The sequence below is a fragment of the Microtus pennsylvanicus genome, chromosome 9, assembly GCF_037038515.1.
Source record: "Microtus pennsylvanicus isolate mMicPen1 chromosome 9, mMicPen1.hap1, whole genome shotgun sequence".
NCBI lineage: Eukaryota > Metazoa > Chordata > Mammalia > Rodentia > Cricetidae > Microtus > Microtus pennsylvanicus.
Window position 1 is genome coordinate 73,774,678 of NC_134587.1, and position 288,358 is coordinate 74,063,035.

A 288,358-nucleotide genomic window follows, 5' to 3' on the forward strand; every position below is an offset into this window, starting at 1 on the left:
TAGCCAACTTCTCATATGAAATTACACTCCAGGATGGCACAACAACAAAACCTACCAAGTAGTTTCTGAGAGTGAAACCCCATCTTGAAACAGAGCGTGCTTGTGTATGTGTACATACATAGAACACATGCTAGCGAGAACAGAAGAATGCCAAACATAAAATCCCCTCTCAAGGGACCATACACTTAGTGGAAACACTCACTTCACACACATGGGGCTTTAATGCATGTAAAAAATACGAACACTTGTGAGAAAAAAGTCAGTCATTACAAAAAATAAAAGAACCAGGAGAAGTGTCACCCTTAAGGAAGGACACTATTGATGTAGTACCCTGAAAACATAGGAAAAGTATTTATTTGTTATTCACGGGTTAGCCAAGAGAAATATATACGAGCAATAAAACGGAAGAAACAGAGAGTAAGGTCAGCTTGGAAAGTATTGAAAAAGGCTTTATTTTAACAATTTCATATATGAGTACAAAATTAATGTTTTGGCCCATTTACTAAAACTAATGAAGGTACCAATGCATAACATCTGTATGATAGAATCTTCAAGATAATTACACAAGTGATTAGAGACATTAAAATTTAATAGAATTTCATGGAAGAAAGAGGAAAAATCAGCCCAGCAATGAAAAGAAGTGCATCAAACGATGGGCCGTTTTGCAAATGTGTGTGCTGATAACAATCAACACAAGAGTATGTGAACACATTTCAAATGGGAAATTACTGGGGGTCTTATGCATAGCTGACTGTTCTGCATTTTGAAACCTCAAATCTTCCAGCACAATTCATCTGCCAGTTTTCAACCACTTCAAAATATGCAGACTTCAGCACTGGCAGACAAGAACAATTTTGTGCCCAGCCCATATTAGTGGTTGCTGGAAGACCAAAAGTGGGGAGAAGAATCACCATTCAAAGTCAGGAGTGGGCATTTGTGCTGCTCCCTCGTGAGCTGCCCTTCCTTCTACACATTTGCAGGAAGAAATGGGTAAGGTTGCACATCAGCCAGCCACAGCACCCAAAGATTTAGAAAGTTTGTCCTTGGAAGTAACAGTGAAGTGCTGTTTATTATAAAAAGAAAACTCTGAAGCTCGGTTTTACTATGCAGTCTGTATCTTCTCTCATGTCAGGGTTTATTTAATGCATGTTTTCCATGCCACTGAATCACTCATAATATATAATTCTTATAGTTTTTTTTCTCTAAAGATTTACTCAGACTTGAGAGATCTGTCCACTCATTCATATCATTAAATTTGTTTGTTTTTTTTCTATCAGTAGCCCAGGCTGGCCTTGAACTCACAGCAATCTTCCTGCCTTGGCCCCTCAAGTCTTGGGCTTATAGACATGAGTCAACATGCCAGGCTTAAATTTTGTTATTTTTAAATTCTGTTATCATCGGTAAATAATTTTTTCTCTGTCAAGTTTTATTTCTGGCCCTGTATTGAACTCATTCTGTTAACTGTCCCATGAATACTGACAAAGATGACCCCTTTGTTCATGGCTATGTAAACAAACTTTATTAATGAAATCATACCAATCCCCTGACTTTTTATTTGTTATTTTACTCTTTTAAGCATAAGAGATTTAAGGTTAGGGTGAATTTATTCCTTTATTCCACAACCACTGCGTTTCATCAGGTTAACCATGCAGGTTGAGAGTCACCCTACCTGTTTCAAATCTTGCTTCCAAACAACCAGCTGTGCCACCTTTGCCAAATTAGTGAACACCTGGAAGCCTCGGAATCTCTATTTATAAAATGAGGAGAATTCCCCAATTGATAAGAAAGCCTTATATTGATGGAAATAAAGCAAACAGGGTATCTAAATGGTAATGTGACCAAGAGATAGCAGTGTGGATATTGGGGGACACCGCTCTCATTATGGTCCATTCCTTTCTGATCCTGTGTTACATCATTAATGCTCTCTTCCCCTTTGCTATAGGCACTTAGCTGGCGAACTGAGACTGGTCACCACAGACTGATCCCGTATGCTTTCTCACTGATGCAGGGTGGCCTGCCTGTTGGTGATTCCCAAGTATATATTTCTCATACTGGGCTATCAGGCTAAGAGTGGTCCTCTCTCCTGTTGCATAAAACCACTCAGAAAGGATTTTATCCCGGATTTCTGCTGTGGCGCTGGTATTTCTGATCTGGTGAAAGGCCTGCTGGACAGCAGCATTTTCAGTACTGTAGACAGTGATGGCCTCAGTTTATGGGTGCAAGGCCGAGCTGCAGGAGACAGAGGAGGTCTGAAGATGCCTCTATCCGCAGTGAACACTCCTGCATTGGAGGGGCCCATTAAGGCAATGAAGGCAGACGCAATGCCCTACAGTGTGCCGTACATTCTTTGCATCTAACAAAGCTCACAGTCTAGCCAGTGCTAGAAAATAATATCTTGAAAAAAATATTGAGTGAGGTAATCCAGACCCAGAAAGACAAATATAATATGTACTCAATCCTAAGTGGCTTTTAGAAATAAGGCAAAGAAAAAACCAGCCTACAATCCATAACTCCACAGACTCTGGACAACAAAGAGGACCCTAATGAATCTACATAGGAAGGAGAAAAAAAATCTCCTGAGTAAGCGTGGAGTGTGGAGGTCATGGGAAACTGTAGAAGGGGAAGGGGAGGAAGGAAGGGGAGTGGAGAAAAATGTATAGTGCAATAAAAAACAATTAAAAACAATAATAAATTTGGGCATGGTGATACTCAAAAGACTGAGGAAGGATGACTGCCATGAGTTTAGGTCTATCCTGGGTTATACAGTAAATTCCAGGTCATCCTGGACAACATAGAAAATGCCGGTCATACAAACCTAGTGCACAGAATCCAGAATTAGCAATTAACTTCTAAAAATGGTGCAGTGGGTAGAGTCAAAGGAGCCTAGCATTGTTTGTAGGCATGCATTTGAGAAAATATCTCAAAAATAAATATAAGAGGCTTAAAAATTAATATCTATTCGCTTTCATCCACTAATTGTATTTCTGGGCATATGCCCAAAGTCACTATTCTATAATGTGTAGTGAAATACTATTCATGCAAGACCACATTCATTGTGATATCATTTATGATAGCAAGAAAATACAACGAAAGGATCTTATCAGGAAGCTATTAAAATGATGCTCACCAGGTATTTACAATAACAAAATATAAATAAATGAATAAAGAATAATAAAATTGTATGCATTATAATCCCAATATAGAACTTTTACATAAACAAAAAAGCCACATAAAAATATCAGTGGGAATTACTTGGGAAAGCAGGAGGACATAAAATTTGCTTTCCTTTATTATCTTTTTTTCACATTTTCTAAAATCAGCATCCCAGCATGAGGGTGTTGAAGCAGGTGAGTGCCAGGCCAGCCTGTGGGACAGTGAAACCTTGTCATAAAGAAATCAAAAGAGAGGAGGAACAGAAGAAAAGGAGAAGGGATGAGGAGAGGGGTGAGGAGTGATAGGAGGGGACAGAGGGAAGAAAGGAAAACACCTTCATTCGAATTGGGCACTGGGTGATTGTCCTAAGTCTGGCAAATCTCAGCGGACGTCTTGGTAGAGAGGACTGGGGTTGGGCTGATGAGCTGCCAATCTTTGCAGTTTCTTTTGGGCTTCATTGTTGATGCTTCTTCTCTACAGCAATGGCTTAAAACGACCAATCCACTCAAGAATTCACAGCCCTCAGCTGTCCTCATTTCCACTTCCCAGCCCTGAACCATCAGAGTCTCCTGGCGGGAAATCATTCTCTGTTCCTTGACACTTCACAAACGTGATGTGTCAGGCCACCCCCAGCTCTTCTGCTTTCCCCACTGACTCCTTTACCTGTCATCTGTCACCCGTCACCTTCCAGCTACTGGGGACTCAGGCTGCCTCTGAGCACTCAGCTCATTTTGGGCATCCTCTTGGTCCTTGTCACACACCCCTCCAGAAATAAGACCAAAAAAATGGAAAAGATGTTCTGCAGTGTGCTTGTGGTCAGAATAAATTTCTTATGTATATTTGCACTAAAGGCATTAAATTCTCACTCTCGTTTTTATCTATAATAGAATTGCAGGGGTGTAACTTTTTTCTTTTTAAATTTAATTTTAATTCTGATTCACATGCATTTACTTTGTCTTTTGCAATTTATTTTAGCAGCACATTAAAACATAAAAATTGTATTTATGAATGGAGAACCATGTAATGTTCAGTACATAAAATAATATTTAAATCAGATTAAAAATCAAACATCTATTATTTTCTTACAGTGACCATTGCTAAATACTTATTTGCTCCGTTCTTAGAAGAGTGTTGGCTTTGAATTTATTTTTTGGAAACCAAGACCTGTAGCTAGCTCTCCCTAGCTACACAGTGTCTGAATACAGTCTACTCACAGGACACTGTCTTAGTTAGGTTTCCTTTGCTGTGATAGAACATCAACCCCAAACAACTTGGGGATAAAAGGCTTTATTTTACATTGATGATTACAGTCCATTGCGGAAGGAAGTCAAGGCAGGAACGCAAGGCAGAAACCTATAGGCAGGAATTGAAGTAGAGCTATGAAAAAATGCTGATTACTGGCTTATTCCTCATGGGTTGTTCTGTTCGCTTTCATATATTAGCCAGGACCACATACCTGCCCAGGTGTCACACTGCCTCCAGAGGTCTGGGCCCTTTATCAATTAGCATCAAGAAAATGCCCTCTGAGCTTTGCTTACAGGTAATCTGATGAAGGCTTTTCTCAATTGAGTTCCCATTTGACTCTAGCTTGTGACGAGTTGACAAGCTAACCAAGACAGACATCCAGTGGGGTCTGTTGAAGACCTATTTGGTATGTGGAGAAATCCCTGATTGATCTTGTCACAGAAGAATTTTGTATTGTGTGAGCAATTCTGTAACAGAAAAGTTTCTGTAAAAAAAATCTGTAAAGAAAACTTGTATTTTGCTTATCCCTGATCATGCACAAATTTTGACATCACAATACTGAATAGGATGTTGAAAGGTTTTTTTTTAATTATATCTTAAGGTAGAGTGACTTCTCTTTGAAATATTTTAAGTTTTCGTTATGTTTAGAATTATTTTCTCCCAAATATAGGTCAAAGTATAAGAAAAAATGGCAAACACAGTTAAGTAAATATCTGCTGAGATCAATGTAGAATAGGCAATGTGTTACAAGCTGAGACAAATGACATCATATGTAGTATGAATTATTCATAATGTTAGCGACATACATCTCAATCATTAGGAAAGATGACTGGTACTCTCAGGGAGCTGGTGTGTGTGGAGTAAATCACGATAATGGCCATTGTTAAGTTTTCATTTTTCTGTCGCCAGAGATAGTTACATTAAATTGGTATCACGCAAAAGAGTAAGGTCTTTAATTCTCAAAACTTGGGGAAGAGCAGATTTATTAGTTAATTCATAACCTAAACAAGTGGTGCATGGCACAAAACAATCAAGCGGAGAAATATCTCCAAAGCGTGCAATCATTTTTGTATCATTCAGTGCATACCGTGGGGTGCATTAGTATAAGATGATGAGAACTGGGGAAACAGAACCATTAGCATTGTAGCAGCGATTGCCTTGTTAATGATTCAGAGCTCATTTTTCTCATGCAAGCCAGCTGCATGCTGGAGTTTTGCTAGGCTAATTCCTTCCTTAGATGTTTTAGGAGAAGAAAGCTGTTCCTACCTGAAACTGAGGCATTTAAATTCCTTTCTTAAGATAGAGATTCTCTGGAGAGAAAAAGAGTAGCATCTTAGATGTTTTAGGAGAAGAAAGCTGTTTCTATCTGAAACTGAGGCATTTAGGCTTTTTTTATTTTTTTTTTAAGCCGGGCAATAGTGGCCCACGCCTTTAATCCCAGCACTCGGGAGGCAGAGGCAGGCAGATGTTTGTGAGTTCGAGGCCAGCCTGGTCTACAAGAGCTATTACCAGGACAGGCTCCAAAGCTACAGAGAAACCCTGTCTCGAAAAGCCAAAAAAAAAATTCCTTTTAAAAACTTTATTTAACTTTATTTCATGTGCATTGGTATAACGATGTCAGATTCTCTTAAACCTGGAGTTACAGACAGCTGCAAGCTGCCTTGTGGGTGCTGGGAATTGAACCCGGGTTCTCTGAAGGAGGATTATCAGAGGCTTAAAAACAGAAGGAACCGGGCAGATGAACACAGTTTGAAATTGAATGTTTTCACGGCCAGAGTGACCAGAGTACTCTAGTCTCTGTGTAGTCGATTCGTTTGTACTGCCACCAAGACCAATCCTGTCTCTCTGCCTTCCGCAATGACAGCCTGGGAAACAAATCACCATTTGTCGACATGGGAAAGAAAAGAGATAAAATGAACAGGTGGGGCCATGAAGTAGACAGAATCTGAGCAGGAATGCAGCCTCACAATGGCACAACAGGTGAAAAAAAGTGGTTAAGAGCACTGACTGCTCCTTCAGAGAGATACCTGATATGTGACTTTTGTGAAAGGACTATTCAATCCCAAAGGGGTTGTGAACCAGGAGAAATGGAGAAAGGGAGGCTCTGATTAATAGGGTCAGGGGGATAAATACAGAAGATGGAGGTAGGAAGATGAAATAATAGGATGTCTGGAAAAGTCATTAGGAATCATACTACTAGCAATTCAAGTAGAAAAACCTATAATATGGGTAATTCTGTATACAAATATACATATATAGTTTAAGTAAAAATTCTTATTTGGATTGACCGTGCTCTAGATCACCCAACAAAAATCCCAAACACAAGGCATGAGAACTCTCTTTTGCTTTGTTGGTCAGGCTTGGTCAAGAGACTCCCAAAGCATTCAGTCTACTATGCTGTTCTTCTTGGTTGTCACTCCAGAGGTAGGAAGCAAGTCCCTATTGCTGAATTCATCATGCACTTTAATGGGGAAGAGAGTATCCTGAGGGAGAACTGATCTGAATGTTTCCACCCTGAAGTCTAGATTTCACCGGAAGGCACCATGTTAAGCAAACTTCCAAAAGAGAGAAGCAACCAGCAGTCCTGTCCAGAAATGACACCTGTGAACCACAACATGGAGCATCATGGCTCAATAACCTTCAGGGTGCTGTAGTGTCACACATACCGTGGTGGTAAGGGACAGCTCTCTGATTGGTATTAAGACCAGATCAGCAAGAAGGACGCCGTATCTAGTAGAGGGGACCTAGCTGACGACTCAAACAGTGAAATAATGGCTTTTTTTTTTTTTAAAAAAAGGAGAACCTATAACTACTTTACTATCCAGCTAATACCTACCTAAATTTTGGACATTTGTCCTTAAACCCACAGATAAGTATAGACCTCACCCTTTAACAAGGAAACTTCTGGATACAAAAGTGACAATTGCAGAAAACTATAACCAATAAAAATGCAGAGTTCTAGAGCCCAGTCCTAACAGATTCACCTTAAAAAAAAAAAAAAAGCCACAGTCCTGCACCTAAGACTCAAGGGGCTTTGCAGAAGAAAAGGTGGAAAATTGTAACAGATCAGGGAGTTTGCTCTGAGATTGTGTCTCCTAGTATAATATACATAATAATATCTCACCAACATGTTGGCTTAAACACGAGCTGAACAAGGATGACACCAAGAGACATTCCAAAGTGATTGGGTAAAAGACCATGAGGTCTCAACCCGATACAAAGGACAAAAGGCAATGCTGAATGGGAGAAATAGTCTTTTCCAAGAAACAGCACACCAATTGGTTATCTAATACCGGATAGTCAGTCCCAAAACACACATATGTGTAAGATTATAGAGACTGAGCAGGTTTGTATTGAGGAATGCATAGGTGTACACACACATGGAACAACAGTTAATGGGAAAAGAGGATGAATTGGAAAGAGTGCAAGGAGAGTTCTGTGAGATGTTGGGAGAAAGGAAAGGAAAAAATGATGTAATTTATATTCTTTAAAACGAAGAAAAAAATTTCTAAAAAATAAATTTAAAAACAAGTGCTTCGTTTTGCACCAGAGAGAGATCACTACAGAAAGTCACAATTGGTCATGATGTAGAGAACCACTGGCCGTGGCGTGTCCAGCTCAAACTGATATATCCACAACACAACCTCTGTACCTGCAGCTCAGGGAACAGCACAGAACATGGGAAGGGGATGGTTTTAAGAGCCAGAACACCAAAAAGTGTGCTTTAAGAATGTGTTTCCTAGAAATGACAGGGAAGCTACACCCATGAAACCTCAACAATATGCCTGCCAAAATGAGACCCAGACAGTGACATCAGCAGATAAGCTGACATTGAAATGGGAAACCACACAGTTCCTCAGCATTAGGTCAAGTGCTATAGGCAGTTAAGTCTTGAGGCAGGGAAGCATTTTTCCCCAGGGGTGAGCACCCTAAATAATTATTCAATAACTAATGGTCAGTCCTGAAAACATGTACACACAAGCAACAATAACAAACTTAGCAGGATGTGTGTGTGTGTGTGTGTGTGTGTGTGTGTGTAAAATAATGATATTTATAAAAAAGAGAATGAAGCTATGAATTTAAGATGGAGGCAGAGAGGATGAACTTGGGAGAGGTGGGAGGAGGGAGAGATTCATGTAATTATATTTTAATATGTGAAATTACAAAATAAGTTTCTGCAAATGTGTAGCTTAGCAGCTTTATGTATTGGTTGGGTTTCTATGGCTGTGACAGAACACTGATGAGAAACAGTCAGAGGAGGAAAGAGTTTATCTGGCTTATACATCCTGATCACAGTCTATCACTGAAGTAAGACAAGGCCGGTACTCAAGCAGGGCAGGAATCTAGAGGTAGGAACTGAAGCAGAGACCATGCAGAAACATAGCTTACTGGTTTGCACCCCATGGCTTACTCAACTTGCTGTTTTATACAACTCGGGACCATTTGTGCAGGAAGGTGGTGCTGTCCACAGTGGGCTGGGCCCTCCCACATCAATCATTAGTCAAGAATATACTAGCCACAGAATTTCCCAAAGACCTATGTGATGGAGGCATTTTCTCAATTAAAGTTCCAGTTTCCAAGGTCACCTGGCTTGTGTGTAGTTGTAGAAATTAAGCAGCATATATATCTTTATTATTATTTTTCAATTGACAGACGTGTAGGAAAGATTGTTACAAGGGCAACTTAATTTTAATAGAAAACCATCTTTTTTTCCAACTGTTACCTGGATTACAGTAGGCTCTCTTTTAACATTCTTAAATTCTCGTGGTGAGCCATTATCTCTTTTTTTAAAAAAACTTTTAAAGACTGTTTATTATGTATACAGTGTTCTGACTGCATGTATGCATGCAGGCCAGAAGAGGGCACCAGATCTCATTACAGATGGTTGTGAGCCATCATGTAGTTGCTGGGAATTGATCTCAGGCCCTCTGGAAGAACAGTGAGCTCTTAACCTCTGAGCCATCTCTCCAACCCTGCTAATAAATCTTTCAGTCAGGAACTATGGCCTCATTGGCTTATGATCAAAGATGCATCCATTTCTACATGCAGGTAAGTGGTATATTCCACTAGACTGAAAAATAAGAAAGCATTTGCCTTTCATTTCTATACCTATATAATAAGATTTGCTTTTAGGAATTAACAGATAACATAAAATCATTGAAATAAATAAATCTAGCAAGCTTTTCAATATTTATCTTACTTTACCAGAGGTAAAAATGTTAGGGACTTATATTTAAAAAAAGAAACTTTTGCCCCATCTTCCCTTCCCTCCTTTTCCCAACAGTTACAGTATTTTTAACATTCTCCCTAAAGTCAACACTAGGACAAAAGCTAAAGGCAATGAATCTCACTATGATGCAATTCCTAATAGGAAGAGAAAAACAGGGGCTATGAGATGGCTCAGTGGGTAAAGTGCACACTATTCAATCATGAGATTCTGAGTTTGCGTCTTTTATAAAGCCAGACACAGCAGTATAAACCTATGTTTCCCTGGCATTTAGAGATGGACACACTCGACCTTGTCAATCAGTGAGCTCCAGGGTCAATGAGGTACTAGAAGCAGAGAAAAGGAGTGACCGAACATTGATTTCTGGTTCAAGACATGCACGCATGGTCGGTCATGTGTAACAACACACAGTCATATACCCAAGAGAAAGGAAATGATCAATAAATTTCTACAATTTCATTATTTCCTAATGAGCACAACTTTCCAGGGCAGGCAAAGCTTGTTCGTTTGTTTATTTTCAGAAGTAAAGTGTTGAGATATCACACTTCCCCTCAAAGACTAAAGTCTCCTTAATGCTAGGTGTTATGATGTGTAGCTACTCTTACAGCTTTCTCTAAAAACCTAGGATTTATTTGGTTTATCATGCCATGTTCTGCTTAGACTCAACACTCGTTTCTCTCAAATTACATGGCATGCCACCTCAGCTTGAAGAAGTGGGAACTGACCGCAAGTTTAGTTTAGTTAGTGGCTAGCTGTGCTTCCATGGTAAAACCGAGTAGATTATGGGTCATTTAGTATTTCTCGCAGGTAGAGTCACCACAGAAACCTTGAAACTCAGGATGGCTGTGTCATCCTCCCAAATATCCTGACTGTGCAATCACAGGACAAAAATAGCAACAGCAAGCAGCATGCTCTGATGTTAATCTCCACTCTCTCTGATTCATTTACCCTTTCTACTAGAGCTGTGTTGTCTCCAGAGGAGTCACAGAGCCAAAGCACTCAGGGCAGTGAGTAAGGAGAGCTTCCTGGCAAAACCAGCAGGGAAGGAAAAGAACCAGGAGGAGGGAAGGAAAGAGACACAATGAAAGGGTGTGATTAGGAAGTTGCTTTCATAGGGAAGTCTAGTGTTAATGTACCTCTAGTGGCCACCGTTCCATCTCTACTAAAGGAGCCTGGTTCTTGCACTAGGGTCCGAGTCAGTCATTGACTCTTATCCAGCAGTGGCTTGGAATCACATGAACATTAAATGCTGGGGAGGGTACAGTACTCTGGCGGTGTAATAGACACCACTGGCTTTTAGCAGAAAAGGCTCAAACGAGGAATCAGCATGGGAATATAGACCCAAAGGGCTCAGGACAAAAATTCTACAGTCTGTGACCTGCATCGTTAGCCAGGGACCAACTCTGTGGCAGTGCTGTCCCTGACATGGGAAGTTCACGCATAATGAAGCTGTACTCTCTGGGAAGTGGGTTTATCATCTGGTTGGATCCTGATACCCCCTACCTGAAGGGAGCTACTCTCTGCTACTCTGGAGATTTCCTTCATTCCTTAGTGACCCCATGATGATATGTCTCTTTCTCACAAACATGATGATTGTCAAGTTGCTCCACCAACAGCTTGACCCTACCTTGCAGAAGGCTTTCTTCACAAATTTTAGCCAGAAACCAAGCTGTTTCGGCATGTTTCCCCATTTTTTCTGCTTCTCTACCCCTGTTCTCTGATTGAGACATAAATAGTTTTATCAGGAGTCCTAACCGCTTGACATAGTTTAAGCACAAATATAGTGTTGTTACGTGTTGTTAAGTACAGGTAGTGTTCATTATCAGCCCTTTACAACATAATCACCCTGCGTCGAAACTCACGCACCTGGTACGGTTACCCTCCCTTCCTCAGTCAATCTCTATCTAGATGAACGCTTCTCTCTGTGAGCTGTCTGTCTCAGTCACGTCTTACCTTTGCTCTCACTAATCTCAGTAGCTGCTTTCCTTCAACTAACCGTTCTGTGTATTTAGATTTTCTCTCACTTCTAGTTCTGACGATACTATGAGTTTCGGGAGTTAACAAGTCCAGACAACTGTTCACTGTGCCACAGGAGGAAAAGAAGGTGTGTGAGCATGCTCTGTGGGGGAGGAGAACTGGGAAGTCTCCTCCCACCTTGTCATGCCAACGATCCAGACTGCCCACAATTCAATCCCCTGAGACCAAGGAGTCACCCTGGGCTACCCAGTAATTAAAAGTTTACGAGCACTGAGGACATCTACAGATGATTATGTGTGACAGAACTGTCGTGTTCCTTCAGCAACAGCGAGTCACTGAGCGAGTCCCATTTACTTTTCTCAAAACTGCCTTTAAAGAGGAACAGCTACAACACGAGAGTACCCCAACCCCTTCAACTCCTCTAGTCAAATCTTTTGATAGAGTCCAGAATCTAAAATGTGAACCAACACCGTTAGTGAGCTTGCTTAAGCTCTCTCTGCCCAGGAGCCCTTGCGGGGGGGAGGGGAGGGTATTTTTTGAAAATTTTCCCTCATAGGGTAGAAACAAGCAAAACAACATCTACCCTCCTCTTAAAGTCCCAATGACAAACCAAGGCACTCTTCCACCAAAGTTCACTAAGAAACCAGTGAGTTCGTTAAGCTTACACAGAGCATAGGTGCATGGTTACTTACGGGAGTGCGGGAGCTGCTCCACAAAAGTCTGGGTTAGAAAGTCTCTTCCCAGCAGGCAGGATGGCTTCCCACAGCCTCAGAAATCGAGCCCCTCCAACCAAGAGCCTTTCCAGATCTGTACATTCTAGCCAGTCTCTAGGACTGGGCGCGGTTAAGGCAGAATTGCCTGCAGCTGGTGGTAGGGAGTAGCTGGCTGTTCCGCGAGGACTTCACGACCTCCCCACCCGCTGAGAGCGGACGGAAACAGCCAACAAGCCCAGGTGGGATGATCTTTTGCAAGCAGCCACAGCTACACTCCCCAGAGGGACTTTTTGTTTTTGTTTTGTTTTTTATTTTTGGTCTAGAAGTTAGTCTTGTACAACACCTTTACCCCGTTTGCGGGTTGACAGAGGTGCCTGACCATTTTTATTTCGTTGCAGTGAAGCATAAACCCTTGTACCCTTTTGTTGTGTCTCATCACCCGAACACAGCTGTTGGCAAGTCTTGGGTATATTTCTCCTACTGCAAGATACAAGTGAGAAAAGGGAGGAAACATGAGAAATGGAAAAATATCTAGACATGGACTTCAGGGGCAAGTTAGGGAGGATAAGCACAGATGTAGGGAAGGACGTTAGCTGATTGTCATTCAACAATCAAATAGTAGTTGTTTTTATACCAAGGCCTATGACTTCCCTGGTCACACACATTTTATTTAAGTTCTCCATAGCAGGTGTGAATTTCCCCCCTTTGGGAGCCTTAAATCCAAGGAGAAAATTGGTTCTGCCCATGACCAGTCAGTCACACTACAACTGTATAGCTGACAAATCTTGCCTCTGGCTTCCATTGTGAGGCATGTAGGATCCACAGCTGAATAGGCCTGGTGGGCTTAATTCTCCCTGAAATTATTAATAGTGACTTCTGGCACTATAGCAGCTAGCTCACAGGGAGACATTTCAGGGCCAGATTTATTTCTCAAAATCCAAGCAGCCAAAACATGGACCATCTTCGGCCATAGGGTCTTATCCTTCGGTGCGGAAATGCGACAAGTAACTGTGGCAGTGGCCTTCATTGTTTCAGGGGCCTCTGTGGGCTCTGTGGTCAACAACTCCTAGGGAGATAACCCATGCCTAGTACTGGGCGTCTCAACTAGCCGCCATATTGCTTCTAGGAGTGTCTGTTTGCAGGTTTTGAGTAGCCTTTTGTCTTTACAAGAATAGGCTAGTTCAGACTCTTCCCTGTCACCTTTACGGATAGCTCTTGTGCCTTACCCGACCTTTATTTCTATGCTTGGTGTGTGATTTTCCTATGCTCGCTTCCTCGGGTGCCCTCACCTGTCTCATAAATAAGTGTCCAAATGTGCAAAACACTCGAAAGCTAGTGCTACACTGTCCATATGTAACAATGTATTTATAAAGAAGATGGGCAGAACAGTGATCCAAAGTCCTGAGCCACCATCCCAGAACAAATAATGGGAGTGTGGAGACACCTTTGGTGATGTACTTTAAGCTCATGGTCACATCTAGTCTCCGCAAGCATCGTGAGGTTACAGATGTTCAGAGCTGCTGGGAACCTCGGCCACCCTTTTCGGGGTAACTGGGGAGGCTCCCATTCTGAGAGCCCTTCTCGATGGAAGGGTTTGTAGTAGGAATTTCCTACAATTCTTGGTCACCCATTACTCTTACTCCTGGGGGGAATAGCTGGTCTCGCCACCAACACAGAATTTGGTCATCCATACATTATATCCCTAGCTACTCCAGCTAGGTACAAGTCCAGCCATATCTATGTTCTGAAAATGCAGAAAACCTCTTTGTTTTCCCTTCATCTCACATGTTCTACTTGCTTTAGTACTTTGAACCATAATTACATACTCCTCCATGTAAGTTAGATTGACCAAAGCCTCTCCTGTTTGTTATGAGGGGAAAAGCTCTTGTTCAGTGCCCAGGTCACCAGCCCATACAGGATTGGGCTTATAGTAAACCTAAGAAACTGATTCTGCAATGACCGTGAGACTGCTACGGGGTATTGGTGGCAATGCTGAGTCATATAGTGAAAGCCAGGTGGCTGGGGTTGGGAGTACCAATTCCCAGCCCAATAACAACATGGACTCCTCAGCAGGAATGGTGGGAAAAGGAAGTATCATCTGGATGCTACTGCATCCCACAAGCATCAATTGTTAACGCATCCGTGGCCTTCAGGGCTTTTCTCCCGGGGCTTTTGTTGCTGTGCCATGCGTTGCTATGAAGGCTTTGGTAACACTCCCATTTCCAAAAAGACAGAGAAGTTTGTGGTGAAGGAAAGGATACCTTCCCCATATTTTGGTTCCAGTCTATTAAACAGAACCAGAAGATCTGCCTTTTATTCCTATGTTTTTAAAAAAGACATTTTTTTTCACTTTGTACATCCACACTCTGCTCTCTATGAAGGGCACAGGCACATATTCATGCTGTCCAGCCAGGAGATGGATCTAGATGACAAGCACCACACTGTACTCAGACTGTTGAGTAAGGACCTCTCCATGGGTCAAACTCTTGTTGCCAGGCAACTTCTCCCTTCAGCATGAGAAAACTCCCCAGAGAACCCTCATTCCATATGCAAACCGGCTCCTGGCAGCTGCTCCTACCAATTTCACAAACATGCCTAGACATGCCTGAATCTTTCTTACTGCTAAATTCAGATCCCCATTACACTAATTGAAAAGACCAAAGGTAATACTGTCTACTATTTATTAGCGAGATCCAATGACATATTAGATCCATACCGAAAGAACAATATTATAATTTTATCATCTGTCTTTATTTAGGGAGCCATTTACCCAACTTTCCTGCAAGGACATCTTTTGCCATTTATCTTGGGTAAAACTAGCATAGGGAAAAAATCTTGGACAAATTAAATTGTTTTCTTTTCTGGAGCTTTATAATTGTCCTTGTCAACAGCTTTGCCTTAAGAAGCATCACTGGGCATTGTTTATTAAGGACATTCAAAGTTTCAGGCACTGTGCTAAATGTGAGGGCCAAAGGTGATTGCCATACAGTCCCTAACATCTGGTTCCCAAAGTCCTGAAAGTCAGTCTTAAACTGAGGTATGATGTCGATGTCAGAGCTCGCCTGTCCTGGGGTGCTCCAGATAGTGTGTGCTGACTGTTGTTTGCCAAATAGACACAAACCTAGACATATCTGGAAAGAGGAACCTCAATTGAGAAAATGTGTGACCCCCTCCCCCCATATTGACTTATGGGTAAGCCTGTGGGCTATTTTCTTGATTAATTGATGTGGGAGGGCCCTGCCAATGTGGGTGATGCCACTTCTGGGCAGGTGACCCTTAGTTGTAAAAGAGAACAGGAAACTGTGGGGAGCAGGTCAGTAAGCAGAGTTCTTCCATGGCCTCTGCATTAGTTCCTGCCTTCAGATTCCTGCCCCAACTTCCCTTCTGGAAGGACTATAACCTGGAAAGTAACATAAACCTTTTCCTCCCAAGTTGATTGTACTCAGCCTTCAGCGACAACAACAGAAAGCAAATGAAGACACTATGCAAAACAGCGTTTTTTGTTTGTTTCTTTTGTTTTGTTTCAATTTTGCCTTGCTCTGAAAGACACAATTTAGAAGTAGTTTTTGACAGCGTTTTGATGCTCTATATGTGGCTAGACCCATAAACCACATATCTGTCTGGCACCGTCTTCAAGTCACTGACAGTTATCGCATTCCTGGAAATAGAAAGTGTACCACCCTACAAATTTATCAGTATAAATTTGGATGGTAGAGGCACACGAGTGTGTTAAAATTATATCAGGCCCGAGACACAACTTATTGGACACAGCAGACCGAGGAAACGGTGCAGTGTTTGCATCTGGATCACACAAGAGAAGGATATCTAACATTGTATTGGCCCCACCCAACTGTCATCTCCCCATTCAAGGGTCAAGGACAAACAGGCAGAAAACTCTTGACTATCTTGGATTTCAGCTTAGCTTTGTCCCGTCTGTTGATGTGGGTTACTCAAATTACGGTTTTCCTGCCCTCCTGCTCTCCCATCTGGACATGCCACCTATCCATCTGCTCATTCATTAGCCTGGACCCATTCCTGACTTTCACCTCTGCAAGTTACCTTGTTCCCTAATCCCGCAGCCAGACTCTACAGCAGCAGCCTTGGGACCTCCCCAGAGACTCCCAGCTGGTTCTTTATTTTCTCCCTGCAGTCTCCTTTGCATTTCAGTCCATTGCCCAGATATTCCTTCTCAGGGCTCTTTGGAGAGGGTAAGAAGGCCTCCTCTCAGGACTTGGCCTCTTCAATCCTTTGTTGTTACTCTGTAATTTGCATACGCACTTGTTGAGACATAGCTACCATGAGACGCACAATGTGTGATCTGAGACTTAATGTCAGTAAATTAAACTGGAATAAAAGAACTCTGTTTTGCCTCATCTAGTGCTCTCAACAAAAGGGAGGCTACCCGGGAAATTGCTGCCAGAGAATCTGTGACAGCTTGTGGGTTTCTTGTGGCTCAATAAATTCTGACATTTTTGAAAAGACACAAATGTGCCTTTTTTTGAAATAGTGTGCTCATGACATATAATAAGATATGTTGAGTGTGGAGGTAGATCATTTAAAAAAAAGCAGCAAAGTTTGATGCTACACTAATGTACATAGACATAGAAGGAATAACAGAGTTCTTTTTGACTTAACTTTGAAGTCTATGATTTTGTGTTTGTGTGTGCGTGTGTGTGTAATTCAGGCTTATGCTTCTATGCGTGGACATGACTATGTGATGTTAGTTCACAGACTACCTTTACACTAACTACACTTTTAAGGGTAAGAGTTCTTCTTCTTCTTCTTCTTCTTCTTCTTCTTCTTCTTCTTCTTCTTCTTCTTCTTCTTCTTCTTCTTCTTCTTCTTCTTCTTCTTCTTCTTCTCCTTCTCCTTCTCCTTCTCCTTCTCCTCCTCCTCCTCCTCCTCCTCCTCCTCCTCCTCCTCCTCCTCCTCCTCCTCCTCCTCTTCTTCTTCTTTTGTTTTTTCCAGAGAGGGTTTCTCTGCAGCTTTGGAGCCTGTCCTGGAACTAGCTCTTGTAGACCAGACTGGCTTTGAACTCACAAAGATCCACCTGCCTTTAGATATGCCTCCCAAGTGCTGGGATTAAAGCTGTGAGCCACTACCACCCGGCTCTTATTTTTTTAAATACACTTTTAATTAAAATGGAATTATATCATTTTCATCTTGCCCTTTCATCTCTCCAGCCCCACCCAGTATCCTCTCTGCAACCCCTACCATGCTCTTCTTTGTTAGAGCACCATAATTCCATGCTGCATTCTAAGTCTTATCCTTATACTCACAGGGCAGTGCAGCTGAGGCTATCATTCCTTATCCGATGCTTCTCTTCACAGCAGGTGGAGATGATCTTGGGAAAACACATCTGGTCACAGAGCAAAGATCACCAGATTGTGGGGAGCCCAATGGCAAAGGACATCTCTATATCACAGCTCCCACATCTGTGGCTCAGGGCACACCAAGGAAAGATTGTGAGAGGCAGAATACCAGGAAGTCGGCTGTGAAACAGTCTCTTGTAGAAAACGGCTGCACAAACAAGATGGGAGCAATGGCGGCATCAGTAAACATGCTACTATAAAAGCGGTGTCTTTGCAAACACCATGGCCAGCAGAGCAATGATCTATATGAGGCGAAAAGGAAATCCAGTTCTGTATGACTCAGCAGCTGGGGTTGGTTCAAACTTCTCAAGTCTGACACCAGGCAGTTTATTTAGGCAGATTTAAGTACAGTACAACTTGAGAAAAAGGATTAGTTTCCTCGTAATAATTACCTGAATTCCATGTGTACAGTAAAGCTTAAGGCGTGACTACATCAGAAAGTCTTTGCAAAGTACATGTGGCCTTTTCCATAAGAATGGGTTTTATACTTACTGACCTGGGGAGGATCTGATGTGGCTTAGGTCATTGTAGATGTCACCAAGCTACACAGTACATATGGCATCTCCCCCAAGGATGGGTTCTACTGACTGAGAAACAAGGCTCAGAATAAAGGTCTAGGGAGGAAGAGTCTGGAATAAACAGTCTCGGGGATTTGGGTATGGCCTGGCACTACAGACAGTACAGATCACCAGGCTATTAATTCCTGGCATTTTAGGTGGAAACAGATAAACATATCCTCTGTTGAAGAGATAACCCTATCTGTTTGACATTCCTTGCTTCCCTGGTACTCATCTGTGCACATAAGAACCTCATGCTTCTACACAGGGCTCTTATTTTTTTTAAAGCAGGCATGCATGTTGGAATGATCAGAATATTTAGCAACACTTAGCAGCCAACATGTTCTGTGGGGGAAATGTCCATACTGAGGCACCCTAGCCCATCAGTAAGCCAGCCAGTCCCTATGAAGGCTGATTTGAGGTGCAACCCCTCATTTCCAGGAAGACTCATGGGGCAGATCCCAGCGTGTTTCCTCAAGTGGTGATCTGCAACATTTTCTGTGATTTCAGAATTATCAAGATGCCCAAAGAAGGGTTCATTCCTCAATGAATTCTCAAATTCCCAGGTTCCTAAACATCCCAGACATCATCAAAGAAGAGGAACAGTACTAAAAGAACAGAGGGTGTTGGTAGGATGCTCTCAATAGGTGACTAAGTGGCAAACAAAGGAATTCAGACATGGGATAGGGTGCGAGCATCGTGCCTGGCTTAGTCAAATGTCACTCCTATAAAAAGCAGTGTAAGAGAGGATGGTAGGCTGGCTTCAGCATTGTTCTTGCATTTTAATCAAGTGAAAGAATCTATTACTGTGGAGGGAAATGAATCTCACTTAAAGATGTGATCTTCTGTGATGTCTCTCAGGCCTGAGTCATGATTAGCAAGAATTTGTTTAAGAAAACAAGCAGGTCAGGAGGAATTTACGACTTTGACTTTAGGCAAATCTGGTTTGATTTCCAGGTCTAGGATTTGTAGGCTGACGAACAATCAGCAAAGGGTGCTTAGTACAGTTACAGCTCAGATCTCATCCACAGCACAACTGCTGTTGGCCCCGCAGTGTTGCCGTGAAGTGAGGGCACCTACAGAAATGGCAGCCCAGGAAAACACAACAGGAAACCACCAGAGACAACCTGGATCTGACCCATTAACAGTGTCAGGCTGTTTCCTGTCCTGCCTCTTTGCCATCTACAAATGTAAAGTTTCTCACCAAGTGTCTTAGAACAGGCACTGGGACTCTTCCAAAGCCAATCTGATGGCATCGCCTCTTACACTACACAGCAATTTAGTCATTAGGACCATCATTCTCCACCTCCTCTTTCCCTCCACACCCTGCCCTAGTATCCAGCTGTTCTTTCTTGTCGCCTGTTCTACAACATTGACTTGTATAGTTTGATTTTTTTTAATTCTTTTGGCTCTTTGTGTATGTGTGTGGGGGGGGGGCACCTCCCAGTTCCCAAACAAATACATGGAATCTTATTCTTACTTATGAATGCTCGGCCTTAGCTTGGCTTGCTTCTAGCCAGTTTTTCTTAACTTATCCCATTTACCTTTTGCCTCTGGGTTTTTATTTTCCCTATTCTATATACCTTTCTTTACTTCTTACTCTGTGGTTTACTGTGCAGCTGGGTGGCTGGCCTCTGATATCCTCTTCTCCTTTTCCTTTTGCTCCTCCATCTCCTTTTTTCTGATTTTTTTCCTACTATTTATTCTCTCTGCCTTCCAGTCCTGCCTGTCCTTTCTCCCGCCTTGCTGTTGGTCATTCAGCTCATTCTTAGATCAATCAGGTGTTTTAGACAGGCAAAGTAACACAGCTTCACAGAGTTAAACAAATGCAACATAAAAGAATGCAACACATCTTTGTATCATAAAACAAATGTTCCACAGCATAAATGAATGTAACACATTGTAAAATAATCGTCCACAACAGACCATGTTTTCTCTCTCTCTCTCTCTCTCTCTCTCTCTCTCTCTCTCTCTCTCTCTCTCTCTCTCCCTCCCTCCCTCCCTCCCTCCCTCCCTCCCTCCCTCCCTCTCTCTCTCTCTCTTCCTTTCTTCATGTGGTGGTTCTTAGAAATAATTTCATAAGTCCCATTTCTAAGCATGTCACCTTCTTTATTAACTTCCTCCAGGGTTGATATAATGGCCAAATGACATCACCCCAACACTGAGTTGCAGCTGGCCACACGAGCCTTATATTTTAAACCACTTGCAATGCCCCCTTTTATGCCACATCTCTGGGCATTTTCTCTTGGAAAGGAAATTCCCTGTTCCCTTTTGGGTAAGCAACAATTATTGTCAAACATAGTTAAACTATACCCTCAGACAATAGCTACATCCTTAGGACTCTCATTGTTCTTCTGGCATCATTGTCTGCCTTTAAAGTCCCAGTAAAGTTATTAATAGGCTGTTGCCCTGAGTAAATGATAATTCAGATGTTCCTGTATGTGTCTGATAATCATATCTTTTAAAAGTTATTGCACTCTTAGAGGTAAATGAATGAAGGTCAAGATGCTTAAGACTATGTCAAAGTTCACCTGAAATCTACATGGCAGCACTGGCAGGGAACATAAAATGAAACAGTCTAAGTCTTGTGTTCTTTTCTTTTAAACCAGTCACACTGATATCGTTTATGCATTTTTCTTGAATCACCGACTGTGCCTCTCTTTAGGATTGGATGTGTTCAAATGAAATGCATTTCTCTCTTTGTACCAGTGGGTTCTAGCACTGAGTGGTGTGTATCATGGATACTCAATGCATGCTTGTTGAATGATAGCATGTCATGTAACGAATGAGGATCGATTTTGGAAGGGATGAATAACGAGAGAATTAAATAGCAGGCATCTGAAGGACCATTGGCATGGGGTTGTAACTGTGCATGGTTTCAGAGTGTAACCAGTGCCCATTCTACAACCTGGCAGGTGGCAGATAGTCCTCAACTGACCACATGCCAATGAGCATCGTCTCCTGGGCAACCTCAAGCAGTGGCTTCAGATTGTATCGCTATTGACAGATGGATGACTGGCTTCACTAGTTGCTTGAGAAGCCATCTGTTGCTAAATCTCCCTCCTTTCCACATGATAGTAAACTGCTGTCACATGACCCCACTCAATGGGCTTCTGCTCCATCTTCTGAAGACAGCAAGTGGAACAGAAGCCGAGAATAGCTCTGCTCCCGCAAGGATGCCTTCCTACAAGCCTGAGGAGGAAGGCCAAACAGCTTATGTCTTCAGCACACTAATTTTGCCATCTTCAAAAACCAAAAATATATAAAACTGTGTTGGCTAGTTTTATGTCTACCTGACACAATCTAGAGTCACCCGAGGAAAGGGAGTCTCAATTGAGAAAATACCTCCATAAGACCAGGCTGCAAACAAGCCAGTAAGCAGCATTTTTGCCATGGCCTCTGCATCAGCTCTTCCCACTATGTTTCTGATTGAGTTCCTGTCCTGACTTCCTCCAATGATGAACTACAATGTGGAAGTGTAAGCTGAATAAACCCTTTCCTCCACAACTTGTTTTTGGTCATGGCGTTTCATCATAGCAACAGAAACCATAACTCAGACATCACTAATAAGAGTAATTTAGTATTTGTACATATCTGAAATCTTACAAATAATTTACTTACCTGGGTATCAGCTGGAAAAGGAAATGCATCTAGGCATCCTGACTCCTGTGTGTGGGCCCCGTTCTGAAGAAGATGCTCCTGCTGGAGACCCTGACACCTTGGGAGTGGGGTTTAGGGAGGAGGCAGACCAGACATGCTGATCAAAGTCTCAGACAACCACATTAACTGCTTCCATAAGTGTCTTTAGGACCCAGTGGCCATGGAATGATTTCAAGGGCAGACAGAAATTTTGCTGACTCCTGTTTTGCAAGCATATTTTGGAAAGCTCTGTTGGGCTAAAAATTCCCAAGGTTGCTTCTCACTCATCTCACACACACCCCTTAAAAATAAGTAGGGTTCACTGAATTCTCCACAGGCTGCTGAGTTGGACAGCGCATTTCATATTTGTGCCGCTCTCACAGTTACCTTGGGGCAAACAGGGGCCTATTCTATAGCCCAGTTATTACTATAGCACATTTAATTAAATTAAGCCATATGGCAGGAGAACACTATGCTATAACCTTCATAATCTGCAAAACGTCTCATTATTTGCCAAGCACCAATTTCCTCAAAATGAGAACTGTAGCATGGCCAGGAGACCAAAGCCTAAATTGGAAGGTGTGACTGTTTACAAAGTTCATAGGGGTGCTGGGTCTCGAGGGGAGCCAAAGTCCTGGGCCTGCGACCGAGGAGGCTATGCATAACGAATGGCCTTAAAATCTAAATTAACTCTCTTTAATTGGACGGAGCAAACCATCGTCTTCATTTCTGAATTTGCAAAACTGCTTTCTTCTTGAAGAAAAAAAAAACATGTGCCCCCACTGGGCCAGTCCAGTCCTCAGGAAGTTTGTTCTCTGATGTTTTAGGGTAGCTGAGTGAAGAAAGTGGGGATAGGTGGGTGGGTGGATGGGGTTTGCGGGGTGTGAATCTGGAGACAAAGGCTGAAATTCTACTCTCTGAAGCCACCGCCTCTACTGCTCACCCTTCAACACAAACTGAGTCGCTAAATCAGGATTCCTTTCCCTCTCTCAGACACAGAACATTTGTCTACATAAAAAGATATGATTGTTTAAATTATATATATATATATACACACATATATACATACATATATATGTATGTATGTATGGTTCAGGCTATCTTTGAACTCTTAATTCCCTTGTCTGGATCCTCAGTCTTCACTTATACTAGGGTTATAGCCATGCCTGGCTAAGACTTATTATTAATTGCATACTACTAGATGACAACATAGTATGCTAAAGCTTTTATTTAATAATTTGATCTCACTTGATCTCCTCCATGTGAGAGAGGGAGGCTCGAAACCTAGACCTTGATGATTTCTGGGCTCCCGTTCTTTCCAGCATATCTATTCTTTGCTGAGTGCAGACAAGCACCAGGGAAAGTTCCGCAATGTGAACCTTTAGAGTGGAGGGTTGACAAAGAAGCCTGGGCAAGAACGAATGGTCGCTACTGGACTTGGGATTTCTACACCACTGAGAAAGGAGGCCAGATTCTCTTTCCAGGTCCACATTTTATTGCTTTGGTGACTATGAGCAGCAAAATGGTTCTGTGGTCTTAGCTGTGACTTCAAAGATAAATGTCACAAGCATCTTGGTGATTTGTTTGGACTCTGGTAGAGAGAGGGCAAGACAGGCTTCCCCAGGATATCTCAGGCTTGTTCAGATTTTACAATCCTTGTGCCTTAGCCCTCTAAGCTTAGCAATGACAAGCATGCACCATCAGAGTGGCAGACAGTGGTTTAGAAGAACACAAACCCTTGCCCAGTCATGGAACACAGACAGTGTAGCCTTATAGGTGTAAACATTTACAAGGTCCTGGAATGGTCATCTCTCAGAATCTGCTTGAGTATCTGGTGCTTTTTTTTTTTTTTGGAAGGGGGGTGTTTGGTTTGTGATCAGGAGCAATGAGGCTTCCCTCTTAGATGCTGGTGCTGCTCCCTCCAGCATCACAGTATTGGCAGCATAGACACTGATGCCATATCTGATAGGCATGGAGTTTGAAGAGGTCAGAGGTGTTACTAGATCCACAAGTAAAGAAGTTACATAGTTGAGAAAAAAATGCTGTCATTTCCAATATGGGTGACCTTAATATCACCCATGTGAATAGACAGCAGAAGGTTTTACTTTAAAGTAAACAATTTGACAGATTTTCTTTTTAAATCCAAAAGGAAAACTAAATACACTTCTGGAAACAGAAGTCTTGTATGGTACCATCAGAGTCCTCCCTGTTCCTCGCAACCATTTATATCATGTCTACCTGTGAACTAGAACCATCCAGAATAGAGATCTCTGGCCACGGATGTTGCAAGGCTGCACTAGGTTATAATTCCCATGTACTTGTATAGGATGTTAACTTCATGTTTTAATGAGTATAACATTTGAAACTCTTGGGGGGGGGGCATGTAGTATAAAAGGCTTTCTGTGCAGCTTTCCAAACTTCGGGTCAGTGTAAATTCAATACTGAATGTAAAAATCTGCTTTACTGGACTGACCTAGTGACCCTTGTCCAGTGAAGAAGTTCTATTTTGAGATCTTAGGAAAACAAGTAGGCAGGGAGAAGGGTGAGTGGAGTTGAAGGGTTACTAGCAGGGGTGGAGGAGGGGCAGTGGAGACAAAGCCAGACTGAGCGCAAACGTTATGTGCGATATGTATGATGCTTATGAGTTTACTATAAAATATAATGTAGACCAGGAACCCCTATTTTTCAGAAACTGGCTCTACTTTTTTGGTTTGTGTTGTTTTGTTTGCTTGTTTTCCTACAATTTAGGAAGCTTAATCCAAATTGTCTACTTAAAAAAAATAACCCATAGGCTACTCTTTTGTTCCTGGCTTTTAAAATGCCGTAAATTATATGGACTCTTCACATAGTCTGAAGTCTATATAAGTAGCTCCTGTTCCAGGCCACTGATGCTGAAATTATCTATCATGCTTTGAACCCTGTGCTAGGCAGTCAACCTGCACAATTAGGACAGTGTCCACGTGCTCAAAGGGTGCTTCGTCTTCTGCAGGGGAATTCCAGGTGATTACAAGCATGAGACAAAAATAGAAAACACTGTGAAAAAATGCGCAGCATGATAGGAGGGAGGAAGGAAAAAAACAGCCACCCAGGAAAGGCAGAGTTTCACCATGAGACCATTTCTACAGATGGAGACTTGTTTTACCCATAGGAAATAAGAGACTGCTTATCAGGAGGCTACGCAGAGAGGGACATTCTAGCAAAATGAACAGTTTACACAGGGGTGGGTATCGGCTTCTTAAGATGCAGGGATGACTAAATGTATCCACACTGATCTAGCACCAAGCATTAGGCAATACTTGATAAAATATCAGAAGCAACTTCCTCATCAATTCCATCTCAGTGCTAATAAACTAAAGGAAGAAATCTTCCCATGTTTCTCGAATGTAGTTTTCCTCTCTGTAACGCTTGCCAGTCTCCTTTTCGTCAGAGAACAGGCATTGTGTTCTGAGCTTTCAGCAGATAATGATATCTTGGTAGAACTAGATAATGTTTCATTTTGCTTCTATTTATTTTTATAATTGATTTTAACTATGGAGTGCAGTTTTCTATTCATAGTACCCATACCATACAAAGTTTTATTTGAAATGACTTTATTTTAGTTAAGATGCAGTCCATCAAAAACAATATGCAAATAATAATACAAGAGGTACATGGCAATAATATGAAGTTGGTATGCCAATGACTGGGGTTTGATCACATCGATGTGGTATACTTCCGGAACAGAAACTCACAAGGTTGGAATGAACAATGACGGTGGGAGACAAGCTAGAGCCATCTCATAGAATCAGACTGTGAGGGGCCTCTTAGGTCAGGCTGAGGCGTTTAACCCATGGGGAGCCATGGTTTAGCCAGCAGTCTAGCCTGCTAAGAAGTTACAGTTAGGAGTCATCACTAGAATGTGAAGGATGGCCCACAGGAGCAGATGAAGCAGGTCAGTCGGGATGCTGGTGGCCCTGTGGCAGAGGATGAGAGCAAGAAATGAAGGACGAAGCAAGGTTATGGAGGAGGAAATGGAATGATCTGACAGTCACCTGTCACTCAGGTGATATGGAAGGAGACATGTAGAATAGTGTTCTAGTGTGGCTTGGTCTGCGGATGTCAGATGCTTCTACAAGATGGGGAGCTATTTCCCAACAGTAGTTGCTTCTTTGATAATTGATGTGGTTTTAACCTGAGCGAAACCCTGCATCTCCGTTTTAACACATTCACAGGAAGAAAGTGATTGCCTTACTCCTAATTCATGCCCATACATCCAAGTCCTCGAAGAATGAGCTCCCAAATGAGTGTTGGAGCTAGTGTCTTTTCATGTTGTGAGAAGTCTGTGGCCAAGTAACAAAAACGCTGTGCCACCACCAGCCCTAACACTTTTCCAAGAGCCTACCAAGGTCATCTTAGTTCAAGAACATTACTTTAAATTCAATCATTTCTAGGTTTTTGATCAAGGTATGAAGGTTGTATAGTTTTATGACTTTAGAGTTTTTTTAATGGACACATAATATTCACATGTCGTTATGAGAGACTGTGGGAGTTTTGATATGTGTGTATGATCTGCAATGATTGCGCAACATAAGTAGCTTTTGTTTTGCAATCGGTGAAGGGAGACGCTGGGCAGAATAAAGAGGGGAGGCTGGAGGCTGTGCAGGTATTCCTGTGTGAATGCAACAGGCCTTCTAAGCCAGAAGGGCGTGGTTAATGGAGATACAATGTGTGCAGCACCCTCCTCCTCATTCGCCCTAGGAGAAATTGCTTAGGACCTATGGGTTTGGGTACCTTACAGCTACAGATGAATATCCCAAAGGAAGTCTCTTCCTAGAAAGGGATACAAAGCTCACTTAAGACTCCACTCTTAAGGGATCACAGGAATCTGGATGACCACAGTAGTGAGGATTTCCAGGAGCCTGACAGAGATCTAGTAACCTTCCAAGAGCCTCACTTTAGAAGGAAAGTCAGTGATGACCAAATGCCTACTCAATTCATGATGTTAATGATCAGAGGCAAAAGTGTCTACTTAAAAGACTATATTTTTAAAAATGAGGAAATATTCCTTTGCATTGTTTTTGTGATAGACTAGAACTTACAGTTGTTCTCAATAAAAAGTGATTCATTTAAAGGGAAGATTATTCATGAACAATTATATCAGACTCCATTGCTATTAACAATGCCTATTTGCAAGCGTGATGGTTAATATCATGAGCCTAAGTCACATCCTCTTGCAGGATCAAGTTTTAAAAGACTAAAAGACTAAATTCTAATAGCTTAAGCCTATGACTTATCAATTGCATCATATAGATGAGAAAAGATTCTCATTTTATGCATGGAGTAAAGAGTAAGACAAAACTTGAAGAATTATTGGATAGATAATGAGCATCCATAAAGATATGTGATTTTTTTTATTAATCTGAGACTTCCCTAGTTTTATCACCTGGGAGGCCTAGGCTGGGATTATATTTTTTCAAAGAAATAGACTTACATGTGAACATTATGCATAAAATTAAGGCATCTAGAGTTCAGATGGTCTGCAGGGTTAAGTGAGGTTTTTGATTGTCCCATTAGAAATTTACAATGGCGTGTGAAGGTGGCATTATGAAAACAATACAATGAGTCGTGTTTCATTAATTTCCTGTGAACTTAAACTGAGATTGCCACAAGCCATTAAAAGACTAATGAATAGACATGGAATGGCATGGGCCCACAAGAGCCAACTACTCACAATACGCAAAGATCTTAGCTTCTACAACTGCCACTTTAAATGCTATTTGGTGATAATGCTTCTCAACATATATTTGTTGCTGAAAAGGCATTTACTTGCTGACATGGGGTTGGTGAAATGGTTTTTCTGATCAGCTTGTGCAATGCAGTATACTTTATTTGAACCGAGAAACTGAGATCTCCAAACTTAAGAATCTGTTGGAGCGACAAATCTGAATAATCACTACATACTAGACATTTTCTAGTTTCTTACAATGACTCCTGTTTAAACCTCACAGAACCATAGTCTTTATAGCTAAGGAACATGGGAAGAGGAAGCTGCCCAAGTCCACAAAATTTCAGCGTTAGGGCTTTTTATGACCAAAACAGCCCTCCTTTGGACTACTAGTATTTGCCACCTAGCTATCAACATTGTGAATTCACTCCCACGGCTATACTTGGCATTTTCTTAGAAAGCTGAGGTTAGGGAAGATGTATAGAGTTGCTACATTAAGCACATTGGGTTCCAGGGTATCTGCAAACCAAAAGTAGGAAGATTTGTTTCTCAGAAATGAAAGCTGATTGACATATAACTCATATTATGTCAAGAGATATGGAAATAAAAAAGCTCATTTTGCTTAGGCTAGTGCCAGGGAAGGAACTGAGAGAAAAAAGGTATCTACAACATCTTTGCAACTCAGAAGACAGACTGCTCTGAGAGTGAGTTTTAACTTTCTGGGCTTAAATTTTCACCATTTTTTTCTATAATGAAGCAAATAAAAAAGATACAGGGTATTTTAAGTCATAAACAGTGTAAAATATTAACATTTAATAATTTGATTCTTTATGAGTAAATTTATACATAAGACATTAAAGATATTCAATTCATCAGCTTTGCTGGAACATAGGCTGGTGAGAAGCGATATCTTTTCCTCCTTAAATTTTTGTTCAAGTAAGTTCATTTGAAAGAGGACATTTAGAAGATTGTTGGGTTGAACCATCTTTACATTCTCTGTTTCTGATTTTTATTGTAAAAAGCCACCAATCATATTTTACAGTAACGAAACACTTTTTTTGTGGTAAGTGAGGCTTTTAAGTTCAACCAGTTAAGAACCAATACTAACCATTAGAGAGGTACAAGAGTTGCAGAATGAGGGTGTCAGTAAGGCCTATAGATATATAAAGAGCATGCACTGCCCTATCTAACAACTATTTTCTAGGTTACACGATACAGCATCCTAAACCAACATAGAGGTTTTCCCTTCATAAATATGAAGCTCTCAGCTGATAACAGATTAATCTTTTGGAGTAAAAGTTTCCATAAATTGTTTCTTTAATTTATTATCAGTTTTGAGAGGAGAATTCAGAGGGAGGGAGGGAGAGAGAGAGAAAGAAAGAGAGAGAGCGAGCGAGAGAGAGAGAGAGAGAGAGAGAGAGAGAGAGAACACAACATGCTAAGATAACAGAAACTCCTACTCTTTCCAGTATCTCTACTGTTTAGATTTCAGCCCAGCTTGACTGATGTTGACCTTAAGCCCTTTGATGATTCACCATTGGAGCAGAGAAGAGAAATTTCTGCAGATTTCTTGGAAAAACAGATGTCTTCCTAGTTTGCAGAATTGGCTTAGATTTGTCCCTCAAGAGTCAAACACAACTGGAGAATAATAGAAACTATCTAGACTCTAATTTGAATGGAATTGAGTTTTCATGTTTCTACACAACCTACCTTCGCAGCCTCTTCTACCTGAAATGGCATGACCCCTTAGGTACACATGTCTATCTTAAGTTACTGATATTGTCACGGACAGCTTTTAGTTTGATCATGGGGTTGGAAAATTTACAGCATAAGCTGAGGAAAGGGTCCCAGACTCTAACTTTAAAATATTCTTTCGTCTTTTGATTTGATGCCTGGCTTGAAAGCTGAATGACTAGCGGATAGGTAGATTCACTTTGTGGCTTCAGAACATTTGATTTCCTGGACAACCAGACACTTGGGAATGGTGTTAGTGGTGCTCTTATGAGTGAACAGGAAATGTGACTCTGTATGGAGGTAACTTGGATGGGAAATCTCAGGTTATGCTCAAACTCCAACGCAGGCAGATTTATTATACATCCTTTAAATGTTCTCTATCTGAGATAATGAGTAGAATGGTTGAAATATATAAAAATTACACACAAAATATCTATTTGTTAAAATATGGCTTCATAAGGTTAATCTTAATAAAAAAGCACTATTTCCATTCTACGATGAGTCCTAGAATGTGAGGAATATTTCGTGCATAGGCCCCTCCCTGAGCAGTACTTTGGACATCAGTTTGTTTTATTGATAGAATGAGGAGAGTAAAGTCATTGCTCCTTAGCCTTCTTATAAAATGGTGCACACGATGGGAAGTAAATTTAAAGACATTATAGGGAAGATTAGCATAGATGTTTTTGAGGCTACTGTGGCCATTGAACCATTGAATCATAATAGGTTTTGCTTTCCTTTATGTTTGCATAGGATTGTCACATAAAGTCATTGCCCTTAATGAGAATAAGTTTCATGACGTCACTGCAGCACATATCGACAAGCAGGATCCAGAAAGGTATGCAATGTTTCCCTCTGATGTCTTTGTAAATGGAGGTTTGGTGGCTATGGAATGGAGCATCCTATTGCTTGACTATGTGTCTCCTACAGCAAGGAATGAAGTGTGAAACAGAGTTGGGAGGCAGGTGACTCAAGGACGGGCAATGCAGCAAAATCAACAGAGACAGGATGGTCATGGGGTCCACGAAGCACAGTCCTAGGTAGCACAGCTGTCATGGCTAGATGCTAAGTCTGCTGTAACAGACTGCAATGTTTGTCTGCTGAGCAACACGCTCATGTCTCCATAGAGTTAGCATTTTTATTGCAGTATGACTTTCTTGGGAAGTGAACAAAACTTTAAATAAATCACAATTACTTATTGCTTAGTATTTGAGATAATAAATTCTTTAGTTTATCAGTACCTCATGGCCTTCAAATGTGCGTTCTTCAAATAGTTTCAGTTACATATATATTCTTTCTCCTGAACAATAAATTATTCTTTAAAAATGAAAAAGAAAAAGTACATAATTTTAAAGCAAAGAAAAAAAACATATATTTTAAACATTTATCTTAAACTTATATGAAAACAATTCTCTATGTTAGATGCTTAAATATAAATAATAAAGGACATTATGTTATTTACAATGTTATACAGTATGAGAGTAAAACCTAACATTAACTCATAGAGACAGTATATGACTTAAGAAAACATCCAAGTACTATACAATATGTATTTACAAAAGAATATATAATAGAAATTGTGATTTGTGGCCATTTCATGTTGTCTGCATGTCTCCATAGTGTGTCATGGATCTTAGTGGACAGAAATTTCTGTAGCTGCTGGAAGGCAGCCAGGACTGAAAGGGAAGGTCAGATCTTCCTTATTCACTGATAGGAGCCATCTACCTTCAATCTCCGGCCAGAAGAGGAATCGATACAGAGAAAGTTACCCTGGATAGACTCCATCTATATGGACAGTCACACAGAAACAAGAAAGAGATGGCATATTGCTGCTCTGGATACATTCTCTCTTAAACAGAGGCCTGCTTTGTAGAAAGCTGCAGAAGGCTGTCCACTAGGCACTCTTGAGGGCAGGGGGAGAAACGGAGGAAAAAGCAGGACAGAAAACTCATCTTGAGTAAGTACAAAAGGAATTTGGTGTCTACTATACCCTGCTATATACCTCTCAGTGGTTTGGAGTTCAGGCCCAAGAAATCAATTTTCTGTTAAATCTGAGTCGTTTGTACTCCCTTAAAATACAAGGCATCTTCACGCATACTAGGAACACAGGCGTGCATTCCTTTGCATTGCTATGGTTCTGCCTGGGTTCATAAACAGGATGGTTGGGAGAGACCTGGCAGTGAAGCATTGTAGCGACATCCCTAGAAACATAAAAGCTAGGGGCTGCCACAGGTAGCCCTGAGCGGCTAAGTGGCTGCTCTCACCAAGGAAGCTTTGCTCTCTTGGGGAAAAGGCTTTCCAACTAATAAGACAAATGTGTTTGCCAGGTAAAGCACAGAAGAAGAAAAAAGATCACGTATACTTGCAATTTGCAAATTTGTAGAGCTTCTTGTGCTAGTAAAATGCTGTTCCTTGTTTTCATCGGGAGAATCTATCTTTTTAGAAGGGCCTTTCTCAATACCCTAGTGACCAACCAATTGGGAACTGAATTTCTAAGACTTTTAAAAGAACAATAAAGAAATTTCTTTATCAGATGATCAATGAGTGAAGGCCTTCAAAGTCAATGTTAAGTAGAGAGACTATCTTCAAGCCTGCTGACTTGTCCTCTCTGTGGAGAGGTGGAGAGTTGACCACCTGCAGCACAGAGAAGTCAGTGCAGGCTTTTCCCAGCAGGCATTGCTCTGTCTGGGCTAACAAAGGAAAAAGGACAACACTGAGCACAGAGAAGCTGTCATGTGAACAATGGCAGGAAATGAGAGACATCAAATTCTAAGAGTAACAGACAAGTTTCTCTTCAAAACATGGAGGAGTATAACATGGACTTGTGGTCAGCCTGCAGTGTTCTTCTGAGCCCTACTTGTGTATGATTAGTTCCCTTGACTGGTAACAAAGATCTGGTAAAGAAAATAGATTCAGTTCAACTGGGAACTAGGATCAATAATTGTCTTTGACTTTGTCAATCCCCTGTTCAACTATTTCCCATTTTCCCATATGTGGCTCCTAGGAACTTACTTAGAAACCCAATGAGCACCAGTCAGACTGACAGATAATAGGGAGGTAATATAAAAGGTTCTGAATGATTGATTATTCTCCACCTCCCCACCTTTTTTCCTGTATTAACATTTGTTCATATGCTAATATCTCTAAGCATTCATTGGCTTTACAATCATAAGAGAACATAACGAGTTAGAACCAATCCTAGCCCTGCTTTTGAGACAGTATGAGAAAAAAAACGTATAGAGGACAAATGGGAGATACAGGCTATCTTTGGAGAGAGATCATCAATCCACAGGTGGGGGTCGCTTCTCCAAGAAAAGGTGCAATCTTTCCAACACTATTGACATTCCCTAGGGAGGCATCACTGTGGAAAGTTCTTGCTAATCACAAATCACATGCACATTGGCCATTCCTGGCAAAACATATTCATGCATAGTTATGACTTAATCAAGACTATGTTGAACATGAGAGACACATGATGGGGAGAAAGGAGTGGCCAACCAAACTTTTAAGATGTCAACTGGGTCACACAGCGGCTTTCCCCTTGTGACTTTTACACATTCACTCCTTCTAAACACTCTACAAGTGGGGCATTTCCCTGCAATGGCCAAGTCACCGAAATGTACCGCTGGCACATTGTACCCTACAAGTGGTTTGGACAGGATGGCTGAGTGTACTCTTGGGGATGAGGCTTCATGATATGATGTGCCCCTTCTGGAGCCAAGAAGAGGGTTCAACCAGTCAGTTAAAAAAATATGTCAGAAAGGATTGCACCTTTAGCAGCCATGGTTGGTTGGTCAACAGATGAGCTGCTGGATCATTCCCCCTCCACCCAGAGAGAAAGTGAAACTGAGTCCTTTTAAGTTGCTAGATTTATCCTGATAGCAAGCCAGAACCCGCTTTCTAAGCTGGACTTGAAGCTGTTCTTCTTTGTCAAGAACAACAACAACCAAAACGTTAAAATTAAAGTCAATGGTAGCTCCTTTGAGCAAGAACAAGCTGTCTTCTGATTAATAATATAGTTTGTTTTTAAAAATCACAGTATTACTTTCTTCCTAATATTTAACATTACTTAATGCAGTTTCCTGCTATATGTAATAGTAGCATGCTGTTGGGTCTACTATTATCTCAGAGCCCAGTGAAGCAAACCTTTGGCTGACAGAGTAGAGAGAACTCATTTCATATTCGGAAAGCAAAGACTTCATACAAAATAGAAGAGTATTTGGGCGGATGTGCCATTTCAAGACAGTACTGGTTGGGAGCTACTGGAAGCAAACAGAGGGACAGCTGCTAGCCTTGCAAATCATACATCCAGTCAACATCATAATGCTATGCACAAGAAGCCAGCAGCAACTGAATATATGGGAGGTTTGGCTGAAATACTGTGAAAAAGCAACCACCGTAACTGTATAAAACTTGCTCTCGACATAACATAACATAAAGGCACCATTGATATCTTTCTCGTTTTTTGAAATACTGTAAAAAATTGCTACATATGGCACATAACACATTTTTACATACATATATTTAATTTATAAAAGTTTTTTTCCTGTTTTCTATTTGCAGAACTGCTAAAATAAAATAAATTGTTTAATTTAAGGTGAAATACTTTATTATATAAAATAAAGTTTTACAGGTGAATCTATGTGTTTATTTAGGTTTATACAGCGATAGGGTCTTGGTTAGCGATTACACTAGACAGCCTGGCCTGTAATTCTTCCTGCGTGGAGAAGCGGCCTGCTGGGTTAGTCCTGCTATCAGCCAGACGGAAGGCAGGGGCCGCCTCAAGACTGGCTGCCAGGGGGTTCTGTATGCCCAGGAATGGTGTATCTTCACCTATTCTTTCATCTTCTGTTTCACTTTCTGAGTTACTGCTCACAGAACTTGTGTTGTCCATTTCCAACCGATCGGCAATGTGGCCATTGGGCTTGGTTCTTTTGGCCCGCCGGCTGTTGGTGAGTTTCTTAACAGGCTCTTGAACTGGCTCATACTCCTGGGTTGTCTCGTATTCCTCATCCTCCACTATCCTCAGTGGGCTAGGGGGGAGACTGGTACTCTGATGGGCAGGGTTGTGATGAAAGGAGTTGAGTTGCTGGGGGTGACGATCACACTTCTTCTCCCGGAGCCTTGGCGGTGTCACGAGAAGCAGAGGTCTCTCTTCTTCCACAAAGGGGCTGACTGCCATGGAAGGCATGGACACCGTCATGCTGGACACGGGTGGAGACATTTCCGAAGGGGGTGATTTAGGGGAGCTTGGCGTGTGGAAATCTACAGGTGACATACGAGCCGGGGTGGTCATGGCTGATACATACCTGTGTGAGCACAGAATACCCCACGTGAGCGTAGTGGAAATAAGAAGCATAGAGCAGGGAAGGGCGGGGGACAGAGTTCATCATGGGCTATAGTCAGAGAACAGTCATCATCGAATACTTAAGTTTTACACTAGAAGTTCGGCACCCTTGGATCCTATCATTATAAAGCCAAGAGTTTCCTTACAGGAATCATGCAAAGATCAGCTCATTAAAGCTTTCGAGAGTTTAGTCTCATCATGAATTCAAATAAAGGTACATGAGCCAAGAAAAGAAGGCTCCCAAGAACCTCTCAGCTTCAAAAGACCAAGGCTTGGGGGACTTAGAAGGGAAAGAAGTATTCTTAAATACTATACCTTCCTAAAGGCCAAGGGGTCTTAGAGAATGAAGCCCAAATGGGGAATGGAAGAGGATCTAAGATGAGTTGCTGACAGCTGGATCTGCATGCATTTGGATCTGTAAGCCTTGTTTCTCCTTAGCTCAGCTATAAGGTTATGTCTTATGAAAAAAAAAGAGCATAGTAACTTAAAGATTTATTCCTGATAACAGCGTAGTACATTTGTGTACCATTCAGTTGAAATTTGCATGAAATGCTACTTAGTTCACATTCAGATTTGCAACTCTCCGTTTCAGGGTGCAACACATTCAAGGCAAGGCTGATTGGAACCATAATTTGGTTTCATATTCCCACAGTGGCCAATCTCCCATCTATTGCTCTTCCAAATCCCACCATTGCATCAGCCTTTGGTTTCCTTCTGAGAACATTTGTCAAAGAAACTCCGAAGTGCCTAGCAAGCATTTGCGTAAACACAAGGGTTGGGTATACCATGGTATCTTATGCCATGTTATGTTTGTGAAGGTCACCATTTCAGTCCAGAAACTGTGCTCCTGTTCTGTAGCGCTGTGCCATCCCAAGGCCTGCCCTTTTGGGCTGTGTCTGAGTCATTTTCCTCGGCTTTTGATGACGATGCTACTAGCACACAACAACACAGTCTAATTCGATGTGACCTGTGATGACACAGGAGACTGGAGCTCTCTGAACTCCAGCCAATGGAAAAGAAGACTATTAATGCTCCCACTTGTCCATGATTCATGGCGATAAATAAGTGAGACCCAGCTGTGTTTAAAACTAGAAAAAGTGTCTCAGAATTTGAAACATTTGGAGCCCAAGTGTGCAGAAATTTTTTTGAGGGTACTTAAATTAGACCCTCCGAGAAATGCTTGTCGCAGCTCAGACAACACATACGAGTGACTGATCTTTTTGTCTCCCATGATCTTATACTTCAAAACAGTTCCACAATTCTAAGTAGTATCTGGGTGATGCCTGGATGCCTACTTTACCAGACAGATCCTCCAAAGATAAGTCAGGGCAATAAAGAGAACCTTCACCCTACTCCCTGTGCATGTTCCAAGAAGGCTTAACAGGAATGGAGAGACTTCAATATGCAAAAATATAATTATAGAAGATAAATGCTCTAAGCCAGTTTTTGACCACACTCTTCTACAGATGTGTTATACAGAGAATACTAACTCTATAAATTATAGCATTTCTGATACTGCTTTAGGTAGTTAATAGGTTCTTCGACCTGAAAGTTTCCAATGGGTGGTTCACTGTACTTTCAGGTCCTTAAATGAAAAATTCTTTGAAACCATCTCTACCCATGTCACTGAAAAATACAAATGTATTTGGCATTATAATGACCTTTTAGTCAATGGGAAAAGACCAGACTGTGATAACAAGAAAATAAACCAATTAGACTGGAAAATCAGCAAGTAACAGCTTGCAGATGGGCTAAAATGTCAGTTAGCCATGACTTTCTTCTCGCATAGGTGAAAATGGATAAGGAGAACATCCAAGTTCAACATCCCTACTTAGTACCTCCTCCATTTATTTTTTTCCATTCTTTAGTCTGCCTTTGTTGTTACTTCTCCAACCCAAACTACATCTCCCACCGAAGGAAAGGCAAACATTCTTGAATAAAGAGTAATATCAGAGGCGATATGTGCTTTGGAAATCACCTATAATAGCTGTCAGGCTAATCACACAAGACCTTTATTCATCCATCACTTCTTGGAATTTCATGAACGGGACACGATATGTGTACACACAAGGTGGTGTTCCCCCATAACCATTAGCAAAGACAATAGCCCTTGACTTGATCTAACTGAGGGCAGAGGTAGGGCAATTAGCATATGAGAACATAAGGCCAGATCAGCCATGGCGGTAGAATATGGACAACAGGACAATTGGAATTAGATGGGGGTACTTAAATGTTACACCTGAAGAAAGTACGACCCTGGGTGAGTCGGAGCCTAGGGTCAGGTCTGAGAACTCCATGTTGACTGTACGGTCCACACCCCACTACTCTCACTCTTTAAGAGTCTGCTGCCTTTCAGCCATTGGGATGATGGGAGAGGCTCAGGAGAAAGGAGCTCAGCCAAATAAAAGGATGACTTCACCAACTAAAAGCATCGGGCAACTGATGACACCCCTTCTATAAGGATGAATTTCCTTAGGTGAGACCGCAGGTACTCATGGGATTCTCCTACTGAATGAGGTTCTCCTCCACGACAGCTTTGCCCTTCGGTTTTACCTTTCGCTATGAGGAGAGTCTCGGTACGAGTCAGGGGTTTCTCTGGCATGCCTGAGGAAGCTGTTACATTCGCGAGGGCCTCCCAGACCATGAAGACGTCCTCGTGGGCCCCCAGCTGGGCTGCTGTGCCTACTGTTTTCTACTGATGACATCATGATTACAGAGTGGCTTTCTGAAATGATGCTTTCTGTGTGCCCGTTACTCCAGCTGGGTAGAAGGGAAATGTAAGAGGCAGTGAGACAGACTGGTTTAATTACATGAAAAAAAAAAAGGCAAAGATCAAAAGTGATTCTGGTAAATATTGATACACTAGTAGTCCAGAATTGATAACAAGATTTCTTTTTTGTAAAGAGAATCTTGATTTGGGTTGGACTTGTAAACACAGTTTATTCATTTCTTTATCCATTCCATAAATATTTAGCAAATGCCACCATGTATTAAGTATTATTGCAGTTTCACTGTGCTTGGGTTGCTTGGGCTAAACAAAGGGATTGTTGTGTGATTAACAGCTGGAATCCTGGTGCTGTGCCCCATGGAGTGGGTGCCGCCAGCACAAGACCACAGGAGCATCAGGGAACTGAGCTGTCAGCTATGTAGGCATTTCCAGGGGCACTGCCGGGGCAGTCTAACCTTTAGAACAAACCTCTAAGTATCGCACAGAATCTAGACAATTTTTTCCCCATACTGGGCAGCAATAGCAGAGTACAAGACATGGCAATTTCTAGACTGAGGAGCAGCAAGCCTGCAAGGTAATAATTACTAAGCTCCTTTATTGTTTTAATGGAAATATTAGGCCTAGACTTAACTTGGTAAGAGCAGTTTAGGCCCCAAATCTATGAATGCTCAAACTCAGTACATTTCCCTGCTTCTGTCTCTTTTGCCTTTTCTTAGGAATTGAAAATAAAGGGTAAGAAACAAAAGAAACCATTCTTAGGAAAATTTCTTCCCTCTGAGATTTTTTTTTTGCCCCCTCATACCTGTGACTTGGAGTCTGGGTGACAGTCGTGGAGTGATGAGCTGTGGAAGTGTAATGGCTGGTGGAAAAGGAGGTCTCGGCTTCTCTCTCAACAATATGCTCACTGGAGATGACGTTTTTAGACACGTATTGCTAGAAAAACAAAGAGACACAACTTGAAAATTAATGCAAGTGTAAACACAAATACACCAATCCAGGTACAAGTCGGTTCTCATGTGTATACGTCACATAGATCTCAGCCAGCCAGATGGCAAATCCTTTTCTGGCCTCTCTGGCTTTGAAGTTAGATACATGGGGTCAATAAATTCCTTTCCAATTGTTTGCACAAGAAATCTCAACTTCATTTCTCTCATTTCCAACTGATAACAGAAATATCACAAATATTCGCTCAAGTATTATTTTTGTCCACATTTCTCCAAGTCAAGAAGACTGATATATGAGGGAAACAAAAATGTAATATAGTCTGGCTTATTTCAATTCATGCCACTAGAAAGAGATGTGAATTTTAATATCTTAGATCTTCCTCTTTGAATTTCATAGGCCTATGCTAGCCCTACTGATATCACTGAAGATGTTAACTTGCTGAGCGATATTTGAGAGACTTACAATATTTTTAAGGTCTGAACAAATTGCATGCCCAGTGCTATATCTCTGGTGAATCTCTTTTATTTTCATCAGCAGAGCGCAGTAGCTGTTACTGCTGGCTAATAGTGACATGCAATGCTGGAAAAGTTTCTTGTAAGTTGTTGTAAGGGCTCTTTGTATTTCTAAAACTCTGAGTGAAATCAGGTAAACCACAAGGACCAAAAAGAGATATTTAATAAAAGGGGTACTTAAAAGTCTGCTGAGATTGTGTAGTCTGAAGAACCTGATATTCACGTGGGGGATTTCACAGGCTGGCTCTTTCTGTTTATAGAAACACTTTTCCTTCTGGAACTTCCTGAGGACAATTGTCCTAGGGACAACTGCTTATCATGAAGACTGCACCATGAGCTGCTACTATGTAGTGCCTTCTGGAGGCACCTTCCGCCTAGTGGATCTAATGAAAACACTATCTAGCAATTACTAAGTACTCACTAAGTGTGCTGGGTTAAGTGTTTCAGGCAGATTATTTTAGTAAACTTGGTATTATTTTTAGCCCTGCTATAATGAAGAAATAAGGTTGAAATGGGGTTATTTGTGCTATAATTGCAATCCAAACAGTCACGGTCCTTTAGCTGTTATATATTATGTTATATATCAATCTATGTCAAATTATATATATTACATTATATATATTAAATATTACAGTTTTACTGTTAGTGAGTGCATTTTTTGACCTTGAAGAGCATTCTAATGAACCCCATCATTGGGAGGGAAACAAAAGTTTCCTATTGGCCCTTGGTTCCAATATTTTCCCCAAACTCTGTGTTATGAGACTTGGGGGAAGTAACCACCAGCTTGTAGTAACCCCCAGCTCCAGACTTAAGTCTATGACCCATCTTCTCCACCTAAGATATACCTTCTCTTATAGGGCAGAAAGCGATATTACAAATTTCAAGCTTTGTCTATTAAGAAAACCACTCATTCCAAGGGAGGAATGGGGGACTACAGATTCCAGGGAAGGAATGGGGGACTACACCTTCCAGGGGGAGAATGGAGACTACACATTCCAGGGGGAGAATGGGGGAGTACACATTCCAGGGGGAGGAATGGGGGTTGGAACATGAATAACAATGCTTCAGAATTCAGGACATCTGGCAAGAACTCTGGTCCAGATCTCTTAATGTGGAAGACCTCAATGGGGATATGCAAATGGTCTCAAGGATCAACCTAGAATCTAGTCACATTTAGAACTAAGTACATGGCACAATGAAAACAAAATACCCAAATGATTAAGGATGTATTTCACCTGGAGGGCATGACATCACACAGGTGGAGCCAGGGAATAAGTAAGTTCTACCTTCTCCTAGCTTTGCTCCTTAAAGAATACTTAAGAAATTTCCCCCCTTTTCATACCCCAATCTTCCTTTGGAAATCGGAATCAGAAAATCACATGTACCATGAAAGGCATCTCATAGAAATACTTCAAAGTCCTTTGCTTGGTTTGCTATAAACCAGTGGTATAATAGAGTAGCCTTCATTTCTAAATGATTAAAATTAAATATTCCCTATGACTCCAGTTTTATTATTTATTATTTATTTTGTTTTTCCTTCTTTCTATGGCCTCTTTGCAGAACACACCAAGTATTACCCCGAAATCTTAATGACACTGTATAAGGGGAAAATGTGCTAATATAATAACTAAATCCATTTTCAAATAGCTTTCATTATTTTTTTTCCTGGCAAAACTGCGGGTTTCTGGAAGTCATTGTGATAAGTGACAGCAGCTAATGGCCTAAGATTACAAAAACCAACTTCAGTGTGCCTGAATGGCAAATGAATGCTTGGCTTCCCCAGTGCTCAGTCAACATACATTCACCAGCTGCACGTTCTCTGGTGGTGGGTTCGGATGGTGAGGCCCATTGGCTATGTTCACCATGTTGTTCCGTTCAGACCGAAGGCTCTGCCTAAGCCGATCATGAAGCTTTTGCCGCTGTTTCCTGGATATGAAAAAAAAAGGAGCACGTTTGTTCCTATTACATTGTATTTCTGTTTGTTTTGCTACAGCCAAATCTTTAGTCTACTAACACTAATGAGCAGGTTGAGGCAGTCAGTTGGTGGTGATAAGGGGGGAAGAAAAGTATACATCACTCTATCTCAGAATGAGCAATATCGCACATCTTTAGAGAGCTGGTTTTAATAGTGAGATGGACTTCTCATAAAAATGTTATACATAGCTATTGTACTGAGGGAGGATAAAAAAGGAGAAAAACAGAAATGTTGATATTTGGCTAAATTCTCAATGTTCTTGGTGCATCTTTATCTACATTATATATTGGTCTCATGTATTTTGAACTATGGAATTGATAAGACTGGTTTCATTTATAAATGTTTTATTAAGAAAATTAACTTAGCCTTCTTTTTTATTTGCACATTTTACACAGCGAGTTTGTGCGCGCACATCACCCTCATGTAAGTGGAATTCTGGGTGTATTTTGGTATTATATTTTGGTACAATTGGAACAAGACTTTAAAAGCACTTGCAATGCTTCTTGTAGAAGAGGTGGTAAACATTCAAATTTGAGTCTAATAATACCTATGATGCCAATTCCATGCGAGCTTATATTTATCAGACAGTTCTCACAGCATTCTAACCATAGGATACTGTGTAAACACAATTCATGCTATAGCTTCTGTGGCAAAAAATGCACATGACTTCTGTTCTGTAACAAAACATTCGGAACAAGACATTACTATGACGAGTTTGGGCCAGAAAATATTATGTCATCAGGCAAAACAGAAGCCACACTCAACTGAGTATTACATTTGGACTTGAAAAAATCCTCAGTGGAAAGAAAAGTTCAGGGATCTCCCTGCTAGGCCAATGCGTGCTAACAGGGACACCTGTAGAAGGCCAGGCATAGTGACTACATTATCGTTAATGTTTTCTCTTTAACTTTCTTTCCAAGCAAATTTGGCTTGCCTATCCTTCCACAAAAACTTCTATATACACGGCCCATTTATAGAGCATTTATGTCAGAAAATCATAGAATTAAAACATACTCATTTTAACTCTCAACACCGCCCCCCCCCAAAGAAACCAACAATGAAAACCTCCCAAACACCTGTATCTTGAATACTATGAAATGCTTCCTTTATTTCTTAAGTTTCTGGACTTATCCTTATGAATCGCATTGGACTTATCCTCAATCTTCGGCATTTATGCTCTCAGTAGGTTTTGCCTGTGTGGATCTCTGACCCATAAGCCTGTTCCTCTAAGCCTCTTTCCATTCACAAAGCCCTGACCACTGAGAAATTTGCTTAGTTGCACACAAACAGGCAAAGGTGCATGCTCGGGGAGCATAAAGGTGTTAAGTCCCTGTGCTCCTTTGCTCCCCAAGCCTTGAGCATGGGCCCTGGGACTGCAGAGCCCCTGCCTGCCTAACCTACTTCTACACCAAGGGGGAGTGGATGAGCCGAAAGGAAGGTTTACTTGGTTTTGCAGTAGGCCACCACACACATGATGCCGACCACCAGCAGGGCGATACAGATGCCGGTGATTGTCAACACTCTCTTCTGGTAGAGTTCCTCCGCTTCTGGAAAGGGGTGAGAGCACATGTCACCAAGGTCATTTACCATCGCCAGGATTTACGACAACTGAACAGCTGGCATGCTTAGTGACATTACCTATGTCCCCCAGACAATGAACATTGACAATTCTTTAGGTTTACATACATTTCTAAGGGAGAACGTATTCTATGCTGTACTCTGAGCATAATTACTAAGCTAGCTAGGGCCATTGAAAGTAAAAATGTTATATTTTATGATTTGTCTAATTTCAAGCTATAATTATATATATATATATATATATATATATGGTATTAAACTGGAAAATCATAGACATTAATTACAAAAGAATTTATTAAACCTTTATCGATGTTATTATTTTTATTAAATATCTTACAAAACATCTCTTGCAAAGACAACAGGAATCAATATTGATAAAGAGAGCTAAGACGGGCATCAGGGAGATGGTCCATTTTTCCTTCCTCTATTGACCACCCTCCATGCCAATTCTCTTTCCACTTCCCTCATGTTTTAGGTCATCATTTCACATCCAGTGGTCTTTACAGAGAGACATTTCTACAGTAAACAAAATTTAATTCCAAGGTATTTGCAAACATGAACTTGGCTTGTAGTTAGTAAGTTAAGGCAACAGTCCCATGATGTAGAGTAAATGAAGCAGAAGAAACAGTACACCATGGGGGATCAGGACTCAGGCCAGATAAAACCCAACCTGATGGGTAGGGCACTCTTGGGCCACAGAAAGGTTTGCTCTCTGGAGGAAAATGGTTATAAATTTCTTAGCTGAAGTTAGAAACCCAATTTGGATTCAGAAGTCCATCATTAACACATCCCCACATCAGACAATTCTAAGGAAACGGTGGTGCTCTCAAGAGATCTGAACTCAAGGTACCATTCTACTCCAGATGCAGTCAGTCTGTAATTTGTTGAAACTTTTCTAGGTGAAAATCAGGGCCTTTGGAGGATGACTTGGTTTTGTACAAAGGTGAGTCAGGGTGTTAACAAAATTTGTAGACTTACTGGAGATACTGGCTGCTTAAAAGCCAAGTTTCCAATAATCTAATTATTTTTATTGGAAGATCTTGACACATTCACCCAGCACGCATTATAAATGGCTTGTCCGCCATTAAAATTAATAAGCTGGGCCAGAACTGGAGAACATGGCACAAATAGAATGGTCTTATCTGGGTATCAACAAGAAAGGCACAAAAATTATTTCCATCATAGGCTTTTTTTTTCAGTCTCAGAAGCTATACCTTTCTCTGCATCGAGAAAGGGCAGGCCACAGGAAGTTTTCTTTAAAAATGAATAAGTGAATTTAAATTTCTATCCAATTAGTGGATCTTATCATAAAAGAAAACGTTTCCTACAAGCCGAGTCCATGATAATCAAGTCCCAGTTAACAGGTCAAGAACATTGTCAAATCAAATTAATAGAGTTCTGATTATTAAGAGGAGAACTGAAGTGAGTGAGTAAAAGACGACAATACTGAAGAGATTATACAAAAACAAACAGAAAGGGTTGGAGGTGGAGAGGAAAAACAAATCAAGAGGACAGACAGACTGAAAGAATGACAGAGAGCAAGAACGTCCAGTATAAGGGAAAAACAAGGTTAAAAGTTAGGGAGCCATCTGGAGTCCCTGGCACAGCATGCCTGATATTAAGGGAGAAAAAATAAATAAAGAAATGAAAACCAGACAGAGGAGATGCTTGGGGGGAGGGGGAGGAAAAGGTGGGTACAGAGTGGGAAGGGGAGTCCCATACAGCATAACTCCTAAACTGGGCTGGCCGTGACATGGAAGCCATGATTAAAAAGCGAAGCAGTTGGTGCATTGCGGTGCCAAAGTATGCAGGAGACATACAGGTGGTGTCGTGACGCTAAAGTGTTGGTGTGTGCACTGCAGGGGTCTAACAATGACATGACGGGAGGGCTTATGTGTTAACTCCCCCTATCTGTTACCCCCAGACAAACGCAGGGGATTGGCTTTTATGAGGTGTTCTCTGTAGCCTCCCTCCCTGGCATCCACAGTTTTTAGAGTGTCTGTCTAAGAAGCATAATCTCACTCCATTGCTCTTCCTTCACACAGCATAAGCTTGTTAGGAAATGGAGCACATGTTGGCATCAAGAAATGGCAAGCCCTACATCCCGTGTTTTGTCTAAGGTACTTTTTTTTTTTAAGCTGGTGATCTTTGGCAAGGGTACAGAGGTAGGACACTTGCCTGGAATATGGGAGATCCTGGGTTTGGTTTCACAGATGGGTGAGGGGAGAAGGAAGGGTAAAAACCAAGCCTTTGGTTGCTGCTTTTCAATGACTCCCTATACTTTGAAACAGCTAGGAAAATGGTTTCTGCAAACTTCAAAAATATGGGAACATACAGAAGGACTAAAATGAGCATTGGGGGTATCATGGGTTGCCCCCCAAAACTCTCAGGGATCCCTACAACAAGTTCTCTTTCAGTTGTTGACTAGGAAAGAACAGACTGAGTTGTGTATGTGACCGACTAGCATCTGGCCTTTGGCTTATTCTTATGGCTCGTCAGTAAAACAATTATGTCAGGGGCTAAAGTGTTCAGTGAAGGACAATGGGGCTAAAGGGAGTTAACTAAAGGCAGGGAACACAAACAGGATTAAGTCCTGTGCACACATTAGTACCGACTACAAGAAAAATTTCTCACCTAAACTTTTTGATTTTTTTTCATGATTTTTGTCACATCAGATTATCTCCACAATATGAATGTTAAAAGAAAAAAAAAACTAGTCTTTGACAAACAGCATGCTCCCTTAGCCTATTGCTCTTCTCATGTATTTTTTTTTAATTTTAATTTTTTGCTTGACATTATCCACAGGGCAAGAGCAAATCAGAGCTAGTACTAAAAATCAGTCCAAAGGTCTGGTCTGTCTCCATGAGTGGATGTGCTCCAAGTCTCTCTGGTTTGGCTGTATGGACTGGACTGCAGTGACTCACAGAGAGACATTTTCATTCTGCTGCATCCAGGAGAAAAAACAGACTCACTTGCTCTTGCTCTCTTGTTTTGCAATGACCCTGAAGGTCAGGTGTTGTTTCAGGATATAACGACTGGTCTCCCCTCTACAAAGCCTTTGAGAGGTGCGGATGGCAGCATGCTGCCCTTTTGAACCAGGAAAACAGCTGAGGGAACACTTACCCAGCATAACTATCTGACTCCACTATCTAGAAATAGAAATAGTAGAAAAAGGTAATTCTGAGGGTTTGGCCATTGGTTTCCCATAGTGCTATGAGATTTCTGGCACAGGGAGTCTTCCTTTGAGGAAGGCAGAAACCTCAAGAGTGATGTGTAGATCCTCTTTGTGATTCCAAAACTTAGGAGGTTTTTGTTTTTCTTTTTAAAGCCAAGAAGCCCATTCATTTAAATTTGGCCTTTTTTTTTTCAACCTACAAGATGACTAGCTATCTTCTTTTTATTTTCTCGAAGGAGTGACAATTAAGCTCCTCTCCCTGTCCCTGCCAGGACTGGCTACTGCTTCATGCATCACCAGTGATGTTTCTGAGTAGATGATGTTCTCAGCCAAAAGGAGATTACAGCCTTGGGATTCTCTTGCTGCACCAAGGGTGAGCTGCAAAAAGAGTGCACAATTTGCTTGTCTTATGATGCTTTCGACCCAAGACCCAGTTGGGTTCTTTCAGACTGCTCTCACAAAGAGACTGGACCCTTTGCCCATTTTTTTTTTTTTTGGATGATGGGTCTTATGGACTATGCCTACATTTCATCTGCCTTTGGGAGCTTTGTTGTTCTGATATTTACAGGTAAGCTTTTCTACGTGATGACTCCTCTCAGTAATCATAATCTTAGTGTTTCCAATTTAATTCTATCAGCCCTGGAATGTCCACCTAAAAGAACATCCTTTATTTTCTATATAAGCAAATGAAGTTGACTAGAGTCATCCTTGAGTATCTCCAAGAAATCTGAGTGCTTCAGTGCATACAATACTACCTCAGTGTAAGACATTAAATTCTATGATATTGAATAGAAGAATTTTATGTTATATGTAAACCCCCATCGGGCTATCTTTTACGTGGATGTACTTAATTTTTTTCCCCTCTGACCTTTGGTTTGATTTCTCCTGTAGCCTATGCACCACTCCAACTTACCCCAGCTTTTAAGTACCAGCATGGTCCAATCAATGGGTCACACAATGTGGGGTCTACGATAAGGTGCAGCAGGAGAGACCTCTAATCTAAGTAAAGGGAGGCTAGGAAATTTAAATCCTGCTGCAGCCCAATAACATTTTCATAAACTAATCGTAGATGGAAAGCAGAGAAACCAGTGTTATAGCTGTATGATCCCTTCTAAAGAAAAAGGAAATTAGTTAGGAACTGAAAAGCAAGAAGAGGAAGGGCAACAGAGTTCAGCTCAGAAGCTCTACATTCTGCAGGCTAAAAGGAATGATGATTGGTCCATACCCATAAATTCAATCCCAAGATGCTCTGCCAATGCAGAAAGTTGACAAAAAAAAAAAAAGAAAAAAGAAAGGAGAAAAGTTTCAGAAAAGAGCAATACACCGCACTCCAAAACAAATTAAACATGACTACGACAGCTCTGGGCGTGCACACTGAACAGGGCAGGCGGTGAGTGTTACGGAAGCATGCTCAGGCACGCGCGACCCCACCGGCGAGCGGGGAGAGCACAGGGTCTTTAGTAACCTTCCAAAGCTTCTACCGAGGGAGGTTAGGAGCTGAAACCATGCATGACTCGTCATTCGAGAACAGACGTATTTTATAACCAGCAAAAGCATTTGCAATAAGTTGATTTGTTTGTAGAAGATGTTCTAAGGAGTTTTTTGGTTTTGTTTTGTTGAACTAAATGCATCCAGTGGCTGAGACAGGAGTACGTGTCAAGATGACAGTAATTTGGTTTGAAATTTGTATCACACTGGATTTGCTTTTCCTTGCTGGTGGGTAGCAATACTTTAGTATTACTTTTTAAAGTTGTACCTCTGACACCTAACTTTCCAGTTCCTTCACTACATACACCAGCCATTTCATTCTAGGAAAGCAACAAAAGCTTCTACCCAGAAACATGACCAAGGGAAGCCAGGTTATTGGTGACTGTTTTCAGATTTTCTTATAATTTCTCTGTAGGATTGGGCAACTTGAAACCTTGCCATTTTCAAGTTGAAAAGAAAAAGATTTTTTTCCCCCTAGGTGTGTTATATAGAGATTCAGTTTCTGGGGTCTTTACTGTTTTTTTCAAACTCTTAGAGGTAATTAGGTCAGCACTCCACAATGCTGAGCTCCGGTGGGCACAGGTGCCAAGAGAAGCACAGCACCACCCAGGGAAGTGTGAGCCGATGCCCAGCATTTCCACAACTCTGTCAAAGCCTGAGCAGACAAAAATGGGCAACGATGGGAGGAAGATGAGGCAAAGAGAAAAAAAATCTCCAGGAAGGATATTTTGACTTCTTGCAACCAAAGTTGACAGTCAAGTTTCATCAAGCATGTAGGCCTTCTCTCTCGGTGAGCACCATGTGATTGGGTGAAAGGTGAGTGGGAGGCAGGGATCAGAAGCAGGCGTCTGTAGTCCCGTCTCTCAGTGAATTAGGGAGAAATTGGGGGCACTCCACTAATATAATGAAGCAGCTCTCTTGCAGTATAAGCTGCAGGGATGTGGCTTTTACAAAACCATCAGTCGGGACACGGAGAGAGCAGCCCTTAAAGACACAAGACAAGTGGAAGGGTCGATTTTGGTTCCGATCCTGTCTCTCCCACTCACCTGCTTAGTAACTTTGGTCAGGCTTATTGCTTACTGAACAAATTCATGGTAAGGCATGCTCACTGGTGAGCCTATGGAACGAACTATGGTCTGCAAGAGTAGAGGGCTCAGGATTCTGGGAAAAAAACACGTCTAGAGATGCATCATGGGACCAACAGTGCAGTATATTCATGGTTACTCTGAGTAATTTTATGCAGGGAAACACTGACTACTCCTAGGATCTATCAGAAAAAGAAAATGGATGAAGATTTTTGCAGCCACTTCAAGAAATGATGATCCCTATGTCAAAAATATATCTTGGAAATGGGAGGCATGATCTACAGTGACTTCTGATGTGTGTCTGGTGTACACCCACACGTAGTCTGAATTTTTCCTAAATTAAGAACCAGAAGCCTTAGGGTTAATTCCATTGTACAAGTAATTCATAATGAAATAATCTATTCAAATACAAATGAATTTCTCTTGCCTCTGTGAAATTCGTCAGACTGACATTTTTCCCATTTGCTTTTTCATATAAACTTTGAAACATCAATGTGAAAAGAAATTGGTTTCTAAGGAAATTGATAATAAACTTCCTTCCTCATTCCTTTCACGAGGCTATGATCCAATTTCCTTCCTAGAAGCTTCTGTGTCTCTTTCTTTTTCCTCCTATAAGTCACTCATAACTTAAGGGTTAAAATCAAGACATATCTATAAAAAAATCCTTTCCAAAGAACTACTCCATTCCTATGTGAACTCTTCTAATGATTTGTATTAGTTGCATAGAAAGCTTGGTTAAGTCTTCAATAAAATTAGTAGCATGTCCGTGCATACATATGACTGCATTTACAGTTTTATAGGTAAGCCTGTGAGCCTAACTATAATTTCATTTCAAGGGAAGTCATTCATATCAGGCAGCTCCAATTTTAAATAATTCAAGGGGAAATTGGTACTTAAAATGGGAATCTCTTTTGGCTGCGAGCTCTAACAAGGAAACAAGCAGAGGATGCATGCATCAGTCATTCTAGACCCAGAACAACGATGCTCTCATTTATCTTTATATCTCTTTCACTTTACAGCCAACAAAAGAAGCGGAATGCACAAACTTTCCATTAGGCAAAGAAATTCTTTCTATCTGCTCTATTTAATCTAATGCTGGTGCTAGCTCATTGTGCGCCACATGGTTCCACTGAACTTCTGGCGAGCCACTACATTCTTCAAATTCAATTAATAATTCACAAACATGAAGGTTACTGTAAACAATTGAGTTTCCTTTTCTACATGTGACTTCCTGCCAGGACCATGGCAATATAAAAAATTAACTTAAATCTAAAGTCTCCCGAAACTATTAAATATTGACTCGCTAATCCTTTGTGTTAGGCTTTTATAATTACTTGACGAAAACTGATTAACCTGGAGGTTAATTTAAATTTTCAACTGCTTCAGAGAGAAGAACAGTAAAATAACTTTCTTTCATCAAAATTGTACAGCCATTGCAATTATGGTTTCTGTTCAGATTTCACGCATTCAGGATGCTATTTTTAACATCTTTGGACTTGTTTATGCAAGTAATCTCAAAGACATGCAGTCTTGATTTTCTGTATCTCTGGAGTTTTCCTAAAATATTCTAATGCCTCTTCTAAATGGGATGAATTTGGTGTCTTGACTCTAATTTCAGACTTACCTTTACAAGTGTAGATGCTGTTTTTCACAATCTGCATTGTTACTGAGCCCTTTGAAATGTAATAGACTTTTGCCCTATTCCCCAGTTTTCATGTGCAGAAGAGCGTGCACACACACACACACACACACACACACACACACACACACAGCAAATTTCACACTCATTTGAAATTTATGACAATTTTGTCATCTGTGGAGTGCTCTTTATTCTACTGTTAGCAAGATACATGTTATACATGTTTGATTATACATTATCTTAACAGCCTCTTTAAAACATTTAGAAATCAATGAAATAATGTATATGCTAATAACCAATGGCTCAAAAGTACTTTTAAGGCTGAGAAGTCTACTCATTTTGAGAATGTGCCTCAAGTTCTAAATGTCCACTTCAAAATCATCTATAGTGTGAGCCGTTCTATATTTAGTTCCTATGGCTTGCCAGCTTCTCCAGGACACGCTTGCCCAATGCTACCTCCAGGTACTGGAGCTCTGAATGTATTTTCTCTTTCCTCCTCAAAGTCTACACATTGTGTGTGGGTTCCCTACACACTTGCCACCACATGCTAGGGATCACAGTATCACAAGTAGGGCTTAACTAGGAACTAAACTGTAATAAGTCAGATTTAAGGCTAAAGTGGATGATACTTTCTTAAGAAGTATTCTATGTTATATTTCAAGACAAATGGCTGCTGTAAATTGTACCCCTTTCTTTCTTAATTTAAATCAGCATTTGTGGATCAATCAATAATCTTAATAATATAAATTACGTGTTAAACATGTTGAAGAATTGTATTCTCGTTGCAATGTTGTTCTTCAACTGAGAATATGGTTTGGCAAGCTGTAACCCTTGTTTGAGGAAGGATTCTTCTCTTTAAAGATCATGTCATGTTCTCTAAGATAGCGTGTCTGTAAACAATCACCTTTTCAAGTGACCTCTGTGGGAATATCTTCGAGATTCTCCATCAGCATCCACTGTTACTTGAACATGGAGTAACAAAACTCACTCCCCTGTCTGGCTATCTACCGGGGAAGATACAAACTGAGAACTTTAGAGACAGACATTAGAAAATGAACTCTGGACAAGATAATTCAGGGAAAAAGTGGTGTCTGATTGGAAACGCTTGCTTCTCCAGACATGTGGTATCAATAATGCAGCCATTACGTGCTGGCCTCATGACTGAGCTTCCTATCAATCCTTGTTAAATCAAGTTAAACATGAATGCTAATTTCCTGCATGCCTTCCCGAAGTGTCACTGAAAGCTTACTAAAAATTTCATTTTAGGAGCCTCATCCTGGACCTCAGACAGAGTGGCTAGTTTAAATAATGTCTAATAAAAGAGAAAACGGTGAAAAAGTGAATGAGCACATATTTGGTGATTACCAATGGCAGAGTTAACAGAATTATTGTTCTGAGAAATATTTGCATTTTTAATGCTTGCCATTATCTAGGAAGACAACCTTCTACAACACATCTCTAGTGTCTAAGAATATATAAGACATATATAAGAATAGCTTACGCCTTTTCATTAAATTCTAACAAATAGATTTTTACCTATACTGTCATGTGGGCTCGCTAAATCTATGCTATTTGAATACAACCAAACCATTCAAAAACTGATTTTATTTTATTTAAATAAAATTCTACTTTCCCTTCTATTTTTACTTTCTATCCTATCTACTTAAAAAATACCTATAGCTACTGAGAGAAAATCATGCCTGATAAATGCTGTTATTTAAATATTTGTTAATAGAGTGAATATATTTCAAAATTTAACAATACCAACTTGCCAGTTTTTACAAGGGAAAATTATAGCTTATGGCATAATCTTTGATAATAGTCTATTGAAGTACTTAAACTTTATTTCACTAAAAACATGGCTATTATTCTAATAGCATCTATGACTTTTAATTTTTTCTTTTTTTGAGACATGGTTTCACTGTGTAGCTCTGGCTGGCTTCTAATTCAGAGAGATCAACCTGCCTCTGCTCCCTAAGCACTGATATCTGTGACGATTAACAGAAATTTATTCTTCTCATGAATCAGAACCAAGGGTAAATCTCTGATTCTTTGGCTACCTAAATGACCAGCTTGTGTGATCATTTTCAATGTTTTAAGAATTTAAACTATAGTGAGTTATGTAAAATACTCTTGATGATTACTAATTGATAGGGTTGACAAAAGCAGCCTTGTGCTGATAGTTGTAAGTAAAGATTTAATGGAACACAGGCTGGCCCATCAGTTTGTTTATTGGCTACGATTGTCTTCAAGCTATGAGGCGGGAGACTGGGGCCTCGTCATAACATGACACCATCACCACAAACCTTAAAATACTTGTTATCTGAAGCTTCATAGGAAATCCTTACCAATTTACGATTTACATGACTAAGTGGGATATAGGCAAGGCAATGTTCTAAAGGTTTCAGAGGCCGAGAGATACCACCCCAGTTCACGAGGAGCCTGACAGACATCTAGTTGAGTTACTCGGAGATTATCTACAATGTGGACGGAGTAGTTTAGCAATGATGTTTAAAACATCATGACCTCACAGACATCCACTAAACTTGCCAGCTCAGCATTAAACACTTTTATATTTATTCTAGATTTGTTATTTTATTTTGAAGTAATAGTATTCAAAACTGTAATAGCTCCTTTCTAAGATCACCCTTTAAGCAGCATAAATACTCAGATTAAGAAACACTAGGATGATGGTGATTATCTAAACTCATTCTGAATTACTTCCCAAGAAACATAACTATGAGCCTGGATATTGCCTTGGCTGGGAAATATTTGTTTTTAAGTTTTTCTACCTAGTAGTGTTTTGCTTTTTTTTTTTTTTTGTCTTTTGCCAGGATGTGAACTTTGCTTAATGAAGAAAAACATCTGAACTCTTTTCGTGATGTTTATTTGATATGAATAACACACTCTGAGCCCAAATCAACTTACCATCATTTCAAGGGTATGGTGGTTACAACCTAACACCGGCCTCTGCAGACCGTGGATGTTGGATACAGAAGATGGACTGCTTGGTGCAATGATTTTATTTTATCAATACAAGTGCACGTCTGAAAAGTCTTTATTATTACTTCACTACTCCATGTGGACTATCCACATGATGTATGATCCATCTCAGAAATATCCGGAGCCTCACACACCTATTAGCAACTCAGAGCCGAGCTAGTCACAAACAGAGGAGGCAACACAATGGCTTTGTTAATGTTCTCATGCGACAGGCAGAGGCAGTCAATATTAGACCTGGTAGAACACGCTAGCTCTAGGTGACTCTGAGGGGAGATGTAGCAACAAGAAAGCAGCACCGACTGAGCATGCTCCTATTCAGGCAGAGACAGAAAGGGAGTGGACGTACTGTAGAAGCTGGCCATTACGTAGTTTTGGCAACGATCACCAGTAAACTCATTTGGGCACCTGAGAGAAGAAACAAAAAAACAATGGTAGAAAAAAAACAGAGAAAAAGAGAAGAGGTGAATATACGCTAGAGAAGGTCCTTGAGTGTCATTGACTGATCTTGGTGAGTTCACCCTCAGGAACTGAATCCTTGTCCTGATCATGGCTTTTATACTCTGGCATCTCCCTAGTGCTTCAAAATTTGGACACAAAAAAATTCAGTTTGCAGCCATCTATGGCAGTAAGATTCCAGGATTTCTAGGTGACTGCTTTCTTTCCAAAGAAGTCACCAGACGAATTGATGGTTTAGTCATCTAGTTGGAGAAATAGGCAGAAAATGATTTGGAGTAGGATCACTGCTGACTCCCAGAATCATGGCCTCTCTGATCAGTCCTTCCTTCACATTTTAACTTTGGGACCTGAGTGAATGACAGGCAACTGAGACCACAGTGGACAGGTTCATGCCCTGAGTGGAGACACCATAATTAGAACAATAGGAATCAGTTACAACTGAGCCGTAAAAGCACCAAGTGGTTGCGATTGTTGCTGTGGTTTGGTGGAGAAAGCAGATTTCAGATTATTTGAACATACTTTCTTGGGTTTGGACTTTCATGGGCACATTCTCAGTACATCTTGCTCCAGTGAATCCAGGTTGGCACCTAGAGGGCAAAAACGTGATAAGCAATCGAACGCTCAAGACACTGAACTTTGAGCCTGGTAACCTTCCTCCCATGGCATATGGAGTCCTAAAAATGACCCGGTGCTGAACAACACAGAGAGGGAAAAACACGCCACTCAGAAAGCCACTCCCACCAAACTGCAGCTCACTCAGTGTGCTGTTTGCTTCAGTCATCAGAGGACTAGTTACTGGAATTTAGCTAGAGAGAGGCTGCCAGCTGAACAGAGTGGCAAGGCAGGCGTTGCTCTCATGCTGCCTTGCCCAGAGTGCTGATCTCGCCGTGTAAAAACACTAGTGTCGACACCAACTTTTGTAGCTCTACTTATGTCTTTTGTTATCAAAAGACCAACCTGTAATCTTATTGTGTGTGCCTGAGATTTCTACTCATTTCATATCTGTTTTCTGAACTGTAAGTTGAAGCATTTAAGCAAAATAAGTCAAATACTGTTATTCTCCAGTGGTTAGTGATGAGAGAATGACAATCCCTATTCCCCCTCCAAGAGTTAACGAATTCAGTCTTATTTTTAATACTATTGAAAGAAACAGAATGGAATTTTCTTGGTACAATTTCATTCATTTAGTTACCTTCAATAAAAGAAAAATACATTCTTGAAATTAAAAGTTATTTTTATACAGAAGCACACCATATGATGTGCCACTTCTATATTTATGGCCAAATAGTCTGAACTTAATGTAAAAAGTTGTATTTTATTTATTCATCTCAATTTACTTGTCAAAATCCAAGACTCAATATAACTTTTGTTCTTAAGATCATACAACAGGGCCATTCTTAGACATTATACCCTTTATTGTTCCATCTTGCTTTAATCTAGTATCTAAACCCCATAGATTGGGTTTGATGGACCCAGTATCATGACGTAATAAGCAGGTATTGAAGAGTTCTAAAAAGCAAATATACTTTTTTATATATTTATTTATTTATTAAAGATTTCTGCCTCCTCCCTGCCACCACCTCCCATTTCCCTCCCCCTCCCCCGATCAAGTCTCCCTCCCTCATCAGCCCAAAGAGCAATCAGGGTTCCCTGACCTGTGGGAAGTCCAAGGACCACCCACCTCCATCCAGGTCTAGTAAGGTGAGCATCCAAACTGCCTAGGCTAAAAGCAAATATACTTAGAGGTAAAAATTTATAATTGAGTGCCAAGCACACACATCCACATAGTTCATTGTAGCTGTCTCAAAACTGCAGCCAAATAGCTTAAGTTGTTCTGCTAGTATTTATTGACTTAGAGATTTTTATATAAGTCTCTTGTCTCTAGAGTAAATAAGGCTGAACATTGTCATTTTGATATTAACTGTTAATAAATCGACTACTTCTGCTAACATAAGAGTGATTTCTTTAACGTACAGGCTAAACTCAATAGAAAAAAAGAAATGCTACCATGTAGTTTGGTACAGGAAATTCTCTTATTACATGAAGGTGCAAAAATACCAGCAGTACCAGAGTTCCTGCCGCACGACTACCTGCCCAGTATAACTGTGCTCATTCAGGATAACGTCAGCAGGGCCAGAGAGATAGGTCAGCAGTAAAGGGTACATGCTGGTCAAGCAAAAGACCCAAGTTCAGTTCCCAGCAGCCACATCAAGCAGCTTAACAACTACCTCTACAGTCTAGCTCCCGAGACTCTGATGTCATCTTCTGGCCTTGGTGGGCACCTGCACTCATAGGCACAGATTCCCCACTACACGTATACATAACTATAAAAATAAATCTTTTAAAAAGAATATCAATAAATATATATAATAAATATATCAAGATGGTTCCAGTGAAGTCTCTAGAATACTTGAATAAAAATGATTATTTTTGCTGATAATCCTTTGCTGAAGGGAGAAAGATCTACCTAGAACAAAATATAAGAACTGACCTATAAAGTAGGGGCTGTTTCTATAAAGAAATTCATATTTTCAATACAAATGCCTCGATGGATTTTTTAAAAAACACTCCATATAGCTTTTTGACCAAATTATTTCTGAAAAAATCCTATAAGACATTTCTATACTTAATTCTAGAATTATAGATACATCCCAGAGTAACCATTTCATTCTACCTGTTTGCTTTCTTGATAAAATTTAAAATTCTTATATTGAGCACACCATTTATTTTCTATGCTATATGGCAAATAAGAATTCTGTGTATGTGTGTATGAGATTATGTGTGTGTGAGAGAGACAGAGGCAGAGACAGACATACAGACAGATGGGGGTTGGAGAAGAAAGATCCATCTAACATAAGAACTGATATTACTGCTCATACTTAAAGATTATGTCATGAAGAAATAGCTAAGGAATCAAGAGTTTCTTAAGAGAAGGGCATTTATTGGGAAATTACAATTTAGGCATCATAAGTGCCAGGCCCGTGACTAAAGAGTATGTGGCTAGCATACAAATGGGGTAAAAATAATCTTTCCTACCCACTTTCTAATTACTGTGAACTCTGTGTGCATCCTGAGAGATTAGTACTGTCAGATGCTGCTTTATCTCTGCTATGTGGTCATAAAAAGTATTAGGTTCAGTAACACATCACATAGTGAATGACCTTTGTTCTAGATACAGCTATTCTTAGTGGCGTTTTTCTCTATGTGCATTCGGTCTTCCAATCTAACACTGGCTGACTCCACCTCTTCCGCCTATGAAGGACTCCTTCCCTGCATCGTTCACTGTGCCTTGTCCCATGCCTGGTCCAGACCCCTTTAACTGGGCTTACTGTGCTGTGATGGATGGGAACGGTGCTCATCGCAAATCACCCTGTATCTCGACAGCCTGACCCAGAGCCTGCATGCTGTCTCATTTTAACTGCGGCTTTCCACAAAGAACGGTAGATCAAAAACCTCCACAAGGAAACGGATGTGTCAAAACAAGTCAATCTTGACATGTACTTTCTGTCTTTAGAGTTTACAAAAGAATTTCCTCTGTGGACTTCCAAAAAAGTTTTAATAGGAATTACTAGTACTTGGGGATCTTTCTTCTCCATGTAAAAACCTTTAACACTATGCTTGCCCCGTTGAAGAGAAAGGGCTATGATTATTGAAGAGAATATCTATTACCTAACTAAATTTTGTTATTTAAACACCAGTTTACCTAAGACTCAATAAAACCAGAACTGTGTTCTAACCAAGGTTTTTATCTGACAGCAGTAACAAAAATACTAGAATTTTTCAAAACTACATTAGTATAAAAATGGCATATAATACTATGTATTCTTAATTTTGCATAGTGCCTGATGAAATAATTTCATTTTTAAGTCTATGTTAAGATAAATTCGAAATTAAGGAATGCTCAAAATTGCTGTAGCCAGAGTCCAGGCTTGCCCTTACATGTGAGGTCCAAAGCTTTACTTTGCCTCTAAGGTACATGACTTTTCTTTCAGCCAATAAGCAATCTCTAATGCTTTTCTATAATTTTTCAAGCCAGGCAATTTAATATTGCCAAAATAATATTGGCAATTATAACTTATCCTTTATTAAAACTAACAAACATAGCTGGATCCTCACTTAAAAAAAACATTTTAATAATGACAACACCTAATGGATGACCTGATGCATTTCCTAGTGATTCAATCATGGGTGCATGTGTTTTGAGAATCAGTGTGTGGATACTCTAGACATATTCAAAGATATTTACAAATCCCCAAGAAAGATCTGGTTCTATAGGGTTGGCCAATTTTATAGACAACTTATTAATTACAGTCAACTTATAAACCGTCTTTAGACATCTTCCTTCCTTTGTTTCCTGGTTTCATCCCTGTCCCTCGAGAACACTAGAAGGAAGAAGCTGACAGCCAGTGTGTTCTCTTTAGTCATCGCTCCGCACTCAAAACATTTGGCCAGTTTTTAAAATCCCCTGCTCGAAAGAATATCACATCTTTCTGGTTGTCTTCAGGACTAACTGTGCCATTTACTTGCCGCCTTAAAACACCTGAATTTATGTACTTGGGGTTGATATTTACAGATACCAACATACTCATTCTGGGGAATACTGGCCAGTCTGTGCGCCACGTCACAGCCTCCCGCTGTCACTCTGGAAACCTGCGTTGCCCTTGGATTCAGCTCTCAGACTGCTCGGCTGACTGTCTCCAGGATCACATTGCAAACACAGACTTTTCTCACCCCGTAGCTGGCGTGGTATTCTGGCCAGCGCTCGCCTACTCACCGGCTAAGTATCTGCATTGTAGATTATTTTTTTTCCCAAACGTATTGTTACTATTAGTCTGCATGTTTCTGAGATGAATCTTATTCTGTTATCAGCCTTTAAGTGAAATTACTTGAGGCTTATATATGTTTTTCTAATTTGTGTTTCAGTGGTCTTTGCAGTGTCATCTGCAAAAGTCATTTATTTCCTCCAGAGAATGCCCTCCGTAGCATCATTAAAGAAAACACTAAACAGAAAATGTTCCAATAATGTTTCTTTCAGATCTAGCATATACCTCCCATTACTGCTCAGCTGGTATGGGTCTTCCCTTTCTTTTATTATGATTCTGGGACTAGCTTCCAATCCTTGCGATAACAAGAGTACATATAGTGGCTTCATAGGGCTCATAAGTAAATACCAAGGAAAAACATACACACAAAACTCCTATATTGCCTTGGCTTTCAAATATTGTGTTTCCCTACTAACAGTGGTCATGGCAGTGCTTAGGAACACATCTCTCCTTGACTGAGCTTTGGACCTTACCTAAGACTCTGTTTGTACAGCTTCTAGTGAAATGCTCACCCAGAGACTAAAACCCTTACCAGTGTTTATCCAACACAATGCATCCTTAAGTCAAGACAAACAACTTCCACAGATATAGATAGGATCAATGTACCCTGTACCTTACTACGCTAGAGTGACATATCTAGCTGCTCATCTGTGGTCTGTCTTTCTCTGGGCAGGGAGATGACACTCTTACTTCAGATTAGAGGTCTTGAGACATTTTCTCATTCTCTCTATGCTAACAGACCCCTTTTATAATGAGGCATCTAAATGATTTCTTTTAAATTATTCAATGTAAATATTCTTAAAACAGTGCATTTTTATTTAATATAGATTGTGACTTAAGGTGATGACTTTATATTTTCTGTCCCTTCTACAAAGCCTTTGTCTTTCATTCCTTAAGGTCCTCACTAAACATACCCTGAGCTCCCTAAATGTCTTCACAGCACTCAGTACATCAATAACTGATTATTAAATCAATTGCTTGAAACATGGGTATTATTTTCAATGGCTTAGGTCTCTTAAAGGAAGAGGTCAGTGTGGTCTTGTTCAGTCCTGGATGCTCAGCATGAACCCAGGCCTGCCTCGTGGGAACTCAAAAATACACACGGCTGCTAGCTGGTGCAAGAAAGACAGAGGAACTGAGGTACGTGGAGAGGTTAGCCAATGTTCCAATTCCAGACAGAACTGCTCCAAAATTGGTGCCTGCAAGACTTCCTTCACCTACTATAAAAGGTCCAAGCCTAAACATAATCACAAATATTAAGAGTGGTAGAATTCTATGCATAAAAGAAACTGAAGGCATCATTGTCTAAAGAGCTCAGTGTCTAGATTCCTAAGATTCCCATCAATTTCTTGCATAAATACTCTTTGCTTCTGATAAATGAGATGTCATTCAAGAACACAGAAGTTCCCTGAGAAAAAGCTCATCTGTGGTTAGAACCAGAGTGTCATTTACAGTGCTTGTATGAGCCAAATGAATTCTAATCATCCTTATTTATGTTAACCTATTTACTGATATAAAGTAGTGAAGTGTAAACATCATCACTACTGTTAGGACTCCGATAGTATTTTGTAAAACTTTAGCCTTAGGTAGTATCTGTGACTTTTCCTTTGAATCTTACTTAGTCTCTAGATTTCTCAAATGTATGTAGCTAAACATATCCTTGTGTTCATGGTGCTATTCTCCTGGTTCACAAAGTTACTCCAGCTCCTTAACTAGCTATCACAATGCCCAAAGTTCCCTGCCCAGCCTTTAGACCACAAACTAGCTGCACTACCTAACAGGCTTTTATGTTTGCTTCACTTCCTGGAGTGGAGGTGCTGTTCTGGGTAGGCATGTCACCATGTTGGCGCTCACATTCGGATCTTAACTTATAGTGTTTGTGTGTATGTGTATAAGGAAGCATAAGGATGGAATAGTCTCTAAAGAAGAACTAGATGGGGGAACATGGAACAAGAGCTGCTATGAAGGAAGAAAGGATGCTGCTGGAGCCGGAGAACAGAATACCGGGGAGGAGGAAAAAGAAACGACAAAAAGAAGTTGTTTGAAAAATGCCACAATGAACCGATTTGTTGTATGTGGATACAAAAATAAAGGAAAGACTAGTGTATCTTCAAGGACAGCCTGGTATACTAGAATGACTCGCTCTGCAATGAGAGCTTGGTTTGTAAAGGCTCTTCTGTCTCTAGCCCTTTCTTTCCCTTTAAATTCTAGCTACCTTCAAAAACAACACTGTGCTCTTTGGAACACATTCACTCACATGGCCTAGTTACTTTATTTAAGTAGCATAGTATTGGGAATATATATATATATATATATATATATATATATATATATATATAATGATGTACCTTTTAACAGTACATCATATAGCATGATCTACACAGTGTATAAACATTGAGTATAGAGAAGTCATAAGAAATAGTGTTTGACGGAAACTGTCTTTTAAGTGTAGATTGATTTCTGAGTTTTAATTTTGATTTTTTAATGAGGAAACTTGTAATCAAAGATATCAATATGGTGATCAGATATATAAATTATCCTTCCTGTAAAAAGTTACAAAGCTAGCTGGTGGCCTCATAAAAGCCACATAAAAACTTTTACATAAAAAGAAAAATTAGGGATTAAATAATTCCACCATTTTTTGTCATTGTCTACAGAGAGAATAGTACCATTTACTTTTTATTATTAGAGGAGAAAAAAAGGTCTTACTGCTTAAAAACTACTTTAGCAAAAATGAACTCATTTAATTTTTCTGATTCCAAGGGAAAAAATTTTGCAGAATATAGTAATTCTATGTTATAAATGAAGGTATTGTCCAGGGGGCTGAAATTGGAAGGACACAGGACTGCTTACTAAAACTGGTGGTTAAAATCCAGATTTCTCACTGTAAGCCTATATCTGTCCACTGGGCAATAGATCACATTTATAAGCGTTGCCTGTTGCAAAAATAACTTTTAGACTAAAAAACATCCATTCACATCTTCCAAGTCAGTTCTCTGCTCAACTGTACGGAGCAGCAGACATAAGGGAAGGGAAGAAAGAATCTGGACAATTTCATGTTCAAAGGATCTTGTTGCTTTAAACCGTATGATGACAGAACATCAGAGGATAGAAACTGGAATGGTTTCTTCCTCTTTGTGTAATCTGGAGAGTCACTAATTCTTTCTCTTGGATAAATTTTAAGTTACTGTGGAGAGAAGAGTAATATAAAAGATGAGAACCAATGCTCAAATCCCCACTTAGTCCCCATGGGCAAGTCCAAGTAAGCATCAAAAATCTCCTTGGAGAACTACTTAACTGCATTATGGCTCATTCATTTGGAACACCTTGTTCTAAGCAGTGGGGCAAAGGAGATTTGCTGTAAAATCCAGTTCAACTCCCAAGAAGACAACGGTGGATTAGGTGACCAGAGAGACTCCTTGGAGACCTCCACGCTTGTGCTGTTTCTGAGTCATGTCTTTGGTCAAGGATAAGGTTGACTTTGAATAACATGGCTCATGCTTCAGCAATGTTTTTGTTCTAGGCAGATGGGCCATATGGAAACTATGAACTGGCTTCATAGACAGGACGTCGATGAGCCGATGAAACATTGTTATGCTCTCTGTTTTTATTCAAGTGCTTTAGTGAACAATATATTATCATAGGATAGGGCATATTATGTGACTTTGTTTAAATTCTGAGTTGTTATTAATTTTATTGTTAGGGATGTTTATAATAGACACGGTTTTCTTTATCAGAGAAAGTTTTTCATTTAGCAAGGATTGGTCTGTTTTGTATGCAAAATGCACTCCAATTCTTAATTGAAGGCACTGAATTATTTTGATACATCAATCCAGTTACACTCTAAAAACAGCTGAGACCTAAAATCAGAGGTTTTCTTTTTAAAAGGGAAGGTAATAATAAAAATCTTAAAAGGCAAAAACATTCTAGCAATGGGAGCAAGGAAATGAAAACAAAAAAAAAATAAAAGGAAAGGTAATTTTCTAAGAACCAGATGGAATACACGCCGGGTTCACCAGACAATTGTTATGAGAGGTGTAAAGCATTCATTCTCACTTTGCTAATTCAATAACTACTAGAGATATGAAAAACTTTTCAGTGTAAGATTTGCCGAAAAAAGGGAAGTTTTTTTTTTTTTTTTCCTGGAAACTACTAATTAAAACTGAGAAACTGTGCAGGTGAAGAAAACTCACAGCTGCTGGCGTAGTACCAAACTGGAGCAGATGAACAGCACTCGTGTGGTTGTGCGTCTTGTGGAGGATGTAGGAGGGCTACAGAATAGGTGAAATTAATATATGGAAAAGAACTGCACTGGCTCCTTAGAGGTATTCAGAAACTCGCGTCTGTACCCACACAGCCTGTAAACCTCTGCAAAGGCTATGATAAGGGATGACCGTATTTCATTGTTGTAATTAAAACATAGTGGTCTCTACATGCTTTTCTACAGAGGGTAAAAATGCAAAAACAAAGATAATATGGGGGGACACTTGTTTAAAAGGGGGGGAAACTTGAGGGTATATAATTTAAATGTTTTTTTTTTCAAGGAGATCTTGAAAACACAATGATATTTTGTGCCTAAGATCAGAGGAAAATCACAAGGTTTCCCAGCATGATAAATGAACTTCACATCTTACAGGTTGTAATTCTTTGCATCTGGTATTTTCCATGTGATAAAAGAAGGTCTTTAGGAGGCTATAAAATATGCTCATCCCGTTCACCATGACAAATGGGGGGAGGGTTACATTTGTGCTGTTTTATAGCAATTCAGTAGAACTGAAGGCGAAAACTGAAAACTGGCTATAAGCAAACACGATAGAATGATTTTTATGATTAAAACTAATCTTAACTTTAAGAATAATTTAAAATTATTATATGAGTATGAAATGAATTGGTATGGTGTCATATGGGTGTGAAATAAATCAGTTTTCTTTATAGTGGGCCATTTTTATCTTGCTTTCAAAACGTAATGAGATTCTTACATAAAAACCTTCCCAGCTGAGGAACTGAGCTTAGAAGTCTACACTCCACTCTAAGATACGATTTGTTTTTGTGAATGGTCTCCATTGATAAAACCAACTCCTTCCACATCTCCAGGAGGTGCGCACTCTTGGCACCGTTGCTGCTCAAGTAGCCTCTTCTCTTCTGTTTTTCAAAAGAGGGTCTCACATTTCCCCACCTTTTAGAGTGAGCGTGGAGCTCGTGACAAAGCTTAGGAAGTAGAACGCCCTGAACTTCTGATCTTCCCTGTTTTCTCCCCATGCTGGAAAAGGCAGCTGCCGCTGCCTGCACATCCAATTCACATGCAGCTTGGAGCACGTGAGGAAGGCAGTCTATCAACTGTGCTAGAGGCCCAGAGGAAGACATGAAACTCCTTTTATCCATGATATTATGAGTCTATATAACCAATATAGCACAAATACCGATAGACTGAAAACGACATGCATTTTAATCACCTGTTGACTTTTTACTATAAAGTTTAAATATTTGTTGTACCAAAAAAACTCCACACTGTTTTATGTTGCTAGTGAGAGAATATAAATTTGATACTTTTTTTTGTTGTTTGTTGTTGTTTTTTTTTCTTTTTATTTTTCAGGACAGGGTTTTTCTGACTAGACCGGGCTGTCCTGGTACTTGCTCTGCAGGCCAGGCTGGCCCTGAAATCAGATCCATTTGCCTCTGTCTTCAGAACTAATGGTGTGTCACCACCGCCCAGCTTAATTTTATACTTTCTCAACTGTGCATCTAGGCACACACCTAGGGACATTCTACACATGTCTGTAACAGTAGCATGGACCAGACACTGCTTTCTTCTAACAATGGTGCTGCAACACACCAAATGTACTTCTGAACCTTCTGAACACATGTACCTTTTTTTTTTTAAATAACTAGAAATATCAACTTAGAGAGTTTGGAGAAATAATTGTGGGGCAATAACATCATCTTAACCTTCTGCCCTCCTGCTTCCTCTATTTGACCTGTCCACTCGGCAGGTGAGCACGGGGGTAAGAGACAAATATTACCTCACAGTTCAGTTTCTACAAGGGGAAAGAAATAGGGATCCAGCATCAAAGCCTTCTACAATATGTGCACATTTCTTTCGGCAGTTATTAAAAAAACCAATAGGAAAGCAACATTAACATTATACATATGAAAGCAAAAAAAAAAAAACAAACACGAAATAACCAACCCAACAACAACCTAAAATAAAGAACACCCACATACACTGCAAAGAGTTAAATCAGTTCTGGACATGACAGAGACAATGACAGATGGTGTGAATATTGTAAAACCCTCCACAAATAAATCCACGTTATTCAAACAGGATGCAACAAAATGGGGACAAGAAGCAATGGAGCAAATCACGACCCAGAATCATCCGGAATAATCAGCTACAGATAGGAGCCACAGAGAGGAATTCATTTCTTACTTGCACAAGTATCTCGAAGGGTTTGTCAGGTCTTTCACCATGAAGCACTCGCCACCATTGACACAGAAAGTCTTCTCCTTCTCAGCGCACTTTATGAGATGGCTGGTCCCAGTTGTGGACGTAGACGTGGCTGGATAGGAAAGAGAAAAGGAGGAGGAAGTTTGACACCTTGTTCTGTAAAGAGAGCTGCCATTGTGATTCAATAAAATTCCATCTCCAGCAAGGCTCAAATGTGATGGTATCAGAACCCATCACTGACAGGAATTTTTTTAATAGAAATGACTGATAAAATCACTCATTTTGGCAATTATATTTTATGTGTGTGTTCCCTCTGCAGATTTTAGACAGCTGACAACAAGAAACAGAGGCAGTTGGAAATCTCTAGAAATGTACAACCTGCTAGAAGACTCATCTGTTAGGAGCTAGAAACAAGCCATCCTTTGGTTTATCAGATCTTCACGTGGTAACTTGACATTGACCTTTCTAACCTGACACGACGGCTGGACCACTGAGTACATACCCTCAATGAAAACAAGTACCTAGTGGTCCAGCTCAAGGGCATTTAGCATCAAGGCCTCTCCTCCTTTCCACGGCTGTGAACACTATGGCAGGGCTTAGTGTCAATCAGTGTTCACCACTGATATCAATCAGGACAAAGAGCTTCGAGTCAGTCAAGATTCTGTCTACTTTTGCAGGGTAAAAAAAAAAATCAATTTTGAGATGAAATTTTTTATCTTATCCACTGACTTATTCCCATAGATTTTTAAATCCTTTGTCTGTATCACATCTAGTTTATTCTTGCGTGGGTCAGTGTTCCTCTGGGCATTTACTTGACCCACTCTGTATGATTTCCCCCATTTTATTCTGCTTTGATTTTTCATTTGTTTCTAAATCACACTTTGATATGATTTTTAACCAAATTCCATCTACTGTTTTGTTTTCATTCTTTCTGACTGCAATAGTCAACATCTTGAAGATTTAGTTTCCGACTTCCCAACCCTTTCTTGTTTCCTGTTCTCTTACCTACGGCACACTAGGGACCACAGATCTTAGGAAAAAGAATGGAGACTCAAAGCCCCTCAAACTTGGAAGAGTGATCTCATTCAGATTCCTTCTAGAGACCTTTATTCCTGACTCTCCTAAATTTCTCATTCATAAAACAGGGGTGATGTCAACCATAGAAAATTTCCACAGAGATTATATGCATTCTAGAGGAAGAGTTAGTGGGTGAGTAGGGAAAAGTGTAATTTTCTTATTTAGCAATCAGAATCTAAAAACAGCAACAATAACAAACTTGATAAAGGGGCTGCAAGCATAGTTCAATGGCAGAACATTTGCTAGGATTTTGTAAGACCTTAGCTTCCACTTGTAACACTGAAAGGAAAGTTTAACATAGAAAACCTGGGGCCCTAATGCCTTGTGCTGCTCCTCTTCTATCGCTACTGTGGATAATTAGGAAATAGGCCAACTGATTCATTTGGGTGGCGTGGAGAGTTAACCCAGGGACATCCACACGATAGGTGGGTGTTCTAGCATTGAGCTACATCACTTCTGGCCTAAGTCCACTCTTTCCTTACTTCAATAAAGGGCCCCTTTCACTAAAGGTCACTAAAGGTGTCCTATAGAAACCTACAAACCAAACCAAAGCTTGGTGATTATCCACCTACCATCAGCTGTGCTAACAGAATCTTTAGCACCATGAGGGGAATGCAATTTGCACCGTTTGGTTTATAACATGGCAGAGGACATTTCTATAGACCGCATGACATATCCTTTGAACCAAACAATATGTCTTCATGTGAAAAACTTCATATGCGCATATTAGTTTTGAATCCATGGCAACTGCTTTTAATTGGTGAGGAAGAACGTTGCTTTGACTCAGCTGCTGACAGCATCCCACTTGATAACAAACTGGGCTGTGTATCCTTCCTGCCCCTATAGAGCAGTAAGTATACATGCCACCTGCAGTGAACTGTCACAACGGTGCCGGTCCACAAGCAGTCTCCAGTGGTATCTGAAGCCCTAACATTTTCCTAAGGGTGTCTTTTGCCCCACTTGAGTAGCCCAGTTGGAAGGTTCTTTCAGAATAAATCCTATGGCATTTACTAACACCAAAACCAACATCCTCCATAAATAGACATATTTCTACATAAATTATAAATGAACAATAAAAATAGGCCATGATAAAAGCCAAAGACAGCTATATCACCTTTATTCTTTGGACTTGCTGATCTTGTGGGATCATTAAAATAACTAAGATTAATAAATGCAATTAAAACAAAACAAAAAAAACCCCACAATACCTTTTGACTATTAAAAATTTTTCCCTGAAGTGATTTTTCTCTTATAATACTGTCCCAAAGTATCTAGCCCTGACACAGTCCACTGGAAAAAAAGTCTTAGATCATTACTTAAAGGTAGTAATGAGACATTTGATAGAAGCCAATTGCTGGAAACGAGAAGCAGCCATCTCTCAGTAGTGGTTATTGGGCTTAATGCTTTTATCCACAGCAACACCAAAAGCATGAGTTGCAAAGCAGCCATTAAGTCCCAAGTGATGCACAGCATGTGCTGACTGGCTACGGCTGCTCTGAAGCAAAGGCCAAACTCTAGAATGAGATGCAACTGCCAGAAGAACTTGCAGGAGAGAGAGTGCTGTGCACACCCTGTGGATGCGTGCGGCCTTTTCTCTTCTTCTTAGTTGACTATGCTAGCAGTCCATACATTTCAAAGTGATAGCCTTGCCCTTCTACACATACATTGCTAGGTCACATTCCATTTGTTAATGCTGCCGAAAAAACAACGGAGCAGATAGAACAGGACTTAATCACCAAGTCACAAGAACAGCCTTCTTTTTGAGGGAGCTGGGAGGAAATACTAGGGCCTGCAGGAGAATGTATTTCAGTACATAAAGAATGCTGTTTCCACTCAGCTAGATTCCAACCAATGGTGATTACACCCATCTACCTTCACTTTGTGAGCAGTTTGTCATAATGCAGGTATTAGCTCTTACTTAGTGTTATGAATGACAATTAAGGACAAAACTGTCACGGCTAGCCCAAGCATACCTATAATCACTGCAGTAGGGCAGATGAAATAGCAACAATAGAAATTGAAGACCAGTTTGAGCTACAGAACAAACGAACATAGATAACTTTGTTCTCAAAATAGGATGGTTCTTATGATGACCATGTCTATGAATGCATCAACCCAGATGCACTTTCCATGGTAAATCAGCAAATACCAAGCAAGGAGAAGAGGCACAAGTGAGGCTGTAACGTATTGCCAGAGAACGTATCTGTCATGCCAATATGCTGACCTTGCTGAGGAAGCAGCACATTTTTCTGCCTTTACAATAGGAAACCCAAACCAGTATTTAAGGGCTAGGAAAGTCCTTGTGTATAGGATAAGATTCCTTTGATTCTTTCTCGCCACTTCCTAGTTATTTTCTGAATCTGTCCCTTCATACTTCACTAACTGCTTACGCAATGGACAGGTAAATGTTCTAGCTAGTTGACCCTGGCCAATGCCCCTTAAAAGGAAACTATTGAGGTAAGTTGCTGAGCAATGAACACTTTCACTATTAATGTGCAGAAGCCTCAACTCAGGCCTCAACTGTACCAATGACTAGCAGACTTCTACCCCGAAGACTGTTCATTTAAACTCAGAAGCAAGGCAAGATAAAGGGAGCTGATATGAAGTCTGCTACAAAAGTTTTCTTAAGTGTCACTGATCCATCACTGGTGCATAAACCCTGGACAAAGGAAAGCAAAACATAATTGTCGTCTGCATTGGAAATCAGTTCTTTCTTAGGGAATGTGGTGGGGGAGAGGGCCTAGTCTGCCATAGAAGTCAATGAATAACTGCCAGGCATTCAGTAAATACAGACAGCCTACTCTATTGTAACTGTTAGCCAAGGATTCAGAACCCATTAATTTGCTTACATAATAAAACTGATGAATGAGTTAAGAGGAAAAAATGAATCTCTTTTCAAAGTTATTATTTTCTCCATTCAGTATTTACACAATTCTGGCTAGTTTCTGCCTGAAGTTCCCCATTACAAAAACTAAATACACTTCAGTAGGACCATTTAAACAATATAAACTATTTTGCTTTCCTTTAAGACAAGGTCTCATTACATTGCTCAGGTTCACCCAGACATCTGCATCCTTCTACCTCAGCCCTGTGAGTGGCTGGGATTATAGGTGAGTGTCATGGCCGGCTTCCTTGAACAATGAGCAGGAATCATACCTGAGAGGAGTTATGAGACTCTGTCCTTCCTGAAGGACAGTATGTTCAGACACTTTTTACTGATTTACTTGTGAAAAATGAAGTCACCATGAGCTTTTCTCAATGAAATATTTGAAACTTTTTTAAACATTCCTATATGAAGCAGGCAAACTATGAAATGAAAGTTCTGAACCTTACCTGTATCTTCAATGCTTATGTATTTAGAAATCTGCACGTTTTCTTTATCTTCCATATCCTGTTATTTCTTGTTGCTGTTATTTCTCTGTTTTTAAGCCCAAACCCATTCAAATTATTAGTGCTCCTCTTGGAAGCACCCTGTTCTACTGCTAGAAACTGCTTAGATGGCTCTTGAGGGTGAAGCCCTTCGGAGCAGAAGCCAAGCACGAAGAGCTCCTCTGCCCTGCCCACATGGCTTCTCTGTCCAGTGAGGTCACAGTGAGAAGAAGCATTAGCTCCCCACAGGAAGAGTCCGAGCCACCCTGGAACCACAGAAGCACTGTCATTCTGGGTGTGCAATTTTTTTTTTTACCTGCATAGTAATTCAATCCTTTGCTGAATAGCATATAGGTACTTGCAAAAGGAGAAAACTGGCTGGGGAGATAAGAGACAATATCTTTTGGATCTGGGAGATCTGCAGAGGTCATAATGCACCCGAAAGGAACACCCAGCTCCTGGGAGTCCCAGCTTAAACAAAGTGGTGCTGGGTAGGGTTGGTCTGGCTCCCTAAGGAGAGACTATTTCTTGGCTTTGCTCTCGTAACTCAGCCAGTTACCCTAAGATACTCTCCATTATTTGGAAAAGCTATGACATCCTCCAAGACATCTTTGTCACTGAGACGTTGTTTAATAAGTTTTAGGGATAAAATGTGCTGTCAGGGGAACATGGCAATTTGTATATCTGAAAATAACCTTTCCTAACAAGGTTACTATATTACTATACACAAGTATTATTATACTCAAGTAATAGTCGTAACTAAAATTGCTATAGCTAAAAAAATTCAACTGTAAGACTGTATGCACAAACAAAGCAGACAGGTTATGACTCGCTTGCTCTTCTGTTGACCATGTATATGGCTGCTCCTTCACTGAACTTTGCTAAAGAAGCCAGAAGAAAGCAGAGAAGTAAGCATTATTCCCTTGTACAGCCCTTGTCTAGAATGTGCAAAGCCCTGGATTCCAACCCCAGACCCAAAAAATACAAAACAATCAACACAGGAGAAGAGAGAAGATACAGTAAGGAGAGCAGAGGAGAGGAGGGGAAGGGGGGAGAGGGGGAGAGAAGAACAAGGAAAGAGGAGGAAGGACAACAAGGTTAGAAAAGAAAACTTCACGGCACCATGCAAAATGAAACCCCAAGTTTCAATAGCAGACTAGGTTAACTCATTGCATGGACTCCAGGCTTTCTTAGTAAACTTGGAAAATTTAAAAGTTTGCAGACACCCTATAAGGTGGCAATTTATCTAAAGAACAAGTTGACATAAAAAAAATCCACTGGAGATTAACTAGCTTAACTGCTGAATGTGTGTTTGGGTACCATTTAAACTTCTGTAAAACGGAAGGGACTAGAAAGGACCTTAGTATATTTTATAGCATTCTGAATTTTAAAAGAGAATATAAGTCATCTCAAAAGAATAGATGGTTCTGCAGTCTTTAACAAAATATGCTAGCTAAGAATTCACAAATGTACACCGAAGCAGGTTTCCCAAGGTCACACAAATATATGAGGAACAGTTTGTTTTGTTTCAGTGAACCTACTTTAGGGACGAAGAGGGCATGAAAAACAGTTTTTAGATACTAGTCTCCCTTTTCGATCCCTGAGAAGCCCCTAGTAATATTTCTTCCTTTCCAACAGAAAGAGAAGTAACCTTTGGGTGCTTCTCTTCCTAAAACAAAAATTTATATATATGCATGGAAGACCAAGGTCATCTGTAGCTGAGGGGAAAGCTCATTCTAAGCTCCCAGCAGTTGCTAAAGAAGTCACATGGTGTTATTAGACAGTGTTATCCTTAGGAAAATAAGACTGTCTACAAGGTTATTTTTCAAATATACAAGTTGCCTTTTGTCCCTGACAGCACATTTTATTCACAACACAGCCTAATCACGCTATTCTACAACTCAGACAACAATATCACGGTGACACAAATGTCTCAGAGGATGTCACAGCTTTTCCAAATAAACAGAGAGCATCTTTGGGTGACTGGCTGGGAGGAATGATAATAGGAAAGGCACACTTTCTTTGCAAAGTCAATAGTTTTTGGGTTTTTTTTTTTTTGCTTTGTTTTTTTTTTTCTTTTAGTTAGGAAGCCAGTTTCAGAAACATGGTTCTGCTAAATATTTTCAAGAAGCCACTAACATTTTATGAGCATAAGCTTCGCATACTTCGAAGTCCAGGCTGTCCCTTGATTTTTCTCCCATGACTGTATATGCTACAGGAGCACAGTCGTAGACTAACTGGCTACAAAGCAAATAGCAGCAGCCCATCTGGGACTGACTGATCTATATCTAGATCTCAGCGTACCAAATGATGAAGGGACACATTCTTTACTCTGCATTTTCGACCACGATCATTTTGGTTGGGAGAAGGCCATGCGAGGGTAGGGAATATTAGCCTGCCATTGTCCAGGCTAGCCAAAAATCGTAGCAGCCACAGAACAAATCTAAACAAAACAAGTGAACTCACAACAATGATCAAGGATTCAGTTAGTCAACCTGCGCTGGAATTAAAGTTCAACATTTCGTGGCATCGGCTAATTTATTCATCCTCTCAATGTGTTTGGAAACAAAAGCAGACAAAGGGTCAAAAGAGAGAAACCAGGAGGCTGGTTCATCTCTATGTTCAGCACATTTAAACAAAGATCATGGCATATCAAAAACTGAAAGCATTGTAGTCATTTGAATAGATACGCAACCAGCATTTAATGAATAAAATCAATTTCTGTAAAACTGTCAAGCATCCCTCTCCTCCAAATTTTATCTTAATTTGGTCAGATATTTGCATGCAGATAAAAATGTACAGGAAAGGCATTGGATCTAAGGAATATACTCAAACATACCATGGCTGGGTATGAAAACCCCATAGCACTGAACTCTGCAGCATGGATGACCTGAGTTTCTGAAGAGATTCAAGGGGGTAGGAATAGGAAAGCCAAAGCTATAGGCAAAGAATGAAAGAAGAAAAAAAAATCCAATACTAAGCATGTATGAGTCAAGAAGCATCAGCCAATCACAGTGTGTGAGCCCCATTTGGAAACTAGCTCCCAGAAACTAAGAGAAGGGCCGATCACTACCTAAATAACTACTTAGCATTACCACCAATTTTTGTGTCTGTCAAATGTTTCATGGATATGTTTAAAAACAGCATATTCATTACATTTCAAAAACACATCTCAAAATATGGATATATTAAATGATAAGCTATCTGAGATCTGCTGTCAGGTAGTGAGAAGAAAAGGCAATCAAGGGATGAGGATGATAACTGTGGAGTGGATGCTAGCTATACAGACACTTATTTTATCAGTCTCTATATTTTCATAGCCATTGTACTGGTTGGTTTTATGTTAACATGAGCTGGAGTCATCAGAGATGAAAGAGGCTCAGTTGATAAAATGCCTCCATGAGATCCAGCTGTGAGGCATTTTCAATCCCCACATATATATATACAGGCGTACCACGCCCCAACCCAAGACAGTATCATAGTTTCCTGATAGCATTCATTAATACATGGTTAAGACAGTAATATCCCAATGACAGAAGATTGCTTCTGATGAGTATTTTAAATCTTAAGTGTTTTATGTTTTTCATCAAGGAGGAACAAGCAAATAACTCAAATGTGGTTCTGGAAAGACAGATATGATGCTCCAAGTGTTTTTATTCTAGTGCACGTCGCTAGGGACAGTAGTAGCTCCAGTCAAGCATCCTGGATAATATTCATTAGAATATTTATTCTTACAGCACAAAGTATGACTCTCTAAAACACTGAATATATACTGCTTCAAGCCAGTTAGCCAAACAGCTGCAGTTCTATACTCGTGAGATAGCTGTGGACACAAACAGTCAGTTCCCTGAGCACATTTTCATCAAGAAAAGGGACAAGATGATAAATAGACTCTGAATGCATCATGTCTAAAAAATTTGTCTTTAAAACATGGGCCATGGCTGTGAGACTGTGTGTGCAGGGCTGTGTGTGTGCATTAGTACACATGTATATGTCCTTGAATTTTTGGAGCCTGCACCCTCCAAAACCTAAGAGTCACCTATTTTCCTAGGCACTAAGCTCTGTTGAGTAGAGGAGAAACAAGGATGACACAGGTGCCTCAATGCCTATCTGTAGTTTTCGGCTCCTAGAGAAGAACCTACGTTTCAAACAAACTCCTTTCCTAATTCATATACCGTTTTTCAAAAACTGGACCTGTACATTTGGCATCTTATTCTCCCCAGCCGGTTGCTGGAATCTACAGGTTAATGTGCTACTGAAAGAGGCCATGGTGAAACACAGTCTAAAGAGCGGGTAGAAGCCAAGCCTGGCTCAATTTTCCCGGCTCCATCCCTGCTATGCTAGAAACAGGGGATGTAACCATCCCTGTATTGGCCTCTAGTTATAATTTATGTGTTTACTTTGCCTGGTAGCATTCCATTTACTTGGGCTAATAAACTACTTCTAAATCGCAACGCTATAGTAACTCTAAGGGGCAGAGATCGTCCCATTTTTTTTTATTTTTTTTAGGGACGTAAAGCATCCTACGAAGCATATCTATGAAGGGTAGACAGAAAGACCTTCGTTCTTCCTGTTCATTTCTAAAGGGCTTCATGCCCTAACACTGGCCAAGAGAGAAATGCTGAGCAGAGATCATAACTGTCCAGCATACTAAGGCAAGCATGATCTACAAGTCCACCTGAATCCAAAGCAGTCAGCACAAACCATGGGCTGTTCCCTTCCCAGTTCGTTCTGTAGCTTCCGAACCATTTTAGAAAAGTCGAGGGTGTTCAGTCTAAATTGGCCAATTTTTCTAAAAGCGTTGTAAATGACTTTGCAATAACAATAAATAATACATTGAGTAGAATCTGCATTTCTTGTTCAGCTTGCATAGGCCTGGCCAAACCTGGTATGTTCAGTATCATACCTGGGGTGGGGGTGGGAGGACGTGCAGTTGGAGGACTGTCGGACACCACAGTATCCAGTGACATAACATCATAACAAGGGGGCTTGTGACAATTTATCCTGTGAAGCCCTCTAAGCAAAAGCACAGACTACTGGCACACTCTGGTGAGATTTCTAATCAGAAAAGAAAGCATACCAGGACAATAAGATTGGCAATAAAAAATTAGACCTGACGCTATTCTGATTTCTATGTGGCATCGCCAACAAGAATCCTTTATTTCACTGGGGGAGGGGCAGGTGGCCCACAGAACCTGGTAGGCAGCGGTGGGTGGATCTCTGAGTTCCAGGACAGCCTGGTCTACAGAGCGAGTTCCAGGACAGCCAAGGCTGCACAGAAAAACCCTGTCTCAAAGAAAGAAATAAAAAAATAAGAAAGATAGAAAGAAAGAAGGAAGGAAGGAAGGAAGGAAGGAAGGAAGGAAAGAAAAGGAGAAAGAATACTTCTAGAAAAAGAAAATCAAAGAAGCTTGTTAAAAAGAGCTAGAGAATTTTCTTCATTTCACACATCTTTGGTGTTGGATATTCAACCAGAGGGAAGTGGTTGTCTCTTACAGACTTCTGCCTAGGTAGGAGACCCATTACCCTATAAGTTAAGGACTGATGTTCCATACATTCAGTGACTGATTGCTTCTCAAAGTCTGAGGAACTCAGAGAAGTTCATCTGCTCTTCTCCAGAGGCCACACAGTCCCGAGAGCTAGTGAGATTAGAGAATGTCCACGTGATTAGACAGGAGGTAAGAGAATTCACAGCCATCTTTTCTGCCTCTGCCAGACTGCTTTCCATTAGACCAGGTAATCAGATTCTATCAATGTAACTTGTAACTGTAGCCTTGGCTTATAGCTCAGGTTTGGGGAAACCAATTCCCCACCTGTTAGAGGTCTTTATTATGAGAGAGAGAGAGAGAGAGAGAGAGAGAGAGAGAGAGAGAGAGAGAGAGAGAGAGAGAACTTGCCTGAATATGACTTCCCTTAAAAACTCAAACTAGTTTGCAACTTTGTCTGAAAACTTGATTATTTTATTTTATTATTTTGTAAAAGAAATGACAGGCATTGGTGTATTCTTTGGGGAATAAAGATGTGAGCCACCTTATTCTTGACTCTGTCTCATCATTCTAAAACAATTTTATTTTCTTACATGCAGGAAAACACCAAGACATCCCAAGAACTTTCAAGTTTTGTTTTCTGGACTTGCTTACTTCTACTCAATTGATATGAATTCACCATTCATCCAAAAAAATTTCAGGTATAGAAACCTAGGTAGTTTATTTGGCATGTCCACAGAAACTCCTACAGAGCATGTGGTCGAGCACATTTTCCAATTTTCTTATAAATAAGAGAGGGGGAAAAAAAACAAAACCACTCTGCTACTAGCCATGACGGAGACACATGAGTGTGGTGGGGATGGTGGCTATGTGAACCGCTGGCACTTCTTAACATGCAGACAGCGAGCATCAAATCCAAGTCAGACTGTGTAGGGCGATGCAGACTGTCAGCTTCTTCAGGTCTAACGTTAGGCATACACAGCGGAGCGATGCTGCACTACGAAGAGCTTTTGATACCCAGAGGTAGCTACTTCCTTTAGCTTGTCCCTGTTTGTGGAGAGAATACACAGCCTGCAGAGGGCTGCCAGACTGGGGGCTGCTACCATTTGTGGACAGTTATAGTTTTGAGTCTTAATATCAGGTTGAAACTTCCATACTAAACAGCAGCATACCGGCAAGGGCCACACAGAGTTGAAAATGTCTGGTGAAATTTCACCCATGGAACCAGCAATGTGATCTGAATGGCTGAATCAGTCTAGAGATAGGTAAGCTTGAGGATATGCAGAAGTCTACATGTTGGAGCAGGAATTGAATCCTGTGGCCACTGCCTAGTGAGACTAGTTCTAGACAACAATGGCAACCATTCTAATGACCCTGAGAAAGAAGTCACGAATGATCTAATTGCAAAAGATAAAGGATATGTCCAAGCCAATAAAATTTTCCATTTAACAAGAAACTGCAACTAGACATTGCATGAGGTCAGAACAAAGTTCCAACTGTGCTTAGATCACAGAGCCACGAGAGCAGAGGTCCAGACAGAAGAAATCTGTTGCTACCATGAGTTAATCCACTGAGGACTTCACCATGGCTACCCTGGCAGGCCAGGAATGTTTGATGAATCAAGTAGCAAAGAGGACGCACTCAATGTTCAGCTATCTTGATGACACAGTGAGGTGAGAACAACATGGCTGACATCCGGGGACAAATAATGCCTTATAAGGTTGACATAGCCCTTTGTTAACTCCAGGAAAGAATTCACATGCAGACTTTGTAATTCACCAGGCATAATTTATGAAAAGAGACGATTATTAATAAATACTCAAATACTGATTTAACCGGCACAGTTGCTACCAAAAGGGGAAAGGCGTGCTCAGTTCTGTTCATTGTCCGCTCACTCCCTACTTCCAGGGTGTTTTGCTAAAGAGAGTACGGTGACTGGCAGTCCTGGTTGCCATTCTGTCAAAGGCTACTATCAGTCTGGTTACAATTCCCACTAAGGATGGCATCCACAATGGCAATTACTTCCCCAGTGAAGGAAGGTCGCAGTAGACTGGGACTGGTTGTCACCACACCCTGTGACAGACACTCTCCTGCTCCAGAAGCATGAGTACCAGAGAGATGTCTTCATGCCTTCCCCTGCTACAAATGAGGTCCAGAAAATACGCTGCCAGGTCTTGGCAACCAGAGTCAGCATGGGCTCCCGAAGACACTCGGGAGGAAAAAGCCAGTGCACAGGAGGCTCACTTTTTATGGTAGTACATGATGTCACCTGACAGCCAAACTCGAGGGAAGTAATCCATGTTCTGCTATCTTTCTGGTGACTCCAAACTCTTCCCTTGTCCTCTCTTACAACAGAAAAAATAGGCAGATTCAACCCTAGCAGTCTCATTCTAGGAGAGCAGTGACTACAAACTATCTTCTGAGGCAAGTAAAAGCACTTTAAATATGCTCACGAGTTCCATTGTTTTGATGGGCATGTGATTTGCCATGTACTAGCATTAAGGTAAATCTTGTAGCAAGATCAAGGGCAGGAGACATGAGGTTAGCAGCGAAGAGGAACGTGGTACTTGGTGACTGAGCACTCTAGGCCATCTCGTTTTGCTTTAAGCTTTCCTTTGTATAACATCAACACTTTAGAGCCCTGCACTGGAGTTTAACTTATGCTGTGACAAGCGCTTCCTCCAGTCACCCTGCCTGCTCACCGCAGGGGATAATGCCAGCTGGAAACTGCGAAGGTGCAGCTCTAGCTCTCTTCCTGGTCCCCCAACTCTCTGCTGGAAGCAGAAGAGACATGCAAATGCACTGCAGATGAGCAGAAATGCCACCAACATTCTTCGCCGAGACAAGAACTGAGACTCGTTAATAACTGTCCTGTGCCAGGTTGCGTAGCATTCGAAATAACAGATCCTCACAGTAAACCACCCAATAAAGAATGTCCCCTGATTTTCCACAGCTGAAGAAATGGAGGCTGAAGGAGCTTAGATGCTATTTTGCCTGTTCTCAGCATAAAAAAAGAAAAAAGAAAGAAAGAACGGAAAAAAGAGGAAGCCCAGCAGTATATGATGGTATGCAATGGAATCCCAGCACGCAGGAGTCAGGGGTACTATGTTTTTAAGTTGGAGGCCAGACTGTCCTATAGAGTGTGTCCAAGGCCAGCTTGTACTCCAGAGTGGGGTCTCGTCTCAAATAAAACAAAACAAGTAGAAACAAACAAACAACAACAAAAGATGAATTCCATCCAAGGCGATGGATGCCAAGGCTCATAATGTATCCATTAATGCATTCTGGCTCAGGATAGTTATTTTATAACTACATCTGTGACCTTGTAGTAAAAATAAGCAAGGAAAACAAGAAGTGTAGCCCTTTTTTCCATGTTTATGGAGATCATATTCTTCCACCTTCCATCCAGTGATACTCACTTAACATTCCCTTTGTCTGCAAACCGTATTTTCAGAGAATGAGACATAAAGTATATTACTCTCGGTTTCACATTCTGAGTAGAAAGCAGGAGGCGAATGTTAGTCAAACCCATTCTATTTTAGTCTTGACTATGAGCAACAGCTCGGGTCCCATTACCTAGCACTCGGCTCTTCCAGAATAGAATAGCTATGTTTTCTGCTAAGCGTTCTTTAACTGATCCTGTAGAACTGAGTGTAAATTAGGAAAGTGATCAACTGGCTGGAATGTTGTAATGGATTCTCTTCAGCCTCCAATCAAATTATCCTCATCTTCCTTTTAAAACCGCTTTTAAGAAAATTTAATTTTCATTTAGTGACCATTCCGAGGGTAGAAAAAATACTCCCCCTATTATTTCTCTACAAATCCATAGCTACAGCAATGCGCATACTTGTGGGTATATGGACAAATAGAAATATGCTGAGCTATAAGCAGTGGGGGGACTCAGGACAGCAGGAACTGTAGCAAATGGTGTGCTAAATTTAGTTACGATGCCTGTGCAATATTTAATATTTGCATAAGAGCTGACTGACCTCCATGTAAAATTAATACTAGTAGCTCCTCCAAAAGCTGATGATATGCACCAAAAGCTGAAGGAGAAAAGGGCAAAGGATTCTGTAATCCAGGCAGCTCTGAAAATTTATTTTCAGGGCTATTTGGAGGTAGGCAGGCTCCTTTTGTTAGCTAGATAATATTCTTTAACTTCACAGCAGCTTTTTAAAATTAGTAATAACTTTGTATTATTCCCTGTTGTTGAGAAAGGGTCTCACGAAGCATCCCTGACTAGACTGAAAATCATAGACATCTGTCTGCCTCCTTCTTCCCCAACCCTCGAGCTGAGATTTGAGACTTGCACCACCAAGCTTCAAATGGGTAATCCTCTCAAACGAAAGTTAAGTTTTGACTTCCGTGTCAATTTAAATGAACAATTCCTACAAAAACCAAACAAATGAACAGATGAACACCTGGCTGTCCCCAGACCTGGTGTAAGTCATCTTTCTTTTAGTTAAGTCACAAGGAAGCATCATCTAATCAGACTTCTCTGCAAGCTGACCCTTTAAAGCAGAGCGTGAATAATAGCGAAAGACCACAAAATTGGGAAAAGAATATGTAAACCAGAGTTAAAGTGCCTAATTTTATCTCTGATCTCTATTCAGTAGATACTGAGTAAAAACTAAATTTTTATTCAAATGAGTATGATAAATAGTGTCTTCCCCTAAAGTTGACCACTGTGAAGTCATAAAATTATTCACTATTAGCTAAGGCTAGGATGGAAATGTTATTTATGAAGTAAGAGAAGAGACTGGAGACACGCAGCAGGACCTTTATATGATGTCTTTTAAGCCACAACTGCCCGTAAGAAACATGACTATAATATTGAACTCTGTACTTCCAAATGTACCATTTTAGCTTAGCATCCTTTTGTTTCCTAAAAATAAGCAGCCAATTTTGAACAGAAATGTCAAAAAAAATCAATAGAAAGTAATTAAGAAGAGTGTTTAATGTCCTTGAGAAAAGCTTTAAAGGCAAAAAGGAAAAAAAAATGGAAACTTCATCCTGGCCAACAGTCTCATATTTTCTCTCCATAATAAAAACAAAAGGCGGTAACTTAAATTACTTTATAGAAAATGTGTCAAGCGTTGCCCTGGGTCATACTACAGTTAGTGCCACTGAAGTGCATTATAAACCAGTGTAAGCTATCCAGTAGCCCACAGTCTATGCAGTCAGGGTTAGGAGCTTCCTAGCAGGGTACCAGCAACATGGAAGAAAACCCCACTTACAACACTGAAGATCTGATCCCCATCCTCTCTGAGTACTGACATCAGAAGAAAGGAAATCACATTTATTGAGCGATTTCAGCATGAGCTCACGGTGTTCTCACAATAACCAAAAGCTCTGTATTATTTCCCCCACTTATCAGAAAGAAAACAGCATTTCAGAGACATGACGGTGTTTGCCAAATTCCTACAGACAGAAAAAGGCAGAGCCAAAACGCAAACCCACATCTCTGATGACAAAGTCCCTGCCCCTTCCAAGAAACTAGTTAGGTATTTGAGGGTTATTTCCCCCCTAATGGGAGTACTTTAATTTGAGGGCCAAATATTTTCTATATTTGGGGGAAGCTAGATCTTCATTTACATATGTAAATAAAGTAGCAGTTCATACCAACACTGGGCTATTAGCGACCATTCCTCTACAGGTGACTTATAGCTACTCTGGTTCTCAAGATGGTTTAGCTACCATAGAAAAAGGTTAAGAATACCTAATGTCATCAGCAGACCATGACACTGTGAGTTAGAAAATGAGAGCTTCATTCAGTCTTTGTATTGAGGCTAGGAAGAGTGATTTAACCCTTACAAACTTAATAGAATTGATGTACTATGTTTGTAGGTTTTACAGATTGCCTAAGGCCATGAAAAAATAATTTCTTAATTGATGCCCTTCTAGCCTAAAAAGGACACCCACATACTTCAAGACTATGACCTCAGAAACTAGGGGATGGGTGAGAAATAAACAGATTCTTTCTTTTTATATTAAAAATACTTATTAATTTTAAATATTCTTTTTTGTTTGTTTTTTGTTTTTTTCGAGACAGGGTTTCTCTGTGGTTTTGAAGCCTCTCCTGGAACTAGCTCTTGTAGACCAGGCTGGTCTCGAACTCACAGAGATCCGCCTACCTCTGCCTCCCGAGTGCTGGGATTAAAGGCGTGCGCCACCACCGCCTGGCTAATTTTAAATATTCTTATTTTAGGTTTGGGCTAGCGTTTAATAGAAAAGTCTGATTTTCTAAAAGGAGGCTATAGTGATAATTTATTTTAACAAAAATTTAATTCCTTCACAGAAAACCAATCTATAAATACCATGATCCATTTAGTTAGGATTTTATTAACGGCTGGCAAAGCATACAGCTTCAAACACACAGTTGTAGATAAGTTTTTTATAGTATCTTTTTCTATTAGAAATTCAACTATTTTAATATTTAACAAAGAGATCCATCCTTATACAGAAGAATTTAGGACCTGAAATACAAGTGGGGCGTCATTGATTACCTGAACAATTCTGTATACTAGCTCATTTGGCATCGTTTCCTTCTGCTATGCACAGTTTTCTCACTTCAGAAATCATTGACCACGGATTTGGAATAATGATTTGCTATGACATGAAACCAATGCATTTACAAGTAGATTAGATGTATAGGCATAGATGTATTTGATACAACTTCTCTCTCATTTAGCTTGTCACTGGATAAATGGGATCTGATCAGGTGTCTGTATTGGCCAGTATGAAAACATCTACAGGTTCTCATTTTATTTGCAGCAGGGTAATGTGCAAGGGACAGAATAGTTTCTTGACGTAATTGGGGACAGTAGTCTGTGCATATAAGTAGCCGCATGGTTTATTTGCTTCCTAGCTAAAACTTAAGAACTTCAAAATGTAGTAAGTGCATACGTGTAGGAGGGTAGGCAGAGATTTAACTTGCCAATGGTGTGGCTGTAGGATGTCGTTAAGGAAAATCTGACCAGCATTTTTACTTGGGAAGATGAAACTGGAAAAAAATATATTTCAAAATTCAACAGTAATACAGGCAGAAGTTTAAAGTTGGAGAATAATGGTAGCTTCCTTTTTATCATCTCTGCTGCTTTTAACTAGGAGGTCATCAAATATTGATCTTACTGACATTGCTTTGACACACTTGGTCATTCGAAGTTTCAGGTAAAATGAATTCAGTTGCATTTGGATTTCAATAGGAAGAAATCTTAGGAAAGAAAATTTTTTATTTCTATGAAGTTTCTTTTTAAATACAAGTCAATATTATCTTCATTCCTATGTTTACAAAGTTGTACTATGAAGTCAACTTTTATGTTTGTAGTCTTATATTATGAGAATATTCCTAAAAGGTAGAGTGGAAAGTATAGACAAGAAAGATAATATTTTTAAGAAAAAGTATGCTCAACTGCTATAATTACTTCTGGATAACTGGCACGTTTAATTCAAATACCAAGGTCAATTTCCAACCAACTATCTTATACCATAGTCCTGATTCTCTCTTTCTTCAAACAGGACATGCATTGCTAAATTTATAATTAGCATTTGAAATCATCTCTCAGGTTTTCATTCAAGAGAGAAATCTACATAACAGTTGCAAACTTTTGGCAATGCCCTATCAGTTCAGATCCATGGGAAACAGATTTATTAGCTGTGAGATTTACTTAAGCCATACACTTTGGTTGAATAATTTTTATCAGTCTAATCTCTCTAATTTTGAGAGATCATGCCTGAAAGCACGCCAGAAATGGATCCTTGTATTCACGGGTGTCTATCGTTTTCCATTCTGTCCACTAATCAAATGTGCCCAGGCTACAAAGTGTCCTGTTCTTTCTTTTTTCTCTAGCCTGAGATTTAACTAAGACAGTGTTTCTCATGAAAGATTTGATAATTCTGAGGTGGGCTTCACTTTCTTATTTATCATCTTCACTGATCCTCTGGCCACTCCATACCTGAGCACACTGTAAAATACTCATCCTGACCAAGCTACAGCTTTGGAAAGGAACTCCTTGGTGCTGGCCCTTCCATCCAGCCTCCTGGAACTGCAGGTGACACCGGGGATGAGACTTCTGATGCTTTATAATCAATGATGCCAAATCATAAGTGCTTAAAGACAACCTGCTAGAAACAGTGGCTTCATTCTCTGGGAAGACAAGCGTAATTCCTTTTTCTGGGTGAAAACTTCCAAGCTGGGGCTGAGGGGGTTGTTCAGCGAAACAGGTATTGCTGTGGTATGTACAGGCTCCTGGGATAAATCACCAGCAAAACACAGAAACACACAATACACACCCACACAGCCACCCACGATTCACAGAGTGACTTGCCCTACTTGACAGTAGATTGCCAAGGTTTGGATGCCTATAGTGGTTCAATAAATACTAAAATCTTTGCTTCCAATTGATCTGAGTTGGTGATGCGGTGAGAGGATCAAAGGTTTATGACTGTTATGTGGATTTCATACAATGATGCTATCTTTGGGTGTGTGAATTTACCCCTTGCAATATCTGAGATATGCTCACATTAGCCAATCCTTTGCTAAAGATGGGTTAATCACACACACACACACACACACACACACACACACACACACACACAGCATCTTGAAAACAACCGCAGGGCTCTATTTTTTTCATCATCAGTTCTGCAACTGGCTTTATCAAATTGGCAGAAAGATTAGAAATCCCTATTCCACTGCTGCTGTACTTCAGGGATTTCCACTCTATTTCTGTTGTGATTGAACTGTATAGGTTAGAGGAAGCTTTTAAATTAAAAAAGTCACTTCAAGCAAACAAAGACACCCCCTCTCCTCACATATAGCTGCCCTTTCTGTCTTTCCGTAGTCTGGAGGTCCAGGTGAAAATGCAGTAATAACCGAGAAGTCAACATACTATCAGCAAGGGCTAACTTTGTGCCTGAAGGGGTCCAGGCGAAGTTTCTGTACAAATTTTTATGGTCACCTTTTCAACAATCCTCTTTTCCTGCAGGAATTTCTCCATTGCAGAGATAGAAGCACTCAGAGTCTCCCCAATCAAGGTGAATATGCAGCAGAAGGCCACCCCAGAACGGTGGGTTGTTCAGCAGAGCTGCGTAAGCGCTCACACGGGAAGAAAGAAAGGCGATTCTTCTCCTCTGGGATCATCTGCCCCTTATACTAGCCCCATTCAGGCCACTAGCTGGGCCCCACAGGACAGTCCTCAGATAGAAAAGAGGAGGAAGGACACTGCCAAGCAGAGCTAAGTTAGAGCGGACAGATCTGCCTGACAAAGCCTCAGTTTTATTCTATGAGAAATACTGATTAGGGTGGAGCCGCCGATAGACGTGGGGATAGAATAGTCTTTGGCTAGATCTAAGTCAAACATGGTTTCTATCTGTAACAGGTCAAAACTGGGTCCAACTAAGCAAACTATCAGAATGCTAATAGTCTACCGAATATTCAAAATTATTTCTAGAGCCAGCCACAGACAGACTGACAAGGTGGGACGGGCTCTTCAGAGCCCTGGAGAAAGAGCTGAACTTCGAGCAGCTCTGAGTTGCTTCTAAATCTGATGCTCTATTGTTCTGATTTAAACTTAATATCAGCCGTAGCAGCTTGGATCAAGCTCAACACTTTCCATTTTCAAGGAAGAAGTGAAAGGATGTTACAGATCATGGAGTATTTACACTGGGTATTAATTTCAAGGATCTAACTCTAATAAACTGGTTCCAACTGGGTAGAAAATAAGGAGCTGGTCCTCCTCTGAAAAGTAATATTCTATATTGATTTTCTCCTTCCACACATCTCATTTTATTCAATCATATTTTTTGTGGTTGTTAAGCACAACAGAAGTTACTTAAAATATGTGGTCATCGTGCTTATTGCTGCTACTAAAAATAGACATTTCATTAATCTTATTTTTAATTTAAATGGTTACCAATGGACTTCTTTTGGTGTCAGAATATGATAAACATACCCAATAACAGAAACAAGTCTAAATTTTGTTAAGTCACACCCACATTTTCAGTCCCCCTAAAAAGGCATATTCCAGCAATCATCAATCTAGAGTGACAGGCATTAAGGCATCTCAGTCCCCACAGATTACTAATTCCATTGATGAGACGTGGTATAGCTTTTATTAGCAGCCATCAGCAGATGAATGGGGGTGGGGCTCACTAAATGTATGAGGACCAATCAAATCTGCTGGCAAATGGTGCCTATGAGCTTGCTTGTGATAGGATTAAGTACACTGTGTTGTAGTGATGTCTTCCAACCGAGAAATGGTTCGGCAGGCTCTATTAAATTCCCGACAATGGGTAAAATAACACATGGAATAGTGTGATTTGTTACACAAAAATATAGGCAAGATGAATATATTATTTTGCAAATTATAAACCGACTTGGTTTTTGAGAAATAAGAACTTGCTTTTTAGCACAGATTTGGCATTAGTTTGTTTACATTCCTGATGTCATACAATGAAATCCATGGTTACTCTTTTTAAAATTTAAGTCACAGGCAGATTAACTTTCTGGTCTGTTTACGGTGCCTTCTCCAAAGCCACTGTAGACTCTGGCACCTTCAGCCTCACAGCCTCCTTGCTCCATGGACAAAAGATATCCAGGTTATAAACAACCTCCGAGAAAAGATAAAAGTGACCATTTTAATGATTCAAGTGTAAATTCACTTAATTCAGCTGAACAAATCACTATGAATTTTCACCAAGTTGCCTTTCCCATTTTTACTGTCTCCCTAAAGGGGGGGGGATTGAAAGACGAGGGCTAGAGGAGGAAGAAATGAAGAAAACAGTGTCGTTAGTACACCTTGCATATATCATTCCTCTGCTCAGATGTCTGCTGGGTGACCGGCAATTTGTTAAATTAACTCATTTCCTCAGTATCAGTCTTTGTTACTGAAAGGCCACAGCTCTCTTCTATAAAGCGCCATTAGTTTATAGGTGCTTGTTCAGCAGATTTCATTTCTTGCTGACGGGATTGAAAATTAATCGATGCACTGCAATCTGAGCAAAAGGGCAAAGACGACGGAAGGGATGGTGACAGCAAGGCCTCCTTCTGCGGGAGTCCCTAGTGCACAGGCACAGCATGGCCTGGGGAAGCCATCACTTTTGGAAAAACTGAATGTGCTGTAGCATTCCTTCACAGAAACAGTAGCTACTCAGCCACAGTTGGTCTTGCGATGGCCTCTGCTAAAGATCAGAGGCTAAACTAAGTGGTGTGGGCGATTTTCTTCCAAATACTTGAAACAATTTTCCAGTGTTGGCAGAAAGACTTTTGGTAGCGTGTGTGTGTGTGTGTGTGTGTGTGTGTGTGTGTGTGTGTGTGTGTTAAGCCAGGTAAATCATGCACGGTGGTCAGGACAGATGTGGGTTCTATTGTCATTCTATCTTCCCTATAAGTGGACTGAACAGAAGAAAGTGAATTATATTATCTAACCTATGGGTGTACCAAAAGGACAGAAGAACGTGTATTTTGAATACTTTTTGTTAGGCATATCTATCAGCTCACAATCCTAAATGAAACCATTTCAGAGGAAGAAAAAATGCATCCAGGTTAAAGAGAAAACAGTAGAGTACACCTATTTCAATGTGAATCTTAAGATTTGTTTTGTTGTGGCTATGTGGCAGAAAAATTCTCTTATTCTCATCCAAGTAATAATGTGTCTTCAAAGGCACAACTGATATTCAGACGATGAAACAACCACTATAAAAACCAGTTTTCTACATGTGTCTTTTCCTGTCCTTAGAGGAGAACACAATAGAGAATATGGAGCCAAGATGGCTCTGAAGCTGTGTTCATCTTCGTGTGCAGAGCGGGGTTGGGTTTGATGAGTCCCTGTTATCGAGGGATAAGAACTTGGTTTTATTTGATCCTTTTACTGATTTCTGACTTGTAATCCGTGATGTTTCTGATCCCATTGGAAAACGAATCAGAATCAGAACAGTTTTGTAGTTTTGCATGTAAGTTGTCAACCAGGCATTAAAGCACAGGATTCAAATGTTGATAAAAAAGAAGAAAAAAATGAAAGTAATCAGAAGGACATTTCTGAATTGTTGTACAGCAAAATACTTAAGAGCATTTCTCCAAAGAAGTCAAACAGATGGAAAATGAAGCTATTTTTTTCAGTATTTGTTCCCTCACCCATGTTGTTGTCTAAGATGAGCCTGGAACATTGCAGGGCCAGCAGATAAGGCTAGAAAAGTGGGGATGCCCCTCCACTATTCAGATATTGTTCCATACCACCTCACAGCCTCAGCTCATGATAAATACCATGACAACAGAGATGGGTGTGTGGTGGAACAATAATCCCAGCACTCAGGAAGCTAAAGTAGGGGGATGACCATCAGGTCTGAGAACATCCTGGGCTATTAAAGAGCAGCCAGCAGGAATGAGATCCTGTCTCAATAAGCTAAAATAACCTTAAAAATAACGAAAAAAATATAAGCACAAAAATAATAAATAAAATAAACCAATGGGAAGTATAACTGAATGTCACTAATCATTTCAGGTAGACCAATATTAGATGCATTTGTACATGTAGGGTTGTCTCCCGCTAGTAAGTTCTTTGCCAGCTTATTATTATTGTTGTTGTTGTTGTTATTGAAAAACCTGTCCTTAGAGAGGAAAAGGAAAAGCTAAAGGAAGTATAAAACAAAAGAAAACGAGCCAAATAATTTTACACACAACATTTCTTGATGGTCAAATGCTCCTGTAAACAACCACCATTAACAGACTGGACTCTGAAAGCTGATGTCAACCAACTCAATGCCCTGACACAGCTGTGTGGTGCTGCTGCGAGTTGCTTAATTGTTCAGGCCTCTATGATTCTCTGCACAGCTCCAAGGCACATCTGAACACGGACATGGCTTGATGGACAGAAGCACACGCTTTGCCACAAGATCAGAGAAAACCAAATGAGAGCGCCATCCTGGAGCCATTTGTTTAGGACATAGGTAACTTCTGACCAAGATTTGATGGTAACACTGAGCATGCTCTGCTTTCATGCCCATTTGTAACTGATTTTGATCTTCTGGCACTCATTATAAAGAACTCTTAACACTGCAGAAGAAAACTAATTTAAAGATTTCTCTCGTTTTGATATTTGTTATGAGAGTCAGGTGTCAAAAATGAGATACTAATTTGGAGAGAAAGCTGTAAAGAAGAAGTAGTTCCGATGAGCAGAAAAATGAAATTTCTAGCACTGCGATCTACTGCTTTGGGTTAGAATGTCAAGGAAACATCATTGTTTTGTGTTCTTGTGATTTGGTATTCACTTTCCGTTATGGACTTTCAAATGTTGACGGCAGAGTTTCAACTCAGATGAGCCCTTAAAACCCTTCACATTTTGTTCATTCTTTCGCTCGGTGAACAGGTACTAGAGGATTAGACTGCAGTAAGGACTTCTTCACACAAGGATGCAGTGTAGAAAACATGCTAATGAGGTAGGAAAAGAAAACTGTTCAATAGTTTGCATTTTTCTCTATTTCTGTCAAGTTTAGCAAAGTGGGCCATCTTTTAGTTGAACATAGCTAGTTGGACATCTTTAGTGGACAGGTTTACCTACTTCCAAACAGATTTTAATATTATAAGTGGCAAAATGAGAAGTTTAGTAAAATATGAAACCCTTAAAAAGGCAGAGCCACTTAAGATTCAAGGCAAACAGAATAATATTCAAAAATTATTGATTAATGTACTGCTTTATATCTGGCTATCCCAGTATCCCCTGTGTCATTAATGTGTTAAAATGATAATAAGCTTTTCAAAGGTGACTAGTGGCTAATGGCTAACTAAGCAGTCTTCCTGGCATTCTTGGCTCTAAATTAAAGACATGAACTGAGGTCCACAGTTATGACATGTGAAAAGTAAAATAACTCAAAAATCTTGAAAGTCAAGGAGGTACAAGTTCATACAAGTCCAATTGTAGGTTTTTTTTTTCTAAAGAGATATCACGCCTGATCTATCTATACAATGAACATCATAGAGCATGTATGTGCTTACCCAATTGAGCCAGAACTTATCACTCTTGGGGATGAGACTTTGTAAGCTGGGGCCCATTCATGACACTAACAGGTACCTGACTTTAGCTGAAAAGTTTCTCCAAGGGATGCAGAAAGGAACAGATTTGAAGAAGTAGATATCAAAATAAGCAAGGGGCTACGTGATCTAAAGTTAGGTGGGCTGGATCTACATCCGCAGAGGGAGTCCTGGGTTAAAACTCCAGAGGAAGAAAGGGACTTAGCTTATTCTAGCCAGTGAGTTCAGGTCCCTTATGGAATGGAATCAGCTCAGAAAGCACATAAATAAATTAGAACATGACAAGTGAGATCCATGGAGTGATGGTTGAAAAGAGAGAACAGGAGAATGCAGGGGTTTGTGTTACCATAGCGATTGCTCACCCTCAAATGTGCCGTGTTTTCATTTATATAAACCCATGTTAACCTGGCCTAATAAATTACATATTCCCTTTGTGTTTTACATTATTTACATTATCAAATAGCTTATCAAGGTCTTCTGTTGACAGGAATAAAGCTTAGCTCAGTTCTTGTGGCTAATGTGAGGAATTAACTCCACCTACCAATTACATTAATGAAGGCAACTGGAATAATGATTTATCATCTGTGTGGTGAAAAAAGTACTTTTTGAATAAGTAAAATCTGACAGCTCTTCTAACAGGAACACTGATTAGGGTCTACTTATATTTGCATATATAATAACTCTGATACTTTTTGCACTATTGGAAACATAATTGCTTTTTTTTTGCCTGATATTTTACCTTTATATTGTCTTGGTAAGATTTTTCTGGCATGTCAGCTGAGGGTTAGGTAAGAACACTTACTTCGGTCCTTTACTTAGTTTCATTCACAATATTGCCAAGTTTATTTTGCAACTTTAGCCATACTAAAATGTTCTGTTATTCACTGCTTCTCTTAAAAAAGAAATGCATTCTGATTAATTATGTGTAGCAATTTATGTATATATATATATATGTGCACATATATATGTATATGTGTAGATTTGATTGCCTTAAATTCATTTACTCTGTGTGAGCTAGCAGCACAAAAATCAGTCCTCATGAGATACGTTCTTCAAAAATAACTAGAATAATATGGGAGAAAGGAAATGGGAAGCGACTGTCAATGGGTATGAGAGTTGTTATGGGGGCTGTATACATGTTCTAGATTTGGAAAGTTGCCATCGTCTGAATAATTTCGTGAATATAATAAAATATCTAGTGAATTACTACATTAAGTAATTCTTATAATTCAATAACTTAAAAGTTTAAAATACTTGGAACAAGTAAGTACATGCATAACAGTATTTGGTTAAATTTATTTTGTTCTTTTGATAACCAAAACCATATATTCTTTTAATTAAAAAATAGTGTGTGAGAGAGAGAGAGAAAGAGAGAGAGAGAGAGAGAGAGAGAGAGAGAGAGAGAGAGAGAGAGAAAGAGGGGGGGGTGCCCATGGCGGCCATCAGAAGACAACTTTCTGGAGTTAGCGCTCTTTCTTCTACATTTGCATGGGTTCTGGGACTAGAACTCAGGTCCACAGGCTTGTTTAGCAAGCTCTTTGATCTGATAAGCCATCTCAAGACCTCCCGTCCCCTCCTATATTCCTCAGTAGCAACGTACATGGGAAAACTGCAGAGAAATATGAACCAGAAATGAGTAACCCATTTTCATAAGATGGAAACTCATGGCAATAAAAGCAAGAAATCTCAGTGATATCACAAAGCCCAATGAAACCCTTCTACATAGACACAAGAAGACTAGGGAATTCTGTTCCTTCACATTTCGAGGTAATTCGTCTTTTGCTTCAAGCCCCAACATTTAAGTACATCTATGTTGACTATGTTCAAAGATGTACCACACAACTGGACAACTGTCTCTATTCCATGGAAGGGTCTGACTCCACTGAGGAAAGAGTCCGTTCCCCTCAACTGCATCAATCATTAAACCAGGCAAGCTGTTGAACTAATTAGCATCTGGGCCTGAAAACTACAATCATTTACTGATTCAATTTTTGTGCCACTGTAGGCACACTGAACCCCTCAATCACTGTCAGCTACAGACTAGGAGGAAGTAGGCGAGTTTCATTTTTAATGATTACTTAATTAAAGTTATAGCTGTATGGTAGTTTTATGCATGCAAAATTGCCTGTACATAGTTCCAAACTAATTGAACACAGAACAAATGCAAATCAGATATAGTACAAACACAACAAAAACTCACAGGCAGCATACAGCACACATCACCCCTAAAAGTGGAATATTTATGGGTCAGATTTAGCTTCTAAGTATCAGTAAAGACCACTGTGGAATTCCTTCCAAGAATGTTTCTGCTTTAGCCTTGAATGGAGAATGTATATAACGATTTCCTTATGGACATCTCTCTGGTGATGGGATGAGACTCAGTGCTTCTAGAAGTCACTCCTGGCCTAAGACTTTACTGTTACATTAAAAAAAGATCCAACCCAGCCAACTTTATAGGGAATGATCATCTCATGTCTATGATATATATGATCCCCAAATTATACAGATTATAAATCTCACACACTGGCTTTGTGGCCTGGAATAGGCAGGGAGAATTTGAGCTATCTTCCTATACTAGACCTGGAGCAGTCTCTGAGCTGCCATTCTCTGTCCCTAAGAATTCTCAGTTCTCCTTTATGTGACCCTTATTCATGGTGGCTCCTACCATCTGTAATCTCAAATGCTTTCCCTTCATTGTGATCAAAGACAGGTGTAGCTGCTACAGTAATACCTTATTGTGCTGAATGTATGACTTATGATGCCCTTGCTAAATGCGGCACATCATAAACAGCAAGCAGTCCCTTAACAGTTAGAAGATAGTGTCTGCCCTCATATCTCTGTCGCACTGACTTTACCTACAGTGGGATCTCTAATGTATGCTTGGCGATGTTTTGCTCCCACACTGTCTCTTTGCCAGCTGTTCCTTATATAAAAAAATTAGTTTCATTCTCTGTGCTTCCCTTACGAGTTTGCTCATTGGAAATGGTTGTTACCTCTTCAGCATATTGCTGCCTACCAGATGACTGCTCCATTTTATACAAAGTTATCATCCATCGTTCAGAAATGTAGTTTTCTAATTCTTCATAAGCCTAAAGCAGAATCCTGACATTCTAAAATACTAAAGGAATCATACTGTGTAGATGAATGAAACTGTATCCGCTTTAGCAAGTGTGTCTCTCTGGGACTGCTATGGCATTGACTATTCTGTTCCTGTCACTGTCTCTACACATGCATGCATACATTGGCTATAGGTCACTTGCTCTGTATTTCAGAGAGTTCTCTTCTTCATGAAGCATTTAGTCTGGAGGACAGGTCAGCAGCATCACACGGAAAGAATGCTTTGCCAGACTAAGAGAGCAGAGTTACAGAATGAAGAGGTGAGAACTTGGGACAAAGTAATCCTCTGGTTGGCTCAAGCCAAAATGAGCAGCAGACTGCAAATATAAAGACAGAAGAGTTTTATAACTTGATACAGTTTCACAGAACTACCCGCACATCTCTCAAGGACTGCCTGCTGATGACCGTGATGAGCAAGTCAAAGCTCGTGATGTATGTCTTCTCTGGGTGACTTAGAGAGTCTTCAGCAGAATGGGATGACTTGAGTCCGTCCTCACAATAGCATCTCCAGATTTCTCAATAAACTGCTATGAAGACCCTGCTCTCACCGTTTTCATGCTTAATGTAAGATATACCTTGTTCTGTAGACAGAGTTGAACTGCAGGCAGCATCTACTAGTCCTATAGCTCACATGACTTAGATCCAGCCAACAACAATTCAGCACATGACCTGGACATACAAAAGAATCCCGAAGGTAGACAGACTATAGAGCATTCTAAGTGTCTTGAAAAAAAATCATGAGGCTGTACTTCCATTTTCAATAAGCTTGTGCCAAAAATCAAGACAGCTGTAGGCAAAAGCATAAAGAATTAGTCGGGCCTGATGATACACACCCATACACCTGTTACTCAGTGAGGCCAGAGAATAACAAGTTCAAGGCCTATCTGAGCAACTTAGTGAAATCCCATCTTAAAAATAAGATGTGAAAAGAGGTCTGGGGGTGTAGTTTGGTGCTAACGAGCCTAGCATCATGAAAATTCTAGATTTAATCCCAGGACCACAAAGGAAAAAAGTAGCAGAAATTATGTTGGCTACTTAGAAGAACTGTTATTTAATATCCAGGGCTCTTATTCTATCCCTAATTCAGAGGAGCCTGGGAAATTGAGGAGAGCAAAGGCACAGTTTTCAATTAAGGAGTGTTATGTAAATTTCTATCACTTAACATCCCCCTCCCCCAAGGTAATTAAAGAACTTTGAGAGTGAAGAGGAGCAGAACATCATTCACTATGATTCCGCTCTGGGAGAACTCTGAGACTCCACCAGGTTTTTCACTCTTGTGTCTCTAAAATATTGATTTTGATGGGAACATTTTCCTTTTCATTTTAGCTCAAGCATATGTAAACTTTCTTTAAACCCCAAACAGACTAGAAAGTCATCTTTACGTGCACCTGGGGTGGAACATAACGTGGAGGAAGACAAGAGATGGAGAACTGGCAGCTTCTCCTGGAAGGGAGGCTGATGCATTCTTCCAAGTCCAAATCACCTAATTTTGTGGTCACTCTCATTGACTAGCCAGTCTGATTTTTTAAGCATCCAGACGCTGGATTAAAACCCTGGAAATTCCTTGGCTCTGTTCTGGGTCTATTAGAGTTCATTTGATAATTCCCTTATTTGGAATTATATTTCGATAATAGAGGTTGCACACAATCTTGCTTCTGTATGTACTCTCATGGCTAAGTTCCTAATTCTCACCAAGTGCCACTGAACGTCCCCAGGATGCAAAGGAGCAGGGTGTCTGCCCTTGGGAGAGTTTCATCATCTAAAAACCAGTACCGGAGAGAGCAGCCCTCCATACCCCAGCCAACTTCACACTTGGTATCAACATTGTGAACTGTGTGTTTCACAATTCCCATTTCTTAAATTCTACAAAGAACATTTTACTGCCAACAAAATCCTGACTGTTTCATTCTTTCTCTATTTACTGGGTCTAGGAAGTTTCATTGTTTTGTGGTTATGTCTGTTTCTGCCCCCCCCCCCCCCCATCACGGAACTGAGATAAAGACACCCTGTTATTCTATAGTCTTGTTTAATAGCCTTGTGCTCACTATTTGGTATTTCTAGACTGACTCGAATGCTAAAATTTCACTGGCCCTTTCCTTTTATATTATTGCTAGCTTCTAAATTCCTAATTGTCAGGCACTGTCCCAATTCCCATTCAAAGACGGCTGAAAATGAAGAGAGGATGTCCTAGGTGAGGGGCATGCTGGGAGAATGAGTCTTAGCTCCGGGAGAATCTAACTCTCATCTAAGGGGATTTCATTTCTGGGTTTTAAGGTCTTGATCTTTAAAATGATCTAACACTGCCCATCCAAAGCTGCTTCCATTTTGCTGTGACAGAGAGCAGGCGCTGTCTGAAGAAACATTGGTACCACAGACTGTGGAGAAATATATTGTCTCTCGCACACATGTTTACACCCACACAGTTTGCTGGATCCACAGCATGGTTTCTCTTAGACATGACCTAATCTTATTTAGGCTCAAAATCTTGTCAGTGTGGGTCTTCAGAGCTGCTTTAGACGATGAATATGTGCAACATGAGACAGCAGCTCAGACTTTATTATCATTAGGCATGCTCAAAAGCAAATAAGAAACTGGCCCACAACAATGAAGGGATAGAAAAGAAAACACAAGTATAAGAGTGTTTTCAAAAACTGAAGCACCTCATGAGACTAAATATTAGGAATTATCACAATCTGAAATGTCAGAACGGCTACGTATAGAAAACTCTGGAAGAGAAAACACATTTAAATTGGAACACTCATCTGTGGGAAAAAGTCATAAGAAGTTGGCTTAGTATCACAGTGAACATCTGCAATTTAGGCTTTAAATTATGATAACAATTGATATTAACAAGTGTTAGATACACTTTTGGACATGCATTTTTAAAATGTTGAGTTTTGACAGGATAGATGCTAGAGGTGAGAAGCAGAACAGAAGACAGAGAATTCAGGATCTCAGTAAGAGAGCATGGGCTCCTCCACCTAGAAGGTGCTTACAAGAAAGCAGAGCTGAACCCAAGCCAAAATCCCTGCTCAGCTGGCTAGACAGGAAGGAAGGGAAGGCAAGGATCAATGGGCCAGCAAATCAGGAAGACTTGCTAAGAGGGGAGTCCAGGAGGTAAGGAAACTGCTGCTGATTCTCAAAACTATAGTACATGCTGCCCATATCTGTTTTTGCAAGTTCATCAAATAAAGCATAGGAACTACAGAACACAAAACGTTCCTATGACAGGAGCGAATCTCCAAATCCCACCATGTCTGCAAGCTTTTGACTTTTCTGCCACGATGCAGAAGGAAACCAAGAAACCTGTCAACCACTTTTTCTCCCAGGGGAACCAAAATGCTGCAGATTCTTAGACTTCTGAAACGAAGATTAACTAAAAAGGAAGGACATGCTGCTTTTGTCTTTTACTCCCAATGTTGGGGACTGCTTGGACAATTTGGGACCGCTCTGTGTTTTTAAAAACAGAAAGCATTCACTCTAAAATAAGTGTCCTGCAGAGAAGACAAACTGGGCTGCCTTTAGAACCATTAAAACAACCATACATTTGCATAATGAGACTTTTATCTCTTCTAAGATTGTGTGTGTACAAACAGAAATACCTCCTCCCCCCATGCTTTCCTAGCAAAGTGACTTTCTGGATGTCTACAATCAGTCAAGACAGTTGTGAGAACGCACAGCTTTTACCCACCAGAACCATGGGGATTTCTTTTGTTTAAAATGCTCATGTGTAAGGTGTATCTCCCTCCCAGCTACCTTATTGGGAATGGTCCTGTTGGGAGCAGAGACCCCTGAAGAATGGTTTCTAGTACAGCAATCCTGCAGGAGGCACTACAGAGAAATTACTGTTTTCTTACCTTCTAGACTGACTGATACTATGTACTGGGCAGACTTCCTTTAAGAGAGCTGCATAGATGCTCCTACACAGGGCTGTGACTTCAGGTGCACTGATACATGCCACTTAGATCCTTACACACACACACACACACACACATCCTTCATTCATTATTTGCCTAGTGTTTAACATGATCAGCTGGGCTGGTGTATAAAATATGAATTTAATATAATATACAAACATGTTTGTTTTCTGCCCCACTTTTGACTACAGATTAACTAAGTATTATCCCAGGAAGTATCTATTCCACCATTTTTCCTTCTTTGAGAGGATTCCAGCTTACTAGGTATATGTTCCATGGCGAATTCCCACTTGCAATGCATGGAAGTCAGTCTGTGTAGACTGTGTGTCTCAAGACGATGCCAGGCAATGACCCTCCCTGACAGAAACTGGTGCTGCTGGACAAATGGCTTTGGCTGGGAGGCCAAAGGAAACGGATTCACTTCTGATCCATTAGGCAACTGGCTGGAATCCAATAAGTTAGTGCACAGCACTACAGAATAAATCTTCATGTCTGCTGCCAGCAGTCAAAGGTGCTAAATTCTGATACTGTATCTATGCAAGTATGTCATTTTGACTCTGTCCTAAGAAAACAAGGGGAAAAAAGCCTGTATTGGGAAGATACTTAAAATGTTATATATATTAGAACTGAGCTTTGGGGGAGATAATTAAGTTATAGAAATGACAGAGGAAGAAAAGGAGCAGACCTCATAGGTTGATTTCTTTGTTCTGGACTATGGCACTCCTATGCATGAAGTAGCTATAAAATAAAGCCCACTGCCAAGATTAGAGGATTACAGTGTGATAAAGTTGAAGCCATATTTTGGATTTGGGAGAATTCTATCTATCTACTTATTCATCTATCTATCATATAGATCTGTATGATAGATAGATAGGTATTTGTATCTATCTCTCTCTATATAGAGAGATAGCAATATAGATATATTCTATTAACTATCAAGGCATAAAGTAGGCAAGCATTAATATAAAAGCGAAAGACAGAAGCTGCTGCTGAAGCTCCCCTGTAACTTGGAAACAGCTCCCCAGTTATTGAGGAAGTTATAGTTCTGGCACACCCACAATTCCCATGCCCTAACTGACTTTATGTGACTTTTGCAATATCTTACAACTTTCAGGCTTCCTTTTGCTAAAATGCTATTTGATGGAGGAAGAATTGCCCAACACACACACACACACACACACACACACACACACACACCCTACTTTGCAGACCATTTGGAAGTTGTAACTCTATTTGGATAATTTTCACATTGTGGGTTGCATGTTCCTTAAGTGTCTGGTGTCATCTGGAGAACTGAAGCATTGGGAATAGCCTTGGGGGATTTCATCACCAGTAGAAATGGGGCCTCACACCAGGCGTGGGGTCAGCAAGACAACTCACTTACCTGAAAATGAACTTTTCAAAAGTTTACAGCTCACACAGGGTAAATCAAATGCCCTGGTTGCTATGTACTTTTGAAGCATGTTCTCCTATATTCCTGGCATAATGAACAAAACTAAAATCATCTCATTTTGCCTTTTGTGAGTATTAAGGCCCTGATAAAGAAGTCATTCTGCATACGGTCTCTAGGGATATTCCAAAAAAAAAAAAAACAAAAAACCAAAGGTTGTTACATTTATTCCTGTGTTCTATTCGGCCCCACTGCAAGCTTCCAGCAGATCTACAGATGGAGAGTATGTGTTTTCCTGTCTCCTGAAACTTAAAGAACCACCATGAGCTTGAATCATCAGAGATTATAGAAAATGGAGCAGGGCTACTTTCTCGGGTTACGAAATTGCTGGGGCAGCAACTCTTCCATGGAAATGAGGGTAAAGGAAGCTCATTTGCAAGGATCTTCATTGCTGATCTGTGTTCACAGTGGATTTGCTCATGTTGATCTTACAAGGACAATGGACCAGTGTGGCTACAGGAGAGCCATTTTGTCACCTGGTACAGAGTGATTTGGGACATCTTTAAGGTTGCCTCACTGGCTATCAAGACATAGACCCCCAGGTCAAACGAGATTTAGGTTCTTGGTCCCCATAATGATTGCTACTTCTTCTCCAGTAGGAAATCTGGTGAAACTGTTTTAAATACAAAACAAGATTTCATTTGGGAAAAAACAAACAAACAAACAAAACAAAGCAAAATAAAACAAAGAAGCAACCTCATTTCAAGTTTGAATTCTAGGGGTTGAAGAGATGGCTCAACCGTTAAGAATGCCTGATGTTTTTCCAGAGTCCTAGAGTTCGGTTCCCAGGCCCCACATCAGGTGGCTCACAATATGTATAACACCAGTTTCAGGAGCTTCAACCTCCTCTTCTGGTCTCTGCAGGTGCTTACACACACACACACACACACACACACACATACACACACACACACACACACACACACACACACACACACACACACAGTATGCATCCACTCAGGCATACACCCATACATATAAAGTCTACTTTTAAAGTTTAAATTCAATAAACTCGGAGATCTAATTCAGTCACGAGTAGCTAGTTCGAGTCATTTCCAAGTTCATCACATTGAAGGTGTATCATTTAGCCAGGAAAAACACAGACATCTCAACTGTTTTTCCTATGACAGTCTTAAAGTCTCTGACAGAGCCCAGAACCAAATCCCCATCTCACTGCTTCCTCTCATCTAGAAGAAGTCAGACTGGAACACTATTTCATCTATCTAGCTTAGAACAAAAGGCGACACAGCTTCTGAAGCAAGATGTGGGATCCAACATGATCAAAGCGTCATCATGACATATCATGGCACCCCATTCACACTGCCACAGATTCCTACCAGTGATAAGCTATGCAAAGGCTGTGAATTAGTTACAGCAATAAAATTAAAACACAGGGGTAACTTTATAAAGTAATTAATTTGTTTTCAGGAAGTTAATCCAAAGACTTCCTTGCTTCAAGATGCACAAGACAATATACCCATTAAAAAAGAAAGGAATCATAAACTCTCTGTGTTCTTCTCCCTCCCCCTTCCCTTCCTCCTGCACCCCTTGCAGATATTGTTATGCACTGCAAAAATATGTAAGGTAAATTCTGTTAGGACCCAAATCTATAAGCAAAGAAGTAAACCAAACAGTAGGGTTTTGATAATTGCCTCAGCTCAGCTTTAGTTCCAGATACAATTTTTCCATTATCTGAATTATTGCAATTTTTACTATTAGGGCAGAAAGGCAGTTTTAAATTGTGCCACATGTATGAAGAAACCATACAATAGCCCAAGAGCTATCGCCTCTCTTGCTGCTGTTTCTCTTACTGCTGCTACAAGGCTAGTTCTATCTGGAAAATGCCAAACACCCAGGTCCATATCACAAAAGCAGATATTACCAGAATCTGGGAAGCAAAAGATCTTATCACCCGTTTTTCAAATCCTACTATTTGATCACAGCAACCCTAACGACACAAATAATAGGCTTGCTTTTTCTTGGACAGCCACACGGTTGGCTGCAAGGCAGCTTTTCAGGCCTATCAATTCCTTTGGGTATTCAGGATGCTATCTTGCTTTTCTTGGCTCCAGTTTTCCCTCTTGGAAAACATCTGGGCCACAAGGCACATGTTGTGTTTGAGATTATGGTGTGACGACCCTAGGAGGCCGACGAGGGCCTAGACAATACAAGAGCAATGCTATGCAAAGCAGTTCAACATTTTCAAATGCCTAATAGATGAACCAGCAGCAAGCTGGGCGTCCAAGAGAACAATAAAAACAGGAACAAGAAACCAGAGGTCCAAACTTATCTTCTAACGGCACAAAGAATACATTTTCTTCAGTGATGAATAGCCTAGAGGGGCAAGGTTTACTTAAATCACGGCCGAAACACTGTCGTTAATATTACACCGAGTCTAACTGGGGTGTGGAAAAGATGGTGAGATTACCAGAAGGTGAAACTCCTTACACATCCGCATTTGGCATTTATTAATTACTCACTTATTAACTGTGTACATACTACACCGAGCGCCGGCTGGGCAGAACGCAAACAGGTGACGGTATGATGAACGGGCAGCAGAATCTTCGTCTTCGTTTCCAGTCCAATAAAATACTGGAGCAAATTAACAGCTAGCCTTGATGAAAAGTCTGACAAATCCTGTTTTGTTTGTTTGGTAGGGTTTCAAGACAGGGTTTCTCTGTGTAACTGTCCTAGCTATCCTGGAACTAGCTCTTGTAGATCAGGCTGGCCTTAAACTCACAGAGATCCATCTGCCTCTGCCTCTGCCTCTGCCTCCTGAGTGCAGGGATTAAAGGCATGTGCCACCACCACCCAGTAGTTTGACAAATTCTTATTTAGACCTGTTTGCCATCTCAGGCATTTTCTTCTCTATGTCCAAAGCTACTTGCTGCTTTGTTTGTGAGAACTAGGTGGGAAGCTAAAGAAGGTCCATTTCACCTCCCCTTCCACTACAGCTATGCTAATTCCGTGTGTTTGTGCTGTTACCTGTATTGTGCACGCATGTCCACACACAACATAGTTGAGAGCAGAAATAAATGCAGGGAATGGTGTATGTGCAGGCAGGGCCTTGCTGTGTGTGGATTCTGCCAACACGCTTTATGGTTAGTTCCTTTTAGCCTCCCAACTCTGTGAGCGAGGGCTCCTTCTAGCCCAGTGAACAAGTAAAGAAGCTAAGATACACAAAGGTCAAGTTTCTGGGGTCACATAGCTAATATAAAGGCAATCATCAAACTAAGGCAGTTCGGAGACTATCTGTGTTTACACGTCACTACCTTGTCTGGGGTGGCTAGAAACAAACAATGACACACCACCTGCACCCACAAATAAGCGGAACAAATTATTGAAAAATTAGCTATTTCATGCATACCTTTTGGGAGGAATGTTTGAGCACAGCTTACCACTGTCACAGAGGTTGCCCTTGTGACCGTCAGTTGAGCCATAGCTCTGGGTTATCTTCAGTGTAACCATTTCCCCAACAGTTCCCAAGCAGAGCTGGGCTTTAGGCCTTCCTCTGTTTTCATGATCTTTGTGTAAGAAGCAACAACCATTCCTGGGTGGATTCTGATTGTCTCCCCAGGAGATCAGAGCCCAGTCCTTGCCTGAGAGGATTTCAGCCTCCACTAATGGCTTAGAGAGTCTCAGTTCCCACTGGTAATGGATCATCCATCCACTTTGACAATCACCTTAATAACACTTCCTGCCAGAAATGTGTCTAGGCAGGTTCCTGCTCGGTTTTGCTAAGCACAAACATGGCTTCCAGTTCCTCCACTGTTTTTGTCTTTACTAAATTTTTCCTTATGTAGCATCTCCAAGTGTCTTCAGATGAAAGCTCTTTTGGTGTGCTTAAAAAAATGTACATAGTACATAACCCCTTTAGTGTTGTTAATGATTATACATACATATATATATATATAATATAAAAATATATTGATTTTGATGATAGGTTTGAATTAAGTTTTTCACGTGAGTACCTACCACTGAACCACACTCCCAGTCATAATAATATAGTTTAGATTTGACTAATTTGTTTACTTTCAGCCTTGTCTCATCACTGTTTTAGCTGATGATCTCCAATACCTTTCCTCACGTCACATACAGGGATATGCTGAAGACTGTTGACTATAGATCATTTTCATAAAGACACAAGTTTTAAAGAGGAAATAACAATCCCAAAGACTCGTACATGTGGCATCACCGAGGAGCTAACATGGGAAGAATGTCTCATCAACTGGCATGCTACACAGGCTTTCCTGCCCAGCTCCAGACACTGGACTAATTCAAGTCAGTTCCTTCCTGCGGTCTAACTGGCTGCACTTCCAGGGCATGGCAGCATCACTCTGCCGTTCACACTAAGAAGCTGGAGGCTGGCCTGACACACAGCCCATCTTTTCCATCGCTTCTACCCCTCCACTTCCCTGACTTGGCTCATTCTCTTACAGGTCAGAAAATCTCATTTAGCTGTCATTTTGGACAAAACGTTGTTACTCTTGGCTCTCTTCAGGCTTTGATTTCATGCACGATCCCTAACAGGATGCAGAAATCCTGCGTTTCCTTTTCCTTTCCTCACCTCCACGTTTAGTTTTCAGAGCCAACTCACTGCTTTGTTTCAATCTTCTGATATGAGCTAGGTGGGTGATTTGGAATCCTGGGTTTTTTTTTTAATTGGGTTTTTGGCTCCAGAAGGGAAGAAAGGCAAAGGAGTCACACTGATACCTTCAAACTGCCAGAGCCCAGCCCAGAAGTGTTCCAAAGGCAGAGCACCCACACTGGAGCACAGCAGCTAGGAGCCACCACAGTGACTGTCATGGCTAAAGCAATCATATCTTAAACTGTTCTGAACTGAAGGTTTTAAAGTTACAGAGGAAGCTACCTATGAAAAACCCACAAATACTGAAATCTGGGTAACAATAAGGAGCAGGTCAGATTCTAGGCTGAGTGACGAGTCCCACTAGGAGCTCAGCATCATACTCCGTGGAGACTAAATTTCCTTGTCTCTCTTCTCTGCCCTCACTTGGTGAAGGAAGCTGTCCTCATGCGCCACTCCGAGCTTGGTTCCAGTCTTCGTAATCATCAACCAAAGATATAAAACAAAGAGTTTTAATATCCTTTGTAGACATATAGTGGCGGCGGCTTTTTTCCTTGATGAATCTGTATTTATTCAAGTAGATGTGGTTTTGAATTAATTTTCAAGTCAGTATATAAAGTAATGTATTTCATTAAGGCATTTTTTTCCTCTCATGTCATTATACTTTTTTTAAAAAATCATTATTTCTAAGGCTAAAATCATCCTTAGAGACACAAATGATCTATCTATATCTCTCTAGTTAATATCCTTGTTAACACAAGCAATTGTTAATGGAGAGGGAGGATGGAGAGCACCAGAAGTAACAATCAGAATTTGTCTGTGGTGATAGGGAGGGTGGAGACAGTGGTGATGGGGAGGGTGGAGACAGTGGTGATGGGGAGGGTGGAGACAGTGGTGATGGGGAGGGTGGAGACAGTGGTGATGGGGAGTGTGGAGACAGTGGTGATGGGGAGGGTGAAGACAGTGGTGATAGGGAGGGTGGAGACAGTGGTGATGGGGAGGGTGGAGACAGTGGTGATGGGGAGGGTGGAGACAGTGGTGATGGGGAGGGAGGAGATAATAGTGATGGGGAGGGTGGAGTGATGAGGAGAGTAGAGAAAGCCATGCCTGAGGAATGTACTAACCAAGATTAAAACACATTTACAACCCAAGACTCTCCGGCAAGTGTCCACAAGAGAAGAGACTAGATTGGATTTTATTCTAGTTGACAATAAATGCTTTAAACCAAATCTCAAAAGAATAAGAAAAAGAGAATAGATTAAGGCACAATGAAGCTGGGACTCCTAAACTGTGAGTAAATCAGTAAGAAAGGCAGGCTGAGAAGTTCAGTTTTAGCAAGCCCTCTCAATTCATTTCTCCTATAAGCAATGGTTTAGCTATTTGTCTAGATGAAATACTATGTAGTGCTGAAGAGTCTATTTATGGTCCTTTTATTGTTACTTAAATTGTGGTGAGGGGGTCATCATGTATCACGATGGGATCAAAACCAACATTGTGCTTTGTGATATTTCTGTAGTGTCGATGTCACTGTGGGCCTGTTCTAATTGTGTCTTACAACTCTAAGTATATGTATAATTACTTCAATTCAAAATCGTCTTTAGTTCTAAAATGTCGTATCATCTGGATTAAACTTGAAATATGTAGGATAGAAAGTTGATTGGTTGATTGATTTTTTTTCTGGAAAGGTCAGGAGTGTCAAAAGAATCAAAAATTGTTGCCATCTGGCACATTACTGAGTTCTCATGGCTAATTTACGAGTTCTCTCCTGATGAAATGTTCAAATGGACATAAGCTGTCAAAGAAAACTCAGCAATGAGCACTGACTATAGCTGTTGGCTAATATTTGGGAACTTGGAACCTCTCCCTATGAATATATTAAAGAAATCCTTGGTTTGTAAAATGGAATTCTTAGGCCTACTTCCTAAAGAACAGCACTCATCTCCTTAAGAGAAGACTCAGTAAAGGAAGGGGGAAATGAATATGTGTGCATCGCATTAAATGTAAAATTTATCAGTGTGGAAACCTCAGCCTCTACTAAAATCCTTTTGAGAAAGGAAGGAAGGAAAAAAGGAAGGAAGGAAGGAAGGAAGGAAGGAAGGAAGGAAGGAAGGAAGAAAGGAAGGAAGGAAGGAAGGAAGGAAGAAAACAGTGAAAATCTACTCCTATGTACTTATGCCTTTGGCAACAGAACAATCTGAATGCCAATAACACTTTAGGAAGACTGAGAATAAGCAAGGCAACATTTGAAAACTGTATGTTATTTGTGGTGTGTTTCCCCATGACCCCCCCATCTGAGGAATTTTAGAATTCCTATTTTGTTCAAGAAGCAAATAATTAAAAAAAACCCAAAGTTCTGTGTAAGCGAATTAGATGATGTAAATAATACAAGATAAATTAGGATATTTTAGCAATATTCAAACATAAGTAAAACATAATAGCATTTCCATTCATTTAAAAAGACAAAAACATCAAGACAGATGGCTGGCTTAAGAGGAAGTCTCTCCCTCTAACCTTAGGAAGTAGGGAGGGAGGGAGGACTGCCCTGTGCTGGAAAGGGGAGATACATTAAGATGAATTAGAATGAGGTAGGCCTTCAGAGAATTGAAGGCTCCAGCAAGACACGTGACGGCAGAATGCAGAGACTGAATATTTATCGTGAATGAAAATGAGAGCCTATTTTTGTCTTCATGAAAGCTGCCATGCCTACCAATGCATTCAGCATGTTGGGGGGTTCTTCTCTTACTATATTTTCTTAGAGAGAAGCTACAACATTGAGGCCAATTTGTGCTTAGAGTCAATTTCCAAAGACTGCATCTTTGTACAGATGCTTGCATCAACTCTGCTGTTCTGTGGTCCTGAGCATCCTAACAGTTCCCCAGCCTATATTTCCTCGTTTGTGGCAACTGAGATCAACACAAGCTCTGAAACCGTATCAACTAATTTAATATACTGATAGAAAAGTAAATAAACATGGAAATAGACTCTATTGGCTTCTGGTCATAAGTGCAGGAATGGTGAGCTTCTAAGTTTGCCTGCATCTGACAGCATATTTCTTTATGACGCTGATCTGATATTTTACAGCTAATTTTAAGAAATAAAGTTCTTAGCCAGGCAAGGTGGTGCATACTTTTACTTCTAGTATGTGAGAGGCAGAGGCAGCCAGATTTCTGTGAGTTTGAGGTCAGCCTGATCTATAATGCTAGTTCTAGGACAGCCATGGCTTCAAAGAGATACCTTATCCCCCAAAAAGCCAAATAAAAAAAATTAAAAAGAAAGAAAATTCTTTTTATGCACAGATAATTTCTAAAGCCATAAGTCAAAAGTTGTAAATTAAAATCACCAGCCCTGAATGCCTGATAATATTTATTATAAAGACAAAAGGTTAGATATTAATTATACTGTAAGCAAAGATGACATTGCTATTAAGCTTTCTGTTGTCGTTCCAAAGTTTATCTTAGGATTTCCTTAGATATTTGTAAGAATAACACATGCTCCATAAATCAGATTAGATAAGGCACATAGTCTATAAACTAAATTACAATAAAGGAGGATTACTTAAAAGAAAACAGTAAGTTTTCCCAAATAAATTTGCTACAAATTACACAATTTACAACAGTTTTCACTTCTAGAAGTCTTTCTCTAAGTATTTATTATTCTAACATTTTTTGAACAGTAGCCCTCTGTGAGCTGCAGACAATCCATTAAACCTCAGAAAGCAAAACTGGGGCTAGGCAAGAATACCGTACTAGACAAAATGGAAACAGCGTCTTCTGTGGCCACCACACCTGCTATCCTACTCATGACAATGACTAGAGACAACAAGTGACAAGGCAGGCTTCAACATAGCTCTCAAGCACAGGAGCTTTGACTTCCGAGAAGGGAGTACTTCATTCAAAAAGTGGAGGGGACCCTGGAGGAGGACATAAAATTAACATGGAGAATTTTAATAAGCCTACTCAATCACCAAGCACCACTTGGACGATCTGTTTAGGCCAGCCCATATTGAAAACCACAGGCTCCCAAAAACACACATATAAACGTGAAATATGAACACAGAGACTCCAACTTCCACTTGCTCAGTCTTACAGTGAGAGGAGCCAAGACACTCTTGAAAGCACTATCTGATTGCTACAGTTTCAGCTCTGAATATTTCTCCCACCATAGCATTTGATCGACAGAAGCAAAGGAGGAAATTTAAAGGATTCCTGCCTTGAAGGTGCTCATTGAGGTTTACTCATCAGCATTTGGCATGATTTATTCCTCTAAAACCCTATCTCCAGAAGGGAACAAGCACTCAGAAAAGAAACGAAAGCAAAGAGAGCTGGTGATTGTCATAGGAGCACTGAGCTGTAAGAAGGCGGTTAGGGGTGGAAGAGTAGCTCAGTGGTAGAACCTGAGACAAATATAGACCAGAATCTTGGTCCAACCTCAGCAACACAAAGCATACAAATAGAACAGAAGAGAAGTAGGCTGCTTGATTCAGGCCTTCTGGGACTTATGTAGTTCTCCAGGATCAGAAAGCAGGACTCAACACTGCCCATGTAACAATGCTCTATCTTCATCTTAAAGCAACAGCAACAACACACAAAAAACTGCATGTGTTGCATGATTTACTTACTGAAGTTGATTTTTAAAATCTGAAGATCACAAAATTACTACGTAGCAAATGACGTTATTCTCTAACTGTTTATAGTTTCTGTTTGATGATTCAAAACAGCACTAGCTCTGTATTAACTATTTAATTTCTGGCTAACTTTAGAAATGACTTTTGTTGTTGTTGTTGTTGTTGTTGTTGTTGTTGTTGTTGTTGTTGTTTTGCCAGAGAAGGTAAGATCTGAAGTGAAGAGAACCCAGAATTTGGGGAAATGATGGACCTGCTGCATCAGGCAGGAACAAACTCTGGGGCTATGGGGAGGTCGTTACTCCTGCAAACAGCAGTCTTCACGTTTAATATGGAGACTGGTCAGCTAGAGAAACCTTGTGGCTATTCCATTAAGATCTCTGTGGCAAAAGGGGCCATTTGGGTGCTTCTAGGGAGCCACTGCGTATCCAGTGGCTGCTGTAAGCTAATCAGTTGGTGGGATTAGACTCACAGCCGTTCTTCCAAGACTGGTCAGATTTCCTTACCAGGTACAAAGACATCCCAACCAGGATACTCCCAAGAGGATACTTTCTACAGGTGGTGATTTTTAAAACCAAACCTACAAGTAAAATCTTAAGTCCTATGTATGGCACATAGCTAATGACTTTTATGCTCAATAGTGTCTTCCAAGTGGTAATTTGTACATGGAATCCATTTAGGTCCATGGTTTTGGTGCAATTGAACAGTCATGTAAAAATGCAGAATAATTGTTTGTGTGTTATTATTAGATTCATAGTAGAAGTAGTACCAGATAAAAGGAAAATAGAGGGAAAGAAAGGGGAAGAAGCAGACACAGGAAGAAAGACAGAGAGGAAAAAACAAGAAAGAAAAGGAAAACAGCCACACCCTTCTTATGGGGATTCCTGACTTCTAGGCATTTGATTCTCTGGGGTTAGGATGTCTTTTTGTGATTCTAGATGCAACCAGAACAGGCTGTGCACACACAAAATCCAAAGGTCCACAGTATGAAACTGATGTGGTCTGTTGAAATTTGCAATGCATTGAAATTCCATCTAAGACAAAAACAAACAAACAAACAAAAAACCTCATTATTTTCCAGAAAGATTTAAATAACATAAAATTGGTGTAAGTAAAAACTCGTTTATGTGCAAAGAGAGAGGCGTGTCTCCTGGGAGAGCAACCTCAAAGCAAAAGCACTTATATATCTGCTATTGCCAGCCATGGCAATAGCACAGCCCAAGTGAGCAGAGAAACTTACCATTCTGTTTGCTGGGCAAAAAGAATGGCCCAAATGCTAGCAATTCTTTGGTAATCCACTTTGCAATGGTGACAAACGGCAGGATTCTGAAAGACGTAGCACCATTAGGACCACCTGTTTCACAGCTGGCCCCAACCATGTCTTCCCCACCCACTCTTAAGTCAGATGCAGACTCTGGCAACAGGAAGAAAGAAGAACTCAACCTTCTGGCCCATCATCAATATATGCAGTGACTGACTAGGGGCTAATGAATTAGCTGCTGGAGATTTACTCGATCCTAGTGAATATTCATTATTTAGGAGGACTGGAAATACAATTACCGAGAAGGCAGAAAAAATATGTTCTATGTTCGGGACTGGATTATTCTGCCAGGGAAAGCAGGAAGGGGAGTGGGGAGACAGTGGTGATTTGCATGTAGATGAAGAATTACAGTTCTCACATTAGAATAGGGGATAATGGATGTATGGTGTTTTTGTTGTTTTGTTTCCTGACAGAACACGGTATACATCGTTCATGTTTTTAGTTAAATATTTCCTTTGAGGAAATTAGACTTATGTTCATGTTCTGTATCTGTATAGCCTGTATAGCCTAGTGTAATTGATTGGGTTCAATGTTTTAGCAGGTTATCATCCATCACAATGCTGCTAATATTCAGCCATACTGTTCAGATATGCCATAGCATCCTGGTCCTCTGTTAGCAAGCCCTATGGTACCCATCAGGGCATCCTCTTTCTTCTAATGTCCTTAAATGTTACCTGCATGTCTGTGCATCAGACTCTGAATGCTGTGGGACCTAGAGGAATGAACTTGCGATCCCTGCTAATCCAGAGGCTAAAGCAGGAGGCTTACAAGATCAGGACCAGCCTGGCCAATGTAGTGAGACCCAACCTCAGAAATAAAAGGTGAAAAAAGTAAGCGGTCTGGGGATATAGACTAGGGGCAGAGCACGTGAACTAGCATGCATTAGGCCCTAGGTTTAATCTTCAAAATGTAATCTTTAATGTAAGAAAAATCAAGTATTTCCCTGTGCCTAAATCATGCGTTTTTGATTTCTAGTCTTTAACCCTGAACTTTTATTTTTGTAGGAAGTCCATTTTAGGTGTCTGACTTGGCAGCCAATTTAATTCTAGCCATCCTAGGACTTAGGCACTATGATTGCTGTTTTATTATATCAAAGCAACACTATGCTGAGTTCAGACTGACTGCAAGCTCTGGAATGACTATCCCATCAGCTTCTCGTTCCAGATTCCAACTTGATGCTCCAAGGCTCCTTTGGTGGCCTAAACAGATGATGCTAGGCACACACCATCCATGCTTCGTCCTCATTTTCACCCTACTGAAAGTCACCTACACAATCTCCTTTGTGTCACCCGAAGTCTCCCCAAAGGCATCAAGTCTGTATTCTATTGTTTCTTTGGACATTTCTGTTAGTCTACTGCACTTAAACAGAGGCATAGTAGAAGGATACTGCCTGGGATTTACGGGCAGCCAGGTTGAGTCTACTTTCTCATGCAAAGAGAGACAGAATGGGCATAGTGGCACAGGTCCTGTACTAAGAAGGGTGGAGACAACAGATCAGGAATCAGTGTGGGCTACAAAGTGAGACATTGTCTTAAAAAAAAATAAAACAACAATCGTAGCACCTAAGTCCTAGGCTGGCTAAAATTAAATTGGCTGCCAAGTCAAACAACTACAATGAACTTAATACAAAAATAATTATTCAAAGTTTATTTTCTATCTATCTATCTATCTATCTATCTATCTATCTATCTATCTATCTATCTATCATTGATTTTTATCATATAAAATATAACAAGTGAAGCTATTTACAAATTCAGGTGTATTAAGTCACATTGCTCATAGACACTTGGACAGGGTCTACACATGGTAAGTCCTTGCTGTGTGGTCCTCAAAGAATGTACTTACTTAGTAAACAACTTGTCTATCTGCACTGGGAATCTGAACTACTAAACAGGTAGTTTCTGCCAAGAGTTTTGTGATATCTTTAAAGTCCCTATCACAAGGCAAGTATAAACAGTTCATTTTGTTTTTGTGAACTGAAAAAGACGGGCCTGTTTATTTTCAGTGAACATTTCCCTACAAATCTGTCGAAATTGCGGTATTTGCATGGGTTAACAGTATACCAAGAATTAATTAGGATGAAGCTTTGCTCACAAATGTTTCCCAAGAAGCTGTGAAACTTACTTTCTTGTTTATTTGCCTCATCACTGTGTAAAAGAGAAAATCCTCAGGTAATTCTGTTCTTCAGTGGGGCTAGGTTGTCTTATTAAATTGTGATGCAACACACGAAAAACACATGCCAGAAAGGAAAGGGGACACAGAGACGTATTGGTAAATAAAGAATTCCCAAAGGGAAGCCCCTCATTCTATTAAGAAAAACTACTTATCAATTTCTAAGACCAGATTCAACGTGTTTGCTCAGCAGGGACCAGCATACGTGCTGACTGCATTGTTTAAACACATTAGCACCAGCCCCACTTATGCGGAGTCACACAGTTACCCCATGCAGATAACTATAAAATCCATTAGGTATATTACATGAAAACCTTAATTAGTGTACAGAAAGTGACTGATGTGTTCTTCATTTATGTTTCCTTTCCTGGGTGATAAGGTCTCTTCCAGGAAGCCAAAATCATTTAGATGAGTGTAAAAGGAGAACTGGTATTTCAGTGGAAAGGTCGGATGGGGGTATCTAAGCATCATAAGTTATAAACAAACACCGTGTTTTCATGATCATTATACAGTATTTGGATCCTCGAGACTATCAGTAGAAAAATAGAGGCCATAAACATAGTGGTGGGTGCTGTCATGTTATTCTGGAGAGTTAAAAAATAAAGTTTATTCATTGATACATTCATTTATTCACTAAACACAGATCTTTGACTGCCAAGGTAAGCAAATCAATTAAAGAGGGCTTCTATCTTAAAGTGCCTTAAAGTCTAGTAGAGAGAGATCAGAAAAAAATGACAGTTTATAATAAGCACTCCCATAAATTTTGGTACAGGCTCCACTGGGAATGAAAAGGAAAGAAAAGGTAAATTACATCTGAGAGAAGACTAGTTAGCTATCATTGGGTTAGTCTTGAAGCCAATTCAATTCTATGATCAGTAAATTGGTACCATTGTGGCCATTAGCATCACTGCAGGCATCTATGCTTTTCTTCTTTCCTGAAGGAAAATCTTTTATCTTAGCCATCAACAGCCAAAAGTCCTTGTTCACAGGGGTCATGTTCTCAGAGTGGCAAATCGGATCATATTCACAAACAGGATTTGTTAAACTGCACCAGAATCGATGAAGGTAGGTCCATTCACATCACTTCCCTGAGAATTTCCTAAGTGTCCAGTATGCAGGGTGTGCCATGAGACTAGGCCTTCAAAGTTGCCTGTGCTAGCCAGGTATGGTGGTACAATATGAATGTCAAATCTTTACAGGGTACAAGGGTATTATCCCAGAGCAGCCAGGACCCCCACCTCAGTACCAGTTTTAAACATGAAAGGCTCAGATACATCCTTGGAAAATACAGACAAATGGTCTCGCCAGATCTACACTAATGGATAAGATGACTAAGTGAGTGGATCTGCCACTCACAGTCATTTTGAAAACACAGAACTGGAGATAATTCCTAGTCACCAAACCATTAGACACTTTACCAATAACATTTTATGTGTAATTATATTAGGCACTATATCCAATTCAATTCATTACCATAACTCACAGTTAAATGTCAACAAGGTAAATCTGTAGGATTAACCACAAGGTAAAATGTCATAGGTTAATTGACAAATTGATATTCTCAATTTCTAAAATAGTATGTCATTTTATTTTGAAAGTAATCATGTTTTCTTTATCTCTGGGAGACTAGAAAAGAGAAAAGTAATAATGTCCAGGTGCATACTTAGCAACAGAACTAAGCAATTTTGTAAATGCATTAGTAAACCTTCCTTTCATCCTAATCACACTGAATGCTCTCCCATTTATGAATATCAGAATTATTACATGGCTCTCAGCTCTCAGACAGATATCTGAGACCAGAGAAGTAGATTGCCGCTGTAATTATCCAAAATTAAAACCCTCTTTTTGGAAAAGAGTTACCCTATGCAACTTACATTAGCCTTATGATTATGATCCTCCTGCCGCAGCTCTATAAGTCCTGAGATTAGAGGCATGCTCCTGACTCAAAAACTAAACCATTTTGCCTGACTTGACAGTGATTGTATTTAAACCAAAGTATGGAGGATTGGAGAGATGGTTAAGAGCATATACTGCTCTTGCAGAGGAGCCAGGTTTGACTGCCAGTATTCACATCAGGAGGCTTATGAACTCCTGTAATTACTCCAGAAGATCTCCCCTGCTCACTGCTGTGACATTTGAACTAGTGTTCCAGCACTTTCCAACAGACACACGTGAACATATGTTCTAATAAACATGCATGAAATGTCTTTAAAAATATGTGTGGGATGATTTAAATTATTAGGACCCAACTTGTGATTTTAATTACTAGTCAATCTTGAATACTAGTGTGCAGTCTTCTAATGTATACTGCCTGAAGGCAGCAAAGAGGAGGAGGATCTTTTCAGATGTGTTAGTAAATGAGGTAAGAAACTAAACTGAGAGTGTTTTTGAAGAGCTAAATGCTTCAACCATAAGACCCTTCTTCACCAGGCCACTAGTGGAGGGTACAGACCCAATTATCATTCTGTCCATACTGGCAACGATAAATTCCATTTACAACCCCAAAAGTAATCTCTAGGAAAATATAGAAAAGCATGCATTTTATAGTGTTAAAATTAAAGTATCAAGACTTGTAAACTGTGGATGTTATAGTTCTGGAAATCCAAACATTACAATTGCTACAAGGCTTTTTGTTTTTTTCTTTTTGTAACAAGGTCTCATTGTGTGCCCTGGGCTGACATCAAAGTTCCTATGCAAGCCGAGCAGTAACCAACAGCACTCTAATTGGACTTAAAACCTGCTTCACAAGAAATCATGCCTGGTACTGGAAACCTAGCCAACAACCCTGGGCTAGTGAAGTCACAGATCTACAACCACCACTTAACTTAACTAGCCCAACTGCGTTCTAAATATTTGTCCTCATACCCACAGAGAAGTGCAGTCCTCACTCCTCAGGAAGGAAATTTCTTTTTGCAAGAGAGTGCATGACAGAAAACCATGACCAATCAAAATGCTTCTTTGTGGAATCCCATCCCCAAGTATCCATCTATAAAACAACCCCTTCTTAGGGAATACTGCATAAGAGAAGTAAAAAAAGATTGCAAGAGCCACAGGATCAGAGGGCATGTTGCAAGACGGTGTCTCCTAATCATGCCAGAAGTTACGCCCATAAAGTCTCACCAATATGGCTGCCAATACACGAGTTGAACAATGACCATAGACATGCTGAAGTGAAGGTCATGGGAAGCCGAGGAAGCCTCAATCCTACACAAGGACTACAGGCAACTGAAGAATGAAGACCGTTGAGAGTGGGAGAAATAGACGTCCCCAGGGAAGAGCCCACGAAGTAGTTATCCAGCACTAAATGGTCAGCCCTGAACCCATATGCATAAGTAGCATACAGACTGAAGAAGTTGACTTTAGGAATAAATATGAATATATGCATGTAATAACAGTGATTGAGAAAAGAGGCCATGAATCTGAAAGTGAGCAGGGAGGGGGCATATGAGGATATAGAAGGAGGAAATGGAAGGGGGAACATGATGTAATTATGTATAATATCAAAAAATAGAAGGTAGAAATCATTTCTATGTGGCTCAAGCTGGCCATGGACCCCTAATCCTCATCCCTTAGCCTCCGGGTGTTGGGACTGCCTGCATGCCAGGCAGGAGGTGGCATCAAAGCCTCAGGACATTTACCTTTTATGTATAAGAATCAGCATTTTGAAAATTACTGAGCAATCCTCACTGCCGGAACAGATTAGCTTCCTGTCTGAGTGTAGATGTTGACTTTCCCCATGCCGTTCTTTCTCTAAACATGTGTCCATTTTTATCTTACCTGAGCAGCTGTTGGTGCTCAGTTGCCAGCCTTTACCCAGCTCAATTAATCAGTGAACTGAAACTTTGTCTCTTGAGCTGTGGAAATGAGAGAAAACTCTCTAGTAATGCCTGGATCTAAATGCCACTCCTTCGGCATGGGTTAACACGGTCGCCGTCCGCATGCTGCCCTCGTGATAATCTGTCTTTCATACAAAGTAATAATAAACGACTATCTTCCCCTTGTCCCCCACTGGTGAAGTGGTATTAATTAATTTCGCCAAAGCCCAGAAGTCCAATGAAACCTCTTTTCTACTTAAGTTAATTGCTTTGAAGAAGGCAAAGCAATTGATTGAGACAGGGTCTCATTTCAGGAGCCTGGTGTATAATGAGTTCTTCTGAGCTCTCATTAAACCCGACCACCATATAATGCTAAGGATGAGCACTTTAAAGAACCCTTAATTGGACTCAAACAGTGAGAAAGTCTACACTAGTCATTTCATCCTTGACTACTAGAAAGGAAAATAGTATATGCCACAGAGGCTTTAGAGGCAATAGCCGTGCTATCAGAAATTGATAGCATTTTAGATCACAGATGACATTGACATCATTATCTGCCTCTTCTCCAAACTGTGGCAATTCTCTACTGCATCCTTATTTTGCCCAAGCCACCAACCACCAAAACAAAATTTGCAAAAAAAAGGAAATAGAATTAGATTTATAATATGCCCATTGTCATTCTCTAATTCTAGGCAACTGAATTGAAAGCATTACCACCTTAGCTGTTTATTTCCTGCGAATTTTCAGGTACAGACATTTCTCTCCTCTGTCCTTAGGACATCTCTTACTTCCCTCTTGCATCAACTGCTCAAGGCTGCATCCGTCAACTGCTTCCTGTGGTCCAAGTAAAACTGCCTCCAATGTTTTTAGTTGCCAATCTTCCAAATATTTTTAGTTGTCAATTTAGTGAAGAAGTATTCAAAACAATACATTCATAGTCAGTGCCGCTACCTTTTGCCTATTATTCCCAATACATAGTCTCTAAAACTGCACACAAACTAAAGAAGTCTTTATTTACAGCAAGGAAAATTGGGGTGCAAAATTTTCATGAACCTTTTAGTCTATGAGCTTCGGTCATTCCTAATTAGGTTTACTGAACATTTATTTTTACTTTCTGTTCATATTTTGGACTTTTAGTAATTATAGATGCTTCATAAAATAAAACTGGACAGCTTTGTTAGCCCTTGATGTGTCAAAACAGTAATTCCTCAGTTAAAAAACAAACCTGCTCAGCACTGATACGACAAACACACACATGAAATTGTATTTATCTCTTCAAAGATAACCATGGAGTATAGAAACAGGGAATGGGGACTCCATGAACATCTCTTTGGCCGTGTGCATTAGGACAAAGTTGATATCAGACATGCAGTAAAACAGCTGAAAAGAAGGCAAAGATGCTCCCTTCAGGTTTTCATCATAATAGAGTAATTTTAGCTCAGAAAAGACCCACATCCTCTCTATATTTCCACAGGAATCTTCATTAAAAAGGGAAGATTTTTGCAATAGTCAAAGACAGTCAGCATTATGGTGGGGCGGGCTCAAATCACTTCTGTATAGAAACCAGAGACCAGGTGATTCAAGGCAGCAATCTAGGGGTTCATGGAAATGCAGAACAATGCAAAGATTCTCGAAGGGGGTGATAGAAAAAGGCTGGGTGCAGCATCTACCCAAAGGGGAGCCCTCCGGCAGACTGGCCTTGCCATCTCCAGACAGCACCTGGTTACATGGGGGGCGTGGGAGAGGGTTGGGATTTTATAGTCAATTTATTTCTAAATCTACTTCCCACTTGCAAAGAGCTATAGCTTGCATTACAACGTGTAACTTGCTCTATTAACCTGAAATGCTGGAAGTGGAGGATGGTGACATATAAAATGTAGTCATTGCTTAAAATTACTTGTTTTGTGTTGTTATTCTATACACGCATTTTAAATAGGTGTGCCAGAACAGGGAATTCTGCATGAGCACACTCGGAGATACCTTGTCCGAGGAAATGATATATAAACTTTGTCATCTCCTTCCTCTAGTTACAGGGATATAATAATTAATATAATTGAAAATTCTGAAAGATTTATTTCACATAGTGTGATAAGTATGAAATTACATTAATTAATAGTTAATGATATGACATACATTTGCAAGATATATCTTTGACTTTTGCTTAGCTGTGCAAGTAAATACTCTAGTCAATGAAGATATTTATTCTTTTTTCTTTTCAAGACAGAATTTCTCTGTAGCTTTGGTGCCTGTCCTGAAACTAGCTCTTGTAGACCAGGCTAGAAGATGTTTATTCTTATATACAATTTAACTTTAACATATAAGCTCAATGAGAATAACGTTTCTGCTATTTCTATTTGTGCTTTAATATTTGTGATTAGTTTAGAAAGTTCTTTATATGGTATATACTTGTAAATGACATAATGACGTCTATCAGAAACCTAAGTTTAATGTGTAGCTTCAGGACCTCCTCCATACTTGGTGAGTTGACTAGCCATGTTACTTAAATCAAATCACTTTAAATTTATACAAATATTTCAGATATTTCATCTTAAGATTCTCATTATCAGGGTCTCATGAAATAGTAACACTACTAGTTTCTCCTTTTGGGATATTCCTTATTATAAAAACGTGCTGTTTAATAATCATGCCAGAAGAAGAAAGTAAGGAACTGATAACGTGTCCTTTGTGTGCCATGCATTGATGTTCATATAATCCCATTAGTAATGAAACCGCCTCTGCTGCACATATTCCACAGGAGCCTTCATTACTGAAGGCAAGGTTTTCCCTACGGTGTAAACCAAAGATCATCCGGAGGAAATGCCTGCCCACTCTTCCCATTGGAACAAAGGCTGTCTGATGAGATACACCTGAAACAAAGACATCCTAATCAAATCAGCCTGTGACTTTCCGGGTCAGGTCCCACAGTCAATCCTGCGAAGAGTCCCAAGGGACTGCGAAGCAGAGTGCTGCAGGATGATGACAGCCAACAAGGGAAGGGTCAGCAAAAATCAAAGGCCACTGTGGCCTTGGTCAGTGATCTCCCTTCTAGGATCCCATAGACGCAAAGTTAAACAGGATCTAGTCAAGGATTCATACACAAACATCAATGTGTGCACACACACAAAAAATTATATTGTACCTAGATTAATATATATTATATATATACAGACAGACAGACACGCATACACACACGTGTGCCCTAAAGACTAAACAGCATAAAGACAAACCCAAATGAATAAAGGAGTCTGAGAGAAGAAACAATATTTAATAAGAAAAGCCTCCTATGTACATTTCTCCTAATCTTGCATAATGGCCTCAAAGTGCTGAAGCAAATAAGAAGTCTAAGTGAAGCTTGCCAGTCTCTCACTGTGAGACATGTGCCTTCCTTTGTTCATTTTATTACTTACTCTTTTCCTTTAGAGACATGTCCTTACATAGCGTACTGCAGCCCAGGCTGATCTAGAAGCCACTAGGTAGCCTAGAAGGACAAACTCTAATGTAACAATCCTCCTGCCTTAGCAGTCCTTGAGGGATTAGATTATAGCTGTGCATCACTATACCTAGCCTTGCTAGTATTATTTTCAATTGGCAAATCCCAGTCCTAATCAAGAGCACCTATGGCAGTGGTCCTCAATCTTCCCAAAGCTGCAAGCTCATGTTGCAGTGACCCCAGCCATAAAATTATTTCATTGCTACTTCAGAACTGTAATTTTCTTACTGTTAGGAAGCAAAATGTAAATATCTGTTTTCTCATGGTCTTAGGCAACCCCTGTGAAAGGTTATTCGACAACCCAGCAAGGGGTCATGACCCACAGGTTGTGAACGGTCATGGCATGGTGTGTAAATATGGAGGGGTTAAATCAAGCTAATTAACACGCAACACAAAACTACCAAGTGGGGATATGCGCATCACTTTTCTACAGGTATGTGATTGCCAGCAAGCCAAGGCGTTCTGTGAGCACCCACTTTCTCATTGTTGGCACCCAAATTCTTTGACCAGGGTACACTCCTTTAACAAATGATTTCTGAGCCCAATTGTGTGCTTTGAGTTTATGTGTGCAGAAGTATTTACACATTCTTCAAACCCCCCCCCCAAAAAAAAGTTCATTTATTAGATTCATTGTTGCTTCTGGGTTTCTGCGTGCATGCTAATGACCACTATAAAGGTCTGGATATATGAAACAGTCCTCTTCATCATTAAAACAATTGAGATAAGCAAGGCAAATTATCACATGGAAAGGTACACAGTTTCCAGATGTCTCTAGATGTCTGTTGGTTAGCTTTGCTGCTCAGAGCCTGTGGGGACGCATCATGACCCAGCTCATAGTCAAGGAATATCACGCCTCTCGTGGCCAGAAAGGGAAAGCTGAGATGAGAAGGGTCGGGTTCCAATATCTCTTTCAGGACTGTGCCCTCTGTGATGGTTTAGAGACCTCTCACCGGGGCCCACCTCTCCAATGCCCAACTGCCTCACTAGGGCACCAGGCTGAGGATGGAGCCTCTAACACAGATGCTGAAGGGATGAAAATCCCAGCAATAGCCATACGTTTCCTTGCTTCCAGAGATGCCAGATTGGCTGGGGAGGGAATACAGCTGCCAGCACCTCCAGTCATTGTCTGTGCAACATCAGAGTGGAAGGAGAAGCCAAGAGAACAGGAAAAGAATAAACCAGGCATTCCATATGGAAATATTTTTCATTTGTTTGTCACCAAATAAATTGATTAATAGCTTCCAAATCTCTCTCCTTTCTCTTGAAAGCAAAAGCCAAAACAGGTCAAGTATACACAAGAGTCCCAGTGTATGCTGAAAGAGATACAGCCTCAAATATGTTTTTATTTAAAAACAAAATCCTTACAAAACAAAGGGAAATATGGTTTATCTATAAGAAATCAAAAATTTAAGGTGTTTCAGCTCTTAATGTTATTAAAAAGTACTCCTAATGCTAAACTGTAAAACACAAATTATGAGAAAGAATTATTTGGCTAGATGCAATTTAATGCACATGATTCCTAGAGACAGTAAGGAAAAACCGAAAGAATAAGGTACTGTGGCAATAATTTTACCTTTTGCAATTGATTGTTGCTTCTACATTTTAAGTGAACATAAGCACAGAAATAACAGAGAACGCTTTTCAGATGGCACGCGTAGGGTTCCAGCTGCCTGGGACAATCACGTGAGTTCGTAGCCCATACCATGAGGCAAAACTGTGGACTCAGAGAGCCCTCACTCACTATAAAGACCAACTCTAATCATGTTATCAAAAATTAAATAATGAAATACATTTTAATCAAATGTCAGATGAGCTGTAATATGGGGGGGGGGGAATCTCTCAGAAATCACTCTATTAACTTAAATGTCAGCACACAGCAGTGAAAAGCTGCTTAAGCCCAAAAGACAGGCGCCAATCCGATTTACCTATCTGCTTCCTACTGGACACAGTTAGCCATTTGGGCTTTAAGCATCTGAACTCTCCAAAATAGATCCAGCCTTCAGCAGTTCTGATTATTTTCTTTTAATGACTGCTTTATAAAGGAAAAGCTTCGCTCTTTACAGAAGGTGGGATTTATTAATCTCTACAGTTTCCTTTTGGGCTCTGTGGCCACGTATGGAAAGGATAGAGTGGACATCCACAAAGAAAAAAAAAGGAAAAGAAAGAATAAGTAAAGAGCAAAGCAAAAAATGTTTGAACATTCATACATTATGTATGAGTCCATATCCATGTAATTGGGCAAGGAACGCATTACACATGCTGTATGCTCCCTTTTGCTATTTGCATTTTCCCCTACAATTTTCATGTCGACCCTTTATCAATCCCGTCCTTGTCATGGATGAGGAGTAGATAATGAACATCTCAAACAATACAAAATAAGCAGGATGCCGGCAGGGGTCTTTTAAGGCTTAAGTAAGTAACTCCCAGCAAGGATCTAGCTGTCAAAATCTCGCTTGAATCCTATAGAGTGAAGTGCCATATCCTGCCTTGCAAAATTCAGATACTTGCATTTATTCTGTACTCTAAAAGGAAGACTCTCAGGAAATATCAAGGGAAGAATTCTCTTCCGGACGAGCAAAAGAAAGATAGTTGTTATCACAGAGAAAAGAAGAGAGTTCTGCCTGCAGTACCAGTGGTATCCATAGTGATAATATTAAGAGCGAGGGATCCAAACTCATCTCTCTCTCTATCTCTAAATATGTAATTATTTAGCTTGCAAGTTCACTAAGAAGAGGTCTATTATTTCCTGAGCAAAGGAATTTTAGAGAATACAATTTCAAAGTAATGTTTACCTCTGAGAAACAAACTAAAGCCAAATACCACCAAATGAGGTAGCACATGCCTTCATGCCTTTAACCCCAGCACTCAGAAGGCAGGAGCAGGCGAATCTCTGTGAGTTTGAGGCCAGCCTGGTCTACAAGAGCTAATTCCAGGATAGCCTGGGCTGTTATACAGAGAAACCCTTTCTCGAAAGAAAAAAAAACTTTATACAATTAAGTACGACAAAATATGATTTAAAGAGTATATCTATCTAGCTTTTATGTACATAGTGTATGGCAGTTGTAAAGCCCCAGATGAGATGGTTACGTGTGGGATGGTTGCAGTCTCAAAGATACCCTAATCAGATAGCTTCTCCAGGATTTAAATCCCAGCAAAGTCCCAAGAAAGTCACCATCATCTTAATGCCTTGTGTCTAAAGAGTCAACACAGTAGTAGTCCTTGCTTTCTTCTGACTATCTCCAACATCCATAAGAAAAGTCACAAGATTGTTCTTACAAAAATTCCATGCTGCGACTTCATTTTAAGATTGATGATCAGTTTGAAATATTATGTTTGTGAATAATCAGATAATTTTAATGCTTCTGATAAGGATGGTTATAAATGATCCAAAGGAAAAGAAAAGACAAAAAAACACTTAAAAGCATCTTTCTAGGAAGCACAAATCCATCTTCTCAAATCCATAGGTCTATCAAAGCCAAGGCTTCCCCACAGTAAATATTTATATATGATGATGAAATCAAGTTTATTAGTATGCTTCCATGGGAAGTATTTTTCACAAATCTGATTTCATGAAAAATAGTATTATTTTAATTTCACATTTTTAAAGGAAAGAGACTGTTGTCACACCTGTGTTCATATCAGTATTCTTCACAAAAATCAAGAAGCAGAAACAACCAAGTGTTCACCGATAGACAGTGGATGAGCTGATGTATTCATACAATGGAATGCAATTCGGCCTCAGTAAGGAAGGGATTTCTCATGAATGCTATACTATGGATGAATCCAGAGGGTTCTATACTGCCAAAAGAGAAAGTAAAGTAAAGAAAAGCCAGTCAGGAAAGACATGTGATATGAGATATCTAATAGAATTAAACTTACAAAGGTAGAGAGGTGGCTATACGGGACTGAAGCGTTGGGGTAAATAGTAAATAGCAAAGTGTTCAATAAGAAGAATTGTTTCAGATTTGCAAACTGAGATCATTCTGGAGAGATCTCCTTCACAGCAACCTGGATATCCCTAACACCACCTTAGAACACTGTAAAATGATTGAGATGGAAAATTTCATTATATATATATATATATATATATATATATATATATATATATTAAAAGATTTTTTATATATATATAATCTCAACTGAAACAAACCGAGCAGCAGGTGGCTCATTTGGGTGTCTGCAGTGTTTGTGCCCCTTGCGGACACAAGTTCAGAGCAAGAAGGTAAAAATGATGGGATATGTTTGGGTTTTCTCCCCACTCTTGCCTCTGACTCCCACCTTTGAAGACGTGGCTCCTGCTTAAAAGGTTGCAAACTGAAGGAGGGAATGGATGGGTCTCAACCTAATTCTCCTATATTTGATGTTTAGATATTCAGGTGGAAACACTGGCAGTTTCCATTTGCTCCCCTGCAGGCAGATTCCAAGAGTGCAGACTTAAGCCCCCTGAAACAGTTGGGTCTCTGACCTCTGCCCTATCTGGTCCAGCGAATCTGAAGGCTCTGCAAGGAAGTGACTTTCATAAATTGTTTTAATTATCAGAGGTTATTTCGCTACACGTTAAAAATTTCACTCTAAAAATAACCTGCTAATGGCATTAGCTTTACTACTACTTTAAATACACAACTAGATTACTTTAAATACAACAGTGATCACTTACATCTGTAGCCACACATGTTTGATCAGCTCCAGATACCAATAGCTGGTGCCTAACCCATCCACAAAGCTAGGTTACCTCACTTCACTTACCAGCTTTGTGAATCTAAAGCTCTGCACATCCACACACACGGCACCTGTGCCTCTGTCACAGCCCTTTCCTTAGGACAAAGGGCATGCATCACCAAAAGTACATGGAAGGAAGAGACACAAGTTGAGAGTGGCATTAACAATTGTCTGCAAAAGCTGCATGTAACAGTTGCAATTTGCAAGTCATGCTTTGAACTGAATGCCAGGGATGCACATCTTAGACTATGCTGTGCATAAGTGGGCAGGGGGAGAAGTTTTCTGTGCTCAGCAGCCTGGAACAAACATCCTATGCTGAGATTATGAACTCTGATAGGCTAAATACAAGCCTAATATGTTGTTCCATTTGTAAGTTTTATCCCCCCAAAACATATTAGCACATACGTTTCTATCTAGCACCTATTAAAAGGAATATGTGTCCTGAAAGGTTCAGTCTATCAGCAATAATAAATATCATTGAAAATACATTTAAAATGCCTTTATAGTCTATATTTTAGGAATTTTAATTTCTATATCATATCAAAGGATGATTGATTCACGTTATCTGAGTGGCTGTGTCAGGAAGAAACACTGTATGTTCCTTGCATTTGGAGCAGTCATTTCCTATCATAAATCCACTGATTCTACACATTAATTAACACAAAAACACTTAGTTGAACATAATAATACATGCTGAATGAATGCATGTTGCTGTTCTTCAGCAATTCATTAATTTACCAACTCTACGTCACTAATGTGTGTGGACACATTTCCTGCCCGCATTGGATTAGTCCAGGGAATTCTGTCCCTAAGATCCGGCTTACACCTCTGCTATATTTCCTACATCCTCATCTTATTCAGACTATCACCAGAACCATCACCATCATCACTGTCATTGTGTGAGTGTTGGTGTCATTCATTCTCTAAGAAGGAAAATAGCAGCCCACCGTGGAGTTATGTGAAGATTAGGAAAGCTAATCTAAGAGCACATACTTAGCCAATGCAAGTTGTCAACAAACAGTCCCTGCACACCAACAAAACTAGATCATTCCCTATACATTCAACATAAGTGCTTACTTGCTTGTTTTTCCCTCAGCTTTTCTTGGCATGGGAAATACCCATAATCCCTCAGTGTCACAGACATGCTTCCAGGGATGACATCGAAACGCCCATCATCTGAGAATGCCTAGCTCCATCATTCCCATAGCCATCAGTCTTCTAAGAAGACTTCAAATGTTTTAAGCATAAAATATCCATGCTTTCTGCATATCGCCTTATATTCCTAGGAACAGCCAAGGCTTCGTCTTTGAGCAGATCAAACTGTGAGGAGCCATGAACTGGTTGCTTCTGTTACTCCCCCATTTTCTCTGATCTCAGGTGGACCAGTTCCTATTGTTTGCTAATGATACACATGGAGGCCCAGGCCCCATTATTGCACATTTGTGGGTTTTAGTTTTCATGAATGAAGTAAAATAGTCTGACCAGCTTATCTACATGATCACTAAAACCTTCAAATGTTAATAGTTCTCCTGTGATCTTACTTAATAAAACCCTTCAAAATCAAAATGAAAATCGTCTTCAAAATCACTGCTGCCATTGCTAGTGCCAATCATCGCTTAATTTACTGAGTCTATCTTGATAAGGTTATTGTCCTATGAGAGTGCGATTATTATTGAATTTAGAGACTCTTTAACTCTTCTCCCACAACTAAGAAAAGCTTTTTCTCATCGTTTGAGTAGGTCTACCATTTTAGGGCAATGGAAGGTCACATCAGGTAAGTTTAGATACATGCATGTAATTGTTATGTCAGTGAAAATAGATGGCAGTTTCCTGTACCAGACTGCATCATCCTCATACTGGAAGGTAGACTAATGATTGTCCCTCCCTGTTCTTCTGATTCCTGAGAACAAAACAGAATCAGTGGTAACACAGACCACACAGGGAAAAGATCAAGCTAAACCCAAGTACTAACATGTCCACATCGTCAGCAACCTATCTCTGGAAGCTCTGTCTTTCTCTTCCAGCCTAACACAGTAACACCAAAGTTTCAAATTCAAATAGGTGAAATTAAATCTTTAAAATGTGCAGAAATGGTAGCTTGTGTTTGGAGAGCACTATGAGGCATCGTATATTATGAGTATAATATTTTAACATTCATTAACTAATTTGATCTTCACAGACTTATGAATAAAGCAAATTAACATTTATAAATGAAGAAATGAAGGCTTGCTCAGTAGAGACAAGGCTGAGATTCCAACTGAGATGTGTGATTAGTCTTTATGCCACAAGAGTAAATCGTTAGTGACATAAAGTCTATTTTGCCTTACTATGGTAATCTTTATCAGTTTTGTAGTTCTTATTTTTGCTCAGTTTTCTTTGTTGAGGCAGTCTCCTGCAGCTCGGACTGATCTGAAACTTATTATAAAGCCTAAGCAGGCTTTGAACTCCTTCCTGACCCTCTTGTCTCAACCTCCTGAGTTCTGAGACACATACACACATGCATACATACATACATACATATGTACATATGTGTGTGTGCCCCAAAGCCTGGCATTGATACAATTTTTTTTCCGGAATTTATTGGTGTATGTATGTATGCTATAGATCTGTAACTCAGAAAACAACTTACAGAAATTGGTCCTTTCTTTTTACCATGTGGGTACTAGGTACTGAACTCAGGTCACCAGGCATGGTGATGAAAATTTTAAGAGAGAATAGATGACACTGAAACATAGGCAAGCTTTGTAAATTATGTTAAAATGTCCAATTTTATCTTAATATATTTTGTAATGGTGAGATTTATAGATTTAATATATGTCTTCAGATCACTATTGGCATCTTTTTTATTCTTAAAAACCATACAAATGGCATGTCTATCCCATAGAAAATGCTTTGTTTGGTACTATTCAGGGCACAGAAGTGAATTAACTCTAGGACTTAGAAAATGTTCAGTACAGTAAGAGTGTCACAAGTCATCTTTGGGATTAAGTCCTAACACAGTCCAGGCAACAAGCAAGGGGCACCGGAGGACAAGGAACCACATCTTACTTAGAGGGTGAAGCTCAGTCCTGAGAAGAATTTGGAAAGGTAGAGATTACAGGAAATGAAAATGTACAGTAGAGAAATAGAGTGAGCAAAAGAATTGAAGGGAGAAAGAAAATAACACCCAAGACTTGAGTCCCAGCTGGTGAGAATATGGTCCATATGGGTGGGAGGTGGCAGACAGCTGGAGTTCTCTAGATAGCAAGTCTGGGGTCCTTCTGCGGGAGGACGTTACACACCAGAGAGGAATTTATGAGACGATGCGGGTGTTTTCTAAATATTGACTATGATAGGCTCAAAGAATAAAAACGAAATAAAATCACTTCAACTTTATGAATCACAAAATTTCACAATGAGTTTCAAAACAAGTCCCATAAAGGACAATGAATAATCCAGTAGTGTTCATGTGTCCAAAACATATGAAGCGCTATGATCAGTGTCTAATGGTTTGTGACCCTCCACTGAACATGTGAGAGAGCAGCACTGGAGAGTGAAGCTATCTGGGAACTCAACTCTACTCTCCTAAACCCAAGGACCCTGAGAAGCAGGGAATGGCTCTCCTGCTACCTCTCATCAGTGCTCACTAATCCCGAAAGAACAGAGCCTTCCTTAAGGAAAACGGTATTCTTGTATAAAAGTTAAATCTGCTTAAGATTGGATGGGTAAAACTATAAGAGTCCATAAATATAAACCCCATTGATGAGAACTACAAATTAGAAATATAGAAAAACGATTTGATTCACAATACTATGTAACTGAAAGCACTGGATATACTAAGGTATCTATCGTCTAATTCCATAAGACCACCGATAAATACTTCCTCTGTCCTAAAGGTTTTGGCAGGCACTGCCTCTAAGATGCCATAAAACTCTGAAATCCCAATCTTGGTTATGCAATAATCCACCACAATTTCAAAATACACAAAAAAGCCTGAGGTTGCTTAGTAGCAAGACTAGAATGGCTACTCGGATCTGAATGAGATTACAGTCTACCCTCAAGACATCACAAGGTCTCAACATTCTATCTGATATCATTTAAAAACATGGTAATGACAAGTGTCATGGATTACTATCACTGCGATCCAAAAAAAGTTAAGTTTCAAAGTGAAAAGTCGTTAGCTATATAGAAAACGTGACAATCTTGAATAGAAGATTTCTAAACAATTGAGAAGCCAAAGCCTCATGACAATGATGCTATTTTTTGGCATAAATATTAGAACTAAAGTTCCACCTAAAATTATTGATCAGATTCCTGCAGAACTGAATTTATTGAGCAGAGACTAGATGTCTCTCAGTTTCCAGATAAGTCAAAAGATAAAGATTTTATTTCATATTTTTTCCACTTTCTCACCAATGTGTTGACTGACTATTTGACAATATTTTTCTATTTCTTCCAGAGACCCAAAGCTGCATGCTGGGAAATGTACCATGTTCCCCAGCTTTAAGGATTATACTTAGGGGAGATCAGAGTGGACACATGAATTTTGCCATTAATCACTCTTAGGATTTGCTTTGTAGGCAAAACTTAGCATCATGTAACAATCAATGACTACTGATTCCTTCTGGTCCCAGAAGAGTAGGCAATTATGACCCAGGAAGTTCACCAAGGGATTACAAACCAATGCTAACCCGAGTTCAGTTCTACCATCCTTCCTCCACTTCATTTATTTATGTAGCTTTTATTGCTCCGACTCCAACATATTTCATAACGTAAACACTTCCTGCTACTTAGCAAAGGAATAGAGCAACATCAGAGTCATCAAGCTACTAGTGGTCCAGTCTGTGGTTAGGGTCTCATAGGCTTCCTCTTCCAACCCATGCAGTAAGAAAACACAGCTACTCCAGGCCACCTACTCCATAACCCTGGTACTCTGGGATACGGGTCTTAGAACAGGAAGAGGGAATGAAATGCAGAGGAGAGACATTGAGGAAGATCCCTGGAGAAGAAATAATTATGTTAGCTCCTAGAGGAAAGAGAAAAGCAACTGGGATGTAAACTACAAAACAAAGGAAAACAGAGCAAAAGGGAGACAAGCTGGGGAAGTGAACTAATCCCTGTGTTGTATACCGATGTCACTGTGGTCTAGGAAAGCTATTGTCAGTTTTCTGCTTAACCCTCAAACTTGCTTCTAGCAGCTGCTGCCTCCAGTGCTGCGCCTCTTCTAAGTGCATTTATGCAAATGTATCCATAGTTCAGTGTTCGCTTATGGGGTTGTCAGTTAGAGATGAGATATTTTTGTACTGGAGAACTGACAGCTAGGAGAAGGCCATCCCAAGAAAGGCAATTCAGCCACTTGAGTGTATATGACACAAAATTACAGTGTATCTTATGTTACATCATTCTCCTAATGGGAATTTTAAAATGCCTCACCTGAGGAAGCAACCCATCCCTTTCCCACCAGATTTCATTGGGGCTATTTGCCTATTTGCATTGCGCAGTCAGAAGACTGCCAATACCCAGGTAAAAAATCTGTCCTAGATTGTTATCAAATATTTTTTTCCATTTAAGTAGCTGCCTCATTACTCCACTATTGATTCTCAATTCAATTTCCACAATACATCTATCATACCAGAATTAATGAGAATCAGAATGATCAAACCATGAAAGTTCTGATACTTTCCTAGTTCTACATTACGGAACAAATGGAAACACATTTATTATACTTATTATTATACTGTTTCATACATGACAAGCTCTTATAAAATTGCTTCCTCCTGTAAAAAACAGTGTATACCACAAAAATATTATCTTCCTTGGGACCGAAATCAATATTCTCCCAAGTAAGATTTCAACTTAAGTCATTACAGAGGAAGTCAGTGTGTGTGTGTGTGTGTGTGTGTGTGTGAGAGGGGGGGGGAAGCGCGCGCGCAAGAGAGAGGAGAGAGAATATTATTTTCTGCTTCTATAACAGATTTTATAGTATGCTTTTTAAAAACATCTAGCTATTCTATATGGACCCAGATTTTTTTCTTAGACTCTCATCACCAAATCTGCTAATCAGCCATCTCTTTCCATATAGCTTAAGTAAGTGATCCATCCAGTTGTATTTGTTTACCATAAAATCATTTCCTCTTTTATATAAGGATATTGTAGATACATATAAGGTATATATGAATTATGTATAGCAATCTGAACAAATATATGTTTGATTTAGTGCATAAAATTATTCTATGTACACTGTTATTACTTTGGGTTTATTATTGCTCAAAGGCCTCTATCTTCTGGGATTAGGAAATCTGAGCTTGGAATCACAAAGAAAAAGTACATACTCTATTTCAAAGCAAAGATTCTTGATCTTTCCAGCCAAACTCATTTCCTTCTGCTGCTTCTCTAGTGTTCCCTACCAGTATTCCAAATCACTCTGCAGATCCAGCTTTAGTTTCTAGTCTGTCTTCCTCTCTATTACATGTCGTTTGTACATAGCTTCTTGTTGTATATGTAGCTCTATAATGTTGCCTATTGTAAAGCCCCTCCCTTGAGGATTTTTCAGCATTGCCCAAAGAGTAATAAGCTTTATGTATGTTCAACCAATTTTTATGGGTAGTAGAAAAAGTCACTCTTTTTATAGTACTGGAGTTCAAGTCATTAGTAAATCTTTTTGTCACTCTGAGACACAGCAAAGTGATTCACTTGTAAAAATGCCTACTTTTCTCCTAGAAATGGTCACACCTGTGACCATATGCAGACATGAGCCTGAAATGCAAGAAAAGACCCCATTTGTTGGATATTAAAACCAAATTGCCACGGTGATTCTTTTAAGGTTACAGTGATTATTAGGAGTAGAGCTGTCATTGAAAATCAAGCCTCTCTTGAAGGCTTTGCTTAATATGTCTCTTCAAATTCCACTTGCATATGAGACCTGCATAAGCATCTCTAACTGCTGAATTTATTACTAAAACTTAGAAACCTCACTCTCGAGATCACAGGACGAAAGGGACAATGTGAGAAAGAGAATCAGACATAGAACAAGGGAAAACATACAGTATGTTTAGAGCTTGGGGTCTGTAGCTCACCAGCATTCCAGTTAATTCACTAAGCTCAGTACATGGACATCACTATTGCCAGACACAAAGAAGGAAGCACACAATGGGAGGAAATTCTTGCTTGTTATAAACAAGTGGGGTTAAATTTCAAATCTATACAGGTGTAAAATAATGTCTTAAGAGAAGGAACTGAAAGATTGGAACTGTGAGGGATATCAGAGGTCAAATACTTAATAACTTGGTTGGCTCACAAATCTCCCTGAAGTCTTTGTCATTACTTTAATACTATCAATGCAGAATTAGTTTCTTGTTGTGGAGTAATAGTTTAGTATACTTTGAAGATTTGTCACATGGATTGGTTCAATAAAAAGCTGAATGGCCAACAGCTAGGCAGGATTTGGGGGACAGAGAGGATGATGGGAAGAAGGAGGGTGGAGACACAGAGAGTTGCCAGCCAGATGGAGAAGAAGCAGCATGGGGAGTAGAGAGTAAAGGTAACTAAGCCACATAAAAGAATTTATATGAAAAGATATGGGTTAATTTAAGTTGTGAGAGCTAGTTAGTAATAAGCCTAAGCTATAGCTGAACTTTAACAAGAAGTCTTTGTGTGGTTATTTGGGAGCTGGGTGGCAGAACAAAAAAAAAAAATCCCAATACAGTTTCTTTCCCCCAAACTGACACATTTTAGTTGGGATGGCTATGATGGAAAAAAAGGCAAAAATAAAATTAAGAACAACTTCTTTCGTATACTAGTCACTAACCACTGGAAGATGATGTCAAATCTCCAGAGGGCTGATCAAAATCATGGGTGTAAAAATACTTTACTAGTTATAATTTGAATAAATTTGAAGACAAAGCTTTCTTATAGTAATATTTACTGTAAAATATTGACTACTTAAAAATTGGTAGAAAATCAGAGAGCAAGGATAGTATCCCATATGCCTTAGTCTTCTTTGCTGACACTAATGGGGTATAGAGACCGTGGTTCAGTCACTTCATCATTCCATGCTGGTGTTTCCTCAACTTGGGAACTAACTCAGATCTCCAAACTGTTCAGCATACCTAGTGCTACAAGTACAAGGTACCTAGTACAACACGTGGATCATCTTCAAGTACACATATACACACACACACACACAGAGAGAGAGAGAGAGAGAGAGAGAGAGAGAGAGAGAGAGAGAGAGAGAGAGAGAGAGAGAGGAGAAGAAAAAAAGAGAGTCAAATGTACCACAATAAATATTGCAGCAGCTGACTTCATGTGAGTCTAGTCAATCAATCTTTACTCAAATTGTGTATGGATCTGGGTCTTTATGTGGTTTGAGAACTCATAAATAATGATCAGATTCTAGCCTTTCTCTGGGCAGTGAAACTAAAACACTTGAGAAAATGTTATTACTGTTGATGTTCTCCACAAAACAAGACAGCACATAGAAAATATGAGCAAAATATAAAAACAAAAATCTTTACAGCAGCAAACTCACTAGAATCTGCAAATAACCTTACAACTTTTATATACTAAAATAATTATGCACATGCTTTGTATCTTTAGAGAGTATTCTGCCCAAAGGGCTTGATGAAATAGTTTTCCTAGGGTCACCTGCGTTGTCAGTAGTGCAAGTAGAATCAGTATCATTCCATGATAAAGGATGTCCTTCTTCGATACATGTTCAGTTTGAACATATGGCAGGAAAGACAAATGCAATGGAGGATGAGAATTAAACGGAGGCCAAGAGAGGAAATGTCATAGAGAGATGGCATGTATTTAAAAATCTATGATATAGCCTGAGTTTAGTCCTTCTCTTTCCACCAGCACTGAAGCTCCATGAGGGCCGTCACTTCTGCCATCCGATGAGCTTTACAGTGGCACACAGGCAGTCTAGACAAGCGCAGTGGCAAGTACAAACCGTGCACTTACTATGCCCTTGGTGAAGGGAGACAAAGAGGAAGTCACAGGAGAAAACCAGCAACACTGGACAGAGTGAGAAGGCACAATGGAAAAAGCGAGTATAAAACTAGATGCGGCAGACTTTGGGGCTTACTTGAACATTCAGTAGGCTCAGAGAGCAAGAGTCATAGCTTTAGTGTTCAGGAGCTTCCAGACAGCTAGAACGTTTTAAATGCATTTTTTTTCCAATTTATATGATCTCTTCCTTCCTGCTCTGAAGGGATACTAAGTAAAGTGCTGTTAAAATGAAAGGGAATGGAGGAAGAACTCAGGTGCCTGGCTTGAGACATAATCATTTTATCATTTTCTGAGAATACATAAGTGGTGACAGGTACAAGGATATCGCTGAGTCGGTGGAACAGCTTGCATCTGGCACAGGAAAGGAAAAGGAGAGATGAAGAAGGAAGAAAAAGGCTTCAGCTGATTGTTCTAAAAAAAAAACCACGCATGTCTTTTACTAGCTGGAGACAAGGGTTTTGCATGCATGCTTGTAGTGTGTATAAATGCCATTCAGTATTAAAATGAAATAAACTGGCGTGTGAACAGACAGGCAGAGATATTTAAAATTCAGCAAGATATTGATGTATAAAGCCAAATGGCAAAGACATGACAATAAGACAGATTCAAAGCACAACTGGGAAGGCAGGATGGAAAAAGATTGATCTGTATGTCACAAAGGAATATGGAGGAAATCTCAGGAGTGGGATGCGCAGTAAGAGGGGAGCCACACAGCCATCTGCTGCATCTCGGAAAACAGCTCACCCTGGGCATCCCAAGCTGTTTCCATCAGCAAGCAGAACACTGTATGGATGATCCAGTGCAGAGGGAGAAGAATACCCTGACAGAAAATTCAATAAAAGCAGAACAGGAAGATGAGAGGAAAATTCAATTTTAGTCATGTGACTCCTACATGCTTGGCAAATGGTCCTGGTTGAAGTACCTGCTTAATTGTTCGTTGAATGCCACTTAAAACACTCGAGTTAGTCTCCAGCTTTAAGGCACAAGCAGAGGGATGAGATGACAGGAGGAAATAGTGGTGATTATGGACATGTGTGTGTGTTCATGCATACGAGTACACACATACAAGCTTGCTTAACATCAGGAGTATGGCATGCTCTATTTTCTGCTGTTTTAGATGTCGTTGAACACTTCCCGTTAGTGAATTGGAATTGGAGTAAAAGGATTACCTTCCTTGTTTCAGTCATTGGACTCAAACCATAAGCATTTGTCAGTCTCTTGCAATTCTTACTGTATTCCATTTTAAACATGGGAGGGTAAGGTGGAGAGAAGTTACTAGAATTTTGCTGTTCCAAAATACCTTCCTGTGTTCCAGAGAAGGGAGAAGGATGCGTTCAAATTAAAAATGGAAGGTGCTTTGAAATCAAGAAAAGAGATGCTTTGGGGTGGTCAATGCACCATGTAAATTTTTTGCAGATGGTGGGGTTCAAACTGTTGCTGTGGCAACAACAGCTTCTCATGCAACCCAATGATGATTTCAGACAAAGCCAAACAAATTTGGCCTAAGATAAAAATACCAATATACTCTTGTCTGCAAGAGTCTGTTTACAAAGACGGTCCAACATCCAACAAACAGTTTCTTTCAAGATGGTATCACATTTTCCTGGGTAAAATATAATTAATCTGCTCCTTTCTGGTAAGAGAAGCTTTTAACTTCCCTAAGGCCAGTTCTTTTCATATAAATGGAGGACAGAAAAAGTTTTAAAGCTTAACTAAAGAAAATAAATTAATGGTTCAGACTGGGAATATAATAGGAGATATATCTAGCAATAAGAGGCCTTGGGGTTTACACTATAGCAACACAGAGACACAACAATTTAAAGTATTATGTGACTTTATAAAAATCACAAGATTAATAGTAATAACCTAACCATTGCAATGATAGGAAAACATCAGAATAAAAAATACAAATATGGACATCTTCTTTCCATCATTCCAGTTTTGCATTCAATTTCCTAAAATCAGATGTTCACTTAGTATAGTGAAAACATGAAAAATTATATTACCTTATAAAATACTCATTTTTAGAAATCTAACATAAATACTACACCTACAGGCAATTAAAAAGGAATGCCATGTTTTGCCTTTTATTCTACCAAAGACAGAGAATGTTGTGATTTGACGACAGTCCTTGAAGAAGGGAATAATTCAAGTATTTATAACGTAAAGACTTACGGCAGTCAATTAGGCTTGGGACTAAGAGCAGACTTAAGGGCTATGTCTGTCACTCTTCCCCTCTCTCAGGCTCCAGGAGAAAGAAGAATCAATTAGCCCTTCACAGAGAATGACCTTGAAGGCTAGAGCTCTGTGCTTGAGATGCTGAACATGCTGAGACAGGAGGAAATGGGGAATGGGGGCGGTGCGGTCCAGAACTCATGGCAAAGCATGCTTCAGAGGAGGCCACGTCCCTTGAAAACCGAAGCCATGGTGCCTCAGCCCAAGTCAAACCCTGCACGACGAAAAAAAAGCCCAGTTCTTTCTACAACTAACCTGAACTTTTTTAACTGACATGGATGAAGAAGCTTACACGAAGACAGGGCCAGGCTAAACATTGCCTTCTCCCTTGACTGAACGATTACAGTCTTTCTAAAGGATTGATTAGAAGGCAAACAAACATGCTCGGACCAACAAGACCCAGGCTCAAAGACATTGAGGATGCTCTTTAAGCTGCCTAGTCCAAAAAGTTAGATTTTTTTCACATAGAGAACCCCACAGGTTTAGAGCTTTAATGAACTGTCCCCCCCCCCCCGCCAACTTTTCAAGTGAAAACTGCTTCCCAGACATTACATCCGACACATTTGAAAAAGCTGCAGCTGCGCTCAGGCCAGAGCCGGCCTCTGTAAAGCTTTTAGGCAGCAGTAAATCTTCCCTACTTATTGTTAATGCCATAAAATCAATGCCCTGACGAGAGAGAGAGAGAGAGAGAGAGAGAAAGAGAGAGAGAGAGAGAGAGAGAGAGAGAGAGAGAGAGAGAGAGAGAGAGAGAGAGAGACAGACAGGGGAATGGATAGTCTATGAAAATACTTAGTAAATATTTCTTTTCAAAGCCAATTTCTCAAAAGTTCCCAAGTACTCTTTTTAATGGGGTCCTAGATCAGGGATGTATGATGCTGTTTGCTTCTTTGCTCACCAGATGACAAAGTTAGTTTGGCTAAAGAGTTTTTCAAAGAGCTACCTTCATTTTTCTGGGCAGTTCAACCTATGCCAGCACATTTTAACTGGAGCGCTCAGTTGAAAACCATAAAGACAAAGCAGCAACCTTGTCTGCATGGCGAATTCTGCCTCTCTCTGCAGGATCCGCACTTGCTTTTTATAGCCTGTCATTTCATCTGGGTATTATTTCCCGGTCACTTTGCCAGGTGGGAAGAGGCAGCGCAGGCAGAGGTGTCTGTCGGAGCTCTAACAATACTTTGGGGAGTTGATAAAGACACAAAGCAGTGGCTGCATACAGGAGTCTCTCCTAATTGCACCTGGAGAAGCAAGCATCCTTTGGAAACCTTTGCACAGAAGCTGGGACACGGCGAATGATCTTGAATCACAAGTACATATCAAGGTTTTTTTTTCTTTCTGAGTTTCTGTAGTACACGGCACAACTTCATTCTTAACATAAATGTCTGAAGGAGGTCTCGCTTATTCTTCCTCAGAGTCTAGAGGGAAAGCTGAAGGGGCATCTCATCACAGATTCTCTACTTTCGGATTTCTTGAACAGTAGAATATTTTCCATATGTTACTGGGAATCAAATTCTCTCCCCTCTTCCCTTCCTTTTACTAAGTCACTCACCAATGGCAAAAGATAAAGCATGGTAGAAGAAGGAAGAAACAGGAAACACCAAAAACATTTCTTTAAATGTTACAACCAAAAAAGCCCTGTGCTGACATTTGGAAGAACCTGACCAGTCATGGCTACAGAGCTATCAACTTTCTGTCATAAAGCTAAGGCAATGACCTCTGCACACACCAGTGTTTCATTCTATATGGTTTTATTAGCTTAGAGTCTCTTCAGACACGGGTTATTAAACCAGGCTGTGGCAACATGATGGGTTACATGACACGTCTTAAAAATAAAAAAAGAAAAATTCAAATAAGATGTACCTTTATGAATGGTCCCTGCAGTTTTTCATGACTGGCAAGGAATCTATTTAAATATTTGATTACAGAAGACAGGACTAATTTAGGAAAATCCCTTTGTGGAGAATTGCAGTCTGTCTTGAACAAAATAAAACTGCCTCTGCCAAGTGCTCAGTACCCGAAAGGATGACCTGGGCAGCACAGCAAGGGTCTGAGGACAGGGGAGGGAGCAGGTTGTCCAAAGACTTGCTGCCGCATCAGGATCAAACAATGAAATTTCAAAAGTACAGAGAAGTGAGGAGGGGTCGGGAGGAAGAGCTGAAGACAGATGACAGACAGCTCGGGGCTACAGGGAGACTGAGTGGAAGAGGGGCAAAAGGAACTCTATGGGGGGAGGGGGACATCAAATAATACTATTGGCATACAGAAGTTCATGCCTACTAAAATATGAAGGACAGTCAGGCATTAACTTCTAAAACTATTGCAAATAAACCATACTTAGCTTAAATACAAAGCATGAATGAAGATGCTTGCAGTTTTTGATTGACAAACAACCTCAGACTTAAACTTGCTACACAAAGCTGCTGTTAAGAAAAAAAACAGAAAACAAAAAGCAAAACAAAAAAACAACTGATTCATCCGAGGGGTCTTTGGTTGTGTCCCCCCACACACACCTTACCCCATCACATGATTCATCAAACAAAACCTCCCAGTCAAAATGAAAGAGCAAATGAAATAGCTGGCCCTTCAGAAACTCCTGCCCACCCTCTCTGTTACCCACCACCACACCACTATCATGACCATCATCATCATCATCATCATCGTCATCATCGTCTCTCTACTTACAAAGTTTAGGAGCAGTTTGGAGATTAGTTTCTGTTGCTTGTGGCTGAGTGGCTGACTTGGGTGTTCTCACCTCAGGGGTCCGAGCTGGAGAAGGGAAGGGTGGCACCGTAGACAGTAAGGGAGGCAAAGCAGGCAGACGGTTCTTCCGGGTTGGTCCTGCTGAGGGTTCCGAGGCCTCAGCAACATTGTCAACTTGTACTGTAACATGAACCTCAGGTTCAGACAGAGCCCTAGAGACAGGTGAGGTGTATGCCTCGGACGACACCAAAACAGCCGAGGCAGCAGTTGGATCCAGAGAAATAACAGGGTCCTGGCCTAACCCCCCAGGGTCAAGGTGAGTAGGAGAGTCGTATTCAAATATCTTGTCCACAAATACCCACTTTAGGCCAGCAATGCAGAGGCAGAGGCTGACTAGGCAAGCCAGAATGGGGACAATACAGATCTTCTCGGAGTTGAGGCACCCTCTCAGGCGCTCAGCTTCCAGGCACACACAGCAGGGCACTGCCAGGCCCAGCAGTCCAGGGCTTCTCCCATCTTCAGTGTGGGTGTCTGGCATGTGCTCCGAGGCCGGAAGCCCATCAAGAGATGGGTCTGCACTCAGCTGAGTGGAGGGGCTGGAGGACCTCCCGCCAGCTACCTCAGACATGTCTGGGGAATAAATCTCCATCGGCTCACCTCCAGAAGGCCTGGCCTGTCTCACAGTGCGTTACCATGCAGAGCTCCCCCCAACCAAATGATACAGCATCTTGGAGGGGGAAATCGATAAGGCATCCAAGTCCAAGGCCATTATCAAAAGTAAGAGAGCTCAAGGAGGAACCAAGGAAAAGGAGAAAAAGAAGAAAGGGCTTCTAGCAACTACAAAATAGAAGTGTACCAAAATATCTTGAGCTTGTTGTTTCTGGGACACTTTTCCAGTTCTTTCAAATGCTTCTCCAAACCATCCTGGTTGGTCAAGAAAGCCAGGGACCGAAATAGGAAGTGAGCCGATGCCTGACTCATTAAGTAAACCAGTATCCCAAACTGAAAGGCATGTTTCTCACCTCAAGCGTCTGAAGCTGGTGTCTGCTTAGAGGAAGAAAACAACTGTCATGCAGAAGAAGTAAAAGCAAAAGCAAGACCAGAGGCGGCGGCGGCAGCAGCAGCGGCGGCAGCAGGAGAGGCAGCAGCGACAGTAGCAACAGCATCCTGTCGTGTTAACGCAGTGGCTGAAAGAGGCTGAATCATTACAGAGCAGCAGGTGCCTGCCCTCTGAGCATCACTGCAAACAGGACCATTGCACGGGGCTGCGAGGGCAGCAGGAGCCAGGAGGGGCGGTAACTCCCATCCCCGCCCTGCCTCCACCCCCACCCCCAACCACTCCTCTTTGTCCTTCTTGCGCTCAGTCACTTTCTTCCTCTGCAGTCTTCCTTCTTCATGGCTTCTTTCTTTTCGCCCTTCTTTATCCTAAATATATATTCTCACACTTCTCTCTCCTCTCTCCTCTCTTCTCTCTCTCTCTCTCTCTCTCTCTCTCTCTCTCTGTCCCCACTCTACTGCTGGCTGGTCTGTAATGAGTACAGTACATCCAGCAACACAGGGCTGCCAGTGACTTCCTATTTTATCCAATTAGAAGAAATAAAGGCCATCAGAGCAAAGAGAAGCAGCCCGGCAGCAGTCAAACTGGGTCTCCCTGGCCCCCACCCCTTTTCTTTCCATTTCCCCCTACTAAAGCTGGCCCCAGTTTCCCACCCTACACTCCACCTTGCTTGATCTTGCTGGCTGTCTCTCCTACACCTACTATGGGGTCAGAAAAAGCCAGGGATGGATCGATGCTAGCAATCTAACAATGCTGAGATGGAGGGGGTGAGGGTGGGGGTAGGGGGTGGAGGTGAAACCTTCTGGGTTAGACCTGAGGCTTGGCAAAGTCTGCTATCTGACTCCTCCCCAGGGAGGTAAGCTTTTCAGCAGCAATTTCTCCCTGCCCGCTGCTGAGAGACAGCATTCCTTCCCTAGCCAGCCCTCTAATAAGTTTTGTTCACTAAGGACTCTTATTACCTGATTTCCAACCAGCAGTTAGAACACTGTTTTCTAACCATGGACAGCTCTGCCTTCACACCCTTCCGTGAGGCTTAAGACTTTGCAGTGCCCCGGTGCAAAATGCTGAGTGCTTGCTGGGGCAGGGTGGGGTGTGGGGGTGGGGTGGGGGAAGGGGAAAAGCCTGGCTCTCTCTGGCTCTCTGTTCTGTTTGCAGTTCCCTTATCCCATCCAGAGCAGACCAGAATAATGTCAGCGTAAGAGAAAAAACACTAGGCTGTGAGACGAGTAAGGGCTACCACTTCATTTTCAAATTAGACTTTCATGTTGTCTCCTCGCTGCAGAGGAGGCTTGAATTCCCTGGACACCGTAATGTACACCACATGTCCTCGGCTATAATCGCACTGCAAGTATTAAAATTTTTCTATAAGAGCATGCCTTGTGGACTGGGTTGCAGTAGTTTTAATTTACAAACAACTTCAATGCAGATTTTTTGTTTGTTTGTTTGTTTATGTTCTGGCACAGTCCTTGGACGACTGGATGAAATGGAAGACACTCAGAGAAAGCACGGGCTCCAGGGGACATTCTGTAATATATCACTGCATGTTCTGTGCATCTGATCCTTAAAGCCACACTTCAGTGAGCCTGGACATCCAAATGGTTTCCAAGAAACCATTCTATTTACCTGTGTCAATAGGCGTCTTAAAAAGTCTCTCTAAATCTATCCTACAGAACCATCACACGCAGTCCCAGGGCAGTGGAAGATAATGCTCAAGCCTTAGGAAAATCTGCACTAAACACACTCTGTTTTGTACGGCACAACTCTACTGCTTTGAAACACACACAAGTCTTTTCAAATAGCCAGGAGGTAAGAATATTATCATTTCCTTCTAGATGAAATTACTCAATGATTATGAATGATTCAAAGGATATTAGTATCTTAAACTGTGTTTTCAGTCCTATCACTAACAACAAGAGCCTGACCCGATTTGCATAATGGAAACCAGGATTATGACAAGCTCACAGGCAAAATGAGTCATCGTGCGTTCACCTCTGCACAACCCGCGGCCAATATTTTGCGATGGTTCATAGCGTTCTTTTCTGCCCCCATCAACTCAATTTTAAAGAAACGAGAGTTTTCTTAAGAAAGATTCTAGGGATGGATGTGAAATTTTAGAGTGCAAGAAATTCCTAAAGCACTTACAACTTGGGTTTTAAGTACATCATAATTGAGTATATCAATTCACTATTTGTATTTGGATACTTATGATAGTTGCTTCAAGGATTACCCTGTCCAGTTATACTCGGTGTTTCCAAACCTCACCTTCAAGTACTGAACTGGAGCTTACCCATACGTAAGGTCATTTAAATTTCAAAGACTGGAAGGGATCAGGTAGCTTCAAGCCTGGCAGGTGTTGGGGGAGCAGCAAAAACATAACCTACAGCCTCTGTAAAGGTGTCCTATGGCTGGCACCAGTGGCAATTACCACAGTCACAGAAAAGGCTGCTAGCTCATTCTCTGGTTGTCGTATTAACCTCAATCACAGCAAAGGGGGCTGGCCAATTTTCTGGTTGTGCTCTTAAAAACTCTTGTTAGTTACAAAGAAAAGGATCATGTTACCCACAGGGTAGGACAAAACATCAGAGACAGACTCCTGGGCTGTCACAACCACCCTGTGGGTTGGATTACACAACTCAGACTTTCAGATGTACATTTCCTCCATGGGTGAACATTTTGTGAACTTGGGCTCTTTGCTCCTAAGATTAGCTTGCAGAAATCCAGCTTCCTCTAAAACTGCTTTCTTTCCTATTAAATTAGAAAGTGGATGGAATTGGAAAAGGGAGGACAGACGTACAGAATAAAAGATAGTCTCCATGACTTCTCCCCTGAGGACCAGGAGCTGCCTTTATCCCCTATCAAATCCTCCACAGCAATAAAACTGTGAGGAAGCCAGCAAATACTGGGCAATGACTGGAGCTTTCTTAGGATGCAACCTATGTGTTTATAGGAAGAGCTTCAAGGGCATACCATTGTTAACCCTGTAAATGCCAGCTTAATGAAACCCAGGAACACCCATTCCCACGTGCTCTCAGAAACATGAAATGAGACAAAATCTTACTGCTTTTTAAAACCCTGTAATTATCACCTCCTTCATAACAATAAAAGCTGTGCTTATTGAGCTCCTCCTATATGCCAGGAACTCTCAAGATCATAATACAGATTATGTCTGAGGTTCTCTCACCCTTTAAAGTCCATTTACATTCAAACTAAAGAAACAGGTAACTCAGGAAATAGAGCCAGGCACTGACTATTAAATGACAGAACTGAGATTTTGAAGCCAGACTCATGCTCTTACTAATGAAAAGAAATACTCCTTTAAAAATATAATACCGATTATATATTTTATGTCTCCATTCAATGAGAGAAAAAGGAAACTAGAATATGCAACCAATAAATCAAATAAACTTTAATGTAAGAAAGCTTAAATGTACCCAGTTTCTAAAATGAAAGTCTTAAGTTTGGCCATGTGACTTTCAAAGACTAGTTATAAGGATTAGACATAGCAATTCAAAGATTATCTCTTCATAGTTGAAATGGCATTAGTCCTTCTTCCAGGGCCTCAGTTCCGGGACTCTTCTGGAGACGATGTTTCAATTACCTGCTGCTCTGAAACCAACTACTTGAAACAGCTTTATAACCAGCACCCCGAGGCTGCAGGTGGACTGGTTTCAGCTGGGTGCCTCTCTGCTCTATTTGACCTCAACTGTCAGCTCAGGGCACAACTAGGCTGAAGCATTCAAGGTGGCTCATGGCTCACACGTGAAACCAGACATCAGCTGGGAACACCATAGGGTGTCAAAATGCATACCAGCATGGGGCTTCTCCACATGGCTTGAGTTTCTCCTAGCAAGTTAGCTGTTGGTGAGAGCTGTCTATCCCCAGAGACAGGAAGCACGACTGATCACTTTTGTTATGGGAGTCGCACAAGCTATTATCATTTTTCTTAGCTGTTAAGTAGTCATGGTGCCAGACTCAGAGCGGTAGTAACACATCTTAATGGAAAGGGATAAGAAAAAATCTGTTGCCACCACTCACCAGCCACTTCAAGGAAGGAAGGCAGTGCTAGAAACTAAGCCAGGTTAAAGAGGAGTCACAAAATCTGGAATGGATCTGGCAGAACCAAGTCAAACGTGCATGCACTTCAAACCCACTTTTTAAAGATTCTAGTTTCCTCCTAAGCCAGCATCAATGAAGAAAATATCCCACTACGTTATCAATGGAAATGCTTAGGACTGGGGATGCAGCTCACTAAGAATGTGCTTGCCTAGCCTGTATGTGACCCCAGTACCCCAGCTCAGTTGCCACAGCAAAAAAAAAAGCAAACAAAAAACAATTTAAAAAAGAATCAAACATTAGGAATTGCTATGAATTCAGCATAAGTTAAGCTATTTATTTCTGCATTAATTTCATTTATTTTATTATTAGAAGTAATTAGTCGAGCTTCAGCGGATGAAAGGGGTTGACAAATGTTTTTGACTATATAACCCAAATTTATTTTCTTTAGCTTTCCATTTGAAAAAGTTTACCCTTTCTTCTAGATTTTACAATTTAAAAAAAAAAGAGAGGAGAGAGAAAATTTATTTTGTGCTATATAATATAGAATGGTGACGACAGGAATATCATATTGAGATAATTATATGTGTAAGGGGTAAATCATACATTTACTTGTTAGTGAAATATGAAATCACTAGGTTTAAAAGAAAGCTCACGGGCCCAAATGAAGCATTACAGACTGGCTGCTTTATCAGAACATAAACGCCTAAAAGTTTGTCAGACTAAAACATCTCTCAGTCTATGTGGACCTTCTCATACTTCACCAGATTATGGGGTGTGTTCTTACTTACTTGTTTTCCCTTTGTGATATTCTCCTTGCATAGCATAGACTCACCTAGAATTCATCATCTATCCCAGTATGACCCCAACTCTGCAGAAGTCCTCCTGCCCCCACTTCTCAAGATCAGGGTTTATAGGCACACGCCATCATACTTCAAATGGCTTCAAATCAGATTTCTGGACATTCTCACTTCTTGGACACATTTTCAGTCACGTGTTATTATTCAATTGTATCACGCACACGGGGCTAAATAAGATGATTTCCTCAAAGGGAAAAATTGATCAATCACTGCATAAAAGGAGAGCTGTGATCCACTGACATCTCTATTCTGTTTCATCTTCATTTCTATTTCAGATTGAATTCCATAGATTTTATTTCCTCAAATAAACTGACAAGCATTTAATATCTCTCTGTCTAAACTGGTCCACATGTTCCCTTCCATTTTTTTTTCTGGTCTTTCATGTCCAGATCACACATTTCCTCATAAATTGTCCCAAAATACGTCTTAGGTGATCTGAGCCTGTCTTAGTGATTGCCAGACATCATAGTTCCTATTAAAGTTAAAGGAAGAACAGGACAAATGTATATTTAGTTCTTTTTCCAGGAATTCTTTCCCCAGTGAAAAGATCCTTGATGAAGCAAACCAACCCCGCATGCTGTTTCCTGATCACTCACAAGACAGATGAGGGCCAGGAGAAAGCCATTTCCTCTCTGGGACACAGATGCTATGCCCACTTGGAGGAGAAATCAAGACACCATGCTTTGCTCTGTCCTACCCACTGGAATGATCTTGGAGAAGTAAATTTTACTCAGTTTTTTAAAACTATTTCTGTGAGAGGCCATATATTCATATCGATTGCCTTTATGTCTCTGTGCTCAGTTTGAAACCACGATGACCAACTATACTTGAGCGTATTTGTCCTTCATATGCAATTCAAGAAGGCAGCGTGGAATGTGAGGCCGTGTGGAGAGTTCTTTTGGTTTAGTTTATTTTACTATTACAATGCTGATGTTACATTCCCGTAAGTGCAGTGTGGAGTTAAATACAAATCCATTTCCAGAGGTTGGAAACTTTTCAATTTTGCTATTTTAAATGAAGCATAATTGTACATATTTATGTAGTACAGTGATACATACATATAAATACATGATTGAAACATGAATAATTATCTTTTTCTACAGATAATTTCTTTAATATGCATCTTATTTTTTACATCTTATGTCATTTTCTTTTGACATTATAATGAACATGTTTTGGATCTCAGTGGAAGTAATGACTACAAAATATAATTGCAATTGAGTCCATCCACTCCATAATGCTTAAATTTCTTTTTTTAAATATTTATTTATTATGTATACAATATTCTGTCTGTATGCCTGAAGGCCAGAAGAGGGTGCTAGACCTCTTTACAGATGGTTGTGAGTCACCATGTGGTTGCTGGGAATTGAACTCAGGACCTTTGGAAGAGCAGGCAATGCTCTTAACCACTGAGCCATCTCTCCAGCCCCATGCTTAAATTTCTTAAATGTGACTTTCCACTCAGTGAAAAACTTATCACACTTTCAGCTTCTCCAGTATTTAATTTTAAAGGGTCATCGTGTTATTTATACCTAGAACTGTTGTTTTATTTTAATAAAAAAGTAATAAAACTTCTAATATATATGTTGCTTTTCTTCTATAAAGGATCACTGGGAGGAAATTATCTGGTGCTTTGCCATTTTAAATGATCCATATTTCTAAAGATAAAAGACCCGGGACACAAAAAAACTATCCTATCCCTTACAGTTGAATTAAAGTCTCCATGGTTCCCTCTTTTTGTTGCTGATCCAAAAGAGAAGGCAAAGGCGCATCAACGGGGCGGGGAACTGAAATACACATGCAGTTTCCAGAACTGATTCTGCATTCTGAGTGAGTCACCCAACTGGCGCGCTGCTCTCAGAAGGTCAGAGCACTGTGATGGGCATAGAAGCCGAAATATCCATTTAAAAGGAAATGCCAGCTTCGCCCTCTGTTGCGGCTCCTCAGTCCAAGGGGGTCAAAATTTTCCCTTTGTTCTTTCAATTTTTTCTTATTTTAGGAAGTATGAATTTGAAAGTCATGAGATAAAACACCTTATGATTTGACCGCAAGGCCTTCTTCTCTTGTGCATAATATAAGATTGTAGAGTCAGGCCTGTTTAAGAATGATTTCTTTTTTTGTTTCAGAAGTGGTGGAAAGACGGAGATTTGTCACAAAGCGTCTCTGTCATCTAAATCCTAATTAGATTTAAACGTTTTACTGATGGGAGTCGGAGCTTGCTCATCCATTTGATTTGATTTGATTTTGTGCAAGAAAACTAAGTTCTTAGGCATAAACATTGCCTACCTACAGTCCCATGGGGATTAATCTCAGAGTCAGCTTCTAGGTCTAAGCCTAACAAATGCTACCACGGCAGCACAACAATTCAATGCCACTTTTTAAGGGAAATCTGTTAGACCCACCACAAAAATTGTCTCTGCATCAAGAATTACTATGGGATGTCCACATGACACCATAGAGGCACAACTTCCTTTTTCAGAAATTCAGAGACTGGAGTTCCTGTTTAGACCCCGGCTATCAACAGTACTTTATAAATGGTGGGGTCCAGAAAGAATTGGCTCTAGAACCCAAGAACTCTCCCTGAGGACAGGCTGGAGATAGGAAATCACTAACTGATGGAAACCTTACAACTCACTGTCCTGTGGGAGGAGATGTCCTCCAAAGGAATGTGACTTCAGGGAAAAAGATTGTCACCTCAGAGCCATTGCCACACAGTAGGCCAAAATCGCACTAGATCTACGCAGAATTATCCATCTTCTTTTAACTTGGAGAATGGCCAGACTGCGTAGGCAAGGAGACAGAAGGGCAGGAAAAAGACATATCTGATGACTGACTTGTTCTGAAATATGATGGCCAGAAAAATCCCACTTATGGCAGTGTACTGGAGAAAATATATTCTCTTTTCTGATGTAGCCCACAGTTTCCATATATACATAGTCTTCCTAAGAATGTGATAAGATGTACATACTATGCACGCTGGGGTTGTTGGGATTAAAAAAATGTCCTATGGATATCATTTGGAAAATATAATCAGTGAGTGTACATTTCCTAAGGCAAATATAGGAAATGTTAGTGATAAAATCCAAATAATTGGATTAATGACTAATTCAGTCAAATAGCAGTAATGAAATACTGGGACCCTTAGAAACATTATCCTCATGGCGGCTTTTGCCCACAACTATGTAACAGAAAATCCAGCACTTTGATTACTAAAACTAAACACACAATATTCTACCAACTCCACATAAAGCAAGTTACAACAAGCCACCTTTTTTCCTCCATCCAACCCCCAATTATACCTCCACCACCTTCCCCTTCTCTGATTTTAAAACTATATCAAAAATAAAAGATTCACATGACTGGGGCAATTTTCTAGTGGCAACGAAGTAGATGGCAAACCATTAATTGCAGTACTATTAAGAGCGTTTTCAAGAACTTCACCCCAGTACTAAATATTTATTGAGAAGGGACTTCCAAAATCCAGCATTTGAACTAGCAAGGAACTCAAACACCTGGTGATTGGGGAAACCATTAACATCACACTACTGGTGGAACAGGATGGGAAAGATGGCCTGCTCCTGCGAAGTGGAATTGCTTAGATCGTTCCATGTCAAACATGCCTTTTCTAACAGCCAGTTGGTCAACAAACACTACAGACGACAGGTCCCTCTCTCCAGCTGTGATGGCTGCCCAGCTGTGCTTGTAGGTATGGTGTACATTATTAAATATGTATGATGTTGTAAGGCCCCTCTAAAGCATCTAGTCAACTAAACCAGATCACTGACAGCATTCATGGCAACTTAAGCTAGCAGAAAAAGGATTTTTTTTTAAATGTAGCACCACAGAGCAAAGAGCCCCAGACATGGGCTTCTTTTCTGTCTCCATATACCTCCCAAAAGAAAGGAAGAACTGAAATTAAATAGTTCAAAACATGCCTAGATGGGCTTCTAAAGTGAGAAATCAATCTTTCAAAGTATTTCTCAAAACCTTCTGGCAGCTCTTCTGTGATGAATTCAGTGGAGGAGGCTAGACTAGTCACCTACCTGTCTCCAGGTTAATCTCCTCAATGCAGCTTAAGTTCCTAGACTTAGCTCACTTGCGTCTCATCCGTAGCTTTCTAAGCATCTGTGTATATGTACCGTCTGGTACTAAAGGCATCTAAATGATCTCTGTGTACAACTGGACCCTACCCTTCTTTATTTCCATCAAAGATACAAAGGTAAAACCTGGAGTTGAGAACCATGAGAGTCCATAAGAATTAACCTGCTGTTATTCATCCAAACACTGACCACTGAGAAGAGACAGAGGAAAATGTTACTAACCAACCAGGTTTCCAAGGTTTCTAGATATTTAGTGAAACAAAAGAACACACAGCAGAGCTGTTTTTAAGAGCACAAGACAACTGTTGTCATCGCATGGGAAGAAAGTAGGCATCCTCCAGGGAACAGCAGATTTTTACAATAACCAATAGCTAGAGAAAAACAAATGAATTCACTGAATGAGGACAGAAATGCCAAAAAATCAGGGCTAGGTGCTTGAGTTTTCCAACTCAGTCTGAAATGGCATTTCTGTAATTTAGCCAACATTCAGCAACTAATTAAGAAATTGGAAGCTCAGCACATCAAATGAATTTCTTTTTGTAAGTCAGCAGGGAGAAAAAAAAAACTGAGAAACCTCAGGATAACCTGATTTCTAAAAGCAAATTTCAACTTTTAAGGTCATACATTACATGCAATAAAAATAGTTATCATTTCCAAAGCACTGAGCTAAATGTGTATGCTCAGAATGTTTAGCAAGTGACTGGTTATATGGCAGGCTAGTGCTGGGCTGTGTAGTTACAGCTATAGAAAGTTAAAAGACAAGATCTCCTGAGTAAATTGGTAGCATAGGGACCTTGGGAGAGGGTTGAAGGGTAGAGGAGAGGTAGGGAAGGGAACAGAGAAAAATGTAGAGCTTAATAAAATAATAATAATAAATAAAAAAGAATATTTATTATATTAATTGAACTCTTTTCCTCCTATGTGAAAAGGAGAGAGGCAGCATAATTCAAGTCCGGCAAGACTCACCTTAGAGGGCAGAAGAGGAAGCCAACTGGAAACAAGTAGGCCAGATATTATTTTAAGGAGAACATATACACCAATCCTTGAAACTATTTCTGTTGGCCTGTAGGGTAAGTGTTAGCATTCCCACTTCACAGATGGGAACAAGGCTTTGAGAAAACACAAAGACCACACAACTAGCAGCCTACGGCTCCTTCAGAGACCTGTTTCCCTACTGAACAAATACTTTATGCCATACAAAATGAACCAATGCAAGAATGCTTTCAGAAAAAAACCATTAATTAAACAAAATGTTTGGTGTTGTTGAGTGTGATGGTCAAATTTTAAGTTAGATTTATAAATGACTTAAGAATGGGTGGGAGGGCGCGAGAACAAACTCGATGCTAAGAATGCACATGCTCAAATATATGTAACTGCTACCCTGATCAGAAGAACTTCTCTGTGCTGCGGTGCCCATTCCAAGCATAAGGGCTTCATTTCCACCACTAGACATTTGATTAATTGTTTTATGTGGCTTATTTTGATGATGATGAAAGTAACCCATTTAAATTTTGCCAGTAAGTTCATGAACCAAAATAATTCCACACTAAACAGTGTGTGGCCCTCACACGCTTTTTCGAAAATCAACCAGATGAGCCATAAACTGAGAACTTGGCAGAAATATTAAATCTCTCAATTTTCCCCAACAAAATTGAATCAGGGTACACTGGACAAATCTACTGTTAAAAATTTCTCAGATTAAACTGAAAAGGGGTTTGGTCTTTCATTAATGCCTGTGGGGGGAAACAGATTTTTCCGTAATTTTCTTAATGGCATTCTTTGACATTTTCTCAGATATTTTCTATGTTAATGTTGTCCTCACTACTTTTAGAAAATATTCATTCATTCATTCACTTATTTCATTCACTCAATGATTATCTCAACCAGTGCCCACTAGAATCAGGCTTCATTCAAGACTAAGAGAAGGTGAAAGAAAAAAAAAAACAAACTATTTCTCAGGGTGATTCCATCCTAATGAAAGCCAGGGCTTTCTAAATCTTAGCCTGGCTCACTGGCAAGTTGGAAGTGACTATGAGACTTGGGTGCCTTACGGTGGATTCTCCTTTGTGTAACTGACAACGTTTTTTTTTTCTTTATTTCATTTTTGTTGTTTTAATGAGCTTGTCAGGAAACACTGTTTATTGTATATGCATGTTTGAACATCTGAGAATTCCCTTCACTTAAGAGCCCGGGAGGAAAATGTTTTCTTCCGATAATGTTTTGTTTTGACTAGTGATAGAAGAAGAACGCAAAGATTCCATCCCCGACAGGATCGTGGCTCAACAAAAGGCTGTGCATGGAGCTGGACGATTACAGACAGAGCAACGTAATCCATCTGTTTCCATTTCCAGTAACCATCCAGCAAAACAGCCACCAAAACAGACCTGGTCATGGTAGCAATACCGTAACAGCTTGATTATTTGAAAACCCGATAATTACATGTGTGTTCTTAGAAACAAAAATATAACTTGTTCTGTCTATATAATGTTTCTTGTATGCATCTATTTTCAGGACTGATGCTGTAAAAGAACAAGGCAGGGGTCCATGGGAGGTTTTTGAGGGAAGAAAGGGGATGAAGAAATGATGTGGTTATATTATGATATCAAAAACTAAAATATTATTGCAAAGGAGAAAAGAGAAAAAGATGATTGTGGTGGGTAGATTTAAATAAAATAAAGCATTATTATACTTTATTTGGTGAATTAAAGACTTAAAGAACGGTGGTGCCGATATATACTTCTGAAGTCCAATCAGTCCCATCTCTTCACTTGTTAAGGCAACATACTAATTTCATAGACATTCTGAACCAGGTATGGTGGGCTCCTGTCTGTAATTCCCAGAATGTCAGAGACTGAAGCAGGAGGACCATTTCAAGTTCAAGGCTACCCTCAAATGTAGTATCTTCCTCACAAACTAAAGGAAAGTTTTCTGGGTTTTGTTTTGTAAAGGAGAGTGTTCAAACTTCAAAGCCAGGTGGGTGCAGTTATGGCCATTCAGTTGTGATAGGGTCCTAGACTAACATTTTCAGGCTGCCCTTGTGGAGCTAGCCATTCATTTAGTCGGCAGACATCCTTTTCACATATCCTGCTTATGGCCATGACAAACAAAAGCACTCCTTTAGCACCAAGGCTGCGATGAACGGGTAGATCATGGAAGTCGGGCACTTATCAGTGATAATAACCGCCTACAACTGTTTCCACTCCTGCTTGTCTCCCAGCCCTACTACCCCGACTAACAAAGAAAGGCCGACTCAAGTCTGCCGGTTCATGTAGTTACAGGAAAGCAGCTGTACTATTTATAAAGAGGCGGAGGCTAGGAAGTTCGCCTATGCAGCTTACCCTAGCAGTGCTAGGCTTGAAGCTATTGGCAATAGGAATCCTGCCAGTGCATTAGAAGATGAGCTACAAGGGATCGCTGCCAAATAAAATAGCTAAGTAATAAGAAACGCTAAAAAGGAAGAACCTTAGGGCTGGAGGGAGGCCTGAGTTCACTGCTGAGACACAATTCGGGAGATCACCAAGCCTTGCAGTCACTGCGCAAAGAGAAGCTGCAACACCAATTAATTCTCCTGTTTTATCTTCCTTGTCCTTAAATATAGTCGGACATTTCTTTTCTAAATGTTATGACATTATCTTTAGACACCCTAGGAATTATAACTGGCACTGAGACATACATGATGCCCAAAGTCAAGCATAATTAGTTACTGTGTCTGGACCACTATGTTTAGACATCTACACTATAGTGTTGGAGATCAAACGAAAACTCCCATTTTCCTCTTGGATTACAAGAAAAGGAAACCCAGCTACAGGTTCTTCTTCTGCACATGTTCAAACTGATATATATATTGCTATAGACAGATACCTGTCAAGACTTTAAGTAGATTTTGAGATTCAGCCATTCAGATTTTATTTCCTGCTTAATCACTGTCAGTCACTGTGAATTTACACCACAATACAACAAACTGTTAACACGACCACAGGTTAAAATTCTATCTAGCTGAGAGAGAGAGAAAGGAAAAAAAACTATAAAAACTAGCAAACTAAGTCAATTTAAACACGATAAAAAAAATGAAAACTTACTATGGAGATTCTCTTCTTTTTCGAGTAATTTTGAGCAAGGCTGCCACATGCTAATGTATAAAGGAGAGGTCTCCCAGAACCTCAACCTCGACAAACAATCACAATAACCCTCTGGCGGCCTTTAAAATGAAACATAAAGTCATTGTTGCATTGTGCATCCTGCAAAACAAAGGTGTAGTGGTGGGCAGTGGTGGCGCACGCCTTTAATCCCAGCATTTGGGAGGCAGAGGCAGGTGGATCTCGGTGAGTTTGAGGCCAGCCTGGTCTACAAGAGCTAGTTCCAGGACAGGCTTGAAAACTACAGAGAAACTCTATCTCAAAAAACAAAAAAACCAAACAAAGGTGTCATAAATGAGGCTGTATAATCCATTTTAGGTGTATTCTTTCTTCTAAAAGACTTGTCCATTGGAGTTATAGCAAGCACATTTTACCTGTGACAACATGCTCAACAATTAACCTCCACCCAAGTGTGTAGACATGGGAAGTGGGGAGAGATTCAAGGTATTCCTTCTAAACTACCCAACAGATGGAAATTGGTGCCTACAATTCTCAATACATCTAAGAAATATGTATAATTTCTTATGCATATAATAATATCCATAATATGCATAAAATATGATAATAAATGCATCTATGCATTCCTAGACTTTACTTAGGAATGTTGATTCATAAAACTAATTTGGTTCAAGTCATTCATCTCATGGAGGGGTTCAGGAAGGCCATTTTAAAAAGCAGTTGCAGTGCTACGTGGCCTTTGAACACACAGGAAAAGCTATCTGGGGGACTCTCACCCATCTTCTACCTTTATTCTATGCAGGTAAAACCAGCACAGAAAGGCTAGGACTGAGCACTGCTCCTGTCCCTGCTTGTTATACAGATTTGCCAAATATTGTATTGTTAGGCCTGTTTCTCTCCTCCTCATTTGAATTACAAGACTAGTCATATCTGCTGCCAGATGAAAGTACTAGACACTTAGTAAAAGATGTCTTTGCTGGTTTGTTATTACGTACTTTAGTGAGAACAAAAGAAAACAACTTTGCTGTCGTAATTGCGGCAATTCCCTCACTCCCAACCAAGTTTATTTTTCAGCACCACAGAGAGGAACAGCGACCAGCTAAGGCATGCTCAAATTAGTGAAAACCTTACAGGAAGACAGTCTTAAAAGTCACTATGAAAACAATGTGAAGCCTCAAAAACCAAAAATCTCAAGACATAAAAATTCCAAGTATTTTAAATGATAAGTAAACAGAGTAACAATATTTCTGGAAATAACACAAATGTTCAAAAAACATTATAAGGAAGCCAATGTTATAGTTCAAAAATCCTGATTTTAAGATACCAATGGAGCTCTATCCATAAATTAAGATTAAGATAGCTTTCCTTCCATTATATAGAGGAGTGATTTGAAAGCAATGGTGAACAGAAAAGTGACCGATTAACTCACTGTTGGTATTCTGTATCCATGTAATACTTTCTGGGAACTGACATGGCAAAAGTGTTATGAGAACAAAACCACAGAATATACTCATCATTCTTCTTCAGGGACTTACATCCTGGTGTTGGGGAGGGACTGATGTGAGCACCACGGTAGGTAATAACCAATTAAAACAAGAGCTATAGGACCAGGAGAGAATGGTTGAGAGTTGGGAGGTGTTCGTCTGAATATCCTAGGACAACAGCAAAAGAACGGAAGCCTCTTCCTTTTATGGTATGATGAGACAACGCCCCCACCTCACCCCTGGTTTGGAAGCATCATTTTAATAGAATATGCTGAAGTAGGTCAGCACTGGTACTACTCATGGAGGGGGCAATCACAGCACCAACCAGGTCTCCACAGAGACGCTCTCTACCTGAGGCTTCTACAGGAACATTTCTCCACACAAGTTTTATACCGAAGCTCACAGCCAACTCACAGTTTGTCAGCTTTGAAAGAATAAGCAGGCAATTTTTTGATACCATCTGTTTATCCACACAGGGGGTCGTGGGCTTCATGTTTATTTTTTTCTACTAAATAGGATATTCTTCAATCTCAGTTGTTTTTACCTGAAGCTGAATTACTTGGAAGGTTCTAGAAAGCCTCCTGTCTACCCATGAATCCCCATGTCTCTCACAGAGTTTCATCTAGCCTGCACACATGGTCCCATACACACAGAAGGGAATTCTCCCTGCCTCATATTTATCCTTCCTAAGACATATCCATGGGCACTTTGTGCGGATTATCTTTTCACAGCTAAATTGAAGAAAGTCCAGACTCACTGACGTTTCTGAGCCTTGGAGAAGTGAACTTCAGAAGCTGCTATGGAGAAGGCCGAGACAAAGAATTCATTTGAATCAACATAGGTCATGGTCAAATGTCACAAAAATTATTTTATGACTACTTAAACAATTTTCTACTTGATAAATGTAAGACTCTTTTTCTTACGTTCTTCACATTGTACTTATCATAAACTCATCCTGCCCAGCAAGGAGGATTATTGGTGGTGCATTTTGGCACAGGGGAACATGATAGTTCTTGCAGCTCTGTGTTGGCAGAGAAGAACCCTAACAATTCCCAGCTTTGTAGAAGGTGAAGTTTAAATGGATGCTATGATAAAGATCTCTCCTCAAAGCTACACGATTCGTGAAGGATAGGGATTTCTACAGGGTGACTAAATAGCTGGATGTGGTTGAATGCATGATGGTATTTATGTAGAACATTTGAGAATAAGACCTTAAAATTTTCACCCGGCAGAATTATTTTTCTTAATATATCATACTTCTCATATGGGAAATGTGCAGGTGAAACGTGATATACAGGCTTCTTATTTATTAGTCCTTGCTGTCAATGATGGAAGAATTATCAAAAAGGCAGGTGTTAGCTTTCAACTTTTTATAATCTAATTTTAACATATGGATCCCCTTCATTATTTAATTCATCATATTGTATCACAAAATTTCCTACTTATCTTTTTCTTGGGTTGATTGACTAATCATTAGAAATTAATATTTTCCAAAGAGGCCTTAGTATGTATTGAAAACAAAACTAAGAAATGGTATCTTTCCATACATTCTATACACCTTAAGCATCAACATTTCTTGGGTATGTCTCTGTAAGTCACCTAGGTATTGATGTGAGTTTTGCATTCCCAGCAGCAATTCAACTTATGACAGTGTGATCATTGTTCCCCTATCAGCATCTAGCAAAGTTTCTGAATTCTCAAACTGCTTTCAGGAACCCAGGTCCTGTGTGTTATGTCTGTCACCTCTTATTAGTATATCACTTTTAATGTTACATGATGGGATGTCATAAAAAAAGCAAGCTTCAGGATTATAATTTATGTGAGATAATTCTTTTTTGTATAAATTATTTGTGAAAAATATTTATGTAAGATTTATGTAAAATAGATCCGATTATGTCCTCCATAAATGATGTAAGACAAGTCATTTTACTGAGCTGAGATTTAGATACATTGTAACAAACTGCTACTTTTGAAGATAACAAATACCATTACTCAATATTTCCTTTCAAATGACTTCTCCTGACCAATACTACTTTTCTAAGCCATTTATCTGCTCTATATCACAACTGATTGTTATGACACAAGATCTGTACACAGGCACAACTGGCCTTTGACCTTGGCTGCAGACTCCTTCAGCCATGGACTATGCCCTCCCCCACTTCCCCACAAGCTCCTCCCATCTACTAAGAAACACGTACACACCATGTAACATGTAACATGAGGTGGACAGGGAGAGGACTACAAACGGATCAGCTAACAGAGACAGACTTCTACAGATTTCGGAACAGAAGCATCACATTTGAGGCCTGGAGCTCCGCTGCCACCACCTCCTCCTCCTCCTATCAGCTTCCTGACTATCCAAATGGCACGAAGCCTTTAAAACTTTTAAACAAAGCCTGATTAAAGTTTTGACAGTTTCAAATAAAACTTCTGGCAGTCATTACTGAACAAACCCAGGCGTGTGAGCTCATAACTGATGAACAAATAGAGCCTAAACAGATTTTCCCTCTGTAGGAACAAGTTAAGGGAAATGGAGGTGAGTACCTCTTGGGGCCATAACCCACATGATCCGGCTTAATTGGTTTCTAAGACTTTGCTGACCTCTCTAGATGAAAAGTGCTGGTCCAGCAGTCTCTCTGTGATGAGCCGAACTGTGAACACACAGCAGCTCCGTTAAAGAAATGAATTACTATCGAGGCATCTCCCATGCTGGATTTGGTTTAACAGTAGGAACGGGAGTGGGCGGTGCCCAACGATCACAGTCATTACTTCCTTTAATGGCATCTCTGACACTAATAAAGTCGCAATCTGCATTTTCTGACTCTTTGACCACGCCTGCTGTAAAATACTAGCCACAGTGCGCCATTCGGGATGCCTTTCCCCTTTCAAATGAAATAACTTTCTCAGCCCACAGTCACTATGGTTGAAAACGGCCAACTGTGCAGTATTTTTTTTTAAATCACAGATTTTTCTTTTTAAATAAGCTGTATTATAAACCAGCTACAGAAAGATAAGTGCTCTTGGCCTTACCCATGTATGTCATACACAAAAGCCTCTGCTCTCAAGGAAGTTGAGAGCAGACATTCTGGTGCTTGCCGGGAGCTGTGCAAAGTGGCCGGAGGGAGGAGGGGCAGGGAATGGCGGGTCAGTGAATACTTAAACACACTTAGAGGCAATCTCCTGGTGAGCCGTTGCGCGGTAACTGACTACAGAGACCATCAAAACTCTGCATACTAAAAAGCTGAAGGACTTTAAAGGTTTTCCGTAAATGGAAATGATCAGTGTTTGAGGAGGTATTTTAACCTGACAAATATTCTCTCGTGAATACATGGGTAAATATTTATGGGACTGCACTAATAGACACAATTTGCATGTTTTTGTGTGACATTTAAAAATAATCTTAGTTTTAAAATTAAACTTCCTTTGAAGACTCTGGATCTAATACATTTTAACCTCAAAGGAACAACACGTCACAGGGGTGAGAGAGAAGGCACTATAGTTAAAAACACTGGCTCTTGCTGCAGAGGACCTGGGTTCAGTGCCCAGCACTCAGATGCTGGCTTCCGTACAGTTCCAAGGGATCCAATGCCCTCTTCTGGCCTCTGAAGGCACTGCATACATATGGTACACAGACCTGCCAGCAAAACACCCACACAGATAAAAGTAAATAAATCTTTAACAAAAGAATACTTCACAGAATTTCAAAATATTCCCTACGCATTCAAATTTGTAAAACTGTCACTCATTTCTCTACTTTTAAAAAGCTGTTTTCCCCAGGCGGCGGTGGTGCATGCCTTTAATCCCAGCACTTGGGAGGCAGAGGCAGGCGGATCTCTGGGAGTTCGAGGCCAGCCTGGTAAACAAGAGCTAGTTCCGGGACGGGCACAAAAGCTACAGAGAAACCCTGTCTCGAAAAACCAAAAATAAAATAAAATAAAATAAAAAGCTGTTTTTATCTAAACTGAACATTTTCCTGGATGGAAAAAGCACATTCAGAGTTACTGTAATGACCTTAGAGGTAACAGGAAATAGCCTTTAAAAAATGAGGTGGCAGGAACGAAGAGATGGTTCAGGAGGTAAGAGCACGGCTACTCTTCCAGAACCGGGGTTCGATTCCAAGCACCCACATGGCAGCTCACAACCATCTGTACCTCCAGTCCCAGCAGATCCGACAGCCTCTTCTGGCTTCCTCAGGCACCAGACATTCACGTAGCACACTGACATACATGCAGGCAGAACACGCACATACAGAAAGATGAGTTTTTAAAAATGAGATTACAATCCCATTTCTAACTCTATTTCCCTCTGAGTAGCCGTCCTGCTAGGTTTGCATCTGCCTAACTGAGCAGTGCTTGGAAAGATATCTATTTTAATTTCCCTCTAAATGTTCACAGCCGTATCTGTTCACTGGTTTTGGACACCCACGCTTTCCTCAGTAAGGCATTTTCTCCTCTTGCTTCTCATCTCTGCTGTCTACTGAATCTATGCTGTGGAGGTCCCCCGGGACTTATGCTGTGGAGATCCCCCGGGACCCAGGGCATCCGTTCTCCTTTCGCCCCAGCACACTCAGGGGTGGCCCAGCCCCCTACCTGGTGGCAGTCCTCTATCTCCCTAGGTAGGGTATATTAGCAGTAAACATCCTATGACAGCGCCAATCAGATGCATTCCTAAAGCTTTCTGCATTGCCAAGGAGGAGACTTTCTCTCCCTTTTCAGAAGGTAAGTCCCAGGAACATGTGGAGATATAGATAGAGTTAACCACAGAGCTATCTTTCTGTCTCACTGGAAAAACCCTTGAAACTGAAACTAACATCCCTAGTGAAGCAAAGCACAAAGCCTGAGGAACAACTGATTACCTTAGCTGAGTCTCGGGAACAAGTGGGAGCAGTATATTCTTTACATTTATGGTCTTTGGCACAGCATTTCTGCCACTTGCTACTGGGAAATTATCGCCTTAAATCTTCACCCATGTATCTAATTTTGCTTGTCTATATGGTTTTTAATATTTCTCCCAGCTTTTGGTTTTCTCTCTGTTTAACTTTTAAAGAAATACCTTTCCTATAGTCTACTTCTTGGATTCCTTGATCACAGGAAAGCCACAGAGTTTGGCTAACATAGATGTCACAATCTTTCTCTTTCTGCCCCCATAGATATTGTCTTGGTAGACACATCTGTCTCTGCTCTCTTGTCTCCACTTAACCTTTAAGATATGTTTTAAAATGTTATGTAAAAATGTATTTCACTGACCGATCACCAAAGATTAAAAATGCCAAAGTTTTAAGACTTCTCTGAAAACAAAACAGTAGAATAATAATTGTCCTGTGGCTGGCAAGGGTAGAGGCAGGAGCTGAGGGAGGCTAGGATAATGTGTTCTGTACTATTAAGGAATGGGTTCTAGTGTTCACAGCACAGAAGGTGATGAGAGGTCACAGTAACTTAGTATATATTTCTTCAAAAAGGAAAACAGAGCTGGATGGCTCTAAAAATAAATGATAAAGAGACATGAAATGCTAGTTTCATGATATGATGATTTTCATAATATGATGAGTACATGTGTATGGAAATATAATGCTAAGTTCTGTAAATCTACATTGTGATAACTAAAATAATAATATTTAAAAACAGGCAAAATAAAGGTAATTTTCTCTCTTCCAGTTGATAGTGAAAATCAAAATTTTAGTAAAATGTTGAAGCATGTGTTCCATCAAAGACACCCCAAATAATAAAATACAGGGATATAATCACCTGTATCTCATAAATGACTACTAACAAATTTAGCTACCATACAAATAATTTTCAAACTTATAAAACTGTGTAATAAGTTATCACTTGGCTTTGAAGAGGCCATGTAGCTCTCCCAAGGACTGAATTTACCAGAGTAAAATATCTATGTTCAGGGGATCAGATTTTCCTTAACACAGCACCTCTATGGTAAATAGCATGTTGTAAAGTAGATAGACATTATTAATAAACAAACAAATAAACAAAACAAAAACAAGCCTCTCAAATGGCCCCAGGCTGACTATTTTTTCCTGATGTTCCAGTGTGAAAGCCTTGAATGGTTCTATCCCTGACAAAGGTTCTGCTACTTGGTTGATTGTGAAAAATGTATTTTTCCATAAAACTTAACATTAGGCTAACTAGGGTAAATATCATTATTGTTTTTTTGAGTCCTTATAGCACTTCTACTTGGAAGTTTTCTAAAAAACAAAAGGTCTCCCCTCAAGCTAGTGTTACAGATCTCATGAAGGTTTTTATTAAAAGCCCAGGATCTGAAGTCAGAAGAGTCAGATTCAATTTCTGCTCACTCTCTACTTAATCAATGAATTTGGAACAATCACAAGTGTTTAAATGTCAAGCCCCCATGCTTGGTTAGAGCAGTGATTCTCAATCTGTGGGTCACCACTCCTGCGGGGGGGGGGGTCACATATCTGATATCCATAACAGTAGTAGCAAAATTACAGTTATGAAGTAGCAATGAAATAATCTTATAATTGGGGGTCGCCACCACATGAGGAACTGTATTAAAGGGTCACCGCATCAGGAAGGTTGAGAAGCACTGGCGTAGAGGATAAACCAAGCCCATGGAGTTCCGTGCGTCGGTGACGCCACGGATGGCAATGTGCCCTGTAGAAGATGCATGACACAATAGCTGTTATACACATGGGTCACCCGTGGGAGGGTGCGCGCACACACATCTTTTTAGTTCAAAAGAATAATTTCGTACAAGGTTCATTTTTCAATCTAGTGCAAAACACTAATCTTGATCAAAGTGGGAAAAGGCCCTTCCAGCAGTGAGGTACAAGGAGAGGTACTGAGTGACTCTGCAAGACAACGCTAAACTCAAGAGCATTGGCAGACAGTACTGCGAGAAAAAAAAATAATGTCCAATCGACTACGAAAAGAATGACTGGACATGAAGGCAACGATTTGTCTGTATTATGAACGATGGAACATAGGTGCCCTGGTTCCTGCTTAACCCACTGCATTGCCCTGAAACTTTAACTCTTAAGCAACCAGAGAGAATGAAACTATGCCAGTTGCCAATTTCCCTTTTGAATTCTTATTTCAATGCCATATGGCCCACAGTCATTTTTCGTTGTCTACAGTGGGCATAGATGTGATGCCCGTGAAAATGCCATGTTCGAAGAAACCTGAACAAACACCATTTGGACTTGGGCAGAAGTACCTCTCCACCATGACAAGATCCTGGTTCTGCTACCACAAGGGGTCTGAAAATAAAATGCCATTTTCCCAGCTGAGAACCATCTAGCAAAGATCAGAGAAGTTTTCCTCCTTTCAAGAGGCTCTGCTGGTTACAGCTGAAGATGGAAGGTAAGGAGCATAACTCAAATGTCCCGATGGGCCAGGCAGCCGGGGTCTGGTCTAGTCGATGTATATCACTGTGCTATTCCCGAGTGCTAAAGCTGTATTTCATTAAGATAAAGACAGAAGACACACCCTCCTGCCTTCAGCTAGCACATTTAGGTGCCAAATCCAAGAATGGATTGTTCATTTCTTTAGAGACTTCAAAGAGAACTTCCTGGACATGTTCCTTTAAAACGCTGCCTTTGCTGAGAATACATAATATGCTGGAATGAACGGCAGAGACTTCCTGGCAAAGGACCTTCAGCGTCATTGTTGAGGCTGAAATCACGAACTCATTTCCTTCCCCAACTGGAGGGCTAGAATTTTTCCAGCCCGATTCAGAGGAAATGCAAGGATTCCCTGGTTTTCTTCTTCCCTTCTAGGGCTCCAGCCATTCTCCAGTGTCCAAGCGACCACCCATAAGCACAGCTGTGTAGCACCTTTCACATCTGTATTCCTCTCATTATGCTTCCCAAACACATAACACCCAGAAACAGGGAGTGAGTCTCAGGGAGGTAGGCAACCAGCTAAGAACAGACTATAATTGTGGACTATTTGGACTCAGAGCAAAAGTTCATACATGTGTTTCCCTTCTATTTGTTCACTTGTGAGACTCGGATGTGCATGGGTATAACTGTTAAAACTCAACTAGTCTAAGGCAACTCAACTTCGTTAGCTTCATCTATCACAAATGCACTCTAAATTAAAGGCTACTTTCCAATCCAGTTGCAGAGTCTCATTGCTTTACATAGGAAAGGCTTTTGCTTTGAGGCAACAACAACAACAAAAAAACCCAACCAGGGTAGTATGTTATCTGGGTTTGATTCCTGTTGGTGTCGCTTTGGACACTTGTAAAGTGGAAGAGGCTTTAGGAGCAGCGTGAGCTGCCACCAAGAACAGAGGGCACAATAACTAGCACCCAACAAATGAACAATAACAGATAACGCTGCTGCTACTATTGCTTGAATCATATTTTGCTATTTAACACTGTTTATCGGGAGCGCATACTTATTTTCTTTCTTATTGCTGATCATGAGCCTTCTCATTCTTGTTTATCTCTCACATGCATTAAATTGGCATGGGCAAAGCTTAACTCAAGAAAGTCTTTGTTGTAAGAACTGCACTTTTTATAGCATTCGGAGACTTGTCCGCAAAATGGGGTCAACGGCAGCTGGCACTTCCGAGCGGTCATTAAGGTTGCTCCAAACAATCCATTTACATTTTTGCTGAGTCTATGTAAGAGGAAACAAGCTGGTTCTACTGACTATAGAGCAGATTCAAGCTGCAGTTTGAAAATCTGTCACTGAATGTAATGGGACACTTATTGACCCATCCACCCACAGCTCTCTTAGTCACACAAGCCCCATTTGTATAAAATAAATGACTTTAAAAGGATTGGGGTCCTTAATAGGATAATTATTCTAAAGAAAAAAACTGGAATATATAAGAAATAAAAATATAGCAAACCTACAATGCAATGCATGTTCCCAGTTTTACAAGAAGGAATAGTCAAAAATTTGTTTTATAAGAAGAAGGATAGTATCTTTGATGTTTCGCCCATATTTTTGAAATTCTATGAAAAATAAAAAAAGGAGAAAATGACAAGGAATATGTAGAAGCTAAGTAAAACCCTTAAAATATTTAGTCAGGAATTATTTCTTAATTGTTATAATTTCAAAAATGTATTTTTCTAGAGGGCAAGTGGTAGAGATAGTACAGCAAGACCCTAGGTTTGAAATTTCCTATCAGAAAAACACCCAAACCATGTCTGTCTAGCTAGGATGAGAACAGTGTGTACACTGTGTTGTGAGACTGGATGGATGGCGGTCACTGATACGGGCAGAATGAGAAGTACCAACCAGAAGAAAACGGACTCTGCCAGTTAAGAAAGTCAATGCCAATGCTATTACTTCCTATAAGGACCCAGACTGCTTGAAGCTGCTACTTCTTCTCGTCTCTAATCCAGAGAAGTGAGGACAGCTCTAGGTCTGGGACGGTCGGACAAGGCATCTGGAACAGACAGCAACCCAGGCAGGTTCTAAGTAAGGACAAGAATATAAACTAATATAGGCTGGGGAGATGCTCAGGGGAAAAGCGTTTGCAATGCAAATATGAGTCTCCCGAGTTCTATCTGGGTGTGGTGGTAGACCCTTAATCACAGAAGAGTGGAGGGAGAGACAAGTGGATCTCTGGGTTTCTTCACCAACAGCCTAACCTAACTGATAAGTTTCAGGCCATAAAAGACCCCATTCAGAAAGCAAGGTAGACAACTCCTAAATAATAAAACTCAAAACCATATGCACACACACATACAAACATGAGCACCCACCCACGTCCACAGAAAGGCACTCATGCGTGCACAAACATGCACACAACACCAACTCTACTCTATCTCTTTCCTGGACGAGCGTCCATTCACACAGGCAGAACTGGAGGAAAGGGAACTGGGTTGCCTTTGCCTTTTGATACTAACCCCCAAATCACATGGAACTGTGTCCCAACACACAAAATGCTTGCTGCACAAGCCTTTCCAGATTGCACCTTAGAAAGCAGCGGTGTCTATTGTTCAGAAACGGAGTCCACACACAGGCAGGATTTCGTTTGAAAGCAGTTTACTTTCCGTACTAAGGGTTTTCCTAACATCACCCCGCTTGCTGGAATGAAACAGGGAATGGGGTGCATTCCCCAGGCCTGAGTCTCTCTGACCCATGTGAACTCTTCCATAGTTTTTCACTATAAAACAAATCTATTTTGAACTTTTAAAATCAACACATTAGTGTTGCCTTGAAATGAGTCCTGTGCTTCCTTCCTTACTCCATGGTCTATTCTAAGTAGGCCTAGAAGCCCGCACTTGGTTTATATGTTCAAATGATAGAACATATTTTCACGCCACTAAAAGGAAACTTACTGATTAGTTCAGTAGCAATGACCTACCAAGAACGAGAGAGATGTAGGAAATGGCACACAAACATAGCCTTTCTTCCTCCCAAACCAGTACCAAACACTGGGAAGCCACTGCTGAGAGAGAGAGAAATGGAGTCAGATTCCTAACTTACTCCTCTCTTCACAGCACTGTAATGAACACTGAAACGTGAACCGGGAGATTCATTTCAGTTCCCTGAATTCCTGGGCAATCAAAGAGTAAGACATTCTCCCATTCCAGAAGTGCTCACACGTGCTTAAGGACAACATCCACCACCCTATCCAGGGCAGCATGAAGGCTCCAGTCCCGAGGGTTTCAATGGTGTCATTCAAATCAATCACATACGGAGAAATTTTCAGAAAAATGTGCCAAAGAGAAAAATCTACTATTTCCTTTTGTGTACTATTTTTTTAAGATTTATTTATTTATTTATTTATTTATTTATTTATTTATTTATTTATACAACTTTCTGCCTCCATGTATACCCACACGCCAGAGGAGGGAGCCAGATCTCATTACAGATGGTTGTGAGCCACCATGCGGTTGCTGGGAATTGAACTCAGGACCTCTGGAAGAGCACACAGTGCTCTTAAACACTGAGCCATCTCTTCAGCCCCTGTACTCTTTTTTTAAACAAAGCTCAGCATGACTCTTTACCGTTAGTTTGAATTCCATCCGCTTTTTTCCTAATGTTTCCATAAGTAGAACTAAATAACCAATATTGCAAGCAGGCCAGCAGGAATTATCATTTGAATATGTAACAAGGGGTCCGAGGAAGCCTGTGAGCTCTCCTAGAATTTCATTTCCTGTTTGATATGCTTAGATTGCTGCTATCAAGCCTCTTAAATGCTGCTGTTTAGGCAAGACACTAACTCAGGCAATAATATTTTTCTTATTCATTTTGTTTGTTTTATGTGCTGGGGATGAAACCTAGAAATCCACCCACACTAAGCACTCCCCCTATCCCTACAGTGACGCTACACTCCTAGTAAGTAACATATTTCATACCAAATTACAGCGTATGCTCTGCTAACCCGAAGGGAAAAGCTTTACTACCAAATGCTGTCTATGAAAACAGATTGACAGGAACAAGGTACATTATAAGAAGTGTCAACTGCCATTGGGTTTCCGTTTCTGCTGCTAAGTAAGAAAGATATTGTCTCTTAACACACTCTGTAGACTAAGAGAGGGACATGGATGTATTTATTAAAGAGCTTATCAAAAAGTTGCTTTATATTAAAACCTAAATTAAGGAGAAGAAAGAATAGCCCTAAGTTTGATTGCCAATATTTAATAACATCTCACTATTTTATGTCAAAAATTAATTCAATGCTTTCAATTAATAAATATCAGAAGCTAGTTTTACTAATCCTTGCTAATTTTTTAAGCTCCCTTGGCGTCGCACACAGCACCAATCAATCTAGCAGTGGAAGAAGCTCACGAGCACAGAGCACATTTCACATTAACCAAGCGAAACTCATTCGGGATCTTGCCTAGGGACGTGCCTTCAAACGTTTTCATAATTACTCACTTGCTATCAAATTTGAATTAAGGGCATCTATATATAGTTTGCTCACTCTGTCACAGCAGACTGTCATATGAAATTGAGGAACTCTGGACCAAAATTCCAAACAGCTGGGTATGGTGCCTGTGGCAGTTGCTGAAGGTGTCAAGACAAGCTGAAAAAGGAACCCACGAACACCTAACCCAAGCTAGGCCTCAGATGCTATGCAATTATTTTTCAACATTCAAAGGCACCAGATTATCCAAAAACCAACACACACATGGCTTCATAGTATTCTCTCATGTCTATTTGGCAGGGAGGAGATCTCTAGTTAATCTGAAACACAGTAGGAAACCATCTCTACTCGAAACACAAGGCCTCGTTCTGCACAAACTCAGCTCACCACATCTCCAAGGCTGAGGACACCCGTGAACATGCTCATTGAGAGAAGTTATTACCTTGGGCTAAAGACTAGCAAGCAGAAGTATGTATACTTACAGGAAGAAGTATTTGCGCCTTCTGTAGATACTGATATTCTAATGGGAGACTCTATAAGACATAAAAATGGAGTAAAGCTTTATTGAGTCATGCCACTGGAAAGTTAGAAAGTTGCCAGGCTCTGGAATTGCCTTGAAAAGCTGTGCTAAAAAGCAGTGCAGGAGCCAAACAGTGGTACCCTTAAAACAGGAAAATGCTCGTACAACACAAGGATTACAGAGAGACTGCCCTGCTCTGAAGACTTCTCAAAGAGACTGGAAAGGAGAGAGCAAACCTGGAAAGGCACCCACAGACCAACTGTGAAATGAGCTTTGGGAAATATTCTTAGCAAGCCCACAGTACAGGTGAAATAGATCATTCCTTAGGTATAGGCTTGAAGTCGAAGAGAATTCCACTGCAAGAGAAGGGTCTGCGTTCACACATTCAGTTCTCGAGAGTGAAAATATTTCCAGGCAATTTGGGTCAGCATAAACATCCTGACCAACAACAGTGCCAAACAAAGTCCATGCAAGTCCCATTGCAGCAGTCACACGAGGAGCCAACAGAACATGCTGAGCAAGCAAAAACAAGTTAGGGAGGTACAAGATTTGCTTAGGTAGTAAGGATAGGGGCAGAATAAAACAATGTTTTAGTATTGACAGAGCATTAGGAATGCAGGGAGAAAAAAAAAAATGAGACCGAAAGATTTTTAACCCTAGGAAATCAGAAAAACAAACAAAAACTCAGTCTTAAGGTTGAAAAATCAAGAGCTAGAATATAATATTCAGGTCACATTTCAGGAAATGTGGAAGACAGTCCAACTACCCTAGAGAAGCACCACAGAACTTTAAAAGCCCAGTTCGCTAACTGTGTCTACTGGTCTTGATAATGAAGTCCTTACATTGAATAAATATCTGGATGAAAGGTAAAGGGACTGACTTTATTCTTCATTTCTCTGCCTCCCTGAACCTTCCAAGTCCCCACCCATGCTTCTCTCAGATTCTGAACAGTGGTGTTGAAAAAAAGAGGAAATTCTAAGGGGGAACATAGAAGAAGGCTGAGCAGGGTTCTCTGGACTGCTATGGCTTTAAAGAGGTATGGCCAAGGTGAGAAACGGCAACTATGCCAACCCATGAATAGAGCAGGGAGCTATGCAGACAGCTCCAGGAACCTACCCTTCTCCTTCCTGAGACGCGCAACTCAATGTATCTAGCACGTTAGCGGTCTTCTGTAAAATGAGGGGAAATAATGCTCGTCTCGTGATTTTGTCAAAACTGGCAAATGAGTTGCAATCTTGATAAATCAAAAGGAACCAGATAAAAGCAGGTTATCATTATAACCCAGGAAGAAGGAGAGAAAGAGAGAGACCATGGATTTGAAAGAGAGGAAGGATGGGTGTATCAGAGACTTTGGAGGGGAAAGGGAAGGGGGGAAAAGATGTAATTTTATTATATCCAAAAAAATAAATTACAAAAAGGAAATGAGTTTTCAGTCTCAACTCTCCACAAATTTGCTGATAAATAAATACTAATTTATTAATTTCCTACAGTTCTCTTAACCAGCAAATCATAGAAAATAAAGTACACTTCTCATCCCTCATCAATGAACTTTCTCACTATAATTGATGGAGAACATTACAGAAAAGCACAATCAATCAAAATCCAGGGCTGAGACACTCATTTCCAACGGATGCATCTTCAAAACACACCCACATCTAAGACTTAGGGAATATTGCAGAAGAGGGGGTGGAAAGACTGTAAAAGCCAGGGGCTCGGAGAGCTATGGTGAGACTATGTAGCCCAGAAAGTTGAGAAACTACACCCATGAAGTCCCGCCAACATGACTGCCTAAACAGGAGCTGAACAAAGATAACAATAGATATACCAAAGTAGACCAGGGAAAGCCCACAAGACCTCAGTCCTACACAAAGAACCACAGGCAACTAAGGAATGTTAAGAGTAAAAAAAATAGTTTTCCCCAGGGAAAAGTATACCAATTGGTTATCCAATATCAAATTGTCAGCCTTGAAAACATATATACAAGTAAGATTTTACACACTGAGCATGCAGGTTATACTTAGGAATATTTGAGAGGTCATGCATTTGAAAGAGAACAAGGACGGGTATATGAGAGGGTTTAGAGGGAGGGGTAAAAAAGAGAAATGATGTATTTATAATCTAAAAAAAACTGAAGAGTGGGCATGGTGGTGCACGGCTGTAATCTTTGTTCCAGGGAAGCAGCGAAAGGACCCCCAAGAGAGATGCTGGGCTGAGCCACATAGCAAATCTCTGTCTCAAAAACAATTAAAAACAAGGCAGATGAAGTCATTCTGTAACTAGCATACGAACCAGTGGATTCTGATTATATATGGATTTGTAGAGTTGGCAGATAAGTAACTTGTGTCTTCCCAGCCTGCAACTACCACCAGTAAATATTACAGGCAAAAATGAAAGGAAACAGAACATTACAATATCATTTGGGGAAAGTCAAAGTGGTTGTTGTTTCAGATTTAGTGAACCAGAATCTGCCAACAGCATCCCAAAGGTCAGACATCAGATGCTGGGTTCACTGTCTAAGTACACAGTCTCCTTCCAATGGGTCGCCCAAGCAACCAAGAGAAGCAGGCTCAAAGATAGAAAATCTGATCCTGTACCCCTAAGGTTTCTCTTCTACTTGTCTAATATCACAAAGTAGCATGAAGATATGATCTCTTTCTCTCCTATTTGTGTCTTGAGCCACCATTCAGGGATACAGCCTCAAGTATCCCTGCCTCAAGTAAAATCCAAAAAGGCAGAAGGAAGCTGAGGAAAACCCTGGAGCAGAGCATGGGAAGAGCTAAAATTTGGACGCAAAGGGAGTGCTGATTAGTACTGACAAGCAGCCAGCAGTTAAGCCTCTCACACTGATTAGTAAACTTGCCAGGCTCTGTTCCTTACCTGAGGACACATATGCTCTTTCGGTTGAGGCTGGCATGCCAGTGATGAACTCTGCAAAAAAGAAAAGGTGACAGGCGATTATAGGGTACAGCAGGAGCCTGGGATCTGGGGCCATGGCCTGCCTTCCAGATGCGAACGGGTGTGAGGAAGGCACACTGCCTGAAGACAGTTCAAATAACTAGTTCTTCTTTCGTGGGGGAAGAGCCTGAGATGAATTACGCTAAGTAATTATGAGGAACCGTTTGCTCCCCCTGGGGTGAATGAGGAAGAAAGCACCAGAGAGACGGATGGTGGGTTCCTTGGAAAGGAAAAAGAAATGGGGAATTAAGAGCGTCAAAGCCATTGTCACACCAAAGCAAGGTCATTTCTAATCTTGAGGAGTCTGGAAAATTACTATTTTGTTCAAAAATGAAAGCAAGCAGTGTTTTCTGTTGGGACTGGCAGACGACACCAAGTTCTGGCACGGAACTCTTCAAATCGCCAGAGTAAAGCAAGATGGGAACATTATCATCTGGTACATGTTGGCTACTCTGGACAGAGCCTGCCTGAGCAGGTACTTCCCTGAAGGAAAGAAGGACAAACTTGCACAGCAGGAAACATCATTATCCTGAGAATTATGAGACTTATTTAAGACTCTAACCTTGTTTTCTCACAGTTCTAAGGATGGAATAGAGGAGGGTTACACTGTCTATGCAGCTCTGCATTCAGTCCTAAGACTGGCTTTAGTTGGTTAGATTCTTTACAAAGGCAGTTTTATGATACTAGGATGATGCAAAGGTAAAATGATGGAATCATCCCACCTCAACTGTGTATAAGTTATCAAATGCTGTATACTCTCACCCTTCCTAACCAGGACAAAGATAAGCCAAGTTTCATATGATGTCAGCTACCATACAATTCGAGAGGGGGGGGCAGAGAAATATGTAAAGCTCAATAAAAACAATACAAAAGTACTACATCTGCCTGAAACTCTTAGAAGGTCATATAGACTATCATTTTAAGTCTAAACTAATACTTGATTAATTATAGAGTGATGAGCTCATTACCAATGCAATCCTTTTAACCACAGATACCACCATGATGGGACTAGCCTAACAAGGAAGAAAAATCGATTGACGTGATAATTTCCCTTTAACTTCTGAATTTCTTGAGGGACCAAAGAATTTGAGGAACTAGACAGAATGAAAGTCATGTGAGATTCGGGAGGGATGATCAAGTATCAAAGACCAGAAATGTGTCTTTCAAGAAGCCCAGATGTTATCTTCTTGGTGCAAAGTAAGAGTGCCTTCTGAGGTCAATCATTTGCAAAGTGAGACTGTTTTCACGACATCGAAATTTCCTCCACCAGTTCTTATGCTCATTAGCAATGGGACAAAGTAAAAGGGATTTGAGAATGAGGGTGTATGACTTCCTTGGAACTTTCTCATGCAGGGGGCAGCAGACAGGAATGTTCTCAGCTGAACCAGTGGGGACACTTGTTCCTGAAGCAAAGTCAAGTACAAAATAAAATAAAATTGCTCTTTTTTGGAAACATGGAAACTGAGGAAACATTTTTGAATCCCAGATTCACAATCATTGTTCTTCCGCAGACACGCCTGGAATGCTTCCAATGTAAGGCTTTCCAACCTTGTGCCCACGTTGACAGATCCCTCCTTATTCTGCCCTTCAGAATACATCAATGACTTGACCACCACATTGCCTGACAAGGATTGGGCAAAGATCCAAGCCCAACCTGATGTCAAAATTTTCTCCACATTTATTTTTGGCAAACCGAGTGATTGTCTACTGTGACCTTCCAAGAAGATTAAAAAAAGAAAAAAAAAAGACTTCAGCACGGAAGACAGGTTAACTGTAACTTCCTCTTGTGATTGAAGGCTGCATTAGAGACAAATGTTCATAGTAACAAATGGTTGCAGCAGTTCTTTCTGGACATGGAAGCTCCTGAAGATAGCGCCCTTCCTAAATTAGATATTTATCCTGGAGATTTTTAAAACCTCTTTAATGACTGTGGTTTCAGTAAAAATACTTCCTGAATTAATATTGAGGAAATGTAAGCTCGGAGCTTAACAAATAACTTATATGTTCAAAACAGAGACTTTAAAAAGATCTTTGCTATTAAGAAATGTCAATCCTATTGATTAACACTAATTACCCAGAAAGACACCCCCACCCCGCCATGTGCAGCGTTCAAGGATTTAAACAAAAAATCTGCTTGTTTTTAGTGTAATTGGAATTTTACATTCCACTTACAGATTAAAAAAAAAACAAACTTAAGTCCTGCAATCTCCTCGGCTAGCAGCTAAGTGGTGTATTTTAGAACAGTAAGTTGGTTCATTAGATTTACAAAGGTCTACTCGATGGTGTAAATAGTGAGGCTTTAAAGTCGTCAGGAATTGAACACTGATGACCTTCTTACGCTTAGTAGACCTGAAAACATAATACTGTTGTATTTTTCATGTTTGAAAAATGATTTTAATAAACTGGATTGAGTCTCAAGTGAAATGGCTGGTGTCTTCTGGAAAATAATTTTTCTAATGAGTAAGAATGTATGACTTGTTGGAGACTTCGTCATGAGCATAATGAGAACATAAATACTCAGGAAACACACACTTATGTGATGTCTGTGCAGAGTTAACATATTGTATGTCATTCTTTATTTCCCTAAACTTCTAAGGCTCTACTATGTATACCAAAATTGTGATTAAAATAGATTTTAAAAGTGGGTGCACTAATTCACTAACAATGGTAAAACATGAACTCAGGAACATCTTAGAATATCCGAACTCTTATTGTACTCAATGCATAAATAAGCAGCAGAGAGGTTTCCAAATTAATAAATGCTATAGGGGCACTATGCATAATCTGTCATATTCTAACCATATTATTAATGTGTATTAGCTTTTATGAGCACCCTACATAATATAATACACATGGAGAATGACAAACAAGTTTTAAAATCTACGGGACTCCAGGCTTGGTGGTTCATGCCTTTAACCCTGGCAATTAGTCAGGAGGCAAAAGCAAGCAGCTCTTTCTGAGTTCCAGGCCAGTGTGGTCTATATAGCAAGTTCTAGACCAGCCAGAGCTGCATAGTAGACCCTGTCTCAAAATAATAATCACAAAATAAAAATAAGCAAAACCTTCCTGACATTCTTCTCACTGTGACTTCACAAGCTGTTTACCAATATATTTCCCACAATACCACATTTGGGAGAAGGGTAAGGGCTAACTAAGCCCATGACCCAGATAAGCCAAAATTTTAAAGCACAAAATATAAGCTATCCAAACTTTATTAATTTTTTTTCTGTTTCGCAAATGGAACAGCAAATGGCTATGAGCCCAATTATTCCTTGGGAGCCTGAACCTTATATAAGTTTTCTCCTGATTAAAAAAGAAAACTCAAGATATGATTGAGTGGCTGTACATTCTCCCACAGTAACCTTTGAACAGATAGCAAACCAATTATGCCTGTGGTTCTTATTTTTGCTCCTTTATTCTAATATCCAAGTGTTTTCCTAGAGCTTGTTAGCTAAGAATTAATTGTGAAATTAGGATTTCTTAGAGAAAGACCAAGCCAAATGACTAAATAAAAATGAGTCCAGAGTGTATGGACTGAGGGAAAACATGCGTGGCCTTTTCCCCCGCCAATACGTGTTTTGTAACTCTCCGCAGGGCGATAATGTTTCTAGGAAAATCAACATTAGACACTAGCAGGTTACACACATTTATGCATATTTACACATGCAAATTCTTTCTTCCAATTCCACAAAGCAATGAAAAGATATCAGAAAGGGCCAGTGATAAACAAATTCTTCAAATGTAGCTTAATAAATGAGTGACTACACATGTGTTCTTTTTTGAAGCGCTTGAATATTTTGGCAATATGGTCACGATTTCACTGAAGCAAATAAAAACAAGCACAAGGAATTTCTTAAATTTTTATTAGTCAATTCCTATCTAGGTGCTAATTGAAATAGATCTACTCAGCCACACGTGGGTGTGGCTTCACCTCCACTGGTTAAGCAGTGGACAGGATATATGGCAAGGTGTAAATCCTTGCAGATTCTCTGGGTCTTATGGCATGGTGTGGCATGGTCCCTGCTAATCATATCCTTCCTAGCACAACTCTTCTTGGGAGATTAAGGTCAGGACCATAGGAAAGAGGTAAATCTCAAAGGGTATCTTAAACAACGCTCTGGAGACGAATCTGCCGGAGTGGGGGGAGCATAAGCCAGTTAGGTAGGGATCTACCAAGAAGCAGAGGTGAAAGCATGGCAAATGAGGAAGAGAGAAAACCGCGGGTTGGTTTTTGTTTTTTAAGTTTAAAAAGATCTGACACAGTCTGAAAATAGAACAACTAGAAAACAGTCACGTGATGGCGTTGTCTAAACTCTTTGGGATACTTGTGTTCAAGTCCGTCTCCCCAAGGCCAAGCTCTTTCCCCTAGACTCTCTCCTTCTGACACCCTTCTCCTTGCTGTTCGTGACAAGTGAAAGGGTCTGCCTTTCCTCTCTGTGCACACATACGCCTTCAGATACAGCGTGGGCTACTGCACACTAGGAAGGAAAAGCAGGTTTAGGCTGCCTTTTGCTATCTACAACTTTTCTGATTTCTGAGATGGTTTGTTTACCATTAGAAGACTCATATTTCATTTTTATGGAAAAACTTATTTCAGACAACTTATTCGAGTCCAGCTTTTCCCTTCCCCCACATCCTTCTAGAGACTCCACACCTTTGAGAGGGCTCAATGACCTTCTCCTCACAGCACACTGCTCCTGGGGTTCTGCATTCTCCTACTCTGATGCTTTAAGTGACTAAAAGCCAGGACTGGGCTGGGGAGTGGCTGGGTTGGTAGAATGCTCATCTAGTGTGAACAGGGTCTGGTCTTTATCTCCAAAGCCACTGTAATAACTGGGTTTAATGGCACAAGCCTATAAGCTCACACTCGAGAGGCAGAGAAAAATAGATTACAAAATTGCATCCTCTGCAGTCTAGCAGATCCAAGGGCTAACTCGGGCTACAGATATTGTGAGAAAAGCAAACAAGCAAAAGAATATCGCAAAAAGAATAAAATAGTCGCATGAACTTTTTCTTTTTGTTAGGTTAAAAAAAGGCCCAATATCATAAGCACCTCTAACCTTCATTCCTTAAAACTTAAATTTATCAGTACTATATATTCAAATTTGAGCAATAGACCATGACTTGAAAATTAATCTGATGAGAAATGTAAAAATGAAAATTATCAAACTTTTGCTCCCTCCAAACTAACAATACAAGGACCCTAGAGATGTTTTCCAGGACTATTACAAGGGTAGATCATCTCTGTTTTATCCTATAAACCAGAAGCTATGGAATGATAAATATAATCATACTATAAGTAATGATAATACTCTCATTTTATTTATCTGGGAGTATATAGTATGCATAGCTACAAAAATCCAGCCTGAATGTCACAATCATAATTCACAATTTACCATAAGAAGACACAGGTCAGGGAACCCTGATTGCTCTTCGAGCAGATTAGGGAGGGTGACTTGATCGGGGGAGGGGGAGGGAAATGGGAGGCGGTTGCGGGGAGGAGGAAGAAATCCTTAATAAATAAATAAATAAATAAATAAATAAATAAATAAATAAATAAATAAAAAAAAAAAAAAAAAGAAGACATGTTAAAATAGAATTACAAGAACAGCTTTCAAAACAGGACACAGAGGTCATGATATTCTCAAAAAAAGACAACATTATTGTTTTTAAAAATCATGACCTAAACCACAGTAAAGAATAAGCTACTGAAGCCGGGCGGTGGTGGCGCATGCCTTTAATCCCAGCACTTGGGAGGCAGAGGCAGGCGGATCTCTGTGAGTTCAAGACCAGCCTGGTCTACAAGAACTAGTTCCAGGACAGGCTCCAAAACCACAGAGAAACCCTGTCTCGAAAAACCAAAAAAAAAAAAAAAAAAAGAATAAGCTACTGAAATTAAGTAATCCTTAAGTTTTGAGTTTTCTGTAGCAATTCTAAAAAAATCACATATAGAATACAGTAATAGGAGCAAAATGCTCTGCTCAGCCTGTGTCGATCACATACTGAAGTAACACTGTACTTGCTCATAGTTAAGTGCCATTTGCACTTTAAGTAACAAAAGCATGGCCTCGAAAACTTGCAATGAGAACTACTTCTCATCGAGTCTCCTTCACTCCCAACAGAGGGAACAACCTACAGAGAAAGGTAATAGACTTTGACGATGCCACTCGAGACTTCCTGGGCAAGTCCAGAGAAGAACAGTCACTAACCTGGATTTTCCTGAGCCTGCTCCAAATCTTTTTTATTCTACTCCCCTCTCCCTGACATAATGGGTCATGTGAGGATCAAGAGATACAAACTAATTCTGTCTCTTAAGGAAGTAACCTTACTGTTACTTACTCTTCCCATGAAGGCCTGCCATCCTAGCCTTTTTACTCCAAAAGACCATTTCCTGCCATAGAAAGTTTCTCATCTCTACCAAGACGCAGAGAAAGCAGAATTGAGCTTATAAAAATTCACATCATTTCAAGACACAACAGACACAGTAAGGTTTTTGAAATGGCACCCAAAAGTGCCAAGGTTTGAAGAAGCATTGTTAGGCTCTCATGAGCTCCTAGACATGATCTTCACAGGTCGGGTTACTGAGCTATAGAAGACACAAGCCAGCAACTGCAGACTTCGGATTTCCTAAGAGAGCTGAGGGAAGTTGTTAGCTGGGAGGTAGTACTTCCTCTGTCTGACTCATTTGTGTGTGTTAAGCAAATCCTCCCCAACAGCTCTCAAGGAGGCTGGGTCAGAAGCCTGAAGCCTTTACAAAGTAGGAAATTCACTGCCTCTCAGGTGTTCCTAATTTCAAAACTAGCAGCCCTAAAAAGTCACTGTGTCTAGGTTGCTATTAGCTTGGTGTAATTGCTTAAAATACACACCGGAACATTAAAACTTCAGGTCTTGCAGATAAATAGAACAGATGCATTTATTCATATGTATGGGCACATACATAAGTACTCTTGTTTTTACATGTGTCTGAGTGTGTGTGTATTTATTTATGTAGAGTATGTATATAAACATATAACTGTATTGTGTGGTTGATAGGACCAAAGACTTGACTGCCCTTCCTAACCAACTCAAGCAGGTAGGTGTGTGTGTGTGTGTGTGTGTGTGTGTGTGTGTGTGTGTGTGTGTGTGTGTAAAGATTACCCCATGGATATATCACACATCTGAGAAACAGCAGGCGGCAGGTGTCTTACCATTTGAGTCGACGATGGTGATGTTGGCCGAAGCACTGTCGTTCCCTAACTTGCTGATCACTTTGCACATATACTCCCCGGAATCAGCCAGTGACGCTTTGTTAATTCGAAGTTCTGACTTCCTGTGAGATGGAGACCAAAGTAGTGTAAGTGCGTCGCAGCAGTTCATCTTCAGCATTGTAAATAATAAAATATGCTTTCCTGGGTTCAGCACTCTCAAATTCCCCCTTCTTACCCTACAGATACAATGTTAAAATATCACTGGTTATCACATCAGTTCAGGCGTATGTTTCAGCCAGACCAAGCATACGGTATCAGAGTAAACTACCTAGGATGGAATCTTAATTTTATCGCACAGATAGTGAAGTTGGTGCCCTTCATTCCTCTGCTACCACTGCTGACCCTCTTGGTGGGCAAATTTTCTGTCCTCCTTACATCTCAGTGTCACCCTGAGAACATACATAAAAGTAACATTGTATGGACGGACCAGGTCTTATTCAAGAATATGTATGTATATACATATACACATACCATAATAATTAACAGGGGCGGAAGAGGCCATGGATTTAAAGGAGTGTGGGGGAGGGGTAATTGAGAGGGTTTAGGGCTTGGAGGGAGGAAAGGAAAGGGAGAGATGTCAAAACTAAATTGTAATCTCAAAAGTTCAAAACAAAGGTTTGGGAAGAGAAGAAAAATATTTAAATGGTTTCTTATAAGATCAGTAGAAAGAATCATTTAATGGAGTCTAGGATAGATAAAAATACTCCACACATCTCTGTGGAGTAACATCAAAAGTCAAGGTAATTTCTAGGGGGTATATTTATCATTTCCAGAGATAGGAAAGGTGTCCTCCTTGCAGATGGCCATTACTGGGCACAAAGTGCCTCCCAAATGGTTCTTGAGACTGGAATAAATATTCCTGCTACAGTAGCCCACTTTTACAACCCTTTCACCATTAAATTGATAGCCACCATTTTTTTTTAATGTAGATGCCAGTGGGAGGTACACTTGCACCTCCTTTATTGTTGCGCGTGGCCGATAATTTAGGCTATCTATGGCCAAGCTCAGAACTGCTAGGACTGGCTCAGTGTTTGCAAAAGGCTCTATGTGGTGGAAATGGGGGAGCTTCTCAGATTAGCCCAGGTTGACCCAAAACTCATTACAGCAAGGATAGCTTGAATTCATGGAAAACCTCCCGACTCGGTCTCCCAGATAATGGCATTATAGGTATGAGCCACCACTCTGGGCTTACAAAGACTGATAAGCACCGTTCTGTACTCTAGCTTGGCATCTGGAAGCCACGCCCTATAGAGAGGACAATGGGAGGAAAGAGGGCAGGAAGGGAAGACGGCAATATTGGTGGATGCTTTCATGTTTTGCTATTTTCTCCATATCATGTGGTCTTTTTGCCACATGGTATTGATTTTCAGGTGGAAAGTATGGTTTCAAACTTTAGGCCTCCGCTTCTACTCCACTCTAGTAGATGGCATTAATCAAAATCAATCAAAATCCCACACATAAGCCTCATGCTTCTACCCTGGTGCCTCTGACAGGTCAGAATTCGCCCCCACTCAGAGTGCCTTGTGTTTCTACCTTAATGGTCTTACTGATCTTCAAAGGCCGTCATCAGTGTCAAGCCCTTTGATAAAGTTTTCATGGCCAAATCATGCAACTGGAGCATCTCTCTCCTTATCGAGATCCTCGCCATCACCTTGCCTCTCCTGCAAACCCCTTTTACCACAGTTCTCTCACTACATCTTCTGTCCAGGCACAACCAGAGCAAGCAGTCTACAATTTCAAAAAAAGCTACTGGTTTCCTCACAACAGCACACGGCACAGTATTGCCCTGGGACTGTCCTCAGGCAATACTGGATACATGTAGGAATGGATCAAAGAAGTTTTGGGATGTTCCTGCTTATGCTACCACAGGCCCTAATATACCCAATGCAGACAGCAGGAAGCAAGATGCATTGTAAAAGGGGCAGTGACCGTTTTAGGAGGGGCAGACCCAGGGCAACCATGACCAGGTCAGTTTGTTAGTCAGGAAGTTACCTCTACTAGCTGTAACTCCCAACAAAACAACAGTCAAACTTAGCAGAGGTCATGATGGAATGTAACGATAACAAATGAGTTCTCTTCAACAACACTGGAAAACATTAAAGCCCTACCTATCCCTCACGTTTCTCAGAAACTTTAATATAACTAACAGACTCTGAATAGCCAGGAGTATTAGAAGTAGCTTCTATCTCCTTACTTAGCCAACTCTTTTTTTCTTTCACTTAGCACATCTATTCACACTTTGGGAAAATAACAATCCACAGAAGAAGTTGTCAGAAAGATTTACTAGCAATTGCCTTGTTTATCTAAATAAGAGAACCAGCCAGGGCTATTTAAGGAATAGCCACTCATTAACCACAGAGGCTATTCAAAGAAAACTTTCCCTAAAGTACCTCTAGAAACCAAAATGGACCATGTTCGCAGCAAACATCGTGACAAATAGATATTTGGTGTTAATAATACTTAGCAGCTCCTAAATTTATCAAAATACCATATTAGATGTCACGCCAGGCTTTGGGATATTCAAACAAATATTTTCTAGTGGATTATCATCTTTGTATATACTTGGTCTATCTCTGATGAGTTTGCTTCATGGAGCAGGTTCTTAAGAAAAGAAAGATAAGAATAAATACTGTAAAAGATTTCTTTTCAGCTGAAAAGATGGCAAAGTTTTTTGGAATAATTTTGCTGTCTGATCATGATATAACAGATGGGAACAACAAATTATGAGGAAAACTAGAAAAAATCCTGATCTTCAATATCAGAGGAAGAACAAATTCTGAATATTAAAAAACAGAGACTTTTAATGTTAAGACCCAAAATTCTTTAGTCAGACAATTAGAACAATATTCTAAGAATAGACAGCAACTAAGAAGCCCTGATCTTCCCATTTGTGATTCCAGAAACAATCCTACGCTCGTATATGAAGACCTCTTTCTCGACCCTGCACAATTTAATATTCTAACTATTGAACTGGATTGAACTATATGAAACGGGGTAATTAAATTTCCAGTTGGCATAATCTTTAAAGGATAGTTCTAAAATCTAAATTCTCCTAATAGGCCTGGCCCATGCTTCCTGGAATACAAACCCAAGTAATATAATCAAATGCCATGATGGACAGAAGGGATTGGGGGGCACTATTCTGTGTTCAAAAAATATTTCACCAAATAATGGAAAAAAGATTTCTTTCTGCAAGTGTCTCTCGGCAGTTATGTACGAACCTCTAAGGTGCATTTCGAAGACAGGCATTACACATGGTCATCCAATCACTAATGTAGAGACCACCCCTGGGAATCCAGGACAGAGCATCAGTGGTTCAAGACCAAGACTTAGCTTAATTGAGACATGTGGAACAGATACAACCAGATTCAGAAGCCAGAGTGGAAATACTCAAGGGTAAGAGATGCATCAATTCCAATGCACAAAGAAAAGAGGGCTTTCAAGTAGCCTATCTTTCAACACCAGCCCTTTAAAGAAGCTTTAAAAAAAAACTGAGAAAAAGAAAGAAAAATGCACTTACTCTTGGGTGAAATGAATGTTAAAGCAGAATACAAAATCAAATTGGCTAGGAGTCTCAGTACATTTGGAACGGGCTGGGTCACAGCTGGAACTCTGGAAGTATGTTTTTGACTGACAGCTGATTAACAAAAAACAACAGTAACCAGAGGGCTTCAGAAGAAGGTGAATTACAATTGGAGAGAGTCTAGAGTCTTTCTCTAATAAGAGAAAGAATTCTATTAAAAGAACAGTCTCGCAAGTGAAGACGGATGAAGTATAATGACTTTAAACACATCACTGCACTGCTACCTGGAAGAAGAAGTGACTTGAGAGTGGCCAAGTGTCCTAAGAAAATTGAGCCCCAGGGAACAAGAAGAGGGAAAGTACAAGGTGGTCTTACATGGGAGAATCTTGGGAACTCAGATAAGAAATCTATGACTTTTTTTTCCATCGCTGAGACCCAAGACTGGGGAGCCATTTGCCAAGCCCACTCTTATGAAGTCTACATGCATGCAGCACACATGTGTGTGGATGTGTGAGTATGCCTGTATGTGCATGGATGCATGTCTTCAATTCTGCTTCAGATGTCAACCTGCTTTCCGTGAGAAGGGATGTGGAAGAATAAGAGGAACTTCTTAGAAAGCGCAACCAGGCAGCATACTGAACGCCCACATAAACCACACAGAATGACCACTCGTTATACAGGGAAACTAGGAATCCTTACATACCGTTCCCATGGCCTGTCAAAGTGCGTCAGCAGCTAAGAAAAGGAGTATACATGAACTTTCCTGATACAGAGCTATTCATGAGTGGCCACTGAGAACAGCAGAACACCCTAAATTCATTTATCATTAATCTCTCCGTGCCTGAAAGGAGCTCTTCCCACCACCCATGTGTGTGGAAGTCAACCTGTGGACTTGGCTCTCTCCGTCTTCCCTTATATGGGTTCTTGGGGTTGACCACAGGTCACCAGGCTTGGTGGCAAGCACCATTACCATGCTGAGCCATCTCACCAGCCCCAGAGCAGGCATCAGGAAAATCTTCAAACGGGTTTTGAACAAGCAAAAGCACTTCCAGATCAAATGAAAATACAAGCTGCAATGAAAAGCTGAAGCAACACTAGGGTTATATAAATATGTATGAAAATGACAAGAACTAGAAGTTTGTCTTTCACAAGGCTAATCCAGAACAGATACATGAGTGAGGCCAATCTGACAGGCCCGAAGCCTTCAGCTCGTTTTCTTGATCCAGATCATCCACCAGGCACATACAGCAAGAATAGAGGGATAAACATATATACAATACGGAGTGGTTCCCATTTCTTTTAATTGGTCCCACACGCAGCTTACCAAATAAAACAAACAAAGGCTTACATGTAGATTCAAACCCATAGGAAGAACATGCAGGAAAAGAGGAGGCGGGGTCCAAGAGGAAGATGAGTTTACACAAAGACAGAAACTGCCTATTGGTATGAAATCTTCTCATAACACGAAGGGATTAAAAGGGAAATTTGGCTGCCACCTACAATCTAGATAACTAACGGCTGAAAGAGTCAGCATTTGATTTGAACAGACTCCCAGGGAAATCCTACACCTCAAAGTAAAATTCACTCCTGCTTAGTTGTTAACAGCCAAAGAGTAAATTTAAGTCACATGACCAACCAATCAACTCAACATATTCCTAGTGTCAGGATCTAAGTAACAAAAAGCATTATGAGTATTTGAACAAGAGAAGTATCAATAGGTTTTAGTGATAGCCTGAGCTGATAATACCAGCCACTGTATTTTGACTTCATATAATAAAAATCACAAGTACTTGTGAAATTAACATGAATGTTGGAGTCAGGCCTATTTAAAGTCTAGGTTTATTTAATAACCTTACACCCTTTCCATTACATTACATTATAGAAAGAAACTTACAGAAGTTCATTCTCAAGAGGGTGATTGTTTTTAAAACATTGTAATAATTAATAATAATATCCATTCCATTTGTTTATACGACAAATAGAATAGTAGAACATTTTGCTAAGGTTAAATTTAGATCTTGTTGGCTACTCTAAAATCTAGCAACGCTAATTTTGAAGCGCTTTAGAAATGATAAATCTTCTGATTGTGAAAATCGATGAGCCGACCTCCTGAGCAGCCACCGACTCTACGGAAATCATGTCTTATTTTTAACTCAAATACATAAACTCTTTTTGTGCCAAGAGTAATTCACAATCACATAGCTCAAATAAATTTCTCCCCATCTACTTCTTTGCAGCGAGGCTGGAATTAAAGTGAATAATTTCTGAACGCTGGCCTTTCTGATGTGGGTGGGAACTGCATTAGTATGTAGACCATGCTCAGAGCTGTCTGGACCTATGCAGTCAATATGAAAATGCCTTCCTGAATGCTAATGGAGCTTTATATGTTATCCCAGTCAGGCAACCGAATAAGCCTATAAGAGCACAGGTATCCTCTCCAGAAACACACTTGTATTAGTTTCTCACATTTTTGTTCTTTCCCCACCTTATTTACCCAACTTTACTTGCTTCTTTACATATATAAGATGGAGGACATGTGTTCTCCAAAAAGTTTCTGCTCCCCTTCAGCCCACATCTGTCTGCCTATCCAAGTACAGGCTCCAACAATGTATTTCAGCACACGGTCTGGAACACCCATGTTGTATTAGGACTAAATTAGATTGTCGCTATACAACCATAGGACTGCCTATGCACAGAAGGGGGCCTTCTATCTCTTTGATCCGGCTATATCCCTGGCATAAAGCCCCTCACAAACTTCTAAGTTTTGCTAACATTGGGCCAGTTTACAGCTACGCGTGAGAAGTTACCTGGCATGTATGTGTGTGTATACATACACACACACACAACTTAATATGCCTACTTGATGAAATCAGAACAAACAGCAAAACCTGTTCAATCCAGTATCTACAATTATTTTTTTGTCTTAACCTCCATTCAGAATCATGCTTATCTTTGCAAATTTTCCACTGTTTTTCCTCCTTCCTGCATGGTTCCTACCTTCAATGAGAGAATGGCATAAGAAATCAATCAATCAATCAATCAATAAATAAATAAATAAATACATCTGTGTTTGAGTGTTTGGCAAGTTCCAGGACCCTAGGTAAAGTGTTATATAACACATTTGTCCCTCAATTTTTCTTTCCCTTTTCTTAAGAATTTGCTTCTAGACAGGACCATGCTATGTGGCTCCACTTGCCTCAAACATGTAGTGATCATCCTGCCTCAGCCTCCCACGTCTGGGATGACAGGTGCACACCAGGCTTGACTCTAAGTTTTCAAATCTACAAAATTAGTCATCACATGCCAACCGCTGGACTGCCTTTGCCATACGTGAGAATGCTGTTGCTGTTTGTAGAGAAACACTATGTTTATGGGGTGCCTGGGCTCTTTACATTGCTATGTTTTGTGTCTCTGTAACAACACCTGCTGTAGGCTGTGATACCCAGCCCCTTTTCTCACACTTTATCTTTCCAAGCCAACAGATCTTTCTGGCATGATCAATATCAAGAATAAGTGGTGTAATTAATAAAGCCATAGAACTAGGGGGAAATCCCTAATTATTGTCATCAGAGTGATTAGACAGTTTGATAACATTCAATTACATTTGCAGCAGAATCATCCTGTTCTCCCTTGCCCATGCGTTTGTGACAATGTTTTGGTAGACAGCTTATGAAATCAAAGGGAAGAAGGGGTGATGTCCTTCTGCTGTTGCTTTTGTTATAAAACCCTGGTTTCAGAGGAGTCTTCTGAGATGTTGGGGCATAAAGCCTCTCAGAGTTGAGAACCACATTAAAGATGTCAAATCAATTAATGAATTGCTCAGAAGAAAAAGAAAACATATAACTTGTTGTTCTCTTCCCTGATTTCCTCAAAATGTATTTTAATCCTTGTGAAAGCAATTGTCTCTCTCCTCTCTCTCTCTCTCTCTCTCTCTCTCTCTCTCTCTCTCTCTCTCTCTCTCTCTCGTATTGGTGATTTGCCTGCATGTATGTCTGTGTGAGAGTATTGGGTCCCCTAGAACTGAAGTTACAGACAGTTGTAGGCTACTATGGGTGCTGGGAATTGAACCCAGGTCCTCTAGAAGAACAGTCAGTGCTCTTAACCACTAAGCCATCTCTCCAGTCCAGTAAAAGCAATTGTTAAAGAAGAAAATACACTGACATGAAAATTGCTTGGATACTAGAAGCTGCACTAACTTAGAAGAGACATCTAACGTAGCCACTGAGGTACCACATGTTTCTTATGGGGTGCTTCTAGCATTGCCATGCTCAAGAAGGTAGAAAACATAAGGTCCTTGGCCTAAAGATTACTGCACTGTCAAATCTGCTATAGTGTTGATGAACTTCAATAGTATTGTTAACTAAAAATTCTCGTTATTATATAAAACATAATTATATGTGTTAACCCTCACTGTTTGAAAATAATATAAACTCACTGTATTATATCCCATAAATGAAGGCAATTATTAATCTTTATAATGACATTGGGATTTTGACTGCACTAGACATTGGCGCTAAAATATCACTTGTCTTATTATAAGGAGACTGAATCTCAGGTTTCGTGACTATTACATTAGCTACCACTAATTCCATCTTCCTCCTTCCCTCCCAGCCAGCCCCATCTGACTTCCTACGGCTTCCCCTTCAGCTCCCCACTTCTTCATTCAAAAGTTGTAAGCATCATAAATTCCCAAGTTCCTTTCTATTTGATATGACAATCTCTGGCGACAATTCAATCAAAAGTCTTCCTATTCATCATATATCACACTTTATAACAAGTTTAATATTAGGATCTATATAATTTTCTATCCTATATTATCCCGTTGCTGTTGGCACAGATTCTACTACTAAATGCACTTGACTTACCCTGGCTTTTTCTGAATCTTGATGTTTTGTGGCTTATTTTTTCGGTTCAGCTCATTCCCATTCTTAAACCATTTGAATCTGAGTGCAGAGTATTCCGAACTGGTTTCACACCGAAGCACTAGCTTGGAACCTGCAGCCGACTCCTGGCTTTTCATCTCTTTCAATCGAGGAGGCAAGGCTGTAAAGAGAAAGGGAGAAGAAAAACCATGATAATTTGGCCTTTCAAAAGGAAAATTACTAATGTTGAATGAGCTTGATGAAGTCCCATTACCAAAAGTTTTACTAACCAAAGCAAAAAATAATAATAATAATAAATGAGTAGACCAAAATGGGTCCCAACTAGGAGAAAAACAAAATGCCCAAATAAAATAAAGCCAGCATAGGGGGTGGGGGTAGGGGAGGAGCCTGGATGATAAACTCATCCCTAAAACATATTCTTAGTAACTAGTTTGTGGTTTAACAAAATCAGTGCTGAGATGGGGATGGGGCTAGGCTTTGTCTTTGAGCTGATGGCCCCACATCACACATCTGCTCAACCCTGTAGGAAGGCACCGTCCTACATGCCCATGTGTTAGTAGGAAACTGATTTCAGAGTAAACGCTGTGAAGTCTACTTTTCCTTTCCTCTTGGTTGTGACGTTTGTAGAAAGTAGAATCACGTTCATCTCATTAAGCATCCCAGGTGCCTCCTTCCTGTAAGACACAAGTCCTTCAGCCCCATCACTCCTGACCCAGCCTGCTGTTGCTATCCCAGAGACAGGGAGTGACTGACCACTCCAGATGCTCCCCGTTGTCCTGTCCTAGATACAACATGAACTTAGCATTTCTGAATCTTCAGAAGGGAAGCTGTGAAGAGCCAAATTGTGCTACTTTACAATTTCCTGCAAAGGATCCATATCATTGTGACTTATACATAACTGCCTATGGGCAGTTTTGATAGAATATGAATGGATAAAATCGTGCAGGGATGAGTAAGAAGTAAAGCAACATAAATATGAACCCAGACTACCAAGAAGCTGAGGGATGGGTATAGGTGGCGCCTTGTCTTAAGTGTCTACAAAGTGCATTTGATTTTTCTATTAAAATATTTCCAATTAAAGAATAAACAGATGGCTTTCGTCTACACATACAAACTTACTTAACAATCAACCGTTTTAGAGAACCCGAGACCTCAACAGCTCGCGGTTTCCGCTGAGTCTGGCAAAGGCCAGCGACAAAGTCTACTTTTCTGCTCAGTTCAGGAATTATCAGGAAATCCCAGAAAACAAACCCAAGCAAATGAGGCTCTGCCTCACCAGCCCAGGGCATAATTACTCCCTGGGCAAGGACCCAGAGTCCAGGGACACAATCAAGGTCGCCTTACACAGGCACAGAAAGGGGATACCTTGCCCACTCAGGTTATTTGTTTTTCTATGGCTCTGCCCTTAGGAAACGAACCCCGAAGCTGTCAGCAGTGAGCATGGGAATTAAAGCCAAAGCCTTCGAGGGCTGCAGTCTCATAGCAGAGCCCCCGTATACACACCTCCTCACTTACTTGGGGGCTGGTGGTGCAGCAAGAACCTACTGAGACAGACATGGGAGCAAGTTGGAAGACTCAGCTGTTCCCGGCTCTCAGTACTTGGCAATTATGTCTGTCTTATTTCTTGTTCTCCCCACCACCATCGCCGACTGACGGCTCTAAAGTAAAACTTGCTTTATGAACAAATTCCACAGGACTTTTACTTTTGAGATATGGATCGCGGTCCTGCTTTGGAAGTTTTAAGAACACTAAATTCTAATATCCCTGACAAGTGCCTAATATTTATCTCCATCAGCTCCTTAAGATCATTTATAACTTTCCGACTCCGCTGAAAGGCTCAGAAGAAACACACGGGAGAGAGCCAAATGGCATCAAAGAAACTGGCTTGTATATATTAAGTAAAATAAATTGCTGCACGTCTGCACAAACTAAGGGAATGAGTATGTGCTTTACAACTGGATTTTAAATTGAAGTTGAAATGCCACCAAAATTCTCAAGGTCTGGTTCCCTGCTTTAATAAACAAAATTCCCTATATAGTTAGATATACTTAAAACTCAGCAAGACTGTGTTCCCTCTTCCACCACTCCAGGCTTTGGCTTATAGAATCCAAGCACAAGTTTGAACACAAACTATAAGACTTTTGTCTCTCATTTGCATAAACATCTCATTGAATAAGTGTCTAGTGCTCTTCATCCATTCACTTTATCCTTTTCTCTCACATCTCTTTCTCTGCTAGCTTCTCTCTTCGTTTATTTATTTCCTAGTTCTTCAGAGTCTTGATATCAAACACATAAAAACAGATCAGTTCAATAAGGGCTACTCTATAAAATTGTTCTAAGGCTTTAAAAAAAAAAGTCAATGTCATGAATGACCAGAGAAGACTAGGAAGCCAATTAAAAAGAAATTAAACATGACTAATCAGAGTGCAGCTACTGCATGAAACCCACTTGGGGGTGGAGTTGGAGGATAGTTACGAGGGACGTTATTGGGAATCACAGAAAAAATAATGTACAAGAGTTGAGCTCCGTTCCTCTTGTGGAATTGCTGCACTAAAGTCGAGCAAAAGAATCTTAGAAAGTATTTGTGGACATCTTAAAGGGAATGAGTCAGATATACATGCAAACATACACACTGTATACAAAACAGTATATGCAGATATATGCAGAGGAAAAGAATCTTGGGTTTTTCTTTGCCTTTGTACCTTTCTCATCTGGTCCTTTCTGACAATAAATGAACGACTCTTGTTTTCAGCAAGCAGGAGCTTCTTTTGCCCTGCAGTACTGGGGGTGAACCCAGGCCACATAGGTACTAGGAAACCATGCTACCACCAAACCTCATCCCAGCATTTAAATACCTTAAGTACCTTTCATCTTTCCCTTTTGAGGATTGGTCCTCCTATGTAGCCCAAGCTGACATGGAATTCATCCTCCTCTTCCCACTAGGATTACAAGAATACTTATCTTCCATTCCTTAATTACTCCCCATTTAGTGACCTGGGTAAGTTTGCAATTGTAGAGATAATTTTGCAAATAATAATAATAATCATAATAGTAGTAATATAAAAAAAACAAAAACATCACTGCTGCCATTTAATTCTGAAAAGTCTTCCACTGAAATTGTTATGTGGGTCAATGTCATAAACTTGACTTTGGAGCTGATCCCATGGGGTTCTTTGGTAAAAAGAACCACTATCTGTATCTTTCCTGTCCTTACCAAATGGCCCATAGGGTGCGCATAGCTTCCCTTAAGAGAAGATACAGAATGCACAGGAGACAAAGGGCTTCGAATATAAGGTCTTAAATATGTCTGTTCCCCCAGCTGATCCGGATGTATAAACATGTATATGTGTGAACACCACTTACACTTTGAGTTTCTCTGTGTGAGGCAGTACCAAACCCCACAGAAGATCAGACTTCCTATCAGCTTGCCCTAGTCCTTTGTGGCATGGATGACCTTTAAGACATAAGGTTGTCCACTTTGTCAGGAGTCTCTCTTCTTAAGGAAAAGAATAAAAAGCATCCACAGTGTAAATGGTGAAGCAAAATCCCAGATTCCCGGTAGTCATGCACCTGCCTCCCTGACTCAAAGGTACTTGAGTAGCCAACAATATCCCTCTTCACACCCGGAGGATCCCAAATTCACGTACATAGAGGGCATCCAGACAATATAAATCCTTCCAAATCAATAGCCTTGAATGTTCCTTAGATTTTTTTCACAAAAATACAAAGCAATATTTGATCTTGGATGGTTTGTGTGATTTCTCATTTATCCATAGAGACCATTTTCAGTGGAGAAATTTTGCCAGAAATTATTAAAATAGTTCATTGTAAATGGATTATATTTAAATGTGCCTCTCAGACATGTGGTTAATTCAAATAATATAATCCTGTTTATTTCATTTTTTTAAAAAAAGATTTAAACAAGCTGGGTGGTGGTGGCACACATCTTTAATCCTTTAATTGGAGGCAGAGGTAGGAGGATCTCTGTGAATTTGAAGTCAGCCTGGTCTACAAGAGCTATCCTGCATCTTCCACAAATGGATCTCAGCAGCCCTAAGAGTCTGCTCACTGTGCCCCTCCCATGCTGCAAGAGTGCCTACATGCAACCTCATCCCTCTGCCCTCAGCTCTCAGGGGCTCCTATTCATCAGCCAACCCCAGTCTACACGGCTTCTTCTACATGCCTCCCCCTGAAATGAACTTTGCTGTCACACATCCTCAAATGCCCTATTTGTGTTTGATTCCCTTTCCCCTGAGCAGTCCCGGTTCAGACAGCACCTAAGGTGGATGGTTACTATGATCACCTGCTGATGAGGAAACGGAGGCTTGTGCTCACACAAGTGTGGCTTCTGGAGAACCAAGGCTGGACCCAGCACGTTTCTACATTGTGGCCCCTTTGTCAGGATTGAAGGAGGTAGCAATGGAGTGGGGAAAGGACGGTAGACTGAGAATTAGGAAAGGTCACTTGAATTTCATTACAGAGCAACTACAATCATTTGTAAGTTCTTATAATGAACTATAAAAGCCAAATCGCTTTTCCATATACACCTATAAGAGACTTACAGCACTGTAAATCTCTCCAAGGCAAAATGCATGCAAATTTTTAGGTCAGAGCAAGTTTTCAGACCCAAAACTGATGCTATGCTTGTTGCAATTCGTCGCCCTTCTTTTCTTAACATTTCAAAGTCTTGATCCACCCAGGTCACTGACCTGGGGTTACAAGTGTGTACCAACCGACTCCCTCACAACTAGAGCTGCTTAAGACACTCACCGACTCCCAGTAGTTCACTTAAAGCAAATGCACACAGATACTATTATAGTGTTCTGCAAGGCAACAATAAGTTCCTTTCAGCTCCTCCAATGGTAAATCCCCTTAGAACGGTAACAGCTAATTGAACATCTGCTAGGTGCCAGGCTCTGGTCTAAGAGCTTTATACTCATTACCTCTTGTTATATAACAATTCCAGGGTTCCGGGGTTATTATCCTCACAACAAATATGCAGATAAAGAAATGGAACCCGGGAAAAACAGTTACCGGCCTGTCATTACACAGCTGGTATTGGGGAGCCAGCCCCTGAAGATACAGACTTGAGTGTAGATCCCTTCCTTTTAATGACCAAGCCAGAAATGGTTCCATGCAAGTCTTTGTATCTTATGGTGAAAATGTCCTCAAGATTGAAATAAATGAGTTCTCAATAGTGAGTATGTCTTCCAAAAAAAAAAAAAAAAAATCTGGGCTATAGCAAGTGGTTGATCACTTCTGTACTCATTGCAAACACAAAAGACAGTCTGGGTGGGAGAAAAGGGTGATACGCACAATTGTTGCATTTTCTGAGAAACCTTGATGACTTATAAGAAAATAAAAGAAAGCAGAATACTTGAATTTGCTATGATAAAAATGCTTTAGAATCCGTGGCTGTCCATCTGCCATACAGACCACGTGCCACAGGGGTCAAGGAGCTCTATCTCATGCTGGCATTCACTGAAATGCGATAACCCCTACGTGAGGACACAGTAACAAAAGGGTTCTAACAGATTAATATCACCCTGTCAAGGTGGAGAGGCAACACGCCATGACAATGGCGTGTTCGATTAAGTCGTGACCAGGTTGACAACAGCTTGATAGTTGAGTGTTCAACAGGCCTGACTAATTAGCACTGTGGCCACAGCTGCCCCCAGTTAGAGACCCTCTCCCTCAGCTCAACAAAGACATCTAGCCGGCTTCTTGGCAGGCTGTCCACTTGGCGTGCGTGTGCCAGGGAAGAGTTTACCTGATGGTGCCTGGCAAATTTCTGGTGATGTAAGCTTAGAAATTCTAGGTTTTCTGTGGTCAAAAGTAAGTAAGTTTTCCTCCCTTGTTTGTCATACTGACCTGTGACATTACCAAAAAAAAAAAAAAAAAAAAATGGAAAACTGATGTAGATAGCATCCTATTTGTTTTTTTCTTTTGTCTTTTTTCCTCTCCCCCCCCCCCCATTTTCTTTCCAAGTTCTGATGCATTTCTCACTTGAGTAGCCAGGTAAGCTTGAAAGACATTTTGTTAATTGATAACACTACAATATTCGTTTTACACTTGAAAGAGGGAATTTTATTTACATTTTCTAAACTACACAGGCTTTCTGCGGACACTAAAGATTGTTTGGCTCACACTGTTACCGACTGTCTGCGGACAGCTGAACAAAGGGACCCTTATCATTTTATACTTCTGCCCCATGGGGAAGGCCAGAAGGAGAAAGCTTCATATCTTCGGGTTCTTCAGGATAAGGATTTGTTTAAAAGGTGGCAACTGTTTAAAAGGATACTAAAACATTAAACATCCAAAGGAAGGGAAGCTAGTTTAAAAGAAAAGAACCAAAGATGGTGGAATCCCAAAGAACAAGCACGGAAAGGAACTGTGGTCCTTTAAATCATGAAAACTGACAAAAACCCAAAACATTTTTTTAATGGAGTCACAGGACAGTGGAATTCATGGAAAACTTTTGATGTACAAAGCAAATAGTTTTAGGATAAAAAGGGAAACAAAGTTTTTGCATAATAAGTATAATTTGGAAAATGCTTATTCTGGGAGGCTATACGGGAAAGTGATTCAGGAAGCAGAATATAAGGGCGTGCGGTGTGGAAAAATGAAAAGCACAGGCTTGGGAGTCAGCCAGGCAGACCCGGGTTTCAGTTCTTCATTTCCCACTGAATGCTCTACGACTGGGCGACAGGTTTTCTGGATGGAGCTGTAACCTGATGATTTGCAGAGTGGGATTCTACTTCACAGAAGCTGAGGAGAACCAAGGTACCATGTCCTACTTTGAATGGGAGGTTTCCAGCATGCGAAAGTTTGACTTCGGACAGAAGCTGGAGGGCTAGTGTGATACAAAGCTCATCTTCAACATGTAGCCCTGAGTCCAATACCTGGTACCATGCAAAAAGAGAAATGGAGCGTTCATAGAGAATGGAGAGAATTGATGACCTGCGAGCCTTGCTTACTAGCATTTTCAATACAGACTTCAGGTTTAGATGCTTAAGGCTTCATTCAGTGAGGGCAAGTTTAGTGGTCGCCTTGGGACTATCCAGGTGGCACTGTATATACTGCTATGACTTAGCCTACTGTTCAGGGAGGAGTTTAAGACGTCATCTCATCTCAGCGCTAAAAGGTGGTGAGATCTTAATGAGCTCTGCCGTTTGGCCAAAGGCTTGTATCTTCTTTTGAGCAGTATAATTGGATTACCGAACATTAAAGGAACTCTGTCTTATCGTTGTAACCAGTCTGTAAATCTAAAATCATTTCCCCCAGAACTCATGGTGAGTAAGTTCAATTTTACAGTAAGCAGCTCTGTCCTGTGTTCCCATAAAACCATTACTATCCATTTAATTCAGTGCTTGCTATCTTTATAGGTATTTGTTCCAAGGGGATGAAGAGCTCGCTCTTTTGTCATCTACGACATCTTTTTATCCTCTGTAACTAGCACGGTAATGTTCGCTCAGTGGAAGAATAAAATAAGCAACATTACACTCTGGCTCAAATTCTCTGCACCGAACAAGCTACTCTTTTCCTTCTAATGCACGGGATGTCTATTAAAAAACATACTGGATTTATTGGCTCTATCCCTCCTTTCCTGTTCATGTCATATTAACACTGAATACTCTGTTCTTCGCACCAGACATTGGCCCCCATCTGCGCTCTGCCTAGGATCCAGATCCTTGGTCATTCAAATAAATAACTTCATTCTCTTGGACATTTCATGACTTTCAATTATGCACATGTTATTGTGCCCTCTTCTGGAGCGACCGTGACTTTAGCTCTTCGACATACAGGTGTCAATAAGACTAACGTGGTCCCCAGCATCCTGAAACGGCCATCCTGGTTGCGGAGAAACAGATAAAGGACACACGAACTGATTACACTGTAATCCGATTTATAAAATAAATCTTTCATCAGCACAGTCTGGGAGGACAAGAGAGCTATATTTGGGTGGCTGTGTACATCCAGCTTCGTCATGAAGCTTTCGCCTCAAATTGATCTCGAAAGCAGATCATTAAATCTATATACAACCCACCAATTAATATTAAGTAGTTAGATACTGTTGCATTGATGTAAAGTCACTCTGAAAGACTAGAGTAACAATTTCTTTGGTAAATTTTAGCCATTTATCAAGCTTTCTAAACCAACATAAGGTTTTAAAGAAACAGCCTTCTTGGAGCTGACACCAAAGAAAGAACACTTCATTCTGTGGCAGGCAGAATAACGACCCACAGATACTTAGATAGTAATCCCCAAAGTCCACGAACGTCACTTCACATGCAGAGACTTGACGTTTGATCTTGGCCAAAAAGCCTAGAAGCCATGCAAAGAAGACCTGGAGAAATATGCTTGAGGTTAAAGACCTTAAGCAGGGCAGACTATGCTGCCATCCGCAGGTGCTCCGATCTCATCCTGTGAGCCTGAAAAAAAGACCATCTCTCCTCCTTAGTGTAATAAAATGCACCAGTGTCAAAGGAGAGGAGGCTGCAGTCAAGGAATTCAGGCTGCCATGATGATGTGGGAGTGTCATATATCAATCTGTTATTTCATTGGTTAAGCAATAAAGAAACTGCTTGGCCCTCATAGGTTAAAACATAGGTGGGAGGAGTAAACAGAACAGAATGCTGGGAGGAAGAGGAAGTGAGCTCGGAGAGACGCCATGCCCCACTCCTGGGCAGACACACGCGATGAAGCTCCTACCCAGGATGGACGTAGGCTAGAATCTTCCCGGTAAGACTGGTGCTCACAGATTATTAGAGATGGGTCGATCGGGATATCAGAATTAGCCAGTAAGGGCTAGAGCTAAAGGGCCAATCAGTGTTTAAATGAATACAATTTGTGTGTTGTTATTTCGGGGCATAAGCTAGCCAGGCGACCGGGGTGCTGGGGACACAGCCCCGCCGCTCCTATTACCACACCACGAGAAAGCAAGGGCAAGATTGATACTCAGGTAGAGCCTCCTGCAGCCTTGGGGCCATCATCTTATTGAGCCTGGTGAGTCCCATTTGAACTGAAAAGCAGCAACTTCACATGAACCCTTAGGTTAAAAAGTCTGTTACAAAAGCAACAGAAAACCAGTGCAGTTCTCCAAAAGACAGATAAGTCTAGGTGCAGTTAAGCATCTTCACCTTCCCAATATTCTACTCCCAGTCCAGAAGAGAAACCCTCAAATGGCTACAGATGTCAAGGGATGGAGGTAAAAACCAGTGGATGCTCAGGAAATGAAATTCAGCCCCAGCCACAGACTCCAGCAACCGTTCATGCCTTTCACTTTGGTTTTCTGCAATTGTGGAACCATTCTTCAAGCTGCTAGGCTTCTAAGGAGCCACAAGAACCAGTCCTTCTTCAGGAGCATTGTGATGGGGACATAGAAGCAATCACTGCATTCATTCTATGCTTTAAGCATGACTATTGCATAAATATTAGCAGCCTAATAACAACAGTATACAGTCTTTTAAATCAAGAAAGGACTTATGCCGACACTTCCAAGGCTTTGCAAAGGTTTGAGTTTCAAGACACCAACCTTATATAAAGTTGGTAGGAACGTGCTTTAATCTGACTTTTAAGTTAACAAGCCTATTTTTTCCCTAGTGACCACGCAATTTACGGAGCAATCAATTTTGTAAGTTTTGAAAACTATCACTTACTAACCAAATTTTAATAAGTAGGACAAAGCAAACGAAATTCCCAAATGAAGACTTCAGAAATTAGCATTCCATTCAGCTCTGGGGTGGGGCTAATAAAATCCCTTACCCATTGCTATTTAAACTCAACTTCTCCAGAAAGCTGCTTCTTGCATAACTTTGGTATACCTCAAATGTCTTACATAACACAAGGGAGCATTCCTCTACCACAGAACCAGAAGGGCTCAGCGAGCCTGGAGAAGTATGACCAAATCGACTTGTAATGAGGAAAATCCTAAAATGAATTCAAAAGCTGTGGAAATATAAACACTTCAGGACCTAGTATGGCCCAGCTAACAGGCTGGCCCTGAGGACTGTTTTTAAGAACTACAGGGCCAACACTCCGAACAACACTTGGGTTTAAGCATCCAAAAAGACTCAAGAGTATTAACTATGATGGTAGCAAAAACAGGGGAAGACATAAAATGTCGCGAGGTTTTGTGAGTCTGCATTCCCCTCACACACAGGCCCTATGTATGAGATCTGCTGTCAGTACATGAGGATGGGAAGCCAGAGGAGACAACATATTCTGTCTAAAGAGAAAGGCTTTGTAACCCAAGATCTTACAGAAAAAGCTGATAGTGACAGATACACCTTCCTTACTACCTTAGTGCACAGCCATTCAAGCGCCCTAAGAAGAAAAGACCACCCCCCTCGTCCTTTAACTTTCTAATTGCTCCCAGAGAACCAAGAATATTAATGTCTACAGGGACCTTAGGAGCTCCAGCACTGATCTGCCCTGTTGGACCCCGACCTTCGTTGCTTTTCTCAAAAATGGCACAAACGTGTATTCAGCTGGGACATGGATAACATGATTTCCCAAGTGTTCATGCTATCTCTATGCCACTATATTTCAGTTTATTTCATGACCATTGCCTACCCCCAACTTCCCCCCCACTCCTATCCCCAGATCTTCCAAGAAGGGAACTGTGATAGTGTTTGGCAATCAGCAGAGCCAATGTAACCACTCAATTACAAAGTGACCACAAAAGTGGGAAAGCGGGGAAAGAGTTAGTCAACCACAGAGGCAACGCCACACACATCACAGGAAAAGAGGAAGCACTGAGAAGAACTGTACATCATGGGGGTGGCAGTGCTCAGCATGGATGTCCATGCCAGGGGGGTCTGTCCAGCCAGAATGGGCTCTGTCAAAACTGACTGCAACACTTGGGTAAGCATCAGATCATGAACGGGAAGAAGGCAGATTCCTAGGGAGCAAAAAAAGGGATTTAAAATTTGTTATTAGCTTTAGTCTGTTCAGCCTTGGGTGTGTTTAGGGCTCATATCTATTAATTAGATGTCTTTTTCCCCCCTAATAGTAGAGAACAGCCAGCTCTTTAAGATGGGAGCTTAAACTGGGTTTCTCATGCTTTGGCATTCCAAGCAGTGTTTGGGGCTCAACAAGTTCTGAAGTAGCCAGTAAAAGTGTAATATAAAACACATCCAGCAGAGATTACACAAATGAATTGCTGAACTTGCAGTATGTTTGGATATATATGTGGGTAGATTTATCAAAAGTCTTTTTAAGAGAATGCTTAAAATAAAACAAAATTTTAGGTGTTAGTATTCAGGTACTGTCCAACTCCCCTCTACAGTTTGAGACAGTTTCTCACTGGCCTAGAAATGGCCAAGTAGGTAAGGTGATGGACCAAAGAGCCCTGGAGATCTGCCTGTCTCTGCCTCCCCAGCACTGTAGCTTTCAATGGCACCACCAGAACCAACTGAGGCTCATAGAATATAAAATTAAATATATAATCACGGACTGCACCCCCCTTAGGAATCAAAACAGCTACATCTATCCATGTTTTTGTTTTGTTTCTAGAAGAACTGTTAAAAAACCCTCCTCTTGGCAGGATGGGGGAGGCTAGAGAGATGGCTTAGTGGGTAAGAGCACTTGCTGCTGTTGCAGAGGATCCAGATTCAATTCTGAGCACTGACCCAGGCATCTCACAACAGCCTGTAACTCCAGCTTCTGGCCTCTAGACACTAGGCATGCATGATACAGACATGCACACATGTAGGCAAAATGCCTATACATATAAATTGAAGATTTATTTATTTATTATGTATACAGTATTCTCAGTACTCTGCCTGCAGGCCAGAAGAGGGCACAGATCTCATTACAGATGGTTGTGAGCCACCATGTGGTTGCTGGGAATTGAACTCAGGACCTTTGGAAGAGCAGGCGATGCTCTTAACCACTGAGCCATCTCTCCAGCCCCCTATACATATAAATTGAAAATAAGTAAATCTCTTTTAAAAATCTCCTCTTCTTTATAATTTCATGAATCATGGCATCATTATCCTAATGGTTGTTGGTGATTTTCAAGACTAATAAAGATAGATGGTATTAAAATATCTTGAAAATCCAATAAATAAATAAATTGGAATAATACACTACAGTTGGACAGGAAACTATGCTGGACATCAGAAGTATAATTATTCTAGAAAGAAGGAAATTTGGGCACAATGAAAGAAATCCATACAGTGATATAATGATATTATATATTAGACTTTTATATTATATAATATGATACTATGCTATGTTTAGACTTGCTTATGTTGTATGGATGACACTACAAACAATTTGTCCCCTGTGGTGACTCTGAGGTCATTTATACTGTATATAAAACTGGGATCTCATGTTGAGAACTGCTAAGCAACCCTCCAATCCAAATTGAAAAGTTGAGGAAATGAACTCCAGAAAGACTCAAGGATATGCTGTTAGAAGAGAGGCCACTTGTTGGTTCCCAGCCGCCCGGCTAGTTTATACCCAAAATAATCACACAGAAACTGTATTAATTAAATCACTGCTTGGCCCATTAGCGCTAGCTTCTTATTGACTAACTCTTACATATTAATTTAACCCACTTCTATTGATCTGTGTATCACCACATGGCAGTGGCTTACCGGCAAAGTTTTGGCATGTCTGACTCTGGTGTCTTCATGGTTTCTTTCTGACTCTGCTTTTCTTTTTCCCAGCATTCTGCCTAGCTTTTGCTGCCTATCTAAGTTCTGCCTTGCTATAGATCCAAAGCAATTTCTTTATTCATTAATGGTAATCACAGCATACAGAGAAAAATCCCACATCAGTGTGCCACTTACATTGTGATTCTAAAATATGTTGTACTTGTTTCTTTGAAAGGGGAAGTGAGAATAACGAGAGTAGACCCAGATGAGAATACTTCAGGAACAAAGTCAGACACACAAAATTTTAGATGTAGTCTAAAGAAGACTTTAAGAAAAACAGAGGATAGGAAGAACATCAAAAAGGCTTTGCAGTGAACCCCATGAAACACCTGCATGGATCCCAGTTGAGACCTGGATTCCAGCTCTGGCCCTGCCTTCTAGGCGTGGATCCACAATTTGAAGACACACATTGTGACATATTCTACTTGTTCACTTCTATCATCTCACTGTGGAACTTTTATTCAGCTTTACTTGAGTTGAGGATGACTCAATTCACCCTCGTCAGCAACACAAAGAAAAAGCTGGATAGAGTTCTCAAATAGAGCCAGGTAAAAATCATGGCCAAGAGGAGTGGGGGTATGTACAGGATAGCCTAGGACAGAGATGAGTCAAGACAAATCTAGACCCTGGCCCCTGCCTTATTGTGTGATGCCAAAGGTGTTCATGAAGTCTCTGCTGAGGGAAAGAGCAGGCACGAAGATGGACCTTGAGCTGAAGAAGGAACGGTCAAAGCCCCAAGCTAAGACCTGAAAGTGAGTACCTGCTCTGCCAGCTGTCAAGTGGTAATGGCCCAGAATACTGAGGTGAGGGGGTGATGCAGAAATTCTTCCATGAACAATATTTATTACCAAATAAAATAAATTTATAAGCATTTCAAACTGCCAAAGAGCTATGATCCCAAAATAACTCCAGTGAGTAAGGAAGGCTAAGCAGGGATTCATGACACGGGCCAACATGCATTATTACAGGTTTCAGGTGGAGATGTCCTTGTTGAACCTTTAATTAAAAGCACTGCCCTTACTGACTTACTTTATGAAGCAGTATGAAAACTGTACCAAGTTCATTCCTAACTTCAACCCTCTGAACCCACCTTTTCCCCCCACAACACTCTTTTCCAGGTCCTACTAAGCACAGCTCACATGTCCGCGTGTGGGATTTCTGCCCAGATCATCACAAGTAAACTGCTTCCTTCTTCAATGAACAGTCAGGGCTAAGACAGGCCCTCCATCAAGGTTTAGAAAGGAGTAGCATTGTGAGCATGATGAACTTACACACCAGTACCACTCCGCTGTGCACCATTAACCATCGTCATTATTCACATTAGCATGATGACCTTATCATTGACTACCTACACAGTCCACAGCATCAATAATTCAGTGACACTTTATCTTAAAGAAAGGTTTCCTTTCAAAACAAGGGTCAATATTTAGTTAACTCTTTACTCGGATGTCTAATTAGCAATGACACTGCATATAAGTGTTTGAGTTTTAACATGTATCTTAATAAATTTAACAATAGAGTAGAGCAGGTATGTATTTCGAAGTGCCAGTTAGGGACTGGGATGTAGTTCGGTTGGCAGAGCACTTGCCTAGCACCCATGAAGTCTCGGGCCCCTGCACTCCAGATGTAGAAACGGGAGGATGAGGAGTTCGAGTCTAGGTCATCTCTGGCTACATGAGACTCAAAAACTGATAAAAAGAAAAAGAAATCCCACTTAAATATTTCTCTGATGAACTGAATAAAGTACAAGTAGAAAACAAATCTTAAAGGTGGACGGCAAAGCCTAGTCTTTCTGAAATTTTGTATATATACCTTGTTTATATACAAATTAACACAGTACAGGTTTCTTGCAGGTAATAATTGTGTATGTTCTATTCATTATTTTACTCCGGCACATTGGACAGTATAAAAAAGCAGGTTTTACCCTTAATAGTTCCTTGTTAAATAAACTAATATGCAAGAAACTAGGGACCTCTCTATAAGCCTGTTTTCCTGGTAAATTATGAAAGAATGTCACAGGAAATAAATTCACCAACGATGATGTCTGTGTGGAGAAAAAAGGCGAACATGTAATGATCATGTCTATAACATTTTTCTGACAGACGCCAATGACGTGTCTGCTGGGCAATCTCTTCTTTTTGAAAAAGAAAAAAACATTCTCAAATTAAAACAAGAATCCTTTTCCTCTCTATTTCCATGATGTTTAAAGTATTTTAAGGGGCTATTCCGTGCCTAAAGCCCAGGGTACCATATTTCCTCTCAGGACACTTAGGATATCAAAGAAACACCGGGATAACAGCTGCATTTAAGAGCAGTATTTTTCATTGTCTTACGAGGTATTTGTTACAAGTTTAGTTTATCCTGATGAGTTGTTCTTTGCATTTACCAAGCTATTTATTTACAACATCATATGTCCATCCCATAAGACATTTATCTAGCCAGTGGTAGATTCAAATTAACGAATTCTTACTGTGGAATAGAAAAGAACAAGAAAAATGTAAGGTAAAAGTTTAAGTAAGTAAGGGGGTGTTACAAATGTCCTTTAAGCAAAGGACTGATGTGGTTCAACTCACACTTTGCAGGATAACTAACTTTGCAGCACGGAGAACGGACTAGCAGTGGAGATAAAGCTGAGGAAAGCAGAGGGAAACCAGATGACTAAAGCTAACGAGAGCTAAGCCGAGGACTGGACGGTGGTAAGCTCGGGATTTGCTCAGGGGCATGTCTGAGTTATCAGAGAGACACCCTGCTCTACTGCAGGCATAGAAAGCACAGCAGAGAGGAAAAGATTTGTCTTCATTCAACTTCACTCATTCAGAATATTCGTCTTGAAAACCCACTGTCATGTTTAATATCGACTGAGCTCTGATTATACAGTCACAAGTCCCAGACAGAGTCACGAATGCTTATTGCCTCCAAGATGAGGCTGCGGTCCAGTCTCGGCTTTATGTGTGTGCCAGGCTCTTTCCCAGTGAGACACCTGTTCTTGGGAAAACAATAAACAAGACCACAAGCCTCCCCAACAGGAGACGACAACTAGGCTTAAGATTTGTGCAGGGAGAGAAGTGGTAGAAACCGGAGGAGAAAGACAAGGTTGGCACCACCATGGGACAATTGCAGGCTGCCAACCAGAACGACTCCAAGTCAAAGAAAGATGTAGGCCATCCTAGAGAACCAGGTCAAGGGGTTCTTAGCTATTGGAAAAAAAAAAAAACAAATCTCCTACACATAGAGCAAATTTCAGCCCACAAGGAGTTTTCGTAACGTAACTTTACCCTTGTCTTTTCTCCACCCGCAGAAGTAGCTCCTCTGAAATAGGTGTTCTGACACTTGCCATGTTGGCTTGGGTGTATTCCTACCACTAGCCCCTTGGAAATAGCCGAGGTTCTTTAAACTAAAGGCCATGACTCAGAGCTTTTCTGTCTACAAATTAACTTAGGAACGTATGGCTACCCCAGTGCAAAGTCCAGATTCCACAGTGTAAATAAAGCTCAAGACACTCAAAAGGTCTCGGTGAGTTAGCATGCTTTTGAAGACAAGGGTGATAACAGCTCACTTGTAAGGAATGGGACTTGGAGATGGAGGGTGACTTTAAACACGCAGGAGCAACTATCAAGAGAGAACGGGTCTTTCATAAGCAAGTGATTCCCAAGCCAGCAATGCTGACTCCCTCCTGCTCATATCCTCAAACACATTACTTTTTTTTGCTTTAATAATACCCCGGCATTAAGACTAACGGAAACACCTGGAGTTAATTTTAACACTACTTTAGCCCAGGATATAGCCCAAATCCCAGTAGGCTGAAGCTCACCTTTGACCTGCCAAATCTGATTACTCGAGTCCAGCATTTCTCGGGGCCCCACAGCTGTCCCCACTCCCCCGGCCCTCCAGCACATCTAAGTCTCCGGCCAGAACTCTGGCAGCAGTAAGAGCATCCATGGCCTGACTCGGGTGGACTGTCAAGTCCTTCACCTGTCTGCATAGTACACACGCCTCAAGAGACAGCAAGGATGTTTGTAATGCTGATGACCAGACAGTCACTGCTGTGTAAAACAGCAATCTCAACTGCTACCACATTTGACAGAAGCTTTGAACGAAGGGATATCAAAGTCTGTCAGACACAGGCGAGATGGGAAGTAGAGCATCAAGTCCATCATGTCTATGGTGGAGAAGCGGTGGCAGCAGACAGTAGACACTGAGGATGGAGCCTGGCCCTGTCCTGATTGGGAAAACTTAGTCAAATCTTACGGCATATTTTCTCTTTCAGACTAAAGATTGGGAAAGGCAGGAGAGAGATCGGAGATTAAGCCTTGAGCCTCGTCTTCATCCACTGTTCTATTGCTGTGAAGAGATACCACTGCCCAGGCAAGTTCTATAAAAGAAAGCACTGAACTGGAGATTTGCTTACAGTTTCAGAGGTTTAGTTCATTATTACCATGGCAGGGAGCATGGCGGCAGGCATGGTACTGCAGCAGTAGCCGAGAGCTACACTGTGATCCCTGGGCCAAAAACACTGGGCCTGGCGAGGGTTTTTCAAACCTCCAAGCTCATCTTCCAGCATGGCCACACCTCCTATTGCTTGTAATCCTTTCAAACAGTTCTATCCCCTAGTGACCAAGCATTCAAATATATGGGCCCATGAGGGGGGTATTCTTATTCAAACCGCCGCAGGCCTCATGCCCTCTGGGCTCCATGAGCTGTGTCTTTTTTTTTTCTATTGTTTTGAAATGGGGTTTTCCTAAGCTGTCCAGATGAGCCTTCAACTTGAGATCTTACTTCGGTCTTCCCATGGTTGAGATCATAGGCTTACACCACCTGGCCCTAATGACACCTTAGTATGTTCTGTCCCCTCTCTTGTCAATGTGGTGGAGACACTCAAGAAAATGTTTGCCTTGTCTGTTGGCTTGCTGGAAGCAAAGACCTGTATTTTGAGATCTGTATTTTGTTTACAGTCATCTTAAGTTCACAAGTAAGATAATTCACCTGTGCATGGCCGGGATAGTTGCTTATTTCTTTTCTAGGTAAGGGCTCATGATGCAGTCTAGCTGACCTGAAACTCACAGCAACCCTCCTGCCTCAGCCTCCTAAGTGCAAGCATTACAGATATGTGACACTATGCCCAACGTCAAATTATATTTGGAACCACATTTTGCACTTATTTCATTGCTATTTTCTGGACTGATCTTTAGCCTATAAACTCCATGCCTGTTCCCAGTGAGGCATTCCTAAAAGACCTTTTTCTCAAAATTGAACAGACGTGAGCTTCCCTATCCAAAGGGCAAACACTGGTCAATTCTTCCGCAGAATGCCACCTTCTGAAAACCCCTCCTGTGAGAACTCTTTAGGCTAGCAGATCTTTATGAAGGTATTAATACTGCCCAAAAGAGCCAACTTCTTCTTAACCATGAGTGAATCCCTTGTCTGCTGTAGGGTAACTTTTTCACAATAACTTTCAGGAAAATCTAAGGTAATTAAAGATAATAAACATCACCATGAAAAGGTATAACTAAATAGAGAACTTCAGGAACAAATTCTGAGGAAAACTTTGAATTTTAAAGATGGAAGCAAAATATCAAGACAATGCAGCCTATTTCTCAGTGCTGAGGATTGAACCCAGGGCCTCATTGTGCATGAGGGGCAAGGACTGAGCCACCAAGTTATACCACCAGCCCTGCAGACACTGAGCTGCACGATCATCCCTGCAGACACTGAGCTGCACCACCAGCCCTGCAGACACTGAGCTGCACCACCAGCCCTGCAGACACTGAGCTGCACCACCAGCCCTGCAGACACTGAGCTGCACCACCAGCCCTGCAGACACTGAGCTGCACCACCAGCGCTGCAGACACTGAGCTGCACCACCAGCGCTGCAGACACTGAGCTGCACCACCAGCGCTGCAGACACTGAGCTGCACCACCAGCGCTGCAGACACTGAGCTGCACCACCAGCCCTGCAGATACTGAGCTGCACCACCAGCCCTACAGACACTGAGCTGCACCACCAGCGCTGCAGACACTGAGCTGCACTATCATCCCTGCAGACACTGAGCTGCACCACCAGCCCTGCAGACACTGAGCTGCACTCTCATCCCTGCAGACACTGAGCTGCACTCTCATCCCTGCAGACACTGAGCTGCACCACCAGCCCTGCAGACACTGAGCTGCACCACCAGCCCTGCAGACACTGAGCTGCACTCTCATCCCTGCAGACACTGAGCTGCACTCTCATCCCTGCAGACACTGAGCTGCACCACCAGCCCTGCAGACACTGAGCTGCACTCTCATCCCTGCAGACACTGAGCTGCACTCTCATCCCTGCAGACACTGAGCTGCACCACCAGCCCTGCAGACACTGAGCTGCACTCTCATCCCTGAAGACACTGAGCTGCACTCTCATCCCTGCAGACACTGAGCTGCACCACCAGCCCTGCAGACACTGAGCTGCACGATCATCCCTGCAGACACTGAGCTGCACCACCAGCGCTGCAGACACTGAGCTGCACGATCAGCCCTGCAGACACTGAGCTCCACCATTAGTCCGGCAGCCATTGAGCTGCACCAGCAGATGTGCAGCCAAGTCTGCCTTAAGGAGAGCTGCTCCAGGGGAATGAGATAAAATTGAATGAGAGAAACTACATAGCTAAATGAAAGAGTCTTTCAGAACTATAAACTGGGGCTCCTAGGGGCTGTGTCTGTGAAGAACTCAGACAAAGCTGTATCCACAAATAACCAAGGCTAAGCTTACCCATCTTCTAGCTTCAGAATGATACAAATTGTTCTGACCATTGAATCCAAGGGAACGTCCAGCAAAAACGATACCAATCTTTGGAGAGATGCACCTTTACTCTATGCCTTCAAGAAGGCCTAAGGTCATGTTTAACAAGAAATGACCAGGAGAATCAGAAAAATGCAAGAAAGAAGTGGCCCAGGCTCAGACTCCCAAGAAAACACAAAACAGTTCTGTTTAATCTGCCTAAATGAATAAATACCACACTGGAAGACATCTCCAGGTATCAGGAAAACAAAATGTAAAACACAGGACCTGAAAGCGATCAAACAAAACAAGAAGTCAGGGAGGAGAGTGCAGCCAGGAAGACTGCTCAGTGGTTAGAGCACCTGCTGTCCTTACAGAAGGCCCCGGAGTTGGTTCCCAGCACTAGTGTGACTTACAGCCATCTCTAGGTATCTTCAGTGTCAGGGTATCCAGTGCGCTTTTCTGACCTCCTCAGGTGCCTGCAATTTCATGCTCAGACACACATATACACATACATATAAGATAAATCCTTTTTTTTAAAAAAAAAAAGTAAGTGAAAGAAGGGATGTAATTAAAATAAAGAATTTGGCCAGGTGATGGCAGCAGCACACGCCTTTAGTCTCAGCACTTGGGAGGCAGAGGCAGGCGCGTGTCTGTGAGTTCAAGGCCAGCCTGGTCTACAAAGTGAGTTCCAGGACAGTTGAGAGCTGTTACACAGAAGAAATCCTATCTCAAAAAAACATGCATAAATTGAAAGAAAAGACTTCATGAAGTCTTAACACCAGACTGCCCAGAGCCATGTAAGTGACATACAAGACGGATCAGGAGAAACAGCAAACTCGGATGAAATAACGGCAAATTTGTAGGAAAGGGGGATAAAAACCCTAGTGAGCAGAGTAAGATGATCCAACATACATGTAGCTCAAGTTTCAGAGAGAAGAGAATAAGATACAGGAAATCTGAGAAGATAAACGGACGAGACTGCTCCAGAACCGCAAATTTAAACTTCCAGGAAGCCTAGTGATCCTGAGTAAAGAGAAGGGAACCCACACCTGAACACATCAAAGAGACAGCAGGGCTGGGCCCTGAGAGAACAAAGTCTGGGATGGATGCTCGCAGAGAAGAAAGGCGGTGCCTTCAAAGAGAGGTGGTCAGCCCAGCAGCTGACTTTTCAAGGGCTTCTGATGAGGTAGCGCCCTGACAAACAACCTCGTCTCAGTTCTAGACCAAGCTCTGGGCTTCACTTAATACCATAATTGCATGCTGACTAAGTCCTTTGTCTGAACTCTTTCTCAAGGTAATGGCAATAAAGAGGATATAAATTTCTGAAAATAATTCTGAAACATTCGGCAGCTTTTAGCTTTATTGCCCAATAATGTGGTAAAGCCACTGTACTAGAAATGATGGCACTGGCCTCGTCACTTCTGTCTGTGTTAGAAATCTTCCCACCAATCAATTAAAATACCTCCCTGGATCTGGGCCACGGAGAAAGAAAGGAAAAAGTGCAATTGATTCTTCCCTAGTGACAAATCGGCCTGGAGATACAGCACCTAAATATATCTCTGGACCACTGATGGACACCTGATTTTTGCTCATTTTACATATATAAGTATGTATGTGTGTGCAATTTATATATGAGGGAGGTCAACTTTTTTCTTTAGTTTTCCTTTGATCTTTGATTTGTATAATATTAATACATATTTAATGAGGATTATAATGACGGAGAACATCTGATGCTTTGGAGAAGGTACACTCAATGGTTTTTTTTTTTACATTTAAAAAAAAAGCAATTAAAATGATTCCTCAGGGCTGGATGTAGCTCAGTGGTAGAGCAATGCCAAGCATGCACAAGGTCCTATGTTTCCTCCAACCTCTACCAAAAAAAAAGAGAGAAAAGAAATGAATTTCCCATATATTACTAAAGGGTAATAAGCTTTAATGCTTAATCCATTCCATTTCCAAAGCTGTCTGCAGCTTGTCAAATGAAATACCTGCTCTATCAAGAGGAGAACAGATGCATTGGGGGGTTAGTAGTAGCAATCTAAAAGGTGTCCTTTTACTGAAGTGCTTGATGACAACTCAGTCACTACAGATGAAAAACATGGTATTGCAAATCAGCTGAGTATTGTGTTTGCTCAGTTAAGATGCTCAGCCAAGGGCTGGGTGTGGCTCAGTGGGAGAGGAGCTGACGGGAACCTAGAAGTCCTGGGTACTATACCCGGCACAGTAAGAAAACCTAAAATGTCAACTGGGCTAGAAGAAAAACTCTTTGATGAAGGGAAGCCTCTCCAGAGAAATTCAATAGGCCACATATAAAAAAATGAATGAAAGGAACATGTGTAGAAATTAGGAATAAGAAGCCTATATGTAAAGAAAATAAATGACTGAGGGGAAATGCTATATGTTAAGAGTTTCAGAGCCAGCAGGACTGGGGCACACACCTGTGTTCTCAGCACTAGGGAAATGGAGGCAGGCTGCACAAGGAATTCAAACCCTGAGCCTCAAAAAGGGGGGGAGGGATGGAGAAAAAGAAGTTGGGGTGGAGGTGTGGAGGGGAGGAAGAAAACAAACAACAACCCCAGATGCTTTCTTGGGTCTTCGGGTGAGACACTGGACTGAAGCACACAGTGGTCATGCATAAGGGCTGCGTTTTAGCACCCACATTACAAACATCACTCTACAGCAACAGCTTCTCCAGGGTGCTTCCTGGCCTACAATGTTTACTTCTCTGTGTACCCCCAGGATTCCGCAGGGCATAAATTCCAGAAAACTCCAGTTAAATAACATGCTTGGTAGCAATGAGTAAACTAAGAATAGCTGAGGGGCCGCAGTTCAGTCAGTACGCAGTTTCCGCAGTGACATTCTCTCTAATGCCTCCTGGCTTTTACAGTATATACAGTTTATGGTGTACTAACAGGTCATTTGCCGTATTTCCTCTGATTATTCACGCACATTAATAACCCGAGACGGCTGTTAAGATGAATTACACTTGATGATCGCATCACTCACCAACAACTAGTCCAGGGAAGACAAACTGTTTTCCCCACAATGCCAACTTGCGATTTGCCTAGATATTTATAGCAGCCATTCCCAAACAGCTTCAGCTTCCCCCAAAAGATACTCAGCACTGAAGATTCCTGGTGACAGTGCACCAGGTACATGACCACACAAAACAAGAGACCACTGAGCTAACAGATAAAATTGGGAACGTGATGTTCTACCACATGAGATTTTCATTGGTTAGTGTCTAGAGAAGGGAACAATGCCTTAATATTTAAATGATGGTTAAAGTCACAGAAACATAGTTTGCTTCCCTCTTAATGGCTGCTCAAGACAGTGTCCTGCCTGTGCCAGCACGTAGGACTCTTGGACCAAGGTTCCTGCTCCTCTTCCTCCCAGGAGGTCATCAATCTCTGTGCGAGTATGTTTGTTTGTCTCTCTCTCTCTCTCTCTCTCTCTCTCTCTCTCTCTCTCTCTCTCACACACACACACACACACACACACACACACACACGCACACGCATGCACACGCTCACTCACACTCATCCACACTCACCCACAAGACTTTCACCCTCTCACACACTCTCAGCCTGGGTCCAGCAGCACTTCCTGTGTACGACCCAGAACTCCTTCCAGTCCATGACAGTCTGGAAAGAGGGTCGCTGTCCTCTCAGTTCCTTGGATGCATTCCCAAAGGACTCGAGTCCCTTTCTTTTCACTCTTTAACTCCCTCACTAATGAAGCCGGCTGGGCATGAGTCAGCAAACGCTATGTGTCTCTACTAGCCTCAAAGGAGCTGCACTGTCCTCGAGGCAAAGCCCCTCCCTGCACCGCAAACCATGAAGCATCATTATCCTGTGAAGTTCCAATCTGAAGACTTCTTCCCTCCGTTCCTTAGGAAAATTCCATTTCAGGCCCAGACAAAAGCCACAATAAGCTGAGTCTTTAGTTTCAAAAATTTGTGAAATTCTATGAATAATGATCAATCAACTTCTAAGGACGGAAAAAATTAATCTACTAAGTTCCTCCAATAATAGTAGTAGTAGTAATAATAATAACATTATTATATAATGATAGCAGTAATAATCTAACTACCTAAATAAATAACAAATTCCCCTAATGAGAACTAAATTTTTATCCTGCAAAGTCAGTGATAGAGTACAAGGTCTCTCACCTCTGGGCTGATGGTAGTAAAATGTCACATCTCATCAGCATGGTCAGTAGCTAACACCCCCAAGAGTAACTCCGTGTCTCAGCAGCTATCCAGGCACAAAGGTCTTGGCTCTTTTTGGATGAAAATACTGTTGCTGACAAAGAGCATCTATAGCACACCCAACATTCCTTCCCAGTCTGGGGTCTCCTGCATTAAGGGCTTTCAGAGTATGGGAGCTCACACATGCATCACATAGGAATCCCATTCATAAGCACACTCCTAGTACCATCATCTGCATCACATAGGAATTCCACTCATAAGCACACTCATGGTACCAGCATCTGCATCATGTAGGAATCCCATTCATAAGCACACTCCTAGTACCAGCATCTGCATCATGTAGGAATCCCATTCATAAGCACACTCCTAGTACCAGCATCTGCATCATGTAGGAATCCCATTCATAAGCACACTCCTAGTACCATCATCTGCATCACATAGGAATTCCACTCATAAGCACACTCATGGTACCAGCATCTGCATCACACAAGGAATCCCATTCATAAGCACACTCCTAGTACCATCATCTGCATCACATAGGAATCCCATTCATAAGCACACTCCTAGTACCATCATCTGCATCACACATAGGAATCCCATTCATAAGCACACTCCTAGTACCATCATCTGCATCACATAGGAATCCCATTCATAAGCACACTCCTAGTACCATCATCTGCATCACATAGGAATCCCATTCATAAGCACACTCATGGTACCAGCATCTGCATCACACATAGGAATCCCATTCATAAGCACACTCCTAGTACCAGCATCTGCATCATGTAGGAATCCCATTCATAAGCACACTCCTAGTACCATCATCTGCATCACATAGGAATTCCACTCATAAGCACACTCATGGTACCAGCATCTGTATCACACATAGGAATCCCATTCATAAGCACACTCCTAGTACCATCATCTGCATCACATAGGAATTCTACTTATAAGCACACTCATGGTACCATCATCTGCATCACATAGGAATTCTACTTATAAGCACACTTCTAGTGCCATCATCTCCCATGTTATGACATTATGACTTCAATGGCCATCTTTCCAGATGAAACTAACTGACTGTATTGTGCAAGATACTTTAATAAAGAACATAAAGATATAAAGGTTTGGTTGATTTAAATTTACTGCAGGTATTGAAATAAAATCCTATCAACCATGTCTCCCAAGATGTCACTTAATGGCACAGAAATAAATACATGTCTCTGCCTAGAAGCCTAAAATGCCCAAACCACTAGAAAGAGAAGATGAATTCGTATCCAGATTTAATGTCTTAGATTTAAAACTATAACAATATAATAAGTAAAATCATAATATACTGGAATCCAAATATCTGAGTTCCAGTTCTGGGACCAATGTTCTGATTGGACCCAAAGGTTTCCTTTATTGAACATTATAGTAATAATGATAATAATAGTAATAATTCAAGCATGACTATTAACTCCTTATGTGGCAACCGTCTACTTTTTATCTGCTCTAAATGCTTAAAACAAAATGGAACAAAAATATTTTAGGATGAGTAAGACTTTTAGATGGAAAAAACTCCCAATTCCTATTCATTGGGCAGAATAACTAAGCACTGATTAAATACTTACTCAGAGTTTTTAAATAAATTATGCAAATTTAACCCACAAAAATAATGACTGGTCAGTTCAGGGCCTGGTGATCTGTACTGACATTCTCCAGCTGACAAACTGCCGCCACAACTAACAGCCACTTCCACACTCCAGAGCACGTCCCCAGCTCCATACTTCCCAGACTTAACTCTTGGGAAACAGCACCCTCCACTAAGATTTGTGAAGATACAAACACATGTATCAATAACCACTCCAAAATTCTTCTAAATGGGAATAATGGATTATTTACATGTCTTAATGTCTAGCTTAATAGTTCAGCAATTATACAAGCTCTCAAAAATCATTTCAGTGAGCAAGTATAAAGAATAATCCTACAGAAAAGTACATTTATTACATTAGAAAGCAGCTCCAGTCAATTAAAATTATTAATTGTAATTATTAATACTTTTGTGCAAACCCAGGAGCAAACCCAGGGAACTGTGCGTTCCATCACTGAGTGACACTTTCAGCCCTTTGGACAGATATTGAAAGTAAACACAAAGAAAGGTTACAGTCATAAAAAGCCTGTGACCACATGATGGAGGATGTACCAATTTAGCACTTCGAACTGAAATCGCGTAACCAACATGTAATTGTCTCTCATTTTTTATTTGTCAGGGTAACATGAAGTAGTTTTTTTCCCCATAAAGCCATCAGTGACAAGAATAAACTTGTAGTGTCAAGTGTGCCCCAATAAAGATGATGAGGAGGACCCATTCTTCACTTACCAGGAAAACGTTCAACAAAGAACTGCTCCGTCCGAAATCAAATATCAGATTCTTATACTATCTCTGCGGGAATATTTTATATTTAGGTAACATATTAATAACACTAACCAAACACTGGGGCTCTTTCAAATGTGTTTCTGTCTCAGGACAGCTGTGAGACAACTTGGGAGTGATGAGCTGTTTCCTCGACACATCTGTAGCTGGAGCGAGCTAAAGCAGCTGGCTGTGGAACTGTGCAGACATGAGCGCCAATGAGGTGTTTGTGTTAAAGCTGGCACTGATGCTGAAATACCTCCTATCTAAAATGACACAAGGAGAATTCAATACCTCTCTCTTGCTGGATTCTGTCATGTCAGATGCTAAGGTCCCTTGACGTTTACCCAAACAGCATGTCCTAATGTCCCGCGAGACCAGGACTGATGGCATTTTGTGTCTGTAGAGCATCAGCCCAGACTACTTAACTTCATTCTCCAACTAGAGGTTTTCTCCCCCTTCTCTCGCTGCCCACGGGGTAGAATGGGGTGAACACTAAAAACACTTTTCCTTTTACAGGATGTGGCTGATTCTCAAAAAGCAACAGGGCTTATATGAAGAGGAAACTGGTAAAAATCTAATGCTCTATATTTATTCTGTAAGAAGCAGAACGCAGAGGGAAGTCATGTGCTTCTGCTCACGCACGTCCACGTCAGAGACCCTCATCCTACAGAAGGTCCTTACATCCATTGATCTGGGAACCATGAATCGGGCACTCTATCCCCAAGAAAGGGATTGGCCCCTGTTTCTCTTGCTTTCTGGAAATGGATCATAGTCTCTTTGGATGGGCAGTAAATATAATGTATACAGCCCTTAAAATGCACTATTCCCCCCCCAAATGTCAAAATATAGTGTCTATTTCTACAGATACTTCTCCTCCTGTCAGACTAAGGACAAGTGGGAACACACAATGTAATCAACATGCTTTAAAAAAAAAATCAAACCCTCATAACGGAGTCTCCTGATCCTATTGAATTTAATATACGGAAAAGCATGTATTTCATTTTCCATTCAACTCAGCATTCAAATAATTGGCTTTCTCCTGACAAGCCCCCAGCTCATTTCCATAATTCCTATAAGTACAACTCTCTCCCAAAGTGGATAGTGCCTAAGCAGATCCCCCAGGGAAGAGGCTAAGTACAGGACCAGGTGACCTCACTACAAGTCATAATCATAACCTTTTGTCTTTATTCGATCTAATCCTTCTGAGCACAATGTGTATATATATATATATATATATCTTCAATATTTTTCCCAGAAATAGATCGTAATAATTTTCAGTATTATTGAAATTATAGTTGTTTATAAAAATCTACGGGCCTCAGTGAAGTACCTTTTTTCTTTCTTATTAAAAATGCATGCATGCAATAACAATTGATGAAAAAAGGAGGCCACAAATTTGTAGGAGAGTGGAGTGAAATATACAGGAGGGGTTATTGGGAAGAAGGGGAAAGGGAGAAATATTGTAATTAAAATACAACCTCAAAAATAAAAAAACTGAAAATAAAATTTTTGAGTGAAAAATGCATCAAAAATTTTGACAGTGAAATGCTATGCTTAGTATCAATACAATATTTCTACTTCACTGTTAGCAGAGAATACAGAATATAGAAGGAGATCTGATACATATGCACAAAATTAGGATCTACTTATTACACTAATGAAAAGCTACTTCAGACAATGAACATACAATGTCTCATAACAATAAAATGTCTATCAAATCAATTCACAGAATATAATCATTTATTGTTTTGTTTCTGGAAATAGTGTATAACAGTAATACATGGTCTATATGTGCATTTAACATATATAATACATATATGAATGCATATATAATCATATGTTAGTTTCATTCATTTATTCTGCAAACTCATGCAAAGAACAGGAGTAGGCACAGTATGCAAGACAGTCATCTAAACACTATTCTTGACTTCCAATATATACATATATATATAATATATATATACATACATATATATATGTGTGTGTAAGGGCATATCTTCTGAAAAGTTGGAAATCGGTATGTGTATTTTAAAAATGCACGAACAAGATACCAAGATAGGGGGGCTGTTCAGTGACTGCTGGAGGGAGACTCAGTTTCATCTAAAATCAAAGTCCTGTATGGTTTATACAGTCTTAAGTAGTCATTCCTGGACATGTGTCCTATGAGCAGAATTAAATGGACGGGTAGGTGGTATATACATGTGTGCATCTATCTATTTATATACATATACACATAGCAATAATAATTAAAGAAGTGATGAAGAATTCGGGAGGGAGAGGTGGAGGTGGAGACACAGGACAGGAGTATCGTAGAAACAGTGCTTACATAGGAAGTTTGCAAATGTTTAAATAATAAACTAAAAAGAAGGAACATGCGTTACTACACCAAACCATTCAGACAATACCCACCACGTGTTACTCTACCCCTGAGAATATGCTACAGTTCAATCTGCATCTTAAATTAAGAAGGCCTGGTTGTCCTTTATACAAATGTATTACAAATTTCTATACAACCCTCACCGATCTTCTAAGTAGCAGGAATTATGCCAAAAATATATTTCACAAGTGGTGCTAACACAATTACTTACCAAGAGCCTCTCTCTATGCATTAAAAAAAAAACAGTAAAAAGAAATACAGGTTAATAAAGTTATCTTCTGTGGGCTTAAATATGGGTAGACACTGGCAACCACATAAAGTAAGAGCATAACATTATAGGAAAAGAGATCAAAAATTAGTATGTTTTATTAGCATAATTGGTATTTTAAGAAAATTGACATTTTAGTTTTGCTTTGACATCAATCACAATATAAAACCTTAACCCCAGGATGGCCACATGAAGTCTCATAGATTACTGTGTACATGTATAAGTACAGAGACTGAAGTTCACAGATTTGATCACTGACAGAGTCATGGTGTCCACTTGCATAAGTACAGAGACTGAGGCTTACAGATCTTGATCACTGATGGAGTCATGGGATGGAAGGGTCATGCCTAACCTCATACCAATGAGAGCCAGAACCTTGTCTATTCATCACTGTTCTGTTTAACAGTCCATGAAATCCCTGACACGGTCAGGATTAAATCAAGTATCCCTCTTTCCTTAAACTAAGACAGTCTCCAAGCCAGACGGCACGGATGTGCCACAGAAACAACTGACAGGTTCTGTTAGAAGTCAGATTTTCACGATGGGTTTTGAAATGCACGGAACACAAGATAGCAGATTCCGGGGTGGGTAGTGGAGAACCCAGGGCTCTGTGGACATAACTCCAGTGTTCCACCCCCACACTGTATCTCCAGCCCTTCCTTTACTTTTAATTTTGAAAAGGGGGCACACAAAGTGAACCTTGAACTCACTCTGTATCCCAGGTAGTATGTGATCCTCCTGCCTCAGCCTTCTGAATAACAGAGACGACAGGCTTATGCCACTTGATTGGACTCAAAGACAAGAATCTTTGGTGATAAGAGCGTAACTCATAACTCAGCAGCTGAATGCTTCCTAGGTAGCATGTCCAAGGCTCTGAGTTTGATTTTCAGCACTGTGTGTGTGTGTGTGTGTGTGTGTGTGTGTGTGTGTGTGCGCGCGCGCGCGCGTACACAGAAACACTCTAAGACTGTTTTATTTAGAATGCCTCCAGGTGTGAGAGAGCTTTACTTTAGGGTGACTAGGACAGACAACTTTGGAAGAAGACAAAGACTTGCTTAGATCTGGATTGTGCAAGAGTCATTAGAAGCCTTGGGTGGACACGGCTGGATCAACTGTCAAGAGGAAGTGATGACACAGCCCCTGAACCAAAAAAACTGTCTTTTTTAGGGAGACTTCGTTCTCTCCAATACCTCATAAGAACGTGTTGATGTGAATCAAAAAGGCAGGGACCTGCAAGATGGTTCACTGGGTAAAGGTGCTGGCTGCCATGCCAGACAACTTGAGTTTGATCCCTAGAAACAACATAATAGGAGAGAACCAGTTTCTACACACCTGTCCCCTGCCCACTCCACACAGGGTGGCAAGCGTTCATTCACAACTTCTAACACACACACACATAAACACACACACAGATAAATAAGTATAAAACGCTATCATCCATACCTCCCTCACTCTAACATGAACTAAAACTATGCTACTTAGCATAAATATCATTCAAACTTGTAACAGTCATTAAATAATAATTTTAAATGTCCTCCATTCCATAGGAACTGCTGATTGAAGGTTCATGTGTCAGCCTACAGACCTTACCAACTTACAAATTCCAACTGAGCTTTCAAATGGCTGGTATGCAGAAGTCTGCATGCAAGGATACAAAAAGAAAAGATATACAATCCTTTTACTTATTACCCATAATCCTTAATGTAGTATTAACTCATACCAAGAAAGTAAATCCTCCAAGTTGGAAGCCGGAAGAAGACGGAGAAAAAAGGGAAAGAGCAATAAAAATATTATGACAGACTCTTAAATTTAATACAAATAATCATACTGTGGGTTCTAAATTATGTGGTATCCAAAATAACTCAACTCTTATTTTGAAGCCTATATTATGTCAATCACTATTAAAGAAAGGGACCAACCCCTCATTGTTCTCAAGGATCCCAATGACTGACTTTAGAGTCGTCATATGTCCCCTTCATTAAAAATGGAACTTCAGTCTCTAAAATTGGGATGTTTTGATTATGACAACTTACAATTAGAAAACTATATTTTAAAAACTGAATTATTATCTGAATTATTATTAACTGAATTATAATTAACTGAATTGTTATCTGAATTCTATGGGGCTGGAGAGATGGCTCACTGATTAAGAACACAGCTTTTGTTCATACAGAGGACCCAGATTCAGTTCCCAGTACCCACATGGCAGCTCACAACCATTTGTTGTTCCAAGGGATCCGATGTCTCTCTTAACACTTGATAGTAGGAGAAACCCAAATCTGACATAAGAGTATAAAAGTGAGTTGGCGCAGGCACACCCTTAACTCCCAGAACTGGAAACACAGAAGCAGATCATCTCTGTGGGTTTGAGGCTAGCCTGGTCTACGCAGAAAGTCCAGGCGAGACTGCGATACAGAAAAAGGCCCTGTCTCACCAAATTTTTTGAAGGCAGTGTTGGGGCAGAGGGCTTTTCTAGTTTCATAGTATTCGATAAAATAAAGCCTGGATTTATTTACCCGTCACCACTGTTCCCATTCTCAGCTCCAGGATTGCTCTGTAGATACCTGGCGCCTAAGATATAGCAGGAAAAGCAGCATGTTAATAAGCCAGAGAAGACGGAGGCTTCACAGTCAAAAGTTCCCCTTCTTTCTCCATGTAAAAACTGTGCAGCCCTCTAACTTTAATACTGACTTCATCCTCTGTGGATATCTGAGGAGTCTAATCTACAGACTACAGAAAATGCTGCTTCTTCAGCTACTCCCTAGTGCAGCTTTCATACATGACTCTAATCCTATTTCATTACTAAAACTTCTAGGATACTTTCAAAGTTATCATTGTTTAAAATAGTATATAAAGCATAAAGTCAAATCACTAAAACAAAAGAAATTTCTGACAGTGAGCTCTTTGGCATTTAGGGTAATCAGCCATGCATGACCTATAAAAACCAATGATTTCATATGGTTCAGCCCACGAGCATTCTCTGATTCCAACATCATTAAACTAAATCTCAACAGCTGCCCAGAACAGGCGGCTGCCTTCCTACAGAAGCTGTGAGAAGAGAGCATTGGGACACCGGGGCAGAGCAGAGCCTATTGCCTAATGCTGGTTTTCAGCAAGAAGCCTTGTAAACTATACTACACCTTATGAACGGGAATGATACAATGCAAGAATGGGGACAAATATGGCCAGTACAAGGCGGGATAGATCAGAAATGAACAGGCTGAGGAGATAACTTAAAGCTTAAGATAGCTTGCTGAGTTTCGTCCCCAGCCAGCACCCACATGGAGCAGCTCACAAACACCCATAACTCATGCTCCAAGGGATCCGATGCCCTCTTTTGGCCTCCATAGGCACCTACACCCACGTGCACATACACAGACATAGACGCACATACATAACAGAATAAATCTTTAAAACATCATGAGCAGACGAACCATAAGTAACAGGAGTTATGGGCTGGCTACCATGACATTAGCTCATCATTCTCAAGAAGTACTCTAACTTGTTTTCAGAAACGTGTATATCAGAGTAGCATTCTTCAGCAGGACCAGAGCTAATGCCATAGAAACAAACCTGTTGGCAAATATCTTTTGTTCAGTTATGGTGCTTCCCGGAAAGTGTCTAAGACCAGGGTAAAACTTCCAAATATAACACAAGTGTCCAAGGCCAGGGTGAAACATCCGAATACAACTAAACCTCCTCATGCGTACTACTTGAACGCTCAGGAGGTGCCTAGGCCTTTAAATGTCCAACTTCCCAGAGGAAAGATGCCAGTGAGAAAGAATCTGGTCAATTGATTTAGCCTGGTGAGTACCGTGATATCTGAAAACATTCTGACTCAGAATACTTAATGAATCAAAGCTACTGATTAGCTAAGGAAAGAAAATCATCTAATCAAATCAGCTAACCTTGATCAAATCTCCATACTGTTCATTGTACTAGATTGGCCAGAATACTGAAAAACTAAAGAGGAAAAGGCAGAAGTTGTCTTTGGGGACCAGCAGTGTGATGCTCTCAGAGCACCCTCTGGAGGCCAGAGGAAGGTGTCACCTGTAAGAGGAAGAAAGGAGAAAACGGCGAGGATCTGCCCCATCTCACTCGAGGCAGGCTCAAAAATAAACTTGACGATTTGCTTTCAAGGGGCCCTGAAAAATGGGCAGAACATACAGTTTGAAATGCCGAGAAATCCAATCGGTGTGTCACAAAATCCTCAAATAATGCTGCTACGTCACTTTCCAAAAGTATTGATTAGCAAGCTTTCTGCCTACTTTCTGAATTCTTTGGGGGACTTAATGCAGAGGCATTGTGTGTTTGTTTACACTCCCGTGTGTACAGGAATACATGTGTATGTGAAGGCATGCATGTGGATGGCAGAAGACAGTTCTCAAGGGCCACACAATATTTCAAGAGTCTATAACTGACCTGGGCCACACAATATTTTGAGAGTCTATAACTGACCTGGAACTTGCCAAGCAGGTGAGGTTGGCTGGCCAATAAGCCCCCTAGATTTGCCTGTCTCTACCTCCCCAATGCTAGATTTACATGCAGACCCCCAGCAGGCTTTTTATTTTTTTAAATGTAGACCCTGGGGAACAAACGGAGGTCTTTGTGCTTGCAAGGTATTTTTAATATTTAAAAATATATATTTTAACATGATTTTTCACTCATAAAAGGTAGTTTTGTAAACAAGATCATACAGCATAATCAAAATCATCAAGCTTTTTAAAGTAGCTAGTTTCCTGATTAATAAACAGAATAGATTAAACTGTGTATTTTCTTCTAACACCTCTCTTCTAAAGCAACAAACACTGACATCTATTGGTATTTTGGTAGCTTGGTTTTTGTTCTTTCATTTCAATCAACTAAAGCTCATGCAGATACAAAGAGAATTAGGATGGAGAGATATGTTGCCTGTTCCTGTAGAGAACGTTTGCTTTATGTTCATTAATAGTGTATTTAAAAGGCATATTTTCCCTTGATTAAAATAAAGCATTACAATTTAATGTTTGGTTTTACTTCTTCTATTTGCCAAGGTGAAAAGTTTCGGGGTTAACTAATCAAGAAAAAGTGTGGTAATTACTTCTTGGAGCAAATTCGGTAACTCCCCCCAAAATACTGGCACATGGTGTGATTTCTTCTCTCTTGACAGAGCCCAATAAACAATCAGTACTGTTAAAGTCTACTACTGGTAAAAGCAACAGAACTCTAATCTAGTAAGAATTCACTATATTCCCAAGAACCTTAAACATGACATTTAACCATTCTAGTGAGGGAGGAAGAAAAAAATGAACATATGGAGAAACGTACATCTATTGCATTCCTTGTTTTGCTTCTATTTCAAAATACCTGCAGCAGGGTCTATAAACTTTGCTGGCAATATATCATTATCCCTGATAAAAAAAAGATAGGAAAGGACATGTTGATGATGTACACTTTGGTTTCTTAGTGGCTGTAATGTACACAAGTCCAAGAGAGAAGACACATATTCTGTACTACAAAAGGAGGCTTAAACATCAACTCTGAAAATGTTGCCAGAAAAGGAGTCGGGTTTCAAAATCCTGCAGTTTGAAGCCTCCACATTTTCCTGCCAGATAAAATCCTGTTGCACCTCACTCTACTTTCAATATTTAGGTTGAGCTCAGCAATGTTTTCATAATACATACATGCAGTTATGAAACTTGATGTACTCACTTTCCCCTATCTTTACAGGTAGTCCATATTAATATTTATGCCCACGCTAACACAAGGTCGGCACTGGCTTTTCTTTCCCATAAAAGGTAAATTCTGAACATTATGTCGCATATCCTTGCAGACAATTCCTTCCTTGAGTAATCTGATAAAGAAAGCTTATATTTGCTGGGTACTGAGTCCCTGCTGGCCAGCAGTCAGCAGGCTTTCATGGGTTATCTTGTTCACACTCCAGAGAGTCAGGAATTATCTCCACTTTACAAAAGGAAAAGAAACCTAGGCACTGGAAGATTAAGTAACTTTCCCATGAATTTACAACTAAAGGATGGTTGGTGACACTGGAGTTTAAATCCTGGCAATCTGTAGACAATTAAGGGCTGGAGCATGCTGCCTAACATTCAGACACTTTCATATTTTCTGTTTTAAAAAATGATATAATATACAGTGTTGCACTGCCTGGAACACTAACTAACAGTTATCCCCATTACTCTGAACAGAAAAAGATGGAAGAGGACATTGGAAATGTATTACTGTTCACACAGTAGCCCAACACTTTCTGATATTACATATATATACATGAGCATGTATATACATAATAGTCTTAGTACTTTCTTCTAATACTAGTATAAGTGCTAGTCTCTTTATTGGGACCATTTCATCACTTTGTATATATGAAAACAGCATTCAAGCTTCCCTCATTATCCCTGCTATTTTCGTTCTTCATAACAAGTCCTACTTTGTTCTGTAAATAATCTTTAGTGTTTTTAATAATTACATAATGTAAGCAGTTACAAGTAACCAGGCTGAAACAGATCACTGGACATTCCTGTCTGTTCTGTAAACACACACTGCCCTGTTAGTGACAGGGCACTTTATTTCCAAGAATGTTTACAGACACTTCAGCCTTTGGAGCCATTTAGTTAAGGAAACAGGTGGGTGACATCACTGGAGGCCTACAGCCTGCGCCTAGCTACTTGGGATACTATGTGTCTTTGGTTTTCCACTCACAAATACTCCATCCACCAGGCATGACTTAGCACAGGATAGTTACAGATCTGGACTAGGTGGGATGGCAGTTTCATGCCAGGTCATTTAAGGGGCAAAACAATAGCAAAAATAATATTGTACAGAATAAGAAAAACATCAGCAATCTTAAGGAAGGTCTGAAGTCAATTGGTAAATTGATGGAATAAAAAGAAAAACTGGTCTTGTAACAAGCTTCTAAAGAAAAATACTAAGTTGAATGGCTCAATTGGAGGCAGGATCTGGGAGGTCCAGCTTGCAGGAGGCTCAGGACATTACGGGGCCCTTCATACATGGATCTGTGACACAAAGCCCGGGGTTTCTCTGAGAGTGCTTATTTTGTGCAAAGAAGAATTAATGGCCTCAAGGGCGTTGGATCAATGACAGTCATTATTACCGAATAAATAATTCTGTTGAACATCTGCAGCCACAATAGCGTGCAATTTGGTATTTGTTAACTGTATCGATGACAGGAAACATTGTCAGGTACATATGTCACATAGCAGGTTCAAAGGTGTTCTTCTCCCGAAGAGTTCCCACCAGTGGCTGTGCCTATGCATATGATGCAGTCCACTGCAGGGCTGCGTGCCCTCAGTGATCTCAGCTGCTGTGAAGTTGGCGTGACAACATCCACAGAGAGGCCTCAACATTGCACATGCATCACCAAGGACACGCCTACTGCTTCGGTATTGTTTTAAGGAAAGGGGGGCACTTGGCATTGAAGGCACCAACGCGGGAACAATTCAAGAGTTGGTTGTCCTGGTAAATCCTAAATGGGGCTACATGGCAAGTGTGAAGGCTGTTGGGAATGCTACGGATCTCCAAGTCAAAAAATAACTAAAAATAAAACCAGAAAGAATGTGGATTTCCCCACACATAACGTGGCTATTAGCTACTCATCCTTTTCAAGACTGGCACTTACCATTAGAAGGACAAGTGACAAAGTAAAGGCAGAATCACGGATTCCTAAACAGGACTAGACAATGCCCTGTGCTCCTACTTAAGGACCATTTCAAGTTAACCATTTGTAAATCAAAGGAATACTCTTAATCTGCTTTAATCTGTTGGCAGGATCCTAAAGGGAATAGAAATTCTTCTGGAGTGAGTAAAACTTTCTCTATCAATAATTAATAGTAGTAGTAGTAGTAGTAGTAGTAGTAGTAGTAGTAGTAGTAGTAGTAGTAGTAGTATACTGCACAGGATACAAATATACTAAAATCTAGAGCACAGACAAGTTCATCGAAATTTTTTTGGGGAAATAGGAGGGGGAAAAAAGCACTTAATCAATTTGTCTGGTTAAGAGGGTGCCTACAAAAACAAATGGAATTAATCAAGGAAGTTCTAGAATTCTCTCTTAAAGAGAACATTAGACAGTCCTGAGACAGCTGCCCACCTGGTGCGTAAGGGCTACAGCGCAGGGCAGTGAGATTTCCAGCCTAAGACACTAAAATCATTAAGTCATCTGTGTTACGTTGTAGACTGGAACCCTTGACAAGAGGTAAACCTGCTACCGAAAGGATCTGAGAGCATCTAAGACACTGGTTCTTAACTTCCCCAATGCTGTGATCCTTTAATACACTTCCATCACGTTGGGCTGACCCCTGCCCCCAAAGGTAAAATTATTTTGTTACTACTTCGTAACTGTAATTTTGCTTCTGTTATGAATGATACTGTAAATATCTGATATGCAGGATATCTGATGTGCGACCCCTGAGAAAGGGTGAGGTCATTTGACCCCCAGAGGGGTCGCGACTCACGTGTTGAGAACCGCTGATCTAAGGGGACCCTAGGAACTTCTGAAGAAAACAGACACCACAAGTGATGGCAAGAGAAAGAAAACCTTCTTTATACCTTTACAGTGTTAGGACTGGATCTCTTTAACATACTATGATGACATTAATCCAGATCCCCACTTCATACTCTGACTACTGTTATAAATAATCTCCAAAATATACAGTAAACACTAGCGAAACGTCAGTCTGCTTTCACGAAGGGTCACACGGGGTGATTAAGGTGAATTTCATGATCTTTATGATCTTTATGCAGACCCAAGAAGGGCCAGTGGCTAAACAATTACCCTCTGTTCAGGTTCTGTTTTGTTCTAAACCTTGCTTAGGGTCTCTGCCAACAACTGCTAAGAAAATGCGGTTTGTTTTCTTCCTGCACGGGGCAGATACTTCAGCTCTCTTCTTAAGGCACGCAGTGCACAAGTGTGGTTTAATTTCCGAGAAGTACTTCATAGTGTGTGTGTTGGAGACACTCTAAGAGACACACGGCATCCAGATCCACCCGTAGGGGATTGTAGAGGGACAGTGAAGACCCTCTCAGGCTCCACCGCTTTAAGCATCTACTTAGCAGCCAGTCGGTGCTTCAGCCTTTCCTAGGGATATCTAAGGTGACACCTTCATTGACGTGCTCTGATGGGGGAATTAAAAAGATCGCTTTACAAAAAAAACCCTAACTCCTTTTTTCGTTCTATATATAACCGCTAAGCAAGAGGGGTTCAAAATTCAGGCAAACTGTTGCTTTCTGACATCTCTTGGGAAACTAAACTAGGCATATTTATCAGGGTGACCCTGAAAACTAGAACCGCTAAAGCAAGAGATCGTAGAATTTGTTCAGAGCCGACCTGAATCTTGGCACCCGGCGGGTTTCTGCGTGCTTCGCTGACCTTTAGGAATCCCTCTCAGCTGTTCTGGGTTTCCCTATCGCAGCACGCAATCAGGGCGAAGCCAGGCTCGCACAGCGGCTGTACACTGCTTCCCTCCGCCCCCCGCGCCGACGCCCGGGCACCTATGCCGCCCTTTTCCTCCGACCACCCTCGGCGCAGCAAGGCCCACGCGGTGGGGCGCAGGCTCTCGGACCCGGGCCCGTTCCCGCTTCTCTCGCTAGAGGGCAGGCGGGGCCCGCGCAAAGCCCTCGGGCCGCAGGGCAAGCGCAGCCGGCAGGGATCCCGCACTCTGAGTCGCACTCCCGTGCTGGGCTCCGAGACCGACGCGGGGACCGAGGGCCAAGCCCGAGAGCAGGGCGCGCAGGGCGAACCCGTGAGGGTCCGGGATGGACGGCCAGGCTCTTGGGGCGCGCAGGGGGCGGGTGCCAGGTGGGGGCAATCCCCGCAGAGAGGCGCGGGGTTCCGCAACGCCGGGACCCGGTCAGGAGTGGAGAGCGCAACTCAAAACACTCGGGACAGAGTGAGGCGTCCGCCCTGGGAGAAGCGGAGCTGCAGGCACTCACCTGGGCTCGGGTCGCCCTCGCCAGGCGCGGGCTTCCCGCGGGATCCCCGGTCCTTCTTCTTGCCCTTCCCCTTGCCTTTGCCTTCTTTGCGCTCAGACATCTCGCCGAAGATGAGCGCTCTGCTCGGAACCTGCTGGGCGACGGTGACGCGCGACAAGTTTGGTCCAAGGGCTTGGAGAAAAGTTTGTCCCCGGAGGGAAAAGCGAGCTGCCGGGCTGCGTGGGGGGCGTCGCCTGTCGCCTGCGGGGAGCGGCGTGGACTCGGTCACCTGGAGCGTCCGCTCCGTCTGGGATGACTCGGGGCTGCTCTGGTGTCCTGTGTCCCCCCGCTGCCGGCTCCGGCGTGGCCTCGCTCCGGTGGCGTCTGTCTTGCGCCCTTAGAGCACGAAGAAGTAAAGGTGTTCACAGTCCGGTCTGCGCTCGCATCGCCAGGCTGCTGCCGCCACCGCCGCCGCTCTGCTCCGCTCTTGCCGTCCGCGCGGCCCGGAGTTCCCACAAGTTTTGGGGAAGTCCTAGCCGGCTCTTTTTCAATTGCCCGCAGGTTGGACGCTGGCGCCTCCTTTGCACCCTCCCCTCGCCTCGCCCCCTCCCTCTTCCCCACCACACCCCCACCCCGAGGCGCAGACACGCCAACGGGAGGAGCCTGAGCTGGGCGCTCGCGGTTCCAGGCCCTTTCTTCTGGCGGCCGGGCCTGGCTGGGGGCGGCCGAGCCCAGCGGCTGCCTGCAACACCCGACAGGGGTCGCTGGAAGCTGCGCTGACTGTACCGCCACCGCGGGGCCGAACCGAGCAGTCCCGAGAGGCCAGGAAAGAACCCTGGCGCTCACAATCCTCCGCAGGCTGCTGCAGCCCCAGAGCTGATGAAAGCCTTGAAAAGTGAAGGGAGATGGAGAAAAGTTTGCAACCGTGGCACCTGCCCCACAACGAAGACTCTAGAGATCTGAAGGCCCCCGGGACGGGGAGGGACAGTTGCTATTTTCCAGAATTGTTCAGGGTTTATTTCTTTCTCACTTTAGGGGAGCTTCCCTCTGGCCCCGAGGGTGAAGGTGAAGTCTGGGGTGGAAGGGAGTTGGCGGTACCCAGGACGGGTTCTGCGAACTTCAAGCATGAATAGCTAGTACTTCCTACTTGAGCATGTGTCTGCCTTCTTGTGTTGGATTTCCCATCTCCACTTTTGTTTGTGAAATAGCCTCTTTAAGCACAATATCTTTTATTACTAGTTAATTTCTGAAGGAACCGATGAGCCATAGTTCACCATGGTCAGGAACATCTCTATGGTAACCCTCCCCGCCCCACACCTTCACACCCAGACCCTAGAACTGAAGTCCGGAGCATTAGTTCATTAGTGCTAGTTGCCCGGATTAGACTTTCTGGGAAGGGCACGTGCATCCTAGTTTTCCTGTATCCTCCCTGTGGTGGAGAACACTAAGGAGCAGTTAAATCAAGAAAGAATTCTGTTGTAAAAGACAAAAGTTGGTGCTGGTGTCAGCCGCATCAAGGAGTGAGCCACACTGTCTCCCTGAAGAGATGCTGTCGTCATTACACCATAGCGGTGGCCAACTTAGTCGGCTCAATGACTGTGATTAAGAACTGTGGTGTATGTGTGCCGACTCACACAAAAGATCAATACTTTACAGCTATCCCACTTTCAGGGTGACTTGGCTCCGAGCTTTTCTCTTCCTGGAGTCAATGCTAACTGGTGCATTGCTATCTACAGCTTTCCCTGTGTTCTTTAGCTGCCAAGATTTAAATAAATGAAATCCGGAATGCACCTTCCAAACATGTGGGAAGGGAAATGTGCAAACAGATTCATTTTAAATAGTCTTAAAAACCATTTTGTTCTACTTTAATTTGCATTCGACTAAGAATCAAACTCCATCAGATGGCTGTGGTTGTTAAGAAATATCTCAACAGTATCGACATCATTTTTTATTCTTAAATGTTAGTGTCCAGAGGTCTTGCTAGCCTTCTAGCGTACTCCACATACAAATCTCATTGTTCCACGCAAAGGGCAGAACCCGAGAAGATTCCAACTCTGTGAACAGCACTGTACCGTCTGCCCCACGGAGTGAAAGAAAGGTGGGCCCCAGCGCTGGCTGAAATAACTCCACTTTCCCAGGAGGGGCCACTGCTCAGCCAGCAAGGGGCAGCAAGCCGCTGAAAGCAGAAACCCTTCCATTTCACGTGCTTCTCTGCAGGATGTGAGGGGGGCTAGAGATTTACTCACCACATGCTGTCAGACGCCAGCATTTTAGAATTAAAGGACTGAAGGCAAACTTGCATTTTGGACTTTAAAACAAAATGCTGCGTCTTCCCAAACACATGAATAATAAAAACCCAAGTCTATGGGAGCATCTTCTGTCCCTTTTGCTTGGGGTTTAGACACTTTACTTCCCACAACTCTTTCTTCTTAGGAGGAGCATCTCCAGGAGGATAAAGGAGACTATACTTCGTGAAAGTTTCTGTTTGAATAAAGCCATTGAGTTACTCCACAAACCTCCGCAACCGAAATTACCAAGAAAGGTGAAAGATGCCCCAGCAGCTTCCGAATAAAACACCAGCAGCGTCCCCATGGAAACCGTAGGCGTGAGGAATGGATGGGTATGGTGAGAAAGTGATTTAGGATGGGAAGAGGAAGAGGAAGGGGACCAAGAGTTGAAGAACTCAGTGTTGAAGGAACTTTGAAGGCATGTGATAGAGCCGCACTTGAACGACAAGGCTGCCTCCTAGATCCATGCCCAGATTCTGGAATCCTATATGATTGCCAATTACAACTAAGTTAGGAGGAAATTCATAACCAAGTCTATCATTTTGGTACTAATGCTTTATTCTTTATGTAATTTGTGTTAATTTCTTGAGTATATTTTATTATATTATTTACAAACAACTGGAAGATTAACCAAAAAGTCGATTTCTTTGATACTTAAAGTATTTATGAGATTTGTCAACACTTCAAAATTGTCCTTAAATTATTCATTTCTGTGGTCAGTAAGTGGCAAATGAAATGTTTTGGTGTTTTTAAAAATACCTTGGAACTAATTTAGGGGCTGAAAATAAAAAGTTTTCTTTAAAAAACAACAACAAAAAAAGCATTATGCTAAGTGTGATAGTTCATGTTGTAGTCTCTGCGCTTTGGAGGATGAGGCAAGAGTCCCATCAGGATCCCCAAGGCCAGCCTCAGCATCACAGTAAGACTGTCTCCATTTTAAAAATTGTTAAACACAATATATTAAATGTAAAGCTCAATTGAAACATTTCAGAATGAAATAACTTCATGTTTTAATGAATTTGTTATGCTCCTAGAATGGGTATCAAATATGGCTTGTTAGCTTCCAGCTTACACACCAAACTGTCATTGTATGACAAGTGGCAATAGAGTAGAAAAATCATTTAATCTCTTTGTGAATAAAGAAAGGCAAAACATAGATCTTATATAAAACAGCACCTTTAAGAAGAGCCATTGTGAATCATTGCAGTTTTTATCATCAAGACTTGCCTTTGGGAACTCATAGACTCTGCAAAGTTGGTTAAACATATTCTTTTAATAATTCCTTTCGGGTCCAAGAAAAAAATTTAAAGGGGTAAAAAAAAGGAATGAAAATGAACTAATGTGATTTCATTTTTGCAAAACTTCCATTCCTGATAGGAATGAAAATTAAAGTTAAGATTCTGCAGATACTTTTCACTTTTTCACTTTTGTTTTTAACTTTTCATTTGTCTTTTTTGTACTTGTTTTTGTTTTGATTTGGTTATTGTTGTTTTGAGAGTTTCCTGGAGCCTAGACTGACCTTAAACGCCTACATAACTGAGAATGACCTTGAACTCTTTATTTCATAGACAGGTTGAGATGCCATCCGTCTGGCTGGCTGTAAGGTGTATGTGCACGTGTGTATTCTCGAGTGTTCCATCTGTCACTCTCCACCTTATTCCTTTGAGACAGGGTCTCTCACTGAGCCTAGAATTAGGCTGGCAGTCAGCAAAACCTTGTGACCATCCTCTCTCCCCTCCAGCATGGTAGAGTTATAGGTGTTCACACGTTAAAATAAAGTAACAAGGCAATTTAAACAGAGATTACTTTTGAAAATTTTGTGACAAAGTTGATGTTAATAAAACACATTGATTAATTCAAAGAAACTCTCCTAAGAGTCAAGTCCAAATCTGTGTGATTTACTCATTTACCAAGCATTTCCCAAAGAAATGGTAGACAATGGAAGAACACAAATGTTGCCCTGGTTCATGTAAACCTAAAATCTTGTGAGCAAGACATAAACACAAACTAATTATCCGGTGCAGCCCAGGCTAGATATATTTTCTAAAAACCGAAACTTTTAAAATTCAGGTAAACTTTTTGAAGAAAAACAATGCAAATTTAGAAATACAAATTTGGGGTGGGAATGAAATTCAGAGTGTATGCTTCAGTATACGAGAAGCCCTGGGTTGATTCCACATCACCAGGGACAAAACAAGAGACAGACCCAAGAAAGGGGCCTGGGACACTAAACAGGCCTTGAGATTTCATTAGCTTCAAGATGAATTCACCTCTACTGATCTCAAATCTGTTCTGTCATCTCCACTGCAGTCCCAATCATGGTAAGACACAGTTACATACTTAGTAGGTAATACATTCACCATCACTGCCCGTGCTATTGCAATAAATAACGCATAATCAAAAATGCGTGCAAAGCTGATGGAGCAAAAACGGTCAGAGGAGTGAAAAATCCCCTTCCCAGGGAAGAAAACAGCCTTAGTAAACAACGTACTTTTGAGAAGCATGGTTCCCTAGCAAAAGCAGAGATGATCCACTCCATTCAGCCAAGAATGAATAGAATTGCTAATTAATTGTATTCTGTCTGCTGCAAAGCAAGTCGGTTTTATGACAAAATTGTGAATTTGTCATCTGAACATTCTGAAAGGTATGGCTATGTGTTTCTGCTTGCGTGACTTGAATAATTACGGCAGGCTAATAATTACTTTTGTGTGTCATTATTATTAACGGTATGATTATTTGTGATGACGCTCCCGTGGTCTGCAACTTGGATTAAATCGATGATACTGCTAATATTAATGTTTGTTTACTTTCTCCACCAGCCCTGCCTGCTCTTTTTCTTTCTTTATTTCACCTTCTCGGGTATTGAACTTAGGTCCTCACACATGCTAAGCAAATGCCATCACTAAGCTATATCCAAAGTATCTTTCTTTTCTTTTACAAATCTAGCCGGCATCCTGTCTCTTTGGTAATAAGACAGATGTGTAAGACAATGGTTTTTAAAATACACTTTAATTTCTTTGGAGAAAAGGATGCTGCCTGTCTGAGTTTGCTTTCTATTGCTGTCATAAAACACTGACAATGCCCCTGTGGGGAGGAAAGGGCTTATTTGCCTTATATACCCGGTCACTGTCTATCACTGAGGGAAGCCAGGGCAGGAGCCTGGAGGCAGGGACTGAAGCAGAATCGGCAGGGAGTGCTGGCCTGCTCGCCTTGGTTTGCTCATCTTGTTTTCTTATTCAGCCCAGAAACAGCAGCCCAGGGATATCACTGCCCACAGTGGACTGTGCCCTCCCACATCAATCACTAATCAAGAAAATATCCCACAGACATGCCTACGGGCCACTCTGAAAGAGGCAATTAGTCAATCAAGGGTTCCTCTTCCCCGGTGACTCTAGATTGAGTCAAGTTGATGAAAACAAAATAATAATTTGCACACTATTCAATCTTTGAGTTATTCTTTCTGAGTTTCACACTGTATATCTTAATCATACTCAGCCTCCTTGCTCCATGCCCTTAAATCACGTGTATATTCGATGCAAATATCTTAAATTTACACTACATACATATTTATGTACATAAACATATATATATGTTTATATATAGACATTCACATATCATACATTTATTTGTATGTAGTTCCTTTTTTCTTTCGGCAGTGATACTGTATTTGAATACGAGCATATGAAAGACAGAGACTGGAGTTCCGTTTGCGGTCTTTCTGTACAACTCTCCATTAGATTTCCTTCCACCATGTTCACCTAGCAAGACTTGCTAACTTTGAATAGCATGATAGAGGAAGTGTTGCTTGTTTCTTTGTTCTCTATGCAGTCCTGGCTGTCCTGGAGCCTCCTATGTAGACGGGGCCTCAAGTTCAAAGAAGTTCCTTGCTCTGCCTCCCATGTACTGGGTTGAAAAGTGTGCAACACCACACCAGGTCTAGAATGGATTTGAATGGATCAGAATGAGTATAAAAGCCCGGTTCTGATGTTACCATTTTCTCTCCGTCAACTACTAATTCTCACCAACAGTCATTTCAGCTCCCAGTTTTCTGCAGCCAGCCCACCCCACGTCCTGTCATTTTGACTTAGGGCTTTATCCCTCCTGTTTCTTTCTTTCTTTGTTTTTGTTTTTCTTTTTTATTTTTGAGACAGGATTTCCTTGCTGTTCTGGAACTCACTCTGTAGACTAGGCTGGCCTCGAACTCACAGAGATCCTCCTGCCTCTGCTTCCCGAGAGCTAGGATTAAAGGCCTAGGCCACCACCACCCAGCTCCTCCTCTTTTATAAGTATCAACCTAAATCCAAGCCTCCTTTGCTGTGATTGCAGAGAAACCTTCAAACCCACGGTCATTTCCCTTGTTGTTGTTTTGTTGTTGTTGTTTTGTTTTGTTCTGTTTTTGTTTGTTTGGTTGGTTGGTTTCTGGGTTGTTGGGTTTTTTTTTTTTGCCCCACCCAGCAGTCAGAGGCATCTCTCTGAAATGTAATTCCCACCCAGTCACTCTTTGCTTCCGAGAACTATAGCCAGCAACCTGGCAGAGCTAGGAAAGGTCTGCCTCCAGCCTCCAGCCTCCTATCACTGTGTCTCACTGTGCCTCACACACTGGTGTATTCTTACACCGAGTGTTTCTGTTTCCTCTGTCTGAAATTCTTCCATGCTTTGCCAATCTCATTGTTGCTCAGGTCTGGACTGACTTTCTTAGCCTAGACAACACTTTTCTTGTCTTTCAAACCAATATGATCCTATAATATTTTAAGCTCCCACCACAAATATAGCAATTCCCCCAGTTTGTAAGGATTTTCTTAAGTATTTAATAATCTGCTTCTACTGGATATTCCTCTCCCTGAGGACAGACTATTTCATCTTCAATCTTGTAGGTCTCACACTGCATGTGTCTAATCTTAACAAGTAATACAGTTTGTTAATCAGTGGACAAACTAAGACCAATAAAATCCCTTCCCAACATACCATAAAAATATAACAGACATCTGTGTATGTACTTCTTAACCAGATTTTTAAATGATAGTTATGATTATGATACCAAGCATAGCACTTGGGAGTAACTTCCGTCAAAATGAGCTATTGTTTGATTGATTGATTTTCATTCGTTGCTAAGCTGGGGTTGTAACCTTGCATATATTAGAGAAGTCCTTTACATATACAACCAAGTAACCCTCTTAAAAACAAATTGAAAAATAAAAATCTTGGTCTGGAGAGTTAGTTAGGCAGCTAAGATCTTGCGGCTCTTGCAGAAGACTTGATTTAAATTCCCAACACACACATGGTGCTTCACAACCCAGAGGATCTGATGCCCTTTCTTACCTCTGTGGGCACCAGGCACACTCATACACATAAAACAACAAAATAAACCAAATAAATAGAACTTAAAAATAAAAAGATGAAAAATCTTCACTTACCTCTCCCAACAATCTAACCGGTGTGACGGTGGCTTCTACAGTATACAAAATGTCAAGATACTTTCCTTCAATTGCCTTCCTGAGTTTCGCCTATGGATCACAGTTGCTGCTTCATTTATTCCCTTGGTCTAAATCTACAAACACAGCATCGTTGGCAGGGTTGGAAATCTGTTCTTGTTCTGAGCTTGGGGTATGCAATCCTTGTCTCATCAGATTATTTATCACTCCACGCAAGAGCAGTCTGTCCCCAACCAATATGTGAATCTAGTTGTACTCACCACCGTGGACCTAGCTTGGAGTTCAGCTGGAACTCCCCTAACAGCCTGCTTTTGCCCACTGCCCATATTCACACAGCAGATAAAAGTGGATCTCTCTGTACGTTCTCGTAGCGCAGCCTCTGGAAGCATTGACTATATCTCCAAGAGAGAAATTAGATGTCTTGATGGCTTTTAAACATCAGCCCACAAGATCTTCTCCAAGGTTAACACTTTTCCTTTGAAATACACTTTCTCGTGTCTGGGAAGAAGAATCATCCCTGCTAAATTTATAATGATGCTAAAATATAAAATGCTGTGAGAGATGAATTAGTATGTCGAATATTTGAATGGCGAGAGTAATTTAGCAGGTCAATTCCTGTCTGTAAGTTCCATAAAAGACACCTGGTAGGAAGCATTCAGAAGCAGATGATAGGAAATTACTTTGTAACGTCATTACGATAGCTGGGCTGCATGGGACCAAGGGCTGACCCTATGCTATGCTGCTCCTGGCTCAGGCAAGGAATAATACCATAAGTACTTGTTACTGGCCTTCACACATAATGTAAAGTTTCTTTCTACGTCTTAATGAAAATGGTCCTTCTGTTTTTCAGTTCCTTCTCCTAGGGTCCAGTGGTTCAAATATCTGACTCGATGAGAGATTTTTAACTCCAAGCTGAGCCAAGAGTAAAGTTCTTGGAATGTCCAGTCATCTCCAACCTGGATCCAGACCTGGACATCAGCTTACTCTCCCTCAGACCAAGTTTCAACAGTCTGTATGTAGGGAGATATTCCGAGTGGGTATACTAAAATCATGTATGTCTTTCAAGCCTTGTTCGTTTGGGAAAGAATTTTACAAGTATTAACAACTAAGAAAGCAAGCTATGTTTTAAGAATAATTTAATAAAACAATTAACCAACTTGACAGAAATCAAATGCATGTCAAAAAAAGAAAGAAAGCCACAGAGAAACCCTGTCTCAAAAAACCAAAAAAAAAAAAAAAAAGAAGAAGAAAGGAAGAAAAGAAAAAAACTGGTGATCAACCATGCAGAAAATAATACTCATATGAAAAGTATTGATGTGTTTTGTCTTTTCTGCTTGATTGTAAAGACTGGGTTTGTTCCAACTTTTTTCCAAAGGTACAGGATGAAACCACCTGAGCACAGATTTGTGTGTGTGCGTGTGTGTGTGTGTGTGTGCGTGCATGTGGGTGTTGCTAGCAATTTGTATACTACAGGGCAAGCACTCTACTACTTAGCTACATGCAAGGGACTCACATAAGTTACAAAATACAGTAAGCTTTAATCTCGCCTAGGATATCATCAAGTGTACAGAAATCTGAGTGTTTACTCTGAGTTCAAGATGTTCAAGTAACTGCCGGGGAACATGCTCAGAATTGGTATTTCCAGTGGCATTTCTTCCCTTCCAGATTGCACTATAATATTGGAGACCCCATAAAACGTTATACCCACACACCCCAATTATTTTCACCCTATTAGACTCTTACCTTGGAAATGACCCTAACTAACCTTGGTTTTGCAGTGGGCATGAGAAAGTTACGTTTTAGGCTACGTTTAGTTACGTTTAGTTACGTTTAGTTACGTTTAGGGTGTAAAACCCCTTTTCCCATTATTGCTGCTGTTTCTGAGACGGTGGGACAGAATCACGTGAAAAACCATTTTTTATTTTCATGGCAACAAGCACACCCCTGTGACTGAAGAAATGGCTTGTTGTTAAGAGCGCATGTGTGACTTTTCTCTTAGAATCTTAGATCAGCTCACAAAACCAACAACCAGCGGCTGACAGTTGACTGAAGTTCAGTTCTAGGGGGAATCCAACACCCTCTTCTGGCCTCTGGGGATACACATGTACAAACACACACACACACACACACTAATTTAAAAACCACATTTTTTTAGTCAGCAATTTGCTAGGATTTATACAGAATGTACCACCAGCAAGTCTGCATCACGGGTGTTGAAGACTTATTCTGTGCAGTTCTCCCACATATAGAAGCGTAATTACTACCTATTTTAACTCACTTTGAAAATGTGCTTTTAGAGCCGGGCGGTGGTGGTGCATGCCTTTAATCCCAGCACTCAGGAGGCAGAGGCAGGTGGATCTCTGTGTGTTTGAGACCAGACTAGTCTACAAGAACTAGTTCCAGGACAGGCTCCAAAGCTACAGAGAATTCTTGTCTCGAAAAACTAACAACATGTCCTTTTACCCTCTAGTACCTAAGACTTTGTCATTAAAGCATTTCCAGTGCTTACCCTTCCTCTTCTGAGTGCGTCTCCCCAGCCCACTGCAGTACCAAGAAACCCTGCGCACCCATCTTCTCTGTTCACATGATCTTTTTCTGCTCTAAGCATCATTGCATAATAGGAAACGTTCTTCAGGCTCTTTGTTTCTTTTCACACCCAACGTCCTTAGTTCTTTCTTTGATCCTCATCACCTCCTTCAGGTCCTCCAGGGAGACTGCTCAATGGTCACAGACCGTGCCTGACTTCCTCCTGCTTGGGGAGGGCTAATACATACTCACAGGTCTCAATTCCTACCCATGGAACTCGGAGAGTAGTTCATGAAACTGCTTCCTTGTCTCTTTCTCTAAGATTTCTATTTTGCGGGTTTTATGCATGCTGGCCCATGGCCCAATATTTAAAATACTTTTCTTCATAACTACATGCTAATCCTATAAAATGTCACTCACTGTCGCAAGCTCAAATGTTAATCCACAATTGTGTATCTACTGCCCTACATTTTGTCTGGATTCCGAGACTATTTCAAACTAGACACATCTGGAATAGAAGGCCAGGTCGAACCGGTCAGAAATCGCTTTCCTTTCTCTCCTTACATCTTCCTTTTCTACCTACACCCAGACATTTGCTGCCCCAGCCCCCTGCAGCTCCTCGGCTGGAGGCTCATCTTCTTTTTCCCTGGATCTTTTTGCATTCTAAGTTCTCATTTTCCTGAGATGCTTTCAATTCTCACACCCAGATATTCTCCCTGCTGCCGCCAGAGTTAATCTTCTCAAACACAGTCATTATCGTGTCTGTCCTTAGTGAAAGGACTCTGTTGGGTTCCTGGTGCCGTGACTCTGAATGTTTTCTATAGAAGACCAGTGTGTCCTTCTCAACCTCAGTGAGAAGCAAATGCTCATTTCCTTTCTTCCCCTCCTCTTATAGACTTGGTGTTCTCTGGCCACTCTGAACCATACATCATCTTACCAGCCACATTGTGGGATGTTATGGAAAATTTTTTTTGTACACTGTGAAGAAGTATCACTTGGATTGGCTTAATAAAAAGCTAAATGGCCAAGAGCTAGGCAGGATTTGGGGGACAGAGAGAATGCTGGGAAGGAAAAGGCTGGGCCACGAGGAGACACAGAGGAAGTAAGACACATGATAATAAGCCGTGAGCCACCACCTGGCAGCACATAGATTAATAGAAATGGGATAATTTCATTTAAATGAGTTAAGTTAGTAACAAGCAGAAACTATGACCGAGCCTTTATAATTAATAATAAGCCTCCATGTCCTTACTGGAGAGCCAGCAGTCCTGACAAAAACATCAAACTAAAGTATAATTATTTTTATCTATCCTTAAATTTCTTTCCCTTTGTTTTCATGTGGTAGATTTCTATGCTATTCAAATTAAAACTCATGTCTTCTACTTTTCTCTGACATCCTCAATCAGAACTAACTGATGCTGTTTATCTCAAATTATATGTATGTATGTATGTATGTATGTTTTTACATATGTATACATGTGTGCGATATTTAAATCAACTTCAGCATACATGTAAAGAGATGAATATACAAATATATATAGAGAGAGATGAACCTAAATGTATGTAAAAAATTCGCTGTTTGTATTTAACTCTCCTTACAGAGAAAAGGCAACAATTTATTTGCCAAATCCAGCCTTTTACTTCGATTCAGACTAGATATTCAGTTGCATCTATAGCATGTTCAACCAAAAAAAAATTATAGTTCACAAAGGTCCCAAAACAAGGCTAATTTCAATTATTACATTTCCACATACTTACATCAACCTCAGCCTTTTGCTTATGTGGTCTTATTAACAAATTCTCATATGATACACTTGTTACTCATAGCCATGATAGTTAAGTGTTATAAAAAGTTCATAAGAAATTTTATTTGTAAAATTTTATGTGAAAATTAAATTTGGGGGGGGGGGTAGTGGTGCCTCATGCCTTAGTCCCAGCACTTGGGAGGCAGAGGCAGGCAGATCTCTGTGAGGTTAGGACCAGTCTGGTCTACTCTACAGTATGAATTCAAGGACATCCAGGGCTACACAGAGAAACCCAGTCATAAAAAAACAAACAAGCAAAGAAAAACAAACAAAACAAAAAACAAAATAATAATCAAATTTATATATTCAGTCTTGATCTTGACTTTTGAAAACTTCACAGCAGTGAAGAGTCACTCCATAACAGATATTGGTGAGACAGCCTGTCTTCCAAAGAGTACGTATCTCTACATGATCTCAGCATGAGCATCATTACCATGGGCCTGCATTAAAAACCTGACAAAGAGGAGCCCATTCCCTGGAAAGCTCCAGAGACTCAGAATTCCAGTTGTATTGCTCCACAGAAGTCCATCATCTGTGAAATGGAACTTAGCATCACTCCTATGTCTCAGTTCACTCTGTGACAGTCAAGTGAGTAAACACAGTGCTCCCGCCAAAGTTGTCGCTGCAAAACCTGGCAGATCTTCTGGTCCCTGCTGCCCTTCTCCCTTCCAGAGGTCCCTGCTCCTGCCGACCAGCATAGATGTCCCCAACATCTCTTTAGGAATTTGAGCCGACTTCACAAAAGGGAACTTCATGCTTAATGAATACACCGTTTTGCCATTCTAATGACTGAATTAATTTTGAATGATCCCAGGCCATGCTACTGGTACTTATGTCTAAGGAGAGTAAAGCCAATAAAAACCATGTGTAGATTTGAGATTCACCACACTGCTCCAAGTCTACTTGCTACTATGAACCATTTTCTGAATTTTCTGACCTACAAAAATCTTTCATATCCCAATACAAGGAAGCAGACAGACAAAGAGTTTTTTTTAAAGGTTATTCAAATGAGTACATTTGTGTTTGTCCCTGATTCCTGCTGAAATCACAGTCACAGTGAAAACAACCGAGACGTAAACATAATTAGCAGGATAGCATCTGTATTGAGCATACACAGTCATTTTCCCACCGTCATTCCCTAAGTAGCACAGTGTGACATCTACACACGCAGCATTTGCATTACATTAGTACCGACCATAAACCAGAGAGGGCATCAAGTACACTGGAGAATCTGCAGAGGTAATTTGCAAATCCTGTGCCATTTGATGTAACGGATTTGAGTGCTTGCAGCTTGCATATCCGTGGGGTCCTAGAATCAAATATTTGTGGATCCTGAGCGGTGATTACACTGTGGATGTGGCAAACGGAATTCTAAGAGAATGCGCACAATTCTTACTCCCGATTGCGCATCTCCTATAGGAACCCCTCCCCCTCCCCAACCTTGTGAGAATGGTAAAAATTATCATCCACCCTAGGATAGGACATGGGCCATTCATAAAAAGAAAAAGACTTTTACTGGTGTGGAAAAACCCCACATACCTTCAAGTCTTTGGGAACATAGAGCTACCTACAACTGGCAGATGGCAAGAAAACAGAGCCCTCCACCCATCCTGCTGTGCACATGAAACAGTCCTGCTAGCCACCTGAATGGGCTTGGAAGAGGACCTGAGTTCCAGGTGACAATTAGACCCAGGGAACGCTGTGAATTTATCTTCCTCAGATCACAGGTAGCGCACAGTCCATGCTATGTCCAGACTTCTCCCCCATAGAACTATGAATTATTCTTTTCACATACTGGAACTGGGTTGGCTTGGGTAATTTGTAACACAGCAACAGCAAACTAATGCAGCTTTGGAAACATTTTAACTTGTAACAAGAGGTTTTTTGGGGGAGGTGTGGGGGTAACAAAAAGAAACAACGTTTGTGACGTAAGGAAATTGACTGACTTTATAACCTTCCACTTCCTAATTCTAAGGATTAAACTATAGTTTAGTTTTCACAGATTTGGTTTTCTCCATCTGCCCAGTGGATAAAGTCACCTTCTAAGGACACACGGGTACCCAAAGTCCTGTGGCATTGTATTTTAAAGCCATCCTTTAAAAACTCCCATTCCTCAATGAGACAGACCCAAGCACACGGAGAAACAGCTCAGCAGTGCTCAGAGGGCAGAAAACCAAACCTGATTTGCAAATCCTAGCTCCTCAGTGATCAGGAGACCATCCTCTCATAAGGCTTCATGTGAGAACCGGCAAGATTCACAGACATCAGACAGACTCCAGAGAAGTTTATGACAATTGTCCACACGTGCATGGAGGCGCCTAAAGAGTAATGACTTTGTTCTAATTTTTTTTAGGGGGGGGTATGGCTTATTTCTATTCCTTGCGAGAATCTCTGAGCTATTTGTTTTCTTCCAAAATAATCAGTAGGATAAAGGACCTGCATGAAGATGAATGCAGGAAAACGTTCACTGTATATCCAAGGCAGGTATAAAGAACTAAATAATACCAATTTAGCTCAAAGTTTTATCGTACCCTAAGGATCCAGGAGAGAGATGTACACAGGTTCCTCAGGAAGTTTTGGCCTAAAGCACAAAACTTTTGTAATGGGAGAGAGAGATGTGTTGGACAGTGTTGAGTCTGTTTGGCTACAGAAGCTTTCCTCTGCGAGAAGAGAAGTTGCCTTGTGATTGCACACATAAACTGCTCTTCCTGCAGTTAATAAAAAATTTCTTTCAACAGGATTGTGCTCCTCTGATCAGGTGATGCCTCATCTCAACCTTCTTATAACACTTCCTTCCGCCACATTGGCTAACATGTGTTTTCCAGGGAAAGCTGTGGTACATGTTAAATGATTCCAAGAAGTCAAAGTAATATGAAATTGCCCAATCATGAGCGCTCTCAACTGGTCAATAATATCAATTCATTTAACTCATCCATGTTGAGTGAGGTTGGAGATATAGCTCAATGGTAGAGTTCTTCCTTAACATGCCTAGGGCACTGGGTTCAAACCCTAGCACTGCTCCCCACCCCCAATGAAAAGAATCCAGCGAGCTCAACTTTGAGAAATTGAGCACTGGTTCTCAAGGAAACGCTATCGAGGCCTGAGCTATGCAGACTGGTTTCAGGAAACTGTCATCAGATATCGATGTTATTACAGATCAATATTTCTCAATCTGTAGGCTGCCTAAGGCCACTGGAAAACACAGATATTTACATTACAATTCATAAGAATAGCAAAATTCCAGTTATGAAGTAGCAATGAAAATTGTTCTATGGCTGGGGGTCACCACAGCATGAGGAACTGTCCTAAAGGGGTCTCAGAGTTAGGAAGGTGAGAACCACTGCCCCAGGCAGAGCACGAGCTCATCCGAGAGTCCTCGGTCTGAATAGTGCAGCATGCCATCATTCCGTGCTGCTAGAATCAGTGTTTGTTTGAACTCCACGTGTCTTCCACTGTACCACCAGCCATCTTCTGAATGCAAGACACTAAGGGACCTAAACCTGGGGCGACTCACACTTCACTTGTGAGGGCGTATCTGAACCCTGGGATTTTAACGTAGCATTAGTAACTTCCTCTATGTTCTAAAAGCCATCTCCAAAGTCAGCTCCCTTCAGCAGGGGTTGATAAACATGCTGCCCTCTTTGGAGAATATAGCAGACATGCAGACAAGTTGAGAGTTCCTAATGTGACATTCGTCTAGCCATTTTTGTTGTTACTGGCTTTGCTTGTTAAGGGACAGGTCTTGCAGTAGCTTCCCTGAATTCTGCCATCTTCTTTCCATTCCTACTGCACACAGCATCCTCTTGTGGCCACACCTTGAGCATGTAAGGTGGCAAAACTTCAAAAGTTCCCAAGGAAAGAGCAGATGGGGAATGACAGTTCACGCTCTGTGGGTTACTGATCTGACACCTGTGTCTTCACCAACCCTGTACCAGAAACAGGCAACATTGCAACTCTGTTTTCATAAATTTCTTACTAAAATGGTTCAAAGTCCAGTAATGATTTTTGTTCCCCCATTTTGGAGGCAGGGTGAAGTATAGCCCATGTTAGCCTCAAATTTGCTAAGTAGCCCAGGCTGACCTCGAATTCCTGATGCTGGGATTGTGAACATGCACCACCACACCTACTTCAGATTTACCATTAATCCAACCTTTTGTCTTATGTGACAAAATTCCAGACAATAAGGACCTTATCTGATTATATTGCTAATACATTTCAAATCCAAGCCAGCTCTGGCTTCTTAATGACCAATCCATATTAATTTATACATGATAATGTGTAAGTTCTTTGAGATCAGGCTCTGTGGGACTGAAAATGATTCTTTTAATTTTTAGTTGCACTGAAATATTCTTTAGCTATTTAATGGCTATAGTTTCTTAGTTTAGTCAATTGACCGTGCTTGATTTTGAGAGCCATGAATGGTTTTCTCTTTATATTTGATAAATATCACTTGTTAGCTTCTTCTTACAAAGAAATAAATCTCTCTGTATAGCCCAAGATAACTTGTAACTCATTAACTCCTATTCCCAGTTCCTGAATGCTGGGATTCTAGGCGTGCGGTGTACCAACATACTCTTCAAATGTCTTGTTTTTAAGACATTACATTTAGGCTGGGCATGGTGGCTTGCACTGTAATCCTAGCTATTGGGAAAGCTGATACAGAAAGACTACACATATATAGGAGCTTGAAGCCAGCCTGGAAAACACAGCAAGTTCCTTGACAATTACTTTAAAATATCATATTTTAACTTCTGAGCCTCTTGCCTCCACTTCCAGAGTGCCAGGATTATAGCCTGTGCAATACTTAGGGATCAAACCCTGGGTTTTGTGCCTGCCAAACAAACACTGTACAAACTGAGTCACATCCCCAGCTTGTACACAGTATTTTAATAATAATAAAACAATGTTAATTATAAGGTTCTTAAAACAGCCTCTTCAGTTAAAAAGATTATTCAAATTAAATTAGCCAAAGTCTATGCCCTGCTCAGACCTAGATAAAAGGTCAAGGTTTTGCCTAGCTATGGGACCAATTCAAGTCATTATTATGCTCAAATGTCTACCAGCATTGCCTAATTATGTGGTCTCTCCAAACTGAGGAGTTTAAGGTTACAGGTTCAAGACTGAGCTCATAACAAACGGGAAATCTTTTATTATGTTGTTGGCGGTAGTGATATCTTCAAATCTTAGGAAATTGTGTATCTTGCCTATTGTTTGTGAACATGTATTTATATCTGCACAAGAGAATATTTGTGTTTCTCTGAACGCTATGGCCTGAACTATGGGAGATCATGAATGATAAATGTCGAAATGAAAGGATTTTCTTAAAGGAAACATCAATTAGTTATGTCAAAAAGCATCAGTTTTATCTAAAAATTACAAAACATATCCATGAAAACGTGGAAAAGTATCTTAAAGACACGTTTATCTTACATCAGGGAAATTACCTACCAATTCTGCCTTTTAGCAAAATTTAAACAAATTTATGTAGAAATTATTTCTTAAAGCATTTGAAAAAATTGCAATTTTAGCATAATGATGAATAAATCATATTTGGTTGTGAAATAAAATTCTTGTTGGGAGTTCTCAGATGCAATAACTTAAAAAAAAAACCCTGTGGGAAATGGGGTGTAACTTGGTGGTAGAGCATTCCCCTAGTGTGGGATAGCTCATACTTGCATGTGGTTGTACACACACACACACACACACACCATAAAATTTACTGTAAAACATCTATTAATATTTGACTAAGCAAACATACCACAAACTCTTAAGAATAAGGATTCTCTATAGAACTAACTTGATTAGAAAAAAATTAATGAATATAACATTTTCTACTGCCAGCCACAATTCAGAGAATCGTGTATCTTAAATAAAGTCAATGTTTCTGGAAGGCAGGTTCTAGAACTTGGCTAGAACTGCTGACGGTAAACACAGCTGCTCATCCCTTAGGAAAGTCACCGTTTTTCCTAGTCTATTTAACTTCATTTCAGATGAGAACACATTTTCTTCTCATTATTAGTCATGGCAATTTCTAGCAGGAACTCATAGGCACTTTGAGACAATATCTCCTTAGCGGTGATGCTTCTTTTGAAATAACAAACGTGAGGGCGTTTTAGCATCAATCAGGCTGATCACAGCATCCTGGGAAACTTTCCCATGGGGAAGAGGAGTGGAAACTGCCCAGGCAGCTTGGGGCTAGCTCTGAAAAAAAATCACTGCTGGTAAACAAAAATCTCCATAATCCTAGTGAACACTAGTTCAAGGCCCTCTGGGTGAATGGGAGCTCTGCCTGCCTTCATGTACTATTTCCTGTCACATTAATGGGTTATCTCTAGGAAAGTCATCTGTTCTTTGGGGCTTCTCTCATGCCATCCAACAGACTAAGTCTGTCATTACTGTGTTGTTTAGCTAGCAGAGTCACAATGTCAGCTAGAGGTATATATAGTATTTTATAGATACATAAACCGAAGTTAAAAATGTCCAAATCTTGTATATTAAAAACAAAGTATTTAAGACTGTCTATATAATGCCCCAAGTAATACTAAAAACACCTTTAAAGGATTCTTAAATTTTGGGGTAATGGGAGACACTACCATTGTACAAGGCTACAATAATCATTGAAAATAGAAAGGACTTTTTTGTTTGTTTGTTTTGGTTTTTGGAGACAGTTGCCTCGTCTATCCTGGAGTTATTCTGTAGACCAGGCTGCTCTGGAACTCACAGAGATTCGCCTGCCTCTGCCTCCTAAGTCCCGGGAATCAAAGGCATGTGCCACCACCGCCCAGCTGAAAATGGATAGCTCATTTAACTTACATAGATTTCAGATTCTTTTATTATTTGATTGGAAAAAAAGTGACAGAAATTTAGCTTTTGTTGATGATATTATCAGGCAGTCTGGAGTGTAATGCTAATGAGTATTTAATTACCCTTCAGAAGGGATAAAAGGAGATGTGAACATTAAGTACACAGAGAGCAGTCACATTCTTAGAAGCTCCAAGTGATGGGGGGGAGGGAGTTATTCCCTTTAATTAAAAAAACTCAGTGTTCCAGGAAATTGCGGCTTCTTCTCAATTTTCACCAATTCTCTCCCATTTTACCCTCCCTAAATTTTCACTGAACTTGTGTGAGGTGTTGTTTTCATTTCAACTGACTCTGGTAATTCCCCCCTGATACAACTTTGAAGTCTCAGATACTCAATTATTACTAATTGGTACTTTGTCCTTGGAATATGAGAACAATTACTTACCAGAAAAAAAGTGTCTAGCTTTTTTAGAATCTCTTCATTTTGAGATATAGTATTTGTGATCTGATTATAAAAAAAAAAAACAACCCTCTACAATGTGGAATGATGTCAGGATTAAGGGGAATGAGGAAAAAAACAGGAATGTAATCAATTCTGAGAGATTAAAATCCATCTACATGATAGCCAAAGTGATTTTCAATCTAGAAAGCAAATACTTTAACTGATTATTAAAAAGTATACAGACATCTTTCCTCTGGAATGTTCTATAAGGCTGTTACTGTCATACTTGAGCATCTGACAATTATTTCATGTATTATCCTGCTCCAATGTTTTTATTCAGATTGTAAATAGAATTTTCAATGACAAAGAGTTCAGTGAGAGTTTATGCAGGAACCTGACATGTGTTGAATTAAAGCCGCAGTTTACTGTCCTGTGTAGGTTCAATGTATGACAAGAACCAAGTCTTTTTAAAAACCTGAGCACTCCTATACTAATGTATTATACAAGTTGAGGAATGGGAAGAAAAGAGCAGCTGTGAGAGCAAGTGCAGATAAAGCCTAAGGTTTCAACCCTGAGTAAAGTGACTGTCATTAACTCAGGCTTTCAAATCACCAGCTTCCGAAACGATTAGCCAACACACATCAGAGCGCCAGGTAGACTGGACTCGGGAAGTCTTTTAAGAAAGCCTATCTCCCAAGTTCAGTCTCTGAGGTTGTTCACATGTTTGGTGCTTGCCAAACTGTCTTATGATTACAGGGCCACAGCAATAAGGGTCACAGAACATTGCAGTATAAAACCTGCGCTCAGACAACCAAACTAAACACACAACCCGAAGATGATACCTTCAAGCTGTCACGAGTGAAATACAGAAGAGCCGAAGAGGACAGAGAGCAACGGTGTGGTCACAGGAGACTTCCGCGAAGTTAAGCATCAACATTTAAAGAAGCAGATGGTGTTATAATAGGAACAAGGATCCAGGCAGTGAGAACCACAAACACAGTTCCCAGCACAAGATTGAGCTGGATACGGAAAGTAAAAACGCCAGTCCGACGCTTGGTCTATCAACCAAGGCCCAGGCCAGCCCTATGCTCAGAGGTAGTTACCCAACATAAAATAGACGCCAGGGTTTTTGTGAGCTTCTTGTTGTTTGTTGGGAGCAGTGAGACTCCAGATCCTGAATTTCTTGTAAACAACTTGTTTTCTCCTGATCTGAGTGCCTACAGCTGCTCTGAGCACGAGACCTTCAGGCGTTCCTGATGGCAAGAGAGTGGTTTCTGGTGGGTTTGGCTGGGGCATGGCTATCTCTATATAATCTGCCCCTGGACACAATAAAGGAGAATTCTTGGGGCTTTTTGGTACCAGGGTTAAAAAGTCTGTGTGTGTCAGTCTGTCTCTGTGTCTCTGCGTCTGTGTTCTCAGCCTCCAGCCCCTTGCCCGAAAGCTCGCCAACTGGGTTCTAGCGCACAGAGCACAGACACGGGGACGCGGTGCGAGGCGGTTGTTGCTGTTGTTATTTTGGTATGAATTTTTTGTTGTTGTTTTGTTTTTGTTTGATTGGCTGAGAATATGATCAAGGTTGATAATATGATTTATTTTAAAGAAGAGAAGAAGGAAGGAAGGAAGGAAGGAAGGAAGGAAGGAAGGAGGGAGGGAGGGAGGGAGGGGGGGGGAAGGAAGAAAGGAAGGAAGGAAGGAAGGAAGGAAGGAAGGAAGGAAGGAAGGAAGGAAGGAAGGAAGGAAGGAAGATCATCCCCATCACAACCAGACAAGACACAGCAGGGTCTGATGCTCCATATGAACAGAGGCACGGGGAGAATGTTGGGCCATACTCTAGGGTAGAGATCAGAGTCTAGAGGAACAGGAGTCAGCTCATGCTGAGGAGACTCCCTGTGGGACACTATAAGCACCAAAGAAGACTTTCGACTCGTAGCTCAGTAACAAGGTGAATAGCACTGACCTTTATCTACACTGGGACCAATCAGGGAAGAGTCAATTTCACAGGAAAGTGTGGGGGACAAGAGGAGAGATGGAAATCCAGAATTCTACCACAACTTATGCCGTTGAGTGAAAATGCAAATGACAACTAGAATTGGCTGACACTGGAGGAAGATGGAGGACGATATCTGCTAGAGAGTCATCAATATATAAAACGCCAAGACTAAATGTTTTAAATAGATATGTGTATGAATATATTTGTATATATGTATTTATACATATTTGTATATAAAAATACAAATATATATGTACATACACACATATATACACACACACACTTTTAGTTGACTTGCATAATAGCAGGTTTTCATGTGGCTTTTTCACAGGTGTTTCAGTTTGGTTAAACTTCTGTTCCCACCTCCCTCATCTTCCGTATCCCCCACCCACCACATTTACATATATCCATTCCAAGTAGCCCCCACCTGATATTTTTGTATGCCCTGTCTTCTACTATTCTTTCCTCACTTAGTGCACCACAAATGGTCTCTTTCTGGTTTTCTGGTTTCTGCAGGTACTCCAGGATGACTACAAAGTATGTGAGATTCGAAACTAGGACCCTATATGAGGGAAAATATCCAGCTTTTTCCTTTCTGAGCCTAGGATTTCTCACTTAGGAAAAAAAACTTTGTTTTTCGAGTTTTATCTGTTTACCTACCTACAAGTTTCATAATTTTTCTTTACAATGGAATAGAATTCTATTCTGTGTACCATTATTCACTTGTCAGTTGTTAAATATCAATCTTGATTCATTTCCTAGCTACTGTGAACAAGGCATCAATAAACAAAAATGTGCAAGAATCTTTCTAGTAGGATGTAGAGCCCTTTGGGTATAGGAACTGAATAGCTGGGACTATTTCCATCTTTTTGAGGAGTCTGCACACTGATTTCTACAGTGGATGACCAGTTCCCAGTCTTACCAAAGGTGAACATGTTTGCTTCTTTTTCCATTGATGCCAATTTATGTTGTCATTTGGTTTCTTTATTCTGACTAGGGCAAAAACAGTCTACAGAGTCGATAAAGTTCTAATCCAAATCCCTATACCATTCTTCACAGAAATGGGGAGAGGGGTCTTAGAGTTCACACAGAAACACAAAACACCTTGGAGAGTTGAAACAATCCTGAACATAAAGAATAGTGCCAATTACCATGCCTGATCTCAAGTTACATCTCAGAGCCACCTAGTAAAAACAGTATGGTATTTGGATAAAAACAGACATGTACGTAGGTTAATGGAATTGAGTAGAAGATCCAGCTTTCAGTTTCTGTAGTTAAAACCACCTGATTTTTTTGGCAACACACACACACACACACACACACACACACACACACACTGGGGAGGGGGGAGAAACATCTTTATCAAGAGGTGTTCCTAAAGAAAATTAAACCCCTATATCTAGAAACAAGGCACTTACTCCTCAGTCCCCCAAAAAAACCTCCAAGTGAGGGGAAAAAAAGAAAAATAAAACAGCAGCAAAAATACCCTCAACCTAAAATTTGAAACTCTAAAACTTCTAGAGGAGAAGGTAGAGAATGTGCCACAAGATATTGGCATAATTTCATTCTTTCCTAACAGAACTCTGGTTGCTCAGGAAATGATGTCAACATTGATAAGCAGGTTCTCATAAAATGAAAAAGAAGAGATTTTAAAGTGTTCAGTGTCATCAGCCATCAAGTAAGTGAACGTTAAGCCTCGGTTTCTTGGGTGGAGTAGTTACAGAAGAGGGAAGGGTCAAAGGTGGAGTGTAGGCACTCTCCACGGTGTAGTACTCTAACGTGAAGAAAAGAGAGAACCATCCATAGGGAAAGAGAATGCCAGCTGCTCCTGGTTGTTTGCATGTGATAACACTTTGGGAAATGTCATCAACTTGGGCAAGAAGGAGGTCATGATTGACCTCCACTTCTACTGGAGTAATGGGGGTTTGATGTGAGAGAGTGGAGACTCCAGTTAACTATAGAAAGTTGTATACATACGTGTATTACCTATGACTCTGAACCATCACCCTTCACATCAGCACACAGCCTGCCTGCCTGTATTTGTCCCTTATATTAAGCTTACCCTTACCTAGCAAATTGCTTCTGATGACTAGGATGTGGCAAGAGGGACGAGGTGTCATTTGAGTGCTATGTCACAGAAACAGTAACTGTCACGTTGTTAGCAGATTTTTAGTTTCCCATTGCTTCTTGGATTAAGCAAGGTGCTAAATGAGAGGGCCATGTGTCAAGGGCTTAGGGGTGGCCTCTGGTCGGCAGTCACTAAAGTACTCAGGATCTAGGTTCATCAACTTATAAGGAACTCGAGCTGTACAAATATAGTAGATTCTTCTATTGTGGGGCTTCACATGAGCCCCCAGTAGTAGTTATCCCCTTCTTTACAGACTTATGAGACACACTCTGAAGCAGGAAGCCTGGTAAAAGCAGGTCCAGACTCTCAAGGGACACGAACACTGAGATAATTTATGAAAAGTGGGTCTAAGCCACGAGTTTATGGCAATTTGTCCCACAGTGTAATAACCAATCTTCAGTGTCACTCTGACAGGATCTAGACTCACCAAGGAGATTGGAGAGACACATTCTAGATACATCTTTAAGGATAATTTCAGAAAGAACTATGCGAGAAGATAAGACCACCTTGATTCTAGAAAGCACTACTCCAAACTTGGTGAGTTTGAGAGAATAAGGAGAACAGTGTATCAGCCCTAACATTCCCTCTGTGTTTATTAACCAGTCATGCCATGAACAGCTCACCTGGGCTACCGGCATCCTCAGCCATGAGGTTCGAAGTATGCACATTCAAACCTCTGAATCTGTGAACCAAAGTAATTCTCTGCTTCCTTAAGGTAGTTATTTCAAGTGTCTTGGCCACAGAACTAAAAAGCTACCGAACCCACACAGCTTAGAAGGGTATTACGTGTTTTGGAAAAGCTAGTAAAACAAGTGCGAAGGAACAAGGTGGGAAATGATGCCCAGGAAAAGGAAATTTTAGATGAGATGTGGAAGAAAAGACATTAAAATTTTCTAAGATGGGAAGGTTTGTAATAACCAACATATAAAAAGTCATAAAAAATTATAAAAATGTCATAAAAAATTGAGACCTATGTTCCTACACGGGAAGAACTTAAGAATTGTAGACAGGATCTAGAAATGGGTGTCACATGCCTCGGAAGCTAGGGTAAAGGGAGAGGACGGCTGAGAGATGGCAAGAGTGAATTAAAGCAATGCTTGCCCATTCACTTCCGCCCATGCTAACAGCGTTTGCCCACTTACTTCTGCCCATGCTAACAATGCTTGCCCTCTCACTTCTGCCCAACACTGTGAAGCAAGAATGGCTAAGCAGGGCTACATAGTGAGACCGAAACTGAGAAAAGGAAAAACGAACCCTTCCTCAACTGTATTAAAAGCAAGTCCCTCCTTATGTATATTATGTACTTTCTAAGCATCCTTGATTTCTAGAAAAATCTGGCCAAAGAAAATGTTTTAGCAAGAAGAGAACGTTGGTTTACATTGCTGCCGGTCTCTGATATCTGACTGGATAGAGGACATTGGGACTCTCATATCTGCTGCTGCATTTAATCTGCATCACTTATGGGCTACTTTAAGTATAGATAGAAAACCTGACATCCAATGTCGGAAAAGGGTCTCCCTAATGTAGAAGCCCCAGAGAGCACCGTGGATTCCAGAGCAGGGATGACATTGAGAAACCTGATGATGGAAAGAAACAATCAGAACAGCAACTGAAGGTCAGCATTGAGTTGACAGGTTTTAGAGTCTGTTTGTTTTGTTTTTAAGAATACGGAGCTGAAAACAGAAATGGGAGATTCAGGAGAAGAGGTAATTGTTGAATTAAGGTCCCAGTGGAGGCAGAGCTGTTGGGAACAGAAAGACAGAAGAAAAATTTTTTAAAAACATCCCTGCCTTTTTTTGAGACTCAAGAGCATGAGGCAGGAAAGTGGTTTTTCTGAGAAAACCCCAGGCTGCCTGAATGTACTAGCTCACTATTAGCATAAGCTTCCAGTCCCAGGCTAAGAAGGATATAACCTCTGCTCGAAGCATGAATGTTTGCACTGTGTTCAAGATGAAGAAAGACGGCTGTGCAGGAGCATACGGATAAGAGAATCAATAATCAAGCAGGCGACAAGGGTTCTCACGGGAGGACCTGCTCAAGAACACATCCTTCTCTACAGCCCCATGTTGATGGAAGCATGGTTCAGCTTCCCGTTCCTGAAGCAAAATACCTGAGGTTATCAGCTTAAAAAGAGAGGTTTGTTCTGACCTGCAGTCTTAAAGGTTTGAGTTTATAGTCGGTTACTAGGTCAGTGTTCTTTCTTCTGAGACAGTGACAAGCCAGAATGCATTTAAAGTTAAATTATTCAACTCACAACATCCAGAAAGCACAAAAAAAAAAAAAAAAAAAAGGTGGGGCAGGATCTCACAACCCTCTTGAAGGACGGGTTCCCAGTGACCTGAGAGTTAACAGTGTCCTCAACCTTGAAAGGTTCTGCCACCTCCCAAACAGCACCATCAGGTAGAGAGTGATGGAAAAGATACAGTGACTGAGGCCTGGCACAGGGGGCACATGCTGCTCCTTAGGGATCCTCACAGGTTCCCAGATAGCTGCTTCTTTCTCTGAAGCAGGCAGCCCAAGGCCTGTGTGTGTTCACGATGGACAGGGCCTTCAGATCTGACTCTCTGGAGCCGTTCTCCTGTGCTGGTAACATCCTCTCTGTGTAGTACTGCGTAAGCATTGTAGATAGCTGGTCTATAATTCAGAAAAATCTCCTTCCAACCTCCCACTACACATTTCTTAAAGCTCCAAAGTGCACAGAAAATCAGGTGAAGAAAAGCATTAAGAACTAAAGTTTTCCTGTAGGACTATTTTAGCAAGTTATATCCATCACTCCTTCCAAAAGAGCGGGTAAAAGATGCCATTTCCTTCTGTATCTCCTTTAGAAAGCTCTCCTTGAGTAGAGATCTTTCCATTTTTCTTTAGGGAAAGGCAGATTTCCTTTATCTTGAAATATTTCACTCACTTTCAGTTTTCAAGGTTATTATGTTTCCTCCAACTCTACACTTTGCTTGAGAATATTAGTTCATAATACACATTTAAAAATCATCTTTGTTTTTCACTGAGATGAATATCAACATACTATCTCCTCTTTTACCTTTATTTCCCATCTTATTTTCTTAGGTCAGAATCTTTAAGGCACTCTCTGTATTCATTGTTTTCATGAGCCCAGGGAATCATATTTAATTTGGCTTGACTAGCTTCTTTATAGTGCTCACTTCGAATTCACATTACCTAGAATGAGCATGTTCAATACTGGTGCCCTTATTTCTGTCTCTACGAGAGGAAATATTGGGAGATAGCACCAAAATAGGAGAACATACAAAGTATATTTGATGCCAAAATCAACTATTTAGTTTCCTAATTTGGGGGAGGAGTGTTATGTAAATAAAACAAAATTTTACCATAAATCCATATTGTCCTAACTGTGTTTCTACTGTTGCGAAGAGACCTCTATGACCAAAGGCAAACCAGGGCAGGGAGTAATTTTATGTTTTTGCTTTTTGTGTTTGTTTGTTTTAGTTTACACCTCATAGGTCACGAATGGAAATCAGGGCAGAAAGTTCCGGCAGGAATCTGGAAGCAGGAAATGAAGCAGACGCCTGGAGGAGAACTACTCACTGGTTACTCACCGTGGATTGCTCAGCTTGCTTTCTAATGTAGCCCAGGACCACCTGCTCAGGGGTGGCCCCACCCATGGTGGTCTGGGCCCTTGTGCGTCAATCATTGATCATGGAAATGCCCTCTAACTTGCCAATAGACCTGAGTAAGACATTTTCTCAGATCACTCCAGTTTGTGTCAAGTTGACAGTACCTAAACAGCACACATGAGGTATACAAGAGGTTTAAAATACCATTTATTTTTCTTTATTGCTGGCCCTATAGGAAGAGTATTACATATGTCATCTCATTTAATTTCTATGATATAAGATAGGCGGTATTAACCATGTCCCCTCCAGGCCTCTTTACAAAGAGTTTTGACGTGTTATGTCTTAAGCTTTACTGTGCACACAGGAGTGATTGAGTTATTTATCACCAAGAAATATTTCACCAAATTGTGCTGTGCTTAAATATGCCCCCATAATAAACTACTTGGGGTCAGGCTTCACAGTTTGTTCCACACCTTCTACTCAGTTGAACTGAACTTCGAAAAAAAAAAGATAGGCGGTATTCTCTCCATTTACAGGTGATGAATGTTAGCTAAAGCATCCAGCCTCACACCAGTACCAAGGGGGAACGCGTAGTTCTCACCTTCTCATTAATACTGCATTGCACCCCACCCTGCTGAGGACCAGAAGTGTGTGTTTGTGTGTGTGCGTGTGTCTGTCTGTCTGTCACTATCTGTGTGTATGTGTGTCCAAGTGCAGATTCCCATGTTCAGTGCAAATGCCCAACACAAGGATCAAAATGCTTATGAAAAGATGAGAAGCTAAAAGATGGCATCCTTTTCTTATGTTAAACACACAGGGAAGCGTGAGAGCCCAAGACCAAGACACGTATTTGAAGGAACTTCTGACAAAGTCGCTTTGATTGAGTAAGGCTAAGAACTTAAATTTCTCAGTCCCAGATTTCAAATCTCTTTGGGGAAAAGCACTCTGATTGACTTTGTTTGCCTGTGTCTTGAACCTTCCCTGTGTTATTTGACAGTGTTTTGCATACTCTTACTGTCTCAAGAGTAGAAATTGAAAGAAAACAATACAAGACATTTGAGACATTATTGTTCGCTTCTCAAACGATACTTCAGGGGTATTCCAATTCGTGGATGTTTCTCTGCAGGCCTCAAACACTTCAAATCTATGGATTATAAATAATCTATGTATTATTATGATATTTTTTGTTGTTATTAGTATTTGAAGCCATTGCTTCTTTAAGTTAAAGACTCATCTATAAGAAATCATTAATAATCACTTAGCCTAATAAAGTATAATCTTTTAATCTGTGATAAGACCTATCAATTAAATTCACTTAGGAGTCAGAGAATATTCTATGTTTATAGTAAAGCTATCCATTGATCAAACTAATCTTGACTGCAGACCTATCCCATATTGTTTATTAAAACAAATAGATATTTTCCTTAAGATTTTGATATGTCCTGGTGCTGTGGAATAATCCTTTTATACACTGTGAATATTTGTTACTATGATTAGTTTAGTAAAAAACTGACTGGCCAATAGCTGAACAGGAGAAGGTTAGGTAGAAGAGCCAGACTGGGAGAATGATGGGATGAGGAGTCGCCTGTAAATGCAGAAGGAGCAGGAGATGAACGTGCAGTGTTACAGATACTGCCACATGGAGAGCATAAGTAAGGAATATGGGCTAACGTAAAATGTAAGAGTAATCCTTTTGTCCACTGAGAAGACGTGTCACTATGGTTGGTTTAATAAAAACGTTGACAGGCTAATAGCTGAACATCATAAGGTTAGGCAGGAGAGCCAGACTAGAAGAAGGCAGGGAGGAAGAAGGGCAGAGTCTGGAGTTGCTAGCCAGATGGAAGAACAAGTGTGAAACATAATATGGGAAGGAGGCAAAAGCCACGAACCTCAGGGTAGCACAGAGTTTAATATAAATGGATTAAGTTGTAAGAGCTAGTTAACAACAAGCTTAAGCTATTGTCTGAGCATTTGTATTTAATAGTAAGATGCTGAGTGGTTATTTGGGAGCAGGTGGTCTATATCCTGGTTATCTCAAAGAGTTTAGTAACGTCAAATCAATTATAACTAATTTATGACTATAAATTAAATTTTAGGTGACTATACATGTTATAACAACTTTCAAGGGTAGCATCGTAAGACCCATGCAGTCTCAAGCCAGACCAAATCCCTGCCTGGAGGGGGAAGGCACAAAGTCCGTCCCCTAGTCAAGCTACTAATAGACAGTTGATGGGTACTGGAAAGAGAGAGTCAGTTTTCTTTAAGAGAATAGTCTCTGGCAAGCTGGCCGTGCTCCAGGGAAGGTCACATATCCAGAACATACAGGCATTACAAATTGTATTTCATGGGTGATACGGGGGGGAGGGGCAGAGGAAACCAAGTTAGGTGGGTAGGTGAGTAGAGAAGTGGAGTGGATGTTGGAGGAGTTGAGAGAGGGAAAGGAATATGACCACAATTCATTGTACAAAATTCTCAGAGAATTAGTAAAAAATTTAAAGGAAGGGCTATAGTCATAAATTTGTATATTTTACAGAGTTGGATATGCTCCCATACACAAAGTCTGGCACATCCTAACAACGTAACATTGACTACTAGGCATTTTAACAATACAAAATACATAAAGATGCATGACTGATAAACAAACACACCCCATGTCTTGCTTTGATGCAGCTTTTCCCACTGAGCCCTGTTCTTTGCAGATGTGTTCCCTAATACAAAATATTCTTATGTCAGCAACGTATGTATGCACAACTAAGAAGATATACATAGCCCTAGAATCTAAAAGAGTGTATAGGAGGGCATAGAGACTTGGGCTTTGTTAGAAAGAGTCCTCTGTGTAACTTAAAGGCAGGCCAGACCAGCAGTGTTTCCTTAGCGAAGTACATGGGGGTAAGTGTCATACAGCAATTGCGGGAGCAGAGTGCACAGCAGGAGCAGGGTCCACTGAGGGAGCCTGCCCGGGAAAAGTAAAGGCAGTAAAGATGGAGAACAAAGAACTCACTTAAGGCCCCAGACATTCTGGACTGTTGCAGGCACATGCGCATAGAACAGGCAGACACACAGCAATAAAGTTTTCAGCAAGTTTACAGTTTTGAAGTAGTAATGAAAATGACTTTATGGATGGGGTCCCCACAACTTGAACTGTATTAAGGTCACAGCGTAAGGAAAGTTGAGAACCACTGCTCTAGATTATATGCCAACTCTGGGTGTAGTTGTTGCTGCCAAACAAAACTATGAATTGTTATTTTTGATAATTCTTCATTTACAACTACAGAGAATTATGTCTCTTATATTCTGAGCCACTGTGAATTCTTCTAAGAAGAACAATTTTGAGGCAATGGAACACCTTTTAAGGTATTTCTTAAACAATAACAAGCTTTAAATCAAAAATACAACTTTGTTGGAAGTAGATTTATTAAGTAAGTTGTACATTAACAATCAACTTTTCTGACTGGAGAGACATTCAGTGGTTAAGAGCACTAACCACTCTCCAAGAAGATATGGATTCAATTCCCAGCACCTACGTGACAGCTCAAAACTGTCTATAGCTCTGGTTCCAGGGGTTCTGGTACTTTCACAGACACATGTGCAGATAAACCACCAATGGATTTAGAATAAAAATAAATCTTTAAAGAAAAAACAATTAACTTTTCAATGTTTCAAATGTTAAGGGTAATCAAAGTTTCAACAGTGATCCACCTGACAAAATACTTAGTTGTTCCTACATATTGGCATGAGTAACCACCCAACTGTTAAATATTATTTCTGCATTAAAGAGGACCCAGATACATTTGGTAATATTTGAAAATCCATTTTATGTGTCAATAATATTGATAATGGCTTCTTTTGCCTCGTGTGCAACCTACATGTTGAGACATAATAAAAAATTTCCATATAGCAATAATCAAAACATTTGCCGTCTGTTACAAGCACTATATAAATTCAGCTATTATGATTTTCAAACATGAAGTTTATTAAAAACATCAGGTCTAAGAAAAGATCAAATGATATTACCCATATGCAAGTGCTCGAAAAATTGTAAAGCGTAATAAAATATATCAAGTGAGGTATGAACCCATATATACACAAAACAGCAGAAGCCAAACATGACTGCATTCTGCAAATGACGTCACGGTTCTTGTTTGTCTAATTTGCATTTTAGGAAAAGACTGCTCATATATTACAACAGCAGCTAGATTTACAACAATTTTTCTTTGTTCCTGGCAAACAAAAAAAAGGTTAAGAATTTGCAGACAAGTCTTGGCAAAGAGATATTATGATTCAGCTTTGCCAACCCCTGGGAGCCTTCGTACACAGCTGGGAAATGTACGTAGGTTATGAACTCGTTAAAAAAAATTTCAATTAGCACTGCTAATCAGAACCACCTCACATCTTAATTGGTCCTTAAAGAGTGTAACATCCTTCTAGAGCATGCAGGCCACTGGTCGGTTCTTCCAATCCATTTGTATGGTCTCTTTCTCCAAGCAGAAATATTGTTTTGGTTGGCATGGGAAAACAGCATAACTGATCCTTCCTTAGTCCACCTACATCTATCCAACCACTTGGAATGCCACACTGTGTGCTATCGCAGACCAACTGAATTATTTGTCACTAAATCCTTGCTGTGTGATGCAGGTTTCATGACATATAAAACGGTGGGTGCTCTTTCGTTTCATACTAGTTACTTTTCTGCAGCTGTGATAAAACACCGTGACCAAGGCAACTTATAGAAAAGTTTATTGGGGCTTACATTTCCAGAAGGATAGAGTCCATGATGGCAGAGACAAAGGCATGGTGGCAGGAGCAGAGGGATGCAGGGTCACACCTTGAACTACAAGCACCAGGCAGAGAGCAAGCTAGCAATGACTTGAGTTTGAAACTCTCAAAGCCTGCCCCAATAACAAACTCCTCCCAGCCAGGCCATACCTCCTAAGCCGACCAAAACAGAATCACCAACTGGGGACCAAGTATTCAAAGACCCAAGATGATGGAGGACATCTTGTTCAAACCACAACGAGTCTTCTATCCTTGAAAATGATTCAACCACTTTTTAATCTAATGAACCTTCTTGCTGGATTTGCATGAATCAGGACGAGGAATTCCTAATACAGAGAGTTCAAAGTGCATACGGATGATGGGCACAGACCCACTGGTCACGTGTGACAGGTAAAACCTGAGCTCTTGGATAGTTTCAATAAGAAGTATGTTCCTAGACCTTTAATTCAAACTGCTATGGGAGAAATTATAGCCACTTCTCCCAAAGAGCTAAATGTTGCAAGAAGTTTCACTCCTGTCCCATTCTTGCTGAGACAGGAAACATTTCTTCCTTGTCATCTTGCCTCACTGCTCCAAATTCTTTTGCCCCTTATATGGAAAGGGATCGCTTGCTTAAACATGTTGAAGAGTAAAAAGGAACTGAAAAGATTGATAAATATCACTGTGTGTGTGCGCACACACACATACACTTCAGAAAACCAGCCAATGCAGAGAATTACCCCAAATAAAATAAACATTATGCTTAATATTTGATCCTAAAGTGGCACCTCTCTAACCTCATTAAAACAGCCTGGTACACACATCTCTGTTCATACAGCCAGGCCCCAATTACCGTCCAGGTTTTTGTGATTCTCTTTCCCTTCTCTCCAAAACTAAAATAAATAAACAAAAGCCAGGGAAGCTTTAGCTCACATCATCTCAAACAGATACCATGCTCTTTTGAAAAGATTAGCAATTTTTGTTCCATTTCTTTTTGTTGCTTTTGATTGCAAAATAGAGGCCTGTTTATTATAAGCAATAAACTTATGACCCTCAAGACAGGTAGAATGGAAATTCTTCTTAATAACATATCTAACCTGTTTCTGAAAGTGCTTGCCATACCAGGGAGGCAGTACGTGTGTTGTTCACGGGGTCTAAGAAGGTAAATGATGAAATCGGTCTGCTCGGTTCAATTCCCGGTCTCCCACTCCCCTAACTCTGTGGTCATGAGTAAATTCCCAGTCTTCTCTGTGCTCCATCTACATCAGTCACCAAAAGCATGAACAGAACAAATGAAGCAGCAGTACTCCAAAGAATAACTGCTCAATGGACGTTAGCTGTTAGTATCAGATCCCTTTGAGATGTAAGCAAAGGCAGAAGCAGGACGAAAAATATCACTGATTTTGCAGATGTTTTTATGGCTCTAATGCCCACAGGTTTGCATTGTGCTACCATGTTGTGCCATGCCAAGTTAAGCCAGGTCAAGTGCTGCTAATTTTCTAACTATATGAACTAGGCCAAAACCTTTTACAAAGAAAGCATGATATTTGAAGTAATTTGATTCATTTTTATTCTATAAGAATAGTGACTATGAGTGTTTGTTTGGTTTCTAAACAGAAGGGACTTCTCACTAGTATTCCAGCTCCTCTAAAAGCCTATCTTCCCTTCATTCTTCCTCCTAACCCAATAGCCTCTAATAGAGTCTATTTCTGTCATTAGTCCTGGATTATGAAAAGGGATCCACAAGCCAAGGCATTCCTAAAGCTCCATATTTTGTATGACCTGATCAGTAAAGCTGATCTCAAACTCACCATTATGCCTGCATCATTCTCCACTGATTGTTTCTGTCTGCTTTATTAACTTGCCGGCAGCCCTAGCTTTGGGGCAGTACTGCATGTACCTAGTCTATTGCTACCACCCAACTTTGCAGCTGAGCTGAGATTTCCCCTAGAGCAGACTTTAGCCTTCACATAGGTTGCTTAACATTAGCTGTGAGCCTTTACTTTGATATCAGTGAGTATATTGGCTGATTCAAACACAAGCCATCACAGCTCAGTTGGGTTCTACTTAACACATACTGAGGACATTGTCAAGCCCAGACAACACAAGAGGCTAAAGGTACCACAACACTACTGCTTCTTTTCTGAATAAGACACTTCTGGATAACCAGTGCTAAACACACATGCAAGCCTGATAAGGGAAATTAAAGAGTAAAGGTGAAAGATGCCTATAAAAGCAAAGAATGGAAAGACTTCTGATGATGCATTTCCCTAAGCTGCAGTTGCCCACCTCTGTGCATTTTTAAGGTGTTGAGAATTCACAAACAGTGTGTGTGTGTGTGTGTATGTGTGTGTATGTGTGTGTGTATGTGGGTGTGTGCAAGGTTGTATAGATCTGTATATTGTATGTATTTTACGAAGAGACAGTGAGGCGTGATTACTGAGGTTTATTTATTGATGTATTTGCTGATAAAAAAATCTGTTGGATATTTCTGTAATTTGAATACCAATATTTGGTTGTTCTGTAAATTGGAATCATTACATATTATTACCTGGTCCGGTAGATAACCCAATCTCAGCCCAAATCCAAAGGTTTAAAAAATACACCCTTATTTTTCAAAAAGTTTTAAGCACTGATGAAAAAAATTCACCGTAGTCGTTTTTGGGTGTGCTGGGCACACTGGACAGAAGCAGGATTGATGGGAAGTAAGCTAGCCCATGGTCCTGGAGCATGGCATCCTCTTGATCACCAGAGAGGCCTCTCTGCAGGTTATGGGGGTGTGGTACCTTTTGCCTCCCACCAAAGGATCGTTGGCAACTCTCTGAGTCCCTTGTAGCTATCAGACACTTCTTGGCCACAACCTAGTCAGGCTTCCTTCTTTGGAATCTGTTTTCTCTCACTGTTCCTCTTACTCTCGGTCTTGGCCCAGCCATGGAACAAACAAGAACAGAAGGGCAGGTTCCACTCTATTGGTCCGGTGCCCTGAGGGTCTCAGCAGATTAATGGGGGTGGGGTGGGGGATGGGAGGATTGTAAACCATAAGCCCCCCCCCCCTCGGTACCTAAAATCTTTGGTCTTCTGCCATTTTCTTCACCCCAGTGGAATCTTCTTTCTTTTTACTCCCTCTCCTCCATTCCTTCTTTCCTTCATCCTGCCTTCTGTGTAGACCATGTATTTCCCCTGTTTGGAGCAAAGGCATTTTCTTCCTACATCAAGCGTCCTTTCTCTCTAGGACTAAGCCTGAGACACACACACAAGCACATTTGCTCACATGCATTTACACAGTTGCACACATTTACACACATGCACTCACATTCACACACAGACACATGCATGCACCCACACAAAGACATACACACTCACACACTCACATACACATCCATACACACAAACACATGTGCACACACAAGCACACGGGAACAAAGATTAGATTATCACAGGCCATGGGGCATTTATTTCTCGCCTCTAACAAAGACTGTGAGGGCACTGAATGGAGGGACAGTAAAAGTATCAAGAGGAATGAAATGCTAACCTCTACTAACACCATCTCCATACCCCCCGACCTAGTGAGCACACATACTACCAAAGTCTTCCTGACGGTCGGATGCCTGAGAAGGTGGACAACAGCAGAGAGCGAGGCAAGCATCTGGATGCCGGCAGAGCGGCCTTGGGCAGCCTCAGACCAAGCTTACTCACTCACTGTCAGTGATCCCTATGGTGTCATCGCCATTCTATCTCTGTCAAGGACACCACCAAAAACCATCTACAGAAAGCTACTGTCCCCTTCATCCTTTCCCCTCTCTCTCTGTCTCGTATCATTCACACATCAAGCCATCTCCCCCCAGCTATCCTCATGGCTCCCAGGGTCTTTTTGGAGCCCAATGTGACTACTTTCATCTCCGTTCTGATCATAACTGTTTTAGAAGTTCTCCTCCATGACTTTCTTTTAGATTTAAAAAAAAAGAGAGAGAGAATAATAAAGTCAGTAATTCAAGCCACACACACATTTTGAAAACTGTATAGCTACTTAAGAATTCCGCATATCAGATTGGCAGCTGCCATCATTCTGCTGGCATTCTCCCACCTTCATACACCCAACAGAAAAATCATGCAGGGAGCACATTTTCATGTTAAGATGCATATCACAGGCATTCTTTCTCATAACTGGAAACGCTACAGTACTGTCTCATACAACTGTATTTTAGTTTAGCAAAGCTTCCAGACATGAGTTCCAAGTACACAAAACTTCTTGATCTAAATCTTTGTATCCTGTGCAATATACACATACACACACACGTATATATATATACATAATATGTATATAAATGATTATTACATACTATTGAGTTACTTCAAGTAATGTCACACATGCCTACTGCAAGCACAGATGGGAATCCCTCATTACTTTTCAACTAGGTAATGAGAATATACTCTTGACTCCCCGACCACCATTTTTCTTCACATTGATTTATGTTTAATCAACTGCCAAAGTTACTTTCCTAAAAGAAAGAAAGCAGATCATACACTTACTGTATGACAGAGATCAGTCAAATCTCTGTAGTCATAGGCTGACCTTAATCTCCACCTAGATATTATTCTCTCTTTGTACATTTTAGAGTCCTCCCACCAAGAACATTTGTAATTAAATTTCACAGGTGCTTGTGCCCGCATACCCTGCCTACCTCCATCACCTTCCTGCAACCACCTGGTTTCAGGATCCAGTTCCTTTGTCTACCTTTTACTACATTGCATACTGCTGTTTTTGCAAATTTGAGGGGTGTTTTTCATGCGGATTTGCAACTTGTCGTGAATGTATTTTTTTGTTTGTTTTTCGAGACAGGGTTTCTATGTAGCTTTAGTGCCTGTCCCGGAACTACCTCTCGTAGACCAGGCTGGCTTCAAATTCCCAAAGATCCTCCTGCCTCTGCCTCCCAAGTGCTGGGATTAAAGGTATGCGCCACCACCACCCAGCTGTCGTGAATGTATTTATAGATTTTCTCTCTCCCCTACTATACAGTAAAAATTTGAATAAAAAATATAATCAAGCTGCTATCCTACTGGAGTTGTTTTTGTTTGCTTGTTTGTTTGTTTATTTACGTTTTGGGGGCCTGGCACCCAGATCCCAAATAAATAAATAGAGAGTTGTTCTTATTTATGAATGCCTGGACTTTTGCTTGGCTTAATTTAAGCCAGGTTTTCTAGCTTAAATTATCCCGTTTATCTTTAACTATATTTTGCCTCTGGGCTTTTTACCTTTCTTTATTCTACATATCTTTCCTTCTGTGTGACTGGCTGTGTGGCTGTGTGCCTGGGTAGCTGGCCCCTCCTGTCCTCTCCTCCCCCTCTCCTTTTGCTTCTCTTCCTCTCCTGAACCTAGATTTCTCCTCCTATTTATTCTTTCTGCAGGGCAGTCCCACCTGTCCCTCTTTCCCATCTATCTATTGGCCATTGAGCTCTTTATTAGACCAATCAGGTATTTTAGACAAGCAAAGTAACACAGCTTTACAGAGCTAAACAAATACAACATAAAAGAACACAACACATCTTTGCATCATTAGACAAATTTTCCACAGCATAAACAAATGTAATACATCTTAAACTAATATCCCACAGCATCCCACCACCAAGAGAGCAGATGGCTGATACAGTAATGATTAAGATCTCTGACTAAATGAGTGTGAGGTGTAATGGTAAAAATAAAACACTGCAGGTCCCGAGTGGGGGCAGTGGGCAATGGAACACGAGGGGCAGTGAGTCCCAGGCAGGGAACTACAGGGACAGGTGAGAGACAGAGTCAGATAGGCATGCCATGCAGAGAAAAGGGAGTCAACACTGGGATGAGTTTGCGTCTACAAATAGACCTTACTAAAAAACAGCCTCATCTTCCCTCACTCTCCAGAAATCTAATATTTTCTCACTTGCCCATAATTTTTTACCCTCCGAAGGGAAACCTGCTTTCCATTGCTAAACGGGTATAAATGCCTCACTGGTCTGACTTTTTACACTTCATTTCTCTTATGCCAACTCTTGGGCTCCTGCAGAGGAAGGCTTCTTTTCTTGCTAACCCGTCTTTAGTTATTCTGGTCCTAGGGAAAGCTGTTCTTTCCCGCAGGAGGTTTTGACAAAGAAGGGATGGACTGGGGTTGCTTCCTTGCTCAGGGGGCTAGAGCTGACATCAGCTGATCTCTACCAGAGCCAGCATTGATAAGCATTCCTAACAAGCGAGCCCCTAGCTGTCTGCACAGGTCTGATCAAATGGGAGCGGTTTGAGCCTTTCCTTGCTCTTTCCTTTCCAGATTGAAGTTGACAGGAGGAAAACGTGCCCAGGGGCCAGTTCTTTTGGCTATTGAAGCTCTTGTGATTTTTGGCTCAAGGACTTTTGCTTAATTCTTATCTTCCTACAGACAGCCACTGTTTTTTCTTTCTTCACTACCTTTGGTGTTGTTTTGTCCTAAGGAGGAAAAAAAAATCTACGGTTGAATGCTGGCACAGGGTTAGAAGAGTATGGCTCAAGCCAGTCTGAATCGTCTGGTGAACTGAAAGTCCTTGTTATACTGGCTCCCCTTTGACACAGCCCGATGAGGGTCACCAGCACGGCAAACAGAGATGGCCCCCTTCGTGTTGTGGAACTTGTCTTATGCCACAGAAGGGATTTCTGTCCCTGTGCTTTTGCTTATGAAGATCACAGGTTGTTGATCTCAAATCTCAAGGTGGTTAGGAAAGAAACTGAGGTAAAACTTCCCATCTGTATGAGCAGTTGATGTCTCTGTCCCACGGCCTCATCACCACTCAGCAAGTGCCTCACACTGTCACCTGCCAGTATTGGTTCAGGACACTTTCATAAGACCCCACATCAAAGAGGGTCATCTCTGTTCTCCATCTTCTCCCCATCTCCCTTCCTCTCCTTCATTCTCCCTTTCCCTCTTCCAACATTTTACTATGCAGTCCGGCAGCCAGGCTTGAAACACAATCATATTCCTGCATCAGCCTCCTAGGTGCTGGCATTACATGGGTGTGCCACCATGCCTGTGTCTAGCCTTGGGAATGACATTGGATCACAGGACTGATTCTTCCACATCCTCTTTGAGAATATCTCTGTGTCCATGATTAAAACATAGAAACCATTATGTGTTTGGAAGTATAATAAACTTATCAATGCCCAGATGATGATGATGCCTTGGGCTTCCTCCCTAGATGAGGGGTTACTACCATACTGTTCCACTCCTCCTAATTTTAGCTTTTTAACTATCTCTGACTTGTGACTGCTCATTGTCACTGGGCTATTTTACCTCTTTATAAACTCAGTCCATGTTTTTTGATCCGAACTTTGTTCTAGTTATGTGAGTCAGCATAATCAATGGCCAAATTGCCTTTTCCCTAAAGCCTGAAAACTTAAGGTGGAAGATTTGATATTGCCCTGAACACTTTAACATCATCATGGTTTGAACCCCTATAGAACATGTTCCTTCCTTCCCCAGGAAATACCCTCAGCTGTGACTGCTCAGTCATCCGCAACCAGCACCTCAACACTCGGCAGGCCCAGTCTCTGGAAATCCTGCCTGGCTGCCATGTGGACCCCAAAAGAGTACCAGCCTGTTCCAAGCAGTAGTCATTGTTTTCCTTTTCTTCCCGCAGAAATGATCCCTTATGAGTTCCCTATTGCCCATACAGCTAAAGGTCAAAGGTCAGAGGACCCCATCCCCTCCTGCAGTCCGCTCTTGAAATGAAACTTAATTGTTTAACTGGACTCCCCTATTGCCAGCACAGGGAGACTGGCCAAGATGGATGCAGACACACGCTTCAGTTTTCCCCTTTCTGCTTCTCGGCTCTTGGTCTGATTCTCTTCCTTCCCCTTTAAAGCTCTCTTAACTCTTAACTCCCTCTCAGTCCACTTATAGGGCTGTTTGTTGCAAAGTGAAGTTTCAGAAAGTTTCAGACTGGAAGCAGTGACGGGACCCCTCGCGCCACTCTAAGCTCTGCCACGCGAGCAGAAGAGTTGTGTTGAGCAGAAGGAAGAAGTGAGGGATGAATTTACTTGTGTATCTGAGAGCACGCGATGTGTTTCCCTTTAAGGGGCTGCCCTCTTCCCTCCAGAAAAAGAAAAGCAACTATTATCAAAAGGAGGTGGACACACAGGTTATTAGGTATAAACAGATCTTATTAAAAACAACCCTGGCCCCCTCTTACTTCCCCAATTTATTTTCTCATCAGTTCCTATACTTTATCTCCTGCTGAGGCCCAAGCTCTCCTACTATAGTTAAAATAAGAATGGACTGTAAGCCTCCTAACCACGCCACTCCGAATTTTACCTATTTTCTGCAAACTCTCTTGCATAGATATATTGATGAAAATGTACTTTTATTCCTGAGTAAGTTCATTTTTTGCTTTGTTGCTTGACTTAATATCCTCTAACTGATGAAATTAAAAAAAGAGGGAAAGCTATTTTCTTCCCACTGTCTATCACGGAACTAACGATATATGCACACTTCTTTGGAAAGCTGTAGGCGACGTGGATTAGAGAAAGGTTAGCTGCGTGGTTACCCGGGTTTCAATTTTTATGCCCGGATGTCTTGAAAACTGCATATCCTAAGAAATGATAATTATGCCAAATTTCATGTTCCTATCATTTGAATTTTATTTTAGAGGTCAAAGGTGAATACCATACAGTGTTATAGTCCATTAAATGTTAAATTCTTTACACCAAGAGTCGATTTTTATGAAACTAATCAGCAAAGTTCAGTTAGCAGAGTTCAAAAATATTTGTATTTGGACATCTGAGCTGGGAAGAGATGGGTTCCATCCTTAGTCTGTGCTGCTAGCCATGTGAGTCTGGGCAACTTACTATGTCTCTAAATCTTCATTTTTTGTGTAAAGGAGGGTAAGGATGTGTGCCTACTTTTCTTAAACCACACAAATCACAATAAAGATCAAGTGAGATGGATGAATTGAAGGGAGATTGGATTTATTAAGTGTTGAAAAGAACTTAGCTTTAAATACAGAAGGGAGTCCAGATTTGTGAGCTCTTTCCTGTATTTTTTCTGTGTGTATTTAAATATTACTAATAATGAGCCCGTGGGTTCTAGTATAAAGATAAAACCTAAAATAGGGCTGTGAAGAATCAAATGACAGAGAACTCCACATGCCTCATTCAACTGTCCTCCACCCCCTCCTTTCTAATTTTAAACGAATTCTTCTGAACAATATCTAAAATGTTCTGGGGCTTCCTATGGTGAGTTAATGAGATGAAAATCAGTCAGGTAGATAACAAAACCATTTCTTTTCGAACATTACTGACTTGTTAATCACTGGTTTGAGGAAAAAGATATTATAAAACAAAAAATACCTGCCAAGGAAACGTATATCATATTGGAGATTTTTGATAGAATGTTCAGGACTTTTTTTTTTTAAATAAGAAACTGAACACTTAACAAAAAGTTTCCTTCCTCTATTATAGATTACTGCAAAGTAAGAATCCAGTCTCTGTTCCCGCTCCTTCTGAAGCACACATAGAGGAATTCTTTTAGATAGTCATGAATACATTGCCTATGGCCAGTCTGCTAGATGCAATGATTGTGTCCCAAAATAATTGGCCTGATGCATTACACCAAGAAGACCTGTTTGGCAAACCGACACAGTGCACACATGGGTGTGAGAAAACACCCTGGTTGTTGTCAGTTGCAATCAGTTTTGCCAACTGACTGTTTCAGTCCTGAAGCAAAGAACCAAAAAGGAAGACTTCAGAATCATAGAAGGAATGGGATTTTAAACTTTTAAATTTTGTCTGAACCATTTCTCATAAATTTCTTTGTCAATGTTTCCAACTCTTAGAGAATATTTGGTAAGAATACAAGCTACTCCTAACTAGGAATTATATCCTGATCCAGAAGTATTCTTCTTATTGCAACCATTATATTGGACAATTAGGAAATGGGGTATATAGAACTTACTCCTCAGAATACTGAAGTTTAATATATAGATAAAAAGATAGATATAAAGGAAGAAATTTGCCCAAGGCAAAAATTTCAGTTTGAATATAACTGAACATTAGCTTTCCTACATTTTTATTTTTATAAAGAACTATGAGTTTCTCTGCTCCCCTCCATCTCTCCCCTCTCCTTCGACTCTTTCCCAAGGTCCCCACGCTCCCAATTTACTCAGGAGATCTTGTCTTTTTCTACATCCCATGTAGATTAGATCCATGTATATCTCTCTTAGGTTCTTGTTATTGTCTAGGTTCTCTGGGATTGTGATATGTAGACTGGTCAATAAAATCAATAAAAAATGTATTTAAAAAAGAACTATAAGTTTCTACTATAAGTGTTTTTTTCTAGGTCCTGAGGGTGAACCCAAAGCCTCATGCATGCCAAGAACATGTTTTCACACCGAGGTGTAGGCCTAGGCCTAGCCTTATCTTTTATATTGTTTTTTGTTGCTTTTGACCGTTCTTTCAGCCTCTATAAATGACCACTTAAATTACTTCAATTAATTTGTTATCACATCTGATTGTAATATGGTCACAATTGATGGAGAATAGGACTAGTGTTTGATCATCCTCCATATAAAAGAGTCATTTGCCTATTTTGTCCTGATGGAATTAAATGGGCCACTTTTTCATAATTATTTCAAGAACATAAAGAACAGGTTAAAATAGGGTACATAATTTGAAAACTCAGTTTTATCCTTAATAGGAAAATTCTGGGAAAAATACATCAAAATGCCCCAAACTTTAAGTGGACTTTGCCACTGAATCAATAAAGATTGATTTGTACTTTGTACTTTCTGTATGTTCTACAGTAGACATGTGTTACTATTATTATTGAAATCCATCTGTCTGTCTGTCTGTTGGCCTGCCTGCTTGCCTGTCTGTTTGTCTGTCTGACTTCTGAGCCAAAGCCTTGCTTTATTGCCTCTGCTTGAGCCTCCTATATGTTGCGATCACACACGGCATCATCACAACAGACAGGAAGTCAGATTGATAAGAGACACTGGTACACAAGCACCTTAAAGGTGGAGACAGCTCTTCCCAGCACAGTATGATTGAGAAGGTCCTGTTAGCATAAAAGCCACTTGATTAAAGCACAGCCTTTGTCACCAACAGGTATCATTTTCTTGCAAACACCTTCTTCTCATAAAGTGGTAAGTTTTATAATGATAGAATCTTAGGATTAGAGGGGACCTCAATGTCTCTCAATTCCAGCATCATTGGGAGTCACCCAACCTGAACCTGAAATCCTCCAACAAATAGGGAGCTCATTACCTTTCAAGTCAGCACATTCTTACAACTTACAGCAAAATCATTTGGTCTATATGCATTTGTTTAAAAATTTCTTGAAAGAATAAAGGTAACTTGGAATGAGTTTTGTTTTATTTTTAATAATGGCCCACTCCGCTCTACTCAAAACAGTGAGGTGTGATAATTACCACAGGGAAGATTGTAGACTTGAAATTTCATATGAAACATTTACAAAGTTGTAATGGCGTCTCCACCGAAATGGCTTCCCTTCTGTACTACTTGGTTTTTAACTAGATGAAGCCACAGATGACGGTCGCAAGCTCCCTTCTAAACCACCGAATTACTCCTTGCATTTAATTTTAAGCAAAGAAGAAAGAATTGAGCTACGAGCATCTTAAGAAGTAGCTATTTGGGTAGGGTCATTTGGAGTTTGCTATTTCTGGAATGGGAGATGATTGTGAGGAAGAGGATTCTCCCGGGGAGCAGTTCAGAAAGCACCCCTAATCTGTGTGAGCCTAGGGGCGTCTCCACTCAACTCAGCGTTCTCTCCTCCTAATGGGCTCAGCGTCACTAGGCTACTGCCTTTTGAGATTCTTTGAACACAGTGAACAAGAAAAGAGGCTCTGCTCACAATGGAAGCCTGGAGCTTTCTTGTTTCTGCAGTTCCTAATTTAACAGAGAGAAAGACACTTAATTACCCCCAACTGGGGGATGAGCATAGGGGCGCACTGAAAGTCACTTGCAAAAAGGTTTCCAAAGCGGTGCATCTGGCCAAGGTCGTTAAGTTCTACGTTTGGATGCAAAAGCTGTTTTAAGTAGCCCTCCATCCATACTTTAGTTTTTAACTTAAAAAACTGTGCCACTGTCTAAGATATGTTTCAAAGTTTTATTTCTACTGTTGACAAACACTGCAAAGAACTTAACCCTCATAACACTATCCCTCTACTGAAAAACTTATTAAATTTAATAAAAATGTAGCAACAAAAAGATGCCTAAGTGTAGGGCAGAAAAATTCTTTTTGTTGTTTTTTTATTAGCTTATATTATTTATATAAAATAAACATATAAAGTAATAGGTTTTGTTATGGCATTTCTTACATGTGTATAATACATTATGATCATATTCATCCCTATTATATCTTTTCCTGTGAAAAGTTCCAGGGAATTAGGATGGTAAGCATGAGACACCGGAAAGAGCCTAAAAAAAGGGAAAAACCAAGCTGAAAACAGATGTTAGCACAGCCGAAAGAGTCAAGGTTCCTTTAGCAGCTCTCAACCTTCCTAATGCTGCAGCCTTTTAATGCAGTTCCTCATGTTGTGGTGACCCCCAACCATAAAATTATTTTTCACTGCTCCTTCATAGCTGTAATTGTGCTACTGTCATGAGTTATAATATAATATAAGTATCTGACGTGTGACCCCCTAAGGGGTCATGGCGCTTAGGTTGAGAACTGCTGCTTTAGACTGTCTTGGGTTCCTGTACCTTCTTCTCTGTGCAAAAACCCTTGAGTATGAATTCGCTGTCTTGACAAAGAAAGGATCCGTCCTGTTTCTTAACCATCTCTTTCTATAGCAGTCTATCAATCCACCTAGGGGTTTCAGGAACTAAGCGCAGGAACTCAGATCCAGTGTGTATGCGCTGAGGTTTTGCACGTTGGATACATGTTTTCAAAAAGAAGAAGAGGAGGAGGAGGAGAAGGAGGAGGAGGAGGAGGAGGAGGAGGAGGAGGAGGAGGAGGAGGAGGAGGAGGAGGAGGAGGAGAAGAAGAAGAAGAAGAAGAAGAAGAAGAAGAAGAAGAAGAAGAAGAAGAAGAAGAAGAAGAAGAAGAAGAAGAAGAAGAAGAAGAAGAAGAAGAAGAAGGCGGCAGCAATGGGAAGGAGCAAAAGTCGATGGAGAATACTGAGAACAAAGTTCAAAACTTACCAGGCAAGGTCAACTGAAAGTCAACTGTCTGGCAGCCAGGCTCTCACCCAATACCGTAACCCAGCAAGCAAACAACTCAGTACTACAGGTCCCTGAGCCCTGGTAGAGTTTGCTTAGCCCTGGAGAGTCCGGTGTTGGGTCCTGGAGTCACGAAGGCGCCTTGCCATCTGTGACTATTTGCGGAGAGAATTGCTATTTTGTGTTTTAACTGAAGTTTCCCATGCAAGTGGCATAAAATTCTCTGAAGAGTAAAAGTGAAATAGTTATGGGGATTCCATAAAGAGTGTAGACTGCGTACAATACATATCATACACTGCTATTTTTTACACAGCATATTTCACTAGACACAGAGAATGGAGGTCAGCTATCCATCTTTTAAGATAACACGCTGCAGTAAAAGCATATAAAGTCACAACCCATATTATTTTATAATTAAAACCAAAGATAGTTCAGCTCTTCATGCGCCCCCTTGGCTTCAGAAGCAGCATGGAGAACGCGACTCAAGATCAGTTAATCGCTATCATAGATCCAAGTGTATCGGGATTGGTCTTCCTCTGGGCACATGGGAGCCCATTTCCGTGAACGTGAATCCTAGAGATGTCTGTGGCTGTGACATAGACAGCATTCTCCTTTAGTACCTATGCAGACAGTAGGCCAGCTGCTTCTGTATCATAGGGACCAAAATACCCAATAGAAACAACATAAGGGAAGACAAAAAAACCTGAACTCAGTTCATGGAGCATGTGACTAACGCTGCTCACCTCACAACAGCAGGAAACAGAGAGCAAGGACAGGTAGCTTGCAAAGGACCCTCCCTAGGCACGTAATAGCATCTACGCCCTACTTTCTAAGGGTGTCATCACATTTTTAAATGATACTGCAGTCAGAGAACAAGACTTCAAAACACGAGGTTGATGTTTGTTTATTTGTTAGTTTGTTTGGTTTTTGAGACAGGGTCTATCTCTAGGTCGGGATGTCCTTGAACTCTCAGAATTCTTCCCGTCTCTGTCTCTCAAATCTGCGATAAAAGGCGTGAGCCACACCATGCCTGGTCACAGGCTATTTTTGTCAGTCAGATTCAAGCCATGATAATTAGCCCTGTGGTCCATTCTAAACGAAACATCCAGGCAGAGGTTCTCTCCTACCTGATACTTGCCCAGTGATACAGGGTTAACCTAAATGAAGGATGGAAGTGATGATCTTACTGTGTTTGTGTAAGAGAGCATTCATTTCCCTATATCATCCTCATTTCAAAACCAAACATCTGCGTGTTCCTCGCATCCTTACAAATTTTAAAAAGCAAAACATCCTTTTTTACATTGTCAGAGTGATCAGAAAACTTGTAGGAACACTATTTTTTCCAAGCATAGAAGAATAATATATTCAAAAAGTCCCTTGAATTCTTAAATACCTCCTATTTATGCTCTAATAAAATGAGACTGATTTTCTTGTAAATTGGTTCCTTATGATTAATCCAAGGATACTAATCTAAGATAAATTAGGAGAGGTTTCTATAGTAACTAAAGCAATCGTATTAATATTAAGTAACTGATTAGTTTTATATATTAGACAATATGCCAGGCTTTTTATAGATTTTTTTTTTTACTCTACCTCATCTTCCAAGATTTCTGTGAGGTAAGTATAGTTTGTCTCACTGAAGGGATTTTCTGGAAAGGGTTGTAACTAAAATTAAGCAGTGACTCCCTGGAGTTAAGGCAGACAAAACTAGCAACCTTAAAACCCTTGGAAAAGCTAACTTGATAATTCTGTATTAGAGACCCTGTCTCTAACAAAGTCAAAGCAAGGACTGATCCCTGGGCTTGTACCCAAACCTCCATGTATGCATCGTAGAGAAAAATGCTATTTTATGTTCACATAAATACATTTATACTCACAAATTTATATAGTCACCCACACATGAAAAGCTTTTAAAAGGAGTATATACAGGGGACAAAGGCAAAACAGTGTTGAAGAATATATATATATATATATACATATATATATATACATAAAATATAATATATAAGAGAATGTATTAGAAGAAGATGAATAAATACACCATCTGAAGGGCAGATCAGATGGCAGACAGTTTTCCTTTCCACCCTTGGCTTCTACTATTTTGATATGGGAAGTAAAGCAAGGAAGAAAGCTGAGTCAATATTCATTAAGAAATGATGAAATTTAGGGAATCTTGAAAACAAAAAAAATCTTTAAAATTTCTCAAGACAAATAAATTTGATCTCTTTGGGTCTTCAGGATTTCAAGTGTCAATGAGCTCTGACGTCATCTCTTTCCATGTGACCAGGCATGTATGAAAAGAGTCCTGCTTCCTTTTTCTGTTCTAGACAAGTGACAGAAGCCACGTGCCTCCCAGGTACTGATTAGATGTGGACCAAAGGTGAGCAGCATCAGGACCTGCCAAGGCTGGTGCAGAGCTGCTCCCGCAGTCATGGCCTATTGTCTGTTCCTCACTCTCGAGCAGCAGATGCAAAATTTGAGTGCTCGTCAGCATCACAGGAGATGTTTAAAAGAGGTTCTTGTCCTGGGGCTTGAACTTAAAACCCATGGAAAACACAGACATTTATATTACCATTCATAACAGTGGCGAAATTACAGCTATTCAGTAGCAACTAAATAATTTCATAATGGGAGGGGGGTCATCACAGTGTGAGAAACTGTATTGGAGTCAAAGCATTAGGAAGGCTGAGAACCACTGGATAGATGCATGCTACTCTCATCCTCCTGGTGCAATGAGTCTACGGCACGTGTGAGGTGATGAAGAACTCGCATTTGTTACAAGTCTGTCCAGGGGTGACATTCCCCATAGATTGTAGGTACAATTCCAATGTATTTAGATCTCTAAAGTCGCTTGTGGATAAATACCAAGGAGTCTTTCAATCAGACTCCAAGTGAAATTTTGGAAGACTTCTGAAACATTAATCTTAAATATTAGAGTTCTGGTGATGACAAGATTTGAGTGAGCCAGCAAGCTCTTGGCTATGTTTTCCACGGACACATTTGCCAACTCCGCTTCAATGGGAGAATGATTACCAGTTATTCATTTAAACATTTACCTTCCATGACTTAATAGCTTTGTCTGTGTGTCCAGACTCACACAATCTTGATTATTCTTCACCGGGAACACACCTACAGGCCCGCTTTCAGAAATTGTCATCTAGGTCCTGGGCCAGGTCCTGATGTTCCTTTGAACTTGAAAACATTGCTGTGACCAGACGTCACACAGCTCTGTGATATCTGAGGCTCCCCTGACCTCACTACATTTCGACTTCTGCCTTCCTGTTTCATAGAGCCTACAGTTCAGAAAACACCACAAACCTAAAGAAACCTTTAAACCATTTTCTTGTTGTGTCCTTCCCAAATGACCAGAGGATAATGGCCTCCCATCTTCATGGTTTTGTGTGCTAATACATTCTGCTCATACATTAGGATCACAGTGCCAAGGGAAGGCTGACTTTAACATTCCCAGTCTTATGAAATTCCTCTGATTTGCTTTGGCAATGCATTTACTCAAGCGGAACTTTGGGCATCAGACACCACAGCACGTTTAGATATGAAACTGAATTCTTTATCATTTAGGAATGTTCATACGAGGTGTTGAAATACATGGAGACCAAATTCATCACATTACATGTTCTTACACAGGACATTAGAAAGTTGGATGGAACAGCTCTCTCAGGAATCAAGAGTTTTAGGAGACAAGAGAGCTTCAGCATGATATTTTTGCTTTTATTGCAGTTTACAATTGTGAGAAGTAAGATGAAATCAGTAACACATGAGTGAAAGGCTGGTTGACACTTTGTCCAATGCAAAATATTTGGATAACATAATGGAGGGCCCAATGATTGGTCATATTAGACATGGGATTAAACTAGCAACCCAAAAGGCAGGATGCAACCGGGAAGGAAGTACTGAAAGTAAATTCGCCAGCAGGAACCTTTTCCATGGGGGTGAGGCTGTGGTGCTGTAGGAGACATCTGTCTGCCGAAATACTCTTCCAATGGCGTGCTACAATCCGAAGCACGTGTCGCCTTTGTAGCCTGCAACGCAGCCTCATGCCTTCAGAATAGGCCTGTCCCTATTGACCGAAGGTTCATTCAAAGTCCTCTACTCCACAAACTTCTGTTGAAGAGTCTTCATTTGCATCTAGGTGAAAGGGACTGGGTAACAGGTTTCCCAAGTAAACACGTTTCCTCTGTGCAAGAAAACATTTAGATTTTTTTAGAGCAATGGTTCTAATCCACGGAAGTCATTCTATGTTCCCATTCACACTGTGGGCCTTGCCTTTTGCCTCCAGCAGTGCCAATGGCCTATACAAGCACTCTGATCCCTAGAACAGGAGGGCTGGCAGCCAGGATTTTAACATCCATGGACCAAGAGTTGCTCATTTGATTTGTTCTTGGATTTCTGAAATCAGCTGGGTGTTACCTCAGGATTAGCTCAGCACAAGGGCACTGGCTTTTCGTCCTGGAATTAAATGCTGACTTTTGGAAGGAGAACCAGACCTTTAGGAGGGACCCTGAGAAGTCTCCAAGCCATACCATAAAAGACCAGGACAACACGAACTCTCAAAAAGACAGCTGTTCAGATCACCTTGTCCTCACAATGGCGTATGAAGCCAAATAGACAAAAGTGGATTCCAGTTCTCCGGGGTGAGGCTGAGTCCTCCAGGAGGGGAAACTGAGTTGTACGCAGGGTTGAAATCACCCCCCCCCCATGTTTGAACCAGCAGTTTCAGACCAAAATATGGTTTATCTTTTTTCCCCTTCTTTTTAAGTTTGAGACAGTACAATCACCCAATGCCAGAGGACATCCAAATGTAATTTTTTTGTGTGTGGAAAGTCAGACATTTAAACACTGAAAACTTTCTTTGCTAATTATGGTTATTTGATAAAAACAGACTCTAGGGATTTTAATAAAAAGGCTCTCTCTTCTCTTTACTCCACGTTTGTTCATTAGTGTATGTCAGACACCTGGCACTGACTACATCCAGAGAAGGGAACTGAAGCTGAGAACTAATATTAAATTTCAAAACTCCAGAGTACTGGGGAGAGGATGCAGTACAGATTCATGAGGACCTGAGTTCAAATCCCCTGAATCCATGTGAACAGTGAGGTGTGCTCACACACATCTGTAACACCAGCATGGTATACAGCAGAGATGAGAGGATAGGTAGCTCGGGCTTTCTGGACTCCAGTCTAGATCCAGGGGAATTAGGACACACACACACACACAGTCTAGTATGGGGGATATAAAATAAAGCATGCGCTTAGCCTTTGGAGAGCTCGTACTGCCAAGAAAGGAAAGCACGCAAGCATATGAACAACTAAGGAATGAAACATCGGAGCAAAAACAGAAGATATGTGGTGTGTGTGTGTGTGTGTGTGTGTGTGTGTGTGTGTGTGTGTGTGTGTAAAACACACAATATATAATGCTGGGGACAGTGTCAGGAAAGACTCAAAAGAAGGAGTAACTATGATTCTGAGAAACTGGGAAAGTCATTTGCAAAGGAACCCACAATTGAGTTGGGTCTTACAGAACAAACGGAAGCTTACTTTTAGTCACGCAGCAATGGAAGCCTGATTTAGTGACATGGCACGTAGAGAGTAATGAAGTCAAGAGAGAGCAGGTGCCACACAGAGTAACACAAAAGGTCTAATGGACAGAGCAGCCCTGGAACACATGACAGCCAAGACAATCGGCAGCTTGGCAAGTGGTGCCTATCTATAACCCCAGCATCTAGGAAGCTGAGGCCAGAGGACCGTTAGCTAGGGAACAGATTGGGTTAAGTGAAGAAGAGGAGGAGGACGTGAAGAAGAAGGAGGAAGAGGAAGAAAGGAGAAGGAAGACGAAAGTGAAGAAGATAATTGTTATCTTTGCAGCATAATATAACTGGGAGATGAGGCAGAATAGATGGCCAGAAACCAGATCCCCTTGAGTTCCTTCCTAGCTCAAGGACCTTTTGCAAGCAAGAAGCAGGGTGTTTTAATTATACTGAAATTTCCTTGTAATTATGGCATTTCTTAAATGCTTATTATTTACAGGCTAAGTTTTCATTTCATGCAAATTGTCATCATTATTGTGTTCTAAATAAGGAAAATTTTAATCAAAACACAAAGCCTAATGATAGTACTTTATGATTTTAATAATACGCAAATAAATGTTTAACTCCCAATTAGAGTTAACAGAAATAAACCAGGCAAGCAAACCAAGAGACCCGTTCTCCACTGAGGATATACTTAGTGGCCAACTGGATAAATGGAGAAGTGGCCTTCCTTGTAAGCCTAGAACAGGTCAGAGACACAGAGATAACACAGCGGTTGAAAGGTTGTCCAAGTGACTCCAAGTAGATTCTACACTTGCTGGGGCACCATGTGCATTTCAGAAGCAACGTGAAGCTAAATTCTCTTAAGACCAATGTTCATGCTCATGTTAACTTTTCGGTTTTCACGCATGTTGTTACAGATCTCAAATGTCCACCAATCAACAGGAAGTTTGGGCTGCACCACAGAGCTGCAGAGAAGCAGGTGGAGGACTGGCCTGGGCAGGAAGAGGGCAGGGACACAGGCCCAGAAGAGACTATCTGGCTTTTGAGTGACAAACGGGGTCAATGAGAGAGAGAGAACTGACAGCGTCAGACTACAACTGAGGACATTTGCCAAGCATTGGGTGGCCTGCACTGTAGGCGGAACTGGCAGGAGAAGAAGTGGACAGAGAGGCAAGCTACATCTAGAGTTTGCATGAGCCTAGATCAGGCCGACATGAAGAAAGCATTTCACGTGGGCCGAAGATTCATTTGAGGCAGAACTGTGAAGGGTAGCACCATTTCCACAGGTCCTTTTCTTCTCCTCTCTCCTCTCCTCTTTTCAACATTGGAAGGAGTAAGTGTGATATATGCCTAACACAAGGGGTTGTAGTGACATCTTTGATTAAAATCCAGGGTGATAGAGGACCAAGAAGTGACTGGGAAGACATTTGTACGGGGGACAAACTGGGGCAAAATCAAAGGACATTGCATGGAATGCTTTCTAACAATGCGACTGTTCTAGTGCCTTGCATGTGGACAGATGAATGGGCAACCATTGTCCTCAGAGACAATTCCCTGTGGTATAGATCCATGCCTGGCCACCAGGCAAGAGATGACAACTCAAGCCGGTCTGTACTTGGGTTCAGTGACAATAAAGGCCAAGACAGTGAACTAAATGGACTGGAGGATCAGAGAGGACAGGCTGCTCCTGTCACCACCAACACTGCCATGACAATGACAGTGACTACAGCACCCACTACCACCACTGCCACCACACACACACACATACACACGCACGCACATACAACGCTGCAGTGCTTCCCTTGGATCATGCAGCTTTACTGTCATGCAGATGTGACTGCCGTGTGTAACTGACAAATGGTAGAGGGTTATTATAGGAAGACATCTGGACAGCCTCGGACTTCAGCGGTTTATCACTCTGTCTGCTCCCAGAGATCAAAAGCATGCCTTGGTGAACAAAAGCACACCAGAGTGTGAAATGGCTTTTAAAGCCTGGCTGTTCTCTAACACTGTTTGGCTTGAAGAATGCCTGGTTGCAGGAGGGGAGTCTCTGTACAGCTCAGTCCGTGTATTGTAGGCTGTTTTACCTCGCGGTCCCTTCTCTCTTCCTCATAGTGCCTTCTTGTAGGCAGTGCTCCAAGGAAGTGTGCTACATCCATTTCCTCTTGTCAGGGACCTGCTCTTGGTTTTGCTGTGGACGAGAGCCTATGTTTATCACAGGGTCACTCAGCACTCAGGAGGCCTGCCCTAACTGCAAGCACATGATGCATGGGGCACAGACGGCCCAAATCACCAAATTTGGGGCATGCTTCAGTGATAAGTGAAGGACAGCTGGGAAACCTGATGCTGCTTATTGAGGAGGTGGGACAAGCCACCCCCAAACCAGATTGGGTTTGACTCTATAAAGATAACATCCAACTAAAATCATTGTTTGGATTCATTATGTATCTATCAAAAAGTATATATATAGTCACAACAGACTATATAACCATCAGATGCCTAGTGTAGGGGCAATGATAAAACAGAGGACAAGGCTTGCTTACAACTCATGGAGACCAAGCGCAGCACAACACAGTAGGCTGCTGGGATACTTGTACCTGAATATATTCAGCCCTTTGCCCCCCACTCCCTTTATGGTGACATCACTATCACAGCTTCAATTAGTCAAGGTGAAACTATTTAAGCAAATTAGGATTTTTTTCTTGAAAGGTGGCTGTAGACATAATATTAATTGATCATATGTACTGCAAATAGCATAAATTAATTTGTAAATTTTATTTGGTTGCAGGTACTTCAGTCTGCTTATAGTTGCGTGTGGTTGTCTGTCGGTCTTCGTATAGCATTACTGCTTGTCTTGGAAGACGAAGATGGGAGACTATCTCATAGAATCAAAACTAAACTTCCTGTCTTGTGTTTCAGGACTCCTCATATCTCATGCCACAGTACTCCACCCTCACTAGAACTTGTTGCTTCGGTAGCCAGTGAGCGCACAAACCATATGCTCCTCCACCTTGCCTTCCTACTTAGAGAGAAACCCTCACTTTCTACTGCCTGATGTCTTCCCCTTTCCTCCTTCCTCTAACTCTGTCTGCAAGACGACCAGCGGAAGGCCCAGCAGACATTGTGATAAGCACTTCAGAACTCTTAAACTACTGAATCTTTATTTCAATTCTTTCAGGTTAACTGTCAACTTTATATTAGAGAAGAAGAAATCAAAACAGACAGGTTCCCCCAAGGTCCTATAGTTCTCAGTGGTAAAGCAAGATTTGAACCCAGGTTTTCTGACTCCAGGCTTCATAAATGTACCATTGTACAACACTGACTCACTCAGGGTTTGTCATCTGTGGACCACAGCAATGGCTTCCATCTTGGTGGCCCTCATGTTTTTTTGATCACTCATTTGACATTTGTTACTTAGTGGCAAATTTTGCCTAACATTCTTTCCTTTTTATTTTCTATCATAACAAGTTAATTTCTTAAAGACAAATAATAATTTCATTATTTATGGGATAAAATATGATATTTTGATGTATACATCGCAGAAAGATCGAATCAAACCACCATATCTATGGCTTCATCTTCTCACTATTGCTCCTTTTGGTGGTGATAACATTTGATATCTGTTCTTTTGGCAATTTTGGATTTCACATTGCATTCTGACACGCTGTCACCATGTTGTACAATAGATCACTGAAACTTACGTCTAGCTTCCTGAACCCCTACACCCTGTGATCATCTACATCTTCCCTTCCCCAGACCCATCACAGACTCCAGCCCCTGGAGACTACTGTTATACTCTCTGTTGCTAGGGGTGTGTTCAATTGTTTTACTAAACATATGTATAGAAGCCAGATCAGTGCCTACTGCTTCTGGCAACTCATTTCACCACCCTCGGGCTGGGACTATGGGTTCTGCTTTTCTGTGTCTTTCACACACATGTGCTCAATGAGCCCTTGCTCAGTGTTTGCACAACTGAAATTCCTTCCTATGTTTTGTGCTACCTCCCTGAGTCTTCCATAATATTGGGGAGAAATTTACATGCCCTTGGTCACCACTAAAGAACCTATACAAAGTTATTTTTTAACATAAATCAAAATAGGAGGCAGAATGAAAATACATAATGTTAAGAAGCACGAGGATGGTGATCCTTACCACCTGTAAGTATGTGACCCTTGCTCTTGGCAGACCTTGAGTTTCAACTCTGATGACTCATCTCTTCTTTCAGTTGAGGATTCACGACACCTAGAGCCGGTCTCTTAAGTTATTCCTAAATTCCCAGAAAAGGATGTTTTACATGAATCCATGTGGAGTTGGTGCTTTGGCGGCTTTTCTAGAGCAGGTGGACACAGCCCTTCTTTGTGAGCAGACTCTGCTGCCTCAGAACTCGGCCCAGGACTAGCTCAGTGCATGCTCTGTTCAGGGAGCAGAGCTCGCAGGCCCTAACAAGCATTCCTGGAAATAATTTCCAGATTCAATTATATTCCTTGCTGAGGTAAGGGCCCACACCCCATAGAGGTAGTTTCAGCTTGTGGGCGTCAAAATGAAACCTAAATATATTAGGGATTAGTGATTTCCTTCTTGGCCTCCCAAATATTTGCATCATTTTACCATCAATGGGCGGCTCAGATGGTCTCACCCATGCTGCTCCATTACTTTCTCTTTTGCCTTTATTCACCTATCGCCACGTGGGTGGGCTCTACTTCAGTCTATATATAATCTACTTCTTACTCATGGCTCCTGGCTGTTATTGCATTTAATTATGCTATTTGAATTTAGGACAAAAAAGATCTCCATAAAACTCGGGTAAGAATCTGATTTTAGCTTTTAATATCAAGTAAACCAACAATGTCTATGCATCTACAATCATGACCTCTTAGCACAGTAATTACATAGTAATTTTGATGGTATTATATTAATGTCCCAAACATTTTGAAAATAATATGGACTGAAGGTGATACTGAACACAGCTCATGGCAAAAGTCTTTGGCCAGCAGACCAGCGGAGACAGCTCTGGCTGAGAAGTACCTAAAAGGGCCCCCGGCTTGCAAAGAGCCCCCCCCCCAAGAAGAAGCCCACTGAGAAAATGTCTCCGTGCTTTGGGGCGATCCCAGCCTGGCAGCTCATAAACACCATTAGTGCAGACTACTGCTGAGTTATTATGCAGCAGAAGGATGCTTGACAGCTTGGTGGCTCCGTGATTCTACTTCTCCTCATTTGCCTGTGTCAAAGTGGCAACACTCAGTTGAAAGGATGAGGCGGTTTCTACCCCTCCGTTATTTCAGAGGAAGTGTGTGTGTGTGTGTGTGTGTGTGTGTGTGTGTGTGTGTGTAATTTTGAAAACCTCCATTGCATTCTATGCACGTGGAAAATGTTATTAGTAAAGATAAGTCTAAAAAAAAGCTGAGCAGAAAAGGAACATAACAGGGGTAAGTTGTCTCTGTGGAATATTTTCCAAAATATGAGCAAATAAAGTATAACAAGTTTTCATTCAGTCATTACTCTGCATATGGAGTTGAGGTACACATGGTGAGCGGCTATAAAGTCAAGTGTAATTCCTCAGCAGGCATGAATAATTCCTACTGCCCAATTAAACTAGTCGGATTTAGTTTCTACTTTTCTGTGCTTTCTTTCCACAACAGCGTCCTATCTGTCCACTCCCAAAAGCCATTTAGATTTTGATCGCAATGAAGACGCACACGGCTGCAAGGTGGTCAACAGTTTTTATTTAATGTGTTGGTCCTTTCCAATCAAAGCACCATATTCCAGCATCAAAATACATACACGCCCTCTTAACAGCTGATTTATGGCAAGTCGATTAAGCTGTGCATTTCAGGTTTGTTTGATATATGGGGAGAAAACCAGTTCTGGGGAAATGTGGCCAATAACTCTGAACTGTCACATTCATTGGGCTCATTGGTGGTGACGATGGCGAGGGCTCCTTCAGAACTCCGGTGTCAGTCCTATTCTTCCTGGGGTCGACTGCAATGAACTCTCAGTGGTAGCTGCTGACCTCTGATGCCTGAAATCTTGCAGCAGGCTTTCCAGAATGAGAGCACCCTTGATGGCTTTGTTCTCTCCTTGTGGAGACCTTGAAAAGCTGAGCAAACTTCCTAGAGGCCCCCGTCCCGGTGAGAGAATTCCAGACTTGTGGCTGGAATGAATATTTAACTTGATTGGCTTTTTGCTTCCGTGAGCATCAGTCCTCCCATGGAATTGTATTCACATTTCATGAACTCCCCATCCCATCGGCTCCTTTGATCTGCAGTCATTGTCTTTCAGTTGGGCATTTGTCTGCCTCCCAACTCATCAGCCTCCGAGTCCATCTAAATAACGCACTACACAAGCCCTTAGTGTTCCCCACCTAACAAAAGCTAGATCTGCATGCTCCAGTGCTCCGTGAAAGGCTGTTGAAACCATCAATCTTGCTGGCTCTTGTGGAGGTCAAGACACAGCAGAGACAGCTGGCCAATCAATTAACCAAGAAATGCAATTTGGAACCCAAGAAAAGACTTCTCCATGTTATTCTTTCCAGCAACATAACTGTCAATATTTACAGCAGGCCATATATCAAGACACCAGGGAAGGAGGGGAGATTCTATTATGAGCAGCAAATGCTGGAATTGTTGGTAATTCTCCTGTACTGACACAAGAAGTCAGTCCTGCAGAAGCTAGGGGTTTCTGAATCCAGATGAAAATGAAAATGTCCTATCAACCCCTGAGAGCAATCAAAGAGAGGTGTGTGGTACCCACCCATGAAAGATCGTACCCACCCCTTTTCTTACAAGACATCTTGGCTGCCTCAGTATAAGTAAGTAAATTAATTAATTAATATTAAATTAATTAATTAATCTGGGACTAGAGAGATGGCTCAGTGGTGAGTTCTTATTCACGGTTCTTCTGGAGTCCCTGGTGTCGGTTCCTAGCACTCCCATGGCAGCTCACAAAGGCCTGTAACTCCAGTCCCAGAGGACCTGACGCCCTCTTCTGGACTCAGAGACTTCTGCACGTGTATATTGCTCATGGACTCATGCAGGCCCACACATGTATGCACCAATAAAACAATACAACTATTTTAAAACAATCTTTGTGGTTGAGCTATGGAATTAAACCTTTTCTGTGACTCTATATTATCAGCTATGTCCTCAGTCCCTGTGAGTAGATAAAGCAGAAGCAGAAATGAGCTCTTTCGAAGCTAATATTCTACATCCAGTTGAGGGCAACTCCGTGTGTTTTGCACAGAGAAACCAGGAGACAGTATCACCAGAGAAGGTCTATGAAGACTAGCTTGTCTGTTTTGTCGTGACCTTGAACTCTTAGGGCCAACACTTGAACATTACTCTTTTCCTTCAGGTCCTTGCTTCTTCTTCTATTTACTCTTGATTTATAGACAGACAGAAATCTCCAATGGAGATGGCTCCTTTACTACCTCTAATCCCACTAACAGCTCGCTTTTCCTAATGACTAATAAGGCTTAGTCATTCGGCAACTTGTGTTAAGCTAAAGAGATTCAAATTAATTGGCAGAGGCTGTATTCTCTCTCCTTTCCCTCACACCTTAACATCTCCTATCCTTTCTTTGGTTAGTAATCAACACTTGTGTCTTCTAAACATCAAAAATACAAAATCCAGAGAGAGAGAAAATGACTAGGATTTTATGGAGACCTTTCAAAAATACGAAATTGTAGAAATACCTGTCGGGAGGTTCATTAAATTAGTGAGAATTTACCTTTGACTCTTTACCAGGCGGCTCCATTCCTTCCCTGCTTGTCTTCCATGCTTCTTTAAGGGGATACAAACAGGAGGACTGGGGTACGGTGGAGGGGCTCAAAGAAGCAATGACAACAAAAACTGCACGAAATGCACACTGCAAGGTATCAAGCTCTCCCACAAACAGAGCAGATGACAGTTTTCCCTGAACCCGAAGTAGACAGTGATGACTGGGCAGCTGACACATGCGCTTAAACACGGGACCTGAAATAATAGGGTCTCCCGACCACACTGTGGCCTTAACACGGATTCAAAAGTCCCATCAACCACAGGAAAAAAAAAACTGCCTTCAAAAAATGAATGGACTCTTAAAAACATTTCCTTAAGGACTGATATCAGGAGAAATAAAGGACAAAGGCCAGGAACTCACAAACAGGAACTGTGGGAGGAACCTCCCCTCCCTCTTTTATCTATACAATTTCTTTCTTGATAAGTCCCCATGGAAATCCCCAGGGGCTCCTGAAATCAGAAGCATCCCTGGGTGGGAGCTGGAACCTGGCTAGGCAAATTCAGGGTTGTGGCTCTGACAGGAAGGAGTCAGACCCCTGTTTATTGTCTCCATGGTCAAGATTAGGACCGAAAGTGCCTGCAGGGGCCCTGTTGTCCCCTTTTAAACAACACTGAGTCTCCAGTTGTCTCGAGAAGCAGTCCTAAAGATGGCTAAAAATGAGTTTAGAACAAAACAAAAATAAGTTACAATATAACTGTAATTTAAAACGGTTTGTTAGTTGGGTGGTGGCTTTAGTCCCAGCAGAGGCAGGTAGACGTCTGAGTTGAGGCCAGTTTGGTCTACAGAGGGAGTTCTGGGAGAGCGAGGGCTACCCAGAGACACCTTGTCTTGCTAAATCTAAATAAATAAATAATAAAATAGATTGCTTATCTAATTGAAGGCAATGGTGCTAAGAAGGCTAATGGAGTCAAGGGGGAAAAAAAGAGAAATATTTTTTTCCTCTTATGGTATTTAAACCATAAGAGGTATTTAAGAGTGGTTGACTTAGGGGAGGTTTCCTTGATTTTTAAAACACATTTTTATGTCTTACCAAAGTCAACTATCCTCAAAAAACTCAGAATGTAAACAGAGGCCTGTCTCAAGTGTTTAGTAGCATGGTTGATGGTGACCAATCACTAATCACAGTGGTTTAATTGGGACTGTTGATTTACAGCAGCCACCAAGAATGAAAATGTGGCAAACTGCAAGAGGTAGAGAAAATGCATAGACTACCGGGGTCCAGGAAAAGGGGTTAGACAATAGACTTCTTTTTATTTTTTTTTATTTATTTTTTTTGAATCTTTTTTTTTAAATTTATTTATTTATTAAGGATTTCTGCCTCCTCCCCGCCACCGCCTCCCATTTCCCTCCCCCTCCCCCGATCAAGTCCCCCTCCCTCATCTGCTCTAAGAGCAATCAGGGTTCCCTGACCTGTGGGAAGCCCAAGGACAGCCCACCTCTATCCAGGTCTCATAAGGTGAGCATCCAAACTGCCTAGGCTCCCCCAAAGCCAGTACGTGCAGTAGGATCAAAAACCCACTGGATGTTGAGCTTATAATTCATGTTCCTAGAGAAGCTAAATAAGAAGGTGAATCCAAAGACAAACACATAGGCATCCTCCTGAATATTAACCTTCATCAGGAGATGAAAGGAGACAGAGACAGAGACCCACATTGGAGCACCGGACAGAAATCTCAAGGTCCAAATCACGAGCAAGGAACTCAGGACCGTGAGGGGTGCACCCACACACTGAGACAATGGGGATGTTCTATCGGGAACTCACCAAGGCCAGCTGGCCTGGGTCTGAAAAAGCATGGGATAAATTTGGACTAGCTGAACGTTGCGGACAATGAGGAAGAATGGGAACTCAAGAACAATCGCAATAGACTTCTTTTTAAAGCAGAATCAGGCCAGGGCAGTCCACCCTTCCATGGACTAAGCCCCTGTGATAAGGTATCCTATCGTTGTTTGTGAGGGATCCTATTGTTGCTTAGACAGATAATGCAAAAAAAGCAAAGATAAAACCATTGATAGAAGTTAAATGGAAACAGACTAATGCCTGCATAGAAACGAGCAAGGGGAAGGAGCCAGCAGGTGTAGCTGGATCCAGTGTTCAGACTGCCTGTAAGACCCAGCAAGGTTAGACCACAGCGGTGCTTCGTTGGCAGCTTCAGGTAAACGTGAATGCCTCATTGCAGAAAAGCAAACCTTGGTAACAATTAAAACACTACCTTTCTTCATTTCTAAGCTCCTCCTTACTAACAATCAGGAGACCTATTCCTGCTGAACACAATGGGTAGATGGTTGCGCACAATAGTGAGAGTTGCATTTTAGGCACACAAGTTTAAAGATTGTGAAGCAGATAGAACGGAGAGTGGAGGCTCTAAGTGTGCGGCAGTGAGCTGGCTAAGAAGTTCACCATGCAGTCGTGGAAGTAGGAATTCCTGGTATGTGAGGTGAAGGAGCCTATTCCTGGTTTGTGAGGGGAAGCGTGGCATTGCTCTCTTGTCTTTGAGACAGCACTCTCTTGGCAGGGAGGGCCATGTTGCCAGTGAGTCACACTTCATAAAGATGAGGGTAGGACTTAGGGACAACAAACTCACAGCTAGTAACCCCAGATCCTACTCACACTTTCCTTCATTCCACAGGGATCCTTGCTTTTCTCCTCCGCTGGGGGTAGGGCATTTATGACAGGATGAGAAGATAAAAGTTAAGGATGAGGAAAACTAGTCTATGGATAAGAATGCTTTCTGCATAAACACGAGGACCTGAGATCGAAACACCAGGACCCAGGCTGAAGATGGACACAATAGCATGAGTGTCTGTACCCTCAGGACTCCTCTGAAGACGTGGGAGCCGGGAGACAGGAGAATTCCTGAAGTTCATGGGCGAGCTTAATCTGGCTTATGTAGTAGAGAAGCAATACAGAGCGGGAGTTATAGGAACTTGTGGGCCACCAATGAGGGTGCTAGGAATTCAACTCAGATCCTCTGCAAGATCAGCTTTTAACTTAAGCCATCTCTCCAGCCCCCTCTTGTTTTTTGAAAAACAATGCGTGACTGATTTGTAACACTTATAGGCATTTATGAGTAACAATGGATAAACTGATTGATGTGTACATTGGGCTGTAATCAACTTGTAGTTAGAATTCCCATCATGTTTAATGTGCAGCGTTTCTCGGTGACTCAGTATTTGGGATGCTGCGGTGGATGAGGACTCTGTTTCCACTCATTTGTGAGGTCCTACCATCGTACTCAGCAAACAAGTGTTGAAGGATGGGGAGATGTCTTTATGGGGAAAGTGCTTGTTATGAAAGCATGAGGACCGGGATACATATCTCCAGCATCCATGCTAAAATATGAGTATGGCAGCGTGGTGTGTAACCCCGGAGCTCGAGGATGAGGACAGGCAGATCCTGGGGGTTCTCACTGGTCAGCCAGGCTGTCTGAAAGAGCAAACTTCACGCTTAGTGAGAGATAATGTTTCAAAAACTAAAGGGGAGAAGCTACTGAGAAAGACATTCTGATATTGGTCTCTGCCCTCCACACATACCCACACCGGCTTGTGTATCTTCACACATGCCATACCACACACACACCATACTAAACACACACACACACACACACACACACACTCACACCGGGGGGGGAGACAACTGTTGGCTGAATGAATGACTTCAATTCTTTGTATTTTCTTTGCACTGAGCCCTTATACACTCCTGAATATAGAGGTGACTAAAAATACATATTGATGGCATGAGACTGGCAACCTCCCTCCTGCAGCCAGCCAGAAACCAGGAAGAAACACAAGCTTGAGCTCTCAAGGGAAGCAAAAGTCCTGTGCCCCGGTAACTTTGTATCCTATGAGCGCATCTCCCCAGCCCAGGTATCCCACATAGCAGGATGTGTAATGAATGTGTAATGAACGTGCATTGTGTAATATGCCAGTTGGGTGCAATTTAAAGGAGAGTGCAGTTAATGGAGAAACATGTGAAAGACAGAAAAATTGTTTGCTGATATAAATAAGTGGTGGAGAAAAAAAATCCAAACCAAGAACACTCTCTAGGAGAATTTAAAGAAATAAAAAGGTGTGTTATTCCAAGAAATGTTAAACAGAAGTTGCACAAAGCTGATTATGTTTGATAATTTTGAACATAATCTCCGTGGCCGGTGACGAGAAATAGGCTACGAGCTAAGTGCGGGTTGAAGTAATTGGCTTTTTGTTGTTACTGAGATGAAAAGTTGTGCCTCAAAATACAAATTGGAAGTGGTTTCTCAAGAATCAACGAAAACAGGCAGATCTCTGTGAGTTCTAGGCCAGCCTGGTCTACAAGAGCTAGTTCCAGGACAGGCTCCAAAGCAACACAGAGAAACCCTGTCTCGAAAACAAAATAAAACAAAAAAGAATCAACTAAAAGATTTAACCTCAGTTGACCCCAGGTTACAAGCAGACAGAAACCAGAAAGAAACACAAGATTGAGTCCTCACATGGAGGTCAAACTGAAGTCTAATTTCTCCTGTGTCTCTGTAACATTGTATCTTGTGAGCCCACCTCCCCAGCCAGGGTATCTCATCCAGCAGGAAACCATTCTTTGGGCTCTGATGCTCCTCTGAGTGCTTTTTTTTTTTTTTTTTGACAAGTCATTACAGAGGGAAAGCACCAGGGATTAGGAGGCAGAAAGACTACCATCCCCAGAGCATTACATACACGGCTTGTGTTTATTGCCTTTATAGAGGTGACTGCCCCCACAGACAAGCCAGCTTCCTGGCGGCTTCTGTGCTGGGTCCAGATGTTTATCATTGGGATTTTCAAAGCGCTTAACACCTTCGAAGCCCTGTGCCCTAGACAATCACTAACAGCGATGTCACCAATCAATAGTCCTGAAGAGCTGGCCACTATCTGAAGAGGGAAGGAGCCAGACTGTACTTGACGTGACCTTCCTATGTCACTGACATTTCAAACCCACCTTGAGTGGCACAGCCCTCCCCTAATGGCATCTCTCCTTTGGCTTTACTCCTGTTACTATATATGAAGAATGTGTGGTTCAGTACTATGCGGCTTATCTGCATCTTTACCTAAGTATATTGTGTAGCCCTTAAAAGGAACTCAGTAAAGCTTTGTGAGTGAATGTGATTTCCATAAATTAACTTCTATGGGAATATTTCTCATGCACGGGAAGCAACTGTCTTAGTCAGCAGCCGTGGGCTGGACATAATGGATGCATGTTACAGGACTCGTTTTGCCCAAGGGATAAAAAGAAGGTGGAGGGGAGGGGGGGATAATCAGATTCCCTTTGGGCATAGTCTTATCCTGTGGGTGAGTAAGTTTGTACTCAAGCCTCGTGTCAGCACTGCTTCGTGTTTACTTTGCATGTGTTCAAGAAGGTTATGGCACAGTCTTAAAATTTTAGATCTTAAGAATTTATTTCTGTTAGGCAAGGTTAAAAAAAAAAGAACATTTCACAAAGGCTTGTGAAGCTAAGTTAAACACCTAGAAAGAAGAGTCAGAGCAATCCAGAGGGGGCATGCAGTATGTGCTTTTATGACTTATATAGTAACATATGGTATTAATTTATTATTAGCACTCTAGTATCATTCACACATTAATATTCTAATATCACTATCATATGTGTTGTATAGCTAAGATACTATGTCTGGTATAGTTACTGGCTCAGGTCAAACACTTTTTATGACACGAAGAAAATTATGCTCAGAAAATATCCCAAGAAAGAGTAGCAAGGCCACTAGACACACCAACCAGGTGACCTATCCACACCATCATCTGCCCCATAGAAAATCCTATTCTACAATGGGGTGGGATGAAAAGCAAGCCGGCAATGTGGCTTAGTAGTACTTAGATCCAATCACACAATGCTGCTTTCAAATAAAGACACCAGCAGAGTTTAGAGCGTGTGGTGGTTTGAAAGATGGCTTCCAAAGAGAGGTATGGCCTTGCCAGAGTAGGCGGGGCTTTGTTGGAGGAAGTGTGTTACTGTGGGGTTGGGCTTTGAGATCTCCTATGCTCAAGCTACATCCAGTTGAATGGACCACTTCCTATTGCCTGTGAGTCAAGATGTAAGGACTCTCAGCTCCTTCTCCAGCACCATGCCTGCCAGCACACCACCATATCCCACCATGATGATTTGAACTAAATCTCTGAACTGAAATCTAGCCATTCCAATTAAATGATTTTCCTTTATAAGAGTTGCCATGGTCATGGTGTCTCTTCACAGCTACAGAAACCCTCACTAGGAGAGCTTGCTCAATGATCCAGTTTAATTCCTTCATTGCACTTTGAAGACATGGAAGATGTGAGGGAGATGATTTTTGTTACATGAGACATGTTGGGGTCAGAATCAAGCAAGCACACATTGATTAAAACATTCAATGATATTCCCATGCCTAAATTTCAGCCAATTGTGATTTCTATTTCTTGGTCTTTGCTTTTTCTTATTTTAGAAATTGTTTCATGTATTCATTATTCATTCTGTTTTAGTTTTGATTGGTTTTTAGTGTATCAATGATGGATTTCACTTATAACATTTTCACATATATGGTATTGTGCCTTGCTCATATTTTCCACACCTCCCGTATACTCTCTATTCCTTCATGTTTGTCTCCAGCTTCCCCTTTAAATAGCTCCCCTTCTGACTTAATGCCATATTTATAAAACTAATTTTTAATTATTGTATTGTATATTACAATATATTATAAATAATATAATACATAAATCTAGATTTATATGATATATAAATATATTATATAATCTACACTTATATGCAATAATATAATGTATGTAATATATAAACACACGTAAAAATCTAGATTCTGCATAGGAGGGAAAATATAATATTTTCTTTTTATTTTTCTTATACTACCCTTTCTTCTAAATCTTCTCTAAGACCTCTATCTTCCCTGGCATATTCCCTTTTACTTTCATCTCTCTCTCTCTTTCTCACACACATACACATGCACACAAAGAATTAAATCTAGACTGTTTATATGAGAAAAAGAAATATTTCTCCTTCTTAATATGACTTATATCAGTTACATTATTTTTTAACACCACTAAGTGAATATCATGAATCAGAATTTTTAAAAAAAATTGAAAGAATATTGATGATCACTAAGAAAATATTAGAATATACAAAAGATAGAAAAGATAACAAAATGACTTAAGACTCATCAACTCATCAATCAGTGCTAACTCAGCCATTAGCATTCTGCTTATTAACTATTCCTTCTTTCATTTATTTGTTTTTTTATTTTAAGTATGATTTTTCTGATACTTTTGGGACTTTTTTATCAAAAATAAATCAATTTAATAAATTATTACTAAGGTTTTTGTTTGGTTGTTTAGTTTGTTGAGTTTTTCTTTTTGTAGAGGGGTGGGAGGATCTCTTTCCTTGACTTTTCATGATTATATTTATGTGGGTCCAGGGGCTGGTATCCTCCCTCTGCAGGCCAGAGGCTGATGTCCAACTCATCTCAACTCATCTCAACTCAGCTCCATCTTAATCACCAAGGCAGTGTTGGAACCTGGTGCTCACTGTCTCAAATAGTCTAGCTAGCCCACTTTCTCCATGTATCCCCAGTCTCTGTCTCCTGATTCCTGTGTTCTGGGCAGGACACAGGACCTCCTGCCTTTTACATGGGCTCTGGGAAGCCTCCAGTCATTGTGTTTCCTGAAAGTGCACTGTCTACCCTGTCTCTCCAGCCCAGCAGTAGATCTGACGCAGTCACTTCTGTAATGTTCGGCGTTTGGGCCATCTCCATCATTTACAAATAACACTGGATTAAAATGCTCTTGTTCCTAAAATCCTTTGTATAAGAAAGAGAATATCCTCAGAGTGGTTTCCCAGAAGAATTATTATTGGATTACAGGATAATGAACATCTGGAAAACAATAATCCATACGCAAAATGCTTGCTGGTATGTTTTTACTAATGCCACTGCCAGTGCTATGTACTCTGAGAAATAAGTTGTCTTGAAAAAGTCCCTCTTTGCCTTTTGGCATGATTCCCAATGTGAGAAAGCTGATTGGCAGCAATAGGTTGTAAATGTATCCAACAATTTTTTTTTTTTCTGAGACAGGGTTTCTTTTTGTAGCCCTGGATGTCCTGGAACTTACTCTGTAGACCAGGATGGCCTTGGACTCACAGAGATCTCTGCCTGCTTCTGCCTCCTGAGTGCTGGGATTAAAGACATGTGCCACCACCTCCCAGCTCCAACAACTTCTTTTAAAGAAGAAAACTTGTTCCAGAGATGGATATCAGGCTGACCTGGTAGTGAAGACACAGAGCTTCCCCTTCCTACAGTTTCCAAATAAGGGGTTGGTTGGAGGTAAAATGACAAGGACTATCACACAAGATGACACTGAAGAAGGAAGAGGCCAGAGGACAGATCAATCCCCTTTGTAAACTCTCAGACTACTCACTTTTAGATGAGGTGGTTTAGGGAAAGGAGAAACAATGAAACAAAGAATAAACCTGTAAGAACCACAGGAGAAAGGTTTACATCCAAAGAGAATAGGATCCCATGCCTTGGACTTTCCACAGGGTGGGGTGCATGGCACTCCCTTAGGGTTGGAGGGGTGGGGAGAAGGGTGTGTGGAGGGAGAGGGAGGGGACTGGGAGGAGGGGAAAGAGTGGGAATTTGGAATTTTTTTTTTTAAGTTTTAAAAAAAATAGGAACCACAGGAGGCCAGAGTCATGGCAGGGCTAATTGACAGCTACCAACAGGTTCTGGCTCAGTGGTAATGCTTAAGAAAATCTATGGGCTGGAAAGATGTACCAGTGTTGTACAAAGCATCCAGATTTACAAAGAAACCTCATACACTATTGTGAAAAAGTTTCAAGATATAAATAAGAGTATCTTTTTTTAAAAAAAAAAAGAAAAGAAAACCATACATTTTCTAAATGGAAAAAAGTTAAAAAAAGTTCCCCACTTTTTTTGTCAAATTTTATATTTTGTAAAGTTGTGTTTATTATTTTATTTTATTTTATTTTATGTATATGAATGTTTTGCCTCCTGGAGCCCACAGAGGTCAGAAGAGGGCAACAGATCCCCCAGAACTGGAGTTATGGATGGTTATGAGTTACAACATGGATACTGGGAATTGAACACAGGTCCTCTGAAAGAACCACAGATGCTGCTAACCACTGAGCCATCTCTCTAGGTTTTCTCTCTTCACTCTTTCTGATACACAAGCTGCAGGGGCCTTAACATTTCTGTGCTGTGGAATAATCCTTCTGTACACTGTGAATATGTATTACTCTCACTGGTGATGTGGGGTTCCCCTCTGTATGCTATGATTACAATTAATGAATAAAGAAACT

At 40.8% G+C, this 288,358-nt stretch overlaps 2 protein-coding genes across 14 annotated transcripts; both read right to left on the minus strand.

The window, feature by feature from the left end:
* Nucleotides 1-25,477: 25,477 nt before the first annotated feature.
* Nucleotides 25,478-221,290, minus strand: LOC142857719 (pro-neuregulin-1, membrane-bound isoform). 13 transcript variants are annotated; one of them, XM_075986487.1, is made up of 13 exons: nt 220,809-221,290; nt 182,171-182,348; nt 173,723-173,844; nt 166,458-166,508; nt 163,543-163,593; nt 64,500-64,629; nt 53,140-53,198; nt 46,804-46,827; nt 42,270-42,372; nt 40,650-40,776; nt 38,196-38,326; nt 37,219-37,425; nt 25,478-34,627 (listed from the first exon to the last, which is right to left on the minus strand). In XM_075986487.1, the coding sequence occupies exons 1-13, from the start codon at nt 220,906-220,908 to the stop codon at nt 33,976-33,978; spliced, it is 1,935 nt and encodes a 644-aa protein (XP_075842602.1). In that variant the 5' UTR covers nt 220,909-221,290; the 3' UTR covers nt 25,478-33,975. The 13 variants fall into 13 exon arrangements, with proteins under 13 accessions (XP_075842602.1, XP_075842604.1, XP_075842603.1 ...); XM_075986497.1 differs by lacking the exon at nt 46,804-46,827 and adding an exon at nt 34,981-35,122 and having other exon boundaries at nt 34,500-34,627; XM_075986496.1 differs by lacking the exons at nt 46,804-46,827; nt 53,140-53,198 and adding exons at nt 34,981-35,122; nt 53,769-53,836 and having other exon boundaries at nt 34,500-34,627.
* LOC142857721 (uncharacterized) lies at nt 136,583-136,768 on the minus strand. Its single transcript, XM_075986498.1, has one exon. It carries the CDS (start codon nt 136,766-136,768, stop codon nt 136,583-136,585), a length of 186 nt encoding a protein of 61 aa, XP_075842613.1.
* Nucleotides 221,291-288,358: the final 67,068 nt, after the last annotated feature.

What these genes read in the sequence shown, in the direction of transcription:
- LOC142857721 (XM_075986498.1), bottom strand. Translation starts at nt 136,768, where the DNA reads ATGCTGTTGCTACTGTCGCTGCTGCCTCTCCTGCTGCCGCCGCTGCTG.
- LOC142857719 (XM_075986484.1), bottom strand. Translation starts at nt 136,251, where the DNA reads ATGGAGATTTATTCCCCAGACATGTCTGAGGTAGCTGGCGGGAGGTCC. An exon ending in CGTAATGGCCAGCTTCTACA is followed by an intron (nt 46,828 to 53,139) that starts GTACGTCCACTC and finishes CTGCATTGGCAG; the next exon opens with AGCATCTTGGGATTGAATTT. An exon ending in ACCCAGACTCCAAGTCACAG is followed by an intron (nt 37,426 to 38,195) that starts GTATGAGGGGGC and finishes CCTTCTACCCAG; the next exon opens with CTGGAGTAACGGGCACACAG.